General features: G+C 41.9%; 3 protein-coding genes across 11 annotated transcripts; 1 reads left to right on the top strand and 2 right to left on the bottom strand.

Moving 5' to 3' along the window:
* Positions 1-8,224: 8,224 nt before the first annotated feature.
* Positions 8,225-59,176, bottom strand: ugp2b (UDP-glucose pyrophosphorylase 2b). Of its 3 annotated transcripts, none has more exons than XM_048536664.2 (10): positions 59,068-59,176; positions 53,280-53,416; positions 36,186-36,293; positions 23,513-23,698; positions 22,499-22,632; positions 19,454-19,751; positions 15,100-15,297; positions 11,137-11,379; positions 9,806-9,910; positions 8,225-8,768 (listed from the first exon to the last, which is right to left on the bottom strand). In XM_048536664.2, exons 2-10 carry the CDS (start codon positions 53,382-53,384, stop codon positions 8,661-8,663), a joined length of 1,485 nt encoding a protein of 494 aa, XP_048392621.1. In that variant the 5' UTR covers positions 53,385-53,416; positions 59,068-59,176; the 3' UTR covers positions 8,225-8,660. The 3 variants fall into 3 exon arrangements, with proteins under 3 accessions (XP_048392621.1, XP_048392619.1, XP_048392620.1); XM_048536662.2 differs by having other exon boundaries at positions 58,599-59,098; XM_048536663.2 differs by having other exon boundaries at positions 58,674-59,098.
* An 11,354-nt stretch (positions 59,177-70,530) lies between these two features.
* Positions 70,531-91,965, bottom strand: mdh1ab (malate dehydrogenase 1Ab, NAD (soluble)). Its single transcript, XM_048535525.1, has 9 exons — positions 91,865-91,965; positions 88,440-88,538; positions 87,663-87,759; positions 86,282-86,457; positions 82,770-82,892; positions 80,808-80,984; positions 79,227-79,340; positions 75,721-75,810; positions 70,531-70,868 (listed from the first exon to the last, which is right to left on the bottom strand). The coding sequence occupies exons 1-9, from the start codon at positions 91,865-91,867 to the stop codon at positions 70,743-70,745; spliced, it is 1,005 nt and encodes a 334-aa protein (XP_048391482.1). The 5' UTR covers positions 91,868-91,965; the 3' UTR covers positions 70,531-70,742.
* Positions 91,966-92,130: 165 nt separating this feature from the next.
* Positions 92,131-244,370, top strand: wdpcp (WD repeat containing planar cell polarity effector). Of its 7 annotated transcripts, none has more exons than XM_059648303.1 (19): positions 92,131-92,381; positions 117,487-117,658; positions 135,357-135,440; positions 139,000-139,044; positions 139,883-139,933; positions 141,606-141,676; positions 141,927-141,986; positions 145,770-145,884; positions 147,387-147,520; positions 157,994-158,185; positions 172,179-172,788; positions 176,011-176,199; positions 180,289-180,412; positions 193,653-193,716; positions 197,065-197,167; positions 223,890-224,046; positions 233,081-233,181; positions 233,639-233,670; positions 242,460-244,370. In XM_059648303.1, the coding sequence occupies exons 3-19, from the start codon at positions 135,380-135,382 to the stop codon at positions 242,520-242,522; spliced, it is 2,172 nt and encodes a 723-aa protein (XP_059504286.1). In that variant the 5' UTR covers positions 92,131-92,381; positions 117,487-117,658; positions 135,357-135,379; the 3' UTR covers positions 242,523-244,370. The 7 variants fall into 7 exon arrangements, 6 of the variants coding, with proteins under 6 accessions (XP_059504286.1, XP_059504285.1, XP_059504283.1 ...); XR_009446117.1 differs by lacking the exons at positions 92,131-92,381; positions 117,487-117,658 and adding exons at positions 107,832-107,916; positions 235,315-235,584; XM_059648304.1 differs by lacking the exon at positions 92,131-92,381 and adding an exon at positions 107,838-107,916.
* Positions 244,371-254,176: the final 9,806 nt, after the last annotated feature.

Raw genomic sequence — 254,176 nt, 5'->3', positions numbered from 1 at the left:
AATGCCCCTTAGAGATTCCAGCACTCGTAGTTACATGTATCTATTTTAACTTTTAAAGTGTTAAGACTTCTACAGGAATGTAACTACTGAATGACCTCACTGTCTAGCTATCAGTTTCTATCTATGATTGGATGAAGATTTGAAAACCAGAGGCCAATAATTTAAGGTGAATGAGAGACGAATTAAATCTTTAATCTTTGGAACTATAATTTAGACAAGTGTTTAGAATCCTGTCAAATCTGCACTGTTTTTCTCCTTCAATTTAATTTGATTTATTTTTGTCACGTGTACCTAAGTATAGTGAAAAGCTTTGTTTTGTAAGCTGGACAGGCAGATCACAGCAAGCAAGAACATATAGATCATATGGTCTTAGACCAAGTGAGGCCTACAAGATTATACTGCACAGGAGGTGCACAAAGCCAGAGCTCCATTAGATTTGAAATTAGAGGGGTCCATTCATCAGTTTAATAACGGCAGAAAAGAAACTGTTTTTGAACCTCTCGGTATGTGTGTTTAAGTTACTGTGTCTTCTGGCTGATGGAAGAGAGTATTACAGGGGTGGGAGGGGTCTTTGCTGATGACAGCCTTTCTGTGGCAATAAGAAGTGTAAAATGAGTCTATGGTTGGGAGTTTGACTTCTGTGATAGTCTGTGCTGTATTCATAACTGTATCTTGTTACTGAAAAATCTGCAGCATCCCCTCTGCAGTTACCCTTAATATTTTACAGGTGACAATCAAATTCTCGAATGAACTTTGCTCAGTTTAACTTTAGAATCATGGAGAAGTTACAGCTTAGAAAAAGAAACCATTCAGCCAATTTTTTTTTTCTTTATTCATTCACATGAAAGACTCCAAAGGCTTTGCTGGCCTAGGCTGCATTTATTGCCCATCCCTAATTGCCCAGACGAGGGCAATTATGAGTCAACCACATTGCTGTGGGTCTGGAGTCACATATAGGCCAGACCAGGTAAGAATGGCAGTTCCCTTCCCTAAAGGACATTAGTGAACCAGATGTATATTTCCTGACAATTGGCAATGGATTCATGGTCATCATTAGATTCTTAATTCCAGATTTTTAAAGAATCCAAAGTCCACCACCTGCCATGGTGGGATTCAAACTTGGGTCCCCAGAACATTACCTGGGTCTCTGGATTAGCAGTCCAGTGATAATACCACTAGGCCATCGCCTCCCCAGCAGGGTGTAACGCATTGTGGTCTGCACTCGCTGAATAATTCAGTCAACCGTTTCAACCCCACTTTCCAGTATCTCATTCATATCCTTGATGGTTCCAGCATTTCAGCAGCAAATATGGTTTCCTTTTAAATGAGCTGGGAGTTTTCACCTAAACCAGCAAACTGGGCTGTGAATTGCAGATACTTACCACCCTCTGGGTGAAAAGTTTTTCCTCATGTCTCCTCTAATCCTTGTATGGATAGTCTTAAATCTCCAGGGATCTCTGGACATGTATTTCCTCCACTGGAAGAAACAGGTCTTCCCTGCCCAGCCTTTCTGGGCCTTTCTCTATATTGTACACTTCCATTAAGTTAGCTTCTTCTAAGGAAAATAACACAAACCTATCCAATCTTTCCACCAGCCTGGTAACATTCTTGTTAATCTCCTTTCTACTCTCTAGAGCTATTATGCCCTCGCTGAAATCTGGCTACTAGAACTGTACACAACTCTAGTTGTGGCCTAACCAGTGGGTTATAGTGATATCGTTACATTCTGCTGTTGTACTTCAATACCTCACCCAGTGATGGAAAGCATCCCTCTAACTAGGAGCAAATTACTGCAGATGCTGGAATCTATGGAAAACAAAAAATGCTGGAAATCACAGCAGGTAAGGCAGCATCCATGGAGAGAGAGCAAGCTAACATTTGGAGTCTAGATGAAACTTCTTCAGAGCTGGTGTGAAGTGTGGAGGGGACAGCATTTATGCAATAGTTGGGGTGGGGGTATGTTGGAGTGCTGGGGGATAAAAGATGCTAACAGTTCAGGTTAAGTGATCAGAATGTGAGAATGGCAAAACAAGGGTGTGTCTAACTGCAGACTGGAAAGAACAGGCAGTCCCATTGGGGTGGGGGGTAGGGGTGAGAGGACATAGTGACAGAGAATGTAATGAGCAAAGCTGAAGGAAGGGGAAGGAATGTGTTCACAGTTTGAAGATGTTGAACTCAATATTGAGCCCAGAAGACAGTATAGTGTGTAGTTTGAAGATGAGATGTTGCCTCTCTAGTCGTACACTGTGATTTTCTGGAGTATAGCAGCATGCTGAGGACAGACAAGTGGGCATGTGAGCAGGCATAACACAGTGTGGAGCTGGAGGGACACAGCAGGCCAGGCTGTATCAGAGGAGCAGGAAAGTTGATGTTTCAGGTTGGGACCCTTCAGAAACGGGGAAGGGAACATCCCTCTTACTAGTTTATCTACCTGTCTCCAGGGACCTATGGACTTGCATTCCAATGTGTCTCGCTTCCTCTGCCCCTCTCAATATCTTCCCAAAGATTGTGTATTCCTTGGCTTTGTTTGCCCACCCTTCATAATTTCACATTTTTCCAGATTGAATTCCAGTCGTCACTTTTCTGTCCATTCAGCAAAACCATTGAGATCACACTCGGTCTGGTGGAACACCATTGGAAACTGTTTCTTTGTTCACAGAAACATCTATCAATCATTCCTCTTTGTTTTCTGTCACGGAACCAATTTTGAATTTATTACATCCTGCATCCCACAGGCTTTAATTTTTATAACTGGTCTTTCATGTGGGGACTTGTCAAATGTCCTGTAAACAACATCCATTGTCCTACCCTCACTCAATTCTCCTGGTTACTACTTCAAAAAATTCAGTTAATAAGATACAACTTACCCTGAACAAACATCAGACTGACTAGCTGATTAATCCAGTCAATCCTGTCTCTAAATATTGATTCCAGTGATTTTGTCATCACCAAGGTCAGATTGACTGATTCATAATTTTTTAGCCTATTCTTTGCACCCTTTTGAATATTGATACAATGCAGACCTATAATTCTCTGCGACCATACCTGTATCTAGTGAGGATTGGAAAAGGGGCTTCAGAGTATCCATTATTTCCTTCCTACCTTCTTTCAGCATCTTAGGATACAATCTATCCTGCCCTGGACATTGATCCAGCTTCAAGTAGGTCAGTCCCCTCCAGTACTTTCCTCTGATTGTGCCCACTGTATCTAATATTTCATACTCTTCGTTTTTAATTAGAATGTCTGCATCATTCCTCTCCAGAAACACAATACTCTCTTAGAACCCTGCTCATACTTTCTGCATCTGTGGACAAGTTACTGTAAACGTCTCAGCTAGGCCCAACCCTTTCCTTAGTCATCCTGTTGCTCTAATAAAGCATCTGTGCATTTTCCTTCATTTTACCAACCAATTTTTAAGATATCCTTTCTTTGCTTTCTTAATTTCCTTTTATTACTTCATCCTTGTGCTTTCTATACTCCTTTAAGCTTCCATAGTTGTTTTGTTTTTAAGATTGTTATAAGCTCCATTTCCCTGCTTTGTCCATGCTGCCAGATAATTGGGATTTTTGAATTTGGCTATACCACCCCTTTTCTTTGTTTATAGTGCGCTCTTGAATGCCTCCCACTGATATTGTTACAAATAACTAACCAGTCTAGATGCTCTCTCAGCTTTGTGAAGTTGGCCTTAATCCCATATTTAGAACATTTACTTCTATCTTTGACACTTTGAAAATAATGCTAAATCTAACTGCAATTTGGGCCACCTGCCCAGCTTCGTTTCCACAGGCAAAACCTGGAATCGTTCCCCCTCTCAAATCTTATTCCCTTTAAATAACCTGGCTGAAAGTGCTATATCCAGGGGGTGTTGAGTTGTCATCCTTGCCTCTCTTTAAACCAAGTTTACATTATAACAATGATATTCTGCTGCTATGGGTATTGTTTGCTTTATTCTGTATTTTCCTTGTATTTACGTACCTTTTAAAACTTCCTTTTTCTGTGGTGTACATTTTATTGACCTCTGCTGCTTCTGTCTTTCAGAGTCGATCATTAAACTTCTGTCTCCCGATCCCTACTCAGAACCTGCCTCCAGTTTCCCATCCCACTGCTGTTCAGATGCAAACCTTCTGGAATGTACAGTTTCCATCTTTCCCCAAAACCAGTCCCAATGCCCCAGAAATCTGACACCCACCCTCCTACACCAACTTTTCAGTACATGTTTAGTGACTCGGTTCTCCTATTTCTGTGATCACCAACACATGGAACTATTCAACCCCAACCTAATTTCTGAGGGTAACTTTGGATTGGATTTCTTCGGTATTATTGTAACAAACTGTTGCTTAGAAATAGGGAGAAGTGAATAATTGAAGGAATTTGAATGTCTGGAGGGGATTCTCTAAAGAAAGTTTGAAAACCTCTGCTATGATGGAATGTCTAGAACTGTATGTGATACACTTACTAGTGATCTCAGAAATTTAGTGCTCTCCAAGACTTGATTAAAGGGCTTTGTCGTCAACTCCATTTTTCTCTCCCCAGAGATGCTCCCAGATCTGCCCAGTACTTAAAGCATTTTATTTATAATTTAGACTTCTGTCTTTGTTTTCCACTGCCTGTTTTTGTACTCTGTGTCTATGTAATATAATGTTGAAAACTAACAGTTTTAATAATAATTGGCATCCTTTTGGTGTCCAAACATTAAATGTTGAATTAGGGGAGACAGTGTTGTGGTAGTGTCACTCGACTGGCAACTGAGACCGAACTGTGGGAATATTGTTGATGAAACTTTACTGTTTTAAACTGGAAGTAAACTAAGTACAGACCCATTATCTTAGGGCATGGATTCAGATAGCAGCTGGTGGAACGAGATTCAAGATTTGACTAATGGAACCTAAAAGCTGATCTCATGGTGGGAACCATGAAATTATCATAACAACTAATTTGGTTTGATTAACGGAAAGGAACCTGCAGTCCTTACCTGGTCTGGTTTTCACTGAGGCTCTAACACCACCTTACAACAACTCAACCACTACATCAAAATGACATGGAGCACTACCACCTGCAAGTCCCCTCCAAGCCTCACGCTGTCCTGACTTAGAAATCCTGAGTCAAAATCCTTCAACTCCCTAGTTCACAGCATACTGAGTGTCCCTACACTCCAGGACTACGGCGGTTCAAGAACTTGAACACAGTTAATGATGGGCAATAAATGCTGGCCCAGACAATGCTGCCCACAAGCCACAATTTCTAAAATGCAAGCTGCAGCAGTTGCACACAGCAGAGTCAACAATTCATGTACCTCTTTTCCCCTGCATAACTCACGGCTCTTTATAGAGCCAGTCTTTGTTTAAATTATTGCACACAAGAAGGGTGTTTGATTTTTATTTGCTAATAATGCCTCTTCCTAATGTAAAGCTTCTGTGCCCAACTGTGTGTAAAGAAAACTGAGCTCCTTGTAGCCGTCCTGAAATCAATGAGGTTGTAATTATTAGTAATAGCAAGTTTCATAGACGCCACAGTCCGCAAAGAATTCCAGTACTGTTTTATGAAATTGCAGTTAAATAAGGGGTGCAAGTGGTGTCTCTGCCTGTGTAACATACACTGTTTGAACTGTGCTGCAAGCCATTTCATCTGCATTTAAAGGTCTGTTACTTCCTTCCAAATTCAGATTTGGAACAGGAGAAAGCCTTAATCCCTGGAACCTATAAATACCATTCACTCACATCATGCATGATCTATTGTCTGAGTGCCTTTGCCCTGTATTCCTTAATATATCTGGCTCAACTACATGTCAACTCCTGCATATTCATTTCAGGGTTTGTAAAATAATTGCTTTTCCAGCAAGCTTGATTTATTCCTTTGCATCCTACAGTTTAGGCCTTTCTTATTAGGATGCATGATGCTGACCTTCACTTTCCTATCACCCCTGCAATGCTCCCTGAACTCGTGGGGATGTAGGGCTTAATCCAATTTGCAAGCCACTGTCATTGCAATATCACAAAAAAGGCCCAAGGAGAACACAGGCCATAATTCTCATCTCCACCACTTGTGTGATATCACAGACTGGCTCCCATGTATGTACATGGTTAGATTTTTATTCATTCTTGGACTGTGGGCATCACTGGTTGAGGCAGATTTATTATCTGTCCCAAGTTGTCATTGAGAAAGTGGGGGTGAGCTGTCTCCTTAACTGCTGCAGTCTGTCTGCTGCATGTAGACCTTAAATACCCTTAAGGAGGGAATTCCAAAATTCACACCCAGCGATGGCAAAGGAATAATGGTACATTTCCAAGTCAAGATGATAAGTGACTTGGAGGGAAGCTTGCATGGGGTGGTGTTTCCTTTGTCCTTCTGGATAGAAGAGATCATGGGTTTGGAAGATCTTTGGTGAATTTCTGCAGTGCATTTAGTTCTCCCTATTAATTCCAACTTTGTTCTAGTGTGGGAGCAAATGAAAGTGGGGTACAATTAGACTGGTAAGTGTCCAAGAGAAGCATCCAGAAAATATTGTCAAGGAAATGTAACAAATGTTACATTTCATGGAGGGTGCTTGAATGTGCTGGTGCAATCCAAGGTCAGGTAAGGTCAAAGTAAAGGTAGGTTGTCATAGTCTGAATGGATGAGAGGGCTGCTCCCTCATCAAACAGAAACAATTGGTGGTCATTAAACCAGAGGGTCACCATGCCTCAGATGAGGGGAGACATTACAGAGAGCCCTCCAAGATAGCATCAGCTGGTATAGCACTCGTACCCACTCTGTTATTACTCTGCATTATAACAAAACATCCTGACCACCACACCAAGATCAGGTAAGTCCCTTCTCTCTGTCTCATTGAACTTCAGATATTTTCTCTGGAGCTCAAGTCTGGTCCTCACTGGCACATACACAGCCTTAGAGCCCTGTTACTTTTGTTGGTTCTGCCACTCAAATGATTGGAGTCTGCAGGCGCATTCAACCCTGCTCCAACATTTGACTAAGTCATAGCTAGACTGAAAAAGCTAAAACTAATCACCTCAGTTTTTTTAACTCTTAATCCCCCTACCCAGAAATATCTATTGCTGAGTTTTAAAATTCATCCTCATGGGCAATTAGTGAAGGAAAAGAAATCTTACAACTGTGCTCTGTAGCAGCTCCTGACACAGGAGTTGTAGTATTTTAATGTAGGTCCTTTTTCACTTCAACCATTTGCTGGAAAAGGAACAGGAGAGAGATAAGGAAAGGCACAGGAAAGCATACGTGAGAAAAAGAAAAGCAAGGAGAAGAGGTATTTATCGCCTTAAAAAGGAACAGAGGCAAAGGGAAGCAAATGCTCAGTTGAAAGGAGGGACAGGTCACTTGGGTGGGTTCAAAATCTGGGAAGGAGAATTATTGATCAACAATAGAATTCAGCAGGTGGTGCATTTCTCCAGAGTAATGGGGTTTACTTTCCATTTTGAATCGTATCTATATACTATAAATGACAAAAGACTTCAGCTCAAAAGATGGCTGTCAGCCTTTCAGGTTTTTTTCCTCCCCCTTACTATTTCCAAAGATGTTCCTGTAATGTTTTTCCCTGAAGCAACACATTCCTGGCAAAGGTTAGCAATTTTAGCCTTAAATTATTCAGACTGCTGGAAATGTAGAAGTTGGACAGCAGAGTATTACACAAAGCACTAGTTAAGTGCTGGAAAGTTCCTCTAACTCAGCACTGGCGATGAATAGAAATCAGCTACTTGTTATTTATGTCTTACACATACACCTGCATTTGCTGAACATGTCATTCTTCTCCGTTCTGTGTTACATCAGTGAGTGACACCAACAAGCATTACAGCGGCACAGCAGGATGATAAGAATGACAGATCAGCCAGCATCTTACTCAACAGCACAGTAAGCATTAAGGTCTAATTTTCCTATTTTTTTTCAGCTCATGTATTCAATTCAGTTAGAGCATTCAGAGACTAGGTTGGGGACAGTGAGGTGAGGTAGGTTGCCTCTGACTCCTCCCAGCAATATGGAGCCTGTTTATGATGAATATTGAAGTCTACCCTCAGTACTCCTTCCAAGTGGTGTTAAACATGAAGGTATACTCGTTCATTTGCTGAGGGAGGGCAGGAGCTGGTTTCTATGACTACAATTGATCTGATGGCTTTAGGATCCAGAGTTAACGTTGAGGTCATTAAAGGCCAGTCCCTTAGGGGTTATTGCCAACAATTAGCAAACCTTCAGCAGAGCATTTTAAAAAAAACACCAGTTTTCACATTGCACTTTATTATCGTTCAAAGACAGGGTATAAAGTATGTACCAGCTTTGAACATAAACTTCCAACCACTTCAATGCAGGAACAATTTTATACAAGGCTGAATTATTTTTAAGAACCAGACTGAATTTATAATTTTGTGGAAAAAACAAAATTCAGTCGCATTTCAACATCGGGCTGTTTTAAATACAAGTGTACAGAGTTCTCTGCAGGCCATGATTTTAAAATTTTCACAAAAGATGGCAAAATATATTTTAACACAGTAAACATTTGAAAACATCTACCTGGAAGAGTTAAGTCATTTCACACCTAAAGCTAGCATGTACTCTAAGCAATTTAATGCACATAAAATGATGATGAGTCACCCATGTGATTCATACATATGATAAAATGAAGCACTTTCAATAGGCTAGCATCATAAACATCCCTTCTAGTGGTCCAGAATTCGTAGATTACCAGAAACAATTTTATTTTCCAATACAGCTCCAGGAGGTATGTCAATCCTATCACCATGATTTGCAATGATTATAACTGTTCCCTAAATACAGAAAATAGATGTCATTAAAGATGCACAAGCTAAAAATCAAGTTATTCAAAGTATCTTAGTATTAATCAATTTTAAAAATGCCAATAATATTCTGGAAATATTGTTACATCTATCTCACTGTACCATATTAGGATTCTGGTTTTACCTGAACAGCGCACTTCACAGGTACATTTACTTCCCATTCCCAATGTGGTACCATGTCTATTTATATCAGCGATACCCCAAAATTTCTCAATCCCAAGCTGTGACATTAAGTTACCATTATTTTCTTTCTCTACAATAGATAATTTTGATCTTCCATGAAATAATTTAAGATCCCATCGTCCCTCAGATGGATAGAAAAAGCCCCACTGCACTATTCACAGAGCATAGAAGTCTCCTTTGGGATCCTGACCAGTAATACTCTCATCCAGCATGATGTCCAAAATAATTGTTCACCTACAAATAAACTTACTGTATAAGACAACCCCATTTCTCCAGCCCTAACATTACTGTTTTTGCATCTCGTCTATAGATAATGCTGTTTTTGAGCCACATTATACTCACGTTAGTAGTCTGCCTGAATTTAATCACCCAACAAATGTATGTTTCTATTCATTCAGATGTAGGCTTCACTTGCTGACCAGCATTTATTGTCCATCACCAATTATCCAGTTTTACTTACAGATATAAGATACTAAAGTCTGTGTTGCAGGTACATGGGTTTAAGGGATATCCACTGTGTCTGGTGCCAATGATATTTAAATCGCAATCACCCACACTGACATAAGATAATAAAGTGTGGAGCTGGATGAACACAGCAGGCCCAGCAGCATCTCAGGAGCACAAAAGCTGACGTTTCGGGCCTAGGGTCTAGGGTCATGTTTTTCTAAAAACCAGAAGCTACTCAATTACTTTGTCTTCTAATGGAAGGAAAAGTGAATCAACAGCTTGCCTGCCTAGATTGTTACAAAATTCTGTAGTAGTGACTTAGAAGAATTTAACACAATTAAATACAAAGTTTCAACACATTTAATTCCTTTACTGACCTTCAATATAACTTGCTTCCCAAAAGTGACATCCCCTGAAACAGTAAGGTGATCCAGTTCCAGTATATCTGGTATACTCTCCAGTCTCTTCAGGTAATCTTGTACCTGGTCAAAAATAATCAAGTCTTTGAGTTGCTTTCATATATGGTCTGTTGTATTTAGCAGTGAACACACAGCAGGGTTATAAACCCTCTCCATTAAATTAGCACTAGGTCAACAATACAGTATTACTACAGCAAGCTAGAGTAGCAGTGAACCTCTTACCCATCCCCGCACCAGATTAGATCAGCCTCTTCGAGAAACTGTAGAACAAAGCTCTGCTAAGAGCAGTTCTATGTTCAGATTTCCTCAATAAAATAAATGCTAACTATATAGGTGAAATACTCAGTGTCCACAGTCAATTTACAAGGTGACAGTTAAACATCAGAGGTATTGCATCACGGTCAGTCATCATATAATTGGAAAAATAAAAACTGAAATAACTATGGATGCCGTAAATCAGAAACAAGAACAGAAATTGCTTAAAAAGCTCAGCGTATTCGGAGGAAATCTTCCTACTCCCCAGCCAAATTACCATCTCCTCCGGTGGTTAATTGCAGTGAGCTCTGTGAAACTGTCAACCAATAAGAAAAACCCGAAGTTTAATCTTGGTTTATTACTGGTTCAGCCTGTCTCAGCCCAGAATGTACAAAGGACATTCCCAATTCATTCCAAAGTCCGTGTGATTAGGAATGTGCAGAAGGGATTCACTTGAATAAAAAGATTTTCTATTTGTCATTATCTAGTTATCCTCCAATCAAAAAGGGTGCTTATGCAGAAATCCAATTAAAAAAAGTCAAAGACCTGAAACGTTAATTCTGTTTCTTTCTTCACAGGCTACTTGACCTGCTGAGTGTTTCCAGAGTTCTAAATTAGGATTGGACGGGACCTTCCATTCTATACAGCTGACAGCAGCTGGTTTACGATGCCACTGGTTCCACCCTGTAGGGAATCTAATCTAATCTGAACCAAACAAATCTTGGTACCAAGAACAATAAATTGAACCTGGGTCAGGATTCAAGTGAGTTCGTTAAACTTTGAAAGTTGGATCTTGATATAGGAAATGACCAGTATTTATGCTAATTAAAACTATGGTTTTCGAAATAATTTCTAAGCACTTGTTTACTAAATTGGAAAATATTAATCAAGTAAGAGTAGGCACTTAAAGCAAATTAGATCAGCAGGGCTTCTGATCCTAATCATGTAAAAGCTGAACATGATACTGGATTTAAAGTGGTACAAAGACAACAGATGGTTCATTGTATTTAACTGGTATCTACAGAACACATTACCTTAGTAAAGGAGCTGCCCAACTTAACCAACGGCACTGTTCGGAATTCTCTTTTTTCACTCATTGTCAGGGATCCTGCATTAAGGCTGTATAGGTTGGACATCACCAGCATCAGGTCAGAGGTGGTCTTCACAGGCAGGAAGCGGCTGCGTGGCACATTAATACCTAGAGCATTCTCAAAGCACTTAATGGCTGCACCAACAGCTGTCTCCAGCTGAATCACATTTCGGCCATCATCCAACGTCTGTTGAAAAAGAACAATTTATATTTAACTACAACAACCTGGAATTAGAATAATTCCCCACAGTATTAAACAAAACTTAGTCAGACCTGTACAGCATGGAAACAGAACCTTTGATCCAACTGGTCCATGCTGAACAGATATCCTACATAAATCTAGCTAAAATCCAGCATTTTGTCCAAGTCCCTCTTAAACCACTCCTTATCCAGATGCCTTTTACAATGTTGTAATTGTACCAGCCACCACCACTTACTCTAGCAGCTCATTCCATATACGCACCAGCCTCTGTGTGAAAAATCTGCCCCTTATGTCCCTTTCAAATCTTTCCTCTCACCTTAAACCTATGACCTCTAGGTTTAAACCCCCCCCCCCACCATGGGAAAAAGACCTTGACCCTAACTATACCCCTCATGATTTTATAGAACCTCCATAAAAGGTCACCCCTCAGTTTCGAACGCTCCAGATAAAATAGCCCCAGCCTGTTCACCCTCTTTCTATTCAAACCCTCCAACCGTGGCAACATTCTTGTAACTCTTTTGTGACCCTCTTCAAGTTTAACAAAATCTTTCCAATAGTAAGGAGACCAGAATTGAACGCAGTATTCCAACAGTGGCCTAACCAGTGTTCTGTACAGCTGCAACATGACCTCCAAACTCAATGCACCAACAATAAAGGCTAGCATTTTCACCGCCCTGTCTACCTGCAACTCCACTTTTGAGAACGATGAACTTGCACTCCAAGGTCCTTCGTTCGCAGTACGCCCCAGGATCTTACCATTAAGTTGTGTAAATCCTGCCCTGATTTGCCTTACCAAAATGTAGCACCTCACATTTACTTAAACGACATCTGCCAATCTGCTGCCTTTTGTCCCATCTGATCAAGCTCCCATTGTACTCTGGAGGTAACCTTCTTCACTGCCCACTACACCTCCAAATTTTGGTGTCATCTGCAAACTTACTAACTATACCTCCTTTATTCACATGCCAATCATTTATAAATCTGACTTGTATATGTCACCAAGCACTAATATTGTTATGATCTTTAGAAGCAGAAGTTAATATTGAAAGAAGCTGCATAATTGAAATGTAGAAAATAGGAGAAGTGGGGCATTCGACTCTAGCATTCACTGTGATCATAGCTGATCATCCAACTCAGTGCCCTGTCTCCATTTTGTCCCCATACCCGCTGATCCTGGATGCCCTAAGAAGAATGTTTTCAAGAACGTAAACATTCAATGTTTTGCTCTCAATCTCTTTTTGCTCAATATACTCTGGATGAAACTTCTCTTCATCTCAATCCTAAATGGCCTATCCTTAGGCTGGACTCCTGGTCCTGGATTCCCCAGTCATCAGGAACATCTTTTCTGCTCGTCATCTAATCTTTTTATAATTTCAATGAGATCACCCTGTTCTTCTAAACTCAGGTAAATATAGTCCTAAGTGATTGAGATTCCCTTTATACATCAGTCCTGCATCCCAGGAATTAGTCTAGTAAACTTCTGTTGTACTCCGTCCATAGAAAGAACATCCATCCTCAGCAAAGGAGACCAAACTGCAAACAATATGCTAGGTACGGTCTCACCAAGGCCCCGTACAATTGTAGCAAGATATCCCTATTCCTATACTTGAATCTCTCGCTTTGAAGGCCAACACACCATTTACTTTCTTCACTGCCTGCCGCATTTGCCACTGTTTTCCCAAGTGCTCCGCATCTAAATCTTTTACAAAGAGACTCAAGCATTTTCTCAAGTACTACTGCCTGGCTAACGGGTCTGTAATTCCCATTTTCTTTCTACCCCTTTTTCTTAAAAAAAAACATACAGGGGTTACATTTGCTACTCTCTAATCCATTGGAATTGCTCCAGAGTCTGTATGAGCAGACCACCAATACATCCACTATTTCACTCTGGGTTGTAGATTATTGTCTTTTAATCCCATCAAATTCCCATTTCCACACTAATTCTGATTTTCTTCAGTTCCTCCGTCTCAGTAAACCCTGCGTTCTCCAACTTTCTTGAGACATTATTGGTGTGCTCCTGTACGAGGGCAGAACCAAAATCAATCATTTAATTGATCTGCCAACACTGTCCCAAGTATACCTTCCCCTGTTCCTGACTGTAAGGGACCTATATTTGTCCTGATTAACCTTTTTCTCTTAATGTACCTACAGAAGCTTTTACAATGTTTGTACATTCCCACAAGCTTACTCTCCTACTCTATTTTCCCCTTCTTCAAATCAATCACTTTGTCCTTCTTTGCTGAAATTTAAACTGCTCCCAATCATCTGGTTAATTTATGTCTTTCCATTGGATGAAACGCTATCCATAACTTCCCTTGTCAGACCTGGTTATGCCACCTTTCCTGTTTTGTTTATTTCTCAGATAGGAATGAATAATTGTTTTGGCTCCTCTGTGTACACTTTAAATGCTTGCCATTGCCTATTCACCATCATCCCTTTAAGTAACGTTACCAATTCATCATAGCAAGCTCTACCTCATACCCCTGTAGCTTCCTTCAATTAGATTCTAGATCCTCGTCTTAGAATCAACTCCAACACTCTCAATCTTAAATGAAGAATTCTATCATCATGTTATCGTTACTCTTCTGAAAGAGATTGCCCAAACTAGACCGCTAATTATTCCATTCTCATTATGGAATCCTCAATCTAGGATGTAATGTTCTCTGGTTGGTTTCTCAACGTATTGGTATAGAAAACCAACAACATGATATGATCACCAAAACATCCTGAAGGGCTTCAAATCAATGAATTACTTTGAGAATACTCATTGTGATACAGCAGGATACAAGAAATAGAGAGATAAATGACTAATTAGTTGGTATTTGGTGTTTTTTTCATAAATTTGCAGGACGTGATGGTCAGGACAATCACCCTATGATCTGCCTGTACTGCTTGCAAAACAAAAAGTTTTTCACTGTTCTTAGGTGCTTGTCACTACAATAAGTCAAATCAACTGGGAAAATTCCTCTGCCCTCAAGTCTCTTGCATTCACCTTATTCTGGCATCTCATGAGAAATACAGCACCTCCTCAGTACTGTTCAGACAGGTGGTAAATGCTAATGTCCTGGTGTGTTTCAATGCACGACCGGTCATGATGGAAATTAGTTCACTAGCACCAAACCAAAATAAGATGTATATGTAAAATCAGTCTGACACAAAATCAGCATTTAGTAAAAGTGACCTTTTTAAAAAAAGTCATGAAATGTGTTACTGTAACGTTACAAAATGACTTGAAATTCTACAAATTTTAAAATATTCCAAAGTAGAAAATGAGGGAAACTTATATAAAAGCTATTAAAGAACGTTGTTATGAAAGAATTACTATGAAACCCTGATGCTTAGTTGTATTAATCCAGATGGTAGCACTGAAGGATGGAGAGTGTGGAGGAAGGGTGGAAGTCATTGAGACCTACAGCATAGGAAAGGGCCCTACAGCCCATGAATCAGCACTAATCAGAAACTACCACTTATTTATAATCCCATTTTCCAGCACTTAGCCCATAGCCTCTCTTCCTTGGCATTGCAAATGCACACCTAAATCCTCCAACAACGTTACGGGTTTCTGCCTCTACACCCAGCTTTCTTCAACAGTTCGGCTGGATATCTTAAGAGTCATGCAGCTATTTGGTGGAATAAGTAGAGTTCAGTGTTATGGTGCAAAACAAGGATCCACATACCTGCAAGTGTATTTATAAATAACATTACCTTCGGGTTTAAAATGATTTCCATGTTAATAGCATTTTCCTTTTGTAGCCTTTCGATTGCAGCCAAAGAAATCCACAGGTTATTGGTGTTGAATATCTTGAACTTGGTGACTGATTTAAACTCATCAACATGTGCTTTTGGCACTTGAGCTATTTCCAACAGTCGGAGTTTACCGTCATACTGAATAAGGGTTCCTCCCTGTAGAGCAAAAGCTTGATCAGAATGTGTTCATCCAGCTTCACACCGTGTTATCTCAGATTCTCCAGCATGGCAGTTCCTACTATCTCCTGATCAGAATCATGCCACTTTCGCACAACAGACAACTCAAATTATTTTTTTTCTTTCTATTCTTGAAGAATACAAAACACTAATTCCATAAAAATATAACCATGACAAACTTAACACAATATGACAGCAAGCATGAATCAAAATCAATGTTGAGATTGCCTGCAACATCTTCAGCCCGATCGAGAAATGCAACATAACTGCTTTGAAATAAGCAAGGTAAAGATTACATTTTACCACAAAATAATTAATTCAATGCTGGTTATATGGCAAGTAAGCAACATTAATTTGGAAATAATTAACCATTTGAAATATTGAACAATGATTCCCGCAGGTAGTGAGCACACTGGCTGGGCCAACCTTTATCCATTTTGGTCACAGGAATAAAAAGACAACTTATTCAATGGAGAGAAACTTCAAAAGCTTTGGTGCAGAGGGATCTAGGTGTACTTGTGCACAAATTGTAGAAAGCTATATGCAGGTAATAAGGCAAATGGAATTTTGGTATCTATTGCTAAAGGAATGGAGGGTAAAAGAAGAGAAGTGTTGCTGCAATAGTACAAGGCATTGATAAGACAGTGCCTTGGAGTGCTGTGTATAGTTTTGGTCCCCTTACTTGAGGAAGGATGTAATTACATTTGAAGCAGTTCAGTGAAGCTTCACTAGATTAACTCCAGAGATAAAAAGACTTGTCTTACAAGGACAAATTGAGCAGTTTAGGCTGATACTCTCAAGTTTAGAAGAACGATAGGACATCTAATTAAGGTATACAAGCAAAGGGGATTGACAAAGTAGACATACAGTGGATGTTTCCCCTTGTGGGACAATATAGAACAAGAGTTTTAGGCTAAGGATGGCAGATTTAAAATAGAAAAGAAGAGAAATGACTTCTCTTAAAGGGTCATGATCTATGCCGACCAGATATCCTAAACAAGATCCATTTGCCAGCATTCAGTCCATATCCTTTTAAACACTGCCTATTCATGTACCCATTTTAACTGTTGTAACTGTACCCATGTCCACCACATCCTCTGGCTCCTTGTTCAATACACATGCCACCCTCTGCATGAAACAGTTGCCCCTTATGTCCCTTTTAAATCTTTCCTCTCAACTTAAACTTGCGAAAAGACCTGGCTAATCTCCCTAACCATATCCCTCATGATTTTATAAACCTCTATAAGGTCACCCCACAGCCTCCAGTGCTCCAGGAATAATAGCCCCAGCCTATTCAGCCTCTCCCCATAGCTCAAACCCCCCCAACCCTGGCAACATGCTTGTAATTTTTTTTTCTAAAACCATTTCAAGTTTAATAACATCTTTCCAATAGCAAGGAAACCAGAACTGAATACTGTAGTCTAGAAGTGACATAACCAATGTCCTGTAGAGACACAACATGATATCCTAACTCCCATACTCAATGCATTGACCAATGAAGGCTAGTGTACCATATGTCTTCCTTGCCACCCTGTCTATCTGTGACTTCACTTTCAAGGAACTATGTACCTGCATCCCTAGGTCTTTGTTCAGCAATACTGCCTAGGGCACTAGGATTTTGGTAAGGATTTATACAGCTAATGCAACACCTCACATTTATCCAAATTAAACTCCATCTACCACTTCTCAAGTCCATCAGATCAAGTAACCTTCTTCACTGTCCAATCACCACCAATTTTGGACTGCTATGACCACTGGGCATCAGAGTAGCATACAAACTCACAACAACCCGACGTCAACTGCTTACCTGAACCAAAGGCCCGTTACCCACTACAGACAGAACCAACGTTATAAAAAGATTCCTAGCAAAGACTGCAAGAAACATTATATTGGACAGATAGGAAGAAAATTAGCCACATGAGTACATGAACACCAACTAGCAACAAAAGGACACAACCAATACTCACTCACTTCCATCCACATGGATAAGGAAAAGCACCAGTTCGATTGGGACAACACTAGGATCCTAGGACAGGCCAACCAGAAACAAGCATGGGAATTCCTAGAGGCCTGGTTCTCCACTAAGAAGGCCATCAACAAATACATTGAGCTACTCCCTATATATACTCAACTGCAAAAGAAAACTGGAAGTGAGGTAATACACCTCAACAGACACCAGAGTATAAGTATTTATTTTGTGGGATGTGGCATCACTGGCATAGCCAGCATTTACTGCCCATCCCTAATTGTCCTGGAGAAGATGGTGGTGAGCTGCCTTGTTGAACCCAGTGCAAGTAGTGTAAATCCACAGTGCTGTTGTGTTTTCCCACCAACTAGCAACAAAAGGACACAACCAATACTCACTCACTTCCATCCACATGGATAAGGAAAAGCACCAGTGGTCATAGCAGTCTTGTTGTCAGTTCCGACACGTTCCTGATGTATGGTAGCATGATGAGTGTGTCGTGGTGTGCAGTATCTTCCTGTTGTTGTTCCTGTGATAGACATCTTCTGACCCAGTTGTTTGGGTATCCATTATCCTTGAACACTTGGAGGAGGTACTCTCCTTTTTGACATAGTTCCATGTTGCTGCAGTACTAATGACATTACCCTGTAGGGTAATGAAACATCTACGAAATAACATACCAGCTCAGCGAGCCAGCCAACCACAACATCCACAACCCGTGCTCCAAATCTACTCAAAAACCTTAGACACAACATAAGATCTAGCTACCTGCTCAATAACTTACTTTATATATTTAAATCCATTATTTTGAAACATATCCGAACAGACTGATTGAGGCAGCAGTGCTAACCATTGGGCCACTGTGCTGCCTATCACCAGGGACCCAGGTTCAATTCCACCCTCGGGCAACAGTCTGGGGGGAGTTTGCACATCCTCCTCATGTCTGCGTGAGTGTCCTCCCATAGTCCAAAGATGTGCAGGCTAGGTGGATTGGCCCTGCTAAATGTGGGGTTACAGGAAAAAGATGGGTCTGGGTGAGATACTCGGAGGTCAGTGCAGACTTGATGGGCCAAATAGCCTCTTCCTGCACTGTAGGGATTCTATGATTCTAAAGCACACCTCTGGGATAAAATAGGACCTGAACCCACATCTTCTAGCTCAGAGAAAGCACTACTACCACTGTACCACAAGAATCTTGAACAACTTACAAGCATAACCCATCAGGGGCCCTCTTTGTCATTTATTTTGCAAGCAACCTGTGTGCACATATTGTAACGTACATCTAGACAGTTGGGACTTGAACCCCAGCCTTCTGGCTTAGAGATAGATAACACAAGGCCACAAGAGCCCTATGAGAGCACCTACAATTAACTAAGTAGTTCACAACATCTGTTTGATTGGTTACCTTTAACCCCTAGGTACTTAGTATCTAATTCTGTTAAAAGAATGCTAACATCCACCATCACGTACAAGGACGAAGGACAAAAGATGTATGGGAATGCCACTGCCTGCAAATTCCTGTCCAAGCCACTCTCCATCCTGCCTTGGAATATGTCACTGTTCCTTCAGAGTCATGGAGTTAAAATCCTGGAGCTTCTTCCCCGACAGCACTGTGGATTTACACTACTTGCACTGGGTTCAACAAGGCAGCTCACCACCATCTTCTCCAGGACAATTAGGGATGGGCAGTAAATGCTGGCTATGCCAGTGATGCCACATCCCACAAAATAAAATTCTGGAACTCCACTGAATTTAATCAGTATTGAGTTTACAGATCATGGGTTATTTGCAGTACTGCATTTTAGAGTTTGCAATATTGTAGCAACTCTCAGCCTTTAAAGTATGAAATTTTTTTCGAATACACTCAGACTAAATTAGATTTATTAACTTTCATCTCCATGACAGTCAAGACGAGGTAACTGCATGGCTGAATATAGCAGCAAACGTTTATTGATGAGTGCAGATTAGAATTTACTAGCAACAAATGCTTAATGGGGTTTTGCCTCATCCTTATTCTGGGCAGTTCCTTGTTCATTAATAGGTAAGAACTACCGAAACGAACCAGCAAAAGTGTAAGTGTTTGTTTTTAAAGAAAACATTAATAATGTAGGTTTACCAAACAGAAGCAGGTTGATTCCAAGCAATCTTTATATAACACCATCAAATTACCTTAACATCTGCTCTTGTCTTGTCAGTTACTTCCATAAGAAATTCACACCGTCTTCCATTTGGCGGATTCAAAAGGTGGCGAAGAATGTTAAGATCAACTGTTGCTCCCAGATTATCAATGTTAGATACAAAAACATATTCCTTGCCCTCTTGCAGAAAGGTGTGCAATAATCCAGAGTTGTAGAAGCTGGCATAAATATCTCCATGACCTGGTGGATACCAGGCCTCAGCGTTGTCCCCAGACACAGATAATCCCTTGGCTATAGGGAGCAATGACTCTTTATCAATCCGTGGATACCTGAAGAGTAATTCAGAAAATAAGGGAGAGACCGTGCGCGAGACAGAGCACGCAATCTCCCAGAATGTGCAATACCTAAATTTATGAAACTCATTACTGTACTAGCTATAATTGGGCAAAAGTGGAACTATATATTCTGTTGACAAAACTACAGGTGGAGAGGGGAAGAAATGTAGCTAAAGAAAGTGAGTGTGCAAGCACATACCCTGATTCTTTGCAAAACTTTCCACAAATACGAACTGTTTACAGAAAAGAGACTAGCTTTTCTTTGCTACAGGCTTGGAGGGTCTCTTTCAAACTGCCCCACTCTCAGTCTATCACAAAACAGAAAACTAACAGTTCAAAAGCTGTTGCTAAGAAACCTTCCATGATCATGCTACAGACATGAGGAAAGGAGGGAGGAACAATTTACCTTTGTTACAGTCACAGGGTATTGCGTGACTTTATCATGTGCCACATTGGCATGGCAGGGGAGGAAATCAGATTGGAAGGATTTAACCATGGGGTTCCAGGGAATAGAGACACAAATTGGCGAGGCAACAACATAAGCACATTGGAGAGGAAAGGGAGATGGAATGGAAATTTGCAAGGACGTAGGGGTTTTCCGAGCAGGAAAATAAATTAGTAAGGGAGATAATGGGAACTGCAGATGCTGGAGAATCCGAAATAACAAAGTGTGGAGCTGGATGAACACAGCTTAGGAGCACAAGATGGTGCTTGGCCTGCTGCGTTCATCCAGCTCCACACTGTTATCTTAAATAAATCAGTAACACCATTTAAAATGAGGGCGGAAAAGATTTAAGGCTAATGGCTTCAGCAAGGATAGCTTCAAGGGAGCAGGTAATGAATCACATGTACAAGGTGAGTTTGGAGACAGCGCAGAGAAACGAGAAAGATAAACGTTTCAGGCCTGTTCAGGATGAAGCTTTAGAGGCAGTTTGACTCAGTAGGCTAAGAGAATGAAGGAAGCTGTCAGGTGTAAATTGGATTTTCTCAATATAAAAGCATACATAACCTGTTTCTCCCTGTTGCGCTGAGTTAGAATGGTACAGTGATAATGGGAACTGCAGATGCTGGAGAATCCAAGATAATAAAATGTGAGGCTGGATGAACACAGCAGGCCCAGCAGCATCTCAGGAGCACAAAAGCTGACGTTTCGGGCCTAGACCCTTCATCAGAGAGGGGGATGGGGTGAGGGTTCTGGAATAAATAGGGAGAGAGGGGGAGGCGGACTGAAGATGGAGAGAAAAGAAGATAAGTGGAGAGGAGAGTATAGGTGGGGAGGTAGGGAGGGGATAGGTCAGTCCAGGGAAGACGGACAGGTCAAGGAGGTGGGATGAGGTTAGTAGGTAGGAGATGGAGGTGCGGCTTGGGGTGGGAGGAAGGGATGGGTGAGAGGAAGAACAGGTTAGGGAAGCAGAGACAGGTTGGACTGCTTTTGGGATGCAGTGGGTGGAGGGGAAGAGCTGGGCTGGTTGTGTGGTGCAGTGGGGGGAGGGGACGAACTGGGCTGGTTTTGGGATGCGGTGGGGGAAGGGGAGATTTTGAAGCTGGTGAAGTCCACATTGATACCATTGGGCTGCAGGGTTCCCAAGCGGAATATGAGTTGCAGTTCCTGCAAGCTTCGGGTGGCATCATTGTGGCACTGCAGGAGGCCCATGATGGACATGTCATCTAAAGAATGGGAGGGGGAGTGGAAATGGTTTGCGACTGGGAGGTGCAGTTGTTTATTGCGAACCGAGCGGAGGTGTTCCGCAAAGCGGTCCCCAAGCCTCCGCTTGGTTTCCCCAATGCAGAGGGAGCCACACCGGGTACAATGGATGCAGCATACCATATTGGCAGATGTGCAGGTGAACCTCTGCTTAATATGGAAAGTCATCTTGGGGCCTGGGATAGGGGTGAGGGAGGAAGGTATACTGCATCCACTGTACCCGGTGTGGCTCCCTCTACATTGGGGAAACCAAGCAGAGGCTTGGGACTGCTTTGCAGAACACCTCCGCTCGGTTCGCAATAAACAACTGCACCTCCCAGTCGCAAACCATTTCCACTCCCCCTCCCATTCTTTAGATGACATGTCCATCATGGGCCTCCTGCAGTGCCACAATGATGCCACCCGAAGCTTGCAGGAACTGCAACTCATATTCCGCTTGGGAACCCTGCAGCCCAATGGTATCAATGTGGACTTCACCAGCTTCAAAATCTCCCCTTCCCCCACCGCATCCCAAAACCAGCCCAGTTCGTCCCCTCCCCCCACTGCACCACACAACCAGCCCAGCTCTTCCCCTCCACCCACTGCATCCCAAAAGCAGTCCAACCTGTCTCTGCTTCCCTAACCTGTTCTTCCTCTCACCCATCCCTTCCTCCCACCCCAAGCCGCACCTCCATCTCCTACCTACTAACCTCATCCCACCTCCTCTACCTGTCCGTTTTCCCTGGACTGACCTATCCCCTCCCTACCTCCCCACCTTTGGTCTGCCTCCCCCTCTCTCCCTATTTATTCCAGAACCCTCACCCCATCCCCCTCTCTGATGAAGGGTCTAGGCCCGAAACATCAGCTTTTGTGCTCCTGAGATGCTGCTGGGCCTGCTGTGTTCATCCAGCCTCACATTTTATTATCTAGAATGGTACGGACTCTGCATTTATACTGTCCCCATTGTAGATTGATGTGAAAGTGGAAAAGTAATTGGATGAATTGAAGCCTGTTTTTTTTTGGGGTGGGGGCAGCAATTGCTGATGCAAACACTTACCTGCTTTGGTTAAATGTATAGATTTTCACACGAGACTGCCGGTACTTCTGTAAAATCTTCTTTGTATCCTCATCGGTGTTGAATGAGTTCATCAAGACCAGGGGGACATCAGTACCATAAGTCCTGTTCAAATGCTAGCAAACCAAGTTTGATAAACATTTGATTTGCAGTTAAGATTCAAGTTTTAACCACCATTTGCTGTAATATTTTACTGATATTAACATTTCCCAAACATATATAGATAAGCTAACCTTTCATAATTAGAATTTGTATTACAGTAGCCCAATGACCATAGTGGCTTATTGTTTTATACTTAGTTATTTTTCCTTTAGTTTGTGCATTTTATAAAAAGATCCAAACAAAACAGTATTCCAACTATGGTCTCAAAGACCAGGTACAAAACAAGAAGACAATTAGAGAAAGGAGGTATTAGCAAAGAAAAAGCTTGAGATAAGAAGTGGGGAGCCAGAGAGGTTTCAAGAAGACCCAGCAGAGCACGGAACCTGGGGAGAGGATGACATACAATAGGCTATAGTTAGAGAAAGGGAGATTGACTCAGCTACCTCCTCAAACAACTACCACTGATCCTGGACAATGATTCAAGAACCATGACTGTTTCAAATCTTATTTATCTCACTTTTTGCAATGGAGATGGCAGTCATACGTTGCTCATCATATTTTAGCAATACTACTATGGTGACTTCAATCTCTCAGATGACCTCAAACACTGAAGTTGCTCAGGGATCTAGCCAAGGAGCTCCACAGCTTCACCTGACATTGGCACATGCAACACCAAGATCAGCTGTAACCTCCCATCACAGCTATTAGTTATCTTAGTCTAGTCCAGGATTTGATTCTAGAACCTTGACTGGTTATAAATATGGCCAAATACTACAGTAGCACAGTAAGTAAATGCATCCTATCAGAAACCAATAGCAAGATTATTTGCAATACTATATTTGTTCTGGTTGGCTCTGGCCCCAATACCATTAAAGAGAGGAAATTTGTCCTTACCTCGATCTGCAGAACGGTGAGGTCCAGAAAAGTATTTTCATTGCGTACACTAATCAGACTTTTGGGACCTTTGCAGCCCATGCTAGTGCCAAGACCACCATTCAACTTGACCACCACCAGTTTGCTTAATAATGGAGGCACATCACCCAACAACCCTTGAGTTTGTATTTTATCATATGACTGAATCTGGAAGCAGACAACACAAACATCACTAAGCTAACCTCGGAGGCAGTTAGTGTAAAAATCTGCTAAAAAAATTAAAAGTAATAATTTATGAATAGATTGTTTGAATGCACTTCCTTGTTAAAATCCTCATTTGATCACTTTATTCTTTGGAGTCAGATTAGAGTTCCTCATTAACTTCCTTGAATAAAGTCTCCCTTATTCCTTAAAACGTGACAACTATAAGTGGGTGGCCCATTTATATCCATGTCAGAAAGCAAATGTTCAAATCCTGCGCCAAAAACTTGGGGTCAAAAACACATGGTGCACTCCCAGTACATTACTGAGGCAGAACTGCTTTGACAGGGTGCCATCTTTCAGATGAAACTTTAAGCTGGAGCCTGGTATACCTTCTCAGATAGACTTAAAGTATTACACAACTGTTAGAGGAAGAGCAGGGGCAGTCTTCCTAGTGATCCCATTTGATATTTATTATTCAGATTTGTGGGTCATTAAATAGCAGTGCTTGTGCCACGTTTCCAATATTGAAAGGGACTACTCTTCAAATCATATTTTGGTGAATGTAGAGCATATTTGGAGATCCTGAGGTTGTAAAAATAGAAGTCAGACATGAAGACAACAATAAGACTTACATTTACATAAGCACTGATCACAAATTTGAGGTATGGCTTTGAAGCATTCTGACAATCACATACGTTTAAAATACCATTCTAATGAAAGAAACACGGCAGGAATTTGCAGACAGACAAGTTCCATAAACAGCAACAAAATAATGACTAGATCATCTATTTTAGTGATGTTAACTGGGTGTTAAATGGTGATCATTGTCATTTGTCAGGAAAACCCATCTGGCTCGCTAACACTCTTTAGGTGGAGGAAATCTGCTGTCCACACCTGGTCTGACCTACATGTGACTCCAGACCCACAGCATTGTGTTTGATGCTCAACTGCCCTCTGAAACAGCCTAACAAGCCACTCAGTTGTATCAATTGCTACAAAATCTCTAGACTCCTCCACATTGAACAACACTTGGAAGAAGCAAAGGGTGGCAAGGGTGCAAAACATACTGTGGTTTGGGGATTTGAATGTCTGCCAAGAACAGTGATTCAGCACATCATAAGAACACAACTGCAAGACTGCGTCTGCAACAGGTGATATGGGAACCAAAAGAGGGAAAAACAAACTTGACATGAACCTTACCAAATTGGCCAGCTGCACATGCATCAGTCCATGGCAGTATTGGCAAGAATGATATTGCATAGTCCTTGTGGAGATGAAGTACTGCTTCCCCATGGAGAATACCCTCCATTATGTTATGTAGCACTATCAGCATGCTAAATGGGACATACTTCAAACAGATCTAACTAGTCAAGACTAGGTGTCTATGAGGCACTGTGGACCAACAGAAGAATAGCATTTCAACAAAAATCAGTAACTTCATGGTCTGCGGTATTTCCACTCAACCATTACCATTCACCCAGTGCATCAATCCTCGTTCAATGGAGACTGCAGGAAGGCATGCCAAAAGCAGCACTAGACATACCTGAAAACAAGATATCAACCCAATGGAGCCACCAAACATGACTACTTGCATGCCAAACAGCATAAGCCGCAAGTGATAAGACAAAACTAAGCAACCCTCCAAATGATAAATCAGATCTAAACTCTGCACTCTTGCCGCATCCAGTATTAAATGGTGGTAAACAACTCACTGGAGCAGGCAGCTCCATAAATATCCCCATCCTCAACGGAGGGAGAGACCAACACATCAATGCAGAAATAAGGCTGCAGCATTCACAGCTATCTTCAGCCACAGGTGCCGAGTTGATGATCCATCTCAGCCCTATGCAGTAGTCCCCAGCATCACAGATACCAGTCTTCAGCCCATGTGATTCAATCCACATGATGTCCAGAAACTGTTGGAGACATTGGATATCGCAAATGCTAAGATCCCTGACGACATTCTGGAAAAAACACTGGAGTCTTGTGTTCTCAATATTTAGTAAAGTAATGGACATTTTGTGGGTTACTATTGACCAGAAACTCAGTTGGACTTGCCACAAATACAGTGGCTACAAGAGCAGGTCAGAGGCTAGAAATGCCATGTTGAGTAATTCACCTTTTACCCAAAGACTGCATACCATCTACAAGGCACAAGTTAGGACTGTGACAGAATACTCCCCATTTGCCTGGATGGGTGCAGCTCCAACAACACAAGGTTTACACCAGCCAGGATAAAGCAGCCCGCTTGATTAGCGCCAAATCCAAAAGCATCCACTCCCTCCACCACCAATGCTCAACAGCAGCAGCATATATCATCCACAGGATGCATGGCAGAAATTCACCAAAGATCCTAAGATAGCACCTTCCAAACCCATTAACACTTCTGTCTAGAAGGACAAAGGCAACAGATAGATGGGAACATCACCACCTGCAAGCTCCCCTCCAAGCCACCCACCATCCTGACTTGAAAATATGTAGCCATTTCTTAATCGTTGCTGGTCAAAATCCTGGAATTCCCTCCCTAAGGGCATTGTGGGTCAAACTACAGCACACAGACCGCAGCAGTTTAAGGAGGCAGCTCACCATCACCTTCTGAAGGGGTAACTAGGGATGGATAACAAGTGTTGGCCAGCCAGCAATGCCCACATTGGAGTGAATAAAAATTAAAAAGGATCAGGCACTGGAATAATTCCACCGCTCTACATTGAAATAGTGCCTTGGAACCCCTTTACTTTCACCCAAGGTAAGATAGGGCCTTGGTTTAACACCTCAGCTGGAAGACAGCAGCTTTAACTGAGCAGTACACCCACAGTATTGCCTCTGTAGCATCAATTTATTTGTAAGTGGTCAAGTCTTTAAAGTAGGACTAGAAAAAAACCTTCTGACTCAGAGGAAGGTATGGGCTTGAATATTTCATTTGAATTTTTGATTGCTAGGCATGGCTGATGTAGTGCAAGGCTGATGCACTGCCATGCAGTCGCTGCAGCTTAAGAATGTTGTTTGCACTGGCTGCTTGTTCCGTGTGCTGTACTCCTCACTGCCATGAACCAGAGAAAAAAAGTGTAACTTCCCTCTGAGACACTAATGATGCCAGGCAACAGCTTTAGTCTTCCAACTGTTTAATCAGAAGAAACATTTATTGACCTGGAGTAACAAGTTACTGGAGATATAATAACTGGCTCAAATAGTTTCTGGATACCTAGGTTTTGCCGAACAGTCTGTTTCCAATTTGTGTTTAAAGAAAAGGTTTGCGAACATGACTTTTTTTCCTACCACTAAGTATTTCCATTGATATCTCTGGACAACAGGAATGTGCTTTTGGAGTAATGGGATAATGCTGACCTGGTAGTTAACAGTTTTCTACCTGATTGAGAGAGTCTTACAATGTGATTTTAAAGTCAATGATTTTATGGAAATCTTGCACTACTTCACATAGATGTCCAAAGATAATTGTGCAGGAGGAATGTGCAAACTTGATTTGAATTGTTATAATTTGAATGGTGTAGGGTAAGCCATTCAGCCTCTCTGACAAAACTCACAACAACCAGGTCCTGAGGCAGTGAGTCATCCATTGAGGATGGCTGCCAGTACACAATATTGCAAGGGCTTCCCAAATTGACAAGATTGAGGTTACATGCTCAGGGAAAGCAAAGGCCAAGGCCCCTTTAAATTATTGATTCTTTTTAAATGGTCGGCGTGGTTTAATAAATGGATCTTTGAACCTATTACCGCTGCTGCAGCTAAAGAAAAAGCAGCCTGTGTAACCTTAGCTTCTTTTTAAATAAAAAAGCCTGAGGTTTAAACGCTTCTGATCATGGTCACCCCCTATCCCTAACTCTCATAAATATTTTCACTCTGGGTCACACGAGTCGGAGGCATTGAAACAGGGCGACACCTTGGAGAACTCTGTGAAGCACTGGCATCATGATTACTAGCAAAGATTGCCACTGTTGACGAACTTATCCCCACCCCACCACCACCCACTGATCACTGCACAGCCTTCAGTGGACAGACCTCTGTGACTGTGTGCCTCAACACATTTATTAACAAATATTGTGAATGTGCATGCCATTTACTCTAGTGCAAGTTTGATATGTTATATAAGTTGTACATAATTAGAAACTAAACCAACTAGATGAAATGCACACAAAAGTTTGAAAAAAGTTGCCCTGACAACTTTCTTTACATGTACAAAATTGATAAAGGCTGCATTTCATAAACCATACTCAAAATTGTTCAATGTTTTTCCTTCTACTTCCTGACATGTCAGCCAGAAATAAACTAGAGGAAATTCTTCCACTCCCAAAACCACACCGGTGCACTCACAGAATACACGTCCCTTGTTAATGAATCAATACTATAAGTCTCAATGTAGAAAGTCTGACAGTTGGTCAAAATTAACTTGTGTGCTGCAGCAACTTTATTAAAAACTTTAAATTGAATTAAATAATGAAAAAAGGAATGGGAATAAATAACTTGTTCATCAAACTGCAGTAGATATTTGTTGTGCAAAAGAGTTATGATTTAGTGCATGTAGAAATGCATGCAGTTACAACATTACAAACAGCACAAATGTTTTCAAATAAAATCCAATATGTGACAACCAATTTAATATAATTTTAAATCAATTAACTATTTCAATAACATGATTAAATGCTTAAGGCATTGATAGTTGAATATAAACAATGACACACTAATGAAAGCTATCCAAAAACAAAAAGGTGAATTATTTCAACAACTCAAAAACAGCATTTAGTTCCCAGTTCCATTTGGTAAAATACTACCAGCTATAAACTCATTTTTGTAATCGCAAACACATATATAGCAATATTTCAATTGCATTAAAGCAGTTATGACTGCATTGACTATTTTCTAAATGGGGAGAAAATTCAGAAATCTGAAGTGTAAAGGGACTTGGGAGTCCTAGTCCAGTATGCTTTTAAGGTAAACTTGTCAGTTGAGTCTGTAGTTAGGAAGGCAAATACAATGTTGGCATTTATTTTGAGAGGACTAGAATACAAAAGCAGCAATGTTTTATAAAGCTTTGGTCAGATCCCATGTTAGAGTATTGTCAGCAATTTTGGGCACCATATCTCAGGAAGAATGCACTGGTCCTGGGAGTAGATCCAGAGAGGTTCACAAGAACGAACCCAGGAATGAAAGGGTTAATACATGAGGAATGTTTGTGGAGTCTGGGTCTACACTCAATGGAGTTTAGAAGGATGAGGCGGAGGTGGGTAAAATCTAAGTGAAATTTACAGAATACTGAATGGAGCAGACTCGATTGGCTATATGGCTTATTTTCTGCTCCTATGTCTCATGGTCTAGTCTGTTTCAACTGTAACTGTGCAGGGAATGTGGTTACCATTCATTTAGACATTTTAAGAATTTGGAGTGCACTGTTACCACTGATAATAATCTGGCTGCTAACTAATAACTGAACCATGGGATTTGTTCAAGGAGCTAAAAAAAATTTTATATTTCCAACTAAAGATTACTTTTACATATCCAGAAGTTGCATTAAAAAGGAATAAACAAGTTGATTTCATCCTAAAATATTTTTCTGCACATTGCCTTTTCAAAAAGAACTCTTCAGACAGAAATTTAACATGTCTCTTCCAGGTACATTTGGCCTTCCAAACATGAACACAGCCACAATGTCATGCTTTCTCAGCCAGAAATAAGAAAGAAAACAGATTCCCACCACATCTCAGTTTCCAGCACTCAACAGTTACTCAAAGAAATTAAAAGCCAAAGCACTGTATGCCAAGCTGGCACAGCAATTTCCAGCAAATAAAACTGTCAAGGGGATCAAAGGTTACAGGGAGAAAGTGGGCTAACATCCAAAATGTGATATCAGCTACTTAATAGTGAATGAATTACCTTGGCCCACTTACACAACATATTCCATTATTCATTATTTTCATCTGGGCCAATCCTTTTGAAATAATATTAGTACAACCGCTGAATTGAAATAGTGACTTAATTCTTCAAAATGACTGGGCAGAAATTCTTCCAGTACCTGCATTTAGGAGTTAAGGAAGTACACTCACAGAAATTACTCCCCAACTTCTATTATCAGTTTGCTCTTTATTACAACCTATTAAAACTTCCATGTCTTTTGAAGGTTTTTAGTTACAGAGCTTCACAGAAACAGGAGTAGTAACACGCAGAAAATCATTGGTAAATCTACAAGGCTGCTTTCCAGTAATAGTAAAAGCCTGCCTGAATTTCTCCAATACCTTCTCCAACAGAGGAGTTATGCTGATCAGAATGGTCCCCTTGCTTTCAAAGTCAATTGAAATGATCTTTCATAAAGCCACAGTGGGCTGCGTTTCAGGTCTTGTCTAGATTTAGACAGTCATACTGTCAAAGAGCTATACAGCATAGAAACAGACCCTTTGGTCCAACTCATCCACACCAACCAGCCACCCGAATGTGATGTAGTCCTATTTGCCAACATTGGCCCATTTCCTTCTAACCCATCCTATTCATGTACCCATCCAGATGCCTTTCAAATGTTGTAATTGTACCAGCCTCCACCACTTCCTCTAGCAACTCATACCATACAAACACTCATGTCTCCATGAAAGAATCTAATCCTCTGGTCCCTTTTAAATCTTTCCAATCTTACCTTAAACACGTCTTGTGGTTTTGCACTCCTCTACCCTAGGAAAAAGACGTTGGCTATTCACCTTATCCATGCCCCTCACGATCACCAAGCAGTCTCTGATGCTCTAGGGAGAAAAGCCTAAGTCTATTCAGCCCTTCCTATAGGTCAAACCCTCCAGTACAGGCAACATTTTTGTAAACTGTTTCTTCACCCTCTCAAGTTTAATAACATCTTTCCTATCTAAGGGCGATCACAATTGTATGCAGTATTTCAAAAGTAGCCACAATAACATCCTATACAGCCACAACATGACATCCAAACTCCTATACTCAGTATTATCAATGAAGGCAAGTGTGCCAAATTCTTCCTTCACCCCCCTGTCTATCTGCAACTCCATTTGCAAGGAACTATGCATCATCATCCCCAAGTCTCTTTGTTCTACAACACTCCCGGGGCCCGACCATTAACCAGACAAGTCCTGCCCTGGTTTGCCTGACCAAAATGCAACAGCTCACGTTTATCTAAATTAAACTCCATCTGTCACTCCTCAGCTATTAATCCATCTGATCAAGGCCCTGTTGTATTCAGAGTTAACCTTCTTCACTGTCCAATATACCACCTACTTTGGTGTCGTCTGCAAACTTACTAACTAGACCTCCTGTACTGACATCCAAATCATTCATTTAATGATGAAAAGCAGTGGTCCCAGCACCGATCCTTGGGGCACACCAGTGGTCACAGGTCTCCAATCCAAAAAACCCTCCACCATCACGCTCTGTCTCTTATCTGCAAGCCAATTTTGTATCCAAATTGCTAGCTCCCCCAAATCCCAGTTGATCTAACTTTATTAACCTGTCCATTTTGCTAAAGCCCATGTAGACAACATCTACTACTCTGCCCTGTCAATCTTCACCTCTTCAAAAAACTTGATGAAGTTAACGAGACACAATTTCCCACGTGCAAAGCCATGCTGGCTATCCCAACGGCATGATAATCCTGTCCCTCAGAATCCTCTCCAACACTTTACCCACCACTAATTTAAGGCCAACAAGTCTACAGTTCCCTGGCTATTGATGATACAAACATTTCAGCAAGGGGTCAAGCAATCTCTTCCCTAGCTTCACACAAAGTTTTGGGAAAAATCTGATCAGGTCCCAGGGATTTATCTCCCTTTTTGCGTTGTAAGACTGCCTCTTTGATAATGAACTTTTTCAAGACATCCATATTTATTTCCACAAGTTCTCTGGCTCCACGTCCTTCTCCACAGTAAATACTAAATTAACACAACCAAATACCACAGTAAACACAAAATATTTGTTAAGTGGTTTTAAGCACCTAAAAAAATGAATATTCAAGTTGGGTGCAATTCTTCCTCTTTCCTCCCCTACTGGTTTCATGATTTAATCAAAACTACATTCATAGACAACTGGAAAAGCATCTTTTTACAAAGAACAATATAGCACAAGAACATGTCCTTCAGCCTGCCAAGCCCTCTATTCCCTGCTTACTCATGTATTTGTCAAGATGCCTCTTAAACATTATATCTGCCTCCCCTCCTCCACTGACGCATTCCAGGCACTTAGCTATTGATGATTATGTCTGCAAGAAGTGTGGTTCGTTGCAAATCCAATTGGATCACACGGATCAGTTCGAGCAGCAGTTGGAGGTAATGAGGAATTTACAGGAGCTGGGGAGTTGTGATGGATGGCAATTGCAGGATGGGAGATAAACCACAGATACAGTGAAGTAGGTGGGTTACTTCCAGAAAAGGTACGAGAGGGAGGCAGGTAATGCAGGAGTCTCCTGTGGCTATTAAGTTGGGGGGGGGGGGAAACAGCACTGACAGTCAGAGACTGGGTGTACTGTAACAAGGGGAATGACAGGTTCCAAGTGATCGATTATAATAGGGGACTCTCAAGTCAGAGGCACAGACAAATGTTTCTGCAGCTGACAGAGAGACATCACAATGGTGTGTGGCATCCCTGGTGCCAGGATCCAGGACATCTCGGAGAGAGTGCAGAATATTCTCAAAGGGGAGAGGGACCAGCAGGAGGTCATGTACACATTGCAATTAACAACAAAGGAAGAAAACAGGATAAGATTTTCATGAGAAAATATGACAAATTAGGCAGGCTTTTTAAAAGGAGATCAAGGGTAGTGATACCTGGATTATTCTTGCTGCCACGAGCTAGTGAGGGCAGGAATACGAAGATACAGCAGATGAATAGCATGGTTGAAGAGCTGATGCAGGGTAAAAGGATTTGTGTTTTTGGATCACTGGAATCTCTTCTGGGGTAGAAGTGGCCTGTTTAAGGAGGACAGATTGCCCCTGAATTGGAAGGGGACTAATATACTGGCATGGAGATTTTCTAGAGCTTCTCAGGAGGATGTAAACTAGTGGGTGGGGGGGACCCAGGGAGACAGTGAAACAAGAAACTGTTGCAGTTGGGGAAAATGAGCAAGTCACACAGTCAGGCAGGCAGGAACATGCAGAGAATGAGCAGGACTGACAAATTAAACTGCATTTATTTCAATGCGAGGGGCCTAACTGGTAAGGCAGATGAACTCGGAGTATGGTTGGGAACATGGGACTAGGATATCATAGCGATTACAGAGACTTGGCTCAGGGATGAGTAGGACTGGCAGATTAAGGAAGGATAGAGATGGTGTTTTGGGGAGTGGGGTTGCAAGAGAGGAGAGGGAGTGGCAGTTTGATTAGGGATAACATTACGGCTGTACTTAGGGAGGTTATTCCCAGGAGTGCGTCCAGGAAAGTTATTTGGTGGAACTAAGAAATAAGAAAGGGATCATCACCTTACTGTGATCATACTGTAGACCCCACCACCGTCAGCAGGAAATTGAGAAACAAATTTGTAAGGAGATCTCAGTTATCTGTAAGAATAATAGGGTGATTATGGTAGGAGATTTTAACTTTCCAAACACAGACTGGGACAGCCATAGTGTTAAGGTCATGGATGGAGAGGAATTTGTTAAGCATGTACAAGAACATTTTCTGATTAGCATGTAGATGTACCTACTAGAGAATGTGCAAAACTTGACCTACTGCTAGAAATTAAGGGCAGGGCAGGTGAGCACTTCAGAGCCAGTGACCATAATTATATTAGTTTTAAACTAGTGATAGAAAAGGACAGACCGGATCTAAACGTTAAAGTTCTGAATTGAAGGAAGGCCAATTTTGACGGTATTTGGTAGTAACTTTCAAAATTGGGGGAAGATGTTCGCGGGTAAAGGGATGGTTGAAAAATGGGAAGCCTTCAAAAAGGAGATACTGAGTGTCCAGAGAAAGTTATGTTCCTGGGGGGCGGTGAAGGACAAGGCTGCTAGGTGTAGGGAATGCTGGATGACTAGATAAATGGAGGTTTTGGTCAAGAGAAGGAGGAAGCATTTGTCAGGTATAGGCAGCAAGGTTTGAGTGAATCCCTAGAACAATATAAAAGCAGTTGGAGTATACTTAAGAGGGAAATCAGGAGGACAAAAAGGGACATGAGATAGCTCTGACAAATAGGGTTAAGGACAGTCCAAAAGGATTCTACAAATACATCAAGGACAAAAGAGTAACGCGAGAAAGAACAGGGCCCCTTAAAGATCACCAATGTGTGGAACCACAGGAGATGGGGGAGATACTAAAAAGTATTTTGTATTAGTGTTTACTGTGGAGAAGGATATATGGAAGATAGAGAATGTGGGGAAATAAAATGCCGACATGTTAAAAAAAATGTCCAGCAATTCTTCCTTGGTAATATGGACATTTTAAAACGCATAAAGGTGGATAAATCCCCAGGAGCTGATCAGGTGTACCCTAGAACTCTGTGGGAAGCTAGGGAGGTGATTGCTGGGCCCCTTGCTAAGATAATTGTATCATCAAAAGCCATGTGGGAGGTGCCAGAAGACTGGAGGTTGGTTAACATGGACAAGTTGGACTGAAGGGCCTGTTTCCATTGGATGGAAATACAGGAGGTATGGTTAGTAACTTTGCAGATGACACCAAAATTGGAGGTGTAGTGGACAGCGAAGATTACCTCAGACTACAACAGGACCTTGATCAGATGGGCCAATGGGCTAGGGAGTGGCAGATGAAGTTTAATTTAGATAAATGTGAGATGCTGATTTTTGGAAAGGCAAATCAGGGCAGGACTTAGACACTTAATGGTAAGGTCCTGGGTAGTGTTACTGAGAAAAAATAGACCTGGGTGTAGGTGCATAATTTCTTGAAAGTGGAGTCCCAAGTTGACAAGTTCGTGATGTCAGCATTTGGTATGCTTGCCTTTATTGATCAGTGCATCGAGTATCGGAGCCGAGAAGTCATGTTGTGGCTGTACAGGACATCAGTTAGGCCACTCTTGGAATAATATACGCAATTCAGGCCTCCCTGATATAGGAAGGATGTTGTGAAACTTGAAAGGGTTCAGAAAAGATTTACAAGGATGTTACCAAAGTTGGAAGGTTTGAGCTATAGGGAGAGGCTGAAGAGGCTGAGGGTATTTTCCCTGGAGTGGCGGAGACTGAGGGGTGACTTTATAAAGGTTTATAAAATCATGAGGCGCATGGATAGGGTGAATAGTCAAGGTCTTTTCCCTGGGGTGGTGGAGTCCAAAACTAAAGGGCATAGATCTAAGGTGAGAGAGCAAAGATTTAAAAAGGGCAAAGTCTTCACGCTGAGGGTGATGCATGTATGGAATGAGCTGCCAGAGGAAGTGGTGGAGGCTGGTAAAATTAGAACTTTAAAAAGCATCTGGATGGGTGCTTGAATAGGAAGGGTTTAGTGGGATATGGACCAAATGCTGGCAAACTGGACTAGGTTTATTTAGGACCTCTGGTCAGCATGGACAAGTTGGACCAAGGGTCTGTTTCCATGCTATACAGCTCTATAACTGTAAGACTTAACACCCTCTGTGTAAAAAAACTTGCCTCTCACAGCGCTTTTAAATTATCCGCCTTTTACAGTAAACCTACATTCCATCATAATGGAGATTTCTACCCAAGAAAAAGCCATGGACCGTCCATTCTATCCATGCCTCTCAATTCTGTAAACTTTTATCAAGTCACCCCTCAGCTTCCAACACTGAAGTTAAAACAAACCAAGTCTGCCCAATCTGTCCACATAGATAATACCCTCCAAGCCAAGCAACATCCTGGTAAGTTTTTTTTTGTTCAGATTGCTATGTCTTCTTGGCTGAAGAAAAACACACAACACTGATCACTGGGCACTAAATTAAACCAGTGGCATTTGTAGCCAGGGCTGCCAACTGGTACAAAAAGGCTAAAATTGAACAGATGAGATAGTTGGATTCTGACAGCTTTAAATGATCAACATTCACTGAAGACAGTAATTAAGACAGGCACTTTGAAATGGTAAAATCCAGCAACTCAACATAGTCATTGTGATTAGTCGTAATCATAAAGGCTCACTGAAAAGGTAAGAAGCTGAAAAAGTGACTTTGATAACAATTACCCCATCCCCTGCCTATTCTAATTCTAAAATTACATTAAAGAGCAAAAAACAATTTATATGTTTGTTTTGTTATAAGTATAAAAGGGAAATTTGAACTTATAGCATACTCTTTTCATTACTAAATTGCAACATTGTGCCAATAAATCAGCAAAAAAAATGGTTCGTTCCCCAAATGAAGATAGTGCCTATTCCCCTTGAAAGGCATTCATGCTCTGATAGAACTCTGCCTAATCGGTCACGGTTATATAAAATGCCTATTTAACACCGAAATTAAATTCAGACCACAAGTGTAAAAATATTTCAGTTATATGGATTTCATCATTTTCACAATGATCATGTTCTATCCTACATGCTCACTTTAGCTGTTGTGGTCTACATTCTACTGTATGCACAGAACTTACAGAGTCTTCAGGTGCTTTTTGGATCTTCTCCCATTCTACTGAAGGACCTCTCCTCTGCAGCAAGCTACGAAACAACTTCTGAAATCCTTCGATATCTTTCTTCATTTGCTTAAAATACAAAGCAATTAACATTAAATAATATCTCCAATCTTAATATGACAGACATACTATACCAGAAACACTGCATAGCAATTTTGCAACACTGTAGAAGAAGCAGGCTCAATTGAGGTAGTCATGAGAGAACCTAATTACTTTCAGAAAAGGAAAAACATGTAGGGTCACAGGGTGAAAGCAGGAGTCTGTCACAAGGTAAATTATTCCAATGGACAGCCAGCATAGACATGATGGAGTGAATGTCTTCCCATTCTGAAAATTTTGATGGCTCAGTAGTCCTACGGCAGCACCAGGAACCAGGCTCAATTTCGCTTTCGGGCAACTGTCTGTGTGGAGTTTGCACATTGTCCTCATTCCTGCGTGGGTTTCCACCTGGTGCCCTGGCTCTTCCTATTGCCCAAAGATGTGCAGATTAGGTGGATTGGCCATGATGAATTACCCCATAATGCTCAACGATGTGCAGGCTAGGTGGGTCAGCTGTGGGAAATGGAGGGTTACAAGGATGGGGTGTGTCCTAGCTGGGATGGTCTTCAGAGCATTGGTGTTGGCTTGATGGGTCGAATGGCCTGCTTCCACACTGTAGGGATTCTATAAACCTTTCTAAAAATTTTTAGCACAGCATTGCTGATTTCCCGACATGCTCACTGCCCTCATTAATTCTTTGAAGACAGCGTGACAAGAAAGGGCTGAATCTAGCAAATTTTTTTAAAAATGCTAAATAGGTGCTCTGTAAGACAAAAAGTTTTGAACATCACTTGTCTTTAACAGATGTGCCTGTTGATTGAATAGTACCACTGCTAAATTTTGAATATTTGACAAAAGTATAAGTAGTGCTTTCACCTAAAAACATAATACAAAGTTTGCAGAAGACATTATGACACATCATTCGCCATAATGAATACATGCAGGTTTCCTTAAAAATCAACCCAGACAGTCCCACCCCACAGCTCGATCCTAGTATTTCATTCAAGCCATTTTGATTCCCTCTGAAAAAATTTTGGTTGCTTTTGATTCCAGTACTATTTCTTTTTGGCAGGGGCAGCAAGCTCCCAGTTATTACCATTCACTGGGTAAATACGTTCTTCATCTTTCTCCCCTTGCTTCTTTTGCATTAAACCATGAATGTGTGTCCCTGAATCTTAATCCCCTAACTATATCTCCTTTGGTCCAAAGTGAACCATTCCAGTCTTTATAACTTAAATCTTATAAATAACCCTCCCCATCCCTGGAGCCATACTAGTAAATCTCCTGTGCATCCTCTCAAAGACCCTTACAGCCTTACAATCCAAATTAGGAGTAGTGCCTCAAGACTATCCAGCCATCCAATAGGATTGCGACCGGTCTGAATTATGCTCAATCCAGTATCCACACCACGTATCCTCTAGCCCCACCACCCACTCTTCCCTCCCCCCCACCCGAACCCAATGCCCTTCACCCCCTTGCTGATCAAGAATGTAACTACCTGTAACTGAAAAATATTCAAGCTCTTTTTACGCTAAGAAAACTAATATCTTTACCACTGTCATAAATGGCTAACCTCTTATTCTTAACCAGTGATTCAACTTTCTACATTCTTCAACAATAGGAAACATCATTTCCATATTACTCTGTCAAGATCCCCAAGGAGCTTGGATCAAGTTGCCTTGTTTTCTGCTAAACTCCAAATGATTCAAATCTAGCCTGTCCAACTTTTCTCCATTAATAACTGGAATGGTTAGATTGGCTAATGTAGCAAAACTTTGCTGAGCTACTCCTACCTCGTTTGCAACCTTCCTTAAATAACTGGGCACAGTACTCCACATGTGGTCTCAACAACGCAGGCGTGAACTCCATACTTTGTATTCAAATTTTCCTCACAATAAGTCAACACAATCTATGAATTTTCCTATTTATTTACTTTACCTGCACATCAACCTTTTGTGATTGATAAACAAGGTCACCCAGGTCCCTCCACATCTTAGAGCTATGAAATTTCTCATGTTAGATATTCTACTCTTCCTGCCAAAATGAACAATTTCACATTTTCCAATATTATTCTCCATTTGCCAGATTTTTGCCCACTCTCCTAACCTATCTTCCTCAGTAGCCTCCTTAAGTCTTCCTTACAAAAATTCCTTTTTGGTCCCTTCATCCAAGTCTTATATATAGAAATTGTAAGAAGTGGAGGGCTAGCACCGATCCCTATGGCACACCACTCACTACATCTTTCATCCAAAACAATACCATTTGCTGTTTCCTGTCAGCCAGCCAATCTGCTCTCCATGCTAATACGGTACACCATAAACGGAGAGCTTTTGTTATCAGCAACAAAATTTGATGTGGCACCATACAGTACATCCACTAGATCCTTTTTATAAACAGTAATTATTGCTTCCTCAAGGAATTCCAATAAATTGGTTAAACAGGATTTCTCTATCACATAACTGTGTTGTCTTTGTCTGCTTATCTTGATTTTTTATAAATACCCTGCCATAATAACTTTTAATAACAGCTCCTAACATCTTTATAACAGATGTTAAGCTAACTGGCCTGTATTTTCCTGCAATTCGTCATCACTAATGGAACAAAATGAACAGCAAACCTGCGTGAGAAGGGTAGCATTGGTGAAACATAAGGAATCTGCAAGGGCATACAGACAGGCTAAGAGAGTAGGCAAAAGCTTGTTAGATGAGCTTAGTGTAGCAAAACAAGAGGTAGGAAGAATCAAAAAACAGATTATTTAAATGGGAAGACACTCCAAAAAAGTAAAGCATGGGGATCTGTGTATTCTGTGCATGAAACACAAAATTGGCATGCATGTACAGCAAATAATCAAGAGGACAAGCTGAATTTATACCTTTGCTGTTAGGGGATTGGAGATTGAAAACAGGAAAGATTTGCTACAACTACACAGGGTTTTAGCAAGACTGCACCTATGGTGCTGTTACAGTTTTGGTCATTGTATTTAAAGGAAGGATATAATGGCATTGAGGTAGTTCAAGAGAGATTCATGGGGCTAATTCCTGGGATGAAGGAGTTAACATAATGGCTAAACAAGTTAGAGAGTTCAGAAGAATGAGAGAAGGTTTTATTGGAGCATTCAAGACTTTGAGGGGGGCTTGACAAGATAGCTAGAAATGTTTCCATTAGTAGAGGAATCTCAAACTGGCGACAGTTACAGATTAAGGGAACATCCATTTAAAACTGAAATGTAAAGGAATTTCTTCTCTCAGAGGGTAACAACCTATCCCAATTCCCTAATTCCCTATCCCAAAGAATTGTGGAAGCTAGATCATGGAAATCATTTAAAGAGGAGGTAGATAAGATTTTTCAAATAGAAGAGTTGAGGGCTATGATAAGCAGACACGAAAAAAGAGTTAGGCCTGTGAGAGATCAGCCATAATCTTATAGAATGCTAGGCAAACTCAAAAGATGACAAAGTGTGGAGCTGGATGAACACAGCAGGCCAGGCAGCATCAGAGAGCTCTCTGATGAAGGGTCTAGGCCCGAAACATCAGCTTTTGTGCGCCTGAGATGCTGCCTGGCCTGCTGTGTTCATCCAGCTCCACACTTTGTTATCTTGGATTCTACAACATCTGCAGTTCCCATTATCACTCAAACTCAAAAGATGAATGGCCTACTTCTGTTCCTATTTCTTTTGTTCTTCAACTCCCTGACAGATATTTCTAGGATATTCTGCGCAACTTCTACAATGAAGAAAGATGCAAACTACATGTTCAATTCATCTAAGACAGTATGAACTACAGATGCTGGAGTCAGAGATAACAAAGTGTGGAGCTGGAGGAACGCAATAAGCCAGGCAGCAGAGGAGCAGGAAAGTTGATGCTTTGGTGAGGAAGGCTCCACTTAATTCTACTTTCTATAGGATCAAATCTCACCTGCCATCTGCAGCTACATTGACCACATCCCCTACTTCTTCATTATATCGATGACAGTATTGGCACCGCTTCATGCTCCCATGAAGAGCTCAAACAGTTCATCCACTTTACTAACACCTTCTACCCCAACTTTAAGTTCACCTGGACCATCTGTGATACCTCTCTCCCCTTCCTGGGCCTCTCTGTCTCCATCTCTGGTGACCACCTGGAAACTGACATCTATTTCAAGCCTTCCAACTCCCACAGCTACCTAGAATACACCTCCGCTCGCTGACTTTCCTGCAAGAATGCCATCCCCTATTCCCAATTCCTTTGCCTCCGCCGCATCTGCTCCCAAGATGAGGCACTCCTCTCCCAGACATCCCAGATGTCTTCATATTTCGAGGGCTGCAAATTCCCCTCCACAGAGATCGAAAATGCCTTCGACCACATCCCTTGTGTTTCCCGCAACGCATCCCTCACACCCCCTCCCTGAAATAACAGCAAAGACAGAAGCAACCTCATCCTCACGTGTCACCCCACCAACCTTCAGATCCAACGCATCATCCTCCGCCACTTCCACCACCTGCAACGTGACCCTGCTACCAAGGACATGTTTCCCTCCCCCTTATCTGCCTTCTGGAGGGACCACTCTCTCCGTGACTCAATCATCCGCTCCATACTCCCCACTAGCCCTACCACCCTTGGCACTTTTCCCTGCAACCGCAGGAGGGGCAACACCTGCCCCTACACCGCCCCCCTCAACCAAGCGGAGGCTTGGGGACCGCTTTGCAGAACACCTATGCTCGGTTCGCAGTAAACAACTGTACCTCCCAGTTGTGAACCATTTCAACTCGCCCTCCCATTCCTCAGACAACATGTCCATCCTGGGCCTGCTGCAGTGCCACAGTGATGCCACCCAAAGGTTGCAGGAATAGCAACTCATATTCCACTTGGCAACCCTGCAGCCCAGTGTATCAATGTGGACTTCAAGCTTCAAAATCTCCCCTACCCCTACAGCATCCCAAAACCAGCCCAGCTCATTGCCACCTCCCCAACCTGTCCTTTCTCCCACCTATCCCCTCCCTTCCAACTCATGCTGCCCCCTTGACATGTCCGTCCTCCCTGCACTTACCTATCGCCTCCCTAACTTCCCACCTACTCTCACCTTTACTGGCTCCATCCCTGCCTCTTTGACATGTGTCTCGTCTCCACCTATCTTCTCCTCTATCCATCTTCTATCCGCCTCCCGCTCTCTCCCTGTTTATTTCAGATACTCCTTCCCCTCCACCATTTCTGAAGAAGAGTCTAGGCCCGAAACGTCAGTCTTCCTGCTCCTCTGATGCTGCTTGGCCTGCTGCGTTTATTCAGCTGTACACCTTGTTATCTCAGATTCTCTAGCATCTGCAGTTCCTACTATCTCTAGTACATTTCTCGGTCTCTTCTTCCAAAGTGCATCACCTCATCTTTCTCTATATTAATTTCCACAAGGACTTGTGTTACCAAGTCCTGCTGCAGACAATTCGTACAATCCTTACCATTTACCACATTCCTAGGTTTGGCACACTCAGCACATTTTGAAATTTTACTCCATACTCCAACATTCAAATCATTTATAAGTGAAAGAAAAAGCAGTGGTTCCACACTGCATTAGAAGAACATCACTGTCTATCACTTTCCAATACAAGAAACAAGCCACTGTAACTCACTGCTCTCCATCCTCAAATCAACTTTTTGACTAATTGGATTTTAACTTTCCTATTCTGTTTGCAATTCCAAAATTAAAATGTCAGTCAACCAGCAACTTCTGACAAACTCACTCATCTTCTGATGCAAGGTTACTGACCTGAAACATTAACTCTAATTTCTCCCTCCGTAGATGCAGCTATACATTTTCTGCTCTTATTTCACTTTCCTAAGCTCTGATTCAACGTTCACAATTAAAAGACAGCCAATTATCTGCTTCTGAACAAAGAAGCATTTTATATTGATTCCCTTCTAACACTCACGAACACCAGTAAAATATTTATTACGCACTGTATGTATTGTTTCCTGGTTAGATTTTTTTTGATTAGGAAGGAGAGCCACTCCAGAGGTTATAAAATGAAAACAGCCAAATTCAACATCTGACTTCAATCAGAACCAAGGAAGAATTAATTGGAATGTGTGAAAATTATCTTCCTTATAAAGAAATAATAAAGATTTTCTTGTATTGGACTGTAAAGAATTTCTAATTATTGGAACTTAATTTACAATTGTGAACAATTGTCCACTGATAACCTGAAAAGTATGATGTCTAGAGACAATGGGAACTGCAGATGCTGGAGAATCCAAGGCAACAAAATGTGAGGCTGGATGAACACAGCAGGCCAAGCAGCATCTCAGGAGCACAAAAGCTGACGTTTCGGGCCTAGACCCTTCATCAGAGAGGGGGATGGGGTGAGGGTTCTGGACTAAATAGGGAAAGAGGGGGAGGCGGACTGAAGATGGAGAAAAGAAGATAGGTGGAGAGAGTATAGGTGGGGAGGTAGGGAGGGGATAGGTCAGTCCAGGGAAGACGGACAGGGCAAGGAGGTGGGATGAGGTTAGTAGGTAGATGGGGGCGTGGCTTGGGGTGGGAGGAAGGGATGGGTGAGAGGAAGAACAGGTTAGGGAGGCGGAGACAGGTTGGACTGGTTTTGGGATGCAGTGGGTGGAGGGGAAGAGCTGGGCTGGTTGTGTGGTGCAGTGGGGGGAGGGGACGAACTGGGCTGGTTTAGGGATGCAGTTGGGGAAGGGGAGATTTTGAAACTGGTGAAGTCCACATTGATACCATTAGGCTGCAGGGTTCCCAGGCGGAATATGAGTTGCTGTTCCTGCAACCTTCGGGTGGCATCATTGTGGCACTGCAGGAGGCCCATGATGGACATGTCATCTAAAGAATGGGAGGGGGAGTGGAAATGGTTTGCGACTGGGAGGTGCAGTAATTTGTTGCGAACTGAGCGGAGGTGTTCTGCAAAGCGGTCCCCAAGCCTCCGCTTGGTTTCCCCAATGTAGAGGAGGCCACACCGGGTACAGTGGATGCAGTATACCACATTGGCAGATGTGCAGGTGAACCTCTGCTTAATGTGGAATGTCATCTTGGGGCCTGGGATAGGGGTGAGGGGGGAGGTGTGGGGGCAAGTGTAGCATTTCCTGCGGTTGCAGGGGAAGGTGCCGGGTGTTGGGGTTGGAGGGCAGTGTGGAGCGAACAAGGGAGTCACAGAGAGAGTGGTCTCTCCGGAAAGCAGACAGGGGTGGGGATGGAAAAATGTCTTGGGTGGTGGGGTCGGATTGTAGATGGCGGAAATGTCGGAGGATGATGCGTTGTATCCGGAGGTTGGTGGGGTGGTGTGTGAGAACGAGGGGCATCCTCTTTGGGCGGTTGTGGCGGGGGCGGGGTGTGAAGGACGTGTTGCGGGAAATACGGGAGACGCGGTCAAGGGCATTCTCGATCACTGTGGGGGGAAAGTTGTGGTCCTTGAAGAACTTGGACATCTGGGATGTGCGGGAGTGGAATGTCTTGTCGTGGGAGCAGATGCGGCAGAGGCGGAGGAATTGGGAATAGGGGATGGAATTTTTGCAGGAGGGTGGGTGGGAGGAGGTGTATTCTAGGTAGCTGTGGGAGTCGGTGGGCTTGAAATGGACATCAGTTACAAGCTGGTTGCCTGAGATGGAGACTGAGGGGTCCAGGAAGGTGAGGGATGTGCTGGAGATGGCCCAGGTGAACCGAAGGTTGGGGTGGAAGGTGTTGGTGAAGTGGACGAATTGTTCGAGCTCCTCTGGGGAGCAAGAGGCGGCGCCGATACAGTCATCAATGTACCGGAGGAAGAGATGGGGTTTGGGGCCTGTGTAGGTGTGGAAGAGGGACTGTTCCACGTAAGCTACAAAGAGGCAGGCATAGCTGGGGCCCATGCGGGTGCCCATGGCCACCCCCTTAGTCTGTAGGAAGTGGGAGGAGTCAAAAGAGAAGTTGTTGAGGGTGAGGACGAGTTCGGCTAGGCGGATGAGGGTGTCGGTGGAGGGGGACTGGTCGGGCCTGCGGGACAGGAAGAAGCGGAGGGCCTTGAGGCCATCTGCATGCGGAATGCAGGTGTATAGGGACTGGACGTCCATGGTGAAAATGAGGTGTTGGGGGCCAGGGAATTGGAAGTCCTGGAAGAGGTGGAGGGCGTGGGTGGTGTCACGGACGTAGGTGGGGAGTTCCTGGACCAAAGGGGAGAAAATGAAGTCCAGATAGGTGGAGATGAGTTCGGTGGGGCATGAGACGATTGGTCGACCAGGGCAGGCAGATTTGTGGATTTTGGGAAGGAGATAGAAACAGGCCGTGCGGGGTTGGGGAACAATGAGGTTGGAGGCTGTGGCTGGGAGGTCCCCTGAGGTGATGAGGTCATGAATGGTGTTGGAGATGATGGTTTGGTGCTCAGGTGTGGGGTCATGATCGAGGGGGCGGTAGGAGGTGGTGTCGGAGAGTTGGCGTCTGGCCTCGGCGATGTAGAGGTCAGTGCGCCATACTACCACTGCGCCACCCTTGTCTGCGGGTTTGATGGTGAGGTTGGGGTTGGAGCGGAGGGCTGCCCGTTCTGCAGGGGAGAGGTTGGAGTGGGTGAGAGGGGTGGAGAGGTTGAGGCGGTTAACATCTCGACGGCAGTTAGAGATGAAGAGGTCGAGGGAGGGTAGGAGGCCTGGGGGTGGTGTCCAGGAGGAGGACTTGTGTTGGAAGCGGGTGAATGGGTCAGTGGAGGGAGGGTTAGGGTCCCGGTTGAAGAAGTAGGCATGGAAGCGAAGGCGGCAGAAAAACTGCTCTATGTCCAATCGTGACTGGTATTCGTTGATGTGTGGTTGTAGGGTGACAAAGGTGAGCCCCTTGCTAAGGACTGACCGTTCGTCCTCAGTTAGTGGGAGGTCTGGGGGGATGGTGAAGATTCGGCAGGGCTGAGTGTGGCTGTCTTCTCTGGGGTTGCTGGCTGTGGAGGTTGTGGGCGGAGCGATGAGGTCGTCGGCCGTGGGCGGGGTTCCGTCAGCGTCGGCCGTGGGCGGGTTCCATCTAGATGTATGATGTCTAGATGGCCATCAGCAAAACAGGACAACTGACCTCAGAATTTCCGTGAACTTTTTGAGAGGAAATTCCCCCATAGTGTCTGATCCAGTGTGGTGTCTTCAGCATTTGACAGTGGAGAAAGCAACACTGCTATTCTTCAATAATGGATGTGAGTTTGCTCGCTGAGCTGGAAAGTTAGTTTTTAGACGTTTTGTCACCATTCTAGGTAACATCATCAGTGAGCCTCCGGTGAAGCGCTGGTGTTATCTCCCGCTTTCTATTTATCTGTTTAGGTTTCCTTGGGTTGGTGATGTCATTTCCTGTTCTTTTTCCTCAGAGGATAGTAGATTGGCTCCAAATCAATGTGTTTGTTGATGGAGTTCCGGGTGGAATGCCATGTGCCTAGGAATTCCTAGAAGCATGGCATTCCAACTGGAACTCCATCAACAAACACACTGGCTCCAAATCAATCGAACATCCTCTGGGGGGGAAAAAACAGGAAATGACATCACCAATGCAGGAAATGACATCATCAACCCAAGGAAACCTAAAAAGATAAATAGAAAGTGGGACATAACACCAGCGCTTCACTGACGATGTTACCTAGAATGGTGACGAAACATCTGGGAATAAACCTTCCAGCTCAGTGAACCAGCTTACATTTGGAACAAAATAAAGGCCCACTCTCTCGTGGACCGAGAGGAGGAGAGCGCTGTGTTGGAGGTGGAAGGAAGACATCGGGTTGGCTGTGCACCCCTGCAACCGGTGGATCTTAATGCTGGCTTCGGCCTAACGCTGGTTCAGGAGAGCAGCCAACCTGCAACGATGGCTGCGGCAAGTGCTCGTGCCCCAGGTCAGGGGGTCCAGAACACCATCCGTGTTTCCGTGAAGAAGGTGGATGAAGGTGCACCTGTGGACCGCACCTTCTTCGTGAAGAGGGTCCTTTTGGACTGTTGTGGGTTCGCTGCTGTGGACATTTACTGCCTGCAGGATTTCCCCGGAGGAGGTTTTTACGACGTAACCTTCAGGAGTGCCAAGCTTTGCGAGCGCTTCCTGGAGGTTTTCAAGGAGAAAGGAGGGGAGGGCCCCCTCTCTGTATTGACCGCTGTCCCGCTGTTCGTGATGCCAGCGCAGAGGAGCCGTATGGTGACTGTACACATGTACAACCCGCATGTGCCAGCAGTTGATGTCCTGACCTTCCTTGGAAGGTACGTGAAGGTGGAAGGGGACCTAACCAACATCATGGACCCCTTTGGCATCTGGACCAGTAAGAGGCAGGTCAAAGTGACGCTGAGGATGGGCAACATTGTACACCACCGTCCAGCTTCGCGATCAGCGGGAGCAAGAGCTACTTGACCTACGCAGGGCAACCTAAAGTCTGCCATGCCTGTGGTAGGTCAGGTCACGTGGCGGCCGACTGCAAAGCCACTATCTGCAGGAACTGCAGGGAGGAGGGACACCTTGCAAAGGAATGCCCACAAGAAAAAAGCTGCAACCTTTGCGGGGAAGCGGGCCACCTCTATAGGGCATGCCCGCAGCGGGGGACCACCTACGCCCAGGTCGCCAGCAGGGGCAATGCGGGGCCAGCCCCCCCCGGAAGGAGAGGAAGGCACCAGGGCCCTGCAGGGACCCCAATAATGTGCAGGAGGGCCAGGTCGTGCAGGAGGGCCCAGCCCTGCAGGATGGGCCCGAGGCCAGCAAAGCGCCCCTCCAGGCTCCGCTCCCCCCCCCCGCCCCCCGACAACCCAGAGTTGATGGAGGCGGCGACAGGCGACCCAGGGGAGTGGACGACAGTCCGGAAAGCGAGGAGGAAGGTGCGTCAGCGGGCCCAGGAACCGCAACCATCTGGTAGGAAGAGGCAGCTACAGGGGGGCTATAAGATCTCCTCTGACGAGGGAGATTCGGAGGGGGCCCACCCAAAGCAGAAGCTAAAGATCTCAAGGGAGAAGGAAAGCAGCAGCCCGCTTCCAGGTGACGGGGGGCATCCTGAGGCTCCCTCCGACAACCAGCCACGCGCCACTGAGGCCCTGGAGGGTCCCCCAGAACTTCCAGGCGGGAAGGAGGACGGAGGGGACAGATGGAGGGGCTGGACCTTGGACTTAGGGAGGGTACTGCAGTTACTGCCCACAATGGGGGTACGGGTTGCGAGCATTAATGTGCGCAGCGTCAAGTCCACCGCAAGATGTATGTCCACATTGGCCTACCTGACCACCATCAAGGCGGACCTCCTGTTTCTGCAGGAGTGCGGGATACCGCACCTCAGCAGGTACGGGAAATGGTCCGGCGCCTGGACCTGCGGGCCTTCAATCTGGGCGGGGTGGTCACGACTGTCGCTCCTCGGGCCTGGCTATTCTGCTGCGGGGGCGCAACTTCACCATCTTCAAGTTCAGGAGGCGGTGGGGAGGGGCGCCTCCTAGTGGCTGACATCACCTACAGGAACGCTCCCCTGAGGCTGATCAACGTGTACGCCCCAGCGGTACGGAGTGAGCGGTTGGCCGTCCTGCAGCGGCTTCCACCCCTGCTGGCTACGTCCAGGCCGGTCATCCTAGGCGGAGACTTCAACTGCATCATCGATGCAGATGGAAGATCCGGCGTGAGGACAGCGGGTGGGGGCAGTCAACTGGACGTCACGTCCAGATTCCTGATGGACATGGTGAAGGACGCCAAGCTGCTCGACGTCTTTGGCACCCCTGCAGACGGAGCGCAGCGGAGGTACACCTGGTCGCGGGCGGACGGGTCTATTCGCTCAAGGATAGACTTCCTGTTTGTGTCACGGGCGTTCTCAGTCAGGTCCACCGGCGTCGAGCCGGTGTTCTTCTCTGACCACCGCCTCCTGCTGGCTGACTGTCACTTACAGGACGACCAGCCGGCCGGCAAGGGGACGTGGAAGTTCAACACGACTCCGTTGACCCCAGAGAACGTCAAGGAGCTTAAGAGGGAGTACGCCGGTTGGAGAACCGTGAAACCCCTCTTTGAGTCTCCGGACGACTGGTGGGAGACGGTGAAGGAGAACATCGAGAGGTTCTTTGTCCTCAAGGGTGGTGTTCGGAAGGCGAGAGAGAGGCAGGGAAAGCTGTCGCGACTCCAGAAAAGGGTGCAGAACCTGCTCCTTCTGCAGTTGATGGGGGGGTCGATGTCACGGAGGACCTCCACGAGGTGAGGTGCCAGCAAGCCTTGCTCTTCGCCGCGGAGGCCTCCAAGATAATCTTCCGGTCCAGGGTCCGCTCCGTAGAGCAGGACGAGACGTGTTCGCGTTTCTTCTTTCAGAAGGTGCACAAAGAGAGCTCTGTGCTTAGCCGGCTGAAGGAGGACGATGGCTCGGTGACGTCGTCTCGGCCCGACATTTTGAGGATCAGCAGATCCTTCTATGCTGGACTGTACAACACGAAGCCCACGGACAGCACGGCCTCCAAGTCGTTCCTGTCGTCTATCACGGAGGTCTTAGACGACGGCACGAGGGAGTGGCTGGACCGGCCAATATCCCTGGACGAGCTGACCAGAGCCCTCAAGTCCTTGGAGAGGAATAGGACTCCCGGGAGCGACGGCTTACCGGTCGAGCTGTATGGACCGCTCCGTGGGACCTAGTCAGCCAGGACCTGCTGGAGGTGTACGATAGTGTGCTTCGGGCAGGGGAAATGTGCAAGTCCATGAGGAAGGGCATCATCACCCTCATTTACAAGAGGAAGGGGGAGAGGGAAGAAATTAAGAATTGGCGTCCCATTTCACTATTGAACGTGGACTACAAAATCCTGGCCAAGGTCATAGCCAACCGGGTCAGGTCTGTCCTGGAGTCGGTGACTCACCCTGACCAAACCTGTGCTGTGCCGGGCAGGAAGATCGCTGACAGCCTCGCGCTCATCAGGGATACGATCGCCTACGTACAGGACAGGCGGGTGGACACCTGCCTCGTCAGCCTGGACCAGGAGAAGGCCTTCGACAGGGTCTCTCATGCTTACATGAGGGACGTCCTCTCCAAATTGGGGTTCGGGGAGGGCATCCGCAATTGGATCCGGCTGCTCTACACCACCATCGTTAGCGCAGTCTCGATCAACGGGTGGGAATCGGACAGTTTTCCCGTCAGATCTGGAGTCAGGCAGGGCTGCCCGCTCTCTCCTGCCTTGTTCGTGTGCTGAGTAGAGCCCTTCACCGCATCCATCAGGAAGGACGTGTGCCTGAAGGGCGTGACTATCCCAGGCAGCGGAGGCCTTCAGGTCAAGACCTCCCTGTACATGGACGATGTCGGCATCTTCTGCACCGATCGTCGGTTGGTGAGTAGGCTGTTGGATATCTGCGGCCAGTTTGAATTGGCCTCGAGTGCCAAAGTCAATAGGGGTAAGAGCGAGGTCATGTTCTTCGGGAACTGGGACGACTGCTCCTTCATCCCCTTCACCGTCAGGACTGGCTACCTGAAGGTGCTGGGTGTTTGGTTCGGTGGAGCTGGGGCGTGCACTAAGACTTGGGAGGAGCGTATCACCAAACTGAAGCAGAAGCTGGGCAGGTGGATGCTCCGGTCCCTCTCCATCGCAGGTAAGAACCTCGTTGTCAGGTGCGAGGGGCTTTCGGTACTATTGTATGTGGCGCAGGCCTGGCCTATTCCCTGGACCTGCGCCGCTGCAGTCACCCAGGCTATCTTCCACTTCATTTGGGGGTTGAGGATGGACCGGGTCCGCAGGGACACCATGTACAAAGACCTGGAAAATGGGGGAAACGGCGTACCGAACGCCACCCTCGCCCTGATGGCTACCTTTGCGTGTGGCTGCATCAAGCTGTGCGTAGATCCTCAGTATGCAAACACCAAGTGTCACTACTTACTGAGATTCTACTTGTCCCCGGTGTTGCGAAGGATGGGCCTGGCCTTGTTGCCGCGGAACGCTCCGAGTAGTTGGACCGTTCCGTACCACCTGTCCTTCGTGGAGAAATTTTTGAAAGGAAACACCTTTGACCACAAGGCCGTCAGGCAGTGGTCAGCACGTAGTATCCTCGAGACCCTTCGGGAAAAGAGAGGGTGGATCCCGTCGTGTGGTTCCCCACGCAGACTGCCAAAGTCATTTGGCAGAATGCCTCATCGCCAGAACTTTCAAACAAGCACAAGGACATTACTTGGCTGGCGGTGAGAGGGGCTCTGCTAGTGAGATCCTTTATGCATGCCCGGAATCTCTGTGCCACCGCACGCTGCCCTCGAGGTGGCTGCGGGGGGGACGAGACTGTCGATCACCTCCTTCTGGAGTGTGCCTATGCGCAGGAGGTCTGGAGGGGGATGCAGTGGTATTTGTCGAGGTTCGTCCCGAGCAGCTCCGTGACGCGGGACTCCGTGCTCTACGGGCTGTTTCCCGGGACGCACACCGAGACCAACATCAACTGCGCCTGGAGGACCGTCGATGCGGTGAAAGACGCTCTTTGGTCTGCCCGCTGGAAGAACTGACCCTGACCGAATGTTGCAGACTGGCGCACTCCAAGGTCCAGGACTATGTGCTGAGGGACGCGCTAAAGCTTGGGGCAGCCGCTGCCAAGGCGCGGTGGGGAAATACCACGGTATGAAACCCCTCGTCCAGAATAGAAAAAAGGGCCCTATCTGGTAACTGGGCCCAGCTGGCGCCTTCCCCAACTGGTCAGGGGGCCAACGGAGACTGTGCGGGGTGACGACTGCCAGGGTGTTTTCTTTGCTTTGTTTTTTTTTCTTCTTGGTTTGTTTTTTTTCCTTTAGTTGGTGTATGTACCCCCTGGGTAACCCGGAGTGGCTTGCATGACTGGGTAGGTGTATAAATGTTTTATTTTTTGTACATCTTATGAATAAAGTATATTTTTTCAAATAAAAAAAAGGTGACGGAACATCTGAAAACTAACCTTCCAGCTCAGCGAGCAAACTCACATCCAGAAACTCAACCTGAGCTACAAATCTTCTCAAAACTCACTATTCTTCAAGAATAATAAACACAAAATGCTGGAGAAACTTAGCAGGTCTGACAGTATCTGTGGAGAGAGAAACAGTTAAAAATAAGTCATATCAGAATTTGAACATTTAACTCTGTTTCTCTCTCCACAGATACTGCCAGACCTGCTAGGTTTCTCCAGCATTTTCTGCTTATAATTTCACATTACCAGAATCAGTGCTTTGCCTTTGTTTTACAGCTAATTTTCATGCAGGTTGTTTCAATATGAACTTTACACTCAGTTTAAATCATAAAGAAATTGAGTAAAAAAGATAGAACCGAGAGAAATTAAAGAAATTCACTGTTTTACATCTTAAACTCTAAATTGGAAAGAGATGAGACTTCACATTTTCAGGTCCAGAGAAGTGATTCGGCAGTCACTACATAATAGCATTAAATTTTCATTTTACACTCAACTTCAAGTACATCCAATGTTTTTGGAACATTTTGAGGGTAGTGAATGAAACAACAACATTACAAAAAGGTTCAGCAGTGAAATCAGCAAGACGTCATAACAGTGTCATCTGTAAAGGAACAAGGTGATTTTGGTCAGAAACCGCTGGGATTTCTCCACTGAACTGTGTGTAAGCAGATTCTGAACGTTTCTGTCTGACATGCTTTGCATTGCTAGCCTCATCATTACCTCAATGTAAAATTCAGACCAATATTCTATAAATTGGTAAACAGGCAAGTAATCTTTTTGATGCATGGGATATCATCCGCAAGGGCAGCATTTATTATCTGCCGCCTATTTCTAATTAACTTCCAGGTGTCCTTGAGAATATACTTACATTTACAATAATATTCCAAATGTGACACTCACCAAACAGACCAACCACCCATACACCCAGTGTTTGTGCCAAGGCTTACATGACACAATGAGCTACAGGGCAAAGTCAAACTGAATTGTAAACAACAGTACATCCCTACCAAACAAGTTAAATGCATTTCACGCTTGCTTTGAACAAAAGGTCAGTGAAATGATGTCACCTATCCCAACGGCCTTATATGCACCTGTACCCATGGTCAGACGTTGGATCAGCCTTGACAGTGAATACATAGAATGTAACCAGTCTGCATGGAGTCCTTAGCCATGCACTCAGATCCTGCGTGGATCAGTTGGCAGGAATATTCGCAGCACTTTTAATCTCTCCTTACTACAGGTTGAAGTCCCCATCTGCTTCCAGATGACCGCCATCATGCTGGTGCCAAAGAAAAATCATGCAGCATGCCTCAATGACTACTGCCCAGTGGCTCTGACCTTCATAATTATGAAGTGCTTTGAGAGGTAAGCTACGGGTCACATCAACTGTGATCTACCAAATTACCTTTATCTTTTGCAATTCGCCTACCAGCACAACAGGTCTGCAGCATTCACCATCTCCATGGCACTTCTGGATAACAAGGATACCTACATCTGGCTCCTTTGTATTGACTACAATTCTACCTTCAGCACCATAATTCCAAACAAACTCACCTCTAAACTCAGATCTGGGTCTAGGTTTCCCCCTCTGTGACTGGATCCACGAATTCCGAACCCACAGACCACAATCACTAAAAATAGGCAACAACACCACCTCCACCATGATCCTCAACACTAGTACCCCGCAAGACTGCATAGTCAGGTCCCTATTATACTCTTTATACACTCATGCCGGTGGCCAAACTCCACCCCTAACTCCATTTACAAGTTTGCTGACAACACAACCGTTGTAGGTCAGCTCTCAAACGAGATATAATACAGCAAAGAAGTTGAGTGCTTAGCAGCATGGTGTAAAGATGACAATCTCTCCATTAAAGTCAGCGAAACAAAGGAGCTGGTCATTGATTTCAGCAAGTGGAGTGGAGGGCACACTCCTGTCTGCGTCGACAATGAAGAGGTGGAGATGGTCAAGAGCCCTATATCCTTGCCCTGCTCATGGTGGCTGCAGTGCTGTGGGTTAGACTTACCTTTGAGTAACAAATGCCAGACAACATAGCAACATGATTAATAAAAATCTATCATTTTACTCAATTTCTATCAAAAGGTCACCTACAATTAGTCAACATCCATTTGTTTCACCTTCAGATAACTATTGGAGACAAGTTCTATGTTCACACATATAGAAGTGATAGTAATGAGGAGAATACATACTTCTTGCTCACTGGGTGAAGCAGCTTGCAGTAACCGAGTGAGCTCCTTCCCCATGGTGCTCTCCAGCTCCTGGCACTCAAACTGGGCAGAAATACCTTTCGACATGGTTGTGGTGAAAACTGAAGGCAAAGAAACACCTAGGACATAGGAGGGGAAAAATAGTAACTTGATGAAATACACTGGCCTGAGATATGCATTACAATAGTTTTGTTGATGGTAACTCGCCAGTGAATCACTGATTGGCAGGAATTGATCATAATAATAACTAGATCAGGGATCATCAACTACTAAAAAACAGATCTCTCAACATCTTGAGAAAGCATGCTGAAAGAGGCCAAGAGGAGCATAACTGGTTTCTGATGGTTTGGAATTACATATAATTAGCCATCTGGCAGGATTTAGCCTCCAACTGGATGAAGACGTCAGTATTGGGGCCCTTGCTTTTCTTCATACATATTCATGATTTAGATCTGTTTTCAGTGAACAATTTCGAAGTTTGTAAATGGTGAAAAATTTGGAAAATTATAAACTGTGAGGAGGACGGAATAGAAATTAAAGAACATGGACAACTTGGAGGAGTGAATGGATAGGTGGCGCATAGCTTTCAATGCAGGCAAGTCTAATTTGATGCATTTTGGCAGGAAAAACATTGACAGACAATATGAAATTGGGGTTACAATCCTAAAGGGGAAGGAAGCACAGGAGTAGAAGAAAATGGATGTACATATGCGCACAGATCATTGAAGGTGACAGCAGACACATAGCATAACTAAAGCAATGAGGTGATGTTGAACTGATTTAAGATATTTGTTAGGCCTCAGCTAGAATACTGTGTACAGTTCTGGGAACAACATTACAGAAAGAATGTGACAGCACTGGAGAGGGTGAAAGCAATTTAAAAGAACATCAGGGACGAGAGACTTCAGTTAGAAGATAGTTTGAAGAAATCGGGACTGTTCTCCTTAGACAGAAGACCAAGAAAAGATCTCAGGAAGTTTTCAGAATCAAGAGTAGAGTTGTTAGAGAGAAACTGTTCCTGCTTGTAAAAAGAAAAACATAACAGCATAAATTTCAAGTGATTTGCAAAAGCAACACGGGGAAAATTAAAAAAAAACTTTTTCACTTAGCAAGTAGGTAGGATATGGAATGCACTGCCTGGAAGTGTGGTGGAGGCATTTGAAAGGGCATTGGATAGTTAATTGGATAAAAATAACATGCAACAGCATGGAGGAAAACAGAGGACACTGGCAGTAGGTAATGATGCTCACTTTAAGAGTTGGTGCTGGCATAATAACTCAGATGTCCTTCGTCTGAATAAATGGAAATACTTCACTGAATTTGACCATTGATAATTCTCAACTCCACTTTCTTGCCTTTTCTCCCCATAACTTGATTCCCTTCCTAATTAAAAATCTGTCTCTCAACCTTGAATATACTTAACAACCCTAACTCTACAGCCTTAGTGGTGAAGAATTCTAAAAATTCGTTACCCTTAATTCTATGCCTTCAGTTCACACACTTTCCTGCCACTACAAATAATTTCTCTGTAACTGTATTCAATTGGAATCCTTTATAAATGCATCCCTAGGTCTCTTTGTTTGGCAACACCTCCAAGGCCCTACCATTAAATTTACAAGTTCTCCCCTGGTTTGCCTTACTAAAAATTAATCCCTCTTATTTATCTAAATTAAACTCCATCTGCCATTGCTTGGCCCATTGCCCAATCTGATCAAAGTTCTGTTGTGCTTGAAGGTAACCTCACTGTCCACTACGCCACCTATTTCGATGCCATCTGCAAACTTATTAACTACTTCCTATATTCACATCTAAATTATTTGTATAAAATAATGAAAAGCAGTGGACCTAACACCAATCCCAGGACACTGCTGGTAACAGGCCCCCAGTCTGAAAAGCAACCTTTTACCCCACCCTCTCTTACCTTCAAGAGAATTTTGTATCTAATTGGTTAGCTCCCCCAGATCCCATGTGATCTAACCTTACTAACCAGTCTACCATGCGGAACCTTGTTGAATGCTTTGCTAAAGTCCATAAACACAAGGTTTACCACTCTGCCTTTAAAATCTCCTTTGTCACCGCTTCAAAGAACTTGAGCTAGTGAAATGTAATTTCTCATGCAAAAAGCCATGCTGATTATCCCTAATCAGTCCTTGCCTTTCCAAATGCAAGTAAAAGCTGTCCTTCGGAATCCCCTCCAACAACTTACCCACCACTGCTGTTAAGGCTCACCGGTCTTACGTTCCCTTGCTTTTTCTTACAGCCATCCTTAAATAATGGCACCACATTAGCCAAATAGTCTTCTGGCACCTCACCCATTGCTGTCAATGATTCAAATATTTCAGCAATGCACCCAGCAATCTCCTCCATAGCTTCCCACAAAGATTGAGAACTACCTGATCATGTTCCAGGGATTTATCTACCTCTGTGTTTTAAGACCTATAGCACCTCCTCTTCTGTAATATGAATTCTCCCAAGACATCATTTCCGTGCCCCCCACCCCCCCTTAGCCTCCACTCCTTCTGCACAGCAAATACTGATGCAAAATATTCATTTAGTATCTCACCCACCTGCTATGGTTCCACACAAAGTTGGCTAAGCTGATCTTTAAGGGGACCTATTCGCTCCCACGCTACTCTTTTGCTCTTGACATACTTATAGAATCTCTTTGGATTCTCCTCAACTCTATTTGCCAAAGCTATTTCATGTTCCCTTTCTACACTCCTGATTTCCCTCTTAAGTATACTCCTACTCCCCTTGTACACTTCTAGGGATTCACTCAATCCCAGCTATTTATACTGATATGCCTTCATTTTCCTGACCAGAGTCTCAATTTCTATTGTCATCCAGCATTCCGTACACCTACAAGCCTTGCCCTTCACACCAGCAGGAACATACTGTCTGTGAAGTTTCGCTATCACATTCTTAAAGGCCTCCCACTTCCCAACATTCCTTTACCTGCTGATAGTTTCCTCCAAGCAACTCTTAAAAGTTCCTAATAGTGTCAAGTTTGGCATTACTCCAATTTAAAACTAACTTTTTGATCAGTTCTATCTTTTTAAAAACTAATTTTAAAAAATCAGATGCTCCAAAGTGCTGCCCCACTACACCTCAGTTTCTTTCTCTGTCTTGTTTCCCAACAAAAGATCAAATGTCACTCCTTCACTAGTATGTACAATCACATATTGAATAAGAAAGTTTTCTTGTACAGACTTAAATTCCTCCCCAACCAAGCCATTAACACTATGACAATCCAAGTCTATGTTAGATAAGTTAAAATCCCCTACTGCTACAACCTTATCATTCTTATAGATGTCAGAGATCTCCTTACATATTTGCTTCTTAATTTCCAGTTGATTCTTGGGGGCCTATAACACCAATACGGTGATCATCCCTGTCTTATTTGTAGGTTTCACCCAAATAACTTCACTGGAAGCACTCCCTGGTATATCCTCCCTAAGCACAGAAATGTTATTCCTAACCAAAAAAGCCACTCCCCTTCTCTTGCCTCCCTTTCTATCCTTCTTGTGGCATCTATACCCCAGAATATTAAGCTCCTAGTGCCTGTCCATCCCTGAGCCATGTTTCTGCAATAGCTATAATATCTCAGTCCTATATTCCCAACTATGTCCCTAAATGCCTCTGCCTTACCAGTCAGCCTCTTGCATTGAAGTAAATGCAGTTTATCAGTCTTATGACTTACTCCACATACCTACTGGGCCAGCCTCAACTTTTTCTCCTTTCTCATTATTACTTCGGTTCCCGCCTCCCTCCTGCTCGTTTCAAGCCTTCCCAGTTGATTTAATAATCTTCACTTTCCCACCCATAATTCTCAACTCTCACTGATTAAAAATCTCAGCCTTGAATATACATAATGACCAACCTCTACAGCCATCGGTGGTAAAAAAATTCTAGAAATTTACTACCTTCTGAGGTTAAAAAAAACCTTATTTCTGTCTAAATGACCCCTTATTGTGATTATGCCCTCTGGTTTTAGACTTTGCCATACGCAGAAACATCAGTGTTCATTTATAAAAGTGACAGTCCTTTTTTCATTATTCAGGAATTGCAACTAGTATAATAAATCTCTCAATGAAACAGGATATATTTGCAGTTAAAAAAATGGTGAGACTGTAATTATTTTAAAACTTCCGTTTCACTGTTTAGTTTACATACTACAGTTGTTAACATACAAAGTGCCAATTCCTAACACTCTGCACTGTTAAAAACGCTCATGAATGACCGAATCACAACGATTACGCTGCTATAGTACACAGTCAAAGTGCCAAAGAGCACAATATAAAGCATTTAAGACTGCTGCATACTGCACTGGCAACCCATGAATAGGGTCTTTAACCAACTTGTCTCAGACGTTACCCCATACAATCTTTAAAAATAAAAAAACATGCTGCCACTGGACAATACTTTTTTAAAGTTTGGATATTAAGCTTTTTATGTCTGTCATGCATGACCTAGTAACAGAACAGTGCGATTTGTCACGTTTCAACTGTGAAGTTCCCTGCCACAACCCGAGCAACATTCAACAAATTCTGCAAACACTGTACAAAACTCTCAGCCTTAGTCACTTCACAACTGGCAGGAACAGGGTAAGCCCGTCCCAGACACAAGCTGGGGCAGAGTGCGATCCCGTCCCAGGGACAGATCACAAGCTGGGACCGAGTGCGATCCCGTCCCCGGGACAGATCACAAGCTGGGGCAGAGTGCGATCCCGTCCCAGGGACAGATCACAAGCTGGGACCGAGTGCGATCCCGTCCCCGGGACAGATCACAAGCTGGGGCAGAGTGCGATCCCGTCCCCGGGACAGATCACAAGCTGGGACCGAGTGCGATCCCCGTCGCCGGGACAGATCACAAGCTGGGGCAGAGTGCGATCCCGTCCCAGGGACAGATCACAAGCTGGGACCGAGTGCGATCCCGTCCCCGGGACAGATCACAAGCTGGGGCAGAGTGCGATCCCGTCCCAGGGACAGATCACAAGCTGGGACCGAGTGCGATCCCGTCCCCGGGACAGATCACAAGCTGGGGCAGAGTGCGATCCCGTCCCCGGGACAGATCACAAGCTGGGACCGAGTGCGATCCCCGTCCCCGGGACAGATCACAAGCTGGGGCAGAGTGCGATCCCGTCCCCGGGACAGATCACAAGCTGGGGCAGAGTGCGATCCCGTCCCAGGGACAGATCACAAGCTGGGACCGAGTGCGATCCCGTCCCCGGGATGGATGATAGATCCAAAGGTAAGGCTGTGAAAAGCCCTTCGAATGAAACAGCAAATAGCCGACACTCACCCAGAGGGAGGTGTGAGGGTGCTGGGGGGAGGGGGGTGGGGGGCCGGGTGCTCGCTCCTCGGGCCCCGCTCTCACCTGTCGCCATGCTGCCGCTGAGTGCGGGCCGGGCTCAGCCGGGACTGAGGCACCGGGCACCGGCCCGTGGGGTATTCCTATCCGGGACAGAGGCAAGGGCCGACACCGATACCGGCACCGCCCCCCCCCGGGCGCGCCCGGTACCATACGCGCCTCCGAGGCGGGAGGCGCGCTCCCGATCCCGCGGACAGGGTCCGGCCTCAGGCCATGGCCCTCGCAGTTTGACCGATGGCAGGGTCAGGGAACCCGGGAACGGGCGCGGATGGGAGGAAGGGCTGGGCTCTGGAGATCGGTTCGGGGTTTGGTGGGGGACAGGGAGCCCGGAGACTGTGCCGGGGTTTGAAGGGAGCCCGGGGCCGGGGCCCGGTTTCAAGGACAGGGATCCCGATACCACCTTCGCGGTCCGGTGGACAGCCAGCTGCGTAGTCCCCGCCCTCTGCTCGCGTTCCTATTGGCTCGATGCGCTGACCGACGGGCAGTGCGGCCTATCACCGCGTGCCTGCGACACACACGTCAGCGCCTGGCCGGTGCGGAAGGTGGGGGAGGGGAAACGGAGGAGTGTGGGTGTGGGGGGGCGAATAGAGGGAGAGGGACAGGGGGAATAGGGATGGGGTGAATGGTGGGGCGAAGGGGAAAGGCTGGAACAGAGGAGGGAGCAGGGAATAGAGAGGGGAAGGGGAGACTAGAGGAGGAAGGGGGAATAGAGGAGGAAGGGGGAATAGAGGGGGTGGGAGGTGGAAGAGAGAGAATAGAGGGGGAGGGGGAGCGGGAAGAAGGAGAATAGAGGGGAAGTGAAAGTGTGACTTGGGGAGCAGAGGGAGAGAAATAGAAGGGGAGGGTGAATGGGGGATGGAGGGAGCTAGAGGGGAAATAGGTGAGGAGTGGAATGTGAGAGGGAGGGGGAGAGTGTTTAGGGAAGAGGAGGAATTGGGGATGGGGTGGAGGTGTGTTGGGGAGAAGGAGGAATGGGGGGGTGGAAGATGAGAAATGAGGGAGAGGAGGATGAGGAGGATTAGTTGGGAGGAAGAGGATGAATGGCTGAGGGGAGGAGGAATGGGGGAGGGGAGGAGGAGGTATGCGGGAGGGGAGGAGGAGGTATGCTGGAGGGGGGAGGATTAGGGAGAGAAGAACAGGAGTAGGCCATTCAGCCCCTTGAGCCTGTTCCACTATTCAATGAGATGATGCCTGATCTGTAGCCTAACTTCACATCTCTGCCTCTGGCCCATATCCATTAACACGTTTGCTTAACAAAACATATTCTATCTTAGGTTTAAAGTTAACAACTGATCCAGCATCCACTGCCATTTATGAAAAAGAGTTCCTAACCTCTACCACCTTTTCTGTGCTTTCTGACATCCTTCTTCAATTGAATGGCTCCAATTTTTGTCCAAGCCCCCTAGTTCTAGAATCTCCAATCTGTGAAAATAGTATAGCTTTACTCTGTGCTTTCCTGTTAATATCTAGAAGACTCCGATCAGACCACCCCTCAACCTCCTAAATTCTAGAGACAACAGGCTTAATTTGTATGAGATAGTAGGAACTGCTGAGGCTGCAGTCTGATAATAACAAGGTGTGGAGCTGGATGAACACAGCAGGCCAGGCAGCAGCAGAGAAGCAGGAAAGCTGACGTTTTGGGCCTGGACCTTTCTTCCAGACCCAAACGTCAGCTTTCCTGCTCCTCTGATGCTGCCTGGCCTGCTGTGTCGATCAGCTCCATACCTTGTTATCTGGCTTAATTTGTATAATCTCTCCTCATAAATTAACCCCTGAAATCCAGGTATCATTCTTGTAAACCTAACTTGTCCTGCATCTGTGGTCAATATCTGCTTCCTGAAGTGTGGTGCTCTCATCTGTTCACACTACCCAAAGTGGGGTCTGACCATGATTTGTATAGCTGCAGCATAACTTCTGCAACCTTCTGCTCCAACCCTCAAGTTATGAAGGCCAGCATTCCATTAGCTTTCTGCTAGTGTTCACAGTATTTAAAAATCTACACACCTGAACCCTCAAGTCTGTTTGGACATCCACTGTATTTAACTTCACACCATCTAGAACATGTCCAAATATATCCTTTTACCAGCCAAAATAGATAACCTTACACTTGCTTACATTGAACTTCCTCTGCTACAGTTATGCCAATTCACCTAGTTGCTAAAAGGGCTGAGCTGCATCAACTCTCAATCCCTCGCTTTTAAAATTCAAACTTCTCTCCATGTGTTTTTTCATCCTTGGTCTCACCATTCTCTTCCTGATGTAGAGGTGCTGGTGTTGGATTGGGGTGGATAAATCACACGATACCAGGGTTTATTTGAAATCACAATTTTTTGGAGAGTAGCCCCTTTGTCAGTTGAAGTGAGAAAGAAACACACAGAACCCAGAATTTATAAGTAAAAGATCGGAGGATCAACGCAACTGATGAGGATCTATTAAACAAAGCTAAGATGCTGTTAAATTTTTAATCAGTTAGAAGGTTTTAACTGATTAATATGCACATGTATATCCCCAAATTTCTTTCAAGTCACTGCCCTGAGAGAACTGAAGGTTTTAATCAGCGTAAAGAGGAGGTGATGGCAAGAACTGCAGATGCTGGAGTCTGAGTCAGCATTGACTCTCCTGCTGCTCTGATGCTGCCTGACGTGCTGTGTTCTTCCAGCTCCACACTGTAAAGAAGAGGGAACATTTCGGATCAGACAATGCATGTTCAGTGTAAGGCTTTGTTCAGAATATCTTTGTGTTTTGCTTTGGAGTCAGACTGATTTTATTTCTAAAGTAAGAATTTATAAAACGTCAACAATAAATGTCACTTTCAAAATAAGAGTGTATCTGCAAATACAGATTTACCCCATAGTTTTATGAGAGACAGAAAGAGAGTGTGTGTGTGTGATGTTGGGGAGGAGAGACACTGAGTGAGTGTGGGGAGAGAGAGAAGGGCAGTGTGTGTGTGTGTGTGTGTGTGTGAGAGAGTGTGTGTAGGCGAGACATGGTGTGTGCGTGGTTGGGGGGGGGGACGACAGAGTGTGTTTGTGTGTGTGCGAGATAGAGAAAGAGAGAGAGGGCATGTGTCTGTTGGGGGGGAGAGAGGAGAGAGTGTAGATGTTGGGGAGAGAGAGGAGAGAGTGGGGATGTGTACCATGCCTCCTTGTCTTGAAATCCCCCACCCTGGGGAAAACACGACTACCATTAACTCTGTCTATACCTCTCATTATTTTATAAACTTTTATCAGGTCACCTCTCAACCTCCTATGCTCCAGTGAAAAAAGTGGTAGTGAGCTGCCTTCCTGAACCACTGCAGTCCATGTGCTGTCCCACAAAGCCCTTAGGGAGTGAATTCCAGGATTTTGATCCAATGCCAGTGAAGGACGGTGATATATTTCCAACTCAAGATGGTGACTGGCTCTGGAAGAGAACTTACAGCTGGTGGTGTCCCCACGTATCTGTTGCCTTTGTCAGAACCCACTGAACCAGAATGAAAGCAAGTCACACTCAGCCTGGCAGAATGCCCAAGAAGTTTGGACATAGTAGTATTAAAGAGGCAGCGAACTGCTGCTTGTCTAATGGTGAACTGATTATAGTGAAAGGGTTTCAGAGACCAAGACTAGAGGAGCACAGAAATCTCAGAGGTTTGTGGAATTGGATAAGGTTGCAATTGAAGTAGGGAGGGGTGAGGCCATGGAAGGGTTTGAAAACAAGGTTGAGGATCAAGAATAATTACATTTTACTAAGCTTACTTGGTCATGTGATCAATTTCTATCCCTAACTGTTTGAATTTATCTCATGGCTTCATTCCTGTTGACATATTGATTTTGCAAATTTCAGGCTATTTTATTAAGATTGGTCACAATAATATCTTGTGCATAGACAGCAATAAAGGTTATCAAAACTCTCCCCAGTAACAGCACAAGTCAGTTTAAATATTTAAGAAATTTAAATGTCTCATTTGAAAATAACTTCTTCAGTTTTTACTTGATTTTAAGGGAAAGGAGAAGGATTAATACAATGGTACTGCACAGCCCACCCAACAATACTGGCCATGCACCAATGCATAACCTATTTCACCATATCACAAAGACGTATATGTTACTGAGTTTACTCTATACTTCATGGGAGCTCAGTGACAAACTGTTCTTCCTGTCATATAACACTTTGGAAATTCAAAGTTATCATGATATTTTAAAAGAATTATAAAGGTAGAGAAGCAGCATAAGCACTGAGTGAAACTAGTATTGTACTGTCCATTTCCACGTCCTGATGAAGGGTCCCAACCTGAACTATTGACTTTTCAGGCTCCTTTGATGTTTCCTGACCTGACATGTTCCTCCAATACCACACTGTATCGACTCTGACATCTGCAGTTCTTGCTATCTCCTAAGCTGTACCTAGTTACCTTTCTATGCTGCTGTAAGTGGCAACTTATAAACTTTTTGCTGTACTCTTTTGAGTACATTTGATAATAAAGCTCATTCAATTAAGACAGAGATAAGGAAACATTTTCTTCCAGAAGGTTGAGAGTTTTTGGAATTCCCTTCCTCAAAAGTCAGTGGATGCAGAATCTTTAACTTTTATTCTCAGGTTGAGGTAGATATATTTTTAACTATCAAATGGATGAATGATTATTTTGGTCATGTAGGAATGTAGAGTTGAGATTAAAACAAGATCAGTCTTCATCTTTTTGAATGGAAGAGCCTACTCTTCTTGATGAGAGAAAGAAACAATGCCTTGTGATGGGAATCATAAATTGCAATGTCAATATAATTACAATGTAATGATTGATGTGTATACAAACCTTAGTAACTGTGTTTCTGAGCAAAATCAAGAGCAAAGTTGAGCATAAGGCCACAGTCTTTTTAAAACTGGTATTTATTTTATATTTTACTATCATTGAATGACACATCTCAATGGCTGTTATTTAATGAAGTGGGACTTGAACCTGTGCACAAGATCCCCAGATGAGTTTATTTGTAGTTTATTATTATAGGCCAAGGGGATAATCAGCCCATTGATCTTAAATATTTTCTGTTCAACCTGTTCAGAGATGTTATTACACATCAGGAGCAGATGGGACTTGAACCTGGGCCCCCTAATCCAGATGTAGGGATACTGCCATTGTGCCACACGAACGTCCTGCACATTGATTTCAAGGAAATTTATGCATAGAGTTTACATGAAGTTCGATGAAAAGAAACTGTCACAATGGAGTGTGAAGAGAAATATGTACATAAATCCTTTTGAAAGATTCCTTGCCCCATGATCTGTCAATTGGCTGAAACAAAAGAAAATCAAACCAAAAAAAATCCATGTGGAGACCTGGAACAAAAACAGAATTTGCTGGAAAAGCTCAGCAGGTCTGGCAGCATCTGTGAAGGAAAAGACAGAGTGAATAATTTGGGTCCGGTGAACCTTTCTCGGAGCTTTTCCGGCAACTTTGTTCTTATTCCTGATTTACAGCATCCGCAGCTCCTTCAGTTTTGACTTGGAGACCCGGGCTGACTGGCTCTGTTGCCTCTTTAGCTGTATAATGCATAGTAACCAGAGTTATTCTGATGGCAATCTTTACTCTGCTAATTCAGAACCAATTACAACACTTCCTTAATCATTGAGTGTGATGGAATCTGTAATTGCGATTGGTGGAATCGGGGGTGCGGCTCGAGCGGTTTCATTGACCTTAAGCCTTACGTAAAACATGACACCCATGTTGTTTCAGACAATGACGTTTTGTCAGCTGCTCCACCTGTTTTGTTGTACCCAAACCCCTCAGAAGCAGTCTAACTCAGGGAACTGAAACTGCCACGTACATTAATCATCTGCCAAAAAAAAAACAGGTTTGGTCGCTTGTGCCTGCAAATCAAGTTGTGACATTATTTCCTCTTGTGAGAAAATACAGAATTAGTGATCTCTGAGGGTCATTACGCTGAGATGAGAATTATTTTTCTTAAAAAGGGTCATGAGTCTTTTGGACTCTCTTCCTCTAAAGTTGGTAGAAACACAGTGCTTGAATATTTTTAAGACAGAGGTAGATAGAATCTTGTTAAGTGAGGGATGAAAGGTTATCCAGAGTTGGCAGGAATGTGGAGTAATCAGATTAGCTGGAATCTTATTGAATGGGAACAGGCTGCAAAGGCTGAATGGTTCTACTCAATCTATTTCTACTGCATTGCAACCCACCTGTGATCACTTCAACATCATCCTAGTATTGGAAACTCCCACTAGAGAAAGCCCATTGACTTTCACTGCACTTTGAGGAAAAATAAAATGACAGATTTTTACAGCATGGAGAAAGGATCTTCAGCCCTCATGTCTATGGGTCAAACATTAATTTATTCTCAACCCTTTACAGCACTTGCCCCTTAGTCCTGTAAATAAAACCATGTTCTGTAATTCAGACACCTGATTTTTAATATGAACACCGTCTTCACCAATTTTGAATCCATCAGTTTCTCTCTAAAGTCAAGCCACACTCTCACTTTGATTATAAGATAACAAGGTGTGAAGCTGGATGAACACAGCAGGCCAAGCAGCATCTTAGGAGCATAAAAGCTGACATTTCAGGCCTAGACCCTTCATCAGAGGAATGTTTATTTTGTCCTGGGTGAAAAGGCAGGAGTGTGATGGAACACTCCCCGCTTGCCTGGATGAAAGGAAAGGAAGCAAACAGATTTTTCCAAATTAATATTTCGCTATTTATTACTAGCTAATAACAGTTTTTCTTTTTAATTTAAATTTATCAGTGATGTGAAAAATAAGAGGTCTTGCGTGGGTAGATTAGTTAAGAGAGGAAATGTCCTATCCCAATCCATTGCCAGAAATGAATAAAGTAGAATCTGTCATAACAAGTTTAATCCCAAATTCCTGATTTATGATGCGTTAATGGTTGTGTACAGGTATGATTAAACATACCTTTGATATTTGTGAGGATTCTTGGGAACGCCCAAACAGCTGAAACTCTGCTCCTGTTAGTAAAGTTCAGGATGCTCTGTACCTTATTAGCCACCATCTCAACCTGCACATAAATACTCATGCTACTGCGTCTTCCCACATTGACTTTAGAACTTATTCCATTTATTTTCTACTGCCTCTGCGTTCCTTTTACAAAAAGGCTCAACATTCTTCACGTTTCTCTGCATTGGGCTTCATCTGCCACATGTCTGCCTATTGCACCAACTTGTCAATGACCTTTTGAATTTCTGCACTGACTTCAGTTCACGTTGCTTCCAAATGTTGTAAGATTTGTAAATGTTGAAACTGTGTCTCTTACAGTAACGTGTAAATCATTAATATACATCTCGAAAGGCAGGGGTCTCAACACTGGTCTCTGGGGAACTCCGCTACACACTTTCCCATAAAATGAAACAAAAATCCATTGGCTATAATTCTGAGTGAAGGGGAACAATTTCGTATACACGTTGCTTTGAACTTTGGTCACAACTAACTTTGCAGCTCCCTCTCAGCTAGGGAGCCAAATTATCACTAATACAGGGACAAGTTCTCTTAAAGATAAATGTTAAATGCAAACTTGATGAGATTCTAGAGAGAGACTTACCCTTAAAATTCCCTCACTTACCAAATTCAGAGAATTAAATATTCAGTTTTGCCGCAGTCAAAATATCCTCTTTGAGCATCGATCAGCTAACCAAGAAAAAAAACGTCCTGTTACATTAGAAATTGACTTCTAGGCATTCTCCTTTCCCAGCACAGACTATTTGTACAACTGATTTGCGCTAATTAGTACAATTGTTGGATAAGTATGTTTCAATGAACTTTTCTACAGTGTTGGGAAAGCTTTCTGCAGTGTTTGAGCTTAAACTAGCACACGACCCCCATCTAGTGGCTAATGTGCTATTTGGCTTCATAAGACAGTGTAGAGCTGGATGAACACAGCAGGCCAGGCAGCATTAGAGGAGCAGACTGACATTTCTAGTCGGGACCCTTCTTCAGAGTTGGGGGGCGGGGAAGGGGGCTCAAATAAATAGAGAGGTGGGGAGTCAGGCTGAGGAAGATAGGTGGAATGGTGATAGGATAGTGTAGGTAGGGCAGTGGTGGGGATTGGTCAGTGAGGTGGGAGGAGCGAATAGGTTGGAGAGAAGATAGACGGGTTGTGTTGGGTCAAGGAGGCGGGGATGAGAGGGAGGATTGGCCATGGGGTGAGGCAGGGTGGTGATGGGAAGATTTTGAAACTGGTGAAGTCCACTTTGAGACCATTGGGTTGTAAGGCCCCCAAGCGGAATATGAGGTGCTGTTCTTCCAGTTTCCAGGTGGCATTGTTGTGGCACTGCAGGAGGCCCAGGATGGACATGTCGTCCAAGGATTGGGAGGGGGAGTTGAAGTGGTTCGCCACTGGGAGGTGTAGTTGTTTGTTGCAAACCAAGCGTAGGTGTTTCACAAAGCAGTCTCTGAACCTCTGCTTGGTCTCACCAATGTAGAGGAGACCACATCGGGAACAGTGGATACAGTAGACCACATTAGTGGATGTGAAGATGAACCTCTGTCTGATATGGAAGGTTTTTTTGGGGCCTTGGATTGGGGTGAGGTGGGAGTTGTAGGGGCAGGTGTAGCACTTCCTGTGGGTTGCAGGGAAAGGTGCTGGTGGTGGTGGGACTAGTGGAGAGTGTGGAGTGAACAAGGGAGTCATGGAGAGAGCGGTCCCTCTGGAAGGCAGATGGGGTGGGGAGCGAAATATATCCTTCATAATGCAGTCAGACTGCAGGTGGCAGAAATGGCGGAGGATGATGTGTTGGTGGGGTGATACGTGAGGACAAGGGGAATTCTGTCTTTGTTTTTGTTGTGGGGAGGGGGTGTAAGGGCTGAGGTGAGGAACGCAAGAGATGCGGTCAAGGGAGTTTTTTGACCACCGAAGGGGGAAGTTGCGGTCTTAGAAATACAAGGACATCTGGGATGTTCGGGAGTGGAATGCCTCATCTTGGGAGCAGATGTGGTGGAGGCAGAGGAATCGGGAATAGGGGATCACATTCTTGCAGGAAGGTGGGTGAAAAGAGGTGTAGTCTAGGTAGCTGTGGGAGTTGGTAGGCTTGAAATAGAGAATAGTTTCAAGGTAGCCACCAGAGATGGAGACAGAGAGGTCCATGAAGGAGAGAGAGGTATCAGAGATGGTCCAGGTGAACTTAAGGTTGGGGTGGAAGGTATTAATGAAGTGGATGAACTGTTCGAGCTCCTCATGGGAGCACGAAGAGGCGGCGCCGATACAGTCATCAATGTACCGGAGGAAGAGGTGGGGGTTGGGGCCAGTGTAGCTTTGGAAGAGGGACTGGTCAATATATCTTACAAAGAAACAGGCGTAGCTTGGGCCCATGCAGGTTCCCATGGCCACCCCCTTAGTCTGTAGGAAGTGGGAAGAGTTGAAAGAACCTTCATGCATATTTATTCACAACGTGCAATGTAATTGGAGCTGGCGTGATTCAGTGCTATGCATCAGGGGACCACTTCAGAGGTTAAATCCCCATGCATCAGTGTTTCCAAATTTCAGCTGTCTTGATGTGAGGAGGTGCCAGTTTATGGTTATCAGCTTTGGTTAAAGGCTGTCTTAATGGTTTTGTCTGTAACATCATGCAAATTCTACAAATTTCTGCAATAATTTATTCAGTAACAATGTATCCTTTTTGAACATACTTAATAGGAACATTATTTTTCAGGTGATAATGGGAATTGCAGATGCTCTCTGATGAAGGGTCTAGGCCCAAAACGTCAGCTTTTGTGCTCCTGAGATGCTGCTGGGCCTGCTGTGTTCATCCAGCCTCACATTTTATTATCTATTATTTTTCAGGTGTTCATTTGAGTGGAAATACTGTCCCTTTAACATTCACATCCCAAAGAATTGAATAAGTATGCAGGTTAACTATTACTAATGTAATAAGGATATGCTTTATGGTTGGAGTCTTTCATTTGAGACTTCAAACAGGCACCTCATCTGGTCTGAATTATTTTGAAAAACTGGTAAATTCTCCCAGGTGTCCTGACCAATGTTTATCCCTCATCAAATAACAGATCCACATCATCTACCTCTAACATTTTGCCTTTTGCACATTGGCTGTTTTCTGAAGCTGTTAAAAGAAGATAAAATGAATCTCAATTAAAAACTACAATCCCTGGCAACATCTGTTTAAAAAAAAAGCAGAGAAAGACAAAAAAAAGCAGAGGGGAGCAGATGAGCTGGGCTCCTGAATGCTGCACTGCTATTCTGCCATTATGTTGAACATCATTTTGGGACATTCTGATGTCATGAGTGGTGCTATACAAGTGTACATTCTATTTAAATAATGCAATTTATTTAGCATAATTTCCAATTTCAAATAACTGAAAATCAGAGTAGAAATATTCTCAGTACATCTGACCAGAGCAGAAATTAGACCGGATTCCAGAGTTTGCCTTAAATCTTCCAATCAAGATCAGCTATAGAGAAGGTGCTGAGAAAGGTCACCTCTAATATGAGAGGTCTATTCATAAGTCTGACAACAGCAGGAAGAAGCTGATGGACTGGGCTGTGTTCACAACTGTCATTTCTGAGTCCTGGGCAGGGCAGTTGGCAAACCAAGCTGTGATGCATCTGGACAGAATGCTTTCTATGCATCTATAAACATTGGGTAACAGTCCTTATGGACATGCCAAATTTCTTTACCCTTCTGAGGAAGGAGAAGCATTGGTACGTTTTCTTGACTATAGCATCAATGTGGGTGGACTAGAATAGATTGCTGGTGATGTTTACTCCCGGGTACGTGAAGCACTTGACCACCTCAATCACAGCACCATTGATACTGACAGGGTTGTGACCTCCACTCTGCTTCCTGAAGTCAATGATCAGCTCCTTCATTTTGCTGACATTGAGGGGGAGATTTCTTTACATCACACCACTAAGTTGCTTGTCTATCATTGTTTGAGATCTAATCTACTATGGTTGTGAATTTATAAACAGAGTTAGAGCTGAATTTGGCCACACAGTTAGTGTACAAGGACTATAACCGTATATTGGAAGTCAGTCATATTTTGCCCAGGAGCAGGGTTCTTTCCCTATCCAAGTCAGTATCATCCAAAGTCTAACTGAAAGTTGGAGACTTGTCCGATGACCCAGATGTCATGAGAAAAAGTGTAAACAGACTTGAGAGGGGTAAAGACAGTCCATTTAAAAAACCTCAGGCAAAAAATACTCATGGGTAGTTTTAAACAGTTAGCAAAATACATGGACTAACTATAAACAATGGTTTTAAATTGTATTTTTGACATTACAGGTAATGACTGGCTCAACTCGATTGAGAACACAAAGAATTGCATGTCAATGTCTAAGCATGGTGTTGGTCAAATTATTGGCAGGGTTGGAAAATGTACTTTCAGCAGCTGGCTGATAAGGCTAAAATTTATCAACCAGGCATTAGAAAAAAAGTCTCATTCACGGTGAGGTGTGTGGTATGTCACCATCAAGGCCCACCTTTGTTGCCCATGAACCAAGCATTGTGCCAGGCCATTTCAAAAATCTGCAATTTGTTTCAAGATCAACATACTTGCACCCAACTTTCCAAAGAGGGGGAAACCTGTAATCAAAAATTCAGGTTCTGGGAGGAACCTCAAAACATTCACAGGGAACTAACTATAGAAACCTGCAGAATCACCCTACCTATGGTGTTGTGTTGATGATCTGTAACACCTGGAAAGTGTTACAAAACGTACATTAATTCAGGAGGCCAAATTATTTTTGTAAAGTAACTCCAGTGGAACACTGATCAAAAACAGGGATTGAAACAGTATGCAAGGAGGACTGATTTAATGAATACCATGTATTTTTCTACAGATGTCTTGTAATTTATATCGTAATTGATAGTGATGCAAAACTGTTCAAAGAATGCAAAAATCAAAATTTTGGTTACTGACATGTATTTTATTATGTTTATATCTTTCCTACCTAGGGCAATAATGCAGACCCACTGAGTATTAACTGTAACAATGCCACACAAATTTCCCGAAGCACGATTTTTATGTAGATAACAGAATCAAAATAAATTGATTCATTTTACCACAGACACTGAACATACACAACAGTAATTATAGTATCTAGGTTAGACAATCTTCTCAAATACTGGAGAGAAACTCAGAGGCCGTTTCTTTCTCCTGAAGCAACTCTTTGGCAGTAGCTTTCATCTTTTCACAGGAGAAGTCATTGATTTTCAGACATGGCACAATATTCCAAGTTTTATTCTGGAACAAAAGACAGATAATTAGTATCATTGTAGTAAATAAAACCCATATCAAAAACAAATTAAGAATTATTTCACACTAAGATCAGCCACTGTGCAGTTACGATACTGCTTTCACTTTGTTTCACTGGATCGGACAGCCTTGACAAGGCTGGCATTTATTGCCCATCTGAAATTCCTCCTGAACTGAGTGGCCATTTCAGAGGACAGATTAATGTGCACCTCATTGTGGGTCTGGAGTCACACTCAGGCCAGGCTGGTAAAGAGGGCAGATTTCCGTCCCTAAAAAGGTATTGAGAACACTCGTTAATTTTTCATTATACTTATAGTTTTTGGTTTGGCACTGTGAACTTAGAGCTGGTGGTAACCATTTGACTGTGAACTTCAGGTGCTTTTTAAAACAAGAAGATGAACACAGCTTAGTGTAGGAGGCCAGGCCGGGCCTGGAAGATAACCACATGTTGATTCTTGTTTAAAAAGTTCATAAACATTTCTGTTTGGGGGTGCACTACGATCAAACAGATATTTGTCTATTGACTGGGCCTCTCCAGGGCACTGAACAAAGAACAAAGAAAATTTACAGCAGAGGAACAGGCCCTTTGGCCCTCCAACCCTGCACCAATCGAAATCCTCTGTCTAAGCCTATCATCTATTTTCTAAGGGTCTTATCCCTTTGCTCCCTGCCCATCCATATACCTGTCCAGATACATCTTAAAAGACACTACTGTGTCTGCGTCTACCACCTCTGCTGGCAACACGTTCCAGGCACCCACGACCCTCTGCGTAAAGAACTTTCCATGCATATCTCCCTTAAACTTTCCTCCCCTCACTTTGAACTCATGAACCCTAGTAATTGAGTCCCCCACTCTGGGAAAAAGCTTCTTGCTATCCACCCTGTCTATACCCCTCATGATTTTGTAGACCTCAATCAGGTTTCCCCCCCTCAATCTGTCTTTCTAATGAAAATAATCCTAAGCTACTCAACCTGTCTTCATAGCCAGCACCCTCCATACCAGGCAATATCCTGGTGAACCTCCTCTGCACCTTCTCCAAAGTATCCACATTGGTAATGTAGTGACCAGAACTGTACACAGTACTCTAAACGTGGCCGAACCAAAGTCCTATACAACTGTAACATGACCTGCCAACTCTTGTACTCAATACACCCTCCGATGAATGAAAGCATGCCGTATGCCTTATTGACCACTCTATTGACCTGTGTAGTGACCTTCAGGGTACAGTGGACCTGAACACCCAGATCTCTCTGTGCATCAATTCTCCCCAGGGCTTTTCCATTTACCATATAGTTCGCTCTTGAATCAAATCTTCCAAAATGCATCACCTTGCATTTGCCCGGATTGAACTCTATCTGCCATTTATCTGCCCCACTCTCCAGTCTATCTATATTCTGCTGGAATCTCTGACAGTCCCCTTCACTATCTGCTACTCCGCCAATCTGAGTGTCATCTGCAAACTTGCTGATCAAACCACCTACACCTTCCTCCAAATCATTTGCGTATATCACAAACAACAGTGGTCCCAGCACAGATCCCTGTGGAACACCACTGGTCACAGGTCTCCAATTTGAGAAACTCCCTTCTACTACTACTCTCTGTCTCCTGTTGCCCAGCCAGTTTTTTTATCCATCTAGCTAGCACACCCTGGACCCCATGCGACTTCACTTTCTCCATCAGCCTGCCATGGGGAACCTTATCAAACACCTTACTGAAGTCCATGTATATGACATCTACAGCCTTTCCCTCAATCAACTTTGTCACATCCTCAAAGAATTCTATTATGTTGGTACGACATGACCTTCCCTGCACAAAACCATGCTGCCTATCACTGATAGCCCATTTTGTTCCAAATGGGAATAGATCCTATCCCTCAGTATCTTCTCCAGCAGCTTCCCTACCACTGACGTCAGGCTCACCGGTCAATAATTACCTGGATTATCCTTGCTGCCCTTCTTAAACAAGGGAATAACATTAGCAATTCTCCAGTCCTCCGGGACCTTACCCATGTTTAAAGATGCTGCAAAGTTATCTGTTAAGGCCCCGGCTATTTCTTCTCTCGCTTCCCTCAACAACCTGGGCTAGATCACATCTGGACCTGGGGACTTGCCCAACTTAATGTCTTTTAGGATACCTAACACTTCCTCCCTCCCTATGCCAATTTGACCTAGAGTAAGCAAACATTTATCCCTAACCTCAACATCTGTCTTGTCCCTCTCCTTGGTGAATACCGATACAAAGTACTCATTAAGAATGTCACCCATTTTCTCTGACTCAACGCATAACTTTCCTTCTTTGTCCTTAAGCAGGCCAATCCTTTCTCGAGTTACCCTCTTGCTCATTATATATGAATAAAAGGCTTTGGGATTTTCCTTAACCATGTTTGCTAACAATATATCATGTCCCCTCTTAATTCCTTATTTCAGATTCACTCTACATTCCCGATATTCTTCCAAAGCTTCGTCTGTCTTCAGTTGCCTGGACCTCATGTATGTTTCCTTTTTCCTCTTAGCTAGTCTCACAATTTCACCTGTCATCCACGGTTCCTTAATCTTGCCATTTCTATTCCTCATTTTCACAGGAACGTGTCTCTCCTGTATGCTGATCAACCTCTCTTTAAAAGCCTCCCACATATCAAATGTGGATTTACCCTCAAACAGTTTCTCCCAATCTACATTCCCCAGATCCTGCCAAATCTTGGTATAGTTGGCCTTCCCCCAGTTTAGAAATCTTCCTTTAGGACCACTCCCATCCTTGTCCATGATTATTGTAAAACTTACGGAATTGTGGTCACTATCTCTAAAGTAGTCCCCTACTGTAATTTCAACCACCTGGCCGAGCTCATTCCCCAACACCAGGTCCAGTAGGCCTCTTTCCGAGTTGGACTACATACATACTACTCTAGAAAACACTCCTGGATGCTCCTTATGAATTCTGCTCCATCTTGACTCCTAACACTGAGTGAATCCCAGTCAATGTTGGTAAAGTTAAAATCCATCACCATCACCCTGTTTCTCCCACACCTTTCCATGATCTGTTTACATATTTGTACCTCTTTCTCATGCTCGCTGTTGGGAGGCCTGTAGTACAGCCCCAACATTGTTACTGCACCTTTCCTATTTCTGAGTTCTACCCATATTGCCTCACTGCTTGAGTCTTCCATAGTGCCCTCCTTCAGTACAGCTGTGATATTGTCTTTGACCAGTACTGCAACTCCTCCACCCCTTTTACCTCCCTCTCCATTCCACCTGAAACATCAATACCCAGGGACAACTAGTTGCCAATCATGCCCTCCCTCAACCAAGTTTCAGTAATAGCAATAACATCATACTCCCAGGTACCGATCCAAGCCCTAAGCTCATCTGCCTTACCTACTACACTTATTGCATTAAAACAAATGCACCTCAGACCACCTGTCCCTTGGTGTCCATCATCTGCTCCCCGACTGTTAGTCCTTTTAGTCACGCTGACTCCATTATCTAATTCCCTACAGGCTTTAGTTACTACCTCCTTTCTGTCCAGTATTAGGTTCCCATCCCCCTGCCACACTGATCTCTCTTTGTCAGACTGACTGGCATCAAAGTCTGAACCAGTTTTGAATGGTGTTTTATTCTGAAGGACTGTGCCTATGAAAGCTACAAAACAGTTTGTATTGATCTACGGTTGTACTCATTATCAACATGTTGAAAGTCTGGAGAATACATGTTCAGTTAATTATAAAACGAATATTCCTCAGAGCCTATGGGAAGATATTGGCATGTATTTGCGTCATCAGAAACCAAGCAAGATACAATCCCTCGTGTCCGAGATTACAGATCATAGAGTCTGCTAAAGTGAGCTGCCTGGTTCTTTTTTCCCCCCCTTTATTCATTCACGGGATGAGGGCATCACTGGCTAGACAGCATTTATTGCCTGTCCCTAATTACCCAGAGGGCACTTCAGAGTCAACCATATTGCTGTGGGTCTGGAGTTACGTGTAGGCCAGATCAGGTAAGGATGGCAGTTTCCTTCCCTAAAGGACATTAGTGAACCAGATGTATACTTCCCGACAATCGGCAATGGATTCATGGTCATCATTAGATTCATGGTCATCATTAGATTGTTAATTCCAGACATTTATTGAACTCAAATTCCACCATCTGCTGTGGCGGGATTCAAACCCAGGTGTCCAGAACATTATCTGGGTTTCTTAATTAACAGTCCAGTGATAAAACCACCAGGACATCACCTCCCTGAAAGTTATATCCTTTGATTTGTGCATTAACTTGGCATACATCTTAGAGTGGAGAAGGGGCTAAAATCAAAGAAGATTTGGTTTAAGTTGTAGATGTTAATTAGGTTACCTTAATGCTCCACTTTGCTCTGCTAAAACTACTATATTATTAATTTACTAAATCTCAAAGCTATAAACTGGTGCCTGGTATTGGTTATTCAAAAAAGTCTAGTTGGGAGCCACTGGAGTCATTTGAAGGTCATTAAGTATTTTAATTTTACTGTGTTTCGAATACAGAGGAAGAGAGGCTGATTTGACTATGTTGTCTGTCTGTATTGTAACAAGGGTACTGGTTAATCAGATGGGATTTTACAACAATTGATTTCACACAGTCACTATTTGACTAGCTTTCAGTTTTAAAGTTATGAATTGAATTTATAATAAACCAAGCTGCCACTGTACTAAGTCCCCAAAATATTTGCCTGGGGTTCTGGGATGATTAATCTATTGACATGTACTATTTCACCTCCAACTGCCCCCATTAAGTATTTAATTAAAACAGATTAAATATACAAATGGTACATCTGAGATATTTCACAAAGAAAATTAGTTGCTTAACAGCTTACCTTGATTTGCACTGGGAATGAATAAACCAAGTCATTGGGAATATTATATGGGTTCCCATCAGAAATCACTCCCATGGATACCCATTCATTCTGTACAAAAAAAATAGTAAGATAAAAGAAAGAACTGCGTAAATTTGAAACAAAACAAATTGCTGGAGAAGCTCAGGTCTAGCAGCATTTTGCAGAAAAAGCAGAACTAATGTAGAATCTGGGGAACCCGGAAACAAATATTGATGTCTTGAAAACAGTCCACATTACAGAAGGGATGGTGCTGGAGATCTTAAGGCATAAAAGATAGATAAGTCTCCAGGGCCTGATCAAGTGTTTCATAGGATATGGAGGGAAGCTATGGAAGATGTTGCAGGGCCCCCAGAAAAGGTATCAGAATCATCAATATTTGTAGCCATGGGTGAGTCGCCAGAAGACTGGAGAGTGGCTAATATTGTGCCTTTATTTAAGAAAGGCTGGAGGGAAATGCATGGGAGCTATAGACCAGTGAGTCTGACGTCAGTCATGGTTAAGCTGATGGAGGGGGATTCGGAGACAGGATTTACAACCATTTGGAGAAGTGGGGACTCCTAGTACAGTCAGCATGGTTTTTTGCATGGGAAATAGTGTCTCACAAATTTGATTGAGTTTTTAAAGAGGATGTAACCAAGATGACAGATGAGGGCAGAGTGGCAGACATTGTCAAAGGCCTCACTGAAGTCCATGTAGACAAACTTCATCATGTTAGACTAATTAGTAAAGTCAAATCACATGAGTTTCAGGGAAAGCTTGTCAAATGGATACAAAATTGGCTTGATGGTAGGAGACAGAGGCTGGTAGAGGAAGGTTGTTTTTTGGATTGGAGGCTTATAACCAACAGTGTTCTGCAGGGATCAGTTGTGTGACCACTGTTTTGTCATTTATATAAACAAGCAGCTTGAATGAGAATAAGAAGCATGGTTAATAAGTTTGTGGATGACAAAGTTGGTGGTATAGCAGAGTGAGGAAAGTTAGCTAAGGCGACAATAGCATCTTGATTAAATGGGCCAATGGGCTGAGTGGCTGATGGAGCTTAATTTGGGTAAAGTGTGAGGTGTTGCATTTTGGTAAGATGTACCAAGGACAGGACTTGTACAATTAAAGGTAACTCTCTGGGGAGTGTTGTGGAATGGAGACCCAAGGGTTTAGGTACGTCGTTCAGTGAAAATTGTGTCACAGGTAGACAGGGTCATACAGAAATCACACCCTCCTTCATTGTTACCTATACACAATAGTTTAAGCAAAAACAAGTTTTAGAGTGGAGGTAGATATCGGAGAGATGTCAGAGGTTGGTTCTTTACTCAGTGGTAGGGGGTGTGGAATGCATTGGCAGAGAGGGTAGTGGAGTTGGCCTCATTAGAGGCATTTAAGTGGCTATTAGATAGGCATATGGATGATAGTATAAGGTAGGGGTGGAGGTTTGATAGGCCTTAGGATAAAGGTAAAAGTTTGGCACAACATCATGGGCCAAAGGGCCTGTACTATACTGTTCTATATTCAACTTAAATCCACATCTTCTAGTTTTCAATTCCTCATCCCTAAGAAAATGATGACATGCATTCATCTTATTTATGTCCCTAATGAATTTCCACACTCCAATAAAGTCACCCCTCATTCTCCTATGTGCCAAGGAATAAAGGCCTATCCTGGTCAACCTCTCTCTATAACTCAGGCCTACTAGTGCTGGCAACATTCTCTTAAATCTTCTTTGCACACTTTCTAGTTGAACTGCATCTTTCCTATAACAGAATGACCAAAACTGTACACAATACTCCAAGTGCGGCCTCGCCAATTTGTACAATGTGGCATAAAGTCCCAATTCCTATACTCAATGCCTCAACCGACGAAGGCCACCATGCTAAATGCCTTCTTCACCACCCTGTCTACCTGTGACACAGCTTCCAATGAACTATGCACTTGTGGAACAGAGGGCCCTCTGTTCCACAACACTCCTTAGGACCTTACCATTTACTGTACAAGTCCTACCTTAGTTTGACTTTCCAAAGTGCAACACCTCTCACTTATTTGTATTGAATTGCACTTGCCAATCCTCAGATCACTTCCTCATCTGATCAAGATCTAATTTTTGATAACCTCCTTCACTATCAATGATACTTCCTAATTTAGTCTCATCTGCAAACTTACTAATCATTCCTTGTACATTCACATCCAGATCATTTATGTAAATAACAAAAGGTGCCAGGCACTGGCCTGTGGTACATTAATCACAGGCCTCCAGTCCAAGAATAATCTTCAACGATCACCCTTTGAATCCAATTTACTAGCTCTCCGTGGATCCTATGTGACCCAACTTTGATGACTAGCCGGCCATGAGGACCATGTCAAAGGCCGTATTAAAGTCCGTATAAACAACATCCATTGCCCTACCCTCATCCATCCTCTTGGGTAGCTCTTTGAAAAACTCAGATTTGTCCAACATGACTTCTCACTCAAATGCATGCTGACCATCCTTAATTAGATCTTGACTATACAAATATTGGTTGACCCTGTCCCTCAGTATCTTTTCCAATAACTTGCTTACCACTGATGTCAGCCTCACTGGCCTGTAGTTCCCTGTCTTGTCTTTAACTTTCTTAAACAATGGTACAATATTAGCCACTAGTGAAGTTCCAGAAGACTGGAGGGTGGCTAAAGATGAAGCAAAAACCTCTAAGGGCCTCTGCTATTTCTTCTGTAGCTTCCCTCAACATCCGAGGATGGACTTGATCAGGCCCAGGGAGTTATCCACATTAATACACTTTTAGACAGCAAACACTTACTCTCTGGTAATATATGGTTTAAGACATCTCCACTGGGCTCCCTTATTTCCCTAACATCCATGATCGTCTCTTCAGTAAACACAGAAAGAGAAATATTCACTAAAAATCTTCCCCATTTCACGTGGCTCCACACAGACAGCCATGCTGATCTTTACGGGGACCTATTCTCTCTTAGCCACCTTCTTACTCACAAGGGTGTTACCAGGACTGGAAAGTTTGAGTTACAAGCAGGACCACAGCTCAAGTGCACAGCAAAGGGGTCTTGCCCTAGGGTTGAGAAGGTCAAAACTAAGGGCATAACTTTAAAGGCATAGGAGAAAGATTTAAAAAGGAATCTGAGAAGCAACTTCAGGCACACGAACGGGGCAGACACAGAGATATGGGCCAAGGGCAGGCATGTGTGATTAGTTCAGTTTGGGAAACTTGATTGGCATGGACGAGTTGAACTGAAGGGTATGTTTCCTGAATGACACTGTAGCAAAGCAACAGCATTAGATCTTATAGTACATGGGAATACTGTCTGCATGATACTCATGAGGCAGGGTGCAAACTGGGAAACAAACATGTTAGTATGGGTGCAAGCAAAAAATAAAACCATCTAAACAGAGACAAAACATCTTAAATGGATGGCATATCCAATCAGATGATTGGGTCATGGGAGTTAGTGTAAAAAGTAGTTCAAGTAATTTGTTATCATACCACAGGAGTACCAAACCACAGGGTCCTCATATGATCAGAAATGGCCTTAGCAGCTGACATTGCACTAGAGAGTTTCCGTGCCTTAATCACTGCAGCACCACGCTGCTGAACAGTCTGTTGGCAGAGAAAAAAAAAAGATGTTTAGTGTGTCAACTTGTTACATTTCAGCCGTTCTTGTGCACTGCCAGTAAGCGTTTTCTTGTCCACTCTTTCTGGAAGGTATGATAGTTTTGTTGGCTGTGGTTGCAGCGGCAATGCTGATACACATCACAATGTCTACCGTAAGGAACTAAACACATGCAAGTCTGAACAAGAGAAAACAATGGAGGTGGAAACAAACATTTAAAAACACTATCAAAATAAGCAGAGAAAATCATTTCACAACTAATTTATGAACTTATTTTTTTAAAAAAAAGAAAGCCCAAGTCAAGGCACGTTATGGTTCAAAACAATCAAACTCAGGTTGAATGGACATGTCACATGAACAAAATATTAGCCACAATTGGTTTCAAATATGTGAAGGCAACAAATTGTTCAAAGGCAACATTGTTGAGAAATCAGAAAAACATTTTGGTGCTTTATTTAGAGTCAAAATGCAACATTTGTGCCATAAAATGGTTTCTGGAAAGACAAAAACATTGTTACTTTGGAAAATTATTCTTCTTTCATGACCACGAGGAAGACGACTGCTGCATTTAGTGTGCTATTCAACAGGAAACAGACTGCAGTCATAATTTGATGCAAATAAAGAAAGGGAACACTTAGCTGACACAACTTGGTAAGTGTCCAGAGCTTCAGTTAATGGTGTTTTTAAAACACCGTTTGTCTGTGCAAACAGTTCTGTCACAGCTTTGGATATCCTTCATCTATTCAGATGACTCCTTCACTCTCCCCAATTTCAATTTCTTAAACTAAGTTGCACACAAGCACAGGTCAGGAACTGTCAAAATGAAAGAAGAAACACCCCGACTCCTCAGCAGCTTGAACATTATTTGAAGGGAGAACAAAAGGAAGAGAGGGAGAGAGAATGAAGATTTCAGGTGGAGATCTGATGCATTAAATGTTGCTCTCCAGAGATGCTGGATTCATTAATGATTTCCAACATCTTCAGCATTTTTGCTTCTGCAATCAAATAAGACATTTGTGTGCCAAGTTTAGAGTGATACAGACTAGGAAGGCAGCCAATTTGGATCCCATGCTATGTTGAGTGGCCTGTGCCAGGTATATATTTACACAAATGACATTTGATGGAAGTTTGCATTAGGGAAAACAAAACAGATTTCAGTTGTCGAGACCAATGCAGATGGCCAGCTGAGATTTCCTGTCAAATACAAGAATGGCCACTTAATGGGAGAGTCTGGCAATACGAGGGTGAAGCATAATTCAATAAGGAATCAACAGCTGCTCTGCACAAAATAACCTAGTTAGAAAATCCACAATGCTATCAGTTTTAAGTAAAATTGGATGAAGTGAATGTGCACTGTTGAAAAATTACAAAGGAAGTTGAACTTGCAAGGTACTAATGCAGTTCTAACTGTTGTATTTGTTAATCATTTAAAGAGGAGTTATGAAGTTACTTACAGCAATAAAGTCACCCTTCAGCCAGTTATCATCCGCAACAGCATCATAGACATTCATTTCCTTTCCTTCAACTTTGACAGTAGCATGAGTAACATCTGGATACTGAGTTGAAGAATGATTACCCCAGATGATAACATTCTTCACATCACCGCTCTGCACTCCCAATTTGGATGCAATCTAAATGCAAAGCTTAATTTGTATTAAATTCATTTAAACAGAAGAAACAGAATTTACTTAAATAAACAAAGAAAATATATTGCAATCTTTCAAAAATATTGATCACAGTTTATTTGGTCTGAAGTCAAAATCTCTGATAGATTCAGACAGCACAGAAAAGGCCTTTCAGCCCATGAAGTCTGCACCAACATAACTCCCACTAGAAGTCCACTAATCCCAATTTCCTGCACTACACAGAACATTACAGCACAGTACAGGCCCTTCGGCCCTCGATGTTGTGCCGACCTGAAGCCCATCTAACCTACACTATTCCATGTACGTCCATATGCTCATCCAATGACGACTTAAATGTACTTAAAGTTGGCGAATCCACTACCGTTGCAGGCAAAGCGTTCCATACCCACACTACTCTCCGAGTAAAGAAACTACCTCTGACATCTGTCCTATATCTTTCACCGCTCAATTTAGAGCTATGCCCCCTCATGCTCGCCGTCACCATCCTGGGAAAAAGGATCTCCCTATCCACCCTATCTAACCCTCTGATTATTTTATACATCTCAATTAAGTCACCTCTCAACCTTCTTCTCTCTAACGAAAACAGCCTCAAGTCCCCCAGCCTTTCCTCGTAAGACCTTCCCTCCATACCAGGCAACATCCTAGTAAATCTCCTCTGCACCCTTTCCAAAGCTTCCACATCCTTCTTATAATGCGGTGACCAGAACTGTACGCAATACTCCAAGTGCGGCCGCACCAGAGTTTTGTACAGCTTCACCATAACCTCTTGGTTCCAGAACTCGATCCCTCTATTAATAAAAGCTAAAACACTGTATGCCTTCTTAACGGCCCTGTGAACCTGGGTGGCAACTTTCAAGGATCTGTGTACATCGACACTAGTCCCATATCCATTAATGTTACGATATTTGAAGTGCTCATTTATATATTTCAAGGTTAAGGTTTTAGTTTCCAGCCTCCACTACCTTCCCAGGCAATGCTTCCAGATTCCCACCATCCTGACTGAAATGGTCTTTCACCTCCCACTTCTTACCCTAAAACTATGCCCTCAACCAAGGGTAACAACTGTTCTCTATCACCCTGTCCATACCCCTCAATCATGTCCCCAACCCGCCAGTCTTCTCTGCTCTATATAGAAAACAATCCAAGCCTATCTAGTCTGCCTTCATTGCTCAATTTCTCCATCCCAGGCAACATCCTGGTGACTCTCCCAAATGCCTTAACTATCATATTCATGTACTCTGATGTCAGGGATCTGAATAATTACTCCAAGATCCCTGAGCTATCGTGACCTACCATTCATTAAATAAGTCTCTCATCCTGATTCTTCTTTCAAATTACATCACGTTGCATTTATCAGAGTCAGATACCCTTTACCATAGCGCACACTGTCTGACCATCCCTGTCGGATACCCTATACTGTAACCTATGCCCATCTGACCATCCCATCACTTTACCGTAACCTACAACCATCTTCTTTGCAATCTCTGTCCACTTTTTTGTGGATCTATAAACTGTTCTACTAGAACCAACATTCAAATTGTTAATATCTAGGATGTTTCCTCAGCTTCATAATGACAACCAACTTTCTGCTTAATTAAAAGACAGTGAGGTTTTGCCTTTGTCCATATAATCAGAAACCTTGCCGAATCTTAAAAGCAGGAAACTGAAGAGAACTGAATATTGGCAAGTTATAAAAAGTGCAGCGACACCCCTGCTCACCCTAAATGGAGCTCTCCAAAAAGCTGCAATTAAAGCAGTATTTAGACATACCTGAGCTTTTGCTCGGTTATGATCCAAGCGAGTCAGGCAAGAGAAGTTCTCTTTCGGAATTGATGGGGCAGACTTGATTGCAGTCAGACAATTGGTATTGGCTGGGTTGCCCACAACAAGAACCTGCGACAAATAACTTGTTTTATTAGAACTGTACCACTAAAAGAATCCAGTAAAATCAGTCAGCAGAATAGGAGGAAAGTCGATGTTTCAGGTTGGGACCCTTCAGTCTTGTAACGACTGACTCCAGCATCTGCAGTTCTTGCTATCTCCAAAAGAATCCAGTAATATAGGCAGTAACCATTGGATTAGTTTCATAGGTCAAACGTGAGATTTGTGAATTTAATCAAAATGAGGAGTGAAGGACTTGCAAAGAATCATTTAATCTGCAGTCAATTATTTTTTACTTGTAAACACTTCTAAGTTTGTGGTTTGCAGAACTCTACTACTTTGTATGTAAGGTCAGAATACACATGACATCAGGTTATAGTCCAACAGGTTTATTTGAAATCACAAGCTTTCGGACTGGTGTCGTGAGACTTCTGACCTTGTCCAACACCAGTACCTCCACATGGCAACCTTGCCTACAGCCTGGCCTACATCAAGTAGCAGTGCTAGGATAACAACTCAATCAAAAAAGCTGACTATATGTCCAAGCTATTATCCTTCAGAATATCATGGACAGTCAAGTTAATCAAACCCATGCCAAGAAAGCAAACCAACTCCTAGCATAAACAGTACAGTTGTGGGCTGTTTCTTTCAGAAAAAAACATGCTGTCAAAGAGTTTATATTTAACGGATGTCAGTTTTTCTTCAGTATTTTTGAACAATCCTAAAGAAATATTTCTAAGGCATGAAATTGTAATACAGTGTACTTAAAGATAGAATAAAACTTAAGAATTTTGCACTAACATTGTAAAGGGAACAGGATCAGAATTATCAGCAAAGTACAATGGGAGTTAATAGTGAAACAAATTAACAAATTCCTGGCTTATGAAAGCAGAGGGCTAACCAGAATGAACATCAAGAGTGTATGTTTTCAGTGTCAAGTGTAGCCTTAAAACAAAACCTGCATGACCAGAACAAGTGACACGGAATTTGAAAAGGTGTGCAAGTAGTTTGTAACTGGATTTACAGGACTCTGAAGAGAGTTGCATGCTATGGAGTTTTTGTCATGTTTCATGTTAACCACCCATTCTCAGAACGGAGACTATTTCACAAGTTTAGAGACGTCCCAAAGTAAGTGATATCTCTCAACCTCCAGCTGTCCAACTACCTCTCTATGTAGATATGAGAGCTACCCCTAGGAACCACAAGATCCCTTATAATCTGCAACAATTCCAGACTCATTGTGTGGCTGGTATCTTGTTCAGACTAACAACAGCACTGTGCAAAAAAAATATGCATTTTTTTGTAACTTGTGCAAGTCTTTCCCAATTCCCCCTCACCTACTTATCTCAAATATCTTTGCTGCTGTGATCAAGTCCAATCCTTTATTACTTTGAAGCTATTAAATCTCTACAAAATCTTAATAATTCTAAAATTAAACAAGACCAGTCGTCTATCGCTTCATCTCCTTCGATATGGCCTTTAAACCTCAGTTCTTTGACTAGCTGCTGGTCACTTTCCTAATATCACTATGTGCCTCGGAGTTTTATTTGATAATTTCACTTGAAGTTCTTTCAGGTGTTTCTAGAGGGTGCCCAATAACATAGCCAAACTGTTGTAATCTTAGTAACTAAAGACCCTTAAGAATAAACATATTGGCCCAGTTGAGTTGTCTAAAGATTGGACACCCCCGAAATGAGGTGAATGAAAATTCCCCGTATTTTAAGTGCGACCTAATAAATGCTTTTGTAAATTTAACTCTTCTGGAAATTCAGTGGTATTTTGTAAGTATTTCTAACATATGCCTAGTACAGCAATGTCCATTTCCTACTCAGCAGCCTTGAACAACCAACTTCTATGGTGTATTGATGCCAGGTGTGTCCCTATTTAATAGGGAGGCAATTGACAGATTGATGTGTTTTCTTAAAAATTAAGTGGTCCCAATATGTTAGAAGGGGCTGCCAGGTGGTTTACCAAATTAATTCCTTGGGCAAGATCACCTTATGACACAAGTATGGAGTTCAGAAGAGTGGGGTCTGATCTGAATGAAATTTATAAAATCACGAATGGACTTGACAATGTGGATGAGGGAAAAGAAAATGACAATACTGTTTGAAGATAATGGTCACCCCTTTAAGATAAGTGAGAAATTTTTATTCCTGACAGTTGAGAGATTTTGAAACTCTCCACTGTAGGAGGGGGAGGCAGGGTCACTGCATATTTTGAAAGGCAGAGGTAGATTGATTTCCCTGCCTAACTAGAATCTGAAGCTAATGGGGGTAGATAGGCATGTGGAATTTGGAACACAAAGATCAGCAAAAATCTTATTGAATGACAGAAGGCTTGAATGGCTGAATAGCCTACTTCTGCTCCTAATTTAGATGTTCATATTACTGAGCAGTTCTATTTGATACACACTTTATTCTCTTTTTTGGGTCTATCATATTACATAGTAATAAACTGTATGTGACAATGACAGTACCTTTAAACCCCATTGTTCCTAGCCAAGGAAGCATCTAAACAGAAAAGCATTTAATATTTCACACAAATGACTCAACAGTTCTAATGAAAGGTCACTAACATGAAGTGTTCACTGTTCCTCTCTACAGCATTTTCATTTGTATTTTAGAATTCCAATAATCAAAGTGTTTTGGAGCCTGATAAATTATTTATCTCATTAAGTTATCTTTTCCTAAAATAAACCTGGCATATTTTGTTTCCGATCAACATTTGATTGATTCATTTCAAATATAGGTCAAGTCCCAAAAGTAATCCATGGACTCCTGCTCTGAATCTCATTCCAGCCTGTAATCTAACAGGCCTTTTAAACCAATTATCTGTCCTTTGCTATCATTTAGCCCATTTTCACTTTTCTTTAAAAATAAACAAACAGTCTTTCCTCTAAGAACAGTCAGGAGAATTCAAGTATATAACCTTAAGAACTTCAAACGAAGGTCTCTCCCTTTTACAAGTTATATTATTCAAATACAGAAGTATAGTATAGTGGCTGCTGTATCTGGAATAAAATCAAATTTTCTCATGAAAGGTCATTAGCTGAAATGCCGACTTAGTTCCTCTCTCCAGAGATGATGCCAGGCTTGCTCAGTAGTTCTAGCATTTCTTTCTACTTTCCCCAATGTACATCCACTGGACCCCTGTATTAATCCTATACCTTACACTAGATTCCTGTATTAACTTGATTTTTCAAACAATTGGTGAGGTTTATAACTTGGAGCTTTGTAAAAAAAAAACTAGCATTCTTAGCCATTTCCTGTTCCTTAGGAACCTCTCCTGTATTTGGGAAGAATAAGAAAACGGTGAAAATTTATAAATCCAACTCGAGTACATAGTTGCACATTCAGTATGAAGACCTGGTATTTAAATAAATACCAAGGCTTTGTCACCTTGACTGACTTCTTGGCAAACTTGTCCAAAGCACATCCCTGGGTTTTGAATATCTTGGCATTAGCTTGGAGCAGGTCCTTCCGTTCCATGCCCTCCCGTCTTGGCATAGAGCCCACCAGAATTGCCACATCAATGTCCTTGAAAGCTTCATCTTCTTTGTCAGTTGCAATGACCCCTGCAAGGATCATACAGAGTAAGCGCAATGTGATTGCTCACCTTGCAGTGAGTTCAATCCCTGGACCCTCCCACTAAACAACATCGTAGATGGCCCTATGAGTCTCAAGGGTTCAAAGCAGCAATTCATCATCACCATTACCAGGGCAATTAGGCATAGGCAATGAATGCTGGTTTAGCTGTTGACAACCCACCTCCCAGAAATTAATTTTTAAAGATGCACTCGTAACGTGTTAAGCTTCTTGAAGCAGAATTTCAATGTATAATTCCAGGTTGGTTTGGTTTGGAGTTGAGACACCATGGAAAATATAGAAAATAGAAGTGCTGCAATGCCTATTTCTTTTAGGCTGCTGTACCATTCAATGGGATCATGGCTGACAATCAGCATCAACTAACCAACTTCAGGCCGCTAGGCCCAGGGCAAGGGAAAAGTAAGTCTGGTTTCCAACTCGGACTGCTTACCAATGGCAGCATCAAGATGAGATTTTTATATGTATCCAAATCATCTATTAACACTTACCGAAAATCAAAAAGAGAATACTGACCAAACACAGTCAGTGGTGTGTCACGAGTCACAAAAAAAAGGGAAAAATCCACTGAGAAATTTAACAATGAAATCCACAGCTTTGATTCCAATAGTCCGCAAAACAGGTTTAGTGATGCATGGCAGGTGCCTTCTGACCAATAGTTACAATCAATACTTAAGCTTGAACAGTCCTTTTTCCAACAAGCAGTTCCAGATTGGTAGCCTCAAAGAAAACATGTAATTTTTATTTATTTGTGCCAAGTGCCAGAAAAAAATAAAAGCTGTGCATCAAATCAACCTCTTAACCAATAGTTGAGAAATACTGATTTGTAATGAATACCAATGAGGCAACCACAACCTTGTGTTGAGATCCTTAAACATTGCACAAGAGCAATTCCAATGAGTAACAAAATAGCCTAGTAGATCTGTCAGAATTCAATTCCCAGATGCAGAATGAGTTTTAAAATTGTAGCTCTTACCAACTTTCCATTCAGCAAATTTTCAAGTGAGCTGAAATCTATGGAATTTTCAACACAAAGGAAGCTCAGATGAAACATGCATCACACCAAATATGCATTATTCCAACAGTTAAACAAGTTCCTTCATGTAGAAAAAGGATAAAAAAAGCATAAACAAGACACAACTTCAACTGGAAATTAACATTCAGTTTAACTACTTACCATGGACCAGTGGAAGAGCACAATCCTGGATTTCCATCACAACACCATCCAGCACTGACATCATCGGTGCAATATCAAGTAGGACGAGGATGAGGGGCTTTGGGAATTATATTAAAACATAATTCAGTACTGCAGTACAGGGACACTTTGTCACCCCACAATATCCAGCTACACTTTAGAAGAATTGATCATTTTACTTGGAGACAATACTTCTTTGGTATTTTTCAATGGGGATTCATGATCCATGCACATATTGCGTCAAGGTAAACCTTTGAAGGTAAGGCAATTTCATAGCCAGTATTTTCAATTCTTATCCATTGCTATCAGCATTAAACGTAGCAATCCATTAGCTGGAGCAATTAGTTACTGCACCTGGTGAGGGTATGAATCAAATTAATTTCTAGTTTTGCTTTCCTATTAGGGGAGAGAAAACCACAACTGTGTCTGATGAGAAAGTGGTTAACTGAATAATAGAATGCCAGCAGCAGATACGTGTTCAGGGAACCTGAGTGTTTATAGAAACGAGCAACCTGTCTGAGTCAATTTGCTTTATCTGATTACTTTTTTCCCTCCTCCTACTATCAAGTTTTTATATCAACATAGTGCTGCTAGAGTCACACAGCGTGGAAACGGACCCTTTAGTCTATTTTATCCATGCTAACCAAGTTTTCCCAAACTAAACTAGTTATTCCAAAACCCCACTGTTTTAAAAAAAACAAACAAAAGACTAATTGTTTACTCAGCTGTTTACATATTTTTAAATATGGTAAACATTACCTGATCATTTCCGAAAACATCCCCCTTTGCAATGTTGTAGAGAAGTGAATATGCAATCTGACCAGCAGCACCAGTCACAAGAACTTTAATAGGCTCTGCCTGGAGAGAGAATGAACAAGGAGGAGCATTGGATGATTCAGAGACACATTAAAAAGATTGTTGTAATTTTTCAAACAAACATTTAGCCTCTCCAGTAGGAACCTACTGTAGGCTCCACCACAGCATCCATTTCAGATAAACAGGCTATACATTAAGCTTCAATATTAGAGGCCTGACTTTATCCAAAAGCACAAAATGTTTACAAACATTTCAATTTAAAGAAAGAAATCCTTGCATAATTAACGATAACACAGGCAGCATTAGGGAGCAGGAAAGTTGACATTTTGGGTCAGGACTTCTTCCCTCGAGTAATTAAACTCATCTTCAGCATGCAAATCTGTATTAGAATGAATTTTTTGCGTAGCCATGTACATAAGAGGATTAAAGCTAAAATGAAAGCTTGACTAATTAGCTTTGAAAACATTTGGTATTCAGACTAACTAGTGAAATTAATTTTTATGAAAAAAATCAATCATTTTTAGAACCTTGAAACAAAATTTCAATGTGTCGAAATGGAATGACGTAAAGATCACATTCTTGTAACAAAGGAAACAACCGGCCTCACATACAGAGATAATGGGAACTGCAGACGCTGGAGAATCCAAGATAATAAAGTATGAAGCTGGATGAACACAGCAGGCCAAGCAGCATCTCAGGAGCACAAAAGCTGACGTTTCAGGCCTAGACCCTTCAGAGACGGGGATGGGGAGAGGGTTCTGGAATAAATAGGGAGAGAGGGGGAGGCGGACCGATAGGGTTACAACTATGTACATTTTTCTTAGCTGCATTCCAGCAGCAACATTGTCCAAGGTCATTTGGTAGACAGAGGTCAGACTACTTTCCCATCCACCACCACAGTCCCACTTATGAAAATCTCTGTTAGTTGGTATTCAGTGTCAATCCTGTGCTGAGCGAGATTTGGTCAGAGGAATATTTCCACAGTCAAATAGCTGGAGGACATTCATCAATATGCCTTAGGTGAACATTAAGGGATGGAAAGATGTGCCATTGTTTCAGCACAGTCTTCTGCCAGATCATGAAGTGTCTTTTTGCACTCTTACTATATTTTCTTCTATTTCAGAGCTAGGTTTTCCCAAATTATTCACAATATGATTTTTGGCTATTTTGTACTGCATGTGTAAAAACATTCACCTTGCTGATTAAACAATTCATTCTGTAAGTTAGGAGCTGCTATCTTCATCTCACTGTCCACATATTTTATATGGAAATAAGACCAAATTGCAGCAAGTTCCTAGTTATTTCTGTAAATTTTAACCAGTTATGTTTTGAACATGAAGACTCAGTGCACCTTGATGGTGACATCAACTTTGATAAAAAGAACCACAAGAAGCACATGAAAGGATCAAATCTCAAGGTCATTATGCTTCCATCTCTACCACAACTTCATAAAGTTCAGAAGGAATCTTCCATCAAAAGCAAGCTATACAGATGATCAGAAATCATTTTATCCAGGCCTCAGTTTCATTGTCTGAACTTCAAAATAATTATAACCAGTTGCAGTTAGAGTCAAGATACAAATTTGACATTGATCGCTTTGCGAACTAAACTGACATGCCATTTAGAGTCAGCTGCACAACACGAAAACAGACCCATCAGTCCAACTTGTCCATGACGACCAGATCTGCTAAATTAATCTGGTCCCATTTACCAGTGTTTGGCCCAAATTCCTCTAAACCCTTCTTATTCACGCAACCATCCAGATGCCTTTTAAGTGTCGTAGTTGTACCAGCCCCCGACTTCCCCTTGCAGTTCATTCCATACACACACCACCCTCTGTGTGAAAAGGTTGCCTTTAGGTCCATTTTAAGTTGTTCCCCTCACCTTAAGCAAGTGGCCTATAGTTTTGGACACCCCCACCCCAGGGAGATGACCTTGGCTATTCACCCTATCCATGCCCGCCATGATTTTATAAACCTCTAAGATCACCAGTCTTCAACACTCCAGGAAAAATAGCCCCAGTCTATTCAGCCTCACCAAGCTCTCCAACCCTGGCTACATCCTTGTAAATCTCTACTGAGCCCTTTCAAGTTTCACAACATCCTTCCTATAGTAGGGAGGCCAGAATCACAGTTTTGCAAAGTGACCTAACCAACGTCCTTTGCTTCCTCCTTCACACTAACTTCTCTAAATATTAAATTCTGTCCTAATGAAAGAAACCCATCTCTTATTAAGCCTATTGCCCCCATTTATAACACTTCCTTTCTCAATACAGGAAAATCTTCCAATTAATATGTTCTACAGTTACATACACATTCGTGACTCTTTAACCATCCATTTTTCCATCATTATAGATACCCCCTCTCAAAACCAGCTGTCTTAAAAATCTAGAAATTAGTCAAATTTAATATATACTGGGCATCATGCTTTCAAGTTATTTCCAATTAAAATTACCTTAGATGGGCAATTCAGCAGGGTTTTAAATGACACTGGACTTGTCACCTGATTCACCAGTTACACATCAGACTATTCTCAAGGATAAATAAAAGTTGACCCCCACCTGCCCTAAACTTGATTGGACAAACCACTCACCAAAATCAGGCAAAATCACCTTGTTCTCAGACCTGTCAGGTATGAGAGGTCCTTATTTCATTCCTACTCATCTTGACATTAATACCACTGATACACCCTAGGAGGTAAATATTGTGCAACATCACATACTGAACCTGATTCTTAACTGAGGAAATAGTACAAATTAAACATCAGCAACTTGGTGAAAGGTCAGAAAACCCATTATCCAATGTATTTTTAGTTTGGTGCTTTAGCTTGCAAACCAAAACAAGCTATTTCACGTTACTGAGCCAGAGGGAGCAATTTCCAAATTAGTGAGCTGCCATTAGTTAATGTCCACCTATCACAGTGGCCTAGATATCCAGAAATAAAAGGCTAAGGATTTACAATGAAGAAAATAACAAAAACCGATGCTGTGATCCAGCGACAAAAACAGAAGTTGCTGGAAAATCTCAGGTCCCGTGACCCTTCCACAGAATTGCTGCCTGACCTACGGAGTTTTTCCAGCACCTTCCGCTTGTGTTCGAAAGACAAACCAAGTCCCAATCGCTTTGAGAAGAATTACACAATATACAACAACAAATGAGAGACTAACCATGCTACAGCAAACAAGAATTGAGATACCAACCATTGAGGTATTGACTGGGATACTGACCGCAACACAGTGAGGGAGATTCTGAGATGCATGTACAGCGGAGAGTTGAGGCGTATATAAAATGTTCAAAGAAATACCGACCGTCCTGCGATATATATATACATACATACATGATATAAAATAGATGAAGGAAGATACTGACCATTTTGCTGCTCCAGGGTCACCTTCCTTGCCGCCACACGTCCGCCAAATGCTGGAGGACGGTCACATGACCCCGCCACGTCAACCGTCCTTCTGCGCGTTGCGCTCTGGGGGATGTAGTTTTATTTTCCGCGGGAACAGCGCCAACCTCCGGGTATCTCTGGGCAACTGGACTACAATGTCCAGCATGCATCTCGCCGCACGGCCGTCTCACTCTCAGCATCCTTCCGTAAAGTGCATATCCGGTCATGGAGTACAAATAGTGCAGATGCTGGATTGGGCGTCTCTGTTACTAGCAAGGAGTAAAAATAATTGATGTTGATGTAGATCAGATTTTCTCTTTATTGTAATAGTGCATTTGTACTTTGCGGACGGCTAGCCATCTTCACAAAGCGCTCATCCTTTATATAATAGGCGGACGAATTATAGACAGTCTGGGGAAAGGTGTGTTTCCGGTTGTTTCGGAAGGGGTGAGCTGAGCGGTTGCCAGGAGACGGAGAGGTGCGCCGATATGAGAGGTAAAGTTCTCCTGGAGAACGGGCTGGTACTGGTCAGGAAGGTGTGCTGATAGAGGCTGTGCTTCTGCTCTGTGCCTGAAACATGGTAGTAGGCTAGGTCCCTGTAGGCAGAGAGTTGTCAGCCACGGGTCTGGTATATGTAGCCGGGTGAGGGACAGGGGGTGAACAGAACTTCCTAACCTTTTCTTCGCCCCCTGCCCCTACCCCTACCCCTCAAGGCAGCAGTTAATGATCTCAGGGCCTCTGGCATGTTGCTGCGACCCGTGGGGAAGATGGCAATGGGCTGCTTCCCTCAACCACCGCCTGAGCAACTGCCTGTCGTGGTACCCGGGGAACCCACCTTCCCCAAAATAGCATATCGGTCATGATCTGAAACTGTTGAATCCATTACCTAGTACAGGAGGTTGTTGAGTGCATAATTGTAACTTGAGGTTCTGTCCGTGATATTCAGTTATGGTCTTCTACCACTATTATTCATCTTGTTCTGTTATCCTGATGTAATTGTGTAAAGTATGACTTGTTCTGCGTGCAAGCCAGACAGTACTTTTTGCTGTATCTTGGTACACGTGGTGATAATAATAAACCAAACCAAATAAAATCAGTTTTTTCAAGAGAAAAGTTGTTGCTCTGGAAATCACGAGCAACACAGCCTTCCAACTTGATGCTGGGATTCAACTGGCTAGTAAAACTGCTGTTGGAAATCTGACCATGTTGTTTCCAAATATGCGTGTTGATGTTTTAAAGGAATAAATTGAAGTCCTCAGTTGGCGGCAGCTACACTTTTTAAAGTCCTTTTCTGGGTGTTGATGCTTAATACAGCAAGCACTGTTTGAAACTGGTGATAACTCTAGTAGCACTGGTGTTGAAAAACAATAACTTTAGGGTATTATTAGAATTGATGCACAGAACACGCAACTTGCAGTTTACTACAAATTCACATTTCTAGTTAAAACAGCTAATGAATTAAGCCTCACCCTAACTCTTTAAATCACAGTGAAGAGTTTTGCAGTTTTGTGTAATTTCAGAGTTTTTGTGTTTTTATTATGTTGTTCTTGCATTCTACTATTATGTCCTAGACATAATGATAGAATGCAAGAACTGCAGGGAAATCCAGACTAGAAAGATCACACATTTTGGACCAAATACTTAATTACACCAGCAACCACCCCAACACCCATAGATGGAGCTGCAGCAGGACATTATTCAAATAGGCCACAACAGCCACAATACATTGCAACAATCTGGAATTGCACAAGGCAGAACAGGGAGCACTTGTATGGAGTTTTTAAAAGGAATGGATATCCAAAAAGTGCAGTTCTCTGCAACAGGCCACAAGCAGACACAACACAGCCAGCCATGCACTAGAGACATGACAGAGATGACCATAAGGCTACTCAGACCCCGAGGTATCCGGGTAACCCACAAACCAACAAACGGCCTGCCGCTGCTACTGATGAACATAAAGGATTCCAAACCCACGACCAATAAAACTACTATAATATACAAAATACCATGCAAGGACTGTGGAAAAACATAACACAGGCCAAACTGACAATAAGGATACACAAACACCAAGGAGCCGCCAAGAGACATGACCGATTCTTACTGATCTCAATACACATTGACAAAGAAGGACACAAATTCATCTGGGACAACACATCCATGATAGCATAAGCCAAACAAAGACAAGCCAGGGAATTTCTGGAGGGCTGGCATTCCAACCAGAACTCCATCAACAAACAAGTTGAACTGTACCCGATATACAAACCACTGAAAACCAGACCTGCAAGTGATGCCAACCGTCCCAGCAAACCGAAGCATATAAATAACAAATGGGATAGAACACCAATGCTTCACTGGTGGCGCACTGACGATGCTATTTAGCAGGGTGATGAAATGTCTGCAACCAAACACACTGGCTCGGTGAACAAGTCTACATCTCCTCTGCAACCTGAGCTATAATTCTTGTGTAAAACCTTAAGCACTTTTGGGACTAGATTTATACGGCATATCTGTTCAGCATGGATGAATTGGATCAAAGGGTTTGTTTCCATGCTTGTATATCTTTATGACTCTATACCTCTATATAAGTCAGCTATGATCCTGTCCTCTTGCTGCCTCAATCAGTTGCTGACTCAGCAAAAGTGCAGCCCGCATAAGTTATGGAGTTCCAGTGTTAACTAATTTGGGAAGAGTATCTAGTGTGCTATGTTTAGATACAGAAGTCAATGCATTCAATGGCTGACTGCATTTTGAAAGTTCAGAGCAAGTGGCTATGAAAGTAATTTCATTGTACCAAATGGCCACAATTTTACAGTAATGTCTAATGTGCAATTGATCATTTCATAAATTAGTTTTCTTGTTTTGAAACTGGATCTGAAAAAATGGATTTCACATATGTTTTTGTATATAGTAAGGCATCTTTTTAGAATGAATTCTGAAGACTTTGTGTATGTTTAAAGGGTTAAAGTAAACCACAAAGCATCTCTGATCTATTGTTTAGAAGAAGTATTTTAATGGATGCTAAAGATAATTTGACTGTTTTATAAAGGACTGTGAAATATTTTTTGACTATGGGGGAAAAAGGTCCAAAAATAATTCTGCTCCATTTGACTTTACTCATGTTTTTATTTGTGTAAAAACTATTAATGGCGATGCAAAATCTGTAATAAAATCAACAAGTTACAGATATTTATTATACATTTTCTTCTCCCATTTTCTTAGTTTTCAAAACAGATGCTTTCAAAAGTTACAAAGCTACAAAGGTTAGCATACAGAAGGTGTTAAGAATATTTAATCACTCACAGTCATAGACCATAGCCAATGAACTTTTGTTGTGCTCCTGAGATGCTGCTTGGCCTGCTGTGTTCATCCAGCCTCACATTTTATTATCTTGAACTTTTGTTAATGTCACTTAGTGCTTGTTAGGCAAGTAAAATACAGGATTTAAAGGTTTTCTTTCTTAAAAGACCAAATTGGCATATTTATAAAACAGAATTTCTGGAAATACACAAGTTCCATAACTTCAGAAGAGAAAAGATTATTTAACGTAGAAAACTTTTTGTTAGAACTGTATCAACACGTTTGATACATTGTGGAGTTGAATAGATGTATATTGAAATATTGCAAGAGAATTATAACAACTGGAAACCAGTAGGTAAAATCCTGCTTGATAATTAACAATGGAGCAGTATTTTGGTAGTTTAAATTGTGTACCTAGTCTCCTTGGAAATTGTGTAGTGCAAAGAAAAGGGAATAGTAACAAGGCATAGAGATGGAAAATAAGCAATGAACTGCAGGATGATGTAGGGCTTGATGTTCTAGGCCTGAACTTTTTCTGTTTGATCATTCAACTATTTTCAGTTTGGCCATTTAGTTTTGACAGTCTGTATTTTGACTAAAACATTAGGAAAATGCTTTCATTATTGTTTTGTCTTGAAAGAATATGCAGTCTAACCATGTGTTTTTTAATTGGTTGATTATTGAGTTAATTTCATTAATGGTCCAAAATGGCTGTAGGTAGTTTTTCATCTCCTGGAGTTATAAAATCTTTCGGAAGTAGGACTGTGCCTGTTGCTTTTGACCAGGAAAATTTGTTAGAATTTTCACCTGGTATCAATGTATGGAACTGTAATAATAAAATAGAATTGTTATTTATGTCATATTCCTACCCTACCATCTGTCTTAGTGGCACAGTGATTAGACACAAGTTTACAGTTGTAGACATCCTACCTCCCCATTATGGATTGAGTACTAGAATAATTAGTTTCAAGACAATGTCCCAAACCCACCATCACCATCCCTGGATATGATCAGACTCATTAGCATGATAGACGCACCAGAGGTGACAACACAATGACATACACTCTGGAGGGAGTTTCCCAAAGAGCCATCAATGTTGACTCCAATCTGCATGAAGTCTCAAGTCATCTGGTCGACCACAGATAAGGAAACCTGCTGATTTATCACCGGCACTCCTCCCTCCCCCCTCCCCCAAACTGAAAAGTCAGTACTCTTCAATTTTTAATATGATTTGGAACAAGCACTGAGGTTGGTGAGTGCACAGAATGTACTCTGGATTGGAGATGTTGTCAAATGGCACTTTCGCTCTGCTAACTGGGATGGATTTGGAACAGATTGAGAAAGTCAAAACTCAGCATCTATAGGTACTGGAGACCATCAGCAGCAGAAATGCATTCAACCATAATCTACCTTCATGGCATGGCACCACCTTAATTCTACCATTGCCATCAAGATGGTGGATTAATCTTGTTTAATGAAGTATGGAGGACGGTATGCCAGGAGCAGCACTAGGCATATATTAAAAAAAAATTAGCGAATGTCATCTGGTCAGTTGGAGCACTGAAATATTTACACGCTAAACAGCAAAGGCAATAGACAATAGAGAGGACTGATAGTGCAAGAAACAGTTCAAATCTTGGCACTGCAATCCTGCCACATTTGGCTATAACTAGTTGTGGACAATTAAACAAAATAACAGGAGGTGGAGGCTGTTCAAATATCCTTATCCGCAATGATGGGCGAGCCCAGGACATTAGAGGAAAAAGCAAGGTTGTAACATTTCAGCACCTTCAGTGAGATGTGCCATTTAGATGATCCATTTGAGACTCTTCATGAGATCCCTAGCATTACATGCCAATCTTCAGCCAATTCTACTCACACCACATGATCAAAAAACAGCTAAAGGCATCAGATACTGCAAAGACTGAGTCCTGATGATATCTAGATTTTGCTTTCAAATGGCAAGTAACATTCATGCAGTACAAGTGCCAGGAAATGATCAGATGATCTGCTTTGGTTATATTGAACAAGACCATATTAGCCAATGCACAGGAGAGAAAGCTCCTGTGCTTCATTGATGGACTGTGGGTTCATTTTACATCCACCTGAGATTACATGATGTTCAAACTTTGGAAATGTTGTTCAGCAGGCCACTCAACTGAGTTGGGTCTGGCACCTAACAGAGGCATGGAGTTATGGGTGCCAGATGTTTAAACAGTGATAAAGGGAACAGAATATCTTCCAGCAATCAAGAGAATCACCTGTAGGAATTCCATTATTGCCCAAACAGGAAACAAGCCAAAAATTTCACATACATCAAAGTACTAAAGGAAATGGTCCTTGCAATAGTAGTTGCGTTCGTGGCTATCATTCAAGATTCTATAGACTATGGAATGGTTTTCATGTATTCAAGGTAGCTAATGTAAGTCCACTATTTTAAGAAAGGAGGGAGAGAAAATGGAATTATTAATCGATTAGACTGACATCAGTACAGAGAAAATGCTACAGTCTATTATAAAGATTTAATAGCAGAACCAATGGTGTTCATTGGCTACAACACCAGGAAACACTAAGATTGGTTCGATGAGAATAATCACATCAACCAAGACCTCATTGACAAAAGAGGAAAACTCTTTGTTTTTGGCAAAACTACATCACTGGTGAATAAAAGAGAGAACTCCTGAAACGGCTCGACAGAGTCACCAAGAAGAACTAAGGAAATCAAGAACCACTGGTGGACTAAGAAATCTAAAGAGTTGCATGTTTGCTGACAAGCATGACACCAAGGGTTTCTTCAGTACCACCAAGACATTATAAGGACCAAACAGCTTTGGCCTCAACCTGGTGAAAAGTAAGGATGGCACTGTTTTGAGAGACAGAAAACATCAATCCCCAACGGAGAGAACACTTCAACAAACTCCTAAACCATGATGCAGTTGTTGAGAAGGTCATGTTTGAAAAAATCCTCCAACTCCCCATCAAAGATGATATTCAACTGCCACCTATTGTGACAAAAGTTGAAGCCTCCATGAGATACATGACGATAGGAAAACCTGCAGGAATAGATGGGACTCCAGTGGAGATTTTCAACCTTGGAGGAACAGACCTTGCCTGACATTTCCTTCAACTGTTCCTAATAATTTGCGACAGACGAAATCCTTGCCTACCTCAGGTATGCTGCCTCCACCACCATCTGTCACCTTTATTGAAAAGTGGATTGTGCAAATTACTAAGGAATTTCCCTACTCTCCATCACTAAGAAGATCATTGCCCAAATTCTCACTGTATACATTCTCCCAAATTTGGAGGCAATCCTTCCTAAAAGCTGGTGTGGCTTCTGACAAAACTGTGGAGTTAAGGATGTGATTTCACAGTTTAGCAACTCCAAAGAGAAATGCCAGGAGTAATACAAATCACTCTATGTGGCCTTCATCAACCTGCCCAAGGTTTTTAACTCAGGAAGTGGAAGATCCTGTCAAAGGCTGGCTGCCCAGAGAAATAGGTCAACGTCCTCCATCTTCTCCATGACAAGGTGTTGACAACAGTCGTCACCAACAATGTGATGGTAGCAATAAGTATGACAGCCGAGCACTTGGGGAAATAGTGACAAAATCATCTCAGAGTCGCATGGATTTATGACGTGTATTTCATGCTTGACAAATCTACTGGCGTTTTTAAGGATGTAACTTGTAGAATTGAGAGTGGATGTGGTTTACTTTGACTTTCAGGAGACTTTAGATAAGGTCCCACTAGGAGATTAGCATGTAAAATTAAAGTGCATGGGAATGGGGGTCATGTACTGACATGTTTAGAGAATTGTTTGGAAGCCAAGAAATGAAGAGTAGAAATAAACGGGTCTTTTTCCTAGAGTCAAGCTAGTGACTAGTGGATACTGCAGGGATGAGTACCTAGAGCTCAGCTATTTATAAGCTGTATGAATGATTTTAATGAGGGAACTAAATATAATATCCCCAAGTTTGCAGAAGACACAGCTGGGTGGGAGGATGAACTGTGAGGAGAAAGCAGACACCCTTCACTGTGATTTGAACAAGTGGAGTGAGTGGGCAAAACCATGACAAATGCTGTATAATATCAGTAAATGTGAGTTTATCCACTTTGGTAGCAAAAACAGGAAAGCAGATTGTTATTTGAATAACAACAGATTGCACCTCTCCCTTTCCCAGTGAGACCAGGATGTCCTTGTATACTGGTCGCTGTAAGTAAGCATGCAGGTGCAGGGAGTATTGAAGAAGACAGTTGGTGTCTTGGTCTTCAAAACAATAGGATTTGAATACAGGAATAGGGAAGCCTTGCTGCGATTTGCAGAAATGGTTATACAGATGATTCAGTATGTTGGTGTACAGGAGTGCTGTAACAGAGACTATTGGGCATGAGCCTGCTCCTGCAATTTCCCATATATTACTTCTCTATCACAGTCAGGCTGGCTGATGCAGTGCTAAACAGAGATAAATTACTTGGCTACAACCTGGAGTATTGTGTGCAGCTTTGATCACTACAGAGTCATAGAGGCCTATAGTACAGAAAAAGGATCTTCTAGTCTGTGCCGAAGACAAGCATCTAACTGTTTCCAGTTCTTGATTCATAGCCTTGTAAACCTTGGCATCATAATGCACATGGAAATACTATTTAAATATTATGAGGATTTCTACCTCTGCCACTCAGAAAGGCAGGATGTGGCAGATTCCCAACACCAACTGGGTGAAAGAAAGATTTACTCACAACCCCTCTAAGCCTTCCTGCCCTTACTTGGCGTATTGTGGTTATAGATACTTAATTCAAAACAAGTTTAAATTACCTTTTACATCCAGGAAAGAATGAAAGGTTCACGTTGAAATTAATCAAATGTCATTCTTGTAGAAGTTGTACACGCAAGTTCTTCTGTCTCTCCAAAATTGTCTCTTCATCGTGCACAATTTCCCACTTTTATCCTTGATTACCCAGCTTAACAGTCTGACGTACTTGGATGTAATTTTGAAAATTTTACAACTATCATTAAATCTTGCCTCCTTCAATTAAACAATAGATTTTGTATAACTCCAGTCTGACATTGAATTTAATGATCAGTTGAGATTTTAGATAATACTGTAACATATTAAAGCATTGATCATGTGCATTTGCTCAAACGTATTTTGTTTTGGAACCTATTTCCTGTCTTTATAGCATTGGGATTTCTTTGTAAATGCCTCAGAATGCTGGACATGTCAGTGATGAAGCAGCCACAGGAGGGCAGCAATCTCACCTTGCTAAAATTAGCAATGAAGAAGTCTGCTAGACAGGTCATGGAAATTGCAATTTGGTAAAAATTGTGTCCAAATGAAGCCCTCAGTATTCCCTTGACAAAGTTTTTTGAATCAGCAGTGTGCTCGTGAGAAATAGTCATACAAATGGTTCACTATGTTGGTGTACTGGAGTGCTGTGACATAGAATATTGGGCATGACCCTGCTCCTGCAATTTCCCATATATTACTTCTCTATCGCAGCCAGGCTGGCTGATGCAGTGCTAGACAGAGATAAGGAAAAGAAGAATTTGGCAGAGGAAATCAGACACTGGATCATCTTGATCATAATTGTTCCTGTCTGTTGTCCAGGTCCTGCTTGCTCACTTGCCCTCTCCATGAGGTGCTACAAAAATAGGATTTTAAAATGAGTAACATAAAAGAAGTTACAATCTACGGTGATGGTTTGTAGCAACTGTGCTAAGGTTTCTTAAATCTCTTCTATTGATGCAATCATTACAGGGCTTCATGGAAAATGGATAAATCCCTAATGAAAGATAGAATTGCATTTATATAGTGCCTATCATGACTATAGCTAGTCAAGTACCTGAAGTATAGGTGTTGAGACTTTATTGTAATGAACTGGTTCATCTGTTGCATGCTAAATGCTGTGAAACTGCATGATGTATGCAAACAACAAAGATTACAAATGGATCATTCCATGCAATTAATAGAGTAGTGTTGTAATAATCATTTTCTCTTCCAGAAATGAGATTCCTCTGTAAGGATTTAACTGATTAATGGGAAGTTACTTTTATTAATGAAAAATAAAATGCTGATCTATATTATTCTATCTGTAGCATTTGTCATTGAATTCTGCCAGCAGCTTGTTTTGTGGCATCTGATACAAACTACTTTTATGAGGGTGCAAGTGGTGTTGGAAAGAGAGCTGTTCTGATGAAGAGTCACCAGACTTGAAATGTTAATTCTGCTTTCTGTCTGTCGATGCTGTCAGACCTGCTGAGTTGTGCCAGCAATTTCTGATTTTTACTTCAGCTCACCAGCATCCGCAGTTCTTTGTTTTGTTATAGATAGCTCTAAATATTGTTACAATTGAGCAACAGTTATGGTTAGTCCTTTCAGAAGGATTTTTTAATTAAGTTGTTAATTTTATTCTAGTATTCTGTTCCACATTGTATTGTGCAACCGTTTGTCCATTTTGTGACTAATCTATTCTTTCAAATGAAACTATAAGCTAGTAATTTCAGACATAGTTTGTATATTACAATAATAAAAGGTAGATTTTCGTTTTCATGTGAGATAGACATGAGAGTTCTCACAAAACAAACTGTACAGGCAACATTTGTTTATTTTTTTTCATTTCAGTGTTCTTGGCTTTTCCCTAAAGAAAATAAAGTGTTTACTCAAAGTGGGCAAAATTATGAATCGCATAATCTGATTAAACTGTAGATGAAGATTCTTTGCATTTTCTCAATGTGCCATGCCATATAAGGAGACTGTTGCTGACATCGACATTTCTGTCCCTCAGTGGTTAGAAACTCAGCTGTTTAAATTTCCATATCGTGAAATCCACTGACATTTCATTGAGCTTTGCGCTTTGTCATTTTTCAGCTTATTATTTGATATGTGACTGAACACAAATGTCCAGATTTTAAGCATGCCAATAAATAGTCTCAATTCTTTACAACAGCTAATGGTTATTTGATGTGTTGTCGATATTTGATATCCAGTCGTCAGGGAGTTTTGATGTTCCATTTGGTTGTCAGGTTTCGTTCAGTCCTGAAAGGCAGAAAACAATTATCTTCAAGTTTCAGTGATAATGGGAACTGCAGATGCTGGAGAATCCAAGATAACAAAGTGTAGAGCTGGATGAACACAGCAGGCCAAGCAGCATCTCAGGAGCACAAAAGCTGACGTTTCAGGCCTAGGCCCTTCATCAGAGAGCTCTCTGATGAAGGGTCTAGCCCCAAAACGTCAGCTTTTGTGCTCCTGAGATGCTGCTTGGCCTGCTGTGTTCATCCAGCTCTACACTTTGTTACCTTCAAGTTTCACATCCTTTCTCTTGCATTGGGAGTTTGGTAGTCCCTCCTGCCATTCCACATAGTGAATTCAGGACAGGACACAGGATCTCAATGTCACAGCACTGTTTCTGAAAATTACTTGTCCTTTGTAATATTCCCTGTTGTCGAGTCAAAGTCAAAAAGATCTACAACACAGAAACAGGTCCTTTGGTCCAACTTGCCCATGCTGCCCAGTTTTCATAATTTAGACTAGTCCCAATTGCCTGTGTTTGGCCCATATCCCTCCACACCCATCCCATCATGTCCCTGTCTTAAATGATGAAATTGTACTCGTTTCCACCACAACTTCTGGCAACCCGTTCCACACCTCCCTCTGTATGAAAAAACTACCTCTCTGGACCCTTGAGCATCTCTCCCATCTCACCTTAAACCTACGCCCTTTAGTTTCAGATTCCCCTACCATGGGGAAAAGCTGTCGGCTTCTCTGTGCCTTTCATGATTTTATGTGCTGAAGAAAAGACATGTTTAATTCGAGCTTTTCATCATGTTCTTATCAGAACGCTGTGCAAGACTTCCAATTTAAAGGAGGAAACTTGATATTTACATACTATCTTGCTGACCAATCAGCAATCTTGTCTCAGGCAGCATAAATGTTGCCCTCTTTTTCCAGCTGGTATTTCTTGGGAATTGTCCTGATGATGAAAAGCTGTGACAAAACGTGTCTTTATTCAACTTCTGTGCTCCTGCCACTCTATGAAAAACGCATTCATTCAAAGGTAGAAAATCCTATTTAGTCTCCAAGTTAATTTTACTTAATGTATACTATAAATGCTATGCAAAAATATGGGAAGTCTTTACTTCCTCACATCTATTATTATTGTAGTGTGTATATATAAATAAGTAGAGCTAAAGTATGCACTTGTCTAATACAGTTTCCAACATGCCCACTGAAGTTGTTCATTGTGTGCTTTCAGTTATTTTTCATGGTTCAAATAACTATGTCCCCACTCTCCTGACCATCACAGTTGTGATGGCATTGTTTTTCTCCTCCAAACAGGGCAAATCATCCAATTCTTGCTCTATCCTGACACCCTCTTCTCTCCCTCCCCACTTCCTGTCCAACTGTGACCTGATTACTGTGGCTTGTTACCCCCAGCTGGCTCACGTTTCTGACAATATGAATTAGCTGCCTCAACTGGTCTAGTGTACACCTGCAGGATTCTAGCGATAGGCTTTGCCCAAAGTAACATTTGCTCTGGGCCATGCTATTTTGAACCTGCATGGCAGTGATTGCTTAGAGTTGCACATGATTTCAAAATAAAAGTGTTACAGCCATCAAAGGGTGTTAGTGCAGACATCTGGAAATTTGCTTGGCTTGCATCTGATTTTGAGTCCACTGTGTGCATTAACTTCCAGGTCTTAGCCTTGGCACCACCGTTAACTGAAGGATAATATTTTGGGAATATAAGATCCAGGACCTCATATTCTATGGAGTTAGTTTAAAGCGCAAAGTTTGCAAAATCAGGTCACGTGCTGGATATGAAACACCAAATCACTGGAATTTTAAATTGCTGCAGTAATTTGGCAAGAACTTAATCAAACCTATAATTAATTGTGTGGAAAAAGCAGGGTAGGGGTTGCATGACAGCTCAGACATCTCAGAGAACACTTAATACTGATAATGACAATCTGAGTTTACTCTAATATCATCGGTGAAAAGCTGACAAAATGCCTTCGGAATAAAGCAATTATGTATCAAAGTAGATCTGATGCATCGAAAGCTACTTTGTTCATTAATGAAACACCATGAGTGGTATATTTTAGAACATAGAACATCGAACAATATAGTGCAGAACAGGCCCTTTGACCCTCTTTTGCGCCGACCTGTGACCTAATCTAAGCCCCAACACTATCCCATCATCGTCCATATGCTTATCCAAGGACTGTTTAAATGCCCCTAATGTGGCTGAGTTAACCACATTGGCAGGCAGGTTGTTCCACGCCCTTACCGCTGTCTGAGTAAAGAACCTGCCTCTGACATCTGTCTTAAATCTATCACCCCTCAATTTGTAGCTATGCCCCCTCATACAAGCTGACGTCATCATACTCGGAAAAAGACTCTCACTGTCCACCCTATCTAATCCTCTGATCATCTTGTATGTCTCTGTAAAATCCCCTCAGCCTTCTTCTCTCCAATGAGAACAGACCCAAGTCCCTCAGCCTTTCTTCATTAGGCCTTTGCTCCAAGCCAGGCAACATCCTGGTAAATCTCCTCTGCACCTTTTCCAATGTTTCCACATACTTCCTGTAATGGTGCGACCAGAAATGCACGCAGTATTACAAATGAGGCCGCACTAGCATTTTGTACAGTTGCAGCATGACGTCACAGCTCTGGAACTCAATCCCTCTACCAGTAAAACCTAACGCACCTTATGCCTTCTTAACAGCACTATCAACTTGGGTGGCAACTTTCAGGGATCTATGTACATGGACACCAAGAATCTTTCCATTGACCCGGTATTCTGCCTTTCTATTATTCTTCCCAAAATGAATCACCTCACATTTATCCACATTGAACTCCATTTGCCACCTTTCAGCCCAATTCTGCAGTTTATCCAAGTCTCCCTGCAACCTGCAACATTCTTCCACACTGTCCACCACTCCATTGACTTTAGTGTCACCTGCAAACTTACTAACACATCCACCTATGCCTGCATCCAAGTCATTTATAAAAATGTTAGTGGTTCCAACACAGATCTTTGAGGCACACCACTAGTAACCGGACTCCAGGCTGAATATTTTCCGTCAACCACCACTCGTTGCCTTCTTACAGAAAACCAGTTTCTAATCCAAACTGCTAAATCTCCCTCAATCCTATGCCTCCGTATTTTCTCCGATAGCCTACCATGTTGAACCTTATCAAAGGCTTTATTGAAGTCCACGTACACCACGTCAACTGCCCTACCCTCATCCACGTGTTTGGTCATCTTCTCAAAAAAGTCAATGAGGTTTGTGAGACATGACCTGCCCTTGATTACTCCTTTTTGAGGATATAGTTATTTATGACTTGCATATGAATTAATAACGGCAATTTTGCTTCTTTTGGGTAATTACTGAAGTTTAATTTTGATAAATAATGAAACTTTGTTTTGATCATGATCTAGAAAACAAAGTTTTGACAATTTTTAAACTTCATGCAAATATGTTGCACTTTGAACTAACTCTCAACATTAGGTTGTTTCAGTTACCAAATAAATCGTAGATCTGAGAGATAATGGGAACTGCAGATGCTGGAGAATCCGACATAACAAAGTGTGGAGCTACACGAACACAGCAGGCCAAGCAGCATTTTAGGAGCACAAAAGCTGACATTTCAGGCCTAGACCCTTCATCAGAAAAGGGGGATGGGGAGAGGGTTCTGAAATAAATAGAGAGTCGGGGGAGGCGGATCAAAGGTGGATAGAGGAGAAGATAGGTGGAGAGGAGTCAGACAAGTTAAAGGGGTGGGGATGGAGCCTGTAGAGGTGAGTATAGATGGGGAGATAGGGAGGGGATAGGTCAGTCTGGAGAGGACAGACAGGCCAAGGGGGCAGGTTAGGTTTTGGCAATAAGTACTAAACCATCTCTGTTTTAAACATCTAGTGTATCTTTCCCTGTTAGTTTTTGTACCCATAGTGATATCTTCAGTGTGTAATTGTATTGTGGTTAAGGTTTACAATATGTTACCATTTTGGAATTTGTTTTTTAAAAGTAGAGGTAAAGTAGATTTTGGTTTCAGGTCTGTGAGTGACTGACTTGTGTTTCAGGTCAAAGCCATTTGGAGTGATGAACTAAAGACACAGGCCTGCATTTTACGTTTTTTAGGCTAAGTGCAAGTTGTACTGAATTTTTTGGAGGGTGTCCTACTGTGACACCAAGTGAGATTTCTCACCATATCTTGGCATATAGTGTGAGGTGGTGGCACAGTGGTAATATTATTGGGCTGGTAACCTAGAGGCCCCGGCTAATGCTCCCAGGGCATGTGTTCGAACCCCACTTCTACAACATCTGGTAGATTTTGAGTTCAATGAATAAATTCTGGTATTGAAAGCTAGTAATGATTACCATTCAATAAATTGAGTTCGTTTTGGGAAAGGTTCTTCTAGCACAGTGGCTCAGTGGTCAGCACTGCTGCCTCAAAGCGCCAGGAACCCGGGTTCGATTCCAGCCTTGGTGGACTGTCTGTGTAGAGTTTGCACATTCTTCTCATGTCTGCATGTGGGTTTCTTCCCACAGTCCAAAAATGTGCAGGATAGGTGTTGGCCATGCTAAATTGCCCATAGTGCTCAAGGATGTTTGGGTTAGGTGGGGTTTTTTTTCAGGTTAGATTAGATTCCCTTCAGTGTGGAAACAGGCCATTACGGGCAATTTGGCATGGCCGATCCACCTAGCCTGCACATCTTTGGACTGTGGGAGGAAACCGGAGTACAGGGAGGAAACCCACGCAGACATGTGGAGAACGTGCAAACTCCGCACAGACAGTTGCCCAAGGCTGGAATCAGATGAGAAATGCAGGGATAGGGGAATGTGTCCAGGTGGGTTGATCTTCAGAGGGGCAGCATGGATTTGTTGGGCCAAATGGCCTATTTCCACACCCTAGGGATTCTATGATCCTATTGAACACCTTTCATTAACCACTTCACTCACTTCTATGATGTCCATCACGCCGATTCTACCCTCCTTTCACCATGCGCCTTTTTCAGAATAACTCGTCACTGAACAGATATCAACTGACAGACCAGCAGTCCTTGTTCCTTTTGTGCATCTGTATGAGCATTGGAATTCCAAAGCTGCCTTGCTAATTCAAGGATATTTTGTTGGAGAAGGAAATGATGGCATTGCAATTCCCTGACAGGAACCTGGAGGGTGGTGCAAAGGAGACGGGTCTCCTTCTTGTAGAACCAGCAGAGGAGACCACATTACCAGATACTGGTATAAGGCCACAACTTGGATCGGTACAGTCTCAATGATGCCTAAGCATGGCCAGTGGTGTTGTAAGAAGGTCAATGGCAAATAGTCAGGATCCACACTCCTCTCTCTGCTTGCACCCACCTCGTGCTCAGGCCCTGTCACTCTCACTATTATTGCCTGCAACATCTTCCCTCATTCACCTGCTTGCATCCCCCCAACCTACCCACCTCTGTCGAATTTTGCACGCCATTCAAGGCCGCTACACTACCTCCTTATCACCTTAGGACACCACACCAGCTTTCACCCACTTGTACCAGCACTAACAGCCATTCCACCCACTGCTATCTCACTCAATTTGTCTCTTCTCTTATTACAAGAAAAAACAGAGCAAAAAGCCTCCAGTGCAGGTGGAGGGGTACCAGATGTTAGGCTTCTTACCCGCTATGAGGAAAGAATCTTGGCCCTCGCTGGAAAAGACTGGAATCACTCCTGCGGGGTCGCCGAGTAAGTACCTTTCTTCATTCCATAGTAATTCTCATATTAACTCCTCCATCTATCTCAAGCAATCATTCATTCATTGCACACCATTTCTAACCATTGGCCTTCTCTCCCTTTATACTTGCAGTTACTACCAGCATCTCCTCCATCTCTGTCACAAAATACCCAACTCCCCCAGAAACAATTGTCTTGACCTCTTGAGTATGAGAGTACGGAGTCTCATAGGGGGCATCGGTATGGGTGTCTCCTGTGTGTGCGCTTTGGTGTGGAGCTATAATGTGGTGAGCACCTCACAGTGACAGCTTCACAGCTGACCAAGGAAAAATTATCCCAGGCCACTGGTATTCGGAGGACTGCCAGTATTCAGGCACCTGTCCAACCCTAGGCAGGAGAGGACTTGACTGTCAGCAGTCAGGGACTTTGTCTATATCCACAGGGAGGAGCAGGAGCAGTGGGGTGCAGTGACCCTCATTGCCCAGAAATTGCAGCACTTTGGTGGCACAGGTGATAATGCTATGTACATAATTTGACACCTTTCTACAAATGGCACTGCTTTGACCTTGCATTGGTTGTTTGTCTCTCTGTGTAGCCTTGAATGTAATTGTTGCAGCATGAAGCATAACTTCGTGGCCTCATACGATGTATTACTATCAATGTCTATGTTCAGACCCTGCTGCTGCATGTGGAAGTAGGAGGAATAAGGCACTTACAGGGTGATGAGTCCTGCTCATCTAATAGCCCCTCGTTGCACAACATCTCTATTCTTTCCCTGGGCTCTGCTCCCAAAGTATTGACTAGAATGAGTTGATCAGTGATATCTAGAACAGGGAGGTGCACAACAAGCATGGGGCCAATGTATTATAATAGCCAGGGATGAAGGACCCCACAGACCTGTGTACTACACAATGCATGGGTCAGTGTGTAATGTAGTTTGCATGTAAAGGGCCTCACATTGGTTCATCTTGGAGTCCCTCCCCTCCCATGTCGAGTCATTTACTCCACCCACGTCGAGTGTGGTCGCAACTGTTTTCCTCCCCATTGCACACTTTTGATTTCTATCATAATGGAAAGTGATAGTGAGCTCTCATTTGCCAGCAGTTTCAGCCTCTTCTCTGTTTGGGAGAGCTCCCAAACATCCAAATCCCCTTCCTGGTAGCCCTTCCCATAGATTTCATATTTCCCCAGGTCCCCATCCAACCCATCTTCATGAGTCTGCACCTGCCCACTTATCTCCCCGAAACACTGGCAATAAGATGACTATGCCAGGTGTTGTCATACAGTTTGAGACAAGGCTGCTTGCTTGTTGCATGTGCGGTTTGCTGCACAAACAGCTGGCACATGGAGCAAGTGTGAGACTGGCAGCACAACTGCCATATAGCAGGTATACATGCCTGTGAATGAGGACTGCTGACCCATGCACACTACCTGGTTTTATGTCACTGTGCTAATTGGCACAGCCAAGAAAGGCATAAATAGTATGAGCATGCCGGTAGATACTAAGAGATCAAATGAGCAGACCTGTGACGCAAGCTGATCGAATCTGTCAATTAGGTGACTGTTCCTGCATGTAGTGTGCTGCTGCTGCAATCTTTAAGTACTAGTTGTCAGTGTAAGTCTGTGCTTCCAGAGTGCTGTGCAGGTGTATCAGATTGCCATGATGGGCATAAGGAATTAGCAAATGGCAGTATCTGTGGGTGAACAGTGCATACCATTGGTGTGCATGGATCATGTCTGGGGATGCTGTTTGGACATAAACAACACAGAAGTCCTTTTGGACCAAGCAAGGAGCTGAAGTCACCAGGTACGCACTGTGATTTTCATGACTAGTTTTCTCAGTGCCTAGCTTGTTTGGCACATTTAGAAGCATAGGAAGCTGAATGTTAATGCGGTGAGTTTGGCCATTAAGGGTATTTGACAAGCAATAATCCCCCTTAAAAGCAACTCCATGCTCCTGAGTGCGAAACTCACTTATCAATAGTACTCAAGCTGGAGTGAGATGCCCCCAATATTGAGATAAACCTTGTCAGATGACTTGTCTTATTCTACCACAAATCTCATCATAGCCCATTGTCACTTGGACTCCTACAAGATTCTGCCCATGATTTTCAAGAAATTGTGTGATTTTAGTTAAATGCTTAGATCAGATGCTTTGGAAGTTAATTGCCGAATATTTACAAAGAAGAGTTTTAAGACAGAAAGCTCTTTGGGTCAGAGTCCAGCATCACAGTTCAGAAAAACAGTAAATCATCAGCAAAAATGCAGATTGTAGAAATCTCCAGACAGTGAGAGTTTAGTTTATAGAAATCTTCCAACTTTCAGAGCTGGAGGAAATAGTCTTGACTTGCTTCAACAGTCCAGGAAGAAGAAATGGGAAGAGTTGTTTGAGTAAGAAATTTCAACAGTTAATACAGGAATAAGATTTCACTGGGATTGAGAAAGACTAAAGGATATTAATGGGAAAAATAATTGTTTTTGCTGTTAAGGGGTGACGTTACAGAGGTTTATAAAATCATGAGGGGCATGAGCAGATGCCGAGGTCATCTTCCTCAGGTGGAAGACATAGATTTAAGGTGAGAGAGGAATGATTTCAAACAGACCTGAGGGGTAACTTTTTCACTTGGGAAATGCGTGTATGGAACAAGCTGCCAGAGGAAGTAGTGGAAGCTGGTACGATTACAACATTTAAAAGGCATATGGATGGGTATATTGAAGAGCATGGGTTTAAAGGGATATGGGCCAAATGCTGGCAAATGGGACTAGGCCAGATTGGGATGTCTGATCAGTGCTGACAAGTTGGGTTGAAGGTCTATTTCCTTGATCTAATTCTATGACTTTATAGAACGTGAGCAGTATAGCACAGGAAGGGGCTCTTCAGCCTGTGATGTTGTGCTGGACGTGATGCCAAATTAAACTAATCCCTTCTGCCTGCCCTTGGTTCATATCCCCCCATTTCCTTGCATATTCATGTGCTTATTAAAATCTCTTGAAACCCCTATTCTGTTTGCCTCCACCACCACCTCTGGTAGCGTGTTCCACACTGTGGGGAGAAATGTCTTGTCCCCACATTTCCTTTGAATTTTCTCCCTGTCACTTTAAATACATGATCCTTGGACTTTATAACTTTCTAAATTTTCCATGTACAGCTTGTGTTTTTTTCCTTTGTGCAATAAACTGGTGTTGTTTTGTTAAAAGAATATTGACAGCTTTGTGTGAATATGTTCAGTAATTAACCACCACAATAACCAAACTGTAAATATGAAAATTTTGATCTATGAAGCTTGGTTTCACTCTGGGATTTGACTTGTATGTTATTGAGCTCGGCTTGTAGAGTTTGAAGAATTTGAGCAAATTAGTCAAAGATGTAACAAGCAAAGTGGATATTCAGGATCCTGCAGAAGGCATTTGATAAGGTTTATATGCTGGGTAAGATCACACAGGATTACCTTGTATAGAGAACTGGATTACCAATAGAAAGCAGAGAATCAGGATAAATGGATCTTTTCCTGGTTGGCAAGCTGTAACTAGTGGAGCGCCACAGGATTCAGTCCTTGAGACCCAATCTATTTACAATCTATATTAGTGACCGGGATACAAGATAGAATGTACTGTAGCCAAATTTACAGGTGACACTAAAATAGTTGGGAAAGTGAATTGCCATAAATAAATAAGATTTTCAAATTAATACGGATAGGTTGAGGTGAATGGGCTAAAATTTGGCAGATGAAGTTTAAATTGGATAACTGTAAGGCTATCCATTTTGGTCAGAACAATAGAAAGGCAATTTATTATCTAAATGGAGAGAAACTTGAGAGTGCTTTGTTGCAGAGGAATCTCATGTAGGAATCTCAGAAAACCAGTATGTAAGTACAACAGGTAATAAGGCAGGGGGGTGGGGTGGAGTGGGAATTGAATTTTCTTGTTAAAGGAATGGAGTGTAAAAGCAGGAAAATGTTGCAATTATGCAGCCTCACCAATGCCTTGCATCTCAAGTAATGTGTATAGCTTTGGTCCTCCTACTTGAAGGATGTAATTCCACTTGAGTCTGTTCAGAGGAGGGTCACTAGATTAATTACAGTGATGAAAGATGTCTTATGAATAGTGATTAAGCAATTTGAAAGAATGAGGGGAGATCTAATTGAAGTAAATAAGATGCTAAAGGGGATTGACAAAATAGATACACAGCAGATGTTTCCCTGCATTGGGCAATCTAGGATAAGAGGTCATAGTTTTCTGCTAAGGGATAGCAGATTTAACACTGATGAGGTAAAATTACTTCTCTTAAAGGGTCACTAGCCCAGAGTGCAGTTGGTGCTAGGAGACTGAATATATTTAAGGAGGAAATAGACAGCTTTTTAGTTAGTAATGGGCTAAAGGGTAATGAAGAGCCGGCAGGAAAGTTAAAATTAAGGCTGATATGATCATATTGAATGAGGGAGCAGCATCAAGGGGCTGAATTGCCTTCTCCTACTCTTAGTTTTTTTTAATTATTGCCATCAGTTCAGATCACAACAGTATGTCTGAGCAGACCTATTTTTAGGGAGTACTAAAGTTTGTACTATTTGTTCTCGTTTGACTTTCAGGACCTTCCTATTTATGTAAAGGATACAATGCCATTGCGTATCTATGCAATGGAATCCTTTCAGGCTACCCCATAGGAGAACTACCAGCTAAGTCATATTGCTTAAAAGCATATGACTAATTGTGTGTGTGTGTGTGTGTGTGTGTGTTGGAGGGGAGAAAAGAAACTTGACTGATTCCCTGTTGTAAGGAAGACACCATCAGATGAGGATGCAGACCCTTTTCCACGAGCCAGGCACCCCAGGAACTTTACTATCTCTAGCCCAGGTGGCAATGAGGCTATATGTTGAATGTGTCCATTACCACAAAGGTTATCACCCCATAAAAGTGCAGACAGTTTCTAATTTTGTGTAATTTAATGGATTGTTTATTATCCAGGGAGCATTGTCCATCGATTTTGTAACACAATAGTCTTTTGCCTGCATTATCTGTAGATCCCAAAAGAACAAATGATGTAATCTTTAATTGGAATCTGTGCTGTGTGCATGGTGGAAGGCAATGACTACCTCTCATATCCACAGCTTATGACTCCAAGTAGAAGAGAAAAAAAGCAACAGATTTTTAATAAATTTGAACAGAAAGCTGCCGCAATGGTATAATGAGTACAGTTTGTCTTTTGAGTACTTGTTCTGTTCAATTTTTTTAAATACTCCATTTACTCTTACGTATGTAAGTTCATGCCTTTTCAAAAAAAGTCAATAAATCTAGCTGAATAAAACTTTTGAAACTAATGCTCTAGTTTTTATTCACATTAACTTAAGCACATTATCAACCAGATACTATCAGGGTCTATGAAATGCATTTTGTCATGTTAAGCCTCCTGCAAAGTTATGAACAAGGCATATGCTAAGACTGTAGCAATTTTAGCCAACTGAGCTATACTCTGAAGAGAAATGTCAAGTCAAAAGCCAGGATTTCTGGAACAACTAAGACTGTCAGGTTATTTTTATTTGTTTTAGAATTAGTGTGATGCAGGAGTTATATCATTCAAGACATTCATCATTTCCCTAAGAAGATGATGGATCTTTGAACTGCTATAATCTTTGTAGTAATTAAGCTTTCACAATGCATTGGGTGAAGAGTTGCATGGTTTTGGTGCTATTATTAAGTAATGGTGATGCATTGCTCAGTCAAAGCAGTGTGTTACTTGGAAATGATTGAAGCATAGAAAATAGGATTAGGATCAGGAGTAGGCTATTTGTCCCCTTGACCCTGCTTCACCATTCAATATGATGATAGAATCCCTGCTGAAGTGCTAAAATATGTTGGAGAGTCACTCTTGACACAAATTCATGACTTCATCAAACTTAACTGGAAGAAAGAGAGCATAGTGGGAGATCTCAGCTGTCATAGTCGTGACCATCGTAAAGAAAAGAGAGCAGTCTGACTCTGGAAATTACAGAGGAATTTCCTACTGTCCACCACTGGAATGGTTATTATGAGAATCCTCTTCAACCATCTCCCCCCAGTAGCTAAAAAGCTCCTCCCTGAGTATCACCATAATTTTTTTAAGTTTCCATCATAGATAGACAGGGTGGTTAAGGCATTTAGCATGCTTACCTTCATTTCTCATTGTATATAGGAATTGGGATGTCATGTTGAGGTTGTTCAGGACATTGGTGAGGCCACTTCTGGAATAGTGTGTACAGCTCTGGTCGCTGTGCTAGAGGAAGGATATAAAACTGGAGAGGGTTCAGAAAAGATTTACTGGGATGTTGCTGGACTGGAGGGTTTGAGTTATAGGCTGGGACAAGTTGGACTGACAGTGTCTGTTTCCGTGCTGTGACTCTATAAAAAGGCACAATGGAAATGATTTTCAGTGCAGAACAAATTCAAGAAAGGTGCATGGAACAGTTACTGACCTTTGTATGGCTTTCGATTCTGTCAGCTGAGAGGATTGTGGAATGTCCTCCTCAAATTTGACTGCCTGTAGAAATTCAACACCATTCTCTGCCTGCTTCATATTAATGTGCAAACCGTGATCTTCACCATCATGGACCCAATATGAGTGCAAACTGGGGTCAAGCAATGTTTTATTGTTACACCAATGTTCTCCATCTTTCTCGCTGCAACGCTTCACCCCATCACCAGGAAGCTCCCTGCCAGAATGGAGCTAATCTAGAGGATAAGCACAAACCCGTTAAACCTTTGCCTCCAGGTCACAACCAAATCTACCTGTCTGTCAGCAAGCTGCAGTTCTCTCATGATAGCTGCATGTGTGCACACTGAGGCCAAACTACAAACCATCAACACATACACAGAGGCATGTGAGAGTGGGCTTCAGACTAAACATCCGGAAAATAACAGTTGTCTATTGGTCCACTCCTGCCTCACAACACTGCCCCGACATTCAAAATCCACGGTGAGCCCCCACAATGTGGATCATTTGTGATACCTCGCGAGCCTCTTTTCAGATTGAGCAACGTGCTAGTGTAGCAGTCGGACAGCTGAGAAACAGAGTATTCAAAGTCCAATACCTCAAACCCAGCGATGACTAGGAGAGCAAAGGAAATGCTACAAGGACACCCTGAAAGCCTGCCTAAACAAAGGCAACCACAATCTCATGTGGGACTTGCTTGCCCTAGAACACACAAAATGGAGAAGAAGCATCTATAAAGGTACAACCGTTTTCAACATCACTGAGTGAAGCACGTGGCAATCAATGAGCATGAGCTGTGGAGAGAGAACATAAAATCAAGAGTGTGCCATCCAGCTGGCTCAAGAAATGCAACCTGCCCCACCTGTGGCAGTCTGCAGCTCCAGGATTGGACCATACACTCACTAGGAACACTCTGTCTGGAATGGAAACAAGTCCTCTTCGACCCTGAGGAGCTGCCAAAGAAGGAGGACAGTTGTCCAACTCTTTACCCCTCTCCTGCTTTACCTCATATCCTGTGATCACTTTAGCCATAAAAATGATATCTAACTTCTTCTTGAAAACAGTCTGCTGCAAAGAATTCCAAAGGCTTACACACTCTGTATGAAAGATTCCTGTCATCTCGGCCCTGTATGGCTTACTGGGTAAAGTCTAATAAACTAATATATAGTCCCTCCATAGCCAGAATATCCTCCTTCAGATATGTGTACCAAAACTGCACGTAATCCTCCAGGTGTGGTCTCGCCAATGCCCTGTACAATTGTAGCAACACATTTCTGCTCCTGTGTACAGTATTGCTGCTGTTGTCCTTTGTGGTGCCAGAGATGAGAGAGAACTTTCTTCACCTAGAAAGTGGTGAACCAGTGAAACATATGACTAAAGAAAGCAATCAAGGCCAAAATATTGTGCGATTTCAAGAAGGAGTTAGAAAAAGCACATGAAATCAAAGGATATGTGTGAAACATTGGAACATGCTGTTGAGTTGGATGATCAGCCATGATCACGTTGAATGAACAAGAGCAAACAGCTTACTCCTATTTTTCATATGTTTCTATGAGGGATGAGGAGTAATGCCGTTGAATAATATGCGGCAGCTTTTTATTTCAATGTCCCAGTAGATAGTCCATGGTGCTGTGGAGGTAGACTTAGTGATTGGAAGGGGAGCCAATCAAGCAAATATTAAATGATAGAGTCATAAACGCATAGAGATATACAGCATGGAAACAGACCCTTTTGTCTAACTCGTCCATGCTGACCAGATATCCTAATTAATCTTGTGCCATTTTCCAGCATTTGGCCGATATCCCTCTAAACCCTTCCTATTCATATACCAATTTAGATGTCATTTAAATGTTGCAATAATATCAGCCTCCTCCACATTTTCTGCCAGCTCATTCCATATAAGCTCACCTTCTATGAGGAAAAATTGCCCCTTAAGTCTCTTTTTAAATCTTTTACCTTTCACCTTAAACTTATGCCCTCTAGTTTTGGACTTCGCACATCCCAAGGAAAAGACCTTGTCTATTTACCCTATAGATGCCCCATATAATTTAATAAACCTCTAAGGTCACCCTTCAGCCTCCGACACTCCTGGGAAAATCGCCCCAGCCTATTCAGCTTCTCCCCATAGCTCAAACCATCCAACCCTGGCAACATCTTTTTAGTTCTTCTGTGAACCCTTTCAAGTTTTACAGTATCCATGCTAAAGCAGTGTGACCAGAATTGCAAGCAGTATTCCAGTAGTGGCCTAACCAATGTTCTTACAGTTGCAACATGACCTCCCTACTCCTAGAACCAATGCACTGACCGATAAAGACAGCCAAACCAAACGCTGCCTTCACTATCCTACCTACCTGTGACTCTACTTTCAAGCAACTATGAACGTGCACTCCAAAGTCTTTTGGTTCAGCAATAGTGCCCAATTAAGTGTATAAATCTAGCCTGACTTGCTTTTCCAAAATGCAGCACCTCATACTTATCTAAATTAAACTCCAACTGCCACACCTGGGATCATCAAACCATCTGATCAAGATGATCTCAGAAAAAACGTCCTTTTAGTCTTTTTTAAGGAGAATCAAATAGATCTGTGGGAGTTTTCTCTCCTCATTTTCGAAGCGTTCCCCACTTCTGATTCATTCTTGAACCGTCTAGAAATTTCTTTTTGCAGCTGTTTCTCATTGAACCAGCCTGTGGAAAATGCGGAGTGACACAAAAATAAGTGATAACGTTGACACAAAACGTCTGAAGAAGAATATAGATAACAAAGTGGACAAAAACTTGGCAGGGGAAATCTGAAGGTAACGTACTGTTGCAGGTGGAATAGAGGAGCTTAGTATTGTTTAAATGGAGAAAGCTACAGCACATAGGTTTGGAAGCCCTTGTCCATGTACCACATAAAGCTAGCATACACGTTCAAGGGTATGAAATGAAATGTTGGCCTCTATTTAAAAGGGAATGGTGTATGAAAATGGGGAAGACTGGCTAAAGGTATATAAGGCACTTTTTTTATAGATGATTTGTTAGTAGTATAGATGCCAGAGTATGGAAACGTAAACATTTCTCAATGGTTTTGTAAAAATATGAGTGACAATAAATTATTATTCTATTCTATTCTATTCTAGTTAGACCACAACTGGGATACTGTGAGAGTTCCCTAATCTAAGGAACAATCTAAGGGCAATATCTCAGCGTAAAATCATTGTCGCACATTTAAAACAGGTGAAGAGGATTTCTTCTCTCAGAGGATTGTGAATCTATGGAATTATTTTATGGCAGGTGGCTCTGAAGGCTGAGGTAGGTTATTTTTAAATTCAGTAAGGGGTAAAAGGAGTTGTGGTGAAAAGGCAGGAAAGTGGATTTGAGGATTATCGGGTGACTTCATTGAATGACGGAAGAGCCTCAGGCTGAATGACTACTGCTTCTACATCTTATAGTCTGAGTAAGAAGATGTTGCACAACAGAAAACTTACATTTTAATGTAATCTACAACTAACCTGTTTCCTATGGCATCAGCACTGAATTCAGATTGTATTTCCATCTGAGCTGAGATGAGAGGGCAGGAGCTAACTGGACCATGGCTTGTATATTCAATTATTTCCACTTTTTAAAGTCACAATTTCTGTCCATATTTTTATGATACTTTGAACTTCAGTTGTTACTTATGGCTATGTTAGGATAACATATGATAATTGGGTAACCAAAGGATTGGCACATGGGTGTTTCTCTGTATTCCAAGTTGAATTGTTGGGGTGGTGTAGCCCCTGATGGGAAGGAACATTTAAGTTTTCATAGACATTTTTCATGGTTAATATGACTGTGGGAATTTACCATGCAAAAGATTGTACAAGAAGTGAATCTAGTCACATGATTAACTTATTTTCATTCAACCCATGGTCACTGTCACCCACACCACAGAAATCACAGAAATCTATGATGCAGCACCAAGTGAACATTTACTCATATCACTTGTTTTTGTAGCATCAGTCAAATTAAATTTTAAAGTGTCAAGTTGTTTTTGCAAATATGACCTTGCAGATCAATGGGCTGTTGACATTACTAATCAGCAGAACACCAAATTGTCGTGCCAGTAGTGACATGTCTGAAAAATGTTGATCTGATGCAAAACAGGCTTTAGTTTTAATAATAGACAATGCTTTGTACAGTGTTTTAATTTGATTGTGAATTTGACTGGCCGAGAAATGGAAATGGTTTTTAACTGTTGCATATAGAAATTTGAAACGAATACTTTTCTGTCAACTTTGTTGCTGAAATTTCATCTTTTTCACCTTGTTCTTGCATCTCCTTTTTAGCCTCAAGGCCCTTTCTATCATTTGGTATGAACTTTTCAACTTTTCACACCCACCCTGACCTTTGTTATGCAGGACCTGTATCCTATGAAGATTTAACTTTTCCCGTCCACGTTGTTTTGACTGTCTTTGCAGAGTATTGCATTTGCCTGGAGTATCAGTTGTACATTGAGTGTTGAACTTCTCTAATGTTGTCAGTGATTGACATACTGTACACATGATGCTTGCCATGTTTGTGAATAATGTTCACTTAAATTCATTCATCTGGATGTTAGTAATCCTGCCTTTTTTTTCTGCTTGTCAGTGGTTGTCTTTCAAACAGTGTATCCATAACAACTTCAGAAGTCCTTATTAAATGTAGATCTTTCACTACAAATGCAGCCTTCTCCTGGGGTCAATTTTTGTGTCGTTTTGAACATCACACCATTCCTTTTCACAATATTAGTCACTACTTTCATGTCATTTTGGTATTTTAATTAGCATGCTGTCTTAAAAAAAGTCAGAAATTCTTTTCCTATCATAAGAGTCTACTTCTGACAATTCAGCCATTGTTTTGACCTAAGAAGTGAATTATTCACCGATCTGAATTAAACAATTCCATTTTATTTATGATGAAAATACTAAAAGTAAGCACTGAATATTTGTCTAATTTTGAGGTGTGGACTGAACGTGATGTTGTGCTTTGGTCCAATTGCCCCCTTCCTTCTCAGCCAGCCACACCTAAACCAACAACAAAAACTCTGCAGGAGAAGCACATCAGGTCTAGTAAGCTCCTATAGAGAGAAAATAGTTAAACCTTCTGACAATGGGTCACTGGTCTTCAAACACTAATTCTATTTTCTCTTTACAGATGCTGCCAGATCTGCTGTGGTTCTCCAGCACTCGTGCATTTGTTTCAGGTTTCCAGCTTTTGCATTTCTTCTTGTTTACCTGAGCCAAATGTTGATCTTAAATGTTTATGTGGGACACCACAGGGATCAACCATAGCCAATAATATTTGCTTAGAAATAATTTAAGTAGTTTACTTTGACTAATCTGAGTAGATGGACTATTACAAGTGCTGATGAATTTACAGCCCAAAGCAAACTGGATTATTGGTGAAATAGCTGACAGTTTGAATTGCTTAGCTAACATTCATTTTGATATTGGCTTAAAATCTGCTTATAAAGCTAATTATTATAGGTATAGATTTAACTTCCATTTTGTGATTGTATGTAGTGAATGAAATGTTTCCACTTGCATTCAAAGAACGCATGTGGAACAAAGAAAATTACAACACAGGAACAGGCCCTTCAGCCCTCCAAGCCTGCGCCGATCAAGATCCTCAGTCTAACCTGTCATCTATTTTCTAACGGTCTGTGTCCATTTGCTCCCTGCCCATCCATGTACCTGTCCAAATATATCTTAAAAGACGCTAACGTGTCTGCGTCTACCACCTCCGCTGGCAACGCGTTCCAGGCACCCACCACCCTCTGTGTAAAGAGCTTTCCACGCATATCTCCCTCAAACTTTCCTCTTCTCACTTTGAACTCATGACCCCTAGTAATTGTGTCCCCCACTCTGGGGAAAAAGTTTTTTGCTATCCACCTTGTCTATACCCCTCATGATTTCGTAGACCTCAATCAGGTCCCCCCTCAATTTCTGTCTTTCTAATGAAAATAATCCTAATCTACTCAACCTCCCTTCATAGCTAGCACCCTGCATACCAGGCAACATCCTGGTGAACCTCCTCTGCGCCGTCTCCAAAGCATCCACATCCTTTTGGTAATGTGGCGACCAGAACTGTACACAATACACAGTACTCCAAATGTGGCCGAACCAAAGTCCTATACAACTGCAACATGACCTGCCAACTCTTGTACTCAATACCCCGTCCAATGAAGTAAAGCATGCCATATGCCTTCTTGACCACCCTATTGACCTGCGTTGTCACCTTCAGGGAACAATGGACCTGAACACCCAGATCTCTCTGTTCATCAATTTTCCCTAGGACTTTTCCATTTACTGTATAGTTCGCCCTTGAATTTGATCTTCCAAAATGCATCACCTTGCATTTGCCCAGATTGAACTCCATCTGCCATTTATCTGCCCAACTCTCCAGTCTATCTATATTCTGCCGTAATTTCTGACAGTCCCCTTCACTATCAGCTACTGCACCAATCTTAGTGTCATCAGCAAGCTTGCTGATCAGACCACCCACACCTTCCTCCAAATTATTTACATATATCACAAACAACAGTGGTCCCAGCACAGATTCCTGTGGAACACCACTGGTCACAGATCTCCAATTTGAAAAACTCCCTTCTACTACTACTTTCTGTCTCCTGTCGCCCAGCCAGTTTTTTATCCATCGAGCTAGCACACTCTGGACCCCATGCGACTTCACTTTCTCCATCAGCCTGCCATGGGGAACCTTATCAAACGCCTTACTGAAGTCCATGTATATGACATCTACAGCCTTTCCGTCATCAATCAACTTTGTCATGTCCTCAAAGAATTCTTTTAAGTTGATAAGACATGACCTTCCCTGCACAAAACCATGTTACCTATCACTGATAAGCCCATTTTCTTCCAAAAGGGAATGGATCCTATCCCTCAGTATCTTCTCCAGTAGCTTCCCTACCACTGACGTCAGGCTCACCGGTCGATAATTACCTGGATTATCTTTACTGCCCTTTTTAAACAAGGGGACAACATTAGCAAGTCTCCAGTCCTCTGGGACCTCACCCGTGTCTAAGGATGCTGCAAAGATATCTGTTAGGGCCCCGGCTATTTCCCCTCTCACTTCCCTCAGTAACCTGGGATAGATCCCATCCGGACCTGGGGACTTGTCCACCTTAATGTCTTTTAGGATACCCAACACTTCCTCCTTCCTTATGTCAACTTGACCTAGAGTAAGCAAACATCTATCCCTAACCTCAACATCTGTCATGTCCCTCTCCTTGGTGAATACAGATGCAAAGTACTCATTAAGAATGTCACCCATTTTCTCTGACTCAGCGCATAACTTTCCTTCTTTGTCCTTAAGCGGGCCAATCCTTTCTCTAGTTACCCTCTTGCTCATTATATATGAATAAAAGGCTTTGGGATTTTCCTTAACCATGTTTGCCAGCAAGATCTCATGTCCTCTCTTAGCCCTCTTAATGCCTCGTTTCAGATTCGCTCTACATTCCCAATATTCTTCCAAAGCTTCGTCTGTCTTCAGTTGCCTGGACCTCATGTATGCTTCCTTTTTCCTCTTGGCTAGTTTCACAATTTTACCTGTCATCCATGGTTCCCTAATCTTGCCATTTCTATGCCTCATTTTCACAGGAACATGTCTCTCCTGCACACTAATCAACCTCTCCTTAAAAGCCTCCCACATATCAAATGTGGATTTACCTTCAAACAGTTTCTCCCAATCTACATTCCTCAGATCCTGTGGAATCTTGGTATAGTTGGCCTTCCCCCAGTTTAGAACTCTTCCTTTAGGACCACTCTCATCCTTGTCCATGATTATTGTAAAACTTACGGAATTTTGGTCGCTATTTCCAAAGTAGTCCCCTACTGTAATATCAACCACCTGGCCAGGCTCATTCCCCAACACCAGGTCCAGGATGGCCCCTTCCCGAGTTGGACTACATACATACTGCTCTGGAAAACACTCCTGGACGCACCTTACAAATTCTGCTCCATCTTGACCCCTAACACTGAGTGAATCCCAGTCAATGTTGGGAAAATTAAAATCTCCCATCCCCACCACCCTGTTTCTCCTACACCTTTCCATTATCTGTTTACATATTTGTGCCTCTATCTCACGCTCGCTGTTGGGAGGCCTGTAATACAGCCCCAACATTGTTACTGTATCCTTCCTATTTCTGAGTTCTACCCATTCGTGTTATGACAATAGATACAAAGTTTTCAAATTGCAAGTGAAATCTCAGCCTGCATTCTTTCAATTGTGAAAATTCTTTGAGTTAATATACACATAGGAGCTATTGGAGAAGGATGAGTAGTGATTGGGGGTGAGTAGGAGGCGAAGAAAATTTGTATTTCCAAGTGAAAAATTGTATCATCCAGGAATATGTGTTGTTTTGTATTTAACAACCATCTATAAAATGGGGTGGATTGAGGAGGGCTCAGAGTTCTGAGAGTTTGTTTTAGAAACTCCAGGGACTGTTTCCTTCTAACTGAAAACTGTACTTGTGACAGTTACATTTATAGTTGCTCAAGTTTTTTTGCCAAAGGCAGTTCCCAACATCCCGAGGGGATTAGCATTTTACAGAACACATAGTCAGAATTACATGAGGTACTTAAAGATTATACCATGAAAATTTCATACTACATTTAATGTTCAAACAACTAAACTGGTAAAACAAGAATATTCTATATTTGTAGTATCCCCATGCATACAAGTCTTCTGCAGTAAAATATATTACAAACCTAGAAAAGGGTACAAAAATTCATCAAACCAATTTATAAATTTTATAAATTATAGATAGCAATCCCAATAACGAGTGATCCTCATTGTATGCCATTTTCCCAAGTCCCATGCTGAATTCCTCACTTAGATGTAACTTTTCTCTTCTCATAATATCTGTACCAAGTAAATTAATTGACCTGCACTTTAAATATGTAGATTTCCTTAAGTTTATTTGTGTAGTTTTCATCACGCTTTCACCCTTCATACAAACTGCATTCCTCTAAACTTCTCTTCCTCTCATTGCCTTTTATGTTTTTGAGATTTTTTTCATTAACAAGTTCACCTCACACCACTTCCTTGATGCCAGAATGACAGGTGTCATGTCCTCTGACTGACCATATAGTCTCAATTTAGGGGAAGATGGTGGCACAGTGGAGATGTCACTGGACCAGCAATTCAGATGCCCAGGCTACTGCTCTAGGACGGAGATTCAATTCCTCTGCACCCTCCCTGCTACTGTGAAAATAAAATGCAATTAATAATTTTATAATTGAAAGCTATTCTCTGGTGATGGTATCATGAAATTGTAATTGATTGGCATAAAAGCCAATCTAGTGCACTAATGTCCTTTGAGGGGAGAAAATCTCCTGTCTTTATCTGATCAGGCCTACATGTGACTCCATATATGGACATAGAATATAGATCATTACAGCACAGCACAGGCCCTTCGGTCCTCACTGTTGTGCCGACCTGTCATACCGATCTGAAGCCCATCTAACCTACACTATTCCATGTACGTCCATATGCTTATCCGTATGGTTAACTACCTTCTGAATTGGTGTAGTTCTGGAAATTGGGGTCCCTTTTAAAATTGTGTTCACCTCGTATTTGTTACTTGGCATTTTCTGTGTGGCATGAAACCTCATTTAACTGTTTTATAGTGGCAACTAGCCTTCCACAGGCATAAGCAAAAGATTTATTGGGCATCACACTATCTTATTGTGAGTGAAATGTTTTGGAAATAACAAAGTTTTGTTTGTGGAAGGATTGAAACTAATCTTTTAAGTGGAGATGAGCAAGGAGTCAGCGGTCATCCTGGCATTGTGCGTAGCTGCTCATGGTCATTGGCCAAAAGGACTTAGACAGATGATTGACACAGCAGGGAAGGTCCACACCCAAAATAAGTGTACAAATAGGGATAAGTAAGAAGACGTGGTTGCAAGCAAGAGAATCCAGGGAAATGGTACCACCTTCCTGGGAGAAGACAGTGAGTTCCTTAACATCAACCGAAAGGAAGAACAGAGATAAAGATCTTTTTCCTTTCAAAACCACCTCTCCTGATCCTCTATTCGAAGGAACAAATCCAGGCCAGTCATGTTCTTTCTTTGTCCAAATAACTGATGTTGTCATCCAAATTGCTGCTTCCTAATAATCTGAAACTATCAGAAAATTACTACAATTCGTTGGTTGCCTATTTTAGGTCATGGTGATCAAGCATCCCAGAATCAACAATAGGGAAGCTACTCAGGTCAAGGACAATTAGGGATGGACAATAAATTCTGTCCTTGCCTGTGACAGCCTCATGCAATGAACAAAGTTACATCACTCAGCAGTCTATCTCACCATCAATCCATGATAAGTACTTGTATCCCTCATTAGTTAAATGTCAAAGTCCCAAATTCCCCACCCTTGGATAGTCACCTTTCACAACATTACTGCTGTAAATTTTAATAATCTAATTCTGCTTTTAACACCCTGCATCCTTAAAATTACATTTTTTTTTCTCTATTGGTATATATCCCTCATTTTTGTTCCCAAACCAAAAGGTAATAAATTTCAACAGACCTGGCCACCTTTTGGTAGAACTAGATAAATCGGTTTTACCTTTATTCAGGCAAAATTGCTTGCAATTCTAGAATCAGTGTGAAAGACGAGGACATCCCAAAGCTGTTTTCAGCATTGCTCACTCTATTAAAAAGTGTTAAATCTGACTGATACATCGTAGAGTCATACAGCATGGAAATAGGCCCTGATTTGTTTTACCAAACGCTTATCCAAATTAAACTTCACCTATCACTCCTCAGCCCATTGACCCAATTGATCAAGAGCTCTTTGTAATCTTAGATACCTTCTTCACTGTCCACTATGCCACCAATTTTGGTGTCACCTGCAAACTATATAACCATGCCTCCCATATTTATATAAATGACAAACGAAAGTAGACCCAGCTAATCTAGTCCAAAAAAACAACCCTCCACCACCACCCTGTATCTTCTACCATCCAGTTAATTTTGCATCCAATTGGCAAGCTCATCCAGAATCCTATGTGATCTACTTAATAAGTCCACCGTGCAGAACCTTGCCAAAGACTTTACTAAAGTTAAAGAAAAGAATGCCGACCGCTCTTCCCTTATTGATCTTTTTGGTTACTTCCTCAAAAAGCTCAATCAAGTTTGTGGGACACGATTTCCCTTGCGCAAAACCCTGTCGACTGTTCCTAATCTGTCCCTGCCCCTCCATATGTATGTAAATCCTCTTTCAGAATCACCTCCAACAACATACCCACCACCAAAGTCTATAGTTCCCTGGCTTCTCCCTCCAGCTTTTCTTAAATAAAGGTACTATGATATTTTAATGGGCAGAATGCATCTTTAGAAGAAATAATGCAGTGTCACATGATCTTGCTCTTCTTTGCAGCCTCATGGCAAGTTGAAGCCACAGTAAAATGTTTCTTAATAATGTTAGTGTTTTCTTTGCCTCAGCAACAACTGAAAGAGCAATGACGAAAGATCTCTGCTATTACTGGCAAAGTCGGAAGTCACACAACGCCGGATTATAGTCCAACAGATTTATTTGAAATCACATGCTTTCGGAGCGTACCCCCTTCATCAAGTGGAGTGAGAGAGTGAAGCACACACACACAATAAATAGGCAGAGAAATCAAGGGCAGAGAGGTCAAAAGATAGTGGCAAACTTCAAGCAGGTCACGGGTTCCAATCAAGCAGAACTATTGCTGAATTGGTACCCAAGATTTACCTGTGTTGTATGCGATCTCATCAGAAAGTTGAGCAATGAGCAGCTGAGCATACTATTGTATGTAATAGGTGGTTGTGCAAACGATATCAGTCAAGGATTATCAGAAAACTAGCAATGCACAGGGAAGTAAGAAAAGCATTCGATGCCTATTTCAGTCTGTTAAAAAAAATCCTCATGTTGACTGAGCTAAAATTAATAAGTGTACCCAGTGATAAGATGAAAGTATTAATAATTTTCAATATCCTGCACAAATATGCTGAGAACTGTGAGGGTTGCAGCTTAAAAGAAGAAGAATGAATCAGGGGCAGAATTGTTGCTGGAGTCTTAGATGAAACATTCTCTGACTGGTTTCAGTTAAAGGATGACTTAACATTAACAAAGGTATTTTACCTGAGCAGGCAAACTGCGATTAGGAAGCAAAACTTATTGATTTGGGGTGATGGAGAGTGATATCCCAAAGATGACTCCATAAAATGTAAGGTTTAAAGCAGAGAGGCGGTTGAAGAAAAAAAGAAGAGGATGACTGCAACAACTACCCGGCTAACTTAGCAGTGTGGTGGGAAATAAATGCAGTCACTTCTAAACTGTGTTGCAGCAAGATCCTTGTACAATGGAGAAGTCCTCAAAAGATGGTAAGGTCCATGAAATAAAAAATATCAGTGCGCTGAACATAAAATCTAGGTGCAGGTGTAGGTATTTCAGCTCCTTGAGCCTACTCCACTATTCATTGGATCATGGTTAATGTCATTTCAGCTTTCACTCCTCTTTTCTGCCTGCTCTACAAAGAACAAAGAAAATTACAACACAGGAACAGGCCCTTCAGCCCTCCAAGCCTGCGCCGATCAAGATCCTCTGTCTAACCTGTCATCTATTTTCTAACGGTCTGTGTCCATTTGCTCCCTGCCCATCCATGTACCTGTCCAAATATATCTTAAAAGATGCTAACATGTCTGCGTCTACCACCTCCGCTGGCAATGCGTTCCCGACACCCACCACCCTCTGTATAAAGAACTTTCCACGCATATCTCCCTTAAACTTTCCTCCTCTCACTTTAAACTCATGACCCCTAGTAATTGAGTCCCCCACTCTGGGAAAAAGCTTTTTGCTATCCACCCTGTCTATACCCCTCATGATTTTGTAGACCTCAATCAGGTCCCCCCTCAATCTCCGTCTTTCTAATGAAAATAATCCTAATCTACTCAACCTCTCTTCATCGTTAGCACCCTGCATACCAGGCAACGTCCTGGTGAACCTCCTCTGCGCCCTCTCCAAAGCATCCACATCCTTTTGGTAATGTGGCGACCAGAACTCTACACAGTACACAGTACTCCAAATGTGGCCGAACCAAAGTCCTATACAACTGCACAACTCTTCAGCTTATTACAAATAAAAAATCTATCTATCTCCTCAAATTTACTGCATGTCCCAGCATCCACCATGCTCTGGGCAGTGAATTCCACAGATTCATGACCATTTGAGAGAAGTGATTTCTCCTCTGATTATCTCATCACATTTAAATCTAAAACTAGATTGCCACACAAGTGGAAGCATCCTCTCGATATCTACTTTGTCAGTCTTCTTTAGCATCTTAAAAACCTGAATTAAATCTCGTCTCATTCATCTAAACTCTGGAGTATAGGCCAAACTGCTCAATCTCTCCTCCTAAAACAAAACCTCTTGCTTCTGGAATCAAATTCGTGATTCTGCTCTGAACTCCTCTTACGCAACTACATCCTTAGTCAAGGAGCCAAAATTGTGTACAGCACTCCAGGTGTAGTCTCACTAATGCCTTGTAGTCGCAGCATTTACCCTCCTTGTTACCTGCTGTACCTAGCTTTCTATGTTACCTGCATGAGGACAACCAGTTCGGTCTGCACTGAAGCACTGTGAAGTTTCTGTCCATTTAGATAATTAGTTGCCTTTCTACTCTTCTGATCAAAATAGATACCTCACACTTATTCACTGTAAACTCCATGCACCAGATTTTGGCCCATTCTCTTAATCTGTCAACATTCATTTGTAAACTGCTTATTTCTTTATTTCATCTTACTATCCCACCCATTTCAGTAGATCTGCAAACTTGGCTATTTTACCTTCTAACCCTGCATCCACATCATTAATATAGATTGCAAATAGTTGGTGTGTGAAGATCAAACTCTGCGACAGCCAATTATTTACAGCTTGCTAACCAGAAAAAAAAACACATTTGCTCTGAATCTGACTGTTTTCTGTTGGTTAGCCAATCTTGTATCCAAGGTGGTAAATTACCCCTAATACAATGGGATCTTACCTTGTATATCTTTTGTGTGGTATCTCATCAGATGCTTTCTGGAAGTCCGAATATACCGCATCTACAGGATTTCCACTAGCTACCTTGCTTGTTACATCTTCAAAGAACTCAAATTAGTGAAACATGATTCACTCTTCAGAAAACCATGTTTACTCTGATGGATTGTGTTTTGACTTTCCAAATGTAGAGCTGCCTGTCCTTGGCAAAATCAAGGACCCAAGCAGATGCTACCAGAGGAAATCAGCGTCAATTCAGTGCCAGAAATCTTCCAAAAAACAACGTTACATATTGTTCTAGGATCGGGTATAGTTGTGTGTCACATGGATAATGACTTGAACTATGGATTCATTCAAACAGATCATATCAGTGGAGTGTAAGATATTGAGCCTACATGAATCAGAACTTATACTCAACACCAAATTTGAATTGTCACAACCACCTAGGGAGTTCCTTGGATACATTGGTGTCTGACTTCATTCACAGAAGACTGGTAATTGAGATTTCCTCAGAATGTGTCTGAGTTCCAGAGATTCATGGGTATGGTAAACCAATCTGAATAGCTCTTGCTCAACCTAGCTATTAAATCACCATGCCAGCTGCTAATACACAGTACGTAATGCTGGGAGGAAGCACAACCGAGGTTTCTGGAAAAAAACGAGAGATGTTGGGATCATCCCCACCCCACCCTCCAACATTTAAAGCACTATTACCTTTAAATTATATTTTATATTTGCTAAAGCACACATTTCTGCAATCTAATTGATTTGATTCTTTAGGTGAAGCCTTGTAGAAATTGTGGGAATGTAAGAGTGTAGAAATCAGATTAATGGCTTCATTAAATTGGATGGAGAAGTCCGATGTGAGTTTGTTAATCATCCACACAATAACCCAACTAATTTAAGTCCAGATGTGATTTTATTTTTCTTTTTGTTCCAAATAACACTTAAAACTAAATCACCAAAATAGTTACTGGTTTGGAATGGCTTCAAGGTAATAGACTGCGATAATAGCTTTTCTTTTGTTTTGACCCTCTTCAACTGTTGAAACTTAATTAGACATCTCCAGGATGGAAGAGACAAAGACTGTATAATCCAGTCGCTGTTGCCAAGCAGTTGTATCTTCTTTATATTCATTCATGGGACGTGAACATTGCTGGCTGGACTAGCATTTATTGTCTATCCCTAATTTTCCTGGAACTGAATGTTACGGAATGTTACAAAGGAATGGGCAACTGTCTCTGACAGAGACCTTCATTTAGGGAAGGAAGCTGCCATCCTTACCTGGTCTGACCTACATCTGACTCCAGATGCTCAGCAACGTGGTTGACTCTTAACTGCCCTCTGGGTAATTAGGACAGGCAATAAATGCTGCCAGCGGTGCCCTCGTCCTGTTAATGAGTTAAAACAAAAATTAAAACGAAAACACCCAGAGAACCTCGCCTCACCTCACAATCTGTTAAAGGAGTGGTTAAATTAAAAAAATCCCTGGTACTCACTTTATAATCAACAAGTAACAATTTATTTATCTAACTCTGGCAGTTAATAAATTAATAGAACTACTAACAAACTGAACAATTCCCGCTCAACTGCTAAATATTCCTGAATAAACCTAAAATTCTAATGGTATGTGTTCCAATATGTAGAAGTTCCATATATTAAAGCAAATTAATTAACAAGGTTAAAGCTTAATTTCTCAAAATTACTGCCAGGATAAATCTTCCAGAAAGACCTATTCCTTCTCCAGTCAGGAACACCTTCTTCAGTTGAATTCTTGTGTCAGGAATATTAGCTAAGAGTGCCACAGTACCTTTATTTAGATGGTACTAGAAAACAGTATGCTGTTACACCAATTCCCTCATCTTTTATACCCTTTATGACCAATTAATTTCTAACATTAGGATTGGTCTGAAGTTGTCAAAACCAACAGTTTTAAACTTAATTGTCTAAATTCAAAACCCTGTTGTCCTACTTAAAATGCTGCTTTACCTGCTAAGAGTGCAGCCTTTTGATGAAACGTTTCAATTTCAAGAACTCTCTGCGCATTTGCTGCTGCCTGCAGACTTTTTTAAAGCATGAAAAAAAGCACTCTTTCCCACCCACCCGCCAACCTCACCATTTACAAAAAATTCTAATGTCCTGCCTTCCAATCCACAAGTACTATACCAATTTTGCAGCACAGGGGGCAGTTAATAGTCAAGCATATTGCTGTGAGTTTGGAATCTTTTGGCCAGACCAGGTAAGGAAGGCAAATTTCATTTCCTAAAGGACATCAATGAGGCAGATGAGTTTTTATGACCATTTTACACCATTAAACTAATTTTTAATTCCATTTTTCTTTCTGTTGAATTGGGATTTCACATCTGCCAATGTGGGTTGGAGCCCATGTCCCAAAACGCTAGCCTTGGGTTCTTTATTACTATTCCAAGGATATTACACTATGACGCTACTTCCCCTTATTTGATAATGCATTCCTGTTGATGGCATTTTACCTGGAAATCTAAAATACAATCTCTCCCAGTTTCAGTAACCCGTCACCCTGTCATTGATGCTTATTTACAACCTGCCTGAAATGATTTCTGCTTAGCTTAAACTGATTGTACTTTGCACGGCTAACTTTTGTCAATAGAAGTAGTCCTGACAGATTCCCATTCTTGAGGTTTATTGTTTTAAATGTCTGTCGTATCCCTAATCGTACTCCATTGTTTTTGCAGTGAGAAGATTTCTGGTCCCTAGACTCCTGCGTGTTTCATTCTCCAATCCTCTCTTATTATCTTTTGTTACATTTCCAACTCAGTTGCATTCCTCTGTAATCTGGGTTTTGAAACTACATAATGTACTCTAGTAGGACTCGGTCAATGCTCCTCATAGTAGTAGGATGGCTTCCATGATGTGCTTACTCCAATTTTTACTGAGCCTAACATCTCTTTTTTCTTTGACAGCTTCCAGACATTGGTTTGATGTGTGAAACTGTATCACTCACAAGCTGCCTTGAATCCATTTAGAATAAGCATAAGAGCCTAACTCCAGCAAAATAGTGTGTTTCTAGTCTTAAGTCACTCCTGACCTTAGTCCTTAGTTTTGAATGGTTCTGGAACCTACTGGTCATTTCAAGCCACTCTTTTGAGCTAGTTATGTATTTATATTCTTCACTGCAAAAATATTTAAATATATTTCCATACTATTTCATTTTTTTATTGATTAAAAGCCACATGCATGCAACTATTTCATTAAGGGTGGTTTATTCTGAGATATGACAGATTTAGAAAGCGATCTTGATCAAGGAGGATAGAGATTTTTGCTTTTTATTCCTGTATTGGGAGAGCACTTGTATGCAGGGCTTAATTTATTGTAAGCTGTAAGCAAGTTTACACATGACTTTCAAATGAACTGCCAAGAAAGGTAATAAGCGTACTGCTGTAATAAGTTGGGTGTGGGGTTTCTTGCATGTGGTTGACAGCTTGTCAAAAAATCTGATGGGGATTCATTCTCTCTCAAGAGAACAGAGGTTGTTTCAGGTGTACAATAAACTAATTGCATTTCCCCTGAATGGATAATTGTCAGACTTCAGGACTCCTATCCAACTTTTCAGAAGTCTGAAAACATTTACAGTAGTTCCATAAAAGTGTCTTGGAGTGCTCTTATCTAGATTACTGTAAGGTAGCCAAACTCTCCCATATTTACACTATATTTTTGTGTACATTTTATGTATTTTTCTTTTCATTAAACACTTCTCTATTCATTTTCCATTGTTCTCTATTTTCATCTTTGTTCACTAACAAATGAATACTTCTGCTCTTTTAACTGATTATTTTCATCTAACTTTTGATTTTCTATCTTAAAATTCCATAATTTGCATTATTTTCTTTGTAGTATCGCAGATTTTATATTGAGAAGGATTTGCCTGATTTCTTTCTATCAGCATTAATAAATATTGCCAAAATTATCAATTTGATTTGTGTTTTTGAGAGCCAGTGATAGGCATAACATGATGAAAAGTTAGGATGCCTTTAAGGGTTAGATACCATTGGTACCATTAGTAAAATGATTTGGTTTTATTCCTGGTGTAATTGAAGAGTTTCACGTTAGCCGTTTCTGCTCCTATTGTCTATTCATTTGGCAGCTGGATAGCACCAAGTGAGAAAATAAATGTAAATAATAGTTCTACCTAGAACATTTCTGGATTTAATTATTTCCCTCACTAAGGCTACAAAGTACATATCTTAATCTTTTACACAGCCTAAATCTTAAGTTGTAACAAAATAATGACAATCTCGGAATACAGTGGGACCTCGATCAGATGGGCCAATGACCCGAGGAGTGGCAGATGGAGTTTAATTTAGATAAATGTGAGGTGCTGCATTTTGGAAAGGCAATTCAGTGCAGGACTTATACACTTAATGGTAACATCATGACCCGTTTTGCTAAACAAAAAAACCTCGGAGTGCAGGTTCATAGTTCCTTGAAAGTGGAGTCATAGGTAGATAGGAAAGTGAAGAAGGCATTTGACATGGTTATCTGTATTAGTCAGTGCATCGACTATAGGAGTTGGGAGATCATGTTGCAGCTGTACGGGACATTGGTTAGGCCATTTTTGAAATACTGCATGCAGTTCTGGTCTCCCTGCCATAGGATGGATGTTGTGAAAGTTGAAAGGGTTCAGAGAAGATCTGCAAGGATGTTGCCAGGGTTGGTTTGAGCTATAGGGACAGGCTGAATATGCTGGGCTATTGTCCCTGGAATATTGGAGGCTGAGGGCTAACCTAACGGAGGTTTATAAAACCATGAGGGGCATGGATAAGGTAAATAGGCAAGGTCTTTTCCTTGGGTTGGGCAAAACTAGAGGGCATTGGTTTAAGGTGAGGGGAAGATTTTTTAAGAGACTGAAAGGGCAGCTTTTTCATGCAGAGGGTAGTGCATATATGAGGTGAGTTGACAAAGGAAGTGGTGGAGGCTGGTACAGTTACATCTGGATGGGTATATGAATAGCAAGGGTTTAGAGGGATATGGGCTAGATGCTGGCCTATGGACAAGATTTGTCTAGGACATCCGGTCCACGTGGATGAGTTGGGCCGAAGACTCAGTTTCCATACTCTGTGTTTCTATAACTGCATGACTGTCTGTAATTTATAGTATGCCAAACTGAGGAGGTAGTTTTATTATTGTAGAAAGGTTACAATAGAAAAACTTCAAAATTTAAAACTTCCAAGCAAAATTCTCGTAAGGTAACCGTGATCATGAAAATATTGATCTGAATGTCAGGAACTGATGCCCACTTTGAGTGTTGTGACCTTTCTTCCTGTGGAATGTCATGTGTGCATGTTATTACAGGACTTTATACTGGGGCAGGCAAATTGTCTTACTTATAACTTTGATATTGCAAATACCCTGTGTTGATTTTACAGAAAAAAAGTGACATGATGTTTATTCCTCTCCTCAAGAGAGGATAGTCACAGTTTTGAATATTAGGGCTGATTTTCTCAGCTGTTTCTCCTTGTCTGAGGAAATATTCATTTGTCCCAAAGACCTGTCAGTAATTTTTGTGTAGGCTGTGTAATATCAAAGGGTCTGGTTCTGGATTGTGGTTATAACTGGTAGAACCAGATTATTCACATCAGTCCTGCTTCAGGTCAACCTGTCACAAAATATGGTGAGAAGCAGTAGTGACATTTTCTGCAGCTATGGCTGAAGTAACACCTGCTCTTTACATACATAAGGGGAGAATGCCCTAAAACTTTCAAAAGACATTGGCAACATAATCTGTTATGTTTTCTCTTCTCAGTTACTTCCTCATTTCATAAATACAGCAAAAATCATTGCAATCAAATCTTGATAACATCTTTCCTGTCAGTCATTATTAAACTTGAAAGCCATTGATTGTATCAAAGGGACAAAAAGGTTTAAATGAAATTAATGAGTTCTGAAAAGTTAATTTTAAAAGATATGGGGATATTGACCCAATCTTCTTAAGTGCTCTAAGAGTCTACCATCTTAGACCTCTGTTTACTGATTAAAAGAATAACTTGACATCAAAGTGTTTTTGCTTGGAAGAAGATAACAAATTAGGACCATAGTACAAGAATCTTTCAACGCTGTAGTTGTGAGGCAAATCCAGATGATTCCCCCTTTCAAAGTTTCATCACAAAGCCATCTGCAAGTGGGAAAACATGTACACTTTCTTTGTTTATTTTTGTAGACTTTATATAACCTTTTGTTGTCTAACCACAGGATGTTAAGCAGATAGGCAAAAAAAGGTTCGGCAGTACTATTTCCAAAAGAGTGCCACAGTTTTCCCATTGTGTTGGCTAACATTTATTAAGTAGAATTACGTAGAAAGTGCTGATGAAAAACTGGTAATACAGCCCAACTGGCACTTGCTAGTATTTAACGTATCACAGCAGTGCAACCAAGCAGCTGAAGGATTGAAAATACACCTATAGGCTATTATGTAAGAAAACCACTTCTACCACTACTCTGTGCCATGAGTGGCACACAAAGTTGAGTTACTGTAAATAGCTGAAGTTTCATATAGTTCATTAGTCTTTCCAACTTTCCCAATATTTAATAAAGCATGTTAGAGTCAGACTTTAAGAACTGTTTCTTACGGGTAGCCACTACATTAATTAAAGTGTGAAGTCAATAAACTTTCAGTCTCTCCCAAATGCAAAGAATTATAAAGGCAGCACATGGAATTTGAACCATTGGTTAATGGGTTTCTCAAACAGTGCTGCCTTCTGGGGTTTCCTCGTAGACCTAGCGCATAATAGCAAGTCCTGTGGGGAGGCGGGGAATAAACTGCTGTTCCTTTTCTGTCTTTTTTAAAGCTAATATGTTGTTGACACATTTCATCTTAAAGTATAGTTCATGAGGGACCATTTTACAATTCCACTTGCAGAGAAGTTTAATTTTATGCTTAATGGAGGCTAATTAATTTTCACACATTGTGTTGTTTCTTTTACAGAGCTGAGCTCCAACTGCCATCAGATGTCTGTGTGCCTGGCTGAGCTGCACCTGTGGTCTATGAAGAATGCCTTACAAGTCAAGGGTAATTGAGTCTTGCCAAGATTTTCTAACTTCTTTTGATTTAAACCATTTTATCCCTTCCATTCTTGCATCTAGAAATACACCAAAAAATTACTATTCATACATTTTTAAGAAGCATTATGTGATAATGGTTTTTGTTTTGCTGTTAACATAATGCGTTATCTATTATATGTTCATTTAAAGTGAATTTATATTTCAGTACACTGGTAAATTTTATTTTATACTGAAATATTTTAAAAACCAAATGCAGAAAGAAATTGCATCTCTTAATGCAGTTTGTTTGTCTGTATTTTCACCAATTTTAGAAATCTAAATGTTGATTTAGGTTTATTGAGCTGTTAGAGCATTGCACATAATGCCAATCAACTGGTGAATAATAATGTCTTCTTTATTACAGGTGTAATATGAGCCAAGATGTACAAACTATTTAATGGTGTTTAGGGGAGGAGGGTGGCTGTTCAGATTGGAGGCCTGTGACCAGCAGTGTGCTGCATGATCAATGAGGGTCCACTGTTGATTGTCATTTATATAAATGATTTGGATGAAAATATAGGAGGCATGGTGAATTAGCTTGTGGATGACACCAAAATTGGCGGTGTAGTGGACAGTGAAGGAGGTTATCTAAGATTACAATAGGATCTTGATCAATTGGGCAGGTGGGCCAAGGATTGGCAGATAGAGTTTCATTTAGGTAAATGTGAGGTGTTGCATTTTGTTAAGACAGACCAGGGCAGGACTTACGTAGTTAATGGTAGTGTCCTGGGGAGTGTTGAAGAGAGGGACCAAGTTGTGCAGGTTCATACTTCCTTGAAAGTAGCATCAAAGGTAGTCAGGGTGGTGAAGAAGGCATTTAGCACACTCTGCTTCATTAGTCAGAGCATTGGGTACAGAAATTGGGATGTCATGTTACGGCTGTACAGGATATTGGTATGGCCATATTTAGAGTACTGCGTAAAATTCTGGTCACCTTGCTATAGTAAGGAAGTTATTAAACTGGAAAGGGTGCAGGAATGATACTGAGACTGGACAGTTAGAGTTTTAAGGAGAGGCTGAATAGACTGGGACTTTTTCCCTGAAGCGTAAGAGGCTGAGGGTGTCCTTACAGAGGTTTTGTAAAATTATTAGGGACATAAATAAGGTGAATAGTCAAGGTCTTCTCCCCAGGGTAGACAAGTCCAAAACTGGAGGCCGTAGGTTTAAGATGAGAGGGCAAAGATTTAAAAGGGACCTGTGATGCAACTTTTTCACATGACAAGATGATGCATATATGGAACAAGCTGCCAGAGGGAAGTGGTAGAGGCAAGTACAATTACAGCATTTGGAGAGGTACATGGATAGGAAAAGGTTTAAAGAGATTTGGAGCAGATGCACACAAATGGGACTAGCTCAGTTTAGGAAACCTGGTCAACATGGACAAGCTGAAGCTGAAGGATCTAGTTCCATGCTGTATGACTCTAGGCAATTCCGTTTAAATGAAAAGCTTCACGGCGAAGCTTTGATCAACTTGTATCATTATTTTTCAGGATGTTTGATACAAGTGGAATCTGAATTCATATTCAACATATGTAGAAACAGCAAATAATTTTCAGTTTGCCAATATACTCCCCAATTCTGTCTCTGTATCTGTATGTGGAGATCCCCCAGAAGTCAGTGACTGTCAATAGTGTATGTTTCTATGTCCCAACCAAATAAGCACTTTTTTTATGAGATCAAATAGGGTCTCCTTGAGTGAGGACATATAACCAAACCAATGTTCAGCAACAATGACGTGTACCAGAACTCAGTATAGCCACGTGGGCTTTCCAGTCAGAGTAACTTATGATGCGAGATGTGCCTTTAAGAAGAATTTGCCTGTCATGTTTCTTTTGAAAGCAAGGGTTATAAGTTTGGAGATGAGCTGTCTGCTCTGAGCCTAACAATTGAGCTAATTTTGTTTTTTTTAAAAAGCAGACAAAAGAAGTATTAGTAGATGGAGTCAGGCTCCCACAGAACCAGATTTTAGTTTCGTTTTCAGTAGTTGCTGGGGTCTTGAAACTTGGAAGCTGTTATTCCTTTCTCTCATACAGTTAAACGCTGGAGTTGTCTTTGCTGCGAGAATTGTGTGGAAGACAGTCTATCTTAGTGAATTTGCCTTTGCCAAGGGTGTGATTTTGGGATGTTACTATATTAGAACAGTTACTGTTTAGTAGTGAAATAATTGATTATTCTGTTAAGTTTTCCAATAGAGTTATTGTAATTCTTTTGTTTGTATTTTAAGTATAGTGTAAGAATAAAGCATGTTTTGCTTCAAGCTTTGTAGATTGACCAATCAACTTGCACCTAGAGCACAATGTCGTATACTTGCCTTTAAATATAAGAAAAATTTCAGGTCTAGGCTATCTCCTTAACGTATTTCAAGGGGGTTTAATCTGGTCCATAATACTTGGATAATAGCAAGGTGTGGGAACAATGTTAGATTTCTTCTTTTCTGTGAGAGCATTGATATCAATTGCAAAACACTTCTTCCACTTTGGTGAGATCAGTTAATTCGTGCAGCCAGAAAGAAGGGAGAGGATTGTCTCATCAGTAAAGCTCACCAAGAATTTTTTTAGCTGTCTTCCACTTAAGAAAGTTGCCACTTAATAATGAGCAGCATAGAGGCTCAGTCGTTAGCACGCCTGACTCACAGGACCAGGGACCTGAGTGGATTCCACCCTTGGGCAACTATCTGCATGGAGTTTGCACATTCTCCCTATGTCTGCGTGAGTCTCCTTCAGGTGCTCTGGTTTCCTCCCACACTTCAAAGATATGCAGATTAGCTGGATTGTCGATGCCAAATTATCTGTAACGTCCAGGGATGTGCAGGCTAGGTGGATTAGCTATGGTAAATGCAGGGTTATAGGGATAGGATAAAGGGGTAGATCTGGATGTTATTTTGTTTGGAGCGTGGGTGTGGAATCAGTGGGCTGAATGGCCTGCTTCCACACTGTAGGGATTCATCATTTTATGATTACAGCAGTGCAAAGCATTTATTTGGTTGTTGATCTAGAATTTTAGATTTTTTTTCAGCCTTCATGGAACAGTGCAGACAGAAAAGCAAAAGTATGAAAAGCTTTTAAAATGAGAAAATACCATGTTAAGTAACAGTAGCATCAGTCAAAATTTGTATAACTTCTCAAAATATTTAAAAAAACAAATGGATATAATGTTTAATTGAAGTGTATTTAGTGTTTGAGCTGGATTGTGTCCTGGTGTCTTTATGGCTGTAATATCTACACACTAGTCCTGTCAATGAACTTACTTCAGGGTATATTTAAATTATTGCAAAATTCAAGTGTAGTAAATGTTCAATTTTTGATGTGTATTGGAGTTTCTAAGAATCAACATTAAAAATCTGTCATTTCCTGTGAATTTATCTGTTTTTGGAAGTTGATTTTAAAAAGGTATGTATTACCTTTATTGCAAGCAAATAAAATCATTTGGGAAGTTTGACCTTTATAATATCAAAATAATATTTAATCCCAGAAAACTTTGGCTGGTCTTTAAATTTTATTTATTTTCTTTTTCAAATTGTACAACAGATACAGATATCGGCACCTATCAATATTATGATAAGAGAGAGGCAGGTAGGTTTACATTCACATTTATATTATTAGTAACTATGATAAAAATGTGAATCGTCTTAATACAGTAAAAATTAAATTCCATATTTTTATGCCAAAATTCCAGCAGAGGGCATCAAAATACAACTAATATAAATACAGAGAAGTACAGTCTTTATGTCCTTTGATAAGTGACTTAGAACATTTATTGATCTTGGAAGACTGTTTGCTAGATTTAATGTTCTTCCATTTGAGAGTATTAAGATGGAGGTCTGTGTTAACATGCTGCAGAAGTGAAATTCAACTTTGGTGCAAATACAAAATGTGTAGTTGTGAATTAGTTGGTGTGTTTATCACGCAATCAACTGGTTACTGGCCAAGTAATACATCCTTAAAGTTAAATTTCATTTCCTTGTTGATTGTGATACTGACTCTACATTACTGGTGACAGGCCGATTCTGCTTCCGTACTGCATTTAAGATTCATGGTAATATAACACCTTAACATCTGAGATAATAAAGTGTGAAGCTGGATGAACACAGCAGGCCAAGCAGCATCTCAGGAGCACAAAGCTGACATTTTGGGCCTAGACCCTTCATCAGAGAGCTCTCTGATGAAGGGTCTAGGCCCGAAATGTCAGCTTTTGTGCTCCTGAGATGCTGCTTGGCCTGCTGTGTTCATCCAGCTTCACACTTTATTATCTTGGATTCTCCAGCATCTGTAGTTCCCATTATACCATTATCTCTGATACAACTATAACGTCTGCCTGTTTTTTAGCTGTACAAATCTTTTTTAGTGTTAACTTGCACTATCATTATATCTCATTTATTTATTTTCATTTTTGTCATTTGAATTCCTTAAGTGTCACCATCAGATTGTTGTTACCTGGAAGCAAAGCAGCATATGACAGAGGGTAAGTAAAGCAGTAGTATTACAGAATGTTATTTAAGATCTTAATTGAAGTAATGTGTTTCCACCATTTCTGGCAATTATGAATCTGGTTCCTCTGCATAGTTATCATCGCTTTTCTCCAATTGGCTCAGCAACCTCTTAGAATAAAGAACAGTTCTGACAAAAATGCACTGAATGCTAGTTGTATAGTCTACCTGTTCTCCTTGGTAAGAGAATATTACCTTAAATCATGGATGTTCAGTTATCATACTAAATGCACAAGCCATTTCTTTGCTAAGCCCTTTTGTTCTGAATATCCTCCTGAATAAAATAAAAACCAAAGAATCTATGTGTCAATCTTAATAATTCCTTTCAAGAAGGGAAGCAAACATTTTTATACTAAGATGACTGACAATAATAAATAAAGTTGAATAGCATTTCATAGTTTTAAGCAGCCCATGACTGCTTTCACTTCATTCCAGTTAACAAAATCTAACATATAACCATATCAAAATGACATTCCTTAATCATGATGAATGTCACTAATAATTCCAATAAGAAATTCAGCAGAAGCTGTTACCAGAAGAGTGGTGGGAATTTGTGTCTGGACCCTCAACTGTTGTGTGAAACTTACTGTTAAGAAACAAATTGGGTCTCAGTCTATTTCAGCCCCGTCCTGCCACTAGCCTCTTCAGCATAGGCAGCACGTACCAATTGGCAATACATTGTTATATAGGTATGAACCAACTTCGAAGCTCTAAAGACCATGAATCACCAAATTTTAGTCTTACCTTAATTTGGATACAAAATAGAAAGTTTGTAAGTTTCCAGTTTCCAATAAAAGTATATTGTCTGTCCGCTAAAGTCTATCCTGCTCCTGTTTTGCTTTACATCTAAAGCTAATTTTCTAGCTGTATAACACTTTATTAATTTCCAGATTATTTTCGCATTGGCTCATAGGATCATTCTGTACAGATGGAAGCCCTTCCGCTCTTTGTTCCTCCATCAGCTTTTAATGTCATCTTCTAGTTTTTTTCCATAGCTCATGATATTTTCCCCTTCAAGTATTTATCCAGTTCACTTTGGAAAATATCTCTTGAATCTGCTTCCAAGCTTTTAGCTTGTGGATTCCAGAGCACAATTCACTGTGTTTTTTAAAGAAAAGCCTCATTTTCCTGGGTTTTTTTCTTTTGCTACTTAACTTAAATCTGTCCTCTGGTTACTCCCATTGCCATACTTCCAATGAGTTTGCTATTTAAGATAAAGACAAGAAGAATTTGTTTTCTGTCAGTGTTGTGAATGTGTGGACCTCTGTTCTCCAGAGAGTGGTGGTGACAGACCATTAAAAATTTTAAGGCAGAAGCAGATACACCTCTGAATAACAAGGTGGCCAAAGGATTTTGGGGTAAGAAGGAAGTATTCTTGAAGGCACAATCCAAATAGCTATGATCTTTTCAAATGGCAGAGCAAGCTCAAGGGGTTGAGTGGCCTGCTCCTGCTTCTAATTTGAATGTACCAATTTTGTTTATTAACTGATTTCATTAGATAATTTGACTTCTTATTGTGACCTTAGATAATAGATTTCATTGTCAAGTTCAGCTTGATCACTAATGCTGCCATAATAGAATGATTCGAGTAAGTTGTGTATAGACTTCTCACTATATTAAAAATTATGATCACTTTTTCTTTGTCAGCTCGTGAATACTTGTGGACACCCAAGAATAGACGTCCAGATAAACTTCGAGACACCCTCAAGGAGTTTGAGGTACTTTCTTAGTTGCAAAATTGACAGTAAACAATTGTACCCCTTTATTTATCTTCCAGCAACTTTAATTTTTGTAAAGAATTGGCCTACATGGAGGTCATAACCAGCCTCTAGTGCAGTGGCATGTTCTGAAACAGTTGCATCTTTGTTTTTGAAAATGCGAATCTTATCTGATTGGAAATCAGAAACGCTTTACCCATCGGTGACAGTGCATTCGTCTGACATAGCCATCTGTGTGCTTGTCCTTCAGGAGCTGCTGCAGTGCAGCCGTTGTGTGCTGAGCAAATGGAAGGACAAGAACTTCGGTCAGGTATACGTTTCAATGATAATCTTGACATGGTAATTAAATTGAAACTTGCAGGGCCTGTCTTTTACAGTTAAAAATAATGTATTATATATTATGACATGAAATATAGATGACAGCGTCTATTAAGCTTCATATCACCTAAACAATCCAGGTAATTTATATATACGCTACATAGGTTAAAAGTATGCAAATATTTTTAGTGTTATAATAAATTATATTAAACTTTAATTCTAAAACCATTCCCTGACTCTCCAAGAATAATTGAAACAGATGTTTGCTTCAGAAGGTTACATTGTTTTCAGTTTGTTGCATGGAAAAAGGTGGGTTGATAAGGAACAACCACCATGGGTTTCTAAAGGGAAACCCATGTTTAAACTAATTTGCCAGAGTTTTTTGAAGCAATAACAGTAATGGTCAATGAGGGTAATACTGTTGATGTGGTGTACTTGGACTTTGAGAAGGAGGTTGATTCAATGCCGTACAAATGGACTTGCGAGAAACAAGGTATAGGCAGGATGAACACAGCAGGCCAAGCAGCATCAGAGGAGCAGGAAGGCTGACGTTTTGGGCCTAGTTCATCAAACAAAATAGTAAGTAGCAATATGGATACAGAGTAATGATCAAAGGGTATCTTTCAGGCTGGAGGAAAGTTTCTGGTGAAGTTCCCCAGGAATTTATATTGGCAACAAACCAAAGAACTGTAGATGTTCATAATTAGGAACAATATCAGAAATTGCTGGAAAAACTCAGCAGATCTGGCAGCATCTGTGAAGAGAAAGCAGAGTTAATGTCTTGGATCCAGGGACCCTTATTCATAGCTGTTTTTCAGAAAAAGGCACATTTTTATCCAGAAACAAGGATGGCACAGAGATGTATTTCCAAGTCCGGAGAGTGAGTGGCTTGGAAATCGTTGTGTTCCCATGTGTTCACTGCCCTTCTTCTTGTGATAGAATTTGTAGGTCTGGCAAGTGCTGTCAATTGAGCCTAGTTAAGTTGCTGCTGTATGTCTTGTAGATGATATATGCTGTTGCCATTGTGTGTCAGTGGTAAAGCAACTGAATGTTGCAGGTGGTGGGTGAGTGCCAGTCAAGTGGCTGTTTTGTCCTGAATATAATGGGGAGGGACAAAACTATCTCTAATAATCATTCATAACTGAAAAGAATAAAACCAGCTCAGAGAGGAAAGAAGACTAAGAGATTAAATTATGTACCTGCATCTTGAACAAGTACTTAAAATTTAGTGAGATGGAGAATTTAAAAAATGCTGTTTAATTGAAAATAAGAGGTTTTAGGGAAAGGATGAACAGAAATCTTGCTTATTAAAATTTACGGTAATAGTTAAGTAGCACTGCAAGTTTTAGAATAATTTCAGTAAGATTGTGTTCTTCAATGCTGCCAGGGCCCGCTGAATTGAGGAAGGCAGGGATTCATCAATACTGGAAGTGACCAGCTCTACTCCTTTTGACATACAGGGTTGAATATAGGGTGGATGTGGATAAAGCCATCATGAAGGCTGAGACAGCAAATGCAATCTCGAGCTAGTGCATTAGAAGGCAACTGATATGAGGTAATAGTTTCAGAGCTAGTAGGAACTGCAGATGCTGGAGAATCTGAGATAACAAGGTGTAGGCTGGATGAACACAGCAGGCCAAGCAGCATCAGAGGAGCAGGAAGGCTGATGTTTCGGGCCTAGACCCTTCTTCAGAAAAAAAATATTTTTTTTCTGAAGAAGGGTCTAGGCCCAAAACGTCAGCCTTCCTGCTCCTCTAATGCTGCTTGGCCTGCTGTGTTCATCCAGCTGTACACTTTGTTATCTGAGGTAATAGTTCTTTGTTCAGCTAGTTGTTTTGATTCAGAATGCATTGCCTGAAAGGGTGGTGGAAGCAAATTCTGTAATGACTTGTAAAAATATTTAAGGGTAAAACTTTATAGAGCTGTGGGGAAAGAGCAGGAGATTAGGCTGATTGGATGTTTCTATCAAAGATCTGGCTAAGCTGTGAAGGACAGTATGGCCTCTATCGTGCTGATTCTTTCAGCAATTTTTTGACCTGTAAATTTTAATCACTTTTAGTCTAATTTCAATACCTAAAATTTAGGAATGAATTTCAGATATGGAACATAAAACAAAGAACTACAGACACTGGAAAAATGAAGCAAAACAGAAGTTGACTCTGTCTCCTGACAGACCTGCTGAGTTTCTCCAGCAATTTCTGTTTTGTCCTAGATGTGGATCACACGGCCTTATTTTCAGATTGAACCTGAACTTGGCAATATGAAGTTATAAGGAGAAATTTGGTTGTAGTGGATTGGAAAATGTGTTAAAGTGTTTGTCAATAGATAGACAATGGGAAATCTATTAAAAACTCGCCGTGTTTTTTCAAAAGAAAAACATTGCTTTAAAGCAAAAATGCCCAACAGGAAAATTGAGAGACCTTTGAATAACAACACAATTTAAAGAAGTAGCGAAAGAAGAGGATTGTAAATGTGTCAACAAAAGTTATAAACCTGAGAATTGGAATTTTAGAATTGAACAAAAGGATGATCTGGAAATTGGTAAAGATGGAGAGAATAAAATATGAATGTAAACTAGCAAGAAACATAACTGATTGTAAAAGCATGAGGAATTGAGAGTAATGAACTAACATGGACTGAGATTGGTGAAAGCACAGAGAAAGAATAAATGTATCATTCTCACAGTTGGCAGGCTGTGACCAGAGGAGGACTGCAAGGATCAGTGTTTTGGGCCCAGCTGTTCCAATCTGTATCAGTGATTTGGGTTCAGGGATGAAATATAGTATTTCCAAGTTTGTGGATGACAGAAAACCGAGTGAGTTGTGAGGGAGATGCAAAGAGGATTCAAGGGGATAAAGACAAACTGAGTGAGTTGGCAAGAGCGTGGCAGGTAGAATATAATGTGGATAAGTGTGAGGTTATCCACTTTGGGAAGGTGATCAAAGGTGCAGAGTATTCCTTCATGGTGAAAGATTGTAAAGTATTGATGTTCAAATGCAAGTCAATGTCCTGGTTCATAAATCATTGGAAACTAATTTGCAGGTGCAGCAAGGAATTCGGAAGGCAAACAATATGTTAAGTTTATTACGAGAGGATATGTGCACAGGAGCAAAACATTTCTGTTTCAATTGTACAGAGCACTGATAAGACCACGCTTGAGGTTACTGTGTGCAGTTCTGGCCCCCTTCTCAAAAGGAAGGATACACACAGGGATACAATGGGAATTCACCAAGCTGATGCCTGGGATGATAGGATTGATGTATGAGGAGTGCTTTAAGAGACTGGGCTTGTATTCTGACAAGTTTAGAGAAATGAAAGGTTCACAGCAAATTACAAAATGCTTAAGTTGAAATACATGGGCAATAAAGAAAGAAAGAATGTTTCCCCAGTCATTTAGGATTGAGAGGAGCTGGAATTTCTTTACTCGGGGTGGTGAATCTTTGAAATTCCCCATCCTAGAGGGCTGTGGAAGTTCAGTTGTGAGTAGGTTTAAGACTGAGAGTAGTAGATTTATGGTTACAAGCAACAATGTGTGATTTTGGGATCGTGTGGGTTTGTGATAATGAGATTGTTGATTTAGAATGGTGGATCATGCTTGAGGGGCTGACTGGCCTACTTCTGCTATGTTCCTATATCCTGGTATAAAAAGAACTGTTTTGCAAATGCTAACCTAACTTTAAAAATTCTTAATGGAGCTTTGGTGGTGATAAAGAATGCATTTTTCAGCATGATGCTTTCAACTGATATACTTTACATCATGTGCTGTGCCTTTCAGCTTTTCTTCAGTTCAGGTGTACTGGTGTCTTTAAGCCTCTCTGGGCCACATCTGGAGAAAGCCATGATCGACAGGACCTTAGTGGGGAGGTTCATCTCTGACACCATCTATGATGGTAATTGTATCCACATGAAAATCAAGGTCTAAAATAACAGTGACAGTTGAAAAATGATGTGACAACAGATTTACTAATTAGTTTCACTCGGGACTTGTAAAAGCAGCAAGTAACTGCATGTATTGTCATAGTTACAACCTTTCACTTGTAAATTATGAATATACTTTTGTATAGAAAGCTTTCCAGACCTTATTTTCAACATGTATTAAATCAATTTTGAAAAGTTTCACCTTTCTTCCACAAAGCTCCTTGTGGTTACATTAATAAAGGCAGATTGTGGAACATTAAATTCTTTAAATCCAGTTTTTATATGCTGTAAACACAAATTTACTACTTTTGCACTTAGTTCCTTGTATTACGTACAATATTCAAAAAAGGCCATTTAAAATCCGATTAATAGGGACTGCTTTTGGAGAAACTTATTTAAAATGTCTAAGGCTGTTTTGATTGTTTTCTGATGAACTATTTAAATGTGTTTCTACAATTGCACAAAGTGTGCCTTAAATAGGGAAAGGTTTGCAAGAAAAAAAAGAGCTTTAGTTGTGAAGAACAGATTTTTTCCCAGTTATTTTAAATCTATTTCTTTGAGTCACTGACCCTGCTCCTGTTGTTAAGTTTCTTTTTATTTGCCTTTCAAAACCCTTTACAATTTTGAATGGTTCTATTGAATTTCTCCTTAAATTACTCTGCCTTAAGGAGAGCAATCTCAGCTTCTCTAGTCTCTTCATGTCATTGAAGGCCCTCATCTTTTTCATTAGCATTTTTGTGTCTTGCATGTTTCAAAAGGTTTGCTTTTTAACCTCTGGTTTTGTCAAAGGATTTTATGCGGTGTAACACTATGGCATCTGGCTCAAAGTACAAGACATTGCCATTTTTAATCAACAATTGATGAAATATAATGAACAGTGTTCTCCCTATGAAAGAGAGTATAATGTCAACTCAAAAATGTTTGTATTTCTCCTTTTGAGCAAATGTGTTCTGTGTCACTTTGCAAATCTCATTGGCACAGATTTAGATGTGGATAGTATTTTTCTAGTTGCTGGTCTGGAATAAAGTTAAGTAAGGTGCTTCTCTGATGATGTTTTTTCTAGAGCTCGATTAATAATTGTATGTTTACAGTTCAGTATACCAAACTGCAGTGGCTTTAGTATGACGGTAGATATCAGATATTTATTTGCCAAGATGTGGAGAAGACAAGCTTCTCCTGGCATTGCATTCATCACAAGTGGAGCTAAAATAAGTTGCCAATTCTCTGGTCCCCATTTTTTTACAACTGCCAAAGATTAATTCTTGTCCCCAGTATTATTTTAAAATCGTACCAGGTAATATAAATTTCCAGAAGGGCAAAGGCTATATTACCAGGAAATTGACAGTCAGTTTCTAAGGTCAATAAAGTTATTAACACATATCGGGAATCAAATTTTAGAGGAGTCAGACTGTTAAAATGCACAGGTATAGAAAATTAATGGATCTCATTGATTAAATCTTTGTTGCTTGTTTAGCTGTACTTGCAGACAATTTTATGATCATAACTTTTCTGGAGTCCAGCAAACTTTGCTTTGTTCAATTAACAAAGAAACAGAATTCTCCAGATGTTGAGAGAAGAATTGAAAAGCTATCCTCTTCTGATCTTAAGGTATGCGGTTATTTTAGACATTTTTATCTATTTTGACCTCATTAATTTTATCCTCTATGTGCTATCCGACTGAATGTGCGTTGGTCAAAATCACTGGGGAAGTGTCCTGCCATGGCATTAAACTCCTCAAAGCACAGTAAGAATTGTTTGTTGTTTGCTCATTTGAACCTAGCTTTATCACATTGCATAAACAGAGACAATTTGCAATATAGCTTTCATTTAACATCACTGGTGGGAAAATGTCTAGAAATAATAATTCAGGACAAAATTAATAGTCAATTGGACAAGTGCAAGTTAATTAAGAAAACATAGTATGGTTCTGTTAAGGGCTTATCCTGTTCAACTAATGGTGCAGATTTTAGGCAAGCCAGTAGAAACATTTCATAAAGACACTTGCTGATGTTGTAAAAGGCAATTGGCCTGAAAGTGTTAACTCAGAAACTTTGGAACAGCTCTGCCCATCGATATATGAATGACTGTCTTTGTCTTTGTCAATGGGAAGTACTAGTCAATTCTAGTTTGTTGTTAGTTATCAGTTATTTCTGAGTACAACAGCACTGGCAGCAGATTTTCCTTAAGCCTCAGCAGCCCAAATCAGACAAAAAGTTTTTAAAAAGTGTTTCAATGAAGAATTAAATGGAGTTTCAATAAAGCTAGGAAGGAACAGATCACAGTCAATATCCAGGAAAGAAACAGTCAATGTTGTGTTGCTCATAAATCCTAGAAGGGAAGGTAGTAAACAAAATTATTTGTCATTATTCTGGGCCAAGAAGCAGCAGAAAGGCAGAAACTGGTCAGCTGCAGTGAAACCAAGTACTATTTTGATCCAAATAACTTTTATTTTTATTGCCAACAACATCTTCAAAAAAGGATCATTATTTAAAATTTCTTTTTGGTGAAAAGTAATGGAGAGATAGAATAGTATCTGTCATTTTACACTAAAGGGTGTGCAGGAGTAGAAAGACCTGACTGCACAGAAGTCATTAAAGGTGGCAGGGCAGATAGAAAGAGCTGTTAATAATGTATATTCTAGGCTTCATAAATAACGTTGGCGAGGGAGAAATTAAACCTGTTCATAAATGGATCGAGGACCAGAGTGCGCAATTTTAAAGTATTTTACAGAATAAACAAATGTGAGGGGAGTTAAAAAATGCCTTCACACAGCAAATAGTTAGGAATGCACCATATGGAAATGTGGCTGAGGCAAGTTCTGTTGAGGCATTCATGGGGGCATTGATGATTTACTTAGAAATAATGTGCGTAGTTACAGTGAATAGGAAAGAGATTGGCTGAGAGAGCCAGTGCTGATATGGTAGGCTGAATGGCCTCCTGCACCAAATCTGTGATTCTGTAAAGGGATAATGGTAAACTTAATCTACTACCATTGTATTGTGGGTTACCAAATGGGAGAAATTGCTAGGGGCAGATAGAAAATGATGGCTTGAAAGAGTCAACTCCAAAGCTTTGAAATTGCTCTACCTACTGATATATAAATAACAGTCCATTTGAAGCACTAATTAGTTCTAGTTTATGATTAGTTACTGTACAGTGTACTGCTATGTAGCACAGACCTAGATACTATCTCTTAGGAGAAAACCATGTCTCTTACTTGGTGTCAATGTAGTTAGAAAGCTCCAAATAACCTGTTAATTTACTATTATGTGATAAATTACTTCTTGTTACCCAAGCATATGTCATTTCTGAGTTATTCATGGCTAATCCTTCACGCTTCACAACAGGAAACCCCATGGACTAGAATTACAAGAAAAGTCATTGGAAAATAAGGATTTGAGCACAACCAGATGCCAACTGGAGGCATCTCTTAGACAGATGTGATGGATATGGATTTTCAAGTATTATTTGATAAAAGCTGCACAATAAGCCAGTGGGTGAAATAAGAGCTTATGGAATGAAAGGGTCAGCAGCAACATGGATATGAGACTACCTGACATAATGGGAAATAGAGAGTAGTGGTAAATGGATGCTTTTGGACTGGATGAAACTTTGTAGCAGAATTTCCAGGGTCTTTGATCAGACCTTTGCTCTTCCTGATACGTTAATGACTTAGACCTTTCAAAATTTGCAGATTATATGAAGCTCGAAAGCATTGTGAGCTCTGAGTTAGGTAATGTAGAACTTCAGAAGTGCTTACAGAGGTTAATGGAAAATGCTAGGATAACTGGACCCAATGCTAGGGTGATAGCCACATGGGCAAGTGAGTTAGAAGGGAACTAGCAGCAAAGGGTGTGGGGAAGATGAAGAAAGTAAAACTAAAGAGGAGCTGCACCACCACCTTCTTGACCAACTGCAGACTGTCAACAAACTAGTGATAGCCACATCCTGGGAATGAATTAAAACAAACTGAAAGGTGGTTGGCAAGGGGCTTAGAGGAGGAAGCAAAGAAAGAAGGAAGGAACTTGTGTGCAATGGAAAACAATATAGGATTTGAGTTTTGTGCTCTGTTAGTGCCCAAGGTTCCGATTCATACTACATTTATTGTGCTGGTCACTGCCTGCTAGCAATCACAGAAGGCCTCCAAAAGACTCAGTTCTGCTTTGAAATTGTTCATAGTCCATTTGAAGGCAAACACAACATTTGCTTCATGCAGCCACTTACTGTTAAGTAGCTGGAACTGTCTAGATGCTCTCTTCATCCTCTGTCAGCAGTCCTTAAAAGTCAAAATCTTATTGAAAGTATTAAAATTAGGCTAAGAGGAGAGGTTCCTGTGGGGACAATGCTCTTTTACAGATCAGCTAGTAGCAAATCCTGCTGCATCCATCTGTATGCCTGAAAATTTACACCAGTTTTAAAAACATATATTGGCTGACTTAAATCCTTTGACCTCTTTTTTAAAGAAATTAACAACCTCTATACAGGACTTAATCTTCAGTAGTGTGAAAAACAACAGAATAATGTCAAACTTTTAAAGACAATTTTTGTTACAGAACTATTTGTTATTGAGTGATTTTAGAATTTAAAAATAACTACATAAAAGTGTTGAGAAAGCAGCTACTGATTTATCTTTTTGGTCTAAACTTCAATCTCCCTTATTGTTAAAGAAGTCAATGAGAAAAGAGATGAGTGAAAAACAACTGTAGTAAAACAAACATATATAGCAAAGCAAGTGCTGATTGAAGACATGATGAAAGCATGCAGCTTCAATAAATATTTGAGCAAAGCTATTTAGAATATATCTGCTTTTCATTAGGAGCAGAACAGTGGGATGTGGCAAATAGCTGGCTGATGTAAGTTAATACAGAAAGTGTGAAGTGATTTTTTTTTCAGGAAAAAAATAAAGAGATAATATAAAACAAAGGGCACAATTGAAACTTGGAGAAGAGAAGATTGGGAGGAAAATTGGTAGAATATTTCAAAATTTTTGGTATCTGAACAGGCCAGATGGGATAAATGTTTCGCCAAACTGGTGGGAGATGAAGAATAAGAGGTCCATTTCAAGGTAATTGTCAGAAGAGGCAGTGTTGGCATGAGAAGATGTTTTTCTTCTTACAGCAAGTGGTTTGGATCTGGAATAGATTGTCTGACTGGTGTAGGCTGGTCAATTTAGACATTCAAGGGGTCCGTTGGATTATTATCTGAAAAGGAAGAATGTATAGGGTTACAAGGGGAAGATTGAAGAATGACACTAGCTACTGCAAGATGATATTAATTTGGGTGTCATAGGACCCAACTTGTGTTCTTGTAGCTGACATTGTGGTGTGGGCAGTCCAATATCAGTGCAGTACAGGGTGTATGGTGAGGCATTTACGGGTTGGTGGAGTGCCTCCAGATCCCTGATCTCTGGATGCAGTCTCTGATTTGATGCAAAGTAGATGAGTTTAACAATCATACATACAACCAAGGAAACCTGTAGTTCCTTGCTCGTGGATTCCTTCAAGATAAGCAAAGTATTAATGGACAATGGAAATTCCCCTGAATAATTCTAAGTACTTCACAAATGAAGATGGTTGCATATTTGATGAACCCTGGATAACATTAATACTTCATTTCATGGTTTGGATTAGAAGCTTTAGAAAAAAGACTTTTTACCCCCTTCTTTCAAAGATGTTGACATTTTCTTGCAACTAGAATCCCAAGAGGTGCCATTGTTCCCACTACCTGTCAGAGTACCATTTCTTGGGGTGAGCCATTTTACTGGTTGTTTATAAGCTATGGCCACAGTGAGGGAAATGTAATGGGATTACCTACTACCATATGGATTCAGTGTTTGGAAACTAGTCATTCTTTCTGGCTTAATCAAATGGTGTCCAGGCCACAAAGGCTGTGTTGGTTGTAAGCTGCTGAACAAACTGTGGGAGTGGGACGGTGGGCTGTGGTCCAGAACTGGAGGCTGCTGCAAAGTCTGTGGGACTCTCCAGACTAGAGCAGTGGACAACCAGAAGGAGAGGTCAATACACATGCAAAACATTCAAAGATTTGAATGAGGAGACTTTTTCAAAGATATGAAATAAAACCCAAGCTAACAGAAAGTTTAGGTCCAGTAAAATCCAGGATGGTCAGTCATGCTGATTTTTGGGATGCCTTCCCCAATTCAAAGGCAATTAGGTTGAGAAAGCAGCTACTGATTTACCTTTTCGGTCTAAACTTCAATCTCCCTTATTGTTAAAGAAGTCAATGAGAAAAGAGATGAGTGAAAAACAACTGTATTGGGGCACCAGTCCTTTAAAGATAAAGATCCTACCTCTAAGAGCTGCTAGCCAATCAGAGGATTGATAGATCTTCAATCCCAGAGCACCACCAGGAGCAGTAACTACCACGGTAGAATTACAGGCGGCTCCCCTCGTTATTTGTAGTCCTTCTTTCACTTTTTTTGTAAGAAGTAAAACCCATTTATTTTAAATGGATTTTCTTAAACTAGCAGAAAGATAAATTATGCATCTTTTAAGTAATGCTGAGAAACATTTATACTAATACTAAGGGATCATAAGACTACAAAATGTAGGATCAGAAGAAGGCCACTCAACCCGTCCAGTCTGCTCCATCAGTCATTAAAATCTGTCTGATCTGACAGTTCTCAAGTCTGTTTTCCTGCCCGTTCCCAGTAACCCTCACTGTCCTTACTAATTAAAAATCTGTCTGTCTCAGCCTTGATTATACTTAATTACTCAGTGTCCACAGCCCTCTGCAGTAAATAATATATTTATATACCCTATGCCAGTTTGCCTATGGCTCAGGTAGTAATCCAGAGATTATTAGCTTGTAAATTCTGCATTTTAATTTGGCTCTTAACTGTTCAAGTTCCTTCTGCAGAACCTCCTTTTTCCGTAGACAATATCTATGTTAAATTTCCATACATAGCAGAATCTCGCAGTTGGGATGTATCCATGACATCCACTGTGGCGTAAGTTATGACAGGGCACAGCAGCAGCTGGCAGTGATGGTTCCAGCCTCCAGTAATGTTCCCTTGGGCACTATTATTGTGAGATTGAGAAGTGACAATGAAATTGTATTAAAAGCAGTATTTATTCTGTTAGATCAATTTATAATCCAGTCTGGGGAGCCAGCTGGCTCACTTCACTGTTGATCAGATTGGTGCCAACAGCAGGAGTTGAATCCCCATTCTAGCTGAGGTGGATTTGTGACTAGCTCCCACCCATGGCGGAGATTGTGACACTGTGGATCAGAGCTATCTTTGGGCAGAGAACTAAGATGTTGTATTATTATTTTATTATTTGATAATTAGAGTATTGTTGTATTTAACATTGAGATGATGTGTCTATAATGAATTACAAGTTTTCTTGTCATCCCAGAGAATTGTATTATCAAGCTGCATTTTCCCCCTTTTTGACAGTGTCTTTTTGAATGTGATTCCTGATGCCTGGTGGCTGGTTCTGCGTGGAACCCAAATGATTGCACCAGGATGAAAATCAGTCTGGTTCTACAACAAACTGGGAATCTGTCCTGCCGGATTAACAATCAGTCACTGACATGCTATTTATTGACACTGTGTGACCAATGTCTCGGTGGAGGTCTTCTAAAATTTGCTTTCCAAATCCTTCATTGTGGAGATGTGATTTATTTATTTAGTTGGTTTATTTGTTACAAAATAGAGGGGAAAATGTTGAATAGTGTTGCCACTCTCTGGTGCCATCTTCAAATGCAAAAAAATAAACCAAAACGTAGAATGTAAAGGCAGAGAAATAAGAAATAAAAAAAGTGTTCAACTTTATAGGCCTTCTTGTTAAGTATGCTGCCATGGACCATGGACCTGCTGGCCAGACACGAGTTGCTTTCACTGCGCAGCCACCACTGGAATGAATGTCACCTCTCTGCAGCCCCATCTCCCCTCCACCAACAGGATAGTCATAGTTGTAGAGATGTACAGCACGGAAACAGACCTTTTGGCTCAATTTTTCCATTCCAACCAGACAGCTTAAATTAATCTAGTCCCATTTTCCAGAATTTGGTCCCTATCTCACTCACCCTTTCCCATTCATATACCCACCCAGATGCCTTTTAAATGTTGTAATTGTACTCGTCTCCACCACTTCCTCTGGCAGCTCATTCTATACATGCACCACCTTCTGCGTGGAAGAAGTTGTCCCTTAAGTGCTTTTAAATCTTTATTCTCTCACCTTAAACCTGTGCCTTCTAGTTTTGGACTCCCCTTACTCTGGGGAAAATACCTTGGCTATTCACCCTATCCATGCTCGTAATGATTTTATGAACTTTTATAAGGCCACCCCTCAGCATCTGACACTCCAGGGGGAAAAAGCCCCAGCCTATTCAGTCTCTTCCATTAGTCAATCCCACCCACTCTGGCAACATCCTTGAAAATCTTTTCTGAATGCTTTCAAATTTCACAACATCTTCCCTATAGCAGGGAGACCCAAATTGAGCGCTGTGTCCCAAAAATGCATCCCTCCGATGTTCTCACACTGCCAAGGGAGCAGCCACCTTGAATTCACAAAGCACTGACAGGGCAGTAGCATGTATATCTTGAGCTGTATAGTGTATAGTTTATTTTCAAAGCTCTTTTCTTGAGCAACTGTCAACGCAAGGATATGAGAGAAAGGGATTTTGGGCGTCTGTAAAAATGAGCAGTTATGTTGTTTCGGATTAGTTGTCATCAACAGCCTCAGCAACTTGAATATACAAAAGGCCTTTAATGTTCCATGGCACTTCATAGGAGTATCTTCAAAATGTGATACTGTGCCACAAAGGGAGTTAGTAGAAGGCATAGTTTTAAAGAAGATCTTAAGGTGGATAAACTGTTGGAGGATTGGGAGGATATTCAGGAGCATAGGATTCTGGCAGCTAAGGGAACAGCCAATGGTGGATTGAAAGATTGAAGTCTAACATCCGTGGTGGGGAAATTACTGGAAAAACATTTTTGAAGGATATAATTAATCTCGCTTGGAGAGGCAAGGGTAATGGTTGAAGATTGTTTCTGTGACTTGTGTCCAGTGGTGTAATCACAGGCTACTGACACTGTCTACACTTCACATTTCCTCAGGAAAGCAGCCAACATAATCAAAGGGCCCTCTCACCTTGGTTATATTCTGTTCCATCCTCTTCCATTGAGCAGTAGATACAAAAGTTTGAAAACATGGACCAATCCCACTTATTAGACTAATGAACAGACCTCTCATTTTGAGTTGATCTTTCTCTGCACCTGCTCTGTAGCTGTAATATTATATTCTGCACTCTGTTCTATTATCCTGATGCACTGATGTGAGAGATGATTTGTCTGGTTAGCAAGCAACACCATACTTTTCACTATCTCAGAACATGTGACAATAATAAATTAAAACAAATCAAACCAAATCAAAATCATTAACAATCTAGACATGAATGTAGGAGGTTTAATCAGTAAGTTTTCAAATGTTGCAAAATTTGGTCATGTGGAAAATAGTGAGAAGGATAGCTTTAAACTACACGACATATAGATGTGCTGGCCAGATGGTCCGAACAGTGGCAAATCAAATTTAATCTTGAAAGATGACTAGTGATGCATTTTGGGAGGACTAACAAAGTGAAGGGATACATGATGAATGGTGGAGCTCTAGGAAGCCCAGTGGGGATTGGAAGGACCTTGGTGTGCATTTGTCCATAAGTCCTTGAAGGCAACAGGATGGGTGGATAATGTAGTTAAGGAGGCATATTGGATATTTTCTTTTATTAGTGAAGGTACTAAATAGAAGAGCAAGGAAGTTATGAAGCTGCATATGATATTAGTTAGACTCCAGCTGAAGTACAGTGTGCAGTTTTGGTCACCACACTATAGGAAAGATATAATTACACAAAAGATGGTGTAGAAGAGATTCCCCTGGATGTTACTTGGGCTGGAGTGATGAAGAGAGACTAGATAGGCTGAGGTTGTTCTCCTTAGGGCAGTAAAGGTTGAGGGGGGTCCTGATTGAAGTGTACAGAATTATAGGAAGAAACCTTTCCCTTTAGTAGATGAATCAACAATTGAGGGATAAATTTAAAGTAAAGAGCAGGAGGTTTAGAGGGATTTAAGGAAGAATTTTGTCAATCAGAGGGTGGTGGGTATCTGAAATTCACTGCCTGAGAGGGTGCTAGAAGCAGTGACCATAACAACATTTCAGAAATATTTCAATGAACAGTATATAATTGGAAGAAATTGATGCTCAGCCAATGTTAGATGTTGAACAAACAGCATGATGCACCTGAAACAATCTAACGGTGAAGAGAGGTTTTTTTTTAATCAGTTCCTGGAACACAAAAGTTACCAGGTGTAGAAATTACTTACATTTGCTCATATTGTGTAATAGTCAGTTTTGATTCTCTAGCCCTTTAGGAATTTAAATAAGGATTAAAACTGTGTGTAATGTTTAGTTCAAGCTTTGCAAAACTACTTTGTCAAAGTTGTCATGATATAATTACTTTTTGCATTTTTAATAATTAAATCTATATTTTTAAACTGTATAATGTTAATGCATTATTGGACTTGACTAATTGGTAGTTTATGGAGATGCTATCATCCTAATCCTTCCTGTGTCTGATAGGTGGAATGCACATTGAACATTTATTGTGTTGAGAAAATTCAAGCAATTGGGATAAAATCTATGTAAGAAATGAACAGTAAAGTGGTTTAGATAACTAACCATATGAATTGAAAGCTTTGAAAAGTCCGGTTAGGTGGACAGCATCAAAAGTTTTTCTACAATTTGTAGCACCTTTTTTGACGTTCATTCAAGGGGTTTGAGAGCAATAATAATATGACTGCAAATAGAGAAGACCTTAGTTTAACAGCATAAACGCAGCAAAGGACTTTCAGCCTTAACCCTGCTATAATGGCCTGAGACAAGTAGTGAGATCACAATTTGGATGAGCGTGATTATTTGCTAACGACAATACATAAATGGAGCGGGTTCTTAACACTGCACGCACTCTGGCATTATCGCATTACTGGGATCCTTTGTTGCTTCCCAGACAGGAATATAAAAGCAATCTATCCCATAGTGAAACTGGCTCCAGAAGCATTTCCCTGATAAGGGAAACCCCTGCCCTTCATGAGTGCCTGGTCCAGTGAGCTTAGCTGTATGGCTAATCCTCAGAAAATGGTTTGATTATTGCTGACCAGAAATAGCAAAATTGTATTTCTTCTTGCTATCAAACTCTATTAATTCCTTAGGTGGGTTACAGCACAATTTCTCATATGACATGTAGGTGATACAATTTTTGTATTTTAATAATGTTGTGCTGACAACTTTTTTTTACAGAGGTACAGGAGAAAAACTGAAAATTATAATTTTAAATGTAGTACTAAATTCTGACACTATATTGTAACATCAGAACACTTGCCAATTCAGTACAGCCACCATAAGTTTCCCTAACAATGGAGATTTAGGTTTTTTTTTAAATACATTATTCCATCTTGTTTTTTTAAATCAGGGATTATCATCTTGAGTTTCTGCCTAAATACAGGGCCAACCCACAGTGCTGCAATCACTAGCGGTAGTGCAAGATGGAGTTAGGAAATCCACCCCAGTTGGAAAAGGGATCAAACCCCATGCTGTATTGGCATTAATCTGATCCACAACGGCTGTCAGTCAACTGAGCCGACTCGAGTTCCTGAGAATTCCCAAGTTGTTGTGGCAACGTACACCTTGATGTGCCATTTCTAGCTGAGAGCTATGGGCAGAGAGGCTCCACTTTCTTTCTATCAAGCGGCAGAGCAGGAATCCTTCCCCGTTACTGCCTGCTCTGGGTGGGAAGGATTTACAGGTTGATACTGAGCCAATTTGGCGGTGTTATATAAACGCCTTCCTCAGACATCAGTTCCTGGAGTGGGACTTGATCCTGGATCTTCTGCCTCAGAGGCAGCAACACGACCAATCTAATCACAAGACCCAGCTCCTGGGTTAGATAATTAGTAAAATAAGATTAATTATACTGAAGCAAAGTGAAATCAGGAACCATTTTATTATGCGGAATATTTCAGTATAAATCCAGTGGTTTTAACATGTCAGTTTTGTTTCTTTATAGATTTCTTACATCAGTTTACCAGGCCCTACAGGACGGAGAGTAGAACGCTGCTTAGCCATTAATTATATACAGGATATGGTGATCTGCTGGTGGAAAACGGTTCGTGGAGATGCCTGGCCTTGGTCTCCAATATCTAGTGAATGTGACAGAGCTAATGTGGTGTTGTTGAGCTGCACAAATGGCCGACTTGAGGTAAAATATTTTAATACCCAAATTTACAGTGAATTGAATATAATTTATATTATGTGATCCTTCTTTCCCCTTATATACTGGGCCGATTATACTATTTGTTCAGGTCTTTTATTCAGTGTACATAGGGAAATTCCCTAATTATTTTCTTTATTTTGTTCCCTACTTTAGTTGCCTGTCAGGCGCACATTACATTTCTAGGTTGACGTACATTTGGCCAACTTTATGTTGGGGCTCTCATTCTAACCAGGGCCAATCTCTCTATTTGCAATGTACATCATTAGGAACTGAGCTGGGCAGATATGAGTCAGGTTCCATTCCTAACTCAGGACTTTATAACCTTTTAATTCTGTTTTTATTATACATGGAAGAAATAGCAAGTAAATTTCAGTTTGCAACTCAGATGCGTGTTGAATAATCTTAAAATATGAAATGGATTTATTGTTCACCTCTAATTAAAGGGATGTTTGTGACTTTGTGCGCCACATTGTGAAAGCTAACTACTTTGGTTATCACATCCTGAAGTAAATCAATTCTCAATTTTTCTCCAGAGAAGCAAAGACTTCAAATCATAGCAATCTGAGTTGTACGTTTCTTTTGTTCATTTTCAGATTGCAAGTTAAGCCAATCTTCTCCAGTGCTCTGTTTGAAGCTGTTATTTGCTTTAGTTTACAATTTTCATGGGCCTTCTTGCAGTGGCCATGCAAAGGATCTTTCAGTTGAAACACACAAGCTATTTCTTAAACATTGTACTTTAACGTGCTTCACTTTATTGCAAGTTTTTTTTAGAGACAGCATTAATTGTAATTACTCCTTTGAAAGTATATAATCAATAATATTCTCCTTTATTTGAATCAACCTGACTCAGAACCAGTGACATCCCAGTGTTCTGCTCCTAATGTAGTGTAGATATATTTTAAATAGGTTTGCTCTGAAACTTATTGAAGCTGTATACTTTCATCATGTCTTCAATCAGGACTTGTTTTGTTATGTGCATTTGTTTTGCCCAAGTAGTTTTCAGTCTTATCTCCTTTCTCATTACTTCATCTCCCTTATTGTTAAAGAAGGCAAATTTCAAGTTGCTTTCTCAACATTTTTATGTAGTTACATTTAAATACTAAATCACTCCATAAGAAACAGTTCCCTGAAAAATGCAGAGCTGGGCTGAGAAATGGCAGATGGAGTTCAACCTGGATAAATGCGAAGTGATGCATTTTGGAAGGTCGAACTTAAATGCTGAATATAGGATTAAAGGCAGGATTCTCGGCAGTGTGGAGGAACAGCAGGATCTTGGTGTTCAAGTGCATAGCTCCCTCAAAGTTGCCACCCAGGTGGATGAGGTTGTTAAGAAAGCATATGGTGTTTTGGCTTTCATTAACAGGGGGATCGAATTTAAGAGCCGCGAGGTTATGCTGCAGCTCTACAAAACCCTGGTGAGACCACACTTGGAATATTGTGTCCAGTTCTGGTCGCCCTATTATAGGAAAGATGTGGAAGTTTTGGAGAGGGTGCAGAGGAGGTTTACCAGGATGCTGCCTGGACTGGAGGGCTTGTCTTACGAGGAGAGGTTGACTGAGCTCGGACTTTTCTCTTTGGAGAGAAGGAGGAAGAGAGGTGACCTGGTCGAGGTGTACAAGGTAATGAGAGGCATGGATAGAGTCGATAGCCAGAGACTTTTCCCCAGGGCAGGATTGCCTGCCACGAGGGGTCATAGTTTTAGGGTGTTAGGAGGAAGGTATAGAGGAGACATCAGAGGGAGGTTCTTCTCCCAGAGAGTTGTGAGCGCATGGAATAGTTTACCAGTGGTAGTCGTGGAAGTGGAGTCATTAGTGACATTTAAGCGACTGCTGGACATGCACATGGACAGCAGTGAATTGAGGGGAATGCAGGTTAGGTTATTTTATTTTTGGATTAGGATTATTCCACGGCACAACATTGTGGGCCAAAGGGCCTGTACTGTGCTGTACTTTTCTATGTTCTATGTTCTAAAAAATGTGGCTTTAAAAAGTTGAAGTTATTCTGTTTTTTGTCACACTACCAAAGATTAAGTCTTGCTTAGAGATTGTTTTTGGTTTTTTTTGTAGAAGGCTAATTTCTAAAAGAGGTCAAAAGATTTATATCAACCAATATATATTTTTAAAACTGGTGTAAATTTTCAGGCATATAGCTGAACACAGCAGGATCTGCTACTAGCTGATCTGTAAAAAGCATTGTCCCCACAGGAACCTCTCCTCTTAGCCTAATTTTAATACTTTCAATAAGATTTTGACTTTTAAGGACTGTTGACAGAGGATAAAGAGAGCATCTAAACAGTTCCAGCTACTTATTAGTAAGTGGCCATGTGAAGCAAATGTTGTGGTCGTCTTCAAAAGGACTATGCACAGTTTCAAAGCCGAATTGAGTTGTTTGAAGGCCTTTTGTGATTGCTAGCAGACAGTGACCAGCACAATAAGTGTAGTATGAATCGGAATCTTGGGCATTAAAGAAGCACAAAACTCAAATCTTGTATTGTCTTCCATTGCAGTCCAAGTTCCTTTCTTCTTTCTTTGCTTTCTCTTCTCAGCGCCTCGCCAACCATCTTTCAGTTTGTTTTTATTGTTTCACGGATGTGGGTGTTGCTGATCAGCAAATTTGTTGACCATCTCTAGTTGCTGTTCAGAAGGTGGTAATGTAGTTCCTCTCTTTTGCTTTCTTCATCTTTCCCACAACTCTTGCTGCTATTTCCCTTCTAACCACCTTGCCCACATGGACCCAGTTATCCTAGCATTTCCTCACCTGTGATGTCTCAGCACAGCCACTAATTCAAATAAAAGTTTAAGTCGCTTTACTATGCATCTTGCTGAGTACAGGATCAATTCAGACAGTACGGAAGATGCCCTTCAGCCCATCAGGTCTGCTCCATAAACTATTCCAAGTGTACACTAGTCCCACTTTCCAGCACTTTGCCCAAAGTTAAGACATTTCAAGTTCTCATCCAAGTATATTTTTTAAAGTTTGTTGGGTATCCCTAGCTAGCCATCATTAGCTAACCTGCCTAAGCTGCATATCCTTGGACACTATGGGGCAATTTTTAGCATGGCCAATCCACCTAAACTGCACATCTTTGGATAATGTGAGCAAACTAGACCATCTGGAGGATACCCATGCAGACAGGGGGAGAACATGCAAACTCCACATTGGCTGTTCCCCAATGCTGGAATCTAACCCATGTCGGTGTTGCAGTGCTAACTTCTGTGCCACCGTGTCGCCATGAGCTTCCTGGTCTCCTGCCGTCATTGAGTATCCCCTTGTCTTATTCCTTCTTCCAGAGTTCATTACCTCACGTTTATCAAGGTTAAATTCCATCAGTCACTGATCAGCCAATCTATTTATATTCTCCTGTAACCTAAGACTTTCTTCCTCATTGTCAAGTACCTGGTGAATCTGTGTGTTATCCACAAACTTACTTATCACACCCACCCATAACCTACCTCACCCTCCCCATCCCCAATTTTCTTCTATATCATTTGTATATATCGCACAAACAATAAGGACCTAGCACTGATCTCACTGGACACAAACAACCTACTACCACCACCCTCTGTCTCCTGTTACTCAGCTAATTTTGGACCCAACTTGCCAAGTTTCTCTCGAAACCAGGTGCTTTTATCTTCTTCATCAGACTCCCATGTGAGACCTTGTCATTGCTTTGCTGAAATCCGTATATACTACATCAACTGTGCCACCCTCATCTACACACCTGGTCCCTTCCTTAAAAAATTGAATCAAATTTTTTAGGCATGACCTCCTTCTGACAAAGTCATGCTGACTATCCCTGATCAAGCCTTGCCTCACCAAGTGGAGACTAACTGTCTCCTTCAGAACTTTCTCCAACTGTATCCCTGATTTGAGACTCACTGATCACTAATTCCCTGCCAGAAATCATATGACACCAGACAGGTTTATTTGGTATCACACAAGCTTTCAGAGCACAGTCAAGGTGCTGTGTTCTGGAAGCTTGTGTAATCCCAAATAAACATGTTAGACTATAACCTGGGGCCATATAACTTCTGATTTTGTCCACCCCAGTCCAACACCAGCACCTCCACATCATGGCTCTAATCCTTTGGTGTATCTCTACCACCCTTCTTCTTGTACAGTGGAATTGCATTATCTATCTACTGGTTCTCTGGCACCTTTCCTTAGCGCCCCCACAATTTCCTCCCTTATCCCCCACAACAATCTGTGATACTACTCATCTGGACTTGGGGGTTTGTCCACTTTAAAGTTGCCAACACCTCCAATACCTCCTCACTCCCTAAGTGAAACTGCTCAAGAACCTCACAGCCCCTCTTCCCAAACTCTGTACCTTCGTCCTCCTCCAAAGAGAAGAGAGAAAAGAAGTACCCTTTCAGCAGGCTGTACACTAAAGACCCCAGCAAAAATTCTCAACCTTGAGGTGATATCATGCTTAATTTGAAGGCCAGATACCTACTTTAGAAGCAAGATGTATTTTGCTAATGCCTCTCAAAATCTGCACAGCTGTCAAACGTTCGCTAATGGCTCCTCTGCTACAAAGACTCATCTGAATCTCTCAGTCTGCAGTACCTGAATGAACTAACTAGTTACCAATACCCAGGGCTGATCTCTACATTAACTTCACATTGACTATTATAATCAACAGGAAAACATAGAGATTTATATCAGTGACTGCCTTGCCCTGCACCCAGGAGTAAGGGGTAGCATGTTTTAGTTTATAAACTGAAAATTGATGCTGCTTTGAATGGGTTTAAGAATAGTGGGATTTGGAGTTTAAGTTTCATAAGATGTTTAAAGGCAATGCCCCAAGAAGACAATGATATGAGGAAAATGTTAGGTATTATGGCAGGAAGCATAAAATATAGGAATCATGATATAGAAATTGTGGAAGATATAGCAGTTTCGATTGGAAATTGGCTTGCTGAAAGAAGACAGAGGGTGGTAGTTGATGGGAAATGTTCATCCTGGAGAGCAGTTACTACTGGTGTACCGCAAGGGTCAGTGTTGGGTCCACTGCTGTTTGTCATTTTTATAAATGACCTGGATGGGGGCGTAGAAGGATGGGTTAGTAAATTTGCAGACGACAGTAAGGTCGGTGGAGCAGTGGATAGTGACGAAGGATGCTGTAGGTTGCAGAGAGACATCAATAAGCTGCAGAGCTGGGCTGAGAGGTGGCAAATGGAGTTTAATGCAGACAAGTGTGAGGTGATGTGCTTTTGTAGGAGTAACCGGAAGGCAAAGTACTGGGCTAATGGTAAGATTCTTAGCAGTGTAGATGAGCAGAGAGATCTCGGTGTCCATGTACACAGATCCTTGAAAGTTGCCACCCAGGTTGACAGGGCTGTTAAGAAGGCATACAGTGTTTTAGCTTTTATTAATAGAGGGATCAAGTTCCGGAACCAAGAGGTTATGGTGAAGCTGTACAAAACTCTGGTGCGGCCGCACTTGGAGTATTGCGTACAGTTCTGGTCACCGCATTATAAGAAGGATGTGGAAGCTTTGGAAAGGGTGCAGAGGAGATTTACTAGGATGTTGCCTGGTACGGAGGGAAGGTCTTACAAGGAAAGGCTGAGGGACTTGAGGCTGTTTTCATTAGAGAGAAGAAGGTTGAGAGGTGACTTAATTGAAACATATAAAATAATCAGAGGGTTAGATAGGGTGGATAGGGAGATCCTTTTTCCTAGGATGGTGACAGCGAGCACGAGGGGGCATAGCTTTAAATTGAGGGGTGAAAGATATAGAACAGATGTCAGAGGTAGTTTCTTTACTCAGAGAGTAGTAAGGGAATGGAATGCTTTGCCTGCAATGGTAGTAGATTTGCCAACTTTAAGTACATTTAAATCGGCATTGGACAAGCATATGGACGTACATGGAATAGTGTAGGTTAGATGTGTGAGAAACAGTACCTGCTCACAAATTCAGCCTGAGACAAAGCCTTGGAAACAAGACAATTTTATTCTGTACCATCTTGCAAGAAAGGGTGTCTGCTAGACAGGCACACACAACAAAGCATGTTAAACATTCTTATACAGTTTACAAGTTGCGGAATCACGCCTCCCTGCTCCCATTGGTCTTATCCTATCATTCCCCATCCTATCGGACTGCCCTTGTTTATTGTTCCCTTTTCTGCTGGCCCAAGGCCCCATTCCCTTTTTTACTGCAATCCTTATTTGGTTATCCTAAAGAGCGCTAGACATGCTGTACATGCGAATCGTCAGGTTTGCAGAAATAAGCCTCTGCTACAACACCCTTATCTCTACCACGTCCTTGTCTGCAGAAAGAATATTTCTGGTCGTGCTAACTGCCACCTTTGCAGAACCTAATCTCTGGTTAATGATAAACTTCTGCTACAAAATCTTGTGACTATAATGTTCTTCTTTTACAAGACCCCACCATTCATCCTTATCTGCAGAAACAACATTTCTAATCTCTCACAATTCCCCCTTTTTCTTTTTCTCAAACTGTCGTTTCTGCACTAATTAGGCCCCTTTTCTAATTCATTTTCCCATTTTCTGCCCTCTTATGCTTGCTGGCGTTGAGGTTCACAATCTTGTACACGGTTAGCCCTTAAATCACTCTTTGTGATGTTTGTTTTTCGAACTCTAGAAGCATTCTTTGACTTTCTCTTTGTTGCATACCATCTGCTGATTGTAAAAGCATCTGGTGATGTACTAGGGTTCGTTCCCCTAGAGACGTCATTAATCGCTTCAGTATCCATTTGAGGACATTAAACTCCACCACCAGACCCACTAATATCAATAATCCATAGATGGCCAAATTAACCAACCACCTTCCCCAACCAGGTAATCCCCAACTCCCCCATTCCCAGAATGTTATGGGAAACGTCAGGTATGTATGTACAACACTCTTCCCCAATTAGTGCACAGGTACCACCTTTCTCTGCCAGAATACAATCTAGAGCCATCCTATTCTGAAGAGTCGTTAGCCTGGTGGCAATCATTTCGGTCGTTATGGCCGCCACTTGGGATTAGGTCTCGGCCAACGCATCGGCAGTATTGTTGGCCAACTCCTCCAGGGAAGGCGCCAACTTTTGTATTTTTCTTCCTGCTCGGGCAGTCTCATGCATAGGTATCAAAGTCCAGAGGAAGCGATCCCCTTCGGCTACTTCTCGGGGTGTCCGCTTCCCTCCCTGCCCATTCTGAGTTATTTCTGGGGTTTTATCTAACAGCCTCAGATGGGGAATTAGGTAGGCGAGGTAGCAGCAGCCTTTCTGACTTTGAGGCAGTGTTAGATCAAAATCATCATTTCTACGCCTCCTATGCATTCGGTCACCCGAATGTACCTTTCCCCGGGGATAAAGGGATAGGCCTTTAGGCCACATATCCAATATGTCCCGTTCAATATGTGGGGTACATTTTGTGCCAGTAGCTTAGCTGGTGGTGACACAACATGAGTTTCCTAACTGGAAGGCACTGTCATTCTGATTGCAGAAACAAGTAGTGTTGACTACCCCTTTCGGTGGGGAAACCCTAAGGCCGTCGATAGCACCCGGGGTTTTTGGAGCTGGTCATGGGAACCATCCCACGAATTTATAATCACCCCTTTCAGATCTCCATTTTGTATCATTTGAGCCCAAGTCAAATTGTTGTGCCTCATACACCTCTCTATTGGTAAATGGTACTACCGTGAGAGGGATTCCAGATTCTCCATGGTGTGGGATCGCAGCGCATACCCAACAGTCAGCACGCCTTGTTACTCTAGCATAATTGTGACATAATGCGGTAAAATGATTTTTCCCAACCCCCTTGGCAACTAGCGCCAATATTATCGAAACAACATAAAGCTGACTGCTCATTTCAGCTTCCCAACCCCTATCTGTCTATTCTCTAACCCTTTAAATACCCAGGAGGCGTGAGTTCGCGCAACGTTTACGATACAAAATTTCTAACCAATACTTGATGGTCTTTCATATCAGTTCAGTTCATTCTTTCTGCTCAGTTTGACTTTCAAAGGGTTGACTGTAGGATGAGCTTGCCACTCGGCCTGAGGGGAAGGAGCGTCCACCAGACCCTTAACACAAGTGTGATGTCTCCACCCTTTTTCAGCAGTATGGACTGCTGTTTGAGTAGTCAGGAGGGTTAGGAACGGTCCCTCCCAGCTTGGGTGCAGTTTGGTATCTTTCCAGGTTTTGATCAGGACCCAATCACCCGGTCGTATCCGATGTACTGCGAACTCAAGTGGAGGTGTCTGGGTCAACAGACCCTTCTTCCTAAGGACAGACAAAGAAGAACGAAGCGCCACAATATAGTTCTTTAAAAACTTATCATTGAACTCTACAGTTGGTAATTTCCCTTTTCCACCCAAGAAAGGTGATCCAAACATCATTTCATAAGGAGAGAGGATACAGGGTATTGTCTAACTCGAACCGTCTCATCTTTTCGAGTCAGTGTGATTACCAACGGGGTAATAGTTAGGTGCCCTGCGTTATCAGCTCTCGCCCATACATCAGGACTGATTTGTTGTTCTTCCCTCGGCGTTAACACAGCCATTGTTACAGCTACCGCACTATTCTCTACCCCAATTTTTTTAAGCCCAGCAATATAATCAAATTCCTACCTAGTAAATTACTCCCAATGTTGGGAATGTATAGTAATTGTCCTGTCACTTCCTTATCATCATTTCTAATTAGGGTTGGCTCAAAAATAGGCACTGGGAATCCTTCGCCTTTTACTCCAGAAGCCCTGAGATACTCGTTAGTCAATTTAACACTAGTAGGTATAAAACTTAGGGATGACCGTGCCGCCCCGGTGTCCACCAAGAATACTGCCTCCTCCCCTTCAGGTCCCACCTTTAAGTTTATCAAGGGTTCCCAGTGGGCCTTAGGAGGAAGGAACCCCTGACTCCCCTAATCCTCATCGAGGGCCATTAGGGAGACTGTTTCCCTTTCCCGTGTTAACTCTGGGCATTCCCGCTTAAAATGTCCCACTGTTCCACAACGGTAACATCCTGCCTGTCATCTCCCGCGTCTAGTATCTGCCTCTTCTCTTTGTCTCTCCTTCTGCCTCCGTGTTCCCAGTTTAACTCTTTCTTTCTTTGTCACTTCTTTAATGGCGGCGACCATCATTTTTGTTTTTTGTTTCTGCTTCTCGTCCTCCCTTTTTACATATACCTTCTGCACCTCTCGTAGTAATTCCTCCATCTGTCTCTCACTCCATCCATCTATTTTCTGTAATTTCTTTTATATGTCCGGCCACGATTTAGTAACAAACTGGACTTTAAGAGTCCCTGAGCTACCGGATCATCGGGATCCATCCCCGAATACTTCCTTGTGGCCTCCTTGAGCCTTTGAAGAAATGTAGAAGGAGTTTCATCCTTCTCCTGTCGTACTCCGAAGGCTTTAGCAAAGTTTTGCGATCTGGGTGCTGCCTCTTTAATTCCCAATATTACCATTTCTCTCAAATCCCGCATTGATTCTCTATCGTTTGTTCTATTATTATCCCAGTGAGAATCGGCATTCGGGAACTTCTGATCTGCAGGGACCACATTCAGTCCTGCTGGGTGTCTTTTAACCCAATCCTGTAAGGCCGCCCTCCTGATCATACCTCATTCTTCCCCCGAAAATAGAGTTCCTAGAATTGCCATCAGTTCTCCCCAGGTATATAAATTGGGTCCTAGGAATTGATCTAACTGTTCGGCCAGTCTGACTGGATCCTCTATTAAACTTTTCATTTCTTTCTTAAAGATCCTAACTTCACTACTGGTTAAGGGAGCCGTCACACACCCAATTTCACCATCCCCAATCGGGACCTCCCTTAAAGGATTATAAGTTTTCCTTTTCCTTTGTTTCTGCCCCTTCTTTACGTGTGGTAGATCTTGTGATTCTGGGCCCCCTAGGTTCCGCGTCTTTTACCTCAGAGTCTGGCTCTTTTTCAGGTGTTGGGGTTTGTTCTGGGGCCGTGGCCTGGCTGTAGGGAGGTGGCAAACATGTTAGGGGATCCCATTGTGGTTTTTCTTGTTCGTCCTTTCCCTGTCCTTCCCCTGATCCTTCTGCACTCATAGGATATAGTCCTACCTTCGCACCTCCTATCCAACAAGCCGCATAATCTGACTCTTTCTGACTGAATGGTTCTTTCTGATTGATGTATATATGTATATATATATTAGGTATTGGCACAGCCAATCTTTGTTGGATCCATATTTGGGCCAAAAAAAAATCAGGTACCTTAATGCTTTCTCTAGACCAAACAAAACAACAATAATTTATCATTGTAGTCTTGTCTTTCTCCCACATCCGGGAGCCATATTCTCAACTGCCCAACATTCTCCCCAAAGGGCTGTCGGGCGGAATATATTCCACTTTGACGTTATTTGCAGATCGATCGCTACTCAGGCAACACCCCTTGCATCCCATTGTTGCTAATTTAATTAATCTTGTTGAGATCCAGTGGCGCCTTCTTCCACACCCGCTTCAGGGTCCTAACCCTCGCGTGGGGGATTTCCCCTCTTAACAACCGGCCTAAGGCCGGGTGCTCGAATCAGGCAGACACCTTACTCGTCCGATTAATCAGACCAAATATATACTTTTTATATTTCGCCAATTCCCCGTACTGTCCGTACATCCCCAACCACCAAGGCAATACTTAAAGGTCAGTTTTCTTACCTTGGTCCGTGCACGGAGTTACCTGATCTTTACAACTCTTCCCCGTACTTCCTGTACGTCCCCGCGGCAATACCTGCAGCAAATACTGCTGCTTCCCCCGGTCACCCGGACAGATCTTTTAAGACCTTTCCTGACCCGGGTCTTGTGCACGAGAGTTACCCGACCGGACCCGCCGCGTCTACCCGTCTTGTTTCCAGGGTCTCCCAGTCCGGATCGTACTCGCCCAAACTGCAAACAACAAACAAGGGAGTTGGAGATCGCCGAAATCGGCGAAGCGCGCCTTCCCCGTCGTCCCAAGAGTGTCGAGCGGTCGGAGTGTTGGATCCTAGACGAGCCCCCAGTTGTGAGAAACAGTCCCTGCTCACAAATTCAGCCTGAGACAAAACCTTGGAAACAAGACCATTTTATTCTGTACGATCTTGCAAGAAAGGGTGTCTGCTAGACAGGCACACACAACAAAGCATGTTAAACATTCTTATACAGTTTACAAGTTGCGGAATCACGCCTCCCTGCTCCCATTGGTCTTATCCTATCATTCCCCGTCCTGTCGGACAGCCCTTGTTTATTGTTCCCTTTTCTGCCGGCCCAAGGCCCCATTCCCTTTTTTACTGCAATCCTTATTTGCTATCCTAAAGAGCGCTAGACATGCTGTACATGCGAATCGTCAGGTTTGCAGAAATAAGCCTCTGCTACAACACCCTTATCTCTACCACGTCCTTGTCTGCAGAAAGAATATTTCTGGTCGTGCTAACTGCCACCTTTGCAGAACCTAATCTCTGGTTAATGATAAACTTCTGCTACAAAATCTTGTGACTATAATGTTCTTCTTTTGCGAGACCCCACCATTCATCCTTATCTGCAGAAACAACATTTCTAATCTCTCACGGATGGGCTTGAGATCGGTATGACAGGTCTGCACAACATGAAGGGCCTGTACTGTGCTGTTATGTTCTATGATATAATATTAAATGTACACAACATTGTTTAGACTACAGTTGGAGAAATGTGTCCAGTTTTGGACTCCACACGATAAGAAAAATGTTGAGGCATTAAAAATGGTTAGGATAGATTCACTTAAACGCTGTCTGGTATGAACAAGCATAAAAACAGAAAACATTTTAAAATTGGACTATTTTAATTAGAACAGGAAAATATGTAATGATTTGGTGAAGGTGTTTAACAATATTAAAGTATGAAACAGATTTTTTTTTCCCCAGGAATCAAGGTTTCTGGAATTAGGAAATATAGCTCTAATATCCAGTGTCAGAGGTACAGCAAATTGCACTGAGGTTTGTAATACTCCGGAGTGTATTACCAAAGCTAGTAATTAAAGAAAAGACCATGGGCAAAACTTTATCTTTGGTCAGGGCGTGGATAAGAGGGGAGGCTGAGTGATAACAGACCAACTGCTTGACATACCTCTTAATGGATAGGAAGGTTGGAACAGCGTGTCATAGTGTCATCCGTCACAGCATGTTTTAAGTTGCCTTTAAAAATAATTAGTTAAGTTTCTGTTGCAAATAGCTAGGGAAAACATGACAGGCTGAATGGCTTTGTACTGTTCTGGTACCAACCTTTGATTCTGTCATACTATAATGGTAGGTTTGTCCTATTTTAACATCTAAGAATAGATTAAGTAAATGGATAAAGAAAGAGGCAGTAAAGAGCTATGAGAAAATCTGAAGGACATAATAATTAAAGCCATGTTTGGAATACAGACAGCAGTGTGGACTGGAGGGGATACACAGCCTGTATCTGTGATTAATTTCCATTTAATCTTAGTCATATAAGTTAGCTGACAGCTTACATTACATTAGACATGTCATAAATGTCATCTTTGAGGTGTTTCAAAATGTACTGTGATCTGTAAGAACCAAAGTAAATAGAGAGAGGCAGCCATTATCTTCATCCAAGTAACTGAAATCCCAAAGGGCAGGATACAGTCACCCCACTAACTTCTTCATTAATTCTCAAACTATCCAGACAATAAATGGTTTTCATAGATCCAGTGCAATTGACCGAATGACTTTCACTGTTTCAGTAGCAGCCTGTCCCCAGTTTGAGCTGATGCTTAACTGACGTGCAGGACAAAGTGGATGAATCTGGTGGAGGAAACATCTCTTTGGACATAGGTGCCAGACTGCTTGACAACACGTGAGGCACAAAGGGAATGTTTATTTCGGGAAGGTGCTTTCTCACTTAAGATGTAACATCAGGCCTTTTGAGTCTTGAACATCTTCTGCAGAAAGAGAAAGCTCTGAATGTGACCAATCGCATTAACAGCCTGAATCTGACAGCTGCCCTCCAATCTTGCCATTGAGTTGTAGAACCTTCTCTTCATGTCTATTGAGAGATGTGAAGCAACAATTCCTTCATGTTGGAATGTTTGTATGTCTTGCCCTTGAAAAGAATACAAAAATCGAGGCATGCCATAAAATAATTTAACACATCTTTGGCTGATCTATGGGATGATATTCCAGTGCAAAGAGACCATATCAGCTGCAGGCAATTGGGTTGTCTCTTCACCTTGCACTGAATTTTACAGAAAATGTGAAAGTGAAATGATACAGCAGGAGATGAATTCATGGAAGAGGTGGGATGAAGCTGGGGAGATCTAGTGCTTGCTATACATCATTCTTTCTTTCTTTCATGTCATATGCTCCTGGATGTGGTGAGAGGAGTAAAGCTTTCAGCGGTATTCAATCTTACTATTGCAAAATAGTTCTTTTTTTGATGGTTAACATGGTTTGTTTCTACTTCAACAATGCTCCACACTCCCTATCAAATGACTCCCTGGCTACCAGAACCATTTTCTTCTTGCTCCCTACCAGCACTATTTCTGAGCTTCCGAGAATCTGTCAACTTTGTTAATTGCAAGTCTCACCTCACCCACTTTCCCAAAGACATTGCTCTTTTTATTATTGCTTTTCAAACTTCAGTTGCAGCTGTTATACATGCACATGTAGGATGCAGCTGCTACAACCGTTTAATTGCTGCCACAAATTTGACTTCTTTCTCTCCTAGCAGTGCAGACTCCACAGAGTAGGATGCTCACTGAAGAGCCACCTTACATTTTACATTACACCCTTCTTGAAAATGTGATTGGATGCCAGTGGAATAAATGGCCAGTTGGAAATTCTACCACAATTGTTCTGATGAAATTAGGAAAATCCATCCATTGGTGTCTGAACATTTTTAAGTATTACACATTATTTTACAAACATAAGTGCTATATTTTCCAATAAGTTGTCTTCTAATTTCTAAATCTATAAGTAGGGATAATGTAGCAGCAACTGTTCAGCACAATACTAACTTTTCATTGTATTTAATTTGTGTATTGTTTCTCTTCCTTTTCAGATTTTAAGCTTCATCCGCACAGAAGGTGATCCACTTGATGCTGGTTTCAGTATTAATCAGCCCTATCAGGTCCATACAGTAGAATGCTTTATTGGCCAAGACAAAGAGCCAATGGCAGACAGCTGCATCTATGAGTGTGCTCGGAATAAATTACAGCGTGTGGCAGTCATTAGCATCCCATTGAGATCCAAAGCCATTTGCTGCAGCAGAAATGTTATAGAAGACAAACTTGTTTTAGGTTGTGAGGATTCTTCACTAATTTTATATGATGCTCATCGCAGGGTAACTTTACTAGCTCAAGCTGATCTGATGCCTTCATTGATAGCTTGGCATCCTGATGGTGCATTAATTATGGTGAGCAGCTATCAAGGTGAAGTTCAGTGTTATGACATGGCACTGTCACCAGTTAAGATGCAGTTGTTAGCAGAGGACATAAAACCTGTGACCAAACTTCAGCTCAGCCAACAGTTTGCTATAACAAGTAGATTGGCACAGATTCAATGGACAGTTTCCCAGATCATTCCTTCAAGTAGCAACAGCCTCGATTTACATGATCGCATGTTTCTGAGATTTGATAAAGGGCCTGTTGGAGTACTTTGTTTGAAACTAGGTAAGCTCTCTGCCATTTTTCAGGACATTTGTACAGTCCTTTGTAATGTTTAATTATAAAGCGCATAAGTGGTTTATAAAGTCCTTTAGTTTATTTTAATTCATTTGTTTAAATGTCAAATCTGTGACCTATATCATATCCTCAATTAACTGGCATCTTCACATTCACATTGTGTACGAGTATATTTTGCAATAAGCTTGGTTTCACAGTCAATGACAAAGTAATAACAATCACTGCTAACCTTGTGGAAACTGCTCACAATGATTTAGGGACCTTGGGTGTCTGTTTCTTCTCTCCTGCTGTTAGTTTGAATCTGACGCTGGGTTAAAAGGGGTCTCCGGACATCATTAATAATCATGTCAACCAGCAGATAAGAAGCAAATTAAATAGAAGTATTCTCATAGACAGAAATCCAGAAATTTTTTTTTGCTTTTAATTTGTGTTTTCAAATAGTGAAATAAATGTTTATAATTGGATTAAGATGAAATTGATGTTAGAAACAAAAGGCCCTTTTTAAAAATCATAATGATGATATTTATCATCCCTCAAATATAAAGTTATTGCTTCAGGGACAGTAAGGGTATTTAGTAGTAAATTTGAAGTCAGTACATGATTGAAATCTCATTAAAAAATTGTTCAAAAAACTATGCATTTTTCAAAGGCTTTTGCAGCCAGACAAACATTAAAGTGTGGTGTTTTTAGTGTTTGCTTAATGTGGAAGACATCATAGCGTACGTCCTGGGTAAGGGTACAATTACTGACAGCAACATCCAGTTTTCCATTTTTCTAGTTCTGCAGTCCCCAGAAGTTCCTGTTTCAATGTTATCATCATCTGAAAATGTAGGCCATTGTTGAATATGTATTTTTAATAACCTGCAAAAAGAATTAAATGTTTATTTTAGTCAGTTGTAATATGGTGTATGTGGAAAGAAATTAAAGCAGTGTGATAAGTGTGTAAAATGTCCAATTCATAAAGTCATGATTAGGACTGGATTGTCAATTATTCAATAAACTAGTCAAACTTATGAAGAATTGACTATGGACTTCCCTGTAAGCTGTATGCCACAGCAATGGTTAGGTACAGTGTGTTTCAAAATGAAGGAATAATCTACTTATTTAGTTAACCACAAAGTTAGATATTTCTCTCCAATTTTTTTTACGCTTAAGGTACTGTTTTGTAGTGATTATAATGAGGTCAGCCAAGTAGACCTCATAGAATATGAGTTCCTTGATTGGGATTGTTAACCGGGTCCCAGCAAGGAGCCCTGTGTGACACATTATAAACAGTAATGCCAAACATCCTGGCACTCTGACAGTTGGCTCTGAGGGAGCTGGATCAGTGTCAAGGACTTCCTACATGTAAATAAAGGATGGTTTAGTGACAGGATATCAGCCTCTGTGGAGTTATTACACATTTCTCCTATATGATTCAAACATGGCCTGCAACTAGAAAGAGGTCATTTGGTGCATGATATTAATGCTGACTGTGCTCGGGCAATCAGCAACTCAAGGGAGTTGGGAGGTCACACATCCCTGCTTATTTCTTCGAACAGGAAGTGTCAGTTGTAGATTGGATTGGTCATTGAGGAATATTGAAACAACATGGGGAATGTTATTAGAATTATTTGCTCCAGTGATGGATAAATATTGGTAAAAGCTTTTAGAATGAGTGGCCTGATTAAGTATTGCAATACAATCCTCAGTTTAAGAATTTATTCTGAGAAAGTTCTGAGGAAAGGTCACCGGACCTGAAATGTTAACTTTTCTTTCTTTGTAGGTACTGCCAGACCTTCTGACCTTATCCAGCAATTTTGTTTTTGTGTAAGAATTTATTACTCTGGCATTTGGACTGCTAAAGTACAAATTCTTACAAGTACTTTCCTGTATACTCTGGTAGAGCCATGAGATTTCACATGCAAACATTCAGTTGAATTGATTTACAGAGTTAATGCTTGAGTCCCTTGCATGCTGTGATATGACACCCTCAACTGTAGGAAGCAAACTAACTGGAGTTCAGTTCTCATAGGGTAGAACTGAGCAGGGTTAGGAACAAGCAAAAAAATGAGCCTATCTAAAAGCATTCCATTATTAGGTTGCACCCAATTATAATGTTAAAAGTACTTATAATAGCTCTGGAATTAACAAGTAATTTTCTGCATATACATCATGATGTCACAAAATCGATGAACACTGTCAGATTTTGTACTACCAGTATGATTTGATCCTGAAAATTCAAAGTGAGCAGAGAAGCAATTCACTCCGAACATAGTTACTAATGCTACAAAACTTTACTGTTTTTCATTGCTTATTTTAAACTATTTTTTAAATGTTGACTCTTCATCACAGTATTCCCTTTTTACCTTGCCAAAGGCTGTTGTGGGCAGCTACATTGTGTTCTGAAGCACTCCATTAATTACAGTTGCCTGTTTGATCCATTTCGAGATGCTGCCCATTAGAAAAATGATAAATTACCTGGTTGCCTGTGAGGCATACTGCTTTCTCTTGGAACCTGCAAAGCTCTCTCGCTGTCTCTTGTGGTTTGACTCATGCCTGCTTCTTCAGATTTTAGTTCATATTGCAAGCACATTTCATTTTACTTTTATTGCCAGCAGGCTGAGAGAGGGGATTTGGAGCTCGAGCTGCTAATTGCCAGCTTGTAATTTTAATTGGACTGCGTCCCTAAGCACTGTTCTTAAATCAATTTAGCAATGAGTTGTCTGTCCCTTCATTCTCCTGTGTAGGTCATTTGGAATCTCACCGCCCACAAGAGGTCAAGCACCCAGATGGAGGAGTATTGACATCTACAATTAATGTCTCACTTCTACTGATTCATGGTGTCCAATTGTCTTGAACATTCCAAAGAAGTAATGACAGCTTTCTTCTGCCTGTCTCCCCCTGCCCATAACATTGCCTTGTTACAAGTCACAAGACCACAAGTGCCAGCGAATCCTGCTCTTCCTCTATCGTTACAAGGTTACGCAATGTGCTGATTAGTCACTCCTTGTTACTAAGATCAAATGATTGCACAGCATCAATCAACTCCTAAATAATTAACCCCTTTTGTTCACGACCCAATTGTCAAGAGATTAGTGACTGACATGATTGCCTGGTCCTGTAGTATTTAATTTGGTTCTTTACCTCAAATTAGCATCACACCTTTATAACGCACCAAGTTTGTGCTGTAACTTTTTTTGTGTCACGTACATTTTCTCCCCATGACAGGCGCCGTATTGAGAGGAAAGCTGAGACCGACAGAACTCATCTATCAGTATATTCGTTATGAGCAAATCGATGAGGCTATTAATATCTTGTGTGGCATGAATTGGAACACAGTGGGTTCGCAGTGCTACACTTCCCTCATTGCCCTTGTAGATCACCTCCTTAAACAGAAGCTTTCACCAGAAAGAGAAGGTAAGATATGTACAAAAGCTATAGTATTCTCCAGTTGTTTAAATTTGTCGTCATCCTCTTTGCATGCCATAAGGCTTTAATAGCTACTTAACAGAAGTCTTTTAATTATTAAAGCAGAGGGTTGAAACTCATTCGTGCCTATAGATTCATTTAACGTGAACTTAGCAACAACCTAACTAAGCCAAACTTGCTGAATCATTGTAGGGCACTGCTGCCACAATTTTCCAGACCTCAGCATGCCCTATCAGACTCCACAATAGAGCACCATGCACCTGTCTCTCACAGGTCATCACACACGCATCTTGTTGACATTCAGTTGCATGTATTATAACTGGTTGCTGTGCTCAATGCCTCTCCCTGCTTTCCTGACCTTGTACACCTCACTCCCCGACATATCTTACAAGATCGTTGAAACCATCTATGCTTCATCTCACTTCCTACTCCAAGATAACCTACTGTCCACCCTCTGTATTGGAACTTGGTATGGAGTAACGTTCCTGAGCAAGATCTCCCAGAAAATGTGCTTTGGATCAAGGACTAGGAATCACAGGAAGTTACCAACAAGTACTTTGTGACAAACACTGTCTTTCAAATGGCAGGTTTTGAACACAAGAGTGGGCCTTGCTAAATAGGATCAAGACAAGCCCCTGCCCCTGTTCAGCCAACTTCCATCAATGGGGCTTCAGGATAAACCCTTTATGGACTTGCAGAGGGACCGACAGTTCTGCACATTGCCAAGGAATGTCCCCTCTACAGACAAAATCACAAACCAATCACCTCAAGCTCACTTGGCCTTGACAATTTACATGCGCTAAGTAAATAACCTACACCAATAACAAGTTATTTTTATGGATATTTTCTTTATTAACCTGACAAAGATGTTATTATACACCTCTGGACCAAATGGGACTCGAACCTGGGCTTTCTGACTCAGAAGTACAGACACTAGCACTAAGAGCTCTCCAACTTGGGATGGCACGGTGGCTCAGTGGTTAGCACTGCTGCCTCACAGCACCAGGGAGCTGGGTTCGATTCCACCCTTGGGCGACTGTCTGTGAGGAGTTTGTACATTCTTCCTGTGTCTGCGTGGATTTCTGCTGGGTGTTCCCGTTTCCTCCCACAATCCAAAGATGTGCAGGCTAGTTGGTTTGGCCATGCTAAATTGCCCATACTGTTCAGGAATATGTAAATTAGGTGTGTTAGCCATGGGAAATTCACGGTTACAGGGAAAAGGTAGGGGATGGGTCTAGGTGGGATGCTCTTCAGAGGGTTGGTGTGGACTTGTTGGGCCGAAGGGAGGCGCAACGATGCCACCCGAAGGTTGCAGGAACAGCACCTCGTATTCCGCTTGGGAACCCTGCAGCTCAATGGTATCAATGTGGACTGCGCAAGCTTCAAAATCTCCCCTCCCCCTCCATCATCCCAAAACCAGCCCAACTCACCCCTGCCTCCCTAACCTGTCCTTTCTCCCATCTATCCCCTCCTCCCAACTTAAGCCCCATCCCCATCTCCAACCGACTAGCCTCATCCCACCCCTTTGACCTGTCCGTCCTCCCTGGACTGATCAATCCCCTCCTATACCTATCTTCTCTTCTACCCATCTTCTATTGCTTACCCCTCTCTCCCTATTTATTTCAGATCCCCCTTCCCCTCCCCCATTTCTGAAGAAGGGTGTAGGCCCAAAACGTCAGCTTTCCTGCTCCTCTGCTGCTGCTTGGCCTGCTGTGTTCATCCAGCTCTATACCTTGTTATCTATGATATTTCTGAGTTCTGTCCTCCCGTCCATTTCCTGATATATCTTTGCAACTAGGATGTTACTTGTATCCTGTATAGTGTAAGCTGATGCAAAATATCTGTTCAGTTCGTGTGCCACTTTGTTATCTCCATTCTCATTTCCTATAGAACCAATGCTCACTTTGTTAATTCTTGTTTTTAAGTATTTATAGGAATTCTTAGTATCGGTTTTTATATTTCTGGCTAGTTTCCTCCAGTACAGTAACTCTCAAAATGACAAAATTGTTTCCTTCATTAATTTTTTAAATATTCTTTGCTTTTTTAAATATTCTGTCCTCATCGATGTTATTTTTGCCCATCTGGCGTTTCCAGTCTGTTTTGCAGATTATTATCTCTCATACCTTCCTGACACATTCTCATTTATTCCTTCCTATATGTTTCACCCAATCATGTGGTTACTATTGAAGGACCTGTGCATCAGTCTTACAAATGACTCCATGTAGACCATTTCTACATCCTGGTATCCTAAATTTAGGTCATCCCTTTCTATTGTTCTAATATAGTTAACGAAGATAAATAAAACAAACAGAGCCAACCCTTAATAACCAAGTGTGAAGCTGGATGAACACAGCAGGCCAGGTAGCATCTCAGGAGCACAAAAGCTGACGTTTCGGGCCTAGACCCTTCATCAACCCTCTATCTTTCCATTCTTCCTAAGTGTCGTGAGATTTGCCCACCAGCCCAGCAAATGAAAGAAAATTAAATTGTTGACAACATCCACCACCCCCCCGTCCCCACCATTCAAAAATATTGGACAACCCTGGGTGAGAGTAAGAGTTGAGAAATCAGATTATATGGAAGGGAAAGTTTGGAATCTGATGAGAGAAAGTTTGTAAGTATGGCAATGAGGCAATTTCAGTGGGGGGGGGGTGGCCAGGTTTGTTTGTGGGGAGAAGTATGAAGTAGCTGCTTGGAAGAAAGGAAAAGAGACTGGTGACCGTGCCAGGGAAATGAACTTTACTGGAGGGTGAAAGACAGATTGTAGAATGTGCTGTACACCGGGATTGATGTTCTCTGCAGAGCAAGTAGTAGCAGCTGCAGCAACTTGGTGAGTGGGAGCATTACTGAAAGAGGAGCAGCTGGTAAAAGGGCACATGAAACCTGAGAAGCTTGCATTGTAGTAAATGGGAATGATGACTGGATAGTCTCCCTGATGAATAAGCAACGTCATGACCCAGAAGGCAAACTGGGTCGTCCTTTAAAAGCAAAAGGGATCAATTCGCTCTCTCCACCTCCACCTCACAATGATCTTCATAGTCAGTTCCCTCTCCTTCTCCAGTCCTACTTAATGTGAGCTTCCTGGCTATTGAATCAGCTCACAGTTTGATTTTGGGAGGATATTTGGGTTTTATTATTAATGTTTTTTGTTACGGAATAAAAATATGGTTTGGCAATTTTTACATCCAATTCTGAAAAAGCTGCATTTGTATAGCACCTTTCATGACCAACAGATGCCTCAAAGTCTTTCCACCTAATAAAGTACTTTTGAAATGTCACAGTTGTAAGAACACCAGATAATTTGCATCAAGAAAGTTCCCATAAAGATCAGTGTAATATTCACTAAAGATTCTGTTATTGTGATATTGATTTGAGGAATAAATATTGGCCAAGGACAGCTTCCCTGCTCTTTTTTGAAATAGTGCCACCAATTCTTTTAAGACCACCTGAGGGCGCTGACAGGGCCTTGGTTTAACTTTTCATCTGAATGAAAACACCTCCTACAGTGCAACATTCCCTCAGTACTGTACTGCAGTATCAGCCTTGACTTTTCTCTTAAGGTCTTCAGGTGGGATTTGAACCCACACCTTCTGCCTAAGGTGTGAGTGCTTCTCACTGAACCTCAGCTGGTAGAAGCGGATCATTTCCATTTTGAGCATCAATTGAATTTGAGGAAACCAGCAAGAGACTTGGAAAAAGTTGCCGTTATGCAAAATAATAGCTCAGCAATACTTACACATGTTATTGATGCTGTTGTTATTAGGCTGTTCAGCCTTACATGTAAATGCTAAGTATTCATTAAATTAAAAATAAAATTGGAGAAACTATAATTATTATGCCTTTTTAAAATTTATCTGCCACTATCATAAGGTGGTAAAAGTTACTGAAGATTCAGCACAATTGCTTTACTTACCGAGAGAACAAAATCAGCTTTGATTTCTGACTTCCACAAAACGTAAAAAATTTGATGAAGTCACTGAGAAGTGTTTACGTAACTTAAAGCACAGCACTACTTCAGTGATTTTGATGATATTGTTGCAAGTTTGTTTTAAATTATATCGTACTTTAATTCTGCAGCACAACTTGAAGCAAGTCTTGGAACGTTTTATGCTCCGACAAGACCCTTGATGGATACGGTTGTGTTAGAATACAGGGATCCAATCAGCCGGTATGCCAGGCGTTTTTTTCACCATCTGCTCAGGTGAATAATAATATCACTATTTCCCCATGTTGTTCTTTCTTGTTATTTTCATAAACACTTATAAAATAGAATTAATAAGTTGTACCACAAAATACAGATTTCATCTTTTATAATGTGGGTTAACTTGAAGATCAGTTAATATTTTAACATTTGTTTCAATTTATACAACTCTCACCAGCTGTGTTGGCGGTCCAGCAAGCTTTCACTGTTATTGAAAAACTGTTTCAATCCTTCAATGTTTCTGTTAAAGTTTGTGCTAGGAGTTCACGAGTTCCAATTTAGAAACTCCTGGGGGGGGGGGTGTGGCGCAGGGGGGAAGGTGGGTGTGGAATTTAAGTTGGTGTTCCCACACAAATGGCCCCATCACTGAGGCAAAAGCCCCAGCACGTGATCGCAGCCAAGTAGTCTAGGCCAAAAGCAACACTTGGTCTGAGCCAAAAGACCAAGAAACTCCTGGTCAAACTTGCAAATTGTGTTTTTCCCCAGTTTTTGAACGGGTTTATTAGGAAACACAAGCTTTCAGAGTCTTACTCCTCCTTCAGGTGTTAGTGAGAGGTGGCATCAGACACAGTATTTATAAACAAAAGATCAAAGGGCCGTAGAACTGATACAGATGTATTGAACAAAACTAAGATGGCTGTTAAATCTTTAATCAGTTGGAAAGGAGGTGCAGCTTTCGATCAATTAGTATGCAAATCCCAGAATTTCTCTTGATTCACTGCCCTGAGATGACTTAAGGTTTTATCAGTATACCAGAAATGCCATTTCGGATAAAACAATGCATTTTAGGTAGGAGACCTTGGTTAGAATCTTTCTGCGTTTTAACTAGGAGTCAGACTGGCTTTAATTCCAAAGTAGGAATTTATAAAATGCCACATTGACTGTCTACCAATTGTGTGCTTTTTGAACAAAATAGAATGTATCTGCAAATGGAAATTCACCAGATAGATTCGTGTGTGTGAGCGTGTGTGCATGTGTGTGAGCATCTGTTTGTGTGTGGGCATGTGTGCGAGTGTGCACACTCACTAACATGCAAACTAACACACTCACTAACACACGCACACACACTAACACACTCACTAACACGCACACACACTAACACACTCACTAACACGCACGCATACACTCACTAACATGCACGCATACACTCACTAACACACACGCACAGGCTCACTAACACGCACACACTCACTAACACGCACACTAACACGCATGCACTCACTCACTAACACACACACTCACTAACATGCACACACACTCACTAACACGTGCACACACTCACTAACTCGCGAATTAACACACTCACTAACACGCACGCACACACTCACTAACACGCACGCACACACTCACTAACACGCACACACTCCCTCACTAACATACACACTCACTAACATGCACACACACTCACTAACACGTGCACACACTCACTAACACGCGAATTAGCACACTCACTAACACGCACACACTAACATGCAAACTAACACACTCACTAACACGCACACACTCACTAACGTGCACACTCACGCACGCACACTAACATGCACACACTCACTAACACTCACACATGCACTCACTAGCATACACACTCACTAACCCACTCACTAACATGCGCGCACACTCACTAACACGTGCACGCACTAACACGCAAACTAACACACTCATAAACACGCACACACTCACTAACATGCACACTCACACGCACGCACACACTAACATGCACACATTCACTAACACTCATGCAGACACTCACTAACACACGCATGCACTCACTAACACGCGAAGTAATGCACTCACAAACGCGCACACACTCACTAACATGCACACACTCACTAACATGCACACACTCACTAACATGCACACGCACTCACTAACATGCACACACTCACTAACACGCTCACTAGCACGCACATACATACACACTCACTCATTAACACACGTGTGCACTCACTAGCATGCGTGCGCACTCACTAACATGCAAACTAACACACTCACGAACACGCACACTCACTAACACGCTCACTAGCACGCACATACACAGTCACTAACATGCGTGTGCACTCACTGACGCGCATACGCACTAACACGCAAACTAACACACTCACGAACACGAACACATGCATACACTCACTAACACGCACGCACACACTCACGAACACGCACGCATGCATACAGTCACTAACACGCACGCACACACTCACGAACACGCACGCATGCATACACTCACTAACACGCACGCACACACTCACGAACACGCACGCATGCATACACTCACTAACACGCACGCACACACTCACGAACACGCACGCATGAATACACTCACTAACACGCACGCACACACTCATGAACACGCACGCATGCATACACTCACTAACACGCACGCACACACTCACGAACACGCACGCATGCATACACTCACTAACATGCACGCACACACTCACGAACACGCACGCATGCATACACTCACTAACACGCACGCATGCACACACTCACGAACACGCACGCACACACTCACGAACACGCACGCATGCACACACTCACTAACACGCACGCACACACTCACGAACACGCACGCATGCACACACTCACTAACACGCACGCATGCACACACTAACACGCACGTACACACTCACGAACACGCACGCATGCACACACTCACTAACACGCACGCACACACTCACGAACACGCACGCATGCACACACTCACTAACACGCACGCACACACTCACGAACACGCACGCATGCATACACTCACTAACACGCACGTACGCACACACTCACTAACACGCACGCACGCACACACTCACGAACACGCACGCATGAATACACTCACTAACACGCACGCACACACTCATGAACACGCACGCATGCATACACTCACTAACACGCACGCACACACTCACGAACACGCACGCATGCATACACTCACTAACATGCACGCACACACTCACGAACACGCACGCATGCATACACTCACTAACACGCACGCACACACTCACTAACACGCACGCACGCACACACTCACTAACACGCACGCACACACTCACGAACACGCACGCACGCACACACTCACGAACACGCACGCATGCACACACTCACTAACACGCACGCATGCACACACGAACACGCACGCATGCACACACTCAGTAACACGCCCGCACACACTCACGAACACGCACGCATGCATACACTCACTAACACGCACGCACACACTCACTAACACGCACGCACGCACGCACGCACACACTCACGAACACGCACGCATGAATACACTCACTAACACGCACGCACACACTCACGAACACGCACGCACGCATACACTCACTAACACGCACGCACACACTCACGAACACGCATGCACGCATACACTCACTAACACGCACGCATACACTCACTAACACGCACGCACACACTCACGAACACGCACGCACGCATACACTCACTAACACGCACGCATACACTCACTAACACGCACGCACACACTCACGAACACGCACGCACGCATACACTCACTAACACGCACGCACACACTCACGAACACGCACGCACGCATACACTCACTAACACGCACGCACACACTCACGAACACGCACGCACGCATACACTCACTAACACGCACGCACACACTCACGAACACGCACGCACGCATACACTCACTAACACGCACGCACACACTCACGAACACGCACGCACGCATACACTCACTAACACGCACGCACACACTCACGAACACGCACGCACGCATACACTCACTAACACGCACGCATACACTCACTAACACGCACGCACACACTCACGAACACGCACGCACGCATACACTCACTAACACGCACGCACGCACACACTCACGAACACGCACGCACGCATACACTCACTAACACGCACGCACACACTCACGAACACGCACGCACGCATACACTCACTAACACGCACGCACACACTCACGAACACGCACGCACGCATACACTCACTAACACGCACGCACACACTCACGAACACGCACGCACGCATACACTCACTAACACGCACGCACACACTCACGAACACGCACGCATGCATACACTCACTAACACGCACACATGCATACACTCTCAAGCACGCACTCACTAAAATGCACACACTCACTAACACGCAAGCTAGCACACTCACTAACACGCACACACAGTCACAAACACACACGCTCACAAACACTCACACACACTCACTAACACGCACACACAGTCACAAACACACGCTCGCAAACACTCACACACACTCACTAACACGCGAATTAACATACTCACAAACTCGCACACGCTCACTAACACACACGCACACGCTCACTAACACGCGCGCGCACTCACGAACATGCGTGCGCGCTCACTAACACGCTCACTAGCACACACATGCACACTCACTAACGCGCGCGCGCACTCACTAACACGCCAACTAACACACTCACGAACATCACACATGCACACACTCACTAACACGCACCCACACTCACTAACACGCGAATGCACACACTCACTAACACGCGAATTAACACACTCACAAACATGCACACGCGCACAGGCTCACTAACACGCACACGCTCACTAACACGCACACGCTCACATACACACTCACTAGCACGCCCGCGCACTCACTGATGCGTGCGCCCACACTCTCTAACTAATGCGCGCACACTCACTAGCACTCACTCTCTAACGCGCGCGCACTCTTTAGCATGTACACACTCACTAGCACGCACACACTAATACACACTCACTCTTTAGCATGCACACACTCACTAGCACGCACACACTAATACATACTCACTAATGCACGTGCACGTACCTACACACACACACACACACACACTCACTAACACACACACACTTATTAACATGCACACGCGAGCTACGATCCATAGGGTACATTTTGTCGCCCATATAAATCTAAAGCTTTGGTGGGTAGGATCAAGGAAAACCCCAAAGCGTTCTATGCTATGTGAGGAGCAAGAGGTTAGCCAGAGTGAGGGTAGGGCCAACCAGGGAAAGTGGAGGGAACTTGTGCCTGGACTCAAAGGAGTTGGGGTGGTCCTTAATGAATACTTTAAAGCTTCAATATTCACCAGTGAGAGGGATCTTTACGTTTGTGAGGACAGCATGAAACAGGCCGACATGCTGCAACAGGTTTATGTTAGAAAGGAGGATGTGCAAGAAATTCTGAAAAACACGAGGATAGATAAGCCCCCCGGGCCGGACAGGATATACCGAAAATTGCTACGGGAAGAGAAGAAAGAGATTGCTGCGCCTTTGGCAATGATCTTTGTGTCCTCACTGGTACTACTCCCATGGACAATGATTGGACGATGGCAAATATCATTCTCTTGTTCTAGAAAGGGAATAGGGGTCATCCTGGGAGACCGGTCAGTCGTTCTTCTGAGGTGGGCAAATTATTGGAGAGGATTCTGAGAGATTGCGTTTATGATTATTTGGATAAGAACACTTTGATTGGAAATAGCATGGCTTTTTGAGGGGCAGGTCATGCCTCACAAGCCTTATTGAATTCTTTGAGGATGTGAGAAAAAGCATTGATGAAGGCAGAGCTGTGGATGTGGTGTATATGGATTTAAGCAAGGCATTTGATAAGGTTCCCCATAGTAAGCTCATTCAGAATGTAAGGAGCATGGGATTCAGGGAAATTTGGCTGTCTGGATACAAAACTCTCTTCCGATAAAAGAAGAGGGTGGTAGTAGATGGCAAGTATTTTGCCTGGACCTCGGCAATCAGTGGTGTTCTGCAGGGATCTGTTCTGGAACCTCTGCTCTTTGTGATCTTTATAAAAGACTTGAACAAGGAAGTGGAAGGGTGAGTCAGTAAGTTTGCAGATGACACGAAAGTTGGTGGAGTTGTGGACAGTGTGGAGAGCTGTTGTAGGTTGCAGCGGGACATTGACAGGATGCAGAGCTGGGCAAGAAGTGACAGATGGAATTCAACCCAGAAAAGTGTGAAGTGTCAGTCCAAAGATCTGCAGGCTACGTGGATTGGCCATGCTAAATTGCCCGTAGTGTTCAGGGACGTTGTAGATTAAGTGAGGTATAGGAGGATGGGCCTGAGTGGGATGCCCTGAGGGTCGGTATGGACTCATTGAGCCAAAGGGCCTGTTTCCACACTGTAGAGATTCTGTGATCTATGATTCATTTTGGAATGCAGAATACAGAGTTAATGGCAGGATTCTCAACAGTGTGGAGGAACAGAGGGATCTTGGGGTCCATGTCCATAGATCCCTCTAAGTTGCCAGCCAAGTTGATAGGGTTGTAAAGAAGGCATATGGTGTGTTGGCTTTCATTGGCAGGGGAATTGAGTTTAAGAGCTGCGAGGTTATGCTGCTGCTCTATAAAACCCTGGTTAAATCACGCTTGAAATATTGTGTTCGTTTCTGGTTGCCTCATTATACGAAAGATGTGGAAGCTTTAGAGAGGGTGCAGAGGGGATTTACCAGGATGCTGCCTGGACTGGAGGGCAGGTCTTATGAGGAAAAGTTGAAGAAGCTAGGGCATTTTTCATTGGTGCAAAAAAGGATGTGAGGTGACTTGATAGAGGTGTACCAGATGATGCGAGGCCTAGCTGGAGTGAATAGCCAGAGACTTTTTCCCAGGGTGGAAATAACTATTACAAGGGGCATGATTTTAAGGTAATTGGAGGAAGGTATGGAGAGATGTCAGAGGTATGTTCTTTACCACAGAGAGTCGTGCGTGTGTGGAATGCGCTGCCGGCAGTGGTAGTGGAGTCAGATACGTGAGGGACATTTAAGCGATTCTTAGATAGGCACATGGATGATAATATAATGTAGGGTATGCAGGGGAGTTAGATCTTAGTAGAATAATAGGCAGGCACAACATTATGGGCCAAAGGGCCTGTACTGTTCTATGTTTTGGAACTAGATTCAACAGAAGGCAATACACTTGACAAGGAAAGACTGTATAGTATTAGAACAGATTTCAGAAACGTTCATTTGTGGGATGTGGACATCGTTGGCTGGCCAGCGTTTGTTGCCTGTCCCAAGTGCCCTTGAGAAGGTGGTGGTGAATTTTCTTCTTGAACCACCGTCATCTACCACTAGTGGGTTAATCCATAATACCATTGTAGGGCGTGAATTCCAGAATTTTGACCCAGTAACAGTGAAGGAATGGCGATATATTTCCAAGTCAGGATTGTGATTGGCTTGGAGGGGATCTTGCAGCGGGTGGTGTTCCCATGTATCTGCTGCCCTTGTTCTTCTAGATGGATGTGGTCGTGGTTTGGAAGGTGCTGTCTGAGGATGTTGGGTGAAGTTGGCATAATGAGAAAGTGTCGTGTGCTGAATTCTGGCTCTGTTTACTCCCTACATCACTGCCAAGAAAAGGAGAGAAATGGGACAGGGGAGCTGAAATTAACACTGCTGGATAGCTTGTCAATTTCAAAGTATCAATCCTCCTAAGTATGAGGAGAGCAGGACAGGAATATGCATTGGAGAGGGAGTGTCCTTGATGCTGCACAATTTTAAAGAAAGTACGCAATTGCTCTCATCTTGAATAGGGTTGGCACATTCTCCACATTATGGGCAAAAGAGCTTTGAACAAAGCAGCCAAGGACAACTGGGTGGCCACCTGCCCAGGAGGAAGAAAAACAAAGTTGCTGGAAAAGCTCAGGAGCATCTATGAAGATAAGACAGAGTTAAGGTTTAGGGTCTGGTGACCCTTCCTCAGAACTGGAAAAGGAAGGAAGGTTCAGTTAGCAATGGGGGCATGACTGTTGGATTTCGGGGCCAGTGGCAATTAGAAACTCCCTTCAGATGGTACCCTGAGCATCAGGAGGGCACAGGAGAAAAGAGAAGGATGAGAAGACCATGGAGATAAAACTACCAACATAGGACCAATCAACAAAGATGGAGCTACCGACAGTGACCAGGCCCAGTGCCACAGGGGTCTGCAATTCTTCATCTTTGCAGATTATCACAGACCATGCCACTGTAGACCTTGTGTCTCACAGTGCCATGTGCCAGGTGTTGTCAGCAGCCATCAAAGAACCAAAAGCAAAGAAGCTCAGTGCTACTGAGAGTTTAGTCATATCTGAAAATCGGTTGCACAACAGACCTGGCAGTGACTTTCTTCAAGAGTATAGGAGTTGGGAAGCCATTTGAGGTTGTACAGGATATTGGTGGGACCTCTCCTAGTTTTCAAAGGAGTGTAGGAGGTTGAGAGGCGACCTGATAGAAATTTGTAAAATAAGCAGAGCTATAGATAGAGTTAAAGGTGCTTGTCTTTTCCCTAGGATGGGGGATTTCAAGATTAGGAAGCACATTTTGAAAGTGAGAGATTTTAAAAATACATGAGGGGAAAATTTTTTACACAGAGGTTCGTTCACGTGCAGAATGAACTTCCTAAGGAAATGGTGGACGTGGCACAATTACAACATTTAAAAGACATTTGGATGAGTACATGAATAGGAAAGTTTTGGAGGTACATGGGCCAGGAGCAGGCAGATGGGACTAGTTTAGTTTGGGATTATGTTTAGCATGGGCTGGTTGTACCAAGAGGTCAGCTTCCATACTGTATGAATCTATGACTCTGTAAGAGGAAGAGTGTCCAATCCTTCAATGTTGAGCTGATCTGTGACCACAACAAGAGTTTCAGCCATGTGTATGCTGCTACTCCTTCAACCTCTTTAGTCTAGGCTGCCTGCAACTCCCAAAATGTGTGGATGGATCCTCAGGGAGGTGCTGTGTTGGAAATAGGAAATCCAAGATAGAGATATAAAGGAGATGCAACTAATTTCACCTGCTTAGCAGGTCATCCATCTTCTGAAAATCTAATTCTACTATGTGAATTAGTTGGTTAGCGCCCTTGAATCCCTCCTTTATATAATCTCAGTCATTGTGGTGCCTGCTGTCCTCTCCATAACTCAGCACTCCAGGAAGGTGAGAACTCCTGGACGCCCTGGAAGGAAATAGCTAATTATAGGAGGAGCAGGAGATAAAATAGGGAGGGAGACAGAGGGATGTGATGCCCAACAGATTAGTGCCCCTGCCACATTGTAGGAAGCAGATCATCTTGCCCTCCCTGATGGCCTCCAACATTATTAGAACCAGGTTGTCATCAATGAAGCTAGGGTCCACAAATGTCATCACAGAAAGTTGGCTTGTAGGCACAGCAGGTAATTAAGAAGGCAAATGAAATATTGTCCTTCATTGCTAGAGGGATGGGTTTAGAAATTGGGAGATTATGCTGCAGCTGTATGTGGTGCTGGTCTCCTTACTTGAGAAAGGATACATTGGCACTGGAGGGGACACTGAGGAGATATACTAGGTTGGTTTTCACTAGGTTGCCTTATGGGAAAGATTGAGTAGACTGAGACTGTACTCATTTGAATTTAGAAGAATGAGGGGAATCTTATGGAAACACACAAAGTTATGAAGGGAATAGATAAGGTACAAGCAGGGAGGTTGTTTCCACTGACGGGTGAAACTAGAATGAGGGGGAATTACCTCAAAATAAGGCGGAGCAGATTTAGGACTGAGTTGAGGATGGTTGTGAATCTATGGAATTACCTGCCCAGTAAAGCAGTTGAGGCTAACTTGTTGAATATTTTTGAGGCAAAGATATATTTTTGAACAGTGAAGGAATTAAGCGTTATGGTGAGTGGGGTGAGGTGAGTAAGTGGAGCTGAGTCCATGAAAAGATCAGCCGTGATCTTATTGAATGTTGGAGTAATCTTGACAAGCCAGATAGCCTACTTCTGCTCCTATTTGTTATATTCTTACGTCCATCCTGCCCTCAGTGTCACTTCCCCATCTCCACTGTTAACATCTTATTTTTCTCTGGTGTAATGGAAGACTTTGGCAGAGCTTTTCCTCTGGACAACAGCAATCTGCGTGAATATGCCAGCAGGTACGTACCTGAATTCCACATTTTGGAAACTTGTCACCATACCAATTAAGGTCTCTCCCACCCCCATTAAACTCTGAACTTCTGACTTTTATTGCAAGCAGCTTTCTGACCCTAAGCCAGACCTAGGTCCTGTTTCTTACCCACGGGCAGAAATTCAGCCCCATATTACAACACTTGCAATGCACGTTCGTATCTTATTTGGGTATCCTTGAGATACAACATATAATCCAAAATCTTGCCATACTTACATTTGTCAAGGCCATGGTATCACAAGTCTTTGTCAAACAACACAGCTGTAAGGTTTTTCAATATCAGCTTCAGGATAGCTTCCTCTTCCATAACAACAGTGCACTGTGTAAGGAAATGGAATGGAGGAAGGAACTCAGTAAAATTATAATCACTAGACAAGTGGTACTAAGCAAATTGTTGGAGCTGTTTGCTGACAAGTGGCCTGGTCTTGAGGGGCCTCATTCTGGAATCTTAAAAGAAGTGGCAAGCAAGATAGTTAATCCATTGGTTTTAATTTTCCAAAATATCTGGATTTAGGAAAGATTCCATTGGGTTATAAAATAGCAATTATAATTCAAAAAGGCGGGAGCCAGAAAACAGGATTCTTTTGTCCAATTAGCTTAACATGTGTTGTAAGGAAAATGTTAGAAGTTGTTATTAAAAAATTGTAACAGAACACTTAAAGTTCAAGGTAACCAGACAGTCAACATGGTTCTGTGAAAGGGCACTCATGTTTAACCAATGTAATGGCATCATTTGAGGAAGTAACATGAGCAAAGGGGAACCAGTAGATGTACTATACTTGGATTTCCAGAAGGCATTTGATAAGGTACCATATGTAAAGTTATTATGAAAAATAAAAGACATGGTGTAGGTATAGCATTTTGGCATGGATAGAAGATTATCTGGCTAGCAGGAAACAAGGGACATAAATGTTTATTTTCTATTTGGTAAGGTGTAATGTGTTGTGCCAGAGGGATCGGTGTTTGGACCTCAGCCATTTACAACTTGTATAAATGAAGGGATCAAAAGTGTGTTTGTTAAATATGCAGATAACAAAACATAAAGTAGAAAGGTGAGTTGTGAAGGGGCATGAGACTAAAAGGGGACTTAAATAGGTTAAGCAAGTGACGGACCTTAATTGGTGAGTGTGGAAATAATGAGAATAGAGACCACAGGGTCTCTGATTTTTTTTTAAAAATCACCTACTTAAGGCAGAGACAAGGAGAATCTTTATCTGCAGGTGGCTGATGGTCTTTGGAATACTCTTTCCCAAAAATTGGTAGAAGCTTACTCCTTGGATATTTTTAATTCGATGGTAGATAGACTCTTGATTAACAAGAGGATGAAAAGTATTTAAGGATGGGTGGAAATTTGGAGTAATCAGATCAGCCATTATTTTACTGAAATGCAGAGCAGGATTGAGATGCTGTGTTGTAGATGTTGGTCTATTTACTGAGCTGGGAGGTTTGATAGCAGGCATTTTGTCCCCTTACGATGTGACATCCTCAATGCTGCAGAGCCTCCTGTGAAGCGCTGTTGCCTTGTGCCAGGTTGAATTTATATGGTCCAGTTTTTGCTGCTTCCAATAGGTACTGGTTCCGGGTGTGCATTATAATGGTCAGTATATCGGGGTCTAGTTCCAATATGTTTGTTGATGGAGTCTGCAGATGAATGCCAAGCCTCCAAGAACTCCTGGCTGTCCTCTGTTTGGCTTGTCCTATGATAGTGGCATTGCCCAGTTGAAAGTGTGGTTTTTTTCTGTGTGTAATGAAAGCAAGGACATCTGGTCATGTCATTTAGTTGCTACCTGGCGTTTGTGGATGTAGGTTGCTAGTTGTCTGCCTGTTTGTCCCACATAGTGTTTTATGCGTTCTCTACATGGTATCTTGTAAACTACTTTCGTCCTTTCCATGGTATTTATAGGGTCTTTAACTCTGGTCACTTGCTGCCTTAGTGTAGCTGCTGGTTTGTGTGCTGTCATGATTCCTAGTTGTCTGAGTAGTCTAGCTGTCAGTTCTGAGGTGTTTTTTATATGTGGTATGATGGTTATTGTTTCAGGTTTTGATGTATCCTGGTTGTGTTGCCTGTTGGCTAGGCATCTGTGGATGATAAAATGTGAGGCGGGATGAACACAGCAGGCCAAGCAGCATCTCAGGAGCACAAAAGCTGACGTTTTGGGCCTAGACCCTTCATCAGAGAGGGGGATGGGGAGAGGGAACTGCAATAAATAGGGAGAGAGGGGGAGGCGGACCGAAGATGGAGAGTAAAGAAGATAGGTGGAGAGAGTATAGGTGGGGAGGTAGGGAGGGGATAGAGTTGCAATGGGAGAGAGATTCCCTGAGGTTGGTCCGGAGGGAGGAGGGTAACTTCTTCAGGTTAGGCATCCCTGGAAGAGACTTCGCAGTGAGGTTAAAATAGTATCAGAGATAATGGGAACTGCAGATGCTGGAGAATTCCAAGATAATAAAATGTGAGGCTGGATGAACACAGCAGGCCAAGCAGCATCTCAGGAGCACAAAAGCTGACGTTTCGGGCCTAGACCCTTCATCAGAGAGGGGGATGGGGAGAGGGAACTGGAATAAATAAGGAGAGAGGGGGAGGCGGACCGAAGATGGAGAGTAAAGAAGATAGGTGGAGAGTGTATAGGTGGGGAGGTAGGGAGGGGATAGAGTCGCAATGGGAGAGAGATTCCCTGAGGTTGGTCCGGAGGGAGGAGGGTAACTTCTTCAGGTTAGGCATCCCTGGAAGAGGCTTCGCAGTGAGGTTAAAATAGTATCAGAGATCTTCAGGTTAGGCATCCCTGGAACTTTTTAACCTCACTGCGAAGCCTCTTCCAGGGATGCCTAACCTGAAGAAGTTACCCTCCTCCCTCCGGACCAACCTCAGGGAATCTCACTCCCATTGCAACTCTATCCCCTCCCTACCTCCCCACCTATACTCTCTCCACCTATCTTCTTTACTCTCCATCTTCGGTCCGCCTCCCCCTCTCTCCCTATTTATTCCAGAGCCCTCACCCCATCCCCCTCTCTGATGAAGGGTCTAGGCCCGAAATGTCAGCTTTTGTGCTCCTGAGATGCTGCTTGGCCTGCTGTGTTCATCCAGCCTCACATTTTATTATCTGTGGATGAAGTGTTTTTTTTTCTATATAATTTGTATGTGTGTTCATTTGAGAGTATGCTATATGGAATGTGACACTACATGAATTACATTCATTTAAACTGCTAGGTTATTCTGAACATCACTGTTATAAAACTTCTATCACCTCACTGTCTTGAATGTTGATGAACTTATGCACATAGGAGTTAACGTTCCTAATAATTGTCTCTGTTTTGACAGGTATCAGAGGTTTGAAAAGGCTTTTCTGCTGGCGATTGATATAGGTGCTCGAGATCTCTTCATGGTGAGTCATATGCTGTATATTTCCATGCTGTATGCTAGTACCAGATTTGGTGCTGTTGTCAGTATTTGTGCTTTTTAAAGCAAATTCATGTCAACTAGGCTGAAGGACAGACAGATGCATACGCGCACATACAGTCAGCCATTGTAGAACTGGTCAATAGTTCTACTGTGTCCTTTTTCTTGACAATTTCTCACCATAGCCTTGGGCCTATTTTGTATTTTGCAGTTAACAGTTCAGACATTCAGAACTTTTATCTTATTTTAAATGGGTAATGTTTGTTGGTGACACCTTTCAGTCCGATAGGCTTGATATTTCTAATCTACTCCCAAAAAGAAGTACAGCTTTAAGAACCAAAATGCCATGGGTGGAGCATGCTTAGGAATCTGAAAGCTTATGCCACTCTGACAAATTATAAAAGCCTCTGCAGGTACTTTTCAAACAAGAAAGTTAAAGCACAAAATCAAAGGAGTTGACACTCAACCCTTTTTTGGACCTCCCATTTAATTAGCTACAGAAGTAAAATTAACCTGCCCAGAAAATCTTATTTGAAACCCAGCATGTGATCCTTGTTTCCAGAGATCTTGCACCACAATGCCACAGTGAGGTTGGAGGGACAAAGCACTTGCTAAGTCTCTCAGCATGTATCTTCTGTGCAGGAGCTTTGATTGTATCTAAAAACATGAAAAGAAAAAGCCTTGTTTGGCAGGGGGAGGGGAATCTTTAAGTGTCCGCTGCTAATGAAGACGTTGTAGAGGCTTTTCTACAATTTTAGAAAAGATGTCAATGTTAATTCTTCAATTGCTGCAGTGTATCTTGGGGAAATAAGAGATTCAAAGAGAATAGGAACCAATCTTTGTTAATTGACCTTCGATTATTTTTAAAACTAGCATTCAATTTAATGTAAAATGCTCTGTTCTCTAACTACCTGCAGTCAAAGCTGCTCTCATGGCTTCCTGCTTGGAAAGTAAGCCAGCTTGCTGTTGGTATTGAAACACCATAATTTGAAAGGGTTATTTGTAGCCTAATTGCTATTTGCTTTTGCTGATTTATTCATTCTTATTACAACTTTCTCTCTAGGAGTTCTGTGGTATCACCTGCATTTACACTAAAAGGTTAGGTTGAACATGTATTGCTCAGCATCTGCCATATCATTTTAAACCTAACACAAGAAATGAAAGATTCAACCAGTGTGATGTGTCTTAATTTGCCCCCTTTAGCTATGACAAAGTTGTAAATTTTATTCTAAGTGACATGATAGAAGTTAAGAGCTTGCGGTGTAGATGAAGATTGGTCTGAAGCTGCAGGACAATAAATTACTGTCTTCCCACCTCATACAGGAAGAAATATGTTATAATAAACATAGATTTTATTTCAGCATCTTCAAATTTAAGACAGCAAACATGAAATTAGATAGACAATTGGATAAAAAGGGATAAAGAGCGCAGGAAGCTGGGCACTTCCATGGAATTTGAACAAATATGAAAGATAAATATTAATATGAATTTGTTTGCCTAAATAGCCTGTCTCTGGGTTGGGAGCTCTAGTTTTGCAACTCTACTTGAGTAGTGGGAGTGAAAGACTTCCAGGTCAGGGCAGAGATCGGAATCTCATCCGTAATATGAAGCCCAATTACTTTCAATAAGGATGCTTCTTTATGCATCAAAATGCAGAATGAAAGAACATTTAATTTCACTTCTCTTCCAGGATTACTGTGGGTCACAAAATTCTGCTTTGTCAGAGTGGCTGTGACCAATGTATTACATTGGTCCGACCTGACCACTATCCCTACAACTACAGACATAACACAGCCAATAGTTGTCAAGGTCACTATAGCCTTGAATGTTATACCTCAGAAACTATCCCCTGGCCCAAGGTCCAAGGTGCCACAAAACCATTAGTCAATAGAGCACAGATATAAAGCAGGCAATTGATCCATTATTGAGAAGACAAAATCAGTTCATTCTCTAGTCATGGACACTTGGCTGCGGCAGCAGCAGTAGCATAGGAAAGTTCTGTTTTTTTATTCCCAGGTAGTGAGAGTCAAGGAGGATTTGCCTGCAATCTACTTCATTCACAAAGATGGAGAACAATGAAACTTAAGATTGTGATTTGTTATTAATGTTTAGGGTGCTTTTGAGATAATCATACAACTCTCAGTTAGTTAATTTTGCGTGGGTACCCGAATCACTAAGCGTACAGATAGAAAAGTATCCCTCTATGGAAACAAAGAAACACAGAGCAGGAGAAGGCCATTCAGCCCATTCAAACCTGGTCAGCATTCAATATGATCATGATTGATTCTTTATCTCTCAATGCCAATTGCAAGCTTTCTCCCCATATCTATGTTGCCTTTAATGTCTAAAAATGTAGCTGCCTCTTTCCTGAATATTGGAAGTTTAATATATGGATTTAACAGGAAAAATAGAATTAGAAGTTGAACCTGATGGTGCAAAACCTGCATATATTGTAAGATAGTTTATAGGGAAGAATTATATTGTGTCGTGCATATTTTGTCTAGCTAGTTAGTACATATTTTCTGATCATGGATACCTAGTGAGGTTTCTAATCAGCTTCCGCATTTTGTAATTTCTATGCTGTGTTTGCTGCCTGCATTGATCTGGTTTACCAATCTTCTGCCAAATACTTTGATCCTCTCCTAAGTGGGTAGTAACACTGAAGAGAGTCATCTAAGAAGTTTCTCAAGTTGGGTGCTGAATAACAGCAATCTCGATGTGTTGCCTATGAAACTACTAGTATAGCAGTCAGCAAACTCAAACTTTCAGATTTAGGTCTTTAACATTTCCTGACAAGCCATGGACATTAAATAAATCTGTCCAGTCCACATACTTAGCAAGGTGAATCTCAGAAGCTGATCATTTGGCCTATTGTGTCCAGGCTGCTCTCCAAATGAGCAAGACGTGTAATGTCACTTATCCCACTTTAACTCTGTAACCCTGTACATTATTCCTTCTCAGATAATAGTCCAATTCCCATTTGAACCTACCTCCCCCACACACAGGCGGCACATTCCAAATCCAAATCACTGCATGATAAAGTTTCTACTGTTTACATTCTGAATTTGCACCATGTTTTCTGTCACAAAACCAATTAAGCAAGTTGAAGATAATTGTAATTTAGTTCTTAACCTAGGGATAATAGGAACCTAGGGATTTGGGTTAGCACTGTCGCATAGAACTTTATTGAACCTTCCTTCCTAAATTTGCACTATATTAGAAACTTCAGTTTTAAAATTTGACTTCTCTGTGTGGATTGAAGAAAAGTGTAATAAACAAAATAACACATTTGAAATTTACTGATTTGTTCACTGTTTTGATTTGAATTCAACAGGACATTTATTATGTGGCTTTGGATAAGGGTGAGTTGGCCCTGGCTGAAGTGGCTAAGAAGAAAGCTAATGAGATTGATGCAGAATCAATAACAGCTGAAGTTGGTAAGAGATAATTCTTTGTAAATGATGAGGCATTTTTATTTAGATCAATCCCATTTAAAAATGCCTCAAATATAGGTCCAGCAGTATTGATTGGAGTTTGCAGTTAATTGACTTGAACATTCTTGAAAAAGATTTATCTGAATTGTATTTGCAGTTGTGCACTGTATTACATTATGAACGCTATAAACATTTATGTAGCCATCATTCAAGTAAGTAAATTTGTATGCTATTCACTGCTATACCACCCTAATCTCAGTATTTAATGCTATTGCATTATGGAATAGTGATGCTTAATATATTGCGATGGGAAATGCACATTAGTTGGAAGCTGAAAGTTATCTTCAAGGAATCAAATGCTACACAATAATAACAGGGATCCCATGAAGCCATAACACAAGCAAATTTTACAGTCTCAGCAGAACCAAAAAGATTTTCTTATGATGGAATCTGTCTCCTTAATACTAAACCCAATTCAAGGGACTGCCTGCTTCTTTAGAGCTCAAGAAAATTCACTGCCGTATATTTAAAATTCTTGCCCTATCTTGAAAACTCACTTTACCACTGCAATATTACCTGATGCCTATAACATCCACTTATATTTTTTTATTAGAGAAAAAAGATCTTGTTAAAAGAGTATGATAATGTATGATTGCATAAATCAGAAATCCACTAACTTTCCAAAACAATTGCGTTTTCCTGTGCCATGTGAAGTTTAATTTGATCTTTTCTCATACCAGTAAGGATTTTTCTCTTGAAAGTAGATCTGTGCTGAGAAATTGGTTTACCCCAGCTATTTTACAGGGAGCCACCATTCTTTTCAGTAACTTCAGCATTTTTTTCATCTGAAAACTGAAGCAAGTAGAATTCTGAAATTCTGTAATTCTGTAACCGTGTTTTAGTTCTTATTACTTAAGTAATCTGGGTAAATTTTTTAACCAAGCCACTCCCAAAACTGGGTTGCCTCCATTGTCCAAAGCTGCACAATTGAATGATCCCGTGACTAAAATGTTGTTGACGAGTTTTGAGAAGATTTGTAGCTCAGGTTGAGGTTCTGGATGTGAGTTTGCTCGCTGAGCTGGAAGGTTAGTTTTCAGATGTTTCGTCACCATTCTAGGTAACATCATCAGTGAGCCTCCGGTGAAGCGCTGTTGTTATGTCCCACTTTCTATTTATCTATTTAGGTTTCCTTGGGTTGGTGATGTCATTTCCTGTTCTTTTTCTCAGAGGATGATAGATTGGCAAACACATTGGCTCCAAATCAATGTGTTTGCCAATCTATCATCCTCTGAGAAAAAGAACAGGAAATGACATCACCAACGTAGGAAATGACATCACCAACCCAAGGAAACCTAAACAGATAAATAGAAAGTGGGACATAACACCAGCGCTTCACCGGAGGCTCACTGATGATGTTACCTAGAATGGTGACGAAAACGTCTGAAAACTAATCTTCCAGTTCAGCGAGCAAACTCACATCCAGAAATGTTGTCGAGTACAGTTCATAGAATCATACTGTACAAAAGAGGCCCATCAGCCCATTGTGTCTGTACCACCAAAACTACGCTAAATCTATACTAGAGATAGTAGGAACTGCCAATGCTGGAGAATCTGAGATAACACGGTATGACGCTGGATGAACACAGTAGGCCAAACAGCATCAGAGGAAAGTTGATGTTTTGGTCGAGACCCTTCTTCAGAAAAGGGAAGACTGGTCTCGACCCAAAACGTCAAGCTTTCCTGCTCCTCTGATGCTGTTTGGCCTACTGTGTTCATCCAGCTTCACACCGTGTTACCTCTAAATCTAGTCCCACTTTCCAACATTTGGCCCAGAGCCTTGAATGTTATGACATTTAAAGGCTCATCCAACTACTTTTTAAAGGTTGTGAGGCTACCCAGCTCAACTATCCCACCAGGCAGTGGGACTATCCCACCAGGTCAACTATCCCACCAGGCAGCCCCACCACCTTCTGGGAATATTTTTCCTCAAATCTCCTCTTAAACTTCCTGTCTTCCACCCTAAGAGCGTGCTTCCTTATTGTTGAATTTACAGCTAAGGGGAACAGCTGCTTCCATTCCCCCTGTCCATGCCCCTTATAATCTTATCCAGGTCTAACAGATATCCCCTAAACCTTCTCTCTATCTTGCCAAGTTGCCCTGGATCCCATGTGCTTTTACCTCCTTTTCTCATGTGGGACTTGCTGAAGTCCATGTAAGCTACATCAAATGCCTTACCCTCATCTACACTGTTACCTTTGCCTAATCATTATCACCGTCTTCTTGTTCTACACCTTCCTCGTCATGCATAATTTCAAAAACCATATCATTCTATTTTAGACAGTTCATTACATGATGGTATTTTGAGCCACACATAAAATGCCGTTTGACTATTGTTGGTTTTAATAGAACATTAGTTCCTTCTCGATCCCCTAATGTTGTAAATCCTGTGCCACACAGGTTGCTTCCCTCTGTTGTATAAGTTAGTTGAGGAAGTGGTGGAGGCTGGACAATTATGACATTTGAAAGGTATCTGGATGGGTACATGAATATGATTTAGAGCGAAATGGACCAAATGCTGGCAAACGGGTGTAGATCAGTTTAGGCTATCTGTTCAGCATGGCTGTTAGAACCGAATGGTCTGTTTTCATGCTGTACAACGCTTTGTCTCTATGACTTATTACTAGGTTCATTCTTCAGCTGTAGTCCCCTGGCTCCCGACATCTGTTAAAATTACTAAATGTATCACTATCCCCACTTCCTTTAGTTATGATTCTCTCCGTTCATATGGATGATTTGACAATAAAATGTGTTTCTGTACAAAAGGTTAAAATACAAGCCTCACATTACAGTCAAACCAGCAGCACCCTCCCAACCATGGAAAAAAACTACAGTTAGACTGCAGTTGAAGTACGGTGTGCATTTCTGTCACTGTATTATAGGAAGGACGTGATTGTACTGAAAGGGGTGCAGTGCAGATTCACCAGGTTGTTTCCTGGGGTGGGGCTCTTTAGCTATAAAGAGAGGCTGGACAAGCTCGGGGGGTTATTTTCTTTAGAGCTAGAGACCAAGCAGAGGGGACTTGCGGTGTATAAAATTACGAGGGGCAGAGTGAGGATAGGAAGCAGCAGCTCCCCCTTGTTGAATGGTCACTAACAAAGGGGCATACTTTTATGGTGAAAGGCAGAGGTTTAGATGGGAGTTGAGGAAAATTTTTTTCACCTAGAGGGTGGTGGGAATCTGGAATGCACTGCCTGGGAGCCTAGTTGAGGAGGGAAATCTCTCAAATTGAGGAGGGATCACCAGACCCGAAACTCTAGCTATTTTGTTCTTGATAGATGCTACCAGACCTGCTGAGTTTGTTACAAACTTTTGAAAAGTAGTTGGATGAGCTCTTGAAATGTCACAACATTCAGGACTATGGGCCAAGTGCTGGAAAATGGGACTAGTGTAGATTTAGGGTAATTTTTGTCAGTGCAAACTCAAGGCCTTCTTCTGAACTATATGATTCTAGCCCTATCATCCTTCTTGAAAAGTGGAACTACATGAGCTGTACTGCAGTCTTCTGACACCTCCCCATGGCCAGAAAGGAATTAAAAGTTAGGCTCAGAGCTGCTATAACTTCACCTTCATCTCCCACAGCAGCCTAGGCTACATACACTGTGTTATCATTCTGTATTCCTACGCTTGTCCTCTCGGGAGCTTCCAGTTGATCACTGACATGTTCAAGATCCCTCCAAGTACTCACTGACCTGCTTTGATTCTTAGTTAAGCAATGCCTAATTTTAACATCCTCATTCTTGTTTTCAAATTCCTCCCTGCCTGACCTTACCCTGACCTGTTATCTCTTCCAGTACTACAATTCCCTGAGATTTGTGCACTCCTTCAGTTCTGACCTCCTAATTTACATCACTGTCTCTTCAGCTATCTGAGCCTAAAACTTCAGAAAATCCTTCCTAAACCTGCTGCTTTACTGTATACTATCATCGTTACAGAACAGCAGGGGCAATCAACTTTGAAACATAAAATTGAAATTAAATGTAAAATTTAAAAAATAGATACCAAGGAAATCTGGAGAACTATTTTTTCAGTATACTACATAGAGTTGTAGGCTCACGTAGACCCTTCAGTCCAACCAGCCCATGCCGAACATTATCACAAACTAAACTAGTCCCATCTGCCTGCTCCTGCCCACATACTTATCCTAATGTCTTTTAAATGTTGTAATTGTGCCCACATCCACCACTCCATCAGGAAGTTCATTCCATGTGCAAGCACCCTCTCTGTAAATAAAAAATTGTCCCTCGTGTTTTTTAAACCTCTCTCCTTTCACCTGAAAAATGTGTCCCCTCATCTTGAAATCCCCCATCCTGGGGAGAAGAGAGCTGCCATTAACGCTATGTATACAGCTCATTATTTTATAAACTTTTATCAGGTCACCTCTCAACCTCTTATGCTTCAGTGAGATTAGGAAATAATCTTCTTTAAATTCAAGTAATTTTTCAGTATGAACAGAATGCCTTATTTTTAAGGTTGATGTTCTATAACTGTGTCAGGTAGATTTTCTGGTGAGGTTTAATATTGGCCAGAAGCGATGCCATGGGAGGGCACTCCTGTACATATATCTAATGTCTGTTTGTTAACATATTCTCTAGTATGACAAACATCAAAGATTGGAAGGCCATTCATTGTGAAGTGGAGATTCAGTGTGTTATTTCGAGACAAGGTTATGCATGTCAGTAAGCGGGTAGGACCATTTTGTTTTTGAGGAGACCAGGTCTCCCTCAATCCTGTACTTTTCACATGGGTGTAAGCCTCCCACTGAAGTAGTGCCTATACACAGTAGAAGACTATGGTTTAAAAGTGCAAGCAAAACATGCCGTTGTCAAGGGGAAGCAGTAAAGCAGACAGTAAGTAGTTACACATGACATGGTTTGAGATTAAAGATATGCTATACTGTTATGTTTACAGAGAGCAATCCCACCCATTTTTGCTTGCAGGCTTAATCGAGCAATATTATGATATTTGTGGTTTGCCTGGAGGATTTAAGGTGTTGTAAATGAAGGCATATTTATAGATGTCATGGGAAGTTATAAAAAGAAATTTAGGCATTGTAATTATATTTCCCAGCTTTGCTTTTTTCTATTTAATAATTTATAATGATTTTGCAGCCTGCATTTGATTCGGTTCCATGGCTTCATTATGTTCCACCTGCTCCTCTTACTGCACCAGAGCATCGATGATCTTTACTAGACAAAGTTGTTCAATGTACATAACAAACGTAAGAATTCTCTAAGATGTAGGAATTGTGGCAGTTCCAACAACAATAGCTGGCATAGTTCATTTACAATATTCCATAACATCCTCAGTGTACAGCAACAATACACTTTGCTCATCTGGAGGAAATGGCATCAAGAACAAAAGACTCTGGCCCTCCTATGACTCTAACCCATCCTGAGGAGTCCTTCACCTGTGACCTCTTCATGGGGAGGCTGTTCAGGTTCTGCTGGAGGCTGCTGCTGCTCCTGTGTTTGCTGTCATTGCATCACAGCAATAGGGACGGTCATACCTGCTGTGGCTGGATCCATCACTCACAGTTGTCAGTGCAGACCCCGTGTGGGCAACAGAAGAAACAGATCTTGGTCCTTAGCAATGAGAACAGTCACCATTTGTATCCCTTAAAAATAAAGCTTAATATGCTCCTTCATTCAGTGGGACATAGAGCATTCTAACAAGAAGGGCCATGGGTTGACCCTCCTCGGCACTTGACATTGACCCTCAATCCAACGAATGCATCACCAATCGTGTGGCAAAGGAATAGCAGTAGAATTGAAGTGCTGCATGAGCACTGGCTCCTTCCCCTGTGAGCTCCACATCACCATGAAAGGAATGATAATGTTATACTTACAGTTCAGGTGGACAGGGAATCAGTTCCATGCTCCTTTGCACCCTCGAATGTGTTGCATTATATGTATGCGCTGTGGCCCAGAGGTGCCTGTTTTAATTCTGCATGTCATTATTTCAGCGTCACAGAGATGTCTATCTGCAACTTACGAGGACCAGTGGCATAGTCAGTTTTGCTTGTGACCTTATTATTTGTTACTTGTATACTTGTTGTTACTTTAAATAACCTGTTCAGACATGTTCAGACACATTTTCAGGGCAAGGGTCTCCTGGTTTAGAGATAAGCACATCACCACTGAACCATAAGCCCTCCTTCTACATACTTCTACAATGCATGGCGTTCATATACTGCAGAAGTAATGCCCACATTTCTAGTCATCAGGCAGACAATGACTGTGTCACTGACGGGTCGGGTCACAGCCTTTTTCAGTTTGTAAGTTGCATTTAGCAGTTGGCAGATCCTGGAGGAGTACTAGATATGTTGACTCCCAGGTAGACCTGGTCATCAGGTCCTCCCCTGGCCCAAAACTCCATGTCCCTTAATAGGTAGCATTCCCTGGATAACCCATCTCTACTGAATGTCCACATGCTCCCATCCACTCCTCAAATTGCAAGTCCAATTTCTCCTCTGCCCTCTACACCGTGTCACTGCAGTTTTATTCATGCCCTCCATCATGCTGTACACGTTGAGACAATTACGGTAATCTACACTTATTGCGCCCCCTCACATTCACTTTCTGCTCTCACACTTGTACATCAAAGCCCCCTTCACCATTCTTGTTCATTCTGCCTCCCAGGCTGCTGTCTAAATCCCCAGCGTTTAATCCCCTCCCCTCCCCTGCCCTCCCCTCCCTATCACAATGTTGTACTCCTTGCCACAATGTTGTCCTCCAATACTCACCCATGACATTAATTTTGCTAACCCACAGGACTGACTTTGACCCAGCTCCCTGACTGTCTGGAGTGGGCAGCCCCAACTGAGGACTGGCCAGATCTCTGATCAGTCACTGTCAAACTCTCTGACTAAAGATTCTCAAATGCCCCAGTTGCTTGTACCAGATCAGCAGGATTGACTGGGCCAAACCCCTGACTGTCCCACGGCAACTGACCATGTCCAGCTCCTGGATTGATCATGGACACTGCCCTTGACTAACTACTGGCAGTCCCTGACTAACAGTAGCTTCCCCTTGACTGGTTTGAAAGCTAATACCTTTCTATTTTGAAATATAGTCATTTGGCTGATGCACTTGCAGAGCATTTGCTGTGCTGTCTGCAGGCAGATGCTATAGTTTGAGGTTGGCTTTGAGTTTGTGCAACCAACTAGCCCTAAGATACACCTGGTCCAGCCTGTAAGATGTGTGCCTGCCCCTGCATTCAAAGTGTCCTTGCAGCATTCCAATGAAATGTTCCATTGTGCTCCAACATGCAGAAGTGTACTGAAATCCAAATTTTGAAACAAGAAGCACCCCCAGCAACCCTGCCCTCAGCTGATGAACCAGTTTGGAAACATCGCCACTGACAAAGTTGACCAAGCCCGAATTGTCCCACTGTACCTCACAAGAGCATCATACAACAGTGTGACAATGAGCTATGTATGGATATATAAAGTTAGATGACCAAAAACTTGGTCAAAATGGAAGATTTCAAGGAATTTCTGAAAGGAGAAAAGTGAATTCATGAGGCCCGAGAAGTGTGTTGGGAGGAAACTCCTGTTTAAGGCCTAAGCAACTAAAAGCATGGTCCCCAGTTATGATTGGAAAAGCTCAATGGATTTAAAGAATGCAAATATCTCATAAACTTGTGGGATTAGGGCAGAATATGAATATAGCAAAACGCAAGAACAAGGCAAGAATTTTAAAATTAAGGTGCTGTCTAACTGGGCGTTAGTGTAGATCATGAGTACAGGGTTGATGGGAGAACAGAACTTGCTACAGATTAAAGCACCAGCAGCTCAAGTTTAGGTGACCTCATTTACAAGATCAAAGAAAGATGTTCTCCAGGTCTAAAGCAGGAGTCCTGTTATTAATAAAAATGAAAATTATCGAAGAAACTGGGTAGGTTTGGGAACATCTGTGGAGGGAGAAACATAGCTGACATTTCAAATATGGTATGACTTCAGAACTAGTTGTGAATTAAATGTTTGCAAATAAATGGGTTGTGCATATGGAAATAGGTTAGAAAATAAAATATTGCCTTTTTTAAAATGTGTGAAATTTCTTACATTATGGAGAAATTTGACATTCAGCAAAGATAACAGTACATATTCAGAGCTAGAGGGTTCAGGAGTGATCATAAATTTTTAAACCTCATTCAACAATGTTCAACTTTTTTGAGGGCTTTTACAGATAGATGAGAAGTGTAGGTTCTCATTGATTGCAGTGTGGAGAATCGCTGTGTATCCCCTGGAGATGCTTATGAATTTCTGAATTTGACTGTACATGAACTAGACTCCAGAAGTGGTTGTCAGTTCAAAGGAAAAATGACGCCAAATGCTGATCATTTTGTTATTGTTACTTTTTTTAAGTTCATTTACTGGATGTGTACTGTCTCAGCCACCATCTATTTGCACATTCCTAGTTGCTGAGAAAGTGGTGATGAATTTCCTCCTTAAACCGTTGCAGTCTTTGTGGTGTAAGCACACCCAGAGTGCTCTTAGGGAGGGAGTTTCTGGATTTGGTAGGGCTCAGCAATACTGATGGAACAACAACATTTATAACTGCTGCTCTTGTCCTTCTAGATGATAAGGTTTGGAAGTTGCTGTCTGAAGAAACATGGTGAATTATTTCAGTAGACCATGATGATACACACTGCTGCAATGTGCATTGGTGGGGGAGGAATGGTGTGATGATGTTGTTAGACAGGGCCCAAGTAAGATGCCATATTGCTCTGGTGTTGAACTTCTTCAGTGCTGTTAGAGCTACACTCCAGAGATATGGAGAGTATACCACCTCAATGCTGACTTATGACCATATGAAAAGGAGCAGAAGTAGGCAGTTTGGCTAGGGGGCTGAGGAGGAGGCAGAGATAGATTGTTCACTCAGCAATTCTGGCTGAAAATGCAGGCAAGTGCAAAAGCCTCTTCTTTTGCATTGATATGCCAGACTCCCCCATCATTGAGCATGTGCACATTTATGAAATCTCCTCCTCCAGTGAGTTACTTGTCTACCACAGTTCATGACTGGATGTGGCAGGGCATAGAATGATGGAATAATGTACTACAGAAGAGGTCCTTCAACCCATCAAGTCTATACTGACAAAATACACTAGTCCCACTTTTCTGCACTAGGCCCATTGCCTTGAATGTCATCACACTTCAAATGTTGAACCAAGTACTTTTTTACTTGAGTATTTAGATTTGAATAGTTGGCTGTGGGATCACTTTGTTTTGTCTATTGTATGGTGCCTCTGCTGCTTGACATGCAAGCAGTTCAGTGTTGTTGCTTCAGCAGTTTGACACTTCGTTTTTAGACATACTGGTGTTGCTCCTGGCATGCTCTCCTGCTCTGTTCATCGAACCATGTTTGATCCCTTGGCTTGGTAATAATGGAAGAGTGAAGGAGATCAAAGGCCATGAGATTACAAATTGTGGTTGAGTACAATCTTGGTGCTGATAGCCCACAGTGTCTCACAGATACCCAGTTTTGAATTGCTGGATCTGTTTAAAATCTACCCATTCACCATGATGATGGTGCTGCTAAATCCAGTGGACAATATCCTCCATGTGAAGGTGGGACTTCACCTCCATAAGACCTGTGGAGTTATTCCTATCAGTTCTATCTGAAATAAACACACCTGTAACAGGTAGATTGGTGGGGATGAAATGAAGTAGATTTTTCACTCTTGCTGATTCCTTAATCTCCTGCTGCTGACTCAGGCTAGCAGCTAAGTCCCCTAGGACTTGGCCAATTTGGCCAGTAGTGATGCTTCCAGATTGGTTCATCCGCTGAGGGCAGAGTTGCTGGGGGGTGTTCCTTGTCTTTATTTGACCTCATCCATGAGACTTTGTGAGGTCCAGTGTCTATGTTGAGAACTCTCCCAGAAATCCATTCCCCATTGTCTACCAAAGGGACGCCAAGTCTGGCAGATCTATTCTATTGGTGGGGCCATGGTTATTTTAATTTGAGCTTTTTAACAATCAGCTTATGTGAATGTGTGGCATTATTTCCACGCAATGTAAACAATCAATCCATGTTCAGCCTGGTGCTGAATATGTTCTAAGCAATGCAAGTTGATCATCATGAAATCAAGTTATATCAACATGCAAATCTCCTCACTGGCATATTAGAAAATGCAGCTCAAATAATTAAGAATGCAAGCTGAATTTATTGTTTTAACATTATCAGCAACATATGACCAAAACACAGTTGCACACTGGACCTCACAAAGCACGATAAAATATGCAAGTAACTTTAGTGCATGATGAAAGTCATGTCTAAGAACAGTTCAGTGCAACTCCTTAATAAGCCTGATATTGAACAGACTGGACTTTTGGCTAAGATCTTGGTATCTTTATAGAAGCATCTATTAAAGAATGAGGGTTATTCTCCGTTATCTAACCTATCTATCGTTTTATATTATCAACTCGAACTGAATGGGACATTCAATTTCTCCCTGCCCTGACCTTTCTAAAGTACTATTATCATGCTTCAACTTAGGCTAGGAAGGCTTAATGCTTTTCGTAGACACTTCAAGAATGCCACGCTGAGACTAGTCACTACAGAGAGCTCTGTCATTCATGTCACTGATTTTATTTTCTCTCCTTGTGATGGAGTTCTCAACCTACTTAGCATTTCTTATGCAGCCTTTATGATCTCAGTCAAAGTGTTCAGCATGTTGATTGTCTTTCTAGTTTAACTATTAAATTCCCTTTGGCCCATATCTGATCATACAGTATGTCAAAAGGTACTTTACATCTTTTAGATTTGTGTCGCTAAACTTGACCGTTTACTACAGAAAGCTCTCATTAACTGATAAAGGCAATGCACTTAAAATGTTTTAATTAAATTGGCATCTTTAGATTGCTACACTGGTGGCACGCTATCCAGCTCAATAAGCAAAAAAGCTTCCATTCTGATGAAGTGTCAGTTTTTGCGACAATTGAACTTCAGGAACTGAAGGGCAGTTGCTAAGTTCTGTGCTAGAGAGTGCACTGTCTACTGTCCCTTTAGTAACACCCTGAAATAGGAGTTCTGATCTATCAATCATGTTTTCAAGCTATACATTTAAGTCATGTTTGTAATGAACCTTCCCTTTTATCTTTATTGCCTCCAGGTATTTCCTGTTAATTTTCAGGACTTGAACTCAAGTTCATACTTTTCTATATTGCTTAATACCCAGTAAGACAGGTATATGAAGCAAGTAAACATTAAGTTTCCCTGCCTCAAGCTATTATTGAATCAGTGTCACTAAAGTTTCTATGCTACAATTAGCACAAAAATATACCTTCTCTATCAGGGTTATAGTTTCCAAACATTCTCTTCCTTACTTTGCTTGTCAGATCACATTCTATTAAAGAAACTCTATACATTTTCTTCACCTTATTTCAGATTTATTGTGCTGTGATGACAGCAATTTGTTAAAATTTTGAGTGGTGTCAACAATATCTTGCTTGCAAGTTAGAAATTCCTGGCAACATTTGGCATTTAAAATTTCAAGACAAATTGGAAGAAAGCAAATTTTGTTCAAGCTTTCTTTGAAAATTAATGTGGCAATCCTTTAATTAGTCGCAAAAATGAAATTGCTGGAAAAGTTCACCTGGTCTGACATCATCTGTGGAGAGAAAGCAGAGTTAATGTTTCAGGTTGAGTTACTCTTCCTCAGAACTCAGTACCTCAGAATTAATGGGATTCCTTTAACAAGTCATACAAAAGTACCTTGGGAGCAGTAGGACACCGGTCTACTTGCACATGTTCTAAATATTGTTGACCTTCTGGATGCATGTGGCAAGGGGAAACCCCCAAGAGGATGAGTTGATCTTCCTTGCCTTTCTGCCTCTCCAATGATCATTGTGTAGATGTTAGAACCTAATGAGGAGGTATTAATGAAAAACATTTTTGAGGGGAAAAAATTTAAAGTATTTTAAATACGTACTTCTTAGAACTTTGTCTTAAATAAAAATAACTTTCCTGTTGATTCAGATTGGAAATATTGCAATATCAATGCTAGGTTGTCATGTAAATTATGGAATCACCAAAACTTGGTCAATGCCATATCACTATGTCCGTAATATAGGCCGTTTTGCAGCATCGTGCAGACTTGTACCTTGCATTATGCATTTTATTGCTATGTTGACTGAAATCTGTTTGAAGTGTTCTAGTTTTCAAATCTTTGAAGAGTCTATCTACAAGGAAGCCTTGAGGGATACAGGTGGCTCTGCATATATCTATGCTGCCTTTTACGTTGAAGATGACAGGATAGTTTTTGTTTCTGGCCACCGCCTCGGAGGCTCCTCTACCTCAATAGTAGTTGTCATAATAAGGTGTTTTTGACAAGCATTATAATCTAGTTACCAGTCTGACTGTTAGTATGAATGTTTTACAATGCAATAAGAAAGTGTTTCTGATCAGCAAAACGTTATCTGGCTGCAAAGAAATAGTGATGGCTGAGCTTTTACTGATGTTTTGCTTTCCTTTGAAGCTGGGCTTTTTAGGCAGCTTCTCTTTAATGTTTATTTCGCAGTATTTGAGTCGAGGTGGTGGTATAGTGGTCATGTCAATGGACTCATAATCCGAAATCTCATGCTAATGTTCTGGGGACATGAGTTGGAACCTCAGTACAGGAGAGGTAACCTTACCTGGTCAGGCCCATCTGTGACTCCAAACTCTCAGAAATATGGTTAACTCTTAAGTGCCTTCTGGGCAATTATGGATGAGCAATAAATGCTGGCCGAGCTAGTGACACCCAAAACCCATGAACATTCATCTTTAAAATTGCATACACGCTTTTCTTGTGCAAGCAGATGTCCTGCTCAGGACATTCTATGCTAGTTTATATTTTCTCAAGCTACAATTAGGAGATATTCGAACGTGATCTGAGGTAAAACTCCTGACTGTTTTCCCTTCTACAATTCAGCAAGAAGCAATCACCTTTTCTGTGTTTAAAGACCAGATATTAAATAGCAATCTACTATCGCACTGGAGATCAGGTACCAATCCCAAATTGAGATGATGGTTGCCTTAGTTATGTTGCTGATGTTCTCTGGGATTGATATCTGTATAGTGTGACCTGCAGCCAGTGGACTTGAGTTACATTGTCAACAGGAATACTCTATAACAAAGGTATTCTGTACGGTCATGCCTGTACTCCTGGATACAGTCCCATTCCCAGATGGATAATTTATAATGGTTTGATGGAGTTTGCTTTCTGTTCATGTCAGTGAGACTTCATGCAAAATTTAAGGAGTTCCTGAGAGGGTCAATGGTTTATACCCTGACACCTCTTGAACATGGTTCTATGCTTATGGTTGGCGCTAATTGTATATACTGCAAAACTCAATCAACATGGGACAAGCTGTCTTCACTGTATCTGGGACTTAACTTTCACATTATAGTGATGACATTTCATCAGTGTGTTTCCAACCACTTTGCATTTGCTTAAGTCTTCCAACCTAGATTTTCCAATCTCAGGGCAATAAACAATGATGTATACAAGAAATGTGTAAATATTTATAATTTTGCATGTTGTGAACAAAATCATACAGCATCGGCATTTCAAATTAGTTGTTTTGAGTGCTTAATCTGTACAATGAAAAGGCCTTTATTTTGTCTTGTGATGAATTTAGTACTGAAATAGCGCTAAACCCCACTTCTGCTAGTCAATGAGCAGGATCCTGGTAAGGCAGCAGAGATGTCGCAGCTCACTGGAGAGGCTGTGGTTGAGACATACTATTACTTGTGAATGTCCGGCCAAAGCGCACACAAATCAGACACTGGTGAGGCCACGGACAGGCTTTCAACTGAAATTAAGATCTCAGTGGAGGGTAGTCCCATGTGGCCTAGTAGTATTATCACTGGACTGTTAATCCAGAGACCCAAATAATGTTCTGGGGACCTAGATTCGCATCCCGCCATGGCAGATGGTGGAATTTGAATTCAATAAAATATCTGGAATTAAGAATCTAATGATGATCATGACTCCATTGTTGATTGTCGGGGAAAAACCCATCCTGCTCATTAATGTCCCTTAGGGAAAGAAACTACCATCCATACCTGATCTGGCCTATGTGTGACTCCAGACCTATTGCAATGCGGTTGACTCTAAACTGCCCCCTGGGCAATTAGGGGCGGACAATAAATGCTGCCTGGTCAGCAACCCCCTCATTCTGTGAGTGAGTAAAGAAAATAAAATTAGATGTTGACACCTCTTGCTTTCATGCTGCTGGAAGAGCATGAGTTTGAGGATTATGGCAAACCCAGGAATAAGGTAAATGATAATAAAATGTGAGGCTGGATGAACACAGCAGGCCAAGCAGCATCTCAGGAGCACAAAAGCTGACGTTTCGGGCCTAGACCCTTCATCTGATGAAGGGTCTAGGCCCGAAACGTCAGCTTTTGTGCTCCTGAGATGCTGCTTGGCCTGCTGTGTTCATCCAGCCTCACATTTTATTATCTTGGAATCTCCAGCATCTGCAGTTCCCATTATCTCTGATAATAAGGTAAATGATTTGTTGGTGTGAGTTGCAGTGAATATAACAAATTGCCCCCTCAAGATTTTTTGAAGCAGAAGGCAGACCAAAGTTTTAACCTCACTGTGGACCGGCAAGCTGTTCGTTTTGGCACTACCTCATAGCTAACACATTTGCAGTGTGTCTAGTGCCAAAATTCTGGAACTTTTGCACCCTTAAGCCATCAGCATGCCTGAAATGCACCCTGATTCAGCCACGCTATAGTAAAATACCTGATAAAGACTACAATGCCCTGCTTTCAAAATATCTGTGTGACATTCACTTCTCCAGTAGTTTGGTGATGTATCAGAATGTATCATTTCCTTCGAATCAACAATGTCAGTTTTGATTTTGACTTTGGACTGGTTCTAGCTCTGTTCCACTGTACCATTGAAGGTTGGGAGATTCTTGATAAATGTGTGAGTGAATGGCTATCAAGAGTGGGTTGGTATTTAAAATAAGCAGAACAGCCAGGATCATATTGAATGCACATGAGGCTTAAAGGGCTGAGTGGCCTATTCCGCATTTATTTGTTTGTATAAAGGTTTTGCAGATTACGGGTGCAGCTTACATATAAGTGAATGCTGGAGCTTCTGTCTGTCAGTCATGGTAAGGAGTGGACACACTTGCTCATCACCCTTCCATTGTCCACCTAAAGTTAAAATTGGTCCCAATCACTGTATTTCTGACTAGCCCATTTGATTTGAGGCAGTTATTTTAAATCAAACTGAAAATTATTTAAGTGCTACTAGAGTAGAAAGAGAAGTATTTGCTCCCCGGTTGAATTTTTGGAAGTGTTGAAAAAGTGACGACAAGGAATGGTGAAACTTTTAATTTCTGAGAAAAGGCACACAGAATTTATTAAAACTTTCTGCCAATACAGAAGATTGGGAATGTCACATTTACATGTAAAAGTGCTGAAAGGCAATGATAATATGCATATAAGTGCATTATTTAACTTCTGTGGTGAGAGTAGAACACAAGGAAGATTACAGAGCTAATAAGCCTCAAGTATGACTTTTTAAAAGTTTTACATGTAGTTATTTGATTTCCTCTGATTAAACAAACTGAAGAGAGTTCATGATCATGAATTGAATATGATCTGATATTTGCTTGTTTTTATTTTCAGTTGTTCATTCTTGCAATATATATTTGGAAGTGTTCCACAATTCTGTCTTCACATTTGTGGAATTTTTTTTATTATTGCTGGTCCATATCCTTTCAGAGATTAAAGTTTTACTGTCTGAAGTTTAGAACATAGAACATAGAACAGTACAGCACAGAAGAGGCCGTTTGGCCCTCGATGTTACGCCGACCTGTGAACTAATCTAAGCCCCTTCCCCTACACTATTCCATCATTATCCATCTGCTTATCCAAGAACTGTTTAAATGCCCCTAATGTGGCTAAGTTAACTACATTGGCAGGCAGGGCATTCCACGTCCTTACTACTCTCTGAGTAAAGAACCTGCCTCTGACATCTATCTTAAATCTATCACCGCTCAATTTGTAGCTATGCCCCCTTGAACAAGCTGAAGTCATCATACTTGGAAAAAGACTTTCACTGTCCACTCTATCTAATCCTCTGATCATCTTGTATGTCTCTATTAAATCCTCTCTTAGCCTCCTTCTCTCCAAAGAGAACAGACCCAGGTTCCTCAGCCTTTCTTCATAGGGCCTGCATTCCAGACCAGGCAACATCCTGGTAAATCTCCTCTGCACCTTTTCCAATGCTTCCACATCCTTCCTGTAACGGGGGCGACGAGAACTGCACGCAATATTCCAAATGAGGCCGCACTAGCGTTTTGTATAGTTGCAGCATGACATCACGGCTCCTGAACTGAATCCCTCCACCAATAAAACCTAACACACCGTAAGCCTTCTTAACAGCACTATCAACCTGGGTGGCAACTTTCAGGGATCTATGTACATGGACACCAAGATCCCTCTGCACATTCACACTACCAAGAATCTTTCTATTGACCTGGTATTCTGCTTTCCTATTATTCCTCTCAAAGTGAATCACCTCACATTTATGCGTATTAAACTCCATTTGCCACCCATTCGGCACAATTCTACGTTTATCCAAGTCTCCCTGCAACCTGCAACATTCTTCCACACTGTCCACCACTCCACCGACTTTAGTGTCATCTGCAAACTTACTAACCCATCCACCTATGCCTGTGTCCAAGTCATGTATAAAAATGACAAACAGCAGTGGTCCCAAAACACATCCTTGCGGCGCACCACTAGTAATCGCACTCTAGGCTGAATATTTTCCACCAACCACCACTCGTTGCCTTCTTACAGAAAGCCAGTTTCTAATCCAAACTGCTAAATCTCCCTCAATCCTGTGCCTCTATATTTTCTCCAATAGCCTACCATGTAGAACCTTATCAAAGGCTTTATTGAAGTCCATGTACACCAAACAACTGCCCTTCCTGCATCCACATGCTTGGTCACCTTCTCAAAAACCTTAATGAGGTTTGTGAGACACGACCTGCCCTTGATGAATCCATGCTATCTCCAATCAAATTGTTGCTCACTAGATGATTATAAATCCTGTCTCTTATAATCCTTTCCAAAACTTTTCCTACAACAGATGTAAAGCTCACCGGTCTGTAATTACCTGGGTCATCCCTCTGTCCTTCTTGAACAAGGCACAACATTTGCAATCCTCCAGTCCTCTGGTACTAAACCTGTAGACAATGAGGACTCAAAGATCAAGGCCAAAGGCTCCGCCACCTCCTCCCTAGCTTCCCAGACAATCCTCGGAAAAATCCCATCTGGGGGTTTATCTACCTTCACTCCTTCTAGAATTGATAACACCTCCTCCTTACTAACCTTAATCATTTCAATTCTAGTAGCCTGTAACTCAGTCATCTCTTCTACAATATTCTCCTGTTCCTCAGTGAAAACAGATGAGAAATAATCATTTAGCACCTCTCCAATCTCCACAGAGTCCACACACAACTTCCCACTTCTGTCTTTGACTGACTCTGTTCCTACCCTAGTCATCCTCTTATTCCTCACATACCTAGAGAAAGCTTTAGGGTTCTCCTTTATTCTACCTGCCTATGTCTGCTCATGTCCCCTCCTTGCTCATCTTAACTCTCTCTTTACATCCTTCCTAGCTAATCTGTAACTCTCCATCGCCTCATCTGAACCATCTCGTCTCATCGTCACATAAGCCTCCCTCTTCTGCTTAACAAGAGATACAATTTCTTTAGTAAACCACGGTTCCCTTACCTTTATCGCTTCCTCCCTGCCTGACAGGGACACACCTGTCAAGGACACGCAATATCTGTTCCTTAAACCAGTTCCACATTTCGATTGTCCCCATCCCCTGCATTTTGCTACCCCATTCTAAGCCTCCTAAGTCTTGCCTAATCGCATTATAATTGCCCTTCCCCCATCTATAACTCTTGCCCTTTTGGCATGTTCCTATCCCTTTCCATTGCTAAAGTAAACATAACCGAATTATGGTCACTCTCTCCGAAGTGCTCACCTACCACTAAATCAAACACCTGGCCTGGTTCATTACCAAGTACCAGATCCAGTGTGGCTTCCCCTCTTGTCGGCCCTTCGACGTACTGAGTCAGGAAGCCCTCCTGCACACATTGAACAAAAATGGATCCATCCGAGGTACTAGAGTTATAGCATTTCCAGTCAATGTTAGGGAAGGTAAAGTCTCCGATAATGACCACCCTGTTCTTTTCACTCCTGCCCAGAATAGTTTTGCCAATCCTCTCCTCCCCATCCCTGCAACTTTGCGGGGGCCTATAAAAACCTCCCAGCAGTGTTACCTCTCCTCTCCTGTTTCTGACCTCAGCCCATACCACCTCAGTAGACGAGTCCTCATCAATATGTTTAGTAAATGATTGAAATTTCTACACAGTTCTAAAAGGATCCAAATGAGTATTGTGGTCGTTGAATTTCATCAGCCGCATGATGCCAGATGACTAGGCTGTTGACCATTAGTGTCAAACAGCACACCCGTTCAGATCTTCGCAACCAAGGTACTGATCATACCCAACCGGTCTGCACTTGCAAACCTCACAACATGATGTGTACTATTAGACGTGATTCTGAAACTGGACACTATTTGTTGGATAATCATGAGCGTGCAATGAATTACATTGATAATCAATTCAAATCTGTTAGCCAGGCTCGCAGTGTCACATAATGATGTGTACCAGAAGTTGAACATATTACATACGACGCTGTTCTTTGCACACAGAAAGAACCTGTTCATCGCTGCAACTGTTTCAACCTAACAAATAGGAGACAACTATTTCTGAGATAGTAGGAACTGCAGATGCTGGAGAATCTGAGATAACAAGGTGTACAGCTGGATGAACACAGTAGGCCTGCTGTGTTCATCCAGCCCTACATTTTGTTATCTCGGAGGCAACTATTCACTGGTTCATTTCTCAGGGAAATGCCCAGACTTATCTGAGCCAACCTGCCTGGTTTAAAATATAAATAATGCCTGGCTGTTAACTGTCAGTCAGCATTAATGGGTGCATTCTTTATGAACATGCCTCTACCAAAGTCTATTTGCCAACCAACTCTCCTGTCATGCAGTATAAATGCTGTTTTTCTTCCCCACAAATTTGCATTGTTGTGAAATGTGCTGAGAAGTGAAAGACAAAAAAACTTTGTCAAAATGTGACAATTTTTATTTCATACTCAAGATTCCTAGATATTAATGCCATTAAGGAATATAGGAATAGTGTCAGAAAATGGCATTGAGTGGATGATTAACCATGATCTAGTATGGGTGAACAAGTTCAGGGGCTGGATGCCCTATTTCTCCTATGTTTCTATCTCGTCATTGGCCACTTTTGGTTTCAGTGCCATGATTGGATCATTTAGCTGCCCAGCTGAATACATAAATGACTGCTGCAAGCAGAACAGTAAAATTGATCCATAAGCAGCAGGAAGATGATCCTGCAATAGTCCTTAAATGTTTTGTCCATCCTATCAGTTAATTGACAATAATTTCTTGTTGTTTGCTATGTGATGATTCTGTGGCTTATAAAGATGCCTTGTGTTTTGGTTTTTGTACGAAGAAAGGTTGAGACAGAGGTACTAATGTGGTATGCAGAAAGACAATAAAGTAAACCACCTATGATGCCTTATTTTTAAAGTTGACACAATAGAAACAGCCTGATTGGATGGGGTCAAGCTCCCATAGAACCAGGATTTTTAGTTTTAGCCTTCAGCAGTTGCTGGGGTCTTGAAGCTAGATATGGAAGTTCGTATTCCTTTATTCTGCTACATCTAAAAGCTGGGATTCTCTTGCTGCTAGAATTATATGTGAGACAATCTATTTTACTGAACTTGCCTTTGCCAAGTGTGTGTTTATGGGATGCTACCATATTGGGACAGTTAATTAGTAATAGTTAATATGTTGTTTATTTTGTTAAGCATTTCAATACAGTTATAGGTAAGCTAATTCTCTTATTTTCATTTTGTCTGTATTTTCACTTTAATGTAAAAAGAAAGTGTGTTATGCTAAAAGTCGAGTAGTTTGACCAATCGAATTGCACCTGGAATGCAATGCCTTACGCTTACCTTTAAAATAAGAAAAGTTTAGGAACTAGACTATATTCTTAATATATTTTGAGTGGGTTTGGCCTGCTCCATAACAACTACATTCACCTATCACTGTGTTAATAAGGATATGTTATAAGTTTGTACACTTTTGCCTTATCAGAATTTTATTTAAGAAAATGTGTATTTAAGAAAATTTTGACCTCTTATCAGTCAGATTTCCTCAGGATAGAAATTAACATGCTTATTTATTAAAGGAAGATGTTCTGAGATGAGGAGGAATTTCCTCATCCAGAGAGTGGTAAGCTTGTGGAATTTGCAACTACAGAAAGCAGTTGAAGCCAAAATATTATGATTTCTAGAAGGAGTTGATTATTGCACTCTGAACTAAAGGGATCAAAGGACATTGGTAAAGCAGGAATAGGCTATTGAGTTGAATGATCAGACATGATCGTAATGAATTGGCAAGTAAACTTGAAGGGACAAATGGCTTACTCTTGCTCCAATGCCTGCCACAAGTACATTTGTCCATGTCAGTATTAGTAAGAGTGACCATCGCACAGTTCTTGTAGAGACAAAGTCCCACCTTCACATTGAGAATACCGTCCGTCATATATGTGGTACTTTCACCAAACTAAATGGAATAGATTTTGAATTGCAACTTAAGACTAGTCATCAATAGATGCTGTGGACAAGCAGCAGAATTGTAGTCCAACAAAATCAGAACCTCATGGCCCGTGGATTAACACTGGTTCAATGAAAAGGGAAGGAGGGCTATTTGCACACCAAATAGCATAAGCAACAAAAGATAGACAAAACTAAGTGATCCCACAACCAACAATCAGATCCAAGCAAGCCCTGCAGTCCTGCCATATCCAGTCGTGAATCGTGTGGACAATTAAACAGCTCACTGGAAGAGGAGGATCTAAAATTGACCCATCCTCAATAATGGGGGAGCACAATGTATCAGTGCAAAATATAAGGCTGAAACACACAACAATCTTCAGCCAGAAGTGCCAAGTTGATGATCCATCTTAACATCTTCCAGAGGTCCCCAGCATAACACACACACTGTTTTGCCAGGTTGATTCACTCTCCATGGTCACAAGAAATTGTTGAATTATAGAATCCCTACAGTGTATAAGCAGGCCATTCAGCCTTTCACATCCACTGACCCACTGAAGAGCATACTACCCAGATGTACCCCTAACCCTGTCCCGGTAACCCTGCATTTCCTATGGCTAATCCACCTAACCTGAACATCTTTAGACTGTCAGAGGAAAGTGGAGCACCCAGACAAAACCCACACAGACAGAGGGAGAACTTGCACGCTCCACACAGACAGTGGCACAGGTATGTCTTCTACACAAAAAGCAGGACAAATCCAAATGGTCAATTACTGCCCCATCAATCTATCCTCAATAAACAGTAAAGTGATGGAAGGTGTCATCAACAGTGCTATCAAGCAGCACCTGCTCTGCAAAAACGTTCCGTCAGGGCCACTCAGATCCTGATCTCATTATAGCCTTGGTTCAAAAATGAACAAAAGAGCTGAATTCCAGAGGTGAAATGAAAGTGACTGACCCTAACATCAAGGCTGTATTTGACCAAATATGGCATCAAGGAGTCCTAAACTGAAGTAAATGAGAATTGGGAATAGTCTGTGCTGGCTGTTATCATATCTGGCATTAAGGAAGATGGTTGTGGTTGTTGGAGGTCAGTCATCTCAGCTCCAGGAGTTCCTCAGGGTGGTGTCCCAGGCCTAACCATCTTCAACTGCTTCATCAATGACCTTCCTTACATTATAAGGTCAGAAGTGGGGATGTTCGCTGATGATTGCACTAATGCTCAGTACCATTTGCTGCTGCTCAGATACTGAAGCAGTCCATGCCCAAATGTAGCAAAATGTGGATAATATCCAAGCTTGGGCTGAAAAGTGGCAAGCAACATTTGATCCAAATAAATGCCAGCAAATGGCCGTCTCCAACTAGGGAGATTCTATCCATCACCCCTTGACTTTCAGTGGCATTACTAACATTGAATTCCCCCACTACCAACATCCTGGGAGTTACCACTGACCAGAAACTCAATTGGACTTGCTATATAAATACTGTGACTATAAGAGCAGGTCAGAGGTTGGAACATCATGGCAAGTAACTCACCTCCTGATTCCCTAAAGCCTGACCACCACCTACAAGGCAAAAGCCAATAGTGTGATGGAATACCCCAACTTGCCTGGATGAGTGCAGCTCCAACAATGTTCAAGAAGCTTGATATCATCCAGGACAAAGCAGCCCACTTGATTGGCACCACCTACACAAGCACCCACTCCCTCTACCACCAATGTTTGGCACAGCCGTGTGTGCTGTCTGTAGGATGCACTACAGAAATTAACCCAAGGGCTGTTGTGGTAGCGTCTTCTAAATCCATGACCACTTTCATCTAAAGGACAAGGGCAGCAGATACATGAGAGCATCACCATGACACAAGAAGACATAGGAGCAGAAATTAGGCCATTCGACTCATCAAATCTGTTCTGCCATTCAGCCATGGCTGATAAGTTTCTTAACCCCGTTCTCCTGCCTTCTCCCTATAATCTTTTGATCCCATTAACAATTAAGAACCTATATATCTCTTAAATATACTCAATGACCTGGCCTTCACAGCCTTCTAACACAATGAGTTCCATACATTCACCTCTCTTTGGCTGAAGAAGTTTCTCCTCGTCTCCATTCTAAAGAGTCATTCCTTCACTCTAAGGCTGTGCCCTCGGGTCGTGGTCTCTCTTGCTAATGGAAATTTCTTCCCAACATCCACTCTCTCCAGACCTTTCCGTATTCTGTAAGTTTTTCAGTTAAATCTCCCCTCATTCTTCTAAACTCTGAATACCGACCCAGAGTCCTCAAACATTCCTCATATCCTCTCTGATGAAGGGTCTAGGCCCGAAACATCAGCTTTTGTGCTCTTGAGATGCTGCTTGCCCTGCTGTGTTCATCTAGCTTCACAGTTTATTATCTTCTATTCCTCATATGTTAATCCTTTCATTCCTGGGATCATTCTCATGAGCCTCCTCTGGATCCATTCCAAGGCCGGTACATCTTTCCTGAGATATGGGACTCAAAATTGCTCATAATATTCGAAATGTGGTCCGACCAGAGTCTTGAAAAGCCTCGGAAATAAATCCCTGCTTTTATATTCTAGTCCTCTCAAAATAAATGCTAACATTGTATTTGCCTTCCTCACTACCAACTCAACCTGCAAGTTAACCTCAAGAGAATCCTGGACTAGGACTCCCAAGTCCTTTTGCACTTCATATTTCTGATTTTTCTCCCCATTTAGAAAATAGTCCGTGCCTCTCTGCTTCCTACCAAAGTGCATGACCTCACCCTTTCTCACATTGTATTCTGTCTGCCATTTCTTTGCCCCACTCTTTTAATCTGTTTAAATCCTTCTGCAGTCTCCCTGCCTCTTCAATACCACCTGTTCCTTCACTTACCTTTGTATCATCTGCAAACATAGCCAGAATGCTCTCAGTTCTTTCATCTAGATCATTGTTTTATAAAGTAAAAAGTTGTGGTCCCAACACTAACCTTGCGGAACACTATAGTCTCTAGCTGTCATCCTGAGAAGGACCCCTTTATCCCCATCCTCTGCTTTCTGGTAGACAGCCAATCTTCTATTGATGCTAGTACCTTGCCTCTGACACCATGGGCCCTTACCTTACTCAGCAGCCTCCTGTGCAGCACCTTGTCAAAGGCCTTCTCAAAGTCCAGATAGATAACATGTATTGGCTCTCCCTGGCCCAACATTCTTGTTATCTCCTCAAAGAATTCTAACAGATTTGTCAGGCATGACCTCCCCTTGATGAAGCCGTGCTGACTTCATCGTGTTTTACCATGTAGTTCCAAGTATTCAAAAATCTCATCTTTCACAATGGACTCCAAAGTCGTACCAACAACCAAGGTCAAGCTAATTGGCCTGTAATTTCCTGTCTTTTACCTTACTCCCTGTCACAGTATTTATATCGCAAGTCCAGTTGAGTTTCTGGTCAGTGGTAACTCCCAGGATGTTGGTAGTGGGGGAATTCAGTGTTAGTAAGGGGGTGACATTAGCAATTTTCCAGTCTTCTGGGAGCCTCCCTGACTCCAGTGATTCCTGAAAGATCACCATTAACACCTTTGCTATCTGTTCAGCTATCTCCTTCAGAGTATGGGGTGTAGTCCATCTGGTCCTGGTGGTTAATCCACCTTCAGATCTTTTAGTTTTACTAGCACCTTCTCCTTGGTGATAGCCACCATACTCCGCTCCTGCCAGTTCCCTTCCGAACCACTCATCATCTTGACTTTGAAATATATCACTGTTCCTTCAGTGTTGCTGGATCAAAATCCTGGAATTCCTTTGCTAAGAGCATTATGGGTTTACCTATAGCACATGGACTGCAGCAATTCAAGAAGGCTTGTCTAGCCAACAATGACTACGGTCCATGTGTGAATAATAAAATTTTAAAATCCACATGCTCTGTTTTCAGGGAAAATCACTACACACCAATCAGGGACAGTCAAATTAATTGGTTTTAATTTTTCTTGTATTGGACTGTTGCCAAATATTTTCCTGGTCATATTCTGAGATCAGTTAAATAAGCACATTCCAACCTGACATCTTCATATTCTATATAACGTGATATTACATTGGCAAGTACATTAATGCAGCAGGATATAGGATAATCCTTTTCGTTCCCTTTTTTTTGGAAAATTTCTAATTGTATTTACAAATTAACTTGATTGCTCCGGCATTGTCTGATATTTGGTTGTTTCCTCCATTGCATATGCTTAATACAAACTTTCTGCGCTCATTCAGTTCTTAAAAATTGATTAATGTTCTCGCTGCCTACCACCTTTACACCAACTATTGAAGCAACTCAAAAAAAATTCTTCAGCATCATCTGTAGGTAATTTTTATTTTTTACTAACCCTAATTGGTGCTTTGTTGCCTAATTGTCTTCTGAATTCCTTTCAAAACTATGTATTATGAACCATATACGTGTCAAAATAATTGTGCTTGAATTGTCTGTAGAAGTGTTGTAATTTATCTCACAATTTAAGAAAAGCATCTTCTGGGACCCCAATTACTAAAACATTCTCCTTCTCTGTGAGAGCCTGGTGGTTCTCAGATTGGTCACAGGATGGAGCTGTTTGTGGTGATGAAAATAGGAAGCTGTAAAAGTCTTGCGCATTTCCTGTAGTACTGTTTGAAGCAGCTTTGACTCTCTTGGCATGTTTATTGTTTTTGCCCAGTTGCACTTCTGGAATTGAAACAAATGATTAAAATGAACATAAAACTCTATCCAAAGGATGGGATTTCATGAATTTTCTCAAATTTTGGCAGGTAACTGAGTCCTGTGAGATTCCAAACACCTTTTATAGATTAAATGCTATCAGTGCTGTAATTCATAATTGTAGTTTAAGTGTTACAGACTGCTGAGAAACATTCATCAAAGTCAAAGCACTCTCATTTGCTTCATCAAAAATGTGAGCCGCTAGCAATGTTTGCTGCCTTCATTTCTTGTACTGCAGCTGGATTTGTGTATAATGTAGCACATTCCAAACAAGTGGGCGAGTGTTAATATTGAAGTAACCTACATCTAGGTATAGCAGCGTTTATAAATTTGCATGTCATATGTGTAGCCAGATATGACACTATTAACATTTTAACAGCACTCAATTTGCAACGTGTTTATTATAAATGCTTGTCAAAACTGTAGGAGAGACAGGTATAGCAACACCAGGTGCACTCTGAAACACCACTGTACCCTGAAGGTGGCAATGCAGGTCAATAGAATGGTCAAGAAGGCATACGGCATGCTTTCATTCATCGAACTCTCATCGAGTACAAGAGTCGGCATGTCATGTTACAGTTTGACCACATTTGGAGTACTGTGTACAGTTCTGGTTGCCACATTGCCAAAAGAATATGGAAGCTTTGGAGAGGGTGCAGAGGAGGTTCACCAGGATGTTGCCTGGTATGGAGGGCACTAGCTATGAAGAGAGGTTGAGTAGGTTAGGATTATTTTCATTAGAAAGACGGAGGTTGAGGGGGAACCTGATTAAGGTCTACAAAATCATGACAGGTGTGGACATGGTGGATAACAAGAAGCTTTTTCCTAGAGTGGGGGACTCAGTTACTAGGGTCACGATTTCAAGGTGAGAGGAGCAAAGTTTAAGGGAGAGATACATGGTAAGTTCTTTACACAGAGGGTGGTGGGTGCCTGGAATGCGTTGCCAGCGGAGGTGGTAGAGGCAGTCACGATAGCATTATTTAAGACGTATCTAGACAGACACAGGAATGGGCAGGCAGCAGAGGGATACAGATCCTTGGAAAATAGGCAACAGGTTTAGATAGAGGATCTGGATCAGTGCGGGCTTGGAGGGCCGAAGGGCCTGTTCCTGTGCTGTAATTTTCTTTGTTCTTTGTTCTATAAATCTGAAACATTACTTTGGTTCCATTCTTAACAGATGCTATCTGATCTTCTGAATATTTTCAATATTTTATGTTTCTATTTGTGCTTTAAGTTAACCCTAAACTTTATATTTTTCTGCTATTTACAGAAACTCTGGACTGCTTACATGGACGAGATCCTTTGATAGGAGAGAGGGCAGAACTGCATTCTGCCTCATTTAGGAACAGGAATCTTTCTTCAGGATCAGGCAGCTGCAGTAGCAACAACTCATTGCATTTTGGTGCACAGAACAATCCTACTGACAGGTAAGAAACATGACTGCAGTATAGAAAGTAATGCCAGTCCACCCAAACACTTTGCAATTTTTAGAAAAATAAAAGAAACCAAAGCTGCAGCTTGTCCGGGCTGTGTTGATGATTTATTTGTGGAGTGGACAGAATGTTTCTATCTCTATTAGCTATTCGTGTGATGGATGATTCGTTCTTGCAGATGGCTGGGTAGAAATGAAATATCAGTTTTGACTGTGGGTTTGTAGATTCCCTTAATCCCTCTGAGAGTCTTCCAGGCTATCCCACAGTTAGGACATTAAACGTTACCAGCTGTTAGAGATGGTGGGGAATCTGTTGCTTCAAGTAGCTTCCTTCTTTCCCCATCTCCCACCGTTCTCTCCAGCTAAAATGGCTGGGAGAGGGGTGTCCTTGTGTACCAGTTGCTGAAGGTAAGCATGCAGGTGCAGCAAGCGGGAAAGAAGGCACATGGTATGTTGGCTTTCATTGCGAGAGGTTTCAAGTACAGGAGCAGGGATGTGTTATTGCAGTTATACAGGTCCTTGGTGAGACCACACCTGGAATATTGTGTACAGTTTTGGTCTCCTTTTCTGAGGAAGGATGCTCTTGCTCTCGAGGGAGTGCAGTGAAGGTTTACCAGGCTGATTCCAGGGATTGCGGGTCTGACATATGAGGAGAAATTGACTAGTTTGGATTGTTTTCACCAGAGTTCAGATGAATGAGGGGGGATCTTATTGAGACTTATAAAATTCAAACAGGATTGGACAGGGTAGATGCAGGAAGGATGTTCCCGATGATGGGCGGGTCCAGAACCAGGGATCTCAGTATGAGGATTTGGGGTAGACAGTTTAGGACGGAGATGAGGTGACATTTCTTCACCAGAAGAGTGGTGAACCTGTGGAATTGATTATAACAGGAAGTAGTTGATGCCAAAACATTGAATGTGTTCAAGAGACAACTAGATATAGCACTTGGGGCCAATTGGATCAAAGGTTATGGGGAGAAAGCATGATTTGGCTATTGTCCAACTCAATCAGCCATGGTTGTGAAAAATGGCGGAGCAGGCTTGAAGGGCCAAATGGCCACCTCCTGCTCCAATCTTCTATGTTTCTATATTAGCCTGCTGTTGTTAGTTAGAAAGTCTTGACATGGTTTTTGATGATAATTTGACATTTTGGTTGTGATTGGGCATCCGCCTCCCACATATATTAAGAGGGTGGACCTTCATGGAAATTTTGTGATCAGTTTTGAAATGGCCCTTTGGCTCCCATGTGAACTGGCTCCCTGACCTAGCTCTGAGAGGAGGACTTTCTTGTAACTGGTATTCTGACAACAAGTCTGCCCCATCTCCGCTAAAAAGTGATTATCATATCCTCTTTACTTAGCATGTCTGTGTCTTGTAGAGTGCTTATCTTTGCTCTTTTGTCCTCCCACTTGATTTGAAAGGTCCTTCTGAAGCAACACTGATGATGTTGCTCTAGGACTTGGAAATGGAATCTATAAAATATCTAAGCTTCAGCACCATGGAGGAGTCTGAGAGGACCACTGCCTGAAACCTTTGGGATTACTGGCTGGTCTGATTCTCAAACCTCTTCAAGTGCATGATTCACCTTAGGCTCAGTTAGCACCTTGGATTTAGTGGTGTATCTCTACATTCATATCAGTTTTTAGTGATTGACAGTTTCAAAGATAATGGAAGTGAGGAACATTTTCCAACACTACTTCATGAATCCCAATTGAAGGCATTGTGGTGTGAGTTGGTTCAGGGCTTTCATTTTCCAGTTTTCAGGCTAAGTCCCATGCTGTCATAGATTTCAGCAAATATAGGAATTTTGTTGCATTTCTTCCCTAAAGTGAGCACCAGCAGATGCATCATCCTCAACCTATTGCAGAAGTGGTTGGTGACCTGATCCTTCAACCAGTTGAGGTGGAAAAAATTTCTCTCATTGCAATAAGTTATGACCACACCTGAGGAGAACCTGTCAGTAGGGAGTTGCATCATTGCTATAAGGAAGATAGAGAATAATGTTGGTGTATTGACACAAGCTATTTGATATACAAATGACACACAGAACAGGCTCAAGGGGCTGAATGGCCTATTCCCGTTTCTGTGATGCCAGCTTTAACTGGGAAGCAATCTGTGATGGAGCCATTGTACAGTACTGTTATTTACGTATTATCTTGCAGGAACGGATGATACTTGTAAACTTAGGCGTCCACATTAGATTAGATTCCCTACAGTGTGGAAACAGGCCCCTCGACCCAACAAGTCCACACCGTCCCTTGCAGCATCCCACCCAGACCCAACCCCCTATAACCCACACACCCCTGAACACTATGGGCAATTTAGCATAGCCAATCCACCTAGTCTGCACACCTTTGGACTGTGGGAGGAAACCGGAGCACCCGGTGGAAACATATTGCTGTGGCATAATCCTAAGGGTTGTTTGATTCATTTAATCAGAGACTGTTGTGAAAAGAAAACAAAACTATGTCCGAAGAAATGTTCTGTAGTCTGTATTTTTCCTGACATTGGTCTGCCAATGTACTCTTCTAAGCTATTCTCGCTCTAGTGTTTGAGATAACAAGGTGTAGAGCTGGATGAACACAGCAAACCAGGTAGCAACAGGGGAGCAGGAAAGCTGACGTTTCGGGTCTGGACCCTTCTTCAGTCTAGTGTTCCCTCTAGTGTTTATCTAGTTTCCATGTGAATGCATCCATGTTTTTCGTCTCAATTTAAAGTGAACGTTATTGGCTATTTTAGCCTGACACATACAGCTCCACTTGTTGGGCCTTCCATCCCTGTCAATCACTGTGAGTTGATGCACTGGATTCCTATAGTTCCATGGGCTATAATACTGGCTTTATCATCTATCTTGTAAATAGGGTTGGAGCTATTTGCTGACCACACAAGCTTGATGCTGAAATAGGATGTATCATAGATGTTCTGCAGGATAATGGCTACTCTGATCAGATCACTGTATATCATGCAAACCCATGAATGGGCCAAGGCTGCCAGCAATTTCAGGATTCTGAAGTGTGTTTTCATCATGTTTGAAGGTTAGGTGTCTCAAAAATGTGAACAACAGGCAAAACTAGTTATTTCGCTTTGCTACTTTGCAGTCACAACACAAGTGATGTAATTCTGTGATCGATCAGCCCATGCTGGTAAAATTCAGAACACAGTGACCAACATTAGATGTGATTCCTTGTTTGGCAAACACTCACTAACCAATTCTAATTGTGTTAAGGATTCACTTGCCCACCAATAAGTGCCGTCTTCCCATTCTGAATACAAACTTTGTTTCTTTTGAGGGAAGGTATACTTGTGTTGCCATCCTGGTGAGTGCAGGATGAAAATCTTCGACAATAGTCCCTATTTCAGCAGTACCTAAGGCCTGTACAATTAAGTTGCAATTTGAATAGAAAAAGTTCAACAGTCTTCTGAGCATGTAGAGTTGACCTGTTTAAACCCAATATAATCAGTTCGTAAAGAATCCTTTATGACACAAAAATGCTCAGTCAAATAATTCAGGATTCTACATATTATTAAAGTGATTGATAGCCAATGATCAGTTAAAATACATTCAGAATCAAAAGCTGCTTTGCAGAATGGTTTAATATTTATGCTGTGAATGATAAGTCTCCTATGAACTGGACACATTTCAATTCAGAGTGAAGAGTATGTAGTTGAACTGCTGTGCCAGTGATGGTGTTTCCTTTTTATACCTGTCAATCAAGATCTTCCTGAGGCTAGTATTCAAAAACATTTGAGTTTATTTTGCCACTGCCTAAAATGTAAATAATTGCTTTTTTTTACAAGGATCACTCACTTGTTCACAAATAGAGGTTAATTAAACCCTGGCTTGGACATCATAGTATCAATTCCAGACAGGCTTATTTTAGGCACTTCCATAAGAACAATGCCACAAATCCAGGTTGAAAGTGCAAAATGCTAGCTACATGCTTTGTCTGACAGTATCTAAAGGAAAACAAATTCACCTGAGCCTGAAACCAGCACTACATATTGGTCATGTCAAAGTAGCCCAATTTTGATTGAAATTTCTTTTTTTACTCATTTGTGGATGTGGGTGGTGTTGCTGGGCCAGGATTTATTGCCCGTCCCTAGTTGCCTTGAAGAGCCGGTGGTGAGCTGACTTCATGAACCACTGCAGTTTACCTGCTGTGGGTTGACCCAAAATGCCATCAATTAGAATTAAGCTGTTGCCACAAAGGCTGGTAACTTTGCAATAATGGGTTTACACCCAGGCAGAGTTAAAAATCTAGTTAATGGTTCTGTGTTAGCCTTGGTTCACTTCGCCTGAGCCAGACAGGTATAGGTTCAAGACCTACTCTAGAAATCTGAGCAGAAAACACTCGGCTGACGTTTCACCGAAGTACTGCGCCTGTCAGATTTATTATTGGATGAATGTTGAAGATTAACATCATCTATACAGTTAATCTGTTCATTTACACAGTATAATAAAGTATTTAGACTACTGAAATAAGCCCTTCAGCTAAACAGGCCGATAGTGGTATTTAGTCCTCCTTACTGAATCCTTTAAACAGTTCCTTCTATTCCTTTCCCTCTTGTGTGTTTATCTAGCTTGCTCTTAATTGTTTCTTAGCTGTTCAACTGAATTACGCACTCTGTTTAGTGAGTTCAATCCTGTATGTACTGTCTGCATAAAGATGTTTTTTTTCTGAATACTCCATCGGATTTATTAGTAACAATCTTATATTTAGGGCCCCTCGTTCTAGTCTTGTCTACTCTTCTTCGGAACCAGAGAATCATATTGGACTGTAAATACCAACTCTGTTTCACTCTCCGTAGATACTGCCCTACTGAGCTTCTCCAATGCTTTGTTTTTGTTTCAGATCTCTAACATCCACAGTACTTTATTTTTATTTATCCGCTAAGTCTTCCCTTTGCTAGAGGAAAGAGCCCTAAAATGTCAATTTTATCCAAACAGTTACGACCATTCAGTTCTAGTATCATTCTATTAATTTTTTTTGCATTTTTCCAGTGCTTTCACATCCAGTTTATATACAAAGACCAGTAGTCCACATCTAGACTGCAAATTTAATATAGTATTGTTTTTGTTTCCCTCTGTGAATGCTTTGTGTGTTCTTTTAATGGCTTTATTAATCTATGTTACATTGCTTATTGATTCGTGTATCTACATTATTAAATCCCTCTCCTTTCTCTACCCATTTACTCATATAAAGGTGTATGAGCCTTCCTTATTCTTTCTGCAGAAGTGTGAACCTCACATTTATCAAGATTGTGTTCCTTTATTTTGTCACATACCTCCTTTGTATTAACTACACAATTCAATTCTGTGTCATTCACAAATTTTGAAGTTACACTTCTGATTCCAGAATCAAACTCATTGATGTAAATCGTGAACAACGGTCTCAGCACCAATCTCTGTGTAGTACCACTTCCCATCATTTCCAGTCTGAGTAATAACCTGTAACCCCTATTCCGTTTTCTACCTTACTATCCTTTCGGTTACCAGTTCCCTTATGCCACATTTTCCCATCTTGATCATAAGCCTACAGTATCAAAGGCTTTTTGAAAATCCAAATGTTCAATGTTCTTGCATCACCAACTTCTTCAAGGCAATTAGATATGATCAATAATTGCTGGCCTAATCAAAAATGTCCACATACCAAGAATAATTTCTTCTTTAATGTGACATAATAAATCTTTTCATGCAACAGGTGGTTAAACTTTGAAATCACTGCTTGAGTGGATGGAGGCAAATTCAGTTGATGCATTCAAAAATAAATTAGACTGTTACCTAATGAGGAAAAATGTGCTGAGTTATGGGCAGAAGCTGGGGGAATGGACTTTGTGAATTGCTTATTTTGCTGATGCAGACACAATGGGCCAAATAGCCTCTTTCTGGAATGTAACAATTCAGTCATTCTGCAGTCCACAATGGCAATTTGTCTGTATGATAGTTTTCAGTCAACAGGAAAAGCACAGTTCAAACAAAACACATCTCTTTACAGATCAAACCAGTCACATCCCAGAGCATGAGATGAAAATGCTCCACTTTCAGAGACACTTTTGTAGCTAGCTGGGAACTGAACACATTCCAATCCATGATCTTAAAGCTGCTGATTTATTTACTGTGACTGAATAAAATCACTTATCAACAAAATGAATCTGATGCATTTAGAACTTTTGCATAATGACAGCTTTTTCTGATGTATAATGTCCTGAAAGTATAATATCTTCCAAAATTGCAATTTATTCATAGATTTAAATTGTTGTACAAAAAGTGAAGCTTTCAGAATGATGGCTGTAAAAGTATCAAAACTCTAGCAAATGCAGACATGTCTATCCCCTTCCTACCAAATTTAGTCAATTTGAAAGGACCCATTGACAGAGAGGATGGATAAGCTTAAACTGGTTTAAAACATAAAGTAAGAGGGTTAGAACAAGTTGACTGCCAAAAAAAAGTGCTGTTTACAATCCTGGGCTGCATTAGTAATTGTGCCTTTAGAAAGCTGATCAAGATGCTACAGGAAAGATAATGGGGCTATGAAGAAAACAATCCCTCCTTTTTTAGTCCCAGTCTAATCTGGTTTCAGATGAAGTTTCATTGTCTCTCATGCCTAGCCAATAAAGCTTATGGTGATGGAGCAGCAACTTTTTTGAAAATTTATTTGGCTGAGGGAAAGCTGATGAAGAGCACAATCATTTCACAATCAAGAGAGAAATCATAGCAGCAGTTTCTAAGTTTCAATTTACAGAAAGACTTGAAGATAATAACAAAACACAGCTTTATTGCTACTAGATCTTCGTCATTTGTCAGCAGTCAGCCGTTAACACAAAGTTTGGTATCAGTCGAACCCAGTCGTTCGTTACCGTCATAAATGTGAAAAGGCATTAACATGTACTGCTCAGAGTAAAAAGTGACAGCAAGGTTAAGATTATACGGAGGAAAATGTAGAATTTTTCTATCAGGAAGACCTAGATTTAGAAGCTGCTGAGCTATGTGTGGGATTTCTGTTTATACTGTTGTTTTAAAAATATGAAATTTCTCTACATTATCCATTACGAGACTACTTATATTACCAAATACAATGCTAGATGTGCTTCATTCCATTAATGATCCAAAGCAAGAAAAAGTTGGGAAAATTTCTGAAGTTCGGCTGGGCATGATTATCAGGCAGTTATGCCTAAAAGTTCCACTAGGCAGCATGTGTTTCATGGCCTTAAAAAGCCTCATATTGCAGGTGGGAAACTCACTGCCTCTTTATATTGGAGTAAGCACAAGAAAAGGCAACCAGGGTCCACACCCTTAACTGTGCATATTCAGTTGATGAGTCCAGTGCCTGTTTGAGGCCTTCTGCAGTATAGGGTTGCCTTTGTCAGGAAAATCAGGTCTACATATGGCCTAAGGCAGTCCTTGAAGGAACAACCTCACCCTCCCAAATTCCAAACACTGTTCATGTTTCGAGCCCTCTTAAGGGAGTCACATAAGATCCATCCATTTAGGTATGGAGATTAACTCCTGGAATGTTCCAAATTCTAGACCATATTCATGATCTTTTTTTTCCATTTCTAAGCTGTATTATATCATCCAAATGGAGTTGTAAAAGTGCGCATACTGAATAAACTGGAGTATTTAATAAGCAGCACTTTTCCTGTTTGAGCTTTAACACATTGATTTGAGCAAATAATCAACCCATGCCAGGGATTTTAAACCTTTGACAATATTTTGATCAAAAGAAAAATGAATATTAACAACAGGATAATGCTTTCTTGAATTTTCTAATTTCACAATCTGTTTTTATAATCAATGTAAATATTTCATGCATTTACAGACCTCCGTGTCAGCTAAAAATGTTCACAGTTCATATTTTGGTATTTGCAATTTATAAACCAATCAATCGTGTGGACACAAAGCTGTATTTTGTGATACCCTAGAGATAATGGGAACTGCAGATGCTGGAGATTCCAAGATAATAAAATGTGGGGCTGGATGAACACAGCAGGCCAAGCAGCATCTCAGGAGCACAAAAGCTGACGTTTCGGGCCTAGACCCTTCATCAGAGAGGGGGATGGGGGGAGGGAACTGGAATAAATAGGGAGAGAGGGGGAGGCGGACCGAAGATGGAGAGTAAAGAAGATAGGTGGAGAGGGTGTAGGTGGGGAGGTAGGGAGGGGATAGGTCAGTCCAGGGAAGACGGACAGGTCAAGGAGGTGGGATGAGGTTAGTAGGTAGTGCAATGGGAGAGAGATTCCCTGAGGTTGGTCCGGAGGGAGGAGGGTAACTTCTTCAGGTTAGGCATCCCTACTAACCTCATCCCACCTCCTTGACCTGTCCGTCTTCCCTGGACTGACCTATCCCCTCCCTACCTCCCCACCTACACCCTCTCCACCTATCTTCTTTACTCTCCATCTTCGGTCCGCCTCCCCCTCTCTCCCTATTTATTCCAGTTCCCTCCCCCCATCCCCCTCTCTGATGAAGGGTCTAGGCCCGAAACGTCAGCTTTTGTGCTCCTGAGATGCTGCTTGGCCTGCTGTGTTCATCCAGCCCCACATTTTATTATTTTGTGATACCCTACTACCTTTTTGAGTTTTCTTCATCTATGTTGGTTTAGAAAGGCACACTATCCATCACTGTGAGGTCCATGATACAGAAGCATTAATTATCTCAAATGGAGTGAAGTTATTGTCCTTCACTATTTGCATTCCAGTGTCTGTCTGATGCTTTATTAAACTTTTTTTTTAATATACATTCCATTTGTTTATTAGATTGTAATAGATAAAACCTCAATCCAAAGCTTGACAAAGCTTCTAGCTACTTGAAAGATGAAACCCAAGGCTAAAAGTAGAGTACTGGCACCTATTCAATAATCAAAAGGGTAACGGACTTTTCAAACCAGTGCTTAAGATGTAAACAGAAAGCCTTCAGATGTAAAGGAGTACAGTTTTGAAATGGTGAATTATTCAGACAGCTTTATACTTTAGTTGATGTAAATAAACAAGACTGACTTCAGTGCTATTTTCTGATTCTGCCCTATTCAGGTCTTCATGCCATAACATGACCGATGACATGGGAAGTGAACTTGGGTTCAATGCCTATGCTGCAGCCCTGACAGCTGACCCTTTGGCTTGGACCCAGGCAGGTAAGAGACTTTGACTGATATAAAAACATATGACAAAAGATTTATAAACAAACATGCCCTCGCACCTGAAAGCTTTGCGATTAGGTTTTTGAATGAATGAAAAGTGAGAATTTAGAAAAAAATGTGTAGAAATGTTCAGAGGGTGATGGTAATATTTTATCAAAACATTTATCAAGTTAGAATTTAAAACATTTTAAATGCAGTATAGGCCTTTAATTCTAGTATAGTTTCATTTTAATGCCAAGTAACAAGCATTTTACAATCCAGTGAATTGTGATATTTTAGAATAACCCCTAAGCTTTCAATCTTTGCAATTAGAGCATTTCTTTTAACTATTGGTATTTTCATTTAATTAAAACTAGTGCATTTGTTTTTAAATATAATACCTGTTAATTTATGAATGGAATACAATGCTACAATAATATAAGACAATTATAATACCTTGTGTATTTTTAAGGGAATTATTTTGATGGAGAAGGAGAGCCACAGGTAAGATGTTTTTTTAATTTTGTGTATATACAAAAAAAATTTAAAATAAAAACCTGGCAGCTCTAAGTAAATTTCAGGACCATCAGCACTCAAATATAAGAAAATTAGCTCGAGTTCCAGGTAGAAATCTTTTGAGTTTTGTAACTGGCTATAATTATATTGTTTCAGTATTGATAATGGGCAACAGTTATATTTAGGACAAACATTTATCTGTATCCCCTTCATTTCAGCAATGCTTTCAGGTTTCTCTGTAATAGATAGTAATTACATATATAAGTCCCAGTGTAAAGCATATTTAAATTTGCATTGTGCAGTCTATCCATTTTTTGCTTAAGTATGAGATCCCAGACTAAATTATAGATTCCTTCCAGTGGAAACCGGTCATTTGGCCATCATGCCAACACCAACCCTCCGAATAGCATTCCACCCAGACTCAATCCCCTCCCCTTCCCCATAGCCCTGCATTCCACATGGTTAATCCACCTACCCTGCACATCCCTGGACACTGCAGGGCAGGTTAGCATGGCCAATCTACTTAACCTGCAAATCTTCGGACTGTGGGAGGAAACCAGAGTATCTAGAGTAAAGCCATACACATGGGGAGAATGTGCAAACTCCATGCAGACAGTCACCTGAGGGTGGAATCAAACCCGGGACCCTACCACTGTGAAGCAGCAGTGCTAACCACTGAGCCACCATGCTCCCTAATCTTATTTTCCCTAATTTATGCACACATCTACACACTGAATAGGCTCAATAGCCTTCTCTTTCTCCAATAAAACCGGAAAGTAATCATTTGTTTCATTGGTTTAGATCAGAACTAATAGAGTTAATTGAATGTTTACTGAGTTAAATGTGTTTGCTTTTTATGCAGATTATTGCCAGGTATATGATTCCTAAAACATATTTGTTTGAAAAATTATGTCGGAAGTAAATTTCCATCAGCCTCTGTTACATTTACATTTGAAATCTATTTTGGAAGAATGGCAAGATGCAAAAGAACCTGCATTGACATAGTTGAACTGATGGATTGTATCAAAAAGTAATGTTTAAAATGTCTTTCAGAACCAAAATGAGCATGGTACATTTATAGAATGCAATAATTATGCCACTTTCACTTCAATGTGAAGCTGTTTTGGATGCGTGCACGTTGGAACAACAGTGGCAGTGTCCCTTGATTCATTACTGATCCAACTCCCAAGCATAACAAATCCAATTTGGAAACCCCCACCCATGTCATTTTACACTAGTCTGAGATCCCACTGACTGCAGTAAAATTTCAGGATCATGTGAAACCATGTTTTAGAAATTGTTCTAATGTAAGTAGGAGCCATTCCTAATATTGGCAATTGACCATGTATTCAGCTTCATACACACCATCTCAGCGCTATATATAATTCTGTTACTCTGTTCTTCTAAGCGTACACAGCAATCACACAGACACTGGATAAGACTGATCCCTTCAAATATTTGAAGCAACATGACCATTTTTATTAGATTTGGTACAAATGAACAGTGTGGATTATTTGGGAACTTCTCATATTGACATTTATTAAGGTAGCAATTTATGTAATTTAGTTGCACGTTAATATAATCAGTTATTTTGCCATTTTACACTTATTTAAAATATGTTCTTCATTGCAGGAACTTGAAAACAGCAACACTCTGAAAGTGATACACTTTGGTCTAGTGTGAAATGCAATTTTGGTTTCTAAATTGCATGGTAGACAAAGCGTAGTACCATTTAATTACCATTATGCTTGTCTATTAAAAGGGTTCTCGCTGTTTCCATTGTCTAAATATTATCATAAAACCCAGATAATGCAGAAAATCTTACAACAGTTCCAAAAAAATGAATAAATCTTTTACTCTTAAGCTTCCATTGCTTCTGTTCTACAGTCATATTGATTACAGGTAGGCCTATTTGATACACTTCTTTAGATGATGAATTTTTTATTATATTCTTATATGAGGTAAAAGTTATTTCATTATGCTTCTACAGTTGAATTACTTACACTTCATTCAGTAAATTCTCTCCATAGCCACAAAAAAGAACCACAAGATTTGGATTCACATAACCAGAAAATTGTAAATGTTCTTGTAGCTCATTGTTTATAATAGGGGCAAAGTTCATAATGTACAGAATTTATTTCATTGTGACTTCAAATGTGGAGGAATTTGTATCCTTTCATTATCCATTTATCTTATTTGTCCATAAAATTAACATATTGTACATACAAATTAGGAGCAGGAGTTGGCCATTCAGCCCCTCATGCCTGCTCCACCATGCAATAAGACCATGGCAGACCTGATCATGACCTCAACTCAACTTTCCTGCTTTGACTCCCTTGTTAGCCTAGAATCTATCTAACTCAGTCTTAAAAATATTCAAAGTGATCCAGTCTCCACCACTGTCTGGGGAAGAAAATTCCATAGCCAAACTACCATCAAAAGGAAAACTGTGTCCAGTAGTTCTAATCTCTCCCATAAAGGGAACATCCTTACAGCATCTATCCTGTTAAGTCCTCTCAGGTTCTTATTTATACAAGGTGCTGGCAGCTATGGTTTTACCAATGTCCTATACAACTGTAACAAAATGGCCCTACTTATATGTTCCATTCTTCTTGTAATGATGACAACATTCCATTTGCCTTCCTGATCACATGCTGCCCTTGCACACCAACTTTTTCTGATTCATGTACCGGGCACCCAGATTCCTCTGTGCATAAGAGTTCAGCAATCCTTCTCCATTTAAATAATATGCTGCTTTTCTGTTCTTCCTGCCCGAATGAGCAAGTTCATATTTTCCCACATTATACATCTGTCAAGATTTTATCCACTCATTTAATCTGCCTATATGTTTTTGCATACCCCTTGTGTCCCCTTCCCAACCTGCCTATCTTTGTTTTAACTATTTTCTTTATGCACTGTTTCCAAACAAGGTTGTCATTAGAAATACCACTATTCTTTTCTGTTGAATTTAAATTCAGGTTATTTTGAAAACGATGCCTTTTCTTTAATACAGCAAAATTCTCATTGCATTTTGAGAATAAGCTGTTTGTAGCAATGCCTTAACTTTCAACACAAAATACACACTTTATCTACAAGAACTGTTTTTGTCCACTTCACTCATGACTTCTGTCAAAACTGATGATGGCCTGTATGAGGGATTAATCTAGCATCAATCAGTGGTGTATAATCCTGCATGCATAGCATTTTTCTTTGCTTTGTATGTTAAGAGGATTTGAATTTAAAATGCAAAAATTGATGCAAAAAATCTGCATAAGATCAAAATTAGTTCATTTTGCAAAGTTTTTCTGTTCATTTAGTTCCATCTATTCTAAATTTTTAAACACTGGCATTTCAGATATAGTCATAATATAGATGACGGACTTCAATGAGTATCCTTTCAATGTGATTGCTATTTTTTGAAACTCTCAGTTAATATCCCAGTGCCTGTGATAGTATCAGACTTGTTTAATGTTATTGTGTGGCATCTCAAATCTTCATATAAAGGTATGGTAGAAATGTCTTGTACAAACCAATGATGGATTTGAATGTACTCTATTATATAACTTGCAAAATATTAAAATGTAACACTCATAGTAAATATTGTGTCATAAGAAAACTGTGTAAATGTTGGAAATCAGAAACATAAGACTTTCACAATGTGTCAGTGAGCATCTGTACTGAGAAGAGCTGAGATGTAATGTTTTTCACATGTGATTCATCATGTGTTGTGATGACTGAAAGGTGAACACATGAATGCAGAATTTGCAGAAGTCACCTCTGGACATTGCTCAGGTGTGCGGAGGCTGACCAATGCAGACAGCAATAAGGAACAGAACCCAAAACTAATTTCCCCCTTCCCTCGTTCAGGAATTTTGGGATAATTGTGCTGACCACCTGCCATCCTGCTTAACATGTCCTAAATAATAAAATGTGAGACTGGATGAACACAGCAGGCCAAGCAGCATCTCAGGAGCACAAAAGCCGACGTTTCGGGCCAAGACCCTTCATCAGAGAGGGGGATGGGGTGAGGATTCTGGAATAAATAGGGAGAGAGGGGGAGGCGAACCGAAGATGGAGAGAAAAGAAGATAGGTGGAGAGGGTATAGGTGAGGAGGTAGGGAGGGGATAGGTCAGTCCAGGGAAGACGGGCAGGTCAAGGAGGTGGGATGAGGTTAGTAGGTAGATGGGGGTGCGGCTTGGGGTGGGAGGAAGGGATGGGTGAGAGGAAGAACAGGTTAGGGAGGCAGAGACAGGTTGGACTGGTTTTGGGATGCAGTGGGTGGAGGGGAAGAGCTGGGCTGGTTGTGTGGTGCAGTGGGGGGAGGGGACAAACTGGGCTGGTTTAGGGATGCGGTGGGGGAAGGGGAGATTTTGAAACTGGTGAAGTCCACATTGATACCATTAGGCTGCAGGGTTCCCAGGCGGAATATGAGTTGCTGTTCCTGCAACCTTCGGGTGGCATCATTGTGGCACTGCAGGAGGCCCATGATGGACATGTCATCTAAAAAATGGGAGGGGGAGTGGAAATGGTTTGCGACTGGGAGGTGCAGTTGTTTGTTGCGAACTGAGCGGAGGTGTTCTGCAAAGTGGTCCCCAAGCCTCCATTTGGTTTCCCCAATGTAGAGGAAGCCACGCCGGGTACAGTGGATGCAGTATACCACATTGGCAGATGTGCAGGTGAACCTCTGCTTAATATGGAATGTCATCTTGGGGCCTGGGATAGGGGTGAGGGAGGAGGTGTGGGGGCAAGTGTAGCATTTCCTGCGGTTGCAGGGGAAGGTGCCGGGTGTGGTGGGGTTGGAGGGCAGTGTGGAGCGAACAAGGGAGTCACGGAGAGAGTTGTCTCTCCGGAAAGCAGACAGGGGTGGGGATGGAAAAATGTCTTGGATGGTGGGGTCGGATTGTAGATGGCGGAAGTGTCGGAGGATGATGCGTTGTGTCCGGAGGTTGGTGGGGTGGTGTGTGAGAACGAGGGGGATCCTCTTTGGGCGGTTATGGCGGGGGCGGGGTGTGAGGGATGTGTTGCGGGAAATGCGGGAGACGCGGTCAGGGGCGTTCTCGACCACTGTGGGGGGAAATTTGCGGTCCTTGAAGAACTTGGACATCTAGGATGTGCGGGAGTGGAATGCCTCATCATGGGAGCAGATGCGGCGGAGGCGGAGGAATTGGGAATAGGGGATGGAATTTTTGCAGGAGGGTGGGTGGGAGGAGGTGTATTCTAGGTAGCTGTAGGAGTCGGTGGGCTTGAAATGGACATCAGTTACAAGCTGGTTGCCTGAGATGGAGACTGAGAGGTCCAGGAAGGTGAGGGATGTGCTGGAGATGGCCCAGGTGAACTGAAGGTTGGGGTGGAAGGTGTTGGTGAAGCGGATGAGCTGTTCGAGCTCCTCTGGGGAGCAAGAGGCGGCGCCGATACTGTCATCAATGTAGCGGAGGAAGAGGTGGGGTTTGGGGCCTGTGTAGGTGCGGAAGAGGGACTGTTCCACGTAACCTACAAAGAGGCAGGCATAGCTGGAGCCCATGCAGGTGCCCATGGCCACCCCCTTAGTCTGTAGGAAGTGGGAGGAGTCAAAAGAGAAGTTGTTGAGGGTGAGGACGAGTTCGGCTAGGCGGATGAGGGTGTCGGTGGAGGGGGACTGGTCGGGCCTGCGGGACAGGAAGAAGCGGAGGGCCTTGAGGCCATCTGCATGCGGAATGCAGGTGTATAGGGACTGGACGTCCATGGTGAAGATGAGGTGTTGGGGGCCAGGGAATTGGAAGTCCTGGAGGAGGTGGAGGGCGTGGGTGGTGTCACGGACGTAGGTAGGGAGTTCCTGGACCAAAGGGGAGAAAATGGAGTCCAGATAGATGGAGATGAGTTCGGTGGGGCAGGAGCAGGCTGAGACGATGGGTCGACCAGGGCAGGCAGGTTTGTGGATTTTGGGAAGGAGATAGAAATGGGCCGTGCGGGGTTGGGGAACAATGAGGTTGGAGGCTGTGGCTGGGAGGTCCCCTGAGGTGATGAGGTCATGAATGGTGTTGGAGATGATGGTTTGGTGCTCAGGTGTGGGGTCATGATCGAGGGGGCGGTAGGAGGTGGTGTCGGAGAGTTGGCGTCTGGCCTCGGCGATGTAGAGGTCAGTGCGCCATACTACCACTGCGCCACCCTTGTCTGCGGGTTTGATGGTGAGGTTGGGGTTGGAGCGGAGGGCTGCCCGTTCTGCAGGGGAGAGGTTGGAGTGGGTGAGAGGGGTGGAGAGGTTGAGGCGGTTAATGTTTCGACGGCAGTTGGAGATGAAGAGGTCAAGGGGGGGTAGGAGGTTTGGGGGTGGCGTCCAGGAGGAGGATTTGTGTTGGAAGCGGGTGAAGGGGTCAGTGGAGGGAGGGTTAGGCTCCCGGTTGAAGAAGTAGGCATGGAGGCGAAGACGGCGGAAAAACTGCTCTATGTCCAATCGTGACTGGTATTCGTTGATGTGTGGTTGTAGGGGGACAAAGGTGAGCCCCTTGCTAAGGACTGACCGTTCGTCCTCAGTCAGTGGGAGGTCTGGGGGGATGGTGAAGATGCGGCAGGGTTCAGTGTGATTGTCTCCTCTGGGGTTGCTGGCTGTGGAGGTTGTGGGCTGACGCCGACGGAACCCCGCCCACGGCTGACGCTGACGGAACCCTGCCCACGGCTGACGACCTCATCGCTCCCCTCACAGCTACCTAGAATACACCTCCTCCCACCCACCCTCATGCAAAAATTCCATCCCCTATTCCCAACTCCTCCGCCTCCGTCGCATCTGCTCCCACGATAAGACATTCCACTCCCCCACATCCAAGATGTCCAAGTTCTTCAAGGACCGCAAATTTCCCCCCACAGTGATCGAGAACGCCCTTGACCGCGTCTTCCGCATTTCCCGCAACACATCCCTCACACCCCGCCCCCGCCACAACCGCCCAAAGAGGATCCCCCTCGTTCTCACACACCACCCCACCAACCTCCGGATACAGCGCATCATCCTCCGACACTTCCGCCATCTACAATCCGACCCCACCACCCAAGACATTTTTCCATCCCCACCCCTGTCTGCTTTCCGGAGAGACCACTCTCTCCGTGACTCCCTTGTTCGCTCCACACTGCCCTCCAACCCCACCACACCCGGCACCATCCCCTGCAACCGCAGGAAATGCTACACTTGCCCCCACACCTCCTCCCTCACCCCTATCCCAGGCCCCAAGATGACATTCCACATTAAGCAGAGGTTCACCTGCACGTCTGCCAATGTGGTATACTGCATCCACTGTACCCAGTGTGGCTTCCTCTATATTGGGGAAACCAAGTGGAGGCTTGGGGACCGCTTTGCAGAACACCTCCGCTCAGTTCGCAACAAACAACTGCACCTCCCAGTCGCAAACCATTTCCACTCCCCCTCCCATTCTTTAGATGACATGTCCATCATGGGCCTCCTGCAGTGCCACAATGATGCCACCCGAAGGTTGCAGGAACAGCAACTCATATTCCGCTTGGGAACCCTGCAGCCTAATGGTATCAATGTGGACTTCACCAGTTTCAAAATCTCCCCTTCCCCCACCGCATCCCTAAACCAGCCCAGTTTGTCCCCTCCCCCCACTGCACCACACAACCAGCCCAGCTCTTCCCCTCCACCCACTGCATCCCAAAACCAGTCCAACCTGTCTCTGCCTCCCTAACCTGTTCTTCCTCTCACCCATCCCTTCCTCCCACCCCAAGCCGCACCCCCATCTACCTACTAACCTCATCCCACCTCCTTGACCTGCCCGTCTTCCCTGGACTGACCTATCCCCTCCCTACCTCCTCACCTATACCCTCTCCACCTATCTTCTTTTCTCTCCATCTTCGGTCCGCCTCCCCCTCTCTCCCTATTTATTCCAGAACCCTCACCCCATCCCCCTCTCTGATGAAGGGTCTTGGCCCGAAACGTCAGCTTTTGTGCTCCTGAGATGCTGCTTGGCCTGCTGTGTTCATCCAGCCTCACATTTTATTATCTTGGATTCTCCAGCATCTGCAGTTCCCACTATCTCTAACATGTCCTAAATCCATGCTGAGCAAAGATCAAACCATTAACTTTTCTGACCTGTACTACGATGTGCCATGTACTAACTGAGCCAGTATTGACACAAATATGTCAGCTCATATGATTACCTGAAGTATGCTCAAACCTATAATATTCTGCTCAGAAGTTGGGAATGTTATCGATCAGCCATTGTGTACTGTGCAGGCATACTGCTGATGTCTAACATGTTAACATTACACAGCATGTCATCAGAGTGCAGACAAGCCTCGAACTAGAACCACCTTAACTATCAGTATGTTGTTATCCAGAGGAATCTGGAACCACCGCTACTTTTAACAGTTTACCCCTTCAGATTGTACGAGGATGGCTGATCGTATATTGGCACTGACCTTACTCTGAGAGGAGGTTGATGCACTGGCCTGACAGCATTGTGGGTGTCCATTACCAAGTTTGCCACATCCGAGCCACCCCCATCTTAAAGACAGTTCACATGTGTAGCTGAGATAACAAGATGTAGAGCTGGATGAACCCAGCAGGCCAGGCAGCATCAAAGGAGCAGGAAAGCTGACATTTCAGGTCTGGACCCTTCTTCAGAAATCGTGTGTATAGCTGTTAGTTTGAGACAAAATGCATTTTGCACTATAATGTGATGCATATGGTGTTGAGGAATAAAAGAGCATTCTATTTTGCACTACTTGGTTAGCATTGTTTCCAGTTTTGATTTCTAATGTCAGTTACAAAGGATTTTCTTGTACTTTAAAGGGAGAATCAGTGCAAAGAGTCTTTACGCACAGCCTTGATGAAAAGTGTGACGTGAAAAAATAAAATCTGTCTTAATTTCACTGAAGCCGTTTGTGCTCAGAATATCAAAATACACCTGGATAAAAATGTTATCTCTCGTTGTATCAAAACTCATCTCATCCATGATACTCAACTTCCCACTGAACTGTGACAAATTTGGATAGATTTTGTGCAGCAGGATTTGAAATAAGTTTTTACTTTGATTCTGGCAATCTGCGGCAAGGCAGCTGGTGAGCCCAGATGGTGGTTAGCAGCATGATGTCTGGAGAGCAGGACTGGACTCTCGAGGTGAAATGGCATCACAGAGGAGTGTAAACCCAGTGCCGAGGAGGAGAGCGAGCACAGTGTGGATAAGATCGACCCTTTGTGGGGAAGCCCAGTGTAGAAGTCTGCAGGCCCACAGCTAAAGAAGGACCATAATTCTTTATCTTGTCACCTTAAGAAGAACTGTAATGCTTGACTTTTAACTTATTTCTTCTTTTTTGTACTTTGTTCCTAAGATGTTGTACCAAGGCATCTTTGTACCTAAGTTGGTGCTGGGAATGGCGACATTGTAAACTTTTCACTGCAGTCCTGAATCCCTGTACTTGAGTACACATGACAATAAAACCTAATTCTAATTCTGATGGATAGTGGTGGGTGGGCGACAGAGTCTGGAGGTGCTAAACAAAGATGATGAGGGTTTAGTAGCAGATGAATCGGGAAGGAAATAGGAGCCAGTGTGAAATAGGTAGTCTGTGTAATGAAGATGATGTGGATTCAAAACACTATACAAGGTGCAACAGGTTGCTAACAGTCTTATTTGGCCTAGAACAGTGACCACGGGCAGCAAGAGTTTGATTGCTCAAACCTACCAAAGCTTCGCTTGAGGAAATTAAGGTTAATCAAGGTGGGATGCTTTGGCCATTGACAGAATCATCAAAGATAAGATCAGTCACAGAAAACCAGCAGATGGGCTTTGTAGCTATAGTTCAAAAATCTTCAAGGAAGAGAATATGGTCCTGTCAAAATAGAGGTACCAAAATTAAGAAGTCAGACAAAAAGGTGACACTTATACCTATGAAATCAAAGAATTGATTTGGATTTCTAGATTCTGCAGCTTTTCTCCACCTGGGTAAGTAGATGGGGACACAGCCAGTTCTCAGTGCAAGTTATAATCAGTATCAGAAGCGAATTCCCCAGATGCCAATGGAATCAATTATGAATACAGTTTTTTATGCATGTAATTGTCAAATAATGTCAAAACCTTGAGCTGAGGAGTAAGTAACTCAGCACTTATGTTAAAGTGAAAGCTTACCATGTAGTATTTACAAACCCTTGATGACAGTGAAGTAGAAAACAGGAAAATAATGCATTGTTTTATTGTTGTCTTCATTCAGTTCAAGGAATTTGGTTGTCAAGTGATTGTTGGCCACAGCCAGGGAAATAGAAGCTTGAACTACAGAACTCGCTGAATATAGTGATTTGTCACAAATAGTGTCAGATGGTTGGCCACTTGTAGTCAAATCTTGCCCTGGAAAAGTAAACTTCAAACAGAATTAAATTTAAAGAATCATTCAGCATGGATACAAGAATTAATGAGCCCTTTAAGTAGGTTGACTTTTCAAACCAAGCTAATGAATACTCATAGATAATGGGAACTGCAGATGCTGGAGAATCCAAGATAACAAAGTGTGTAGCTAAATGAACACAGCAGGCCAAGCAGCATCTCAGGAGCACAAAAGCTGATGTTTCAGGCCTCTACAGGAATAGTGCCAGAGGACTGGAGGATAGCAAATGTGGTTCCCCTGTTCAAGAAGGGGAGTAGAGACAACCCTGGTAATTGTAGACCAGTGAGCCTTGCCTCAGTTGTTGGTAAAGTGTCGGAAAAGGTTATAAGGGATAGGATTTATAATCATCTAGAAAAGAATAAATTGATTAGGGATAGTCAGCACGGTTTTGTGAAGGGAAGGTCGTGCCTCACAAACCTTATTGAGTTCTTTGAGAAGGTGACCAAACAGGTAGATGAGAGTAAACCGGTTGATGTGGTGTATATGGATTTCAGCAAGGCGTTCGATAAGGTTCCCCACAATAGGCTATTGTACAAAATGCGGAGGAATGGGATTGTGGGAGATATAGCAGTTTGGATTGGAAATTGGCTTGCTGAAAGAAGACAGAGGGTGGTAGTTGATGGGAAATGTTCATCCTGGAGACCAGTTACTAGTGGTGTACCGCAAGGGTCGGTGTTGGGTCCACTGCTGTTTGTCATTTTTATAAATGACCTGGATGAGGGCGTAGAAGGATGGGTTAGTAAATTTGCAGATGACACTAAGGTCGGTGGAGTTGTGGATAGTGACAAAGGATGCTGTAGGTTGCAGAGAGACATAGATAAGCTGCAGAGTTGGGCTGAGAGGTGGCAAATGAAGTTTAATGCAGACAAGTGTGAGGTGATGCACTTTGGTAGGAGTAACCGGAAGGCAAAGTACTGGGCTAATGGTAAGATTCTTAGCAGTGTAGATGAGCAGAGAGATCTCGGTGTCCATGTACACAGATCCTTGAAAGTTGCCACCCAGGTTGACAGGGCTGTTAAGAAGGCATACAGTGTTTTAGCTTTTATTAATAGAGCGATCAAGTTCCGGAACCAAGAGGTTATGGTGAAGCTGTACAAAACTCTGGTGCGGCCGCACTTGGAGTATTGCGTACAGTTCTGGTCACCGCATTATAAGAAGGATGTGGAAGCTTTGGAAAGGGTGCAGAGGAGATTTACTAGGATGTTGCCTGGTATGGAGGGAAGATCTTACGAGGAAAGGCTGAGGGTCTTGAGGCTGTTTTCATTAGAGAGAAGAAGGTTGAGAGGTGACTTAATTGAAACATATAAAATAATCAGAAGGTTAGATAGGGTGGATAGGGAGAGTCTTTTTCCTAGGATGGTGACGGCGAGCACGAGGGGGCATAGCTTTAAATTGAGGGGTGAAAGATATAGGACAGATGTCAGAGGTAGTTTCTTTACTCAGAGAGTAGTAAGGGAATGGAATGCTTTGCCTGCAACGGTAGTAGATTCGCCAACTTTAGGTACATTTAAGTCGTCATTGGATAAGCATATGGACATACATGGAATAGTGTACGTTAGATGGGCTTGAGATTGGTATGACAGATCGGCACAACATCAAGGGCCGAAGGGCCTGTACTGTGCTGTAATGTTCTATGTTCTATGACCCTTTATCAGAGAGCTCTGCCTCCTGTGTTCATCCAGCTTCACACTTTGTTATAATGAATACTCATGCTTCTTGGTCCAAGTAATCTGAACAAAGCAATAGCAAAGACAGCAACACAGAACAAAAATGATTCATGTACCGCAATCCTAAAACAAAAAAAGGAAATGTTGGAAATATTCAACAGGTCATGCATTTCCTGCAATGAGAAAGAAACATAGTTAGGCTTTATTGGACGACCTTTCATCGGTAGGTCTGGCAGCATCTGTTGAGGGAGAGAGAGAGAAACGAAATTAACATTTCAATTTTGATATGGCACTTCTTTCAGAATTAGTCTGTTTTGTAGAAGTGGACTTGAAATGTTAACTCTGTTTCTCACTCCACAGCATTTGCCAGACCTGCTGAGTTTCTCCAGCACTGCCTGTTTGTATTTCAGATTTACAGTACCTGCAGTATTTTGCTTTTACATCTTTTTCTAGAGGTTCCCTGGGTCTCAGAAATTTGGTATTCAGAAGCAACAAGGGGAAAGCAAAGGTAAACACAAAGCCCATAATTGAATCACTTATTGAGTGATAAAAGTGAATGATATATTATCTGATCATTTGGGAAGGTGGAATTCAAAGCAGAGGTAAAATCGATGTGTTGTTTTAATTCTGTGAAGCGATATTCCCTCTAATTACTCGATCAGTATGGCCACACATAGACTGTGGTCCTCAGAGATCTGTGTAGTGGCAGGTAAACACAGGGAATGTAACTGTGAATATAATTTGTTTTAAAGTAGAAAAGGTCAGAAAATTATGTGGAATAGTGAATGAAATAAATCACTTCCAAAGAAGAACTTGAGTTTAATATTTGATAGAATACCTGTTAACTGCTGCACTGTTTATGAAGTTGAACATTTATGACGCAGAGAAAACAGATCAGGGGCTACTAGTTGCTCTTCAACTCAGAAGCAGGTTTCATTTCAGGAGAATAGTTTCACATTGGTGCCATTGTCTTACAAGTCTCCAAGCTATGGGAGTTTGTGTTAAACTTTTTGTTTGATCATTAATGAGAGGTGTGCTTTCTGGGGTGAAGGGGGTTCCAGGATTATAGCCCAATGACACTGAAGGAACAGCAATATATTTCCAGGTCAGGATGGTAAGCGGCACAGAGGGGATCTTTTAGGTAGTGGTACTCCATGCATTTACTGCCCTTGTCCTTGTGGTATTGGGGGATCCTTGGTCAGTTACTGCAGTGCGTCTGTACATCGGTGGTGAAGGGAGTCAAGGTTGAAGATGATGGATGGGGTTTCAGGCAAGCATGAGCTGATTTTTCTGGGTAGACATCAAACTTCTTGAATGTTTGTTGAAGCTGTACCCATTCGTGCAAGTAGAAGATAATCCACCATAATCCTGACTTGTGCTTTGTAGATGATGGGCAAGGTCTGGGGAGTTAGGAGGCGGGTTACTTGCTGCAGTGTTCCTAGCCGCTGAACTGTATTTGTGGTCACAGTATTTGTATGGCTAGCCTAGACCATATTCTGGTCAATGGCAAGACCCCCAGATTGTTGTTAGGGAATTTAGTGATGTGAGTGCCATTGAACATTAAGTGGGCATTCACTTTTTATTTGTTCGTGGGATATAGGTTTTGCTGCTTGGCCAGAATTTATTGCCTATCCCTAGATGCCCAGAGACTAGTCAGAGTCAACCACAGTACTGTAGGTTAGGAGTCAGTATAGACCAGGCCGGGTAAGGAAGATAGCTTTCCTTCCCTAAAGGATGTTAATGAATCTGATGTGTTTTTACAACAATCAACAGTAGCTTTATGGTCACTGTTAGAAGTTTTGTTTTTAATTATTGAATTCAAATTTCACCATTATCCATGTTGGGATTTGAACTCCTGTGCTCAGAACATTACCCTGGTTTCTGGGTTATTATGCCATTACTGCTATACCACTGTACATTACTACTATACCACTGTATATTACTACTATACCACTATACATTGCTGCTGTACCACTGTACATTACTGCTATACCACTGTATATTACTACTATACCACTATACATTACTGCTATGCCACTGTACCTTACTGCTGTACCACTGTACATTGCTGCTATACTACTATAGACAATAGGTGCGGGAGTAGGCCATTTGGCCCTTTGAACCAGCACTACCATTCATTATAATCATGGCTGACCATCCACAATCAGTATCCTCTTCCTGCCTTATCCTCATAACCCTTGATTCCACTATCTTTAAGAGCTCTATCCATCTCTTTCTTGAAAGTATCCAGAGATTTGGTCTCCACTGCCTTCTGGGGCAGAGCATTCCATATATCCACCACTCTCTGGGTGAAGACGTTTTTCCTAACTCTGTTCTAAATGGCCTACCCCTTATTTTTAAACTGTGTCCTCTGGTTCTGGACTCACCCATCGGCGGAAACATGCTTCCTGCCTCCAGAGGTCCCAATCCCTTAATAATCTTATACGTCTCAATCAGATCCCCTCTCATCCTTCTAAACTCAAGTGTATACAAGCCCACTCGCTCCAATCTTTCAACATATGATAGTCCCGCCGTTCCAGGAATTGACCTCGTGAACCTACGCTGCATTCCCTCAATAGCAAGAATGTCCTTCCTCAAATTTGGAGCCCTGTACAGCCATCCTCCACATTGAGGCTTCCATGTAAACCCCTTATATATGTGTGGAGAGATCCAAACAGTGCTACATACACACATATTTAAAAGAACTAACAGCGATCACCCAGTAAGCGTTTAAAGATTCATGTAATCATTTGGTCCTACAGAACATGAGCATTGCCAAAACAAATATACAATTTGTCTTGTGCATTTCTCCTGATGCAGGAAAGATCAATATCAAAGGAAAACAACAATTATATTGTATGAGAGCCTAGTGCTGATTGGTTGGCAAGTGGACCGTGATTGGTAAAAGTATTGCCTTGATCAGTGCACCAGTTAGATGACAATTGACAGTTAACCACCAAGCTTTGTTTAAATTTTATACCAGGCAAATTGGTCAAAGCATTGATCTGATAAATGGCTACCACTTGTTTTGTTGAGTTGGAATGGATTTAGTGTGTTCATGTTGTATGTATCAGTTTGTTCTGTATGCAAAGAACCTTTTATATTACTGTATGTCCAGAATGCTCAAATATACCACACTGTGAGCTTGTCTGATAATGCTAAATTAGTTGTCAGCATAATTCTTTACACACCTCAGGATGATTCAACAAATGTTGTTGTGTTTTGTCTGTGATTAAACTGGCAACCAAATTGGGATTGACAGTTAAGCTCACTGTGTGGCATCCAGGGGTGCACTGAGATGATGTACCAGTGCACAGGGCCCTGAATTTTGTAGACAGGAAGAACATATACATTCATAGGCTAATAGGAGCTGCCAATGCTGAAGAATCTGAGATAACAAGGTGTAGAGCTGGATGAGCACAGCGGGCCAAGCAGCTTCAAAAGGAACAGGAAAGCTGATGTTTTGGATCTAGACCCTTCTTTCAGAAAATTTATTTCTGCTCCTCTGATGCTGCTTGGCCTGCTGTACATGCTCTGCACATGTTCCAACTTAACAAAATAGGTGGCAGCCATTTTTTGTTTCATTTCTCAGGGTAGTGGTTTAAAAGTTAAACAAAGCTTAGCACTTAACAGTCAATCATCATCTAATTGGTGCATTCTCTATGGCGAAGCCTCTACCTACTTTCACCCAAACAATCAGCACGCTCTTCATGCAATATACTTTTTTGATTTTCATCCTTGATTTGTGCCCCTTGGGATGTGAAAAGTGCAAGATGAAAAACCCTTGACATTAAGTCTAAATGCCCTTGAAGTCTGATGGTCTCAGGTCAACCAAGGAACAGAAAATCTGTTTATTACAATTGATCAAACCTCCACCCTCAGCTGCTGCTGAGTCAATACTCCTCCATGTTAACCAGAGGAAATTGTTGATGTGTGTGTAGTTATAACATTTCAAGGACATTTGAACAGGTACATGAATGGGAAAGTTTTAGAGGGATATGGGTCAAATGAAGACAAATTGGGACTTGTTTAGTTTGGGAAATCTGATTGGCAAAGACAGGTTGGACTGAAGGGTCTGTTTCCATGCTCAAGACTATGACTATGTTGAGCACGACTTGGGAGAAAGAGCGGAGCATGGGAAGGGAACAAAAATGATGCAAAGTAGCAGTCTTTCCTTCATCATGGGAGAAAATATCAGTATTTCTTCATTTTAAATAATTGATATTTAAACACAAGAACAATTGATGAAATGAGGAGGTTAATTTGGAAACATTTCAAAAATTTGGAACCGACAGAAGTTGAGGAAAATTTCTGACAGAAAATTAGCAAATTAAAAAATAACTTCAAAAACAAAATGCTCGAGAATAAAACTCTGTTCATAATTCATTGTCCTGTAATGAAAATTACAATACTTCAAAAACTTGAAGATTCAACATTTAATACAACTGATGTGATCAAAGAACTTAAAACACTGAACTACAAAAGCAGTTATATTGACAAAAATAAAATTCCTGTAAACAGCTTTCAACTAAGTCACAAGGAATCATCTTTCGAAGAAAACCCAAATTCATTCATTATAACATCTTCCAATATGGCATCTCGAGAAACTAGAATTCACAATTGCCCCAAAGGAGCAGAGGTTGTCTGTACATCAGACACCAACAGTTCAGTGGAATATTTCACTGAAAATTCTACAGTATGAAGTATCCCAATCAGCTTTCAAATATTATTAAGCAACATATGAGAGGAAAACTTCATAAATTCATAACTTCATAAGAACATTTGCTGAACCCAAGAGAAAGCAAATAGACCACTTGAGAATATGTCGATGTCCAGCACCTCTTTGTGACTGAATAATTAGACGAAACTGCTAGTTTCACAGGTTTAGAGGAATTATTCAATTGGGAGGGTAGCCTCTTGCGGGGGGGAGGGGGGAAATGGGAGGGCTATCTCTGGGTGGGTCAAACAGTGGTGGATTAAAACTCTTTAACCTGTTTCTACCTGTCTGACATCACCGTAAGACAGAGAGGGGATTTTGGGAATTTCCACCAAGTCTCACATTTGGCCAAATGGTTTAAATTTAAGAGATGTTACAACTGAAGAGTGTGCAGTTAGGAAATACTCTTTTTAAACCAATGAGTGGGACAGGGACAGTTTGATTGAAGGGAAGTTTAAAGAGAAACAAGTGAGCAGATGTGCAAAGCCATGAACAGGCGAATGATAAAACTGTCACAGTCACAGCAGAAAAATACAAGCAGAAGAGGGCAACAGAAATTAGACCCGGAATAAATAAGTCAAAGTCAAAACTTAAGGCTCTTTATTTTGTTACAAATGCTGCATGAATTCAGATCAAGGAGCTGTCTGCACAAATAAAACTAAATGAAATTGATGACTTGATAGCTACTATGGGGATATAGTTACAGGTTGACCAGGAGTGGAAACTCACAGCAGAAAAATACAAGCAGAAGAGGGCAACAGAAATTAGACCCGGAATAAATAAGTCAAAGTCAAAACTTAAGGCTCTTTATTTTGTTACAAATGCTGCATGAATTCAGATCAAGGAGCTGTCTGCACAAATAAAACTAAATGAAATTGATGACTTGATAGCTACTATGGGGATATAGTTACAGGTTGACCAGGAGTGGAAACTCAATATTTTAGGACATTGGATGTCCAGAAAAATAAATAAAAGCAGAGGAAGCTGGAGGTACACTTAATTGAGAAAGGTGTCAATGCAGTGATGAATAGCGATACAGGTGCAGTTGATCATGATTTGGATCAGTCTGTGTGGAAATGAGAGTGATGTCATGGGTGAGAATTGCCTGTAAGCCTCATGATTAAATAAAGTACATATTAGGAAATAGTGGTGGTGCATAAGAAAGGCACTACAATTGTCATGTGATTTTAACCAGAATTGCGTACTGACCAAAAAAAAATCTCGGCGAAGTAAACATGGAAGACAAATTTGTAGCGTGTATCCACCCTCCCATTTCCCCTCTCACCCAGAGACCACCCTCCCAATTGAATAATTCCTCTAAAACTGTGAAATCAACAGGTTCGTCTAATTTCTCAGTCACGAATAGGTGTTGGGCACTGACATAACCTCAAGCGGTGTATTTGCTTTCCTTTGGTTTCAGCAAACTTATGAGGATTTCCTCTCATATGTTGCTCAATAATATTTGAGAGCTGGTAGGGATACGCAAACATCTTATAGAATTTTCAGTGAAACAGTTTACTGAGCTGTTGGTTTCTGACGTACAATCATTAGAGTAGTATGTTGCAGACCGCACCTGAGAGACAGTTTTAGATCTACTGATGTATAATGAAGTAGCATTAATAGGGGATCTCATTGTTATGGATCCTGTAGGAGGTAACACTCACAACAGAGTAGAATTTCAAACTGAGTTTGAGGGAGAGGAATTTGGGTCTCAGACAACTGCCCTCAACATAAATATGGACAATTGGAGAGGTTTGAAGAAAGAATTTCCTAAGGCAAACTTGGAAAACAGAACAAAGAGAAGGATGCTGGAAGAGTAATGGCAAACGCTTCAGCAGATATTTCATAATACTCAGCAAAAATTTATTCCAGTCAAAAAGAAGAACTGGATGAGCAGGATGAACCATCAATTTTTAAACAAAGTTAGTCAGTGGAATATCTAATCAAAACTCTGGCTAAAACAAACACTAGACCAGAGAATTGGGGGATAATAAAATGTGAGGCTGGATGAACACAGCAGGCCAAGCAGCATCTCAGGAGCACAAAAGCTGACGTTTCGGGCCTAGACCCTTCATCAGAGAGGGGGATGGGGGAAGGGAACTGGAATAAATAGGGAGAGAGGGGGAGGCGAACCGAAGATGGAGAGTAAAGAAGATAGGTGGAGAGGGTGTAAGTGGGGAGGTAGGGAGGGGATAGGTCAGTCCAGGGAAGACGGACAGGTCAAGGAGGTGGGATGAGGTTAGTAGGTAGCTGGGGGTGCGGCTTGGGGTGGGAGGAAGGGATGGGTGAGAGGAAGAACCGGTTAGGGAGGCAGAGACAGGTTGGACTGGTTTTGGGATGCAGTGGGTGGAGGGGAAGAGCTGGGCTGGTTGTGTGGTGCAGTGGGGGGAGGGGATGAACTGGGCTGGTTTAGGGATGCAGTAGGGGAAGGGGAGATTTTGAAACTGGTGAAGTCCACATTGATACCATATGGCTGCAGGGTTCCCAAGCGGAATATGAGTTGCTGTTCCTGCAACCTTCGGGTGGCATCATTGTGGCAGTGCAGGAGGCCCATGATGGACATGTCATCTAAAGAATGGGAGGGGGAGTGGAAATGGTTTGCGACTGGGAGGTGCAGTTGTTTATTGCGAACTGAGTGGAGGTGTTCTGCAAAGCGGTCCCCAAGCCTCCGCTTGGTTTCCCCAATGTAGAGGAAGCCACACCGGGTACAGTGGATGCAGTATACCACATTGGCAGATGTGCAGGTGAACCTCTGCTTAATGTGGAATGTCATCTTGGGGCCTGGGATGGGGGTGAGGGAGGAGGTGTGGGGGCAAGTGTAGCATTTCCTGCGGTTGCAGGGGAAGGTGCCGGGTGTGGTGGGGTTGGAGGGGAGTGTGGAGCAAACAAGGGAGTCACGGAGAGAGTGGTCTCTCCGGAAAGCAGACAGGGGAGGGGATGGAAAAATGTCTTGGGTGGTGGGGTCGGATTGTAAATGGCGGAAGTGTCGGAGGATAATGCGTTGTATCCGGAGGTTGGTAGGGTGGTGTGTGAGAACGAGGGGGATCCTCTTGGGGCGGTTGTGGCGGGGGCGGGGTGTGAGGGATGATTTCCCGCGACACATCCCTCACATGTGGATGTGTCACATCCCGCGATGTGTCGCGGGAAATCATCCCTCACACCCCGCCCCCGCCACAACCGCCCCAAGAGGATCCCCCTCATTCTCACACACCACCCTACCAACCTCCGGATACAACGCATTATCCTCCGACACTTCCGCCATTTACAATCCGACCCCACCACCCAAGACATTTTTCCATCCCCTCCCCTGTCAGCTTTCCGGAGAGACCACTCTCTCCGTGACTCCCTTGTTCGCTCCACACTGCCCTCCAACCCCACCACACCCAGCACCTTCCCCTGCAACCGCAGGAAATGCTACACTTGCCCCACACCTCCTCCCTCACCCCTATCCCAGGCCCCAAGATGACATTCCACATTAAGCAGAGGTTCACCTGCACATCTGCCAATGTGGTATACTGCATCCACTGTACCCGGTGCGGCTTCCTCTACATTGGGGAAACCAAGCGGAGGCTTGGGGACCGCTTTGCAGAACACCTCCGCTCAGTTCGCAACAAACAACTGCACTTCCCAGTCGCAAACCATTTCCACTCCCCCTCCCATTCTCTTGATGACATGTCCATCATGGGCCTCCTGCACTGCCACAATGATGCCACCCGAAGGTTGCAGGAACAGCAACTCATATTC

Source organism: Stegostoma tigrinum, chromosome 9 (assembly GCF_030684315.1).
Source record: "Stegostoma tigrinum isolate sSteTig4 chromosome 9, sSteTig4.hap1, whole genome shotgun sequence".
Taxonomy (NCBI): domain Eukaryota; kingdom Metazoa; phylum Chordata; class Chondrichthyes; order Orectolobiformes; family Stegostomatidae; genus Stegostoma; species Stegostoma tigrinum.
Note: the sequence above shows the minus strand (reverse complement) of the source record. Positions and strands in the feature narration are given on the sequence as shown.

Excerpts from the sequence above, each read along its gene's own strand:
- wdpcp (XM_059648300.1), top strand. The coding sequence starts at position 107,835 with ATGTTAGGCTTCTTACCCGCTATGAGGAAAGAATCTTGGCCCTCGCTG. Across the intron at positions 141,677-141,926 it reads ACACCCTCAAGGAGTTTGAG|GAGCTGCTGCAGTGCAGCCG; the intron begins GTACTTTCTTAG and ends CTTGTCCTTCAG. Across the intron at positions 233,182-233,638 it reads TTTGGCTTGGACCCAGGCAG|GGAATTATTTTGATGGAGAA; the intron begins GTAAGAGACTTT and ends TGTATTTTTAAG.
- mdh1ab (XM_048535525.1), bottom strand. Across the intron at positions 86,458-87,662 it reads TGCTCTTCCACTGGTCCATG|GGGTCATTGCAACTGACAAA; the intron begins GTAAGTAGTTAA and ends TGATCCTTGCAG. Across the intron at positions 70,869-75,720 it reads CATTCCCAGTGCAAATCAAG|AATAAAACTTGGAATATTGT; the intron begins GTAAGCTGTTAA and ends CTTTTGTTCCAG.
- ugp2b (XM_048536662.2), bottom strand. The coding sequence starts at position 58,683 with ATGGCGACAGGTGAGAGCGGGGCCCGAGGAGCGAGCACCCGGCCCCCC. Across the intron at positions 53,417-58,598 it reads ACCCTCACACCTCCCTCTGG|GTGTTTCTTTGCCTTCAGTT; the intron begins GTGAGTGTCGGC and ends CCTATGTCCTAG. Across the intron at positions 11,380-15,099 it reads AAATCATTTTAAACCCGAAG|ACGTTGGATGATGGCCGAAA; the intron begins GTAATGTTATTT and ends CTTTTTCAACAG.